Source organism: Balaenoptera acutorostrata, chromosome 13, assembly GCF_949987535.1.
Source record: "Balaenoptera acutorostrata chromosome 13, mBalAcu1.1, whole genome shotgun sequence".
Lineage (NCBI taxonomy): Eukaryota > Metazoa > Chordata > Mammalia > Artiodactyla > Balaenopteridae > Balaenoptera > Balaenoptera acutorostrata.
Genome location: NC_080076.1, coordinates 85,332,172 through 85,543,839, shown reverse-complemented (window position 1 = coordinate 85,543,839; position 211,668 = coordinate 85,332,172). Strand labels below are relative to the sequence as shown.

At 48.0% G+C, this 211,668-nt stretch overlaps 5 protein-coding genes and 1 pseudogene across 17 annotated transcripts; 4 read left to right on the top strand and 2 right to left on the bottom strand.

Moving 5' to 3' along the window:
* The first annotated feature begins 10,008 nt into the window (after window positions 1-10,008).
* MORN3 (MORN repeat containing 3) lies at window positions 10,009-24,763 on the top strand. Its single transcript, XM_007189549.2, has 7 exons — window positions 10,009-10,261; window positions 12,650-12,822; window positions 16,810-16,967; window positions 18,542-18,701; window positions 21,889-22,073; window positions 22,310-22,393; window positions 24,151-24,763. Exons 2-6 carry the CDS (start codon window positions 12,678-12,680, stop codon window positions 22,385-22,387), a joined length of 726 nt encoding a protein of 241 aa, XP_007189611.1. The 5' UTR covers window positions 10,009-10,261; window positions 12,650-12,677; the 3' UTR covers window positions 22,388-22,393; window positions 24,151-24,763.
* A 2,160-nt stretch (window positions 24,764-26,923) lies between these two features.
* Window positions 26,924-41,252, bottom strand: ORAI1 (ORAI calcium release-activated calcium modulator 1). The gene is made up of 2 exons (XM_057526192.1): window positions 40,653-41,252; window positions 26,924-27,935 (listed from the first exon to the last, which is right to left on the bottom strand). The coding sequence occupies exons 1-2, from the start codon at window positions 40,953-40,955 to the stop codon at window positions 27,327-27,329; spliced, it is 912 nt and encodes a 303-aa protein (XP_057382175.1). The 5' UTR covers window positions 40,956-41,252; the 3' UTR covers window positions 26,924-27,326.
* Window positions 41,253-53,680: 12,428 nt separating this feature from the next.
* LOC114238768 (U6 spliceosomal RNA) lies at window positions 53,681-53,776 on the top strand (annotated as a pseudogene).
* An 11,573-nt stretch (window positions 53,777-65,349) lies between these two features.
* On the top strand, window positions 65,350-189,541 carry KDM2B (lysine demethylase 2B). Of its 11 annotated transcripts, none has more exons than XM_057526179.1 (23): window positions 65,350-65,467; window positions 67,461-67,605; window positions 70,566-70,644; window positions 71,877-71,923; window positions 92,880-93,058; window positions 93,285-93,391; window positions 103,850-103,943; window positions 104,984-105,137; window positions 113,013-113,128; window positions 118,797-118,923; window positions 121,036-121,517; window positions 138,505-138,591; window positions 169,828-170,052; window positions 175,243-175,386; window positions 176,598-176,685; window positions 176,859-177,127; window positions 177,304-177,417; window positions 178,062-178,100; window positions 178,231-178,910; window positions 179,586-179,749; window positions 179,839-180,000; window positions 180,678-180,896; window positions 188,085-189,539. In XM_057526179.1, exons 1-23 carry the CDS (start codon window positions 65,414-65,416, stop codon window positions 188,264-188,266), a joined length of 3,957 nt encoding a protein of 1,318 aa, XP_057382162.1. In that variant the 5' UTR covers window positions 65,350-65,413; the 3' UTR covers window positions 188,267-189,539. The 11 variants fall into 11 exon arrangements, with proteins under 11 accessions (XP_057382162.1, XP_057382164.1, XP_057382163.1 ...); XM_057526181.1 differs by lacking the exon at window positions 65,350-65,467 and adding an exon at window positions 66,079-66,399 and having other exon boundaries at window positions 176,598-176,684; window positions 176,867-177,127; XM_057526180.1 differs by lacking the exon at window positions 65,350-65,467 and adding an exon at window positions 66,079-66,399.
* LOC103003920 (RNA guanine-N7 methyltransferase-activating subunit-like protein) lies at window positions 77,369-78,005 on the top strand. Its single transcript, XM_057526193.1, has one exon. The coding sequence runs from the start codon at window positions 77,471-77,473 to the stop codon at window positions 77,825-77,827; it is 357 nt and encodes a 118-aa protein (XP_057382176.1). The 5' UTR covers window positions 77,369-77,470; the 3' UTR covers window positions 77,828-78,005.
* A 2,866-nt stretch (window positions 189,542-192,407) lies between the features above and the next one.
* RNF34 (ring finger protein 34) lies at window positions 192,408-211,320 on the bottom strand. 3 transcript variants are annotated; one of them, XM_057526190.1, is made up of 7 exons: window positions 211,201-211,320; window positions 199,169-199,387; window positions 197,939-198,151; window positions 197,744-197,794; window positions 196,210-196,305; window positions 195,748-195,949; window positions 192,408-193,356 (listed from the first exon to the last, which is right to left on the bottom strand). In XM_057526190.1, the coding sequence occupies exons 1-7, from the start codon at window positions 211,204-211,206 to the stop codon at window positions 193,166-193,168; spliced, it is 978 nt and encodes a 325-aa protein (XP_057382173.1). In that variant the 5' UTR covers window positions 211,207-211,320; the 3' UTR covers window positions 192,408-193,165. The 3 variants fall into 3 exon arrangements, with proteins under 3 accessions (XP_057382173.1, XP_057382174.1, XP_057382172.1); XM_057526191.1 differs by having other exon boundaries at window positions 198,020-198,151; XM_057526189.1 differs by having other exon boundaries at window positions 197,744-198,151.
* Window positions 211,321-211,668: the final 348 nt, after the last annotated feature.

Genomic DNA, 211,668 nt, shown 5'->3' with positions numbered 1-211,668 from the left:
GCATGTGGGATCTAGGTCTCTGACCAGGGATCAAACCTAGGCCCCCTGCAATGGGAGCGCAGAGTCTTAAACCGCTGGACCACCAGGGGAAGTCCCACCAAGTTTGTTTTGTTTTGTTTTTTGTTTTTGTGTGAGCCATGCAGGATCTTAGTTCCCTGACCAGGGATTGAACCCAGGCCCTTGGCAGTGAAATCGTGGAGTCCTACCCACTGGACCACCAGGAAATTCCCTAGAAACCAAGTTCTGGGTACTAGATGTGTGTGTTCATCACTATGGGATGTCACTATTCTTTTCTCTCTGAGGACAGATCTAGGGACTGTATTTATATATTATGCATGTATATATGTACACATTTACACCTCTATTTATAACTCTATTTATAAATATTGAAAACCATGACTTCACACCAATATCCAATTTCAATCCACAGAGTTCATTCTAGTTTGTCCCTTTCCAGATTCACTATTCCCCTCTCCAGCAGTGGGAAACCTGGCTCCTGTCATCCTTAATATATTTACTTATCTGATCATTCCTCCTCATATGTAACCAATCTCCCATGGCCACCACCATCCTGTCCCCAGTCCTGAGGCCAACGTTGCCCCAAATAAATCTTTTATTTTTAAAATTATTTATTTATTTATTTGGCTGCACCGGGTCTTAGTTGCGGCATGCGGGATCTAGTTCCCTGACCAGGGATTGAACCCCGGCCCCCTGCACTGGGAGCGTGGCATCTTAACCACTAGACCACCAGGGAAGTCTCCCAAATAAGTGTATCTTAATGAGAAGGATGAGCACGTTGATCTCTTTCTTTGGCTTGGTGTCCAGATTAAAACGTCTTTTTTTCTTATGTGAAAACTTACCCAACCTCCAGTGGCTGTTATCAAAGAGATGTGAGTGGAAGGAAGTGCTTGATAAAGATTTAGAAACTGAACACTTCCTAATTCGTCTCAAAAGCCATCTAAGAAAATTAGAGGAATGTATTTATTATTAGACATCTTTGCTGTCCTCATTTGTTGCAGACACAAAAAGCCCTATATCCTGGGTCCCAGCCAGCCCTGTTATTTTGGAGGCCCTCTATCAAGCAACAGGGAGAAAACATCCAGTGTCTTCGATGCATTTGAAGAATTAGGTCTGACAGTTCCCTAATGAAGCCATATTTACCAGGTTCTTTTGTATAATGGTGGATATTGGAGGAAGATTGTAGGTAGTGGGAAATTCACCAAAATGTTTTCCAGTCACCAGGGGAAGTGTTGGCTGCTTTTTGGTTTTGGTTTGGTTTGCTTTTGAGCCTGAAAGACTAAATCTTATTTAATTGCGCCACCTGCTGGCAACTTCACAGAATTTCTTTTTCTTCCAACAAAAGGCAAAAATCAACAAAAGATTTATTCACAAATAGCCTTTTTTCTTTCACCTGAAAAACTACTACTCACAGAGCTGGGATGGTGGAAATATGTCAACATTCTTCATCTTTAGTAAAAAAAAAAATTTGCTTTCGACGTTTTCAACAATGAGACTATATTACCTTTTTATGGTGACATATAATGTATACAGAAACATGCATAAATTGTATATGTACAGTTTAAATAGTAATCATAAAGAGAATCTGTGTGACTAAGACCCAGGTCAAGAATAAGACATTGCCAACAACAACAACAAAAAGAAGACATTGCCATCACCTTATATAACCCCAAACCCCTCTTCCCTGATCCTAACCTTCTCCCTCCCTTCCCCTAAGGTAACCACTATCCTGATTTGGGGGATAATCATTTGAGCATGAATTACTTTTAAGCAGAAAACAACTAAAGTATTAAGTTTAAAAAATAATGTAGGGCCTTCCCTGGTGGTGAAGTGGTTAAGAATCCGCCTGCCAATGCAGGGGACACGGGTTCGAGCCCTGGGCCGGGAAGATCCCACATGCCGCGGAGCAACTAAGCCCGTGCGCCACAACTACTGAGCCTGCACTCTAGAGCCCGCAAGCCACAACTACTGAGCCCGCATGCCACAATTACTGAAGCCTGAGCGCCTAGAGCCCGTGCTCTGCAACAAGAAAGCCACCGCAGTGGGAAGCCCGTGCACCGCAACGAGGAGCAGCCCCCGCTCGCCACAACTAGAGAAAGCCCGCGCGCAAAAACGAAGATCCAATGCAGCCAAAAATAATAAATAAATAAATAAAATAAATAAAAATTATTAAGAATTTCAAAACAGTGACAGCAGAACATTAAGCCAAGCACAAGGCACTTCTGAGCAAGAGGCCCTGTGTGACTCCCCTGTGAGGAGGGTTGTACTAACTGGTGTATTTTGAGTCCATTTAAGGGTTTCCTTGTTTGCCATTTTCATTATTTTTCTGTTCTTTATGAGGTACCTATGAAACAGTTCATTCCTTTCACGGCAGGTCCATTCTTGGCTTGGGACCCTTCTAAGATGCTATGTCTCAAGGAGAAAACAGTTTAAAGAGAAGGTGTCTACCCAAAAGAGAAAAGCCCAGTAAGTGTCTGAGCAACTTCCTAAGGATACCCAAGAATCACCTTTCCTTTCCTTTTCATGGTTTGCATCCTTAATTAGAATTCATAACTTGGCAGTTTGGGAGGTTTTACTGCCTGCCAGGTTGAGACTTTGTTAGAGTTTTCCCAACTTCTCCCTGTTCAACCAATCACTGTGGTCAAAAAGTCACCTTCTGCCTCATTCCCTGCCAGCAGGGCAAGTTCAAGAAAACACAGTGGTTCCTGGCCACTGGATTTGGAGCCAACCTTCCTCAGCCTGGCACCTGGACCTCCTCACTCCCAGTCTACCCCACTCTGTTCATAGGGCGTTCAACACGATCTCCCATGTTGTGTGAGGCCATCCTTCCACTTTGGTCAACAGTGGCCGGAGTCACTACACTATCATGCTTACCTCCAGGACCTTGCCCAGGGTATTCGTATCCCTGAACCCTGCTGTCCTTCCTTTCTGAGTGTGAACTCGTCAAGGGCAGGGGCTGGATTATATTCATCTTTGAATCTCCAGTATCCAGCACAACGTACATATAAAAAAGATAACACGTTTTCCACAAGGAATCAAGTTTATGAACTGACACAGGGGACTTCCAAAACATTTCTAACTTTTGCGTCACAAAATCACACTTACCTCTATGCAGACTTGTTTCTTTTCTGGCTCTTATTCAACATCTCTTCCTAATGATTTCCTGACTGGGAATCCTGACTAGGACCTACTTTGATGTGGGCGAGGTGTGCTCTATTTTTTTTTTTTTTTAATAATACTTGTTTTCAACCTGGCACATAGACACCCAAATGTGTCCTTATTGAGTCCTGAAGTCTTTTAGAATATAAGAATTCATGGGGGGACTTCCCTGGAGGTCCAGTGGTTAGGAGTCTGCACTTCCACCGCAGGGGACCCAGGTTCCATCCCTAGTGGGGGAACTAAGATCCCACAAGCCCCGCGGTGCGGCGGAGAGAAAAAAAAAAGTCATGGGGAAAAAGAAAACAGGGAAAATTCTTTCTCCCTAAAACCTTTATTTAACACACATGTGAAAAAGAATAATCTTGTAAAACCTTTCTAAAATCGAAAATTAAGTTCCAGTGATCACATTCTGGCCTTACATTTCTAGGTTCCGTAATTCCGCAGCAGGGTATTTGGGCGGTCCCGATATTCAGCTTTCCATTCAGCCACACTTGCCGCGCTTTCTCCCTCCGCCCTTTCGGTTTTGGAACACGATTCCGCCCACTTCCGGCAGAGGCGTCCACAGCGCAGGCGCAACTCCTGGAGCCATTCACGGACCTCCTGGTCTAGTGCCGAAGTACGCGCATGTGCAAGAGGGGGCGGGGCTGGTTAATTGGGCGGGAGAAGGCAGGTCCACGGAACTCACGCGACTGTCTCCGCCCACCTAAATAGGCAGGAGGAGCCGAGCCGCCTCAGGGTTAAGGCAGCGCACGCGCACTGAGTGAGGAACTTGGCGAGGAACAAGGGCAAGCCTTTACGCACGCTCATTTAAATAAGGCAAGCAGCTTCTCGCGTCAGCTCTTTAACCCGCCTCCTTTCTCTCTGTTTTACTCGCCTCTGACTTTTAAAGGGCCAGAGACCTTTTTCACCGAATTGCTTTTTTAAAAAGAATTTTTTGAGAGCCTCTGTGTGCCGGGACCAGCTTACATTGTCTTCTGTGTGCATTTTCCAATTTTTTCCTTTGTAACAGTGTAATAATTACTTTAATATGTATATTTTTGCGTAAATTTATTTCCCCGCCCTAATTGTACCATTCCCTTAGAGGCAATTCTCTGAAATGGGAGGCAATGTGGTGTTCTGAGCAGGTCTTCCTAGGTCAAAAAGTCTAAGATTGAATCCTGGCTGAGCCACTTATTTTGCTCTTTTACTCTGGGTATCTTCCTTAACTTTTGTGAACCTAAGAGTTTGCAGATTTTTTAAATGAAGGTAAAGCTACCTACCTACCTCATAGAATTGTTGTGAAAACACGCATACATTTTTTTAAAAACTCTGTAAAGTACCAAGTACTGTGCCTCATACCAGCTATCTATTAAATATATAGTAGTCAGTAGTCGTTAAGTGGAATTAGTCAGAAAATAGCTTTATAGTTTCTGTAACATGGTTCCAGATGGTTCTTCAGGAGGATTTAACTAATTGCCAGGATGGCTAGTGGTAGGTAATGGTGCGTTTTTCCCCACAGTGTTGGCAATATCACAGTCCATCATTTTTACACATTTTTCTAGTCTAGACAGTATGTAATGCATGGCAGGGTTATTTTAACTTTCATTTCTTTAATTGCTGGTGAGGTTGTGCATATTTCCTTGGGATGATTTATTAGCTGTATTTCTTTGCCTAACAACTATTTCCAAACACCATAATTTCCACTGGCTTATCCCAGTAGACATTATGTTAGGTTCTGACAGAGCATTTCCTTGACCAACTTAAAAAAAAAAAGGATGGGGAGCTGTGGGCAGTGAAAGGAAGCCTTGCAAGGAAGGGATAAAACGAGATCAGAGCTCATCCCTGAAAGCAGCACTGTCCAATAGAACTTTCTATGGTAAAGGAAATGTTCTGTATCTGCGCTGTCCCCTAGGATAGCCAGTTGCCACAAGTGCCTACTGGATACTTGGAACGTGGCTAGTACAACTGAGGAATTGAATTTTTATTTTTAAAAAATTCTTTGATGGCATAACCCTAGAGATTAAGAAAGAAGGAGAGAAAGGAGAGGAAAAGAGCGGTCCCATAGAGTCACTCAGAAGTGACCTCATTCTGTTTGGGGAAGGAAAAGCACCTCTTACTGAGGAGGCTGTAAAACGTTTAGGATCTAGTCTCTTATGGTCTTACATCTTGACCTTAGGATTGATTTCTAGTACTACTGTGCTGCAGGTAAGTGGCTCAGTTGAGCACAGCTGTATTTGAACAACTTTTATCCCCTAGTGTGGTAAATGGACCCAGAGGTGACCATTTGTAAAACATTGGAAAAAATATTTTCATTGTTCCACTTTAAAAATATTGCTTTTGTTAAACCCAATGTTTAGTTTTTCTTGTAATACATTTTGTTAACCTGTGTAAAAGGATTAAATTTCATTATAGTTTTTAAAATGCTATTTTTATGTGAATTTAAGTGCAGCCACATATGTTTTTTAAAACCATATGGTTTACCACTAATATCCCAAAGTTGCAATAAACTCTCAAAAGAAAAAAAAAGTGGCCTCATATATACGACGGGACTCAAATTTAGACTTTTGGCATTGTTCCCAAGAGAGAGACAGTCCCAGAGAGTCAGTCGTGACAAGAATGGTGTGCTCAGTTTGCAAAAATCTATCAAGCTATACACTGAGGATATTTCCACTTTTCTGTATGTATTTTATACTTCAGTAAAAAGTTAAATAACATTTTCTGCACTTTGTGTTACCCTCTTTAGGCATTTCTCTGATTTTTAATTTAGCAGAAGTCTCAAAAAAAAAAAAAAAAGTGGCCTGTGACTCTCTCTGGATATCTGAGAGCCCCTAGAGGGCACTCGTTCTGCACCGGAGACTTTTTTTTTTTTTTTTTTTTTTTATTTATTTATTTTTGGCTGTGTTGGGTCTTCGTTTCTGTGCGCGGGCTTTCTCTAGTTGTGGCAAGCGGGGGCCACTCTTCATTGCGGTGCGCAGGCCTCTCACCGTCGCGGCCTCTCTTGTTGCGGAGCACAGGCTCCAGACGCGCAGGCTCAGCAATCGTGGCTCACGGGCCCAGTTGCTCCGCGGCATGTGGGATCTTCCCAGACCAGGGCTCGAACCCGTGTGCCCTGCATTGGCAGGCAGATTCTCAACCACTGCGCCACCAGGGAAGCCCCGGAGACTTTTTAAAACAGCTTTATTGAGAGAATTCACCATACAATTCACTGGTTTAAAATGTACAACTCGATGGTTCTTAGTATATTCACAGAGTTATGCATCCTTCATCACAGTCAGTTTTAGAATATCTTCATCACTGCAAAAAACAAACAAACAAACAAACCTGCCCTTTAACTATCACCTTCCCATCTCCCCACCTCCCCCTTCCCAAAGTAACCACTAATCTACTTTCTGTCTCTATAGATTTGCCTATCCTAGACATTTCATATGAATGGAAACAAACAATGTATGCCCTTTTGTGTCTGGTGTCTGGCTTCTCTCACTTAGCGTAATGTTTTCAAGGTTCATCCATGTTGTAGCCTGTGTCAGTATTTCATTCCTTTTTATGGCTGAATAATATTACACTGTATGGATAGATGACGTTTTTTATCCATTCCATTCTCTTTTCTTTTTTTGGCCATGCCATTCGGCTTGTGAGATCTTAGTTCCCTAACCAGGGATGGAACCCGGGCCCCCTGCAGTGGAAGCACCGAGTCCTAACCACTGGACTGCCAGGAGATTCCCCTATCCATTCATCTTTTGATGGACATTTGGGTGGTCTCCAGGTGGGTCCTTTCTGCCACTTCTGGGAAGGCTGAGACCCAGATAGCTCAGCTCCAGAAGGCCCCATTCTCGTTTTATTTAGACAGTGCTCTCAGGAACAGACTACAGTGTGAATGTCGGCCCCTGGAGTTGACAACGCAGTAAGCATTAGACAGAACCTTGGGATTTCTTGCCAGGGTGGAGCATCCAGGCTTCTAGCCAAAGCTCTGTGCCCAGGAAAGCATATGCCTCCCCAAGGGAATGTTTATCTGTGGGTGTGTGGAGGAGTCCCTCTCACCCAAGACTACACAGGAGAACTCCCTTCATCCCAAACTGTAAACAAGGTCCTTGAGAGGAGCCCAGCTAAATTCTAGCCATTCAAAACTGACTACCTTTTTTTCTGGTTTGTTTTTGGCCATGTCAAGCGCAGCATGCGGGATCTTAATTCCCCGACCAGGGATCAAACCCACGCCCCCTGCAGTGGAAACATGGAGTCTTAACAACTGGGCCACCAGGGAAGTCCCAATTCTAGCCATTCAAATCTGGCAAGTAATTATCAGAAGGGTGTATGGGACAGAGGACCTCAAGCTTGATGTTCCTGGCACTTCGGTATTAAGGAGTGGCCGGTCCATAGCACCTGCTCAGGAGTTTGTGAGTTATGCTACCAAATTCTGACTCCATAAGGAGAATAATCTCATAGATTTGTAACCTGCCCATCCAGATTGCCTGCCGAGGCAGATAAATGTTAACCTACCCCAGATTCTTCTCTAGGGGACAGTCCTTGCTTCCCCTGAGCCAGGGTTTGATTAGTGGTTGTAAAAGGGCTTCTTGGAGGGGTGGGACTGAGGCTTGAGGCTGTATCTTAGCCTGGCCTTGGGAGAGAGAAAACTAGACCATTGAGGTGCCACTCAGTGGGTGGCAGGGCAGCTCTGGACAAAGCCACAGCACAGGGATAGTTTGCACCAGGATAGAACCTGCTGGAACAGCTGGCCAGGTACCTGAGTAGGAGAGGAGAATGCCTTGAGGAGAACCACAGCATCTGCGCCATGACTGGCCCTGGGCAGACTCCAGACCCTAGGTGAGCCAGTCATGAATTTGGGATTGGAATTTGGAAAGAGCCAATTAATTTCTGTGAGTGTTTGGAACCGAACCGAGGTGGGACCATGAGCATGAGAAAGCTGATTGGCAGAATGAGAAAGATGAAGGAGACATGTAGAGAGAGAGAGAGAGAGAGAGAATGGCTTTGCTGTTGACAGCTTTCCAACACTCTTGTATCCTTAATAAATTTCCTTAATTAGATAGTGTGAGATGGTTCTCTACCTGAAACCAAAGGAACCTTGGATAAGGCATTAAGATACATTGTATAAGTTCTATGTCAAGTACCTGCTAATGAGACAGAGAGACACCCAACAAATTAACTACAAATGATGTGATATGTGTGGAAATTAGAGCAAAATTCCCATTCCAGTGGGAGTGAAGAGCAAAGCAGTGAAGGGGAGCCCACTGGTAATCAAAGACAAGCCATCAGAACAAGACTTTTTTCTATGAGATGGGTAAGAGCTTTAAAAATAATACTCAATGTGGGCAAAGGGTAAAGATCGGGGAAAAAACAGACACTCTTCTATTCTGTGTATGGAACTGATACAATCTTTCAGGAGGGCAATTTGGTGATATATATCAAGAGTTCAAAAATGCTCACACCCTTTGACCCACAATTCTGTCTCTAGGAATCTTTCCTTAGGAAATAAGCTGCAATGCATAACCACATTTAAACGGAAGGACATTCATCAGATCAACATTTATAATGGGGAACATTGGCAATAAATCTGATGCCCATCACCAGGAGACTGGTGAAGAAACTATTCAGGTGTTAAAATGATGTTCTTGAATGTATTTCATCATGGAAAAGCTGTACCATTCTCTGGGTCCGTTGTGTTTCTTCTGTAGTCACAAGCTGGCTCCAGTTTTGTAAAAAAGAAAAAATGTATATATAATATTTATATGATTTGTTAAGGAACTGCTTCCAGTAGAAACTGGCTAATACACGGGGGGAAAGTAAGTGAAGAAGCCAAGTGAGTACAGCCTGATCCTGTGGGGAACTCTAGAGCAAAAATTATATCTCAACAAATATTCTGGGAATTCCCTGGCTGTCCAGTGGGTAGGGCTCCACGCCTCCACTGCAGGGGGAACGGGTTCAATGATCCTTGGTTGGGTAAGATCCCTGCAAACGGCCTGGCACAGCCAAAAAAAAAATTTTTTTTTTTTGCCTTCAAAGAGACAGACAATAAATAAGGGGTGTGTGTGTGTGTGCATGCAGTGCTACAGAGAACATGAAACAGGAATGAGGTTGGGAAAGAGGAAAACATTTCAGAAAGTATATATGGAGATTCCAGTTTTAAATAGGGTGGTCCAGAAACTCCGTACTGAGGTGATTTGAATAAAGCCCTGGAGGGCAGGGCGTGATCCAGGCCGCTATTTGGAGGAAGAGACGGCCTGGCAGAAGCACAGAAGAGGTTAAGGCCCTGAGGCAGGAACACGCCTAGCATTTTCCAGGAACCGCAAGGAAGCAAGTGTGAGGCTAGAGCAGAGTGGGACTGGGCGCACAGAGTAGGGGACAAACTCAGAGAGGAAAGGGGAGGGAGGTGGGCAAATGACACAGGGCTCTGAAGACACTAGGCACTGTGGCTTTTACTCTGAGTGGTCAGGGGAACCACTGTAGGGAAGTGAGCTGAGGAATGACTTGGGCCGACTTGTGTCTATGTAAATCGGATGCATCTTCCGGGGTGGAGGGGCAATATAGCTTCCCTCAGATTCTCAGAGGAGTCTAATAAACAAAACAAAGAACAGGTGTAATGTTGGCTTTCCCTTTAATTTTGCCCCTTTGTCTTTGCAACAAGGCAGAAAAGCCTTTGACACTTTCCTACCAGCATCGGGCGTGGTATTTGCTCTGGGGAAACCGGGACGGGAGGGAAGCGGGGGTGGGGAGGGCAGTAACCTCCCGGGGCACACCGTGGCCCAAGCTCCGCGGATATTAGGTCTCCCGGGCTCGCCCACCAGCCTTTGGCCACCGGGCCGGTGCACCAGCCAGTACTCGACCTCCGCAGGCCCGAAGACGTCCTTCCTCGTCGCAGGAGGCTCTGCAGCCTTCCCCACACGCGGCCCCGAACTCACAGTCTCCGCAGGAAGGGGCGGGACCTGCCGGCTGGCTTTGCTGGGGCCCCGCGTTGCCATAGCGACCCCGGCCCGGCTTGGGACGCCGGAACGCGCGCTGCGGACGACGATTGAGGTTGGAGGCTGCGGGCGGCGACTCCACCGCTCTCGGCCTAGGACCCCAGATGCAGGATCCGCCCCGCAGGAGAGCGCAGGTGAGCCGGCGTAGGTGTGACGAGGCGCGGGCTAGCGACTGACCCCCAGCCGCCTGGGCCCTGCTCCTTCCACCTTCCATGGTGGTAATTATTGTTATTCAGTATGAAAACAACACGGGTAGAGTACGCGCACCGAGTGGCAAAGCTTTCTTTTCCTTTTTTTTTTTTTCGGGCCACGCAGCGTGGCTTGCGGCCACGAACTAACTCGCGCCGTGGCAGTGAAAACGCCTAGTCCTAACCACTGGACCGCCAGGGAATTCCCCAAAGCTTTCTTTTCCTATCAGGAGCTCTATGTATTAAGACCACAACCTCCTCTAGGGTAGAATCTACGTTCCTGAAAGTGTGGGACAGAGGATGAGTTACACTGATGAAGCATTAAGTATCACCCAGTGACATCGTAAGAAAGTTATTAGATTCTGAGTTCTCTTACAGTTCTGAGTAAGCCAAGGAGAAAGTGTCAGTTTGGGGCTAATATGGCATTAACAACACCTTTCTGAACATTTGCTAATCTCAACTGTAAGCCCCAGTGTCTAGCTAAGACCTAAGTAATGTTTGCAAAATCTTTCTTGGATAAATGTATTGATTTTTTAAGTGAATTAACTTCAATATAAAGATTAATCATAGTACACATGGTACATGCAAATGGGAGAAAAAAGAAAAACATTAAATTTAGGACATGAGACTGTTTCCCTCTGCCCAGTTTTCACCCTGGCTGTTTTCCTTGCCTGGAGTGACTTTCCCAATTCCTAGGCATGATTGTCAAAATATGTACTAGCCAGTACAGTTGGCCAGCTTAGTCAGAATCACTGAGGCCCCTGCTGTGGCCCTACAGGGAACTCCTTGGTAAGCAGGGCCCAGTGCAAAATGAAAATGTGAGGCAGTAGCTCATAAAGTATTAAGAATTTCAAAACAGCGACAGAGCCGAGACCAAGTACATGCCCCTCTAAGGACCAGGCCCTGTGCAACTGTTGAGGTTGCACACCTGTGACGCTGGTCCTGGGTGGGCGGATGCCTGGGACACCAAGATCTCCTGAAACCTGCTCAGCCCTGAGGTCATTCTCATTGGTCAGTACCTCTGCCTGGGAATTCCATGGCAGTCCAGTTGTTAGAACTTCGTGCTTCCACTGCAGGGGGCCTGGGTTCGATCCCTGGCGGGGGAACTAAGATTCCACTGGCCACGCAGTGCGGCAAACAAAAACAAAACCAAAAAAGACCTCTGCCTGCTGATGGTTAAATAGTTCACTCTAGTCCCCCACCACTATCCCCTCATTCCCCCATCCCTCCACTCCCCCACCCCCATCCTTGGCTGCTAGCACTGCTTGAGTGTGTGTGTGTATTTCCCATCTATGGAGCAGGATAGATGGTACCTGCTGAGGGGAAACAGGGATCCCCAGATTTGGAGACCATCTTTATCACCTTGCACAAGTCCCCTGGAGACAGACAAATAGACAAGAATGTCTGCACTGGAGATCCTGGGGACATGAAGAGCATAGATGGGGGGCTTCCAGTCTGGGGAGAGACCCAAAGTCTCTCTGCAACCCCACCAGGCAGGGTGGGGAGGAGAGAGCCCTGGTCTGATGAAAAAAACCTAACCAGGCAGACAGGAAGAGTACCTAGGCAGAAGGCAGAGGTCAGAGGTAGAGGGTGATCAACCATCCCGGTGTGCCTGGGACTGTCCCAGCTTTAGCACTGAAAGTCCAATGTCCTAGGAAACCCCTCAGTTCTAGGCAAACTGGTACAGGGGGTCTCCCAAGAGGCAGTCTCTTTAGTTGATGGGCTCTCCTGACAGCTCACAAACCCCTGCAAAGCCAGCCCCTAGGCTTTTCTACCATCCTGTCCACCAGGCATAGGGGGCAGGACCCCGGGGGCTAAAGTGTTGGGTGTTGAGCCAGTGGTGGTAGCGGGGGTGCCCCTGTGGGCTGTGCCATCACGGCTGTCTGCCAGCCCAGACAGAGTGGCCTGGCTAGGCCCCAACTCCCCAGAGTGGGTTGTAGTGCTCACGACTGAGGGCTCCAGGCCAGCATCCACTCTGGTTGGTCATACTGGTTATTAAATATGTGACTTTCACTCTCTCCCCCGGGGCAGCTTCTTCCTGATGTCATCACAAACCCCTCTGCTCTGTTGGTTTCCCTGGGTTCCCATCCCAAGCAATTGTGCCATCAGATCCCCCGCCCCAAGGGACCCCTGGAGAGGCAGGGGAAGAGAGAGCCTCCGAGCGTCAGTCCAGCACAAAAGGATACCCCCCAGGGGCTGCTCATCTGCCCTGGGGACTCGGAACACACATGACTCATCCCACTTGACCTCAGACAAGTGTCTCCCTGGGAAGCCCCAGGATCCTGGTATTACTTACGGCAAACTGAGCCCCCGATGTCCCTAACCCTTTGCCAGCACCCTCTGGCCCACAGAAGCAGCCAACATGCCTATCTCCAAGTGCCCGCCAAAGTCAGAGCCCCTGTGGAAGGCGTGGGACCAGAAGGCCCAGAAGAACGGACTGAGGCACCAGGTGTTCGCTGTCAATGGTGATCACTATGTGGGCAAGTGGAAGGACAACATGAAACACGGTAAGTGGGGGACCTTCGGGGGCTCAGGCGGTGAGTATGGGGTCTGGGCCATGGTGGGCAACCGGGGCCAAGGAAGCAGCTTGCATAGCTCACTGGGGATATAACATGTATCTCTGAGGAGTGAATGCCGACTTGGACCAACCAGGGGCCTCCTCCTGCTGGGGCTCTGGAACCCAACTCGGCCCTGGCTTCAACTGAGCAAAGGGACCAGTAGGGGACAAAGCAGTCTTTAGGCACCAGCCGCAGCCTCAGCTGGGACTCTCAGGACACCAGCTCATTCTCTACCTCTGACACCTGGGCTAAGCATGGGGCTGGCTAGCAGGAGGAAAAGGTGGCCCCCAGAAAGCAGCTTGCAACTGGGATTCTGGTCTTCAAACTCAGCCCTTCAAACCAGTAGGGGGCGAGGGAGGACACCCGCCATCCCCCACCCCCTATCCCCCCACCCCCTATACTTCCACCCCCCACCCCAAGTGGCTGGGGCTCTGACTTTAACTGGGCTGGGCTCAGTTTAACTAGCAGGGAGTACAGGGCTCTTTGTGATACAAACTAAGCCCTGAAGAAAAAAAATAGTTTTTATTCAAAAAAGGTGTTACAGCTTCTCAGTCCAGTCTTGCAATTTCAGATTCTCTGCTCTTAACCATTCTTCTCTCCTACCTTCCTGCGTTAAGTGCTTGAGTCCATAAAACTGGGTCAGAATCTCAGCTCCAGTAACTATGACCTTGAGAGATCTACTACACTACTCTGAGCCCCAGTCTCCCCATCTGTAAAATGGGAATAATACCTATCTGTTAAGAGATGACATCTATCAAGTATTTAGCCAAGGGTCTGTGCAGAAGGGAACTTCTGGAGTGTTCTCAGAGGGCTGACCATGGCAGGAATCACTACTCAGAGCTTCCTTGTCCAAGAAGGCCCCCAAAGTTGACCTCACCCAGTGTGTAACACAACACCCACCCTCAGCACTGACTTAAAGGCCAGGGTTTAAGCAGCTGCTTGGAGCTCTATGTGCGGTTAAAGATGTCTGCCTGCATGTTTCAATCCTTGTGGGCAGCCTGTGGTGTGGACAGAGCCCTGGACTAGGAGTCAGGACCCTGAAGTTCTGAGCCTGGCTCTATTACTGAGTAGCTGTGTGACTTTGGGTAAGTCATTTCCCATTCTCTGGACTTGGCTGCCCTACCTGTGATATGACCTTGTGGGCTGGTGTGGCCCTCTGAGCCCTCCTGTGTGAGTCCTGCCTCCCCTCAGACCCTGGAGGCATAGAGCTGATGGGGCTGGGGCTGCAGAAAGCAGATCTGTCAGAGAACCCAGGTCCAATGCCCCCTCTCTTGACTCACCTTTCGACCAAGCTGAAGTGGGTTGCTGTAGTATAAGCAGGCTGGAAGCAGTCCAGAGAGCCGTCATTCAGGGCAAGGATAGGGTGTCCCCAGTGGTTACCCAGACCACTCACTCCACTAATACTCATTGTGCTCCTAGTCTGTGCCAGGCTCTATCCTGGACATCTGGAATAATCCCAACACTCAGGGTCCTTCCAGTCTCACTGACAACCTGCACAGTAGGTAATGTCCCATTTTACAGATGAGGAAACTGGGGCTCAGAGAGAGGAAGTGACTTACTCAAGGCCACACAGCTAAAAGTGGTATCATCAGGATGTAAAGGGGACCAGAGAGAAGCCATGAAAGGAGCCATGAGAACATGTTTGAGCCGAGCCCAGAGGATGAAAATGATTAGCCAGGCAGGGGGAAGCATGTCTTCTAGATAGTGGAATCAGAGATGGGGGGATGTTTTTCACTATTACCTCTTGTTCAAGGAACAGACTGGAAGCCAGTGGGCTGGAACACAGAGAAGGAGGGGAGAAAGGGGCAGGTTAGGAGGGCGAATCATGTAGGGCCTCTTAGGCCTTGGTAAGTTCTGCCTTCATCTGGGAGACAAACAGTCTCATTGGACCAACTTGGTCACATGCCCTTCACTGAACCAGTCACAGAGGCCTGGGTGGATAGAATACACTGATTGTCTAGGCTTGCCAGGAGCAGAAGTCAGCCCCATGCAAACCTCAAGGACTGAGAGGGAGGGCTGCATCCCCAAAGGAAATAAACTAGAAGAAGGACAGATGTAAACAACCCTTCATCCCCTGCAATGTGACTGGACCTTACCTCAAGGGCAAAAATCATTGATATCATCTTTTCTATTTGCAGGCATTGTCCTAAGTGTTCTACATATATTAATGAATTTAGTGAACAGAACAACCCCATGAGATATTCTTATCCCCATTTTACACACGAGGAACCTGAGGCCCAGAGAGTTAAGTTACTTGCACTAGATCAAAAAGCTCACAGGGACAATGTTGGATTTGTTCCTGAGCTACCAAGGACCAAGACATGAGTTGGTGTGCATAGGTACTCCGCAAATATTGTATTCATCTCTTTGTTCAACAAATATTGGTCACCTACAACATACCAGACACTGTTCTTCCGTGCTGGATATAGAGCAGTGGACAGAACAGATCAGTCTGTGCTCTTGTGGAGTGTACATTCTCCTGGAAGAGACAGACAATAGACAATAAATGATAAATAAGTGAATTATCTATTATGTTAAGAGCTGACAAGTGATATGGAAAGAAACAGAACAGGGTAAGGGATTAAAAGAAGCTTATACGGAATAATTTTAAACGGGATGGTCAGGGTAGGCCTCATTGAGAAAATGAGATTTCAGCAAAGACTTGCAGGAGGTAGGGAGTGAGCAAATATAGAGGGAAGAAAAATATATATAGAGAGAGGGAAGAGTTTTCCAGGCTAAAGGAGAAGCAGGTACAAAAGCCCTGAGGCGAAAGCATAACAGGTGGGTTCCAAGAACAGCATGGAAACCACAGTGGTTGGAGAGCAGAATGGAAAACGGGCGTGGAGGACACAGAGGGGCTGGAGTAGGAGGAGATGGGTCTCCATGTGTGTTCAGGAGAACTGAAGAACTATGCAGAACATTTTCTAAAAATCCTGACCATCTGGTGTATCCATTCAGTATTATTAAAAGATGAAGCTTGGGACTTCCCTGGTGGCGCAATGGTTAAGAATCCACCTGCCAGGGGCTTCCCTGGTGGCGCAGTGGTTGAGAGTCTGCCTGCTAATGCAGGGGACACGGGTTCGAGCCCTGGCCTGGGAAGATCCCACATGCCGCGGAGCGGCTGGGCCCGTGAGCCACAACTGCTGAGCCTGCGCGTTTGGAGCCTGTGCTCCGCAACGAGAGAGGCCCGCGCATCGCGATGAAGAGTGGCCCCCGCTTGCCACAACTGGAGAAAGCCCTCGCACAGAAACGAAGACGCAACACAGCCAAAATCAATCAATCAATCAATCAATCAAACATACGCATCTGATTCAAGATCCTCATTAAAAATAAATAAATAAATAAATAAATAAATAAAAAAGAATCCACCTGCCAATGCAGGGGATACGGGTTCAAACCCTGGTCCGGGAAGATCCCACATGCCGTGGAGCAACTAAGCCCATGCGCCACAACTACTGAGCCTGCGCGCCACAACTACTGAGCCCATGTGCTACAAGTACTAAAGCCTAGAGCCCGTGCTCCGCAACAAGAGAAGCCACCGCAATGAGAAGCCCACGCACCGCAACGAAGAGTCGCCCCCGCTCACCACAACTAGAGAAAGCCCGCCTGCGTGCAGCAACGAAGACCCAATGCAACCATAAATAAATTAATTAAAATTTAAAAAAAGATGAAGCTGAAACACTGAAGGGGCAGATTTCTACTTGGGGTCTGCTATGTCAGTTTGGCTTCAGGGCAAAGGGCTGTAGAAATAGAACTTTTTTGGGGGTTTTCCTGGGTGCTGGGGGTCTAGAGACCGGGCACAGACCCTGACCTAGTTCTTGAGAATTGTCCAGTCTAGGGACCCCTGAGGCCCAGGCAGACACAGCACCTGCCTCCCGGCACCCCCAGCCCCATAAAGGCCGTGTCTACCATGTTGGCGCATCTTTGTGTCCCTAGGGAAAGGAACACAGGTCTGGAGGAAGAGCGGAGCCACCTATGAGGGGGACTGGAAATTTGGGAAGAGAGATGGCTATGGTACCCTCAGCCTTTCTGACCAAGAGACCGGAAAGTACAGGAGAGTCTACTCAGGCTGGTGGAAGGGCGATAAGAAATGTGTGAGTGGTTCCCATCATGCCCTGGGGTGCGGGCCAGGCTGAAAGCAGGCTGTGCGTGTGTGTGTGTGTGTGTGTGTGTGTGTGTGTGAGGGCGGGGGGCGGGGGTGTGTGTGGGAGCAGTCAGAGAGGCCTGGGAGAAAAGGGTGGGGGGATCTAGGGGAGGAGAACAGGGTTGCTGTGTGGGTGGGAGAAGGAAGGGGTGGGGGAACATCAAGGCTTCTCAGAACAAAACCCAGGAAACAGGAAGCAAGAGGAGAGGGCCCAGGGAGGAGCCCATGAAACCCTGTGGCTACAAGAAGCCAGCCAGGCTGTGAGGGGCCAAAGTCTCCTCCCAACCTCCCCACTCATTTCCTGGCTTTCTTTTCCCCTGGCAACCCTTTCTGAGAACCCCCCTTCTGTTGGGACTGGATAAGAGGTGGCAGCGGGGGTTTGGAAGAGTGGGAGCAAGAAAGAAAGCAGGGGCCACACCCTTGGCCAAGAGAGGAAGGTCCTGAGGGATAGAAACCAGCCAGAGGCATGCCCCCAACCCGTAAACACCTGAATCCTCACCATAGGTCATGGAGACAGATAATAATACAGTATTGCCATCGAACAGCAGCTACTGTAACCCTGGAACATGATATATTGTAAACTCTCACATCAACAACAACATCATCATCATCGTCATTATTATTATTCCCGTTTTACTGATGAGGAAACAAGCTCAGAAAGGCGAAGAAGGTGAAGTGCCTTGCTTGGGGTCACACCACTGGCAAGTTGTAGAGCCCAGCATTTCATGATCTCTACTCTCAAAATGTTTATTGGCCAGTGGGGATAAAGCTCCCAAAATAAATATTTTACATATAATATGGTGCTAGGATAGAGGTTTTTACAGAAAGTCCAGAGGCAGTTCATTGAGAATTCAGGGCAGGCTTCCTGTAGAAGGTGACACCATAAGATGCAAGGAGTTAGGGAGTAAAAAAGAAGAGGAACTAGCAAAAGGAAGGATATAATAAACAGCAAGGTGTGTCTGCCCACAGGGGTGGGAGTGAGGCCTTGAAGGTTATGTAGGGGATCAGGATTTTGAAGAGTAGACTTGCGCTGCATAACCCAACCTCTTTAGGTGTGATCTGCGGGGAGTTTGTGGTGATTCTCTGCGGCTGCATGATAAGTGCTTATGTCCATTTTTCTGGGGAGAAAGTCCGTAGCTTTGATCTGATTGTCAGGCATCTGCGACTTTTAATAGGGTCAAATCAGAGTTGGGGAGACACGGCAAATGTGATCGGAGAGACGACGTAAAGATCCTCCTAGGAGATGTATGGCAGATGCATGGGGTCAGGGGAGAACGGGAGAGTGGAGGAGGAAGACCAGTGAGAAGGGGTGAAATGATGGTGGGCTGCAGGAAGGTGGTAGCACAAAGACAGAGGAGAATGGACGGCCTGGGAGATTCTTCGATACACGACCGTCAGCTTGGATGTAGGGCTGGGGGAGGAAGCAGGGGAGAAGCCCAGGTGTGTGGCTTGGGTGCCAGGGAGGATGGTGGGAGTTCCTAGTGGTGTGGGACATCGTGAACAAGGACACCTTCGTGCTTTCAGGGCTATGGGATCCAGTTTTTCGGACCCAAGGAGTATTACGAGGGTGACTGGTGTGGCAACCAGCGCAGCGGATGGGGCCGCATGTACTACAGCAACGGAGACATCTACGAGGGCCAGTGGTGCAACGACAAGCCAGAAGGGGAGGGCATGTTACGCCTGAGTGAGTGCTTAGCCCCGCCCCCAATGGCCTGTTGATCACGCCCACCCGACCACACCCTCAAGTCACACTCCTCTGGGCCCTGCATGGCCACGCCCCATCAGGCCAAGCCCCCCCCCAAGCCGCATAGCCCTGTCCCGGCTGGGTTAAGGTGAATGACAGGACCCGGTCCTTGCCCTCAGGAAGTTTATACTCTAAAAGGGGAGCCTAACAATAAATATAAACAATTGAGACATTGTCTTATGGTCGTAATAATCATAGCCTACACTAATACAGCCCTGAGCTCATTTAATCCACAATGCAATCCTATAAGATAGGTGCTCTCATCATCCGCACTTTACAAATGAACAAAGGCACAGAGAGGTTAAGTCATTTGCTCAAGGTTACGCAGTCTGTTCTGAGGTCAGAAGTGCTAAGGACTTCCCCTTGAAAACAGGAAGACGTGTTGGAGAATGACAAAGGAGTTGGGGTCAGGGCTGTTTAGATTGGCTTAGGGTCAGAGAACGCCTCCCTGAAGAGGTGTTGTTTGAATGGAGAATGGAAGGAGGAGAGGAAGCGGGATATGTATTGCGCTGGGGAAGGACGTTCCCAGGCAGAGGAAAGAGTTCTGAGAAGCTCGCATTTGTATCAGGACTTAATCCATTCTCTACAAAGCAACCAGACCGAGCTTTTCATAAATTGGACCTTGTCACTGCCTTGCTTTCAACCTTTCCATAGCTCCCTATTGCCCTCAGACTGAGTTCAGAGGCCTGACTGTGGTCTGTGGGGCCCAGCATGATCTGGCCCTGCTCACCACTCCAGTTTCACCTCCCCTCTTCCCCTGGACTCCCTTCTTTTTGACCATACTAACTTTCTTTCAATTCCTCCCACTTTCTGCCTCAGGGCCCTTGCACTGCTGTTCCCTCTTCCTGGAATAGAAAGACGATTCCCCCAGGGACTTCCCTGGTGGTCCAGTAGCTAAGACTCCAGGCTCCCAATGCAGGGGGCCTGGGTTTGATCCCTGGTCAGGGAACTAGATCCCACATGCTGCAACTAAAAGATCCTGCATGCCTCAAGGAAGATCCCACGTGCCGCAACTAAGACCTGGTGCAGCCAAATAAATAAATATTAAAAAAAAAAAAGGAGATTCCCCCAGATCTTTGCATTTGTACATTCCACCTAAAGCACATTATTCTCATTATTCTCAGCACTTGCTTCCTTTGCTTCTTAGAACTAGGTGTATAATCTTGGGCGAACTACTTTGCATCTCTGTGCCTCAGTTTCCTCTCCTGTAAAATGGGAATAATGGCAGTACCCACTTCATAGGGCTATGGGGAGGATTAGATGAGGGAGTCTGTGTAAAGTGCTTAGAACAGGGCCTGGCATGTAGTAGGCTGTCGATAAAGCTAGTATCATTGTCCCTCTAGACTGTGAGCCTGCAGAAGGACTGGGAATGTGTCTGTTTTGTTCCCCACTGTTTCCCCAGGGTCTGCCAGGTAGTAAGTAGATACTCTTGGTGAGGACACAAACCAGAGCCCAGTCTCCTGAAAACTCAAGATTCCAACTTCCAAAGAGATTTTTTTTTTTTTTTTTTGGCTGCGTTGGGTTTTCGTTGCTGTGAGCCGGCTTTCTCTGGTTGCGGTGAGCAGGGGCTACTCTTTGTTGCTGTGCATGGGCCTCTCATTGCAGTGGCCTCTCTTGTTGCGGAGCACGGGCTCTAAGCACGCAGGCTTCAGTAGTTGTGGCACACGGGCTTAGTTGCTCCGTGGCATGTGGGATCTTTCCAGACCAGGGCTCGAACCCGTGTCCCCTGCACTGGCAGGCGGATTCTTAACCACTGTGCCACCAGGGAAGTCCCTCCAAAGAGACTTGATTAAACCAAGGCACTGGGCAGCTGGGGAGGGTTAAGGGCAGCCACTCTGTCATTCTCAATTCCCCGTGCATCCGCCTCCGTGCCTGATTTCAGTGTGCATCTCCTAGTAGTAATAGCCTGCTTTCATTGAGCACCTTCTGTGGCCTGCACAGTGAAGGAGCTCTAAGTGCACTGTTTCTAAGGCTTGGACTCTGGAGCCGGCCAGCCTGGGTTCAAATTCTAGCTCAAGCTCTTACTAGTTGTGGGACCTTGGGCAATTAATTTCCTTACACTCTCTATGCTTCAGTTTTCTCAACTGTAAAGTAAGGAAAAAATAAAGCTTAACTAGAGTTATTGTGAAGCTTAAATGAGGTTTATATTTGTAAAATGCTTAGCATGACACGGAATAGTAAGTGCTCAGTATCAGTACATCCTTGTATGGGCTCAGCAAACTATTGGCCAAATCCAGCCCAACACGTGTTTTGTAAATAAAGTTTTATTGGCACACAGACGTGCTCGTTCAGTTATGTATTGTCCATGGGCTGCTTTTGTGCTGCAATGGCAGAATTGACCATGCGCAGCAGAGACCCTATGGCCCGCGATGCTGAAAACACTATCTGCCCCTTTGCAGAAAAAGTTTGCTGACCTCTGACCTAGAGTTTATCCAATACTCTTCTAGGTCCTGTCTGTGTATGGCCTCATGTAATCTTCAGAATAATTTTATGAGTGAGGAGCTACTCTTGTCCCCGTTTTACAAATGAGGAAATGAGACAAAATGGTTCAGTGACTTGCTCAAGGTCACACGGCTGGTAAGTGTCTGAGCTGAGACATGTTGGCTTTATTATTATTTTTACACCACCACCACCGCGATCCAATGGGAAGTGGAATTGATTCCCGATTAAGAGCCGGGGTTCCTGATGTGAACAGGATTTGGTTTGAAACCCTGCCTCTGCCACTTCCTAGTTCTGTGACCTTGTGCAAATCAGTCAAATTCCTGGAGCTTTTCAAGTTCCATGTATAAAATGGAATCCTTCATCCTTCACAGAACTGTTTTTGTGAGAAGTGAGGTCAGAAACAGCATGGAATCAGGCACAGAGTAAGTGCTGAAAAAACATTGCCTGTCAGTATTATTAGCTATATTTTTTACAGCTAGGAAACTATGGTGCTCATCTATGTTCGGGGAGGTAGTGGAGGTGAGATGTGAACCAGGTCTGAAACCGGAAGTCGCTCACACCCCAGGGCTCTATGGCTTTCTGGTGGGCATGTCTAGCCTGGCAGTGGCAAGGGTCCAGCCTGGGTATATGTAGCCTGGCCTGGTTTTGTGGGCCAAGACCCCCGACTCCCTGTTCTTTCCCCCAGAGAACGGGAACCGCTACGAAGGCAACTGGCAGAGAGGCATGAAGAATGGGTCGGGGCGCTTCTTCCACCTGGACCATGGTCAGCTGTTTGAAGGCCTCTGGGTTGACAACATAGCCAAGTGTGGCACAATGATTGACTCTGGCCGTGATGAGGCCCCCAAGCCCACCCGGTTCCCCATTCCTGAGGTGGGAAGCTCTCCCGGATCCTGGGGCCACACGCAGCCCAGGGAGAGACAAAACAGCACCCACAGCCACACCCAGCCTGGCCGAGCCCAGCCTGGCCAGGAAACAGACAAGGTTTTGTTTTCGGTCAGGGCGACCCCAGGGAGGCTGGCAGTACCCCACAAAGCAGGCAGTGCCCCGAAGGCTGGCAGTCTGGGCCTTCCATGCTCCTCAAACCAACCCCTGCTGCTTCCCTCCAGGTCAAAATTCTAGATCCTGACGGCGTGTTGGCGGAAGCTTTGGCCACGTTCAAGAAGACAGAGGAAGAAGGAGATTGATGCCAGGTGAGAGGTGGGCACACCTGCCACCCTGTGATGTGGTCCAGGCAGCTCCTGGGGTCTCCTCTGGCCTAGGGGCTCAGGGGCTTGACCAGAGAGGGTGAGTTTCTTGCCTCCTGCAGTCCTGCTGGTCGTTGCTTCTTCCCCTTCAAAACTCTTTTCCCTGCAGAAGTCCTGCCAAATCCTCCCATTTGCACCCTGGGCTTAATCGGATTGGAGTCAGGTGGTCTGCTCGCCCTGGAGGGCCCCGGGCCTCCACTTGCCTATCTGTCTTGTGGGGCCTTGTTCAGTGCTACCCCTCCTGGTGTTGGTATAAGTGGGGTCAAGGAGAGAGCACTGATACAGCATCTTGGAGATGCCAGCCCCGCCCCCCCCCGCCCCCCCCCCCCCCCCCCGCCCTTGCCCCTGCAGAAAGAACACCAGCGCTTCAGGAGGAATTCAAACCGGAGTCACCCAACTGCTCGGACCGGTGCGGCTCCCACTGGTGGAGCAAGGGGGGACTTGGGCACACCCTCGGCACCCTCAGAAGGCACCTTACTCCTCCCAGCACTGGATCATTCCTTACCAGTAGGAGGCCAGTGCTTCTCTCCCCTGCTGGCCTTGGGGACGCCTTTATTCTTGGACCCCATCCCTGAGCAACCCAGAATAAAGGAGAGCCTGGCAGCGTGAGCCCGGAGCCTGTGGTGGGTGGCCGGGGTGCGAGGGAGCCTCAGGAGGGATTTCAGGTAGAGAAGAGAGGTCCCCATGGGTTGCATGAATTTACCTTGGGGCAGAAAGGGGCGGTGCCTCCAGGTCTCTGATCTCTGAGTTATTCCGAGAAGATAGAGCCTGCATCTGGTTACATTGGTCACTAAGATTTGGCATTAAAATGTGACGTGGCTTCTCAGCCTAACACAGGGGCTCCCAACCTTGGAATCCTGTGGGAGATTTAAAAGCTAGGAATGTCCGGATCCCATGCCCAGAGATTCTCATCTGTCTGGGGTGAGGCCTGGGCCTTCAAAAAGCTCCCCAGCTGACTCTAATGTGCAGCTGGGGCAGAGAACCTCTGACTTACTGGCTTTGTGATCCTAAGTAAGTGACCTCAGTTGCCCCATCTGTAAAATGGGACTTCAGAGATCTCACAGAGGTGTTTTGAGGATTTGCTAGCAGATGTAAAAATAACAAATAACACGTATTAAGGTTAGTTGTAAAGCAGATTTCTGGGAAGGGCTTTGCATAATTCTAGACAAAATTCCTGCAAGATAAGAGGAACTCTTACATAATGGGTAGGAACAGGAGTTCTGCAGTGACTCCTTGAGTGTGAATCCCAGCACTGACTTATTAGCTGTGTGTTCTTGTGTACGTCACCCAACCTCTCTGTTCTTCAAGTTTCCTCTCCTCTCATATGGGACAATAACAGTACTTACCGCCAGGGGTTACTGTGGTTACTGGAAGAATGAAATAAGGTGTGGTTCTAACCTGAGGGAGGGTGGTTTTGTCCCCTTTCCTTCCCCGGGAACATCTGGCAAAGTCTGGAGACATTTTTGGTTGTCACAACTGGCAGGGAAGAATTCTACTGGCACCCAGTGGGTAGAGGTTGTGATCCTGCTAAACATGTTATGATGTAAACACTCTACAGAAGAATTATTCAACCCAACTTCAATGGTTTAATACCATGAAATAACCCTGAAATACCACGATGTTCATAAAGCCCTCAGCAAGTATCCGGCATGTAGTAAAGCGTTCACTGATGCTGAAGTTCTCTCTGCCATCTAAACCCCAAGCAGGTGGCCCGACCCACGGCATGGTTCTCAGTCGGTACCTCTGAAGCCGGGAAGCTGAGCCTGGCTGCCTCTGGACACGTAACTAACCAGACACAGAGCCACTCAGTGCTAGGCCCAGCGCTGAGAGCTTTACACGGGTGCTCTCCCATGACCCCTCAACAACCTATGAGGTGTCCTGCTATTATTCATGTCATTTTAGAGGAGGAAACTGAGGTTCAGGGAGACTCGCAAGTCACCAAACTAGAAAGTGACTGTGCTTAAACTTAGGCCTGTCTGCTCTTAAGGTGAGAACGGTGGCAGTGCGTATAGAAAACTACCATTTTTTCAGAAAAGGTAGGATGTGTACTTGTTTATGTATAAAATCTCTAGATGGGAACAAAATAAACTGGCAACAATGGTTGTCTCTGGGAAGAACTGGGAACCTGGGAACAGGGGAGGGACAGCAATTTTTCACTGCTGTGTTTGGAACCTATGAATGTATTATCTATTCAAAACATAAAATTGAAATTAAAGACTGTGTTCTTAACTGCCCGTGTTTCCCTAAGTTGCCTGAGTCTGAGTACCTGAAGTGCTTATGAAAAAAGAGATTCCAAAGACACCCAGACCAACTTGAACTGGAATCTGCAGAAGAGCTTGGAAATCCACTTTTTACAAGCCAATCTGATGATTCTTGAGTTCAGGCAAGTTTAGCCCAGAAATTATTCCAGCAGGATCCCAGATCTCTGCAGAAGCAGGGAGGTGGGTATCTTAGGGGAAGGATGGAAGATGCCCAGGTTTTCTCTGGGGAGCAGTGGAGCGTTTCACACAGGGGCACCTGCCCCACCCTACTCGGTCCCAGTCAGAGGGCCTTCTGGGGACAGGGGAGGGTGGGTCCTGGTGTATGTGATGCAGGATGGAGGCAAGAAGCTGCAATAGGATAAAGGAGGGCCCCCTCCCCCACTCAGCCCACCAAGCTGCTGTGGCCATGTCCAAGTCTGCACAGAAGGACAAAAGCTTAAGGCCACACTTTCCCACAACCAACTTTCACTTCAGCCAGAGCACTTTGTTTTTATAAAACCACTTTCTATATCAGGTTTATGGGACAGAATGAGCTGTCAAACACAAAGGCCCTCTGGGGCCAGGTAAGTAACATATGAAGCTGGGCTGGTATCAGACAATAGGGAGTGGTGGGGACTGTGGCAAATACATCTCCTGGGTAAGAGGTAGCTGCAACTCAGCTCCTGTTCATTGTTGCTCTGCAAGAAGGCGGGCCCAGTAATGCCGCTGCTGGATCTTCCGATTTCTTAAGCAAAGCCAGAATCAGTCTACGTAAGATTTTTTGAGTGTCTAGGCTCTGAGCCAGATTTCCAGGCTCGAAAACTTATCCTCTTTGGACATCAATTTTTGTCATCTGCAAAATGGAGAAAAAATTCCTCCCAAAATGCACAACCTGATCATAAAGATGAGGAAGTATCAGAGAAACAAGACAGAGGCAGCATTCTACAAAACCACTGGCTCAGACTCTTCAAAAATGTTGATATTACAAAGGACAAAGAAAGGCTGTCCCAAATAAAAGGTGACTAAACAGACATGACAACTCAATGCAATGCATGATCCTGGATGGAAAAATCACTTCAAGAAAGGACATGATTGGGACAACAGGGAAACTGAAAACGAATGTTGTATTAGATAATAGTATCACATCAATGTCAAATTTCCTGAATTTGATCATTGAATTGTGGTTATGTAGAGGAATGTCCTTGGTTTAAGGAAGAAATCTGTAACTAATGCATATGCCTCAGGGGGAAAGCATACTGTCATTCTCATTATTCACGGTTTCAGTATTTGTGAATTTGCCTACTTGCTGAGGTCAAACAGGGTGACCCTCTGCCTTCTTTCAGCTCCTGCTGTAAACAAGTATCCTTTTCACAGTCTATTTAGTGCTACATTTTTCACATTTTGGTGCTTTTTGTCGGTGATTTCACTATTTAAAATGGTCCCCAAGGGTAACAATGACGTGCTGTCTAGTGTTCAGAGCACAGGAAGGCTGTGATGTGCCTTACGGAGAAAATACGTGTTATGTAAGTTTCAGTCACAAATGAGTGATAGTGCTGTTGTGATAGCGACAGCATATAAGTTCAATGTTATATATAACATATATTAAGGCGTCTTTAAAAAGAAACACACAGGGGCTTCCCTGGTGGCGCAGTGGTTAGGAATCCGCCTGCCAATGCAGGGGACACGGGTTCGTGCCCCGGTCCGGGAAGATCCCACATGCCGCGCAGCAACTGGGCCCGTGAGCCACAACTACTGAGCCTGTGCGTCTGGAGCCTGTGCCTCGCAACGGGAGAGGCCATGACAGTGAGAGGCCCGCGCACCGCGATGAAGAGTGGCCCCTGCTTGCCACAACTAGAGAAAGCCCTCGCACAGAAACGAAGACCCAACACAGCCAAATAAATAAATAAATAAATAAATTTAAAAAGAAACACACAAAAAACAAGGCTGTGTTTTGATTGGTTGACAAAAATGTTGTGACCAGAGGCTCGCAGGAATATAACCCCGTATGTCTCTTAGGAGAAATACTAATTCAGTGTTCTGTGACTATAGAACAGAACCACTGCGAATAAGAATTGACTGTATATATATTTCAGTTACTCTTCATGGAACTTTTGGGGGTAGGTTTGAAATTTCCCAAAATGTTGAAAAAATTTTTTTTTGTTTAGAGGCTCACCTATTGGGGCACCAGGAGAAATACCAGGCAGTCCAGACGCAACAAATACAGACACAAGAGGAGGTGTCCCTTATGAGTATATTTCTGTGTTCGCACACGCACACACACGCACACAATCGACACTGAACGGGGAGGGGGGTCAAGACGGAAAGGACAGGAGGCATCCAGGTGGCACTGGCACAGGGGAGGAGGAGGGACAAAGGGAGCGTTTGTCCCCTCTCTGGCTCCCACCGGTGGCTTCCGAACAGGAGGTGAACCTGGAGCTGGAAGAACAGGAAGTGCTTATTCTCTTAGAGGAAAGTTTCAAAGTGCAGTAATTTCTCTTTAAAAAAGGCCTCTTCCCTCCACTCTCTGCCCCCTGACAAAAGCCCAGCCCCCTACACAGGCTGTCCTTGAGGCTGGGCCAGGACAAGGTCGTGGGGAAGGGCGTAAGGCCAAAGCTCCAAAGTGCCCAGCCCAGGAGGGCTTAGGCATAGTGGCTGCCGGGGGTCAGGGGGTGGTCCCCTCTGTGGTCCAGCTGGTCCTGCAGGCGGGCAAACTCGGCCAGCTCATTGAGCTCCTGGAACTGTCGGTCCGTCTTATGGCTGACCAGTGAGCGGTAGAAGTGGACAGCAAAGACGATGAAGATGAGGCCGAAGGGAACCATGATGGTGGTGGAGGCGATGGCGGCGGCCTGGCCTGGGGTGATGCCGCCGGTGCTGCCGCTGACGTTGGCGGCCGCGCCGCTAGCCGGGGGCTTGCTGGTGGGCCGCGCCTGACCCGGCTGTTTCTTGAGAGGCAAGAACTTGACCCAGCAGAGCAGCACGACCTCAGCCAGGAACAGCAGCGTGCCGATGACAGTGGAGAAGGCCCAGGCCAGCTCGATGTGACGGTGCATGCGCTCGTGGGGAGACTCTTTGACAGAGTTGAGGTTGTGCACGTTGCTCACCGCCTCGATATTGGGCAGGATGCAGGTGCTGATCATGAGCGCAAACAGGTGCACGGCCACCAGCACCGTGGTGCAGGCGCTGAAGGCGATAAGCAGCCCCGGCGGGTAGTCGTGGTCAGCGTCCAGCTGCACCTCCACCATCGCCACCTGGGGTTGGGGGGGGGAGGAAGAGGTGGGCTAAGTGACAGGATAGTCATGGCTCAGAAGCTCTCCTCCCATCAAGCTCTGGGACCCTGGGTAAGTCACTTGGCCTCTCTGAGCCTCAGTGTCCGTATCTGTATAATGGGGATTATAAGACCCACCCACTTAGGGTTGAGAAGTGGCAGAAAGTACTGGTAGAGAGCGCAGGCTTGGAGCCCGGGCTGCCTGGATTTGAATCCCAGTTCTGCCACTCACGAGCTATGTGTCCTTGGGAAAGTCACTGAACCTCTCTGTGCCTCAACTCTCCTATTTGTAAAGTAGGGATATCGTATCAGTTCATAGGATTATTTTAACAATTAAACGAGAGCTCCTGGTAGATGGCAAACACCTCCCAAATAGTAATCATCACAAATGGTTAAAATGGTAAGTTTTATGTAAATTTCACTATGACAAAAAAAGTTTACATGAATGAAAAAAGGCTCCCTCCCTGTTGGCACCACACTCCCAATTCCCAAGCAGAGGTTTCTTTTTGAAAATTATTCTATTTTTAAAAATAAATTTATTTTATTTATTCTTGGCTGTGTTGGGTCTTCGTTGCTGCACACAGGCTTTCTCTAGTTGCAGCGAGCAGGGGCTACTCTTCATTGTGGTGCATGGGCTTCTCATTGCGGTGGCTTCTCTTGTTGCCGAGCACGGGCTCTAGGCACGTGGGCTTCAGTAGTTGCAGCACGCAGGCTCAGTAGCTGTGGTGCATGGGCTTAGTTGCTCCACAGCATGTGGGATCTTCCTGGACCAGGGCTCGAACCCGTGTCCCCTGCATTGGCAGGCGGATTCTTAACCACTGCGCCACCACGGAAGTCCCAAGCAGAGGTTTCCTTACGCCCTGCTCTGGGGACAAGGAGAGGGGTGGGGTGAAGGGATGAAGGCCCTCCCAGGTTATGCCCAGGCCCTTTCTGAGAACACAGTGCACCAACCAAGAAGGAATTAAGAGAGGCTTCCCAGAAGAGATGGGCTCTGGCTGGGTGCTGCGGTGCAGTCGGCAAGCCCCAGGGCTGATGCACTAGCTGCTCCCCAGTTCCTGGAGACCTGTGGATCCGGGGTCACCAGGGGCATGCTCCAGGCCGGCCACCCACCTCCTCTCACCTGGGCCTTGCAAATCACCCCCATGTGAAGAAGCCAGCTCATCAGATATGGGCCGGGAGAAGCGGGCAGTGGGCACACTGCCAGGGTCTGCCTGCCGAGGCTGGAGGGAGTGGGGAAGCAAGTGCCAATGGCAACAGCATTAAGGAGAATGACCCTTCATAAAGGGTTCGCTGTGTGTGCCAGGCTCAGAAGGGGGAGGCCTGATGCTGAAATGTACCCACGAGCCCCACACCTGCCCCGACCCCTCCTTACTCCTGGGGAGCGGGTGGGCTCCTTCCTTCCCAGCTTTCTTGTTTGTAATGCCTGGCCCTGTTTGCCTTCATTTCTTGTACCTCCACAGCCTTCCTAGGCCTGGAAAGGCAGTGTAGGGCAGTGGTTAGGAGCACGGGCTCTGGAGCCAGGCTGACTGCTTTGAGCCCTGACTGCTCTGCCCTTTATTAGTCTGTGAGGCTCTGGCAAGTTCCTTCAAATTTCTGGGCCTAAGTTTCCTTATCTGTAAAAAACAGAATATTGCGGGACTTCCCTGGGGGTCCAGTGGGTAAGACTCCGCACTCCCAATGCAGGGGGCCCAGGTTTGATCCCTGGTCAGGGAACTAGATCCCGCATGCCGCAACTAAGACCCAGAGCAGCCAAAATTAATCAATTAATTAATTAATAATTAAAAAAATAGAAAATTGGGGGAATTCCCTGGCAGTCCAGTGGTTAGGACAAGGTGCTTTCACTGCCGGGGCCCAGGTTCAATCCCTAGTCGGGGAACTAAGATCCCACAAGTTGCGCGGTGTGGCCAAAAAAAAAAAAAAAGACTGGTACATAACTCAGAGAGTTGTGAGGACTGAGTTAATCCCACATCAAATACTTAGTGCCTAGCACAGAGTAAACCCTCAAAAAAAGAGGCTTTACTATTATTATTGTTATTCAGTTTGAAAACCTCACCCTCAATCCCAGTGTCTTGATATGAAACCCTCTGGGTTTCTATCCTCCTGTCCGGCCTGAGAACACCAAAGCCAAATTGGCAGCCCTGGGTTTTGGCTCCAGAAACACCCCTGCTTCCCTGGGTGACCTTGGTCAAGACCTTCCCTGTTGTCTCTGAAAAAGGAGGGTATGTGGCAAAATTAAGGTCACCGTCTAGAGCTGATTTGGGGTTGGACACTTTGAGAATTTGGTGAAAATACTGGATACTCCTTAAGACAGCCAGGTATATACAGTCATATGACTTTGCAGACAATTTCAACAGGAGTCACAGACTTTTGTCTTAGAATTCCCACAACTGATGATTGTATAAACTTTTCATCCCAGGAGTTTGTAAAATGTTTCAAGCCCATATAAATCTGGGGCAGTGCCATGAGGATTCTGACCATTTTTAGGATCACTCACTGGTGGCCTAAGGCCAATGCTGAGATTGCTTAGCACATGCGGGTGAGGGACGCAGGGCAGCAGGGCAGGCCACCAGGGCACGGCAGGTTAAGGGCTGCACCCCGGGCTCCCTGGTCTCTGTCCTCAGGCCTGACCACACTGGAGAAGGGGGGCACCTCCGGCAGGGCGTACCTCCTGCCACATCCCCACCCCCGGCACTTCCTCTTCCTGTTTTGGCCTGCTGCCCCGGAACCTGAAACCGGAGAAGGGACCAGCAGGAGAGTCTGTTGCTTGGCTGCCTCAGGTCCACTGGCTACTGATTCACTCACCTGAAATGTCCGGACCCATTAGGCGCATCAGGCCCTGAGCTGGGTGCTGGGGGTCTATACGGCGGCAGGGGGAACGACACACACATATACAGGTAACCAATCTGTTCCCTTAAGCCTGGTATCTCTACCTCTACAGAGCCATTAAGAGTGAACTGGCTCCTCCACTTACAAAGCTGGTGACCTCTCTATGCCACAGGTTCTACATCTATAAAATAGGGGCTGTTATGAGGATTCAACAGATTAATGAATACAAAGCCCTTAGCACAAGACCCGGCATATATATATATATATATATATATATATATATATATATATATATGCTTAATAAAGTGTCAATGATTACTAGCAACACTATTATTACTTTTTTACAAATGAGGAAACTGAGGCTCTGTGCAAAGGGGTAATAGCATTTTCCTCACACCTGCTACTACAGACTGAATGTCTGTAAACCCTCTAAATTCATATTTTAAATCCTAACCCCCAAGGTGATGGTGTGAGGAGGTAGGGCCTTTGGGGGTGACTGTGTCATGGGGGTGGTGCCCTAGTGCCCTTATAGGAGAGTCACCCCCAGCAGAGACCCCCTCACCACTCCTGCCAGGTGAGGACAGTAGTCAGTGTCTATGAATCAGGAAGCCAGCCCCTCACCAGACACTGAATCTGCTGGCACCTTGACCTTGGACTTCTAGTCTCCAGAACTGTGAGAAATAAACATCTGTTGTTTATAAGCCACCCAGTCTGTGGTATTCTGTTACAGCAGCCCAGACAGACTAAGACAATCACTGAGGGGATTAAATGAGGTCTTGACATGGGTTTTAACAAAGGGCCAGCCCCCAGAAGGTACTCAATAAATCTTAGTTAAAAAGAAAAACTCGGGGCTTAAAGTGGAAGACAAACAGCCCCTGCACGCCCTCAGCTGAGGCTGGTGAGAGCTGACCCCGTGTGCCCGTGTTCTGCTCCCTGGGGAGGGTGAGGGGCTCAGACCCCCACTCTGCGCCTGGCCTGCTCCAGCTCCAAACCCTGGGTACAAGGAGAATGTGTGCCCCACGGCACAGCTGGTGAGATGGCCACCTTGGCAGGACAGAGACCACCTTGCCGGACCCCCAGGCTCCAGAGCCGTACACACAGCTGTTGGGACACACCTGGCCTGGGGACACCAGAATTTCCCCCGAGGTCTTGGGCTGGTGGGGAGCCTGGGCAGCTCAGCCTGTGACGCTGGGCCTTCTGAGGAGAAGGAAGGGGCCTTGCCGTGCTCCGGAAGAAACCCCATCATCCTCGCCGGACCCTACCGTTCCTGGAACTTGGAGCACGCTGGCGGGCTGTGTGTGCCGTTCCCACATTGGGGACCAAGCTCAGTGTCCTGGGGCTGCGCAAACGAATGGCTGGCACAAATCACGGCTCCTCATGAAAACTGTTCACAGGAATAAAAACTACTGCTTTTTTCAGAATGTGTCCCACTTAGGAAACCTCCCCAAGGGCAGGGAGGGTAAAGCCAGGGGGGGCCCTCTCGGAATCTGGCAGGCGACTCCCAGGGCCCCAGCTGAGTCCCAGAGAGATCAGATCAGATTGCAAGCAGCTTCGCAAGGTAAATATAGCCAGAGTGCTGGGCCGTTAACCTAAAATAAACAGCTCCCAGCCAGCCACGGGCCTGCTTAAACCTGGCCATATGGGTCCTAAAGGGTGAGGAAGGGCGAGGGATGGACAGCCCCACCTCACTCTGGTCCGCGGACCTCTGACACCACCACCCCACCACGGGGACACCAAACCTCAAGCACGAGGCAAGAAGAGGCTCCTGAGAAGGGTAGGGCCTCGCTGGCCTTGCTGGGTGTCTGCCCACCACGCCCGGATGCCAACCACTCTTCTCACTCCTGTCGGGCTCCATGGAGACCCCTGCCACCTGGCGCCGAGGCCAGGCCCTTCCAAGGCAGCCTTCCCATGCCTGGCCTGACCCGGGCGCCCAACAGCTGGAAGACACAACTCTCCTTTCCCAAGCCTGGGCTTCTCCTGTTCACTGGCGCCGCCAAGCCACAGTCACCCTGGGTCACCCAGCGCTGCCTGAGCCTGCTGGCCCCCCCTCCAATGCAAACTATCTATTAAGAGAGGATTGAGGGCTCATCCAGTAATTTGCAAACTCTTTTGACCACCACAGACCAGTATTCCAAAGGTTTCCATAAATAGACACATACCCATTTATAACAGAAACAAGTTTCCTCAAACAATAATTATCCTTAAAGCATGCTAATCCAGGCTCCTCTCACAACACGTGATGCATGCTGCTGCTTTCTATTTCATTCCACTCTTATTTCAAAAAAAAAAACAAAACAAAAAAACAAACAAAAAAACACACACACACACACACACACACACACGAAAAACCTGCTGGTTGCGACTCACTCAATGTCACAAGCCACTAACAGGTTGAACCTGCAGGTTGCGGGGAGGGCGTAGAGAACAGGCCTAGCCTTTCTCTTCATCTGGCTAATTTTGACGTCCTCAGGTTTTTACCTTCCAAGTCACCCCTGTTCCATGGCCTCCCAGGTGAGGACGGGGCCATTCATTCGTTCATGGACATTTTTTTTTTTGGCTGCGCTGCGTGGCTTAAGGGATCTTAGTTCCTCAACCAGGGATTGAACCTGTGCCCTCAGGAGTGAAAGTGCGGAGTCCTAACCACTGGACCGCCAGAGAATTCCCCTCACGGACAACTTTCATTGAGAACTTACTATGTGCCTTAAGGATCTTGTGGCTCCGCTGGAGAGAAAGCAGGAAGACAGCAGAATCCCTGCCCCAGCGAGGATGACAGGTACTAAACGTTTAGGCAAGTATTTTCAGACAGTGATAAGTGTCCCTCCACCAACGCTCCTCCACCACTGCACTTGCCAAATGACACGTCTGGTTTCCTCCACTCTACTTCCCTGTTTCTCCAGCTTCCAGCACTGGGCCTTGTCCCCCTAGGGGCCTCAGTAAACGAATATTAAAGGCAAGACTTGACCTTTGGGTATTTCAGCCCAGGGTTTCTAAAGTGTCCAAAGACAATCCTATGTAATCCATTGGAAACCCTAACAACTCTCATGACATTCCTTTTTCAGCTCATCCTTTCAACTTTTCAATGTTGTATTTTTATGTACTTTTTTTTTGTTTGTTTTGATTTGTCTTTATGTACTTTTTTTTTTTTCTTTCTGGCCGCACAGCTTGTGGGATCTTAGTTCCCCAACCAAGGATTGAACCCGTGCCCCTGCAGTGGAAGTGTGGAGTCTTAACCACTGGACCGCTAGGGAAGTCCCCTATGTACCTTTTAATACTCATGTTTTATTAGCACACATATCATTCATTACCATACATATATGTATACATATACACATAGTGTGCATACCTATGTATACATATACACATAGTGTGCATACATACGTATACAAATACTGAGCCTAGTGTTGACAATATTTTGAGCGGGGGGTGCACTCAAAAAGTTTGGAGACCACTTAAATCAGGGGTCGCCAAACTGGCCTTCAGTGTACTTCTTTGCAAATAAAGTTTTACTGGCACACAGCCATGCCTACTCATTTATCTAAGGTCTGTGGCTGCTTTCGAGCTAAAATAGCAGAATTGAGTACAGGTTTCCCCCTATAATGCACCTCTGAAACCTTTTGTAAGGGGAAATGGACTAAAGGGATGGAGCAATTACCTTAGGAGACATCTTGCTAACAGACGCACAAATAAACCAAGATTAAAGCACAGATGCTCACAGACACAGCTCAAAGCTCTGGCGGCTTGATGCAGAGATGCTGAGTGCGGTTCCCGGGAAAGGAGTTTGGTGGTGCCAGTCTCACCCCTCGGGGTGCCTGCTGCCTCTGTAACGGCTCGCTGCAAACCAAATGCTGCATGCTATTTTCACTTTTTACCTTTTATTGGTAAAAGTAAAAATTCTCTTTGGGTTTCTTCAGGTTAGTGAAAACAGGTACTAACGTAGGTCTTTCGTAAAAGCGAGGTGGCGTAAAGCGAACTTTCGAAAAGTAGGGGACACCTGTAGTTACCACTGAGACTGTGTGGCCCGCAAAGCTGAAAATATTTACTTTATAGAAAAAGTTGGTCCGTTTCTGGGTTAGACCAATGCTCCCAAAGAGGGCTGTCAAACCGCAGTCCCAGAAGATTCTCCTCTGAAGAGTTTGCGGTTCCATCCGTTTTCTTTTTGGTTTTTTTTTGGCCACACCGCACAGCTTTCGGGATCTCAGTTCCCCGACCAGGGACTGAACCCACGCCGTTGGCAGTGAAAGCATGGAGTCCTAACCACTGGACTGCCAGGGAATTCCCGTGGTTCTATCAGCTTAAGGCATCCCTTCTGGGGAGCATATTAAAAGCCTCCCAGAAGAAGTTCCACCAGGGAGAAACTTGCTCTTGTTTAAAATTTCTCAGTTTCATTTCTCCAGGGAATCGCCTTCCCAACATTAATTACCACAGTGCCACCTTGGGAAGCCCTAGAGCTCTCCTTCATCAGCCCTGGACCCAGCAGAAATCAGCAGAGCTCAACACAGACCCTGGCTGAAAATTCCAGACACGTGCCACAGGCACTCGTGAAGTTTTCCAAAAGGCTTCTCAGCTAGGCAGGGAGTGCCTTCCCCTTGGAGCATTCAGCAAAATTCCATTTGTACACGGCCCAGAGTGCAGAACTGCACATCTGGAAGACTTCAAAGGCCCAGTTTTCAACTAACAACAAGGGAAACGGTGAGAGGGTGGTTGAGTAGAAAAGACTCCAAGTCAGACGGACCGGGGCTTGAAATCTACTAGCTGGGTGATCAGAACCTCTGTAAGCCTCTGCAGAGGCGACAGTACATATGTTTAAGAGCTGTTCTGAGGCTTAAGTAAGAATGAAAGAAAAGGGTCCAGGCTCTTGCCTGGTGTTCAGTAAATAGTAACATCTTCAACTTTATTCAAGAATGCATCATGGAACTCCTCTGCTCCAAAACCTTCCATGGCTCCCCATTGCCGATACCAGAGTTCAAACGTCTCAAACAGCAAGTCAAGGCCCTGCACCATCTAGTCTGGCTAGATTCATCTTCCTCTACTATCCCCAACACACCCTCAACTCCAGCCACACCACACTTTCTGCCTTTTCCTGGAGACCCTATAATTCCTCGCCTTAGTAACTTTGCTCCTAATACTTCCTCTGATAGAGGGTTCTTCCCCAAGTCCTAACTCTACCACCCTTAAGGCTTAGCTGGAATCACATTCTTCTAAATCAGTTAACCCTTATAAAAGAAGCCCTGGGAATTCCCTGGCGGTCCAGTGGTTAAGGTTCAGTGCTTTCACTGTCGTGGGCCCGGATTCAATTCCTGGTGGGGGAACTAGGATCCCACATGCCGCAGCATGGCCAAAAAAAAAAAAAAAAAAAAAAAAAAAAGCATTCCCAACATCATGGGAAAAAGGGTGAGAGAGTTTCCATCATACCTGGACCAGGTACATTCTAAGTGCTTTGCAAATACAAATGAATCCTCACACCAAGCCTATGAGGTTGGTATTACTATTACCCCCACTTTACAGAAGAGGAAGCTGAGGCCCAGAGACATTAAGCAACTTCCCCAGGATCTCACAGTTATAAGTGGTAGAGCCGGGATTTGAACCCAAGTTGTGTGGCTCTAGAGTCCCTGTTCTTACTCTGCTCTACAATACGCGAGCCTCCCAGCTCTGTCCTCCCACCACTCTCTCTGGTGCTTCCTCTCCCGTAGCAGTGGGGCCACACCATGGTCACAGGGCCCCGCAGCTTACCAGCCAGGTAACCTCAGACAAGTCATTCACTGGGGAACCACACCTACCCTCACTCCCCAGGCTGTGAAGATCACAAGAGATAGTACAAGGAGCATACTTAGTACAACGTCTAGCCTATTCCAAGAGCCCAATCAACAATGGCAATGATTACCATGAGTAACGAGCACCGGGACTTCCCTGGTGGGGCAGTGGTTAAGAATCTGCCTGCCAATGCAGGGGACAGGGGTTCGAGCCCTGGTCCGGGAAGATTCCACATGCCGCAAAACAACTAAGCCCGTGCGCCACAACTACTGAGCCTGCACTCTAGAGCCCAAGAGCCACAACTACTGAGCTAGCCCACAAGCGGCAACTACTGAAGCCTGCGTGCCTAGAGCCCGTGCTCCTCAACAACAGAAGCCACCGCAATGAGAAGCCCGCGCACCACAATGAAGAGTAGCCCCCGCTTGCTGCAACTAGAGAAAAGCCCGCGCGCAGCAACGAAGACCCAATGCAACCAAAAATAAAAAAATAAAATAAAATAAAGAATCTGCCTTCCAAAGCAGGGGACGCAGGTTCGATCCCTGGTTGGGGAACTAAGATCCCACATGCCGTGGGGCAACTAAGCCCGCACACCGAAACTACTGAGCACGCGGGCCACAACTAGAGAGAAGCCCACGTGCCGCAGTGGAGGATCCCACAAACCACAACTAAGACCCGATGCAGCAAAAATAAAATAAATAAATAAATAAATATTAAAAAAAAAAAAAAAAGTAATGAGCACCATAGGAGTAATTTGTTGCTCATCTCCATGCCCCCTGAACTCGGAACATGTCACAGAGGCTCAATAATGTCTTATGATTTGAGCCCTTCCTTCCAACTCATTTTCAGAGAAATTCCAAGCAGCTTCTGAACCCACTCTGGAACCTGGGAACAAAAGGGTGCTGGCAGGTAGAGAACTTGAGGAGGCAGATAATCCAAAAATAATTGATCCCAGGTCACAGAAAGCATTTTGTTTACCCTTCCCAATTATCTACTGCTTAGGCTAACGTTACAGGCTGCCCGCCCCAGCACACCACGATGGCTGCGTGTGCTCACCACGGCCCCAAGGGGACAGGGTCAGGCCGAGGCTGGCTGCCTCTTGCTGAGAGGTAAACTGAGGCACAGATGGCCCGAGTCATGGCACCCTCGGCTCAAGGAGCACTTGCAGGCTGCTTATCATGTGCTACATCCAGGGCCCCTGGTTAAGAGTCTGGATGCTGAGCCCAGACAAGGCCTGCTGTTTCTGGAAATGCCATCAGGAATAGGAATCTTGTCTGCAGACTAGAGAGGGTCCAGCTAAGGTGTACGTCATCAGATCCTGATAATTCCTCAATCCTTCATGGGCCCAGTGGGACCTTGTAATGGCTCCGCATGCAAGTCCATGGGAGAGCAGGATATGTGCCTCCTTTGCACACATGAGAAAACTGGCCCCAAAGAGTAAAGCCGCTGTCTGAGGTCCCATGGCCTATCTCCCCAGCGCATCAGGGCACCTGGCCAGGCCCTTCCACCCATGAAAGGGGAGTCTCTCCATCCCCTCCAGGCTCTTGGGAGACCCTCCCTCAATCTCACCTTGTGCGCAGGTGAGTCTGGCATCCTCACCAACTCTCCCACCCTTGGAAATCAAAGGTCACGTCATGTCACTTCTTCTGGTTTTCCAGGTCTCTAGGAATGAAGCCCTCTGGGGGCAGGAAGTTGGTTGTGCTGACTCACAGGCCACGGGAAAGTAGTCCAGGAAACCTGCTCACTCTAGCTTCCGTGGCGCTTGGCTGCGTGGCACCCCTTCCTCTCCAAGTATCCTTCACGAGGCTGGGTGTCTTTGGTGGGAGCGGGGTGCGGGCAGACCCGCCCTGCTGGGCACCCGCTCTCCACCCCAACGCCATCTCTCCCGTTCCTTTCCAGATTCATGGCCAAGGCAGTCACTCGCCTGTAACTGCTTCCGCAGAACGGAGGCTGTCATGGGGTTTAGCTTTCCCTGCTGGCAGAATTTTGGGGATTTCATCAGTGGCGCCAGGAAGCCTTCTCCACCCCGACTGGGTAAAATAAAGGTCCCCAAGAAACAGCCTGGGTTGAGTCAAGGCCCACCAAGTGCCGCTGGCCGCCCCTGCTGCCTGACTTCCCCACACTGTTTTTAGCAAGAGGAAGAGGGAGGTGACATCTGATTAGAAGGCCCGGCTTCTAAGAGACGATTCAAGAAGGCAGGAAAGCTTCACCCATCAGCTCCTTACTTCTCCTGGAGTGGGAAGGGGCCTGGGCAGCTGTGAATTTATGACCCCAAGAAAAAGAGGAATAGGCATCTCACCATCCGAAACCCAGAGAGCTGCTGTGAAGAGCCGACACCCCCTGGTGTCACTCCCTTCCCCCTAACTGTAACATTTTATTTTGCTTAAGAGAAGTTTTTCTGCTCTATTTCTCGTTCCCTACAAGGCCTGCTCCTAACAGGTCCCTGGCAGGACATGGCTCAAAGCTCCATACACCACAAATGGCACAAGTGTCCAAGAGAGTTCTGGACGTCAGCCGTCCTGGGTTCAAATCCCGCTCCAGCAGGTGAGCTGTGTGGCCTCGGGAAAGTCCCATGACAAAACTACCTCAAAGGGTGGTCGAGGACTTAGTGCATAAGTTAGGGAACCTACACAGTGCCAAGCACCAGTGGGTGCTTGGTAAGTGTCAGCTATTCCTAGGATTTGGGGCTGATAGAACAGCATCCCTTCATATAGATCTAAATTAAAAGCTAGAGTGACACTTCTTACAAACACATACATTCTCTCCTCCCCTCTCAAAGGCTTCCTCGATTAAATTCTTAGCTGATAGAACAGCTCCCTTCATATAGATCTAAATTAAAAGCTAGAGTGACACTTCTTACAAACGCACATTCTCTCCTCCCCTCTCAAAGTCTTCCTCGATTAAATTCTTAAAGTCAGAGAAACTTGAGTAGCAGCCTTCATTCACCAATTCAGAAACAGGCCCACATAGGGATTATTAGTCTGAGGCCGCACAGGCAGCAAGTGGCAGAGCCGGGAGAGCTCTTCCCCAACCTCAATCACCTGGCCTTTCCACCGTGGCCCCAGGGTGCTCTGGGACTGCTAAGGGCTTCTAAAAAGCTCTTGCTCCCGTGTATCGCCCACTAGTTTGCAGAGCACAGGGAGAGTGCCAGACACGCTCCTTTCCCAAGAAAACACGAAGGGTGCAGCCACTCCCTCCCTCAAGGCCAGGAGCGTACCTCACTCACTGGTGAGGCAAGAGTGCTCTGGGCTAAAAACCTTGGGGGAGGGGGAGCAGACCCCATTCATGCAGGCTGAGGTCACTGAAAGGTGATAATCAGGACTCGTTCTGTATCTCCCTGCCCCGGGGAGACGCCAAGATCCCCAGCATGAAGGCATCCTCGGGGCCACTTCTCAGCCCAACTTGCAGCCTCACCTACCCCACTCCCCAGAGGCTGGTTCTCACTCCGACCCAGCCCGAATGGGGAGCAGAAACTAAGCCCACCGGCTACATCAAGAAAGAGCCCATTCAACGGGAACATGTCCCACGCTCCTCCCCCACACCCAGTGACTCAGTGGCAAGTTTCTGGAGAAGAAACTGAGGTGGGGAGCGGTTGTCAAACCCCCAGGCTGAGGCCTCGGAAAATGCCATAGGAGACAGGGTGTCGGGAAATCCCCTCTACTAGGTAATAAAAGAACCTGGCCCCAAGTGTGGGGGAAGTAGGGAGACGGCTCAGGGGTCCTTGACCTCCCAACCTCCTGATACCTGCTTCCAAAGAGATCAGACCACGTTGTCTTTCCTTTCCCCCTGAACATATGTGGGAATGTCTTCTTACAGATCTACGTCGAGGATCCTGCTGTTTCTCCCTCCTTGCTGCATCAAGCTGGCCCATCTGAAGGTATCTGAGCTCCCCAACCCTGGACATGTGTATGATACACAGTCTCCCACATCGGGTGTCACTTGTCGCCCACCTCTCATGTCCAGCACCTCTGGACCCCTCCAGCGTCCACGACAGCTTTCTCCCAGCTCTTCCCTTCACCCCCAGCCCGCCTGGCCCGCCCAGCCAGCTCCCCTGTGGGCCCCGTCAGGGCTGCGGGCGACAGTGGCCAGACCTGAAAGGGGGCAGGGCAGGGTGGCCCGAGCTCACCATGGCGAAGCCGGAGAGCAGAGCCGAGGTCCGGCTGGAGGCTTTGAGCTTGGCGCGGCTCAAGTAGAGTTTGCGCCAGGACAGCGCCTGCATCGAGTGCTCGTTTAGGCTCATCACCTCCGAGTAACTCTGGCCGATCCAGTCCGGGTAGGTCACGGCGGGCGGCGGGGGCGACGGCGACCCCGGGGGCTCCCCGTCCCCGCTGCGGCGGCGGCTCCGGCGGCTGCCGCTGGTGGTGTTGCCGCAGCTGAGGGGAAGCTCGGGGCTGTTGCTGCTCGGGGGCGGGGCGGGCTCCGGATGCATGGAGCACGCTGAAAAGGCGCGGGCCGGCCCAGGCGCCTGCGAAGGCAGCGGCCCCCACCTCCCCGCACCTACGCCTCCGCCTCCGCCTGAGGCAGCCTCCGCCTGAGGCAGCCGCCGCCTGGCCCCCTGCGCGGGTCCGGCCTGACCCGGCCGGCCGCCGAGGACGAGGAGGTCGAGGAAGCTACTACAGCACAAGCTCACAGGCCCGCCACGCCGCTTGCAAAAGCCCGGGACTGCAGAGACGACCGCCTGCGTGCGAGCCAGCGTCCCGGATCCCCGGGCCCTGGACCCCCGGCGCGCGCCACGATTGGCCGCCGCCGCGGGCTGATTTGCATGCGCCCCGCCCACGAGGAGGTGGGCGTGGCCTGCGCGAGTCAGGTGACTTGTCCCATCGGACGGTACCGCCCACCGTCCCTGGCCCCGGGCTGTCAGCGCCCGCGCCTCTTCCTGGAAGTGCCCCAGCACCCGGGCCTCACCGCTCTCCTGCTGCCGGCGCCTCCCATCTCCGCAGCTGCCCCAATGGCCCTTCTCCCAGAGCTCGAACTCCTGGGTGGCGCCTCCTGAAGCCCGTTTCCCCCTTGGAACAAGGTGACTCAAGGTCTGCAGAAAAAAAGAGCAGACTGTGATCTGGAGTTCATTCATTCTCTATTTATTGAGCACCTGCTGGGTGCCAACACTGTTCTGGGCACTGAGGGTAGGCTGGTGAACAAAATGGACAAAATCCCCTGCCTTCGTGGAGCTTACATTCTAGTGGCGGAGACACGCAAACACCGAGGAGTAAACTATAATAGTTTAGAAGGTGATACATGTATAGAAAAAAATAAAGCAGGGAAAGGGGGCACTGGTAGTGCGGGGGCTGCAATTTTAATTGAAAATGCTCTGGACAAGGCGTTTTGTTGTTGTTGTTGTTGTTTTAGGGCAGGGGTTTTTTTGGTCTGTTTTCTCCAACTCGTTCACTTACAGTTCACTATCTTCTGAAACAAGCCGGGGTGCAGGATCATAAACCCATTCAGTAAGTTTGCTGCGCACCTATCAAACGCTAGGCTGAGGGATTCCAAGAAACTGGTAACTTTCATGGAATCTTATATTTTAGTGAAGAGAACAGGCAAACAACAAAATAAGTTCACATCTTTCTGACTTGGTCACTTTTGAGCTGAGACCCGAACCAGCAATGCAAAGAAGCAGGGACCTGCTTTCCAGGGGCGGAAGGGAACAGCAGACGCAAAGACGCTGAAGCAACAATATCTGCCCGTTGGATCATTAGGAGGCCAGCTAAGCTGCAGAATAGTGGAGGGCAGAGGGGAAGTGGGGATAGAGTAGTGAGCTAAGAAATGTTCCCTAGGCTATCGACTCCAGGAGGGCAGGGACCTTCACTGTCGGTTTAACAGCTCTACCCCCAGCATCTAGAGTATTGCTTGGCACACTGCTCAGTAAATATCTGTTGAATGAATAAGTGTGGGAGAGAAAGGAATGAGTGAAACTCATAATTAGCCCAGAGTCAAGTCACAAGCATGAGGCATTCCAGGTCAGCTATGTGAAATTTAACTCTTGTCGCCACTAGAGGGCGCCCCTCCACTCACCCACATTATGGGATAAAACTGAAGGCCCCCTCCTCCCAAAAGTCTCTGGGATTCTCCCAGAGACCTTTCTGTTTTTATGAGACCGGGAAACTTGGAATTTTAAATCTCACCCCATTGGGCTTGTTTCTTTGGTGGCCTTTGTACTTGTTACCTCTTTCACTTACCATCTGTGTCTCAGCTCAAATATCACCTCCAAAGAGAGACCTTCCTTCTCTGTTTAAAGTTGCCCCCATTTCATGTTCTGTCACCTCGCCCTGTTTTATTTCCCTTATAGTTCGATTACTACAGTATCTGAAATCACTTAATTTATGTACTGACCTGTTTGTCTGTACTCCCCTCGCCCCGCCCCCGCCCCGGCTCCCCCAGGAGATGAGTGTCTGAGAGCAAAGTTCCCCTCTGTTTAAATTACTTCCTTATCACCCAGGGCCTCTCACAGGATACGGCACACCGGAGATTCCCAATAGGAACAGGTTCAGTGAAAAAGATAATGAAATGTCCTTGGTTCTAAGAGCCCCCCAGCTCAGAAATGGGTACACACAACGTTTTGAGGGCCCATGGGGCCTGAGGGAGGCTAGTAGGTCTGGAAGAGAAGAGCCTGGAAGCTGGGAGGAAAGATTTGCTGATTAAGGAGGAACAAAAGAGGTGGGAGTGGCAGTTCAGCAGGGGGCTTTGGGGTGGGGATGGGGCCAGGTTTCCTTTCTCCAGATCCTACATCATGCCCCTCCCACTCTCCTAATTCTGTGCGGTTTGAGTCCTACCACGTGCACAGAGCAAAAGAAAAGAAAAACAAAAATACTATCAAGACTTGGGTTGGTGGCTTGGGAGAGGGGTGAGCATCTGAGTAATTCCTGTTTCCTGCTCTAGGGTCCTAGAGCCCTGAAGGGCCAGTGGTTAATAACTTTTCCCCACTATTGTTAGAGCTAGTTGGGGCCATGAGATACACCCACCCCATTCCAAGCCTCTACTTAACAGAAACTGAGGCCCCAGAGAGAAAGCACCTTCCCAAAGAACACCAAACAAGCCAGTGGAGAATGAGCCTGGGAACCCCAGAGGCCCACCCCGGCAGTGCCTCCAAGCACCATGTATGGCTCCCCCTAGTGGCTAGAGGGTGTGTGCTCTCAGCCTTTTGGGGTTTGTATTTGAAAAAGCCAAATAGAATTTTTCAATCAACTCTGTGTATGAGGGTATAGAGATCCAGCTGAAGGGACTGCTGCAAACTGCTTCACCACTGTAGCCAGTGGGCACAGCCTGGGGCTGACCAAAGACGGCAGGAGCTGCCTTGGGTGGTAGCAAGCTCCCCATCACATGGGGTAAAAAAAATACTTAGCACTTAAATAGTACTTACGAGTGACAGGCACTATTCCAAGTTCTTTATTAGTAAATAATTTATATACTTATTATAAAGAAATATATAATATAAAATATATTAATAAAATAGAATAATTGATACATTTATTAAATACATTGTTATGTTAATATATCTATATTATCTTGTATTAAGTATGTTAAATTATTTTGTTGTTTATTATTATTTTATTGTATTGAATATATTATATTGAACTCGAGAATTCCTTACAACAACCTGTCGTATTAATATCACCATTTTAAAAAAATTGAAGTGTAGTCGATTTACAATATCGTGTTAGCTTCAGGTGTATATCACCATTTTGCAGATGAGAAAAATGCACAGAGAGCCAGTAAGTAGTAGTACAGGACATTAAACCCAGTTGGTGGGTCTCCAGAGTCTGGGGCTTAACTACCACCAAAGTCACCCCTACCCCTGCATCAGAATCTCCAGAGCTATTTTTTTAAATGCAAGTTACTAAAACCCACCCAAACAGTTTAGTTTTAGCAAGTTTTTTGGGTAAAGTTTGAGAACCACCAAACTAGATGAGCTTTAGTTTTTAAGTACTTTTAGTCTTCTGCAGTGGTTAAGGTTGGCTGTTCCCTTGGCCACTCAGTTGCAGTGTGACCTTGGGCAAACTACTTAACCTCTCTGAGCAACCAATACCCTTAGCAAAAATAAAGATATTACAAATACCTATTCATGGACCCTGAGTCTGGACACCCAGTCACCTTCCCAAGGCAGATTTTTAGGAGGGGTAAATCTGATGCCCAGCTAAAGAGGAAATACCTTGCCCGTTCCTGCCCAAAATGGCCTCAAAGAGTTCCCCACTTTCAGTTTGAAAAGAGAGCATTCTGTCAGAGCCCATCATGGTTGCTTGCCTCTATTTCCTTCCCCCATCTCTGCCTTACCCTCTGATTGCTCTAGGTTTGAAACCCCTAAATTAATAATAATAAAAGAGCCATCGTCTCTTATTTTTTTTAATTTTTATTTATTTATTTATTTATTTATTTATTTATTTATATTTTTGGCTGTGTTGGGTCTTCGTTTCTGTGCGAGGGCTTTCTCCAGTTGCGGCAAGCGGGGGCCACTCCTCATCGCGGTGCGCGGGCCTCTCACTATCGTGGCCTCTCTTGTTGCGGAGCACAGGCTCCAGACGCGCAGGCTCAGTAGTTGTGGCTCACGGGCCCAGTTGCTCCGCGGCATGTGGGATCTTCCCAGACCAGGGCTCGAACCCGTGTCCCCTGCATTGGCAGGCAGATTCTCAATCACTGCGCCACCAGGGAAGCCCCATCGTCTCTTATTTATGTATATTTATTTATTATTTTTGGCTGTGTTGGGTCTTCGTTGCTGTGCGCGGGCTTTCTCTAGTTGCGGCGAGCGGGGGCTACTCTTCACTGCGGTGCGCGGGCTTCTCACTGTGGTGGCTTCTCTTGTTGTGGAGCACGGGGGCTTCAGTAGATGGGGCGTGTGGGCTCAGGAGTTGTGGCTCGCGGGCTCTAGAGCGCAGGCTCAGTAGTTGTGGGACACGGGCTTAGTTGCTCTGCGGCATGTGGGATCTTCCTGGACCAGGGCTCGAACCCCTGTCCCCTGCATTGGCAGGCGGATTCTTAACCACTGCGCCACCAGGAAGTCCAGAGGCATCATTTCTTAAGCGCGTGCCTTTATAGACCAGTGCTTGTATGCCTCTGGTGATGGGAAGTGCCCTCCTTCTGTACCAGTTATTTCTAACAGTTCAAAAGTTCTCCTTCTGTGGAGCTGGTATAGGCCTCCCTGTGACTCCTTCTATGTGTCACACAGAATGTGTGAAATCCCTCTGCTGCCCAGCCCTGGTGCCACCTCCACAGGACATCTGGAAGGCAGCATTAGTGAGTGATCCAAGGGCTTTCAGAGTCAAAGAATTGGGTGATGGAAGCAGGGGACTGGTTACAAGATTCAGAATTAGGGTTTGTGTTGATTTCAAAATGATTCTCTGTGTCTGAAGCTCAGAGACCATTCCAGGGGAACCCCTGCCCTGCCTCCCTGCTCCCCAGGCCCTGGGTTTTTAGGGCTCACTCTTCTCCCTGGTCAGAAGCCATTGCTCGGACTGTGTGTCTGTGCTCATGCCTTTTATGGTTAGTGCTTTTTCTGTCCTGGCTAAGAAATCTTTGCCAACCCCAAGGTCAGGGAGATATTCACCTATGTTTTAAAATTTTAAAACGTAGATTTTTAAAAAGCTTTAGAAGGACCTCCCTGGTGGTCCAGCAGTTCAGACTCTGCGCTCCCAATGCAGGGGACCCGGGATCAATGCCTAGTCAGGGAACTAGATCCCGCATGCCCTAGATCCCACATGCATGCATGCCGCAACTAAGACCCTGCACAGCCAAATAAATAAATAAATAATTTAAAAAAAAGTTTTAAAAAGTAAAAAGCTTTAGAGTTTTCACTTGTATGTTTATGTCTACGATCCATCTCAAACTGATTTTTGAGTGGAGTAAAGTTTCCCCATTGAAATGCATGGATCATTCTGTCAAAAATCAAGTGACAATACTTGAGGGTCTGTTTCTGGATTCTCTATTCTATTCCATTGCTCTATTTGCTAATATGCCAATATATACTTTCTTGATTACTCTAGCTTTAAAATGTGTTGAAGTCAAGTAGGTTAAGTCTTTCAACTTTGTCCTCCTTTTCCAAATTGGTTTGGCTATACTAGGTACTTTACATCTCTCTCTATATTTTGGGGTAAAATGTTGGGATAAATTTTGGAATACATACATGACTTGGGAATCACTGCATCTCTTAAAGGGGTGGGGTCTTCCTGGAAATCTAGCATCCTCCATTACAAAAACAGGTCCGGGAATTCCCTGGCAGTCCAGTGGTTAGGACTCGGTGCTTTCACTGCGATGGGCCTGGGTTCAATCCCTGGTCAGGGAACTAAGATCCCCCAAGCTGCGCAGAGCCACCAAGAAAAAAAAAAGAAAAATAGGACCAACTAGGTCACACTGTAGAGACTGAGCACCTGGGTCAAGAAGGACTGTTATGAGTTAAATTGTGTCCCCCCCAGTACCTCGGAGCGTGATCTTATTTGGAAACAGGGTCTTTAGAGAGGTAACCAAGTTAAAATTAGGTCATTACAGTGAACCCAAATCCAATATGACTAGTGTGCTTATAAAAAGGGGAGATTTGGACACACAGGCAGGCCCAGAGAGAAGACGATATGAAGAGACACAGGGAGAATATGGCCATCCACAAGCCAAGGAGTGCCTGAGGCTTCCAGAAGCTGGGAGAGAGGCCTGGGTCAGATCTTTCCATGGAGACTTCAGAGGGACCATGGCCCTGCTGATACCTTGATTTCAGACTTCTGGCCTCCCAAAGCGTGAGACAATAAATTACTGGTGTTCTTGGCCAGCCAGTTTGTGGTACTTTGTTACAGCAGCCCTAGGAAGCTCATATACATACCCTAGAGTAAGTTGAGGTGGAATCTTCAGTCAGCCAAGGGACTTGAGTTCTAATAGGTTTATCAGGGAGCTGCAAGTATGTTCAAGATGTCAGCAGAGATTAGAAAAAGACAAGCAGATTTTGGAGCTAGGAGCTCCTCGATGAGAATCCCAGCTTTGTCAGTTTATAACTGTACCACTTTGGGCAAGCAACCCAACCTCTGTGAGCCCCACCTGTCAAATGGGAATAGTAATTAATGGGGTTTGGCAGAAAGGGCTGCTATGACTGTTCCACAAAAGAACATTTGTCTGGCAATGAGCACAATGCTCGGTAAACGGTGGTTACTCTTTTCCCTTTTGTGGGATGTGCTGTGCTCAAGGAGAGGGAATTGTTTCATTCCGAACCTGATGAATTGGCTAATCTGTGAGTATTCACGAAAGGCAGAAAATCAGTGAGAATCCAACCAGGAAAAACAGATACTAGAATAGGGGAATTTATGCAAAGAATTGCTTCCTAGGTAATGGAAGAACCATGGAAGCAGGCAAACAGGGGAGGGAGGGTAAAGAACCTACAGATTAGCAACAGCAGGAAGGCCAGTACCACCCCTGGGATTGGAGGGACCAAGGGAGGAGGTGGTGTTTCTGGTAACCAGGAAGGATTGAGGTCACCAGACAGAAGGTGGACCCACAGTGGGCCTGTCTGGTGGGAGGTGGAGACATAGGAACTGTAGCTGCTACTGGAAATATTACCTGAGGCAGAGAGAGGGAGAAATACCCAGGCTTCTCCCTTCCTCCCGCCCACCAGGCTCCTATCACTGACTCCCATTGGTCAATCTATACAGGAAGTCAGTTGATTTGGCAGCCTGCAGAGGTTGGCCTCCCTGTGATACAGAGCTAAACAGAGGAAGGGCAAGGAATGGATTTGAGGGCAAACAAGACCAGGTCCGACACTGCGGAGCTGGAGTTATATTTAATCTCTCTAAGCCTCAGATCCCCCATCTAGAAAATGGGGATAATGATATCTATGAGTATCTACTCACAGAATAGCTGACTGCATAAAACAAGATAACACGGAGAAACAGTTGAACCTGGTGCCTGGCATATAGTAGGGAGTACCCTGTAAATGTGAATGAATCATCTAGTTAGCTGTTTTCTGCTCAGAGGATGAAAGGAAAGAAGAGGACAGAGGCCTGGGAATAAACTCAAGGTGCTGGAGCAGTGCTGGTGCTAGTGATATTTTTATCTTGCAGACGTGCCCATCTGTCCTCTTTCTGTTCTAAGCTGGTGACTGTCATTCTCCTTTTAGAAACCCTGAGTCAGGGCTCACCACACCAAGTTCAGGGTAGTCTCCACACTCCTTCAAAAGGACTTCAGTCCGCTAGATTTTAAGTTGGTGTCTCTGCATCCAACTGCTGCCAAATTTTTTTTACCTCCCCCGGCCTGGGGCTGAGCTGTTTCCAGGATCTCTCTTTGTATAATTAAAAAGAAAAATAGAACAGCAGATGTTGCCAAACACGTATTTAAAGTGACACCCTGGGTTCAGGGAGTGAAAAATAAAAACGTTTAAGGTTTAGATTAAAAGTCTCCATGCCCAGCTGTCTCCTGACCTTGGAATTTCTCCTCAGCCTGGCCGCCTTTAATCCCCTGCCCTGGCTTGTAAAAGCCTTTTAGACTGAGGGCATTTATTTCCCAAAGAACTATTCCAGCCTAATCACATAAAAATGCCCAGCATCCCAGGAACGGCTTGTCAAGTGCAATGTGGTTCTGCGGTTCTCTCCAGAGGCCCTGGAGAAGGTGAGGAAATTGGGGCTCTGATCACCCTAGGAGTCACCCCTGAGTCTTTGCTTCCCATTCACTGTGCCCTTTCTCCACCACATCTAATCCATCAGAAAACCCGGTCGACTGCAGCCCGTCACATTTTCTTACAATCTGAGCTCTTCTTATCAGCATCACCTCTTCCATCTTATCCAGGCCACCATCATCGCTCGCCGAGAGGTCTGCAGTAACCTGCTCCCTGATAGCTCTGCTTCTAAAGCCATTCTGTAACAGCAACCCAAAAAAAAATCTTTCTAAAACAAATCTGACCCTGTCCCTGCTCTGGTTGTATTATTTTCCCACTGCTGCTGTAACAAACTACACAAATTTGGTGACTTAAAAACAGTACAAATGTATTCTCCTACACTTCTGGAGGTCAGAAGTCCAAAATGAATCATAAGGAGCTAAGATTAAGGTGATGACAGGGCTGGTTCCTTCTGGAAGCTCTGAGGAGAAGTCCATTTCCTTGCCTTTTTCAGCTTCTGTACTCCTTGCCTTGTGACCCCTTCCTCCTTCTTCAAAGCGTATTAGTCCAATCTCTGCTTTTGTTGTCATATCTCCTCTCTTGAGCCCTCCTGTCTACTTCTTATAAGGACCCTCATGTTTACATTAGGCTCATTAGGATAATTCAGGATAATCTCTCCATCTCAAGCTCCCCCCTTCTTGCTACACGGCATGCGGGATCTTAGCTGCCCAACGAGGGACTGAACCTGTGCCCTCTGCAGTGGAAGCGTGGATTCTTTTTTTTTTTATAATTTTTATTTATTTATTTATTTATTTATTTATTCATTCATTTATTTATGGCTGTGTTGGGTCTTCGTTTCTGTGCGAGGGCTTTCTCTAGTTGTGGCGAGCGGGGGCCACTCTTCATCACGGCGCGTGGGCCTACTCACTGTCGCGGCCTCTCTTGTTGCGGAGCACAGGCTCCAGACGCGCAGGCTCAGTAGCTGTGGCTCACGGGCCTAGTTGCTCCGCGGCATGTGGGATCTTCCCAGGCCAGGGCTCGAACCCGTGTTCCCTGCATTGGCAGGCGGACTCTCAACCACTGCGCCACCAGGGAAGCCCGGAAGCGTGGATTCTTAACCACCGTACCACCAGGGGAAGTCCCTCAAGATTCTTGACTTGATCACATCTGCAAAGCCCCTTCTGCCGTACGCGGTAACGTATGCCCAGGTTCCAGGGATTAGGACGTGGATGTCTTCGTGGGTCATTATTCAGCCTACCACACCTGCTTAAAGCCCGCCAATGGCTTTGCATCTGAGTTAGAATAAAACCCAAGCTCCTTACCCTTGAGAAGAGGTATGAAAAAGCTTCATCTGATCTAGTGCCTTCCTACTGCTCCAACACCATGCTCTGCCCCACCCCACCCCTTTTAGCTTACTTGCTTCTCACAGTTCTTCCCACAGCCAAGTCTACTCTTGTCTCGAGGTCTCTGCACATGCTGTTCCCTCTGCCTGATTGCTTTCCCCCCAGATCTTCACAAGGCTGGCCACTTCTTCCCTTTTAGACTTTAGCGCAAGTCTAAAGAGACTTCTCAGAGAGGTCTTTCCCTGATTTCACCCACCGCTCCCTGCTGTCTCTCATATCACCTAGGTATACTTAATGTCAATATAAGCACTTAATGTTACTGTTTTGTTGTTGTTTTTAATTTGTTTACTTATTTATTGCCTTTTCCATTAGAATGTGAGCAAATGAGAGAGAAAAACCCTTTCTTGCCTTGGTCACTGCTGTATCCCCAGTGACTGGTACACAGTATCCTTGATAAATGTTTTTTGAATGGATGGATGGATGGATGGATGAATGGATGATGATGATGGTCTGGACGTCCAATTTGGTCTCAGGGCTTCAGTGTCCAGGATTCAGGCTCAGGATGGAGGTAGGTGAGAAAGGCAAGAGGGTACTTCCTGTGTGCCAGGCCCTGTGCTAGTCTTTCCTTTATGCAATTCAACATTTATTGAACACCTACTGTGTGCCAGGGCTGGTGCAAGTTACTTATTCATGCATTATTTATTCAATTCTAGGAGCATTTGAGTGCCGACTGAATGCTAGGCAATGTACATTTAATAAGCCTCTACTGTATACCACCTGCCCCAAATTAGTGCCTGGGTACACAGTAGTTAAATAAATGTCTGAATCAATGAATACCCTCAAGGAGTCCCCAGTCTTCCTGCTAAAATGGCCTGTAAATAAATAACTCTAACACACAAAGATAAGCCTATAACATGGGTGTGTTCAGAGTGCAGAGGGGCCCCTTATCACCTTGTACTGGCAGGTACCTTTCCCAGTCTTATCTTCTCACCTGGGAACTAGCTTTTTGAAGGTCAGGTAGACTCACCTTTCATTCACCTGCCTCTCCATCCCCTGGGCACCCAGGAAGGATCTTGCCTGTAGCACGTGCTCAGGCAATGCCTGTTGTCTGATTACTGCTGATCCCCTACTGGCAGTTGTTCCTTCATTCATACCCCGGGCAAGAGGGCAGCAGCTCAGTCCTAACCCTGGTGCTGCTGGCAGTGAGCTGGGAGCCTCTGACAGGCTACCCACCCTCCCATTTGGCCTGACTTTTCCAGCCATCAGTGAAGGATTTGGTCTCCTTCCTTGGTGTAACACCTTGCCTGGACTTCTATATAATCTATTCTTATAAAAATTCAGGCAATGCATAGAAATTGTTAAAGATTCAAATACTCACCATAAGGGATTTCCCTGGTGACCTAGTAGTTAGGATTCCAGGCTTTCACTGCGGTGGCCTGGGTTCAATCCCCGGTCGGGGAAGATCCCACAAGCCATGCAGTGCGGCCAAAAACCAGAACAAAACAAATCCTCACCATAGTCACAAGACTTTGCCTGATCTGACACTTTCCTTCCCTCCTTCCGTTCTTCTTTTTTTAAAAAATAGTGGTAAAATATACATAACGTAAAATTTACCATTTTAACCATTTTAAAGTGTACAGTTCTGTGTCATAAAGTACATTCCCACTGCTATGTCACCATCACCAGCATCCTTCCCTTCTTTTTTAATAATAATTTAAAAATTCACTACTTGCTCATTGTCTTTTATTGGGGTCTTACAGTTAATGATCAGTTCGTTTGAATATTTACAAAGATAATTTTAATAATGTACCAATTGTTTTGATAAGAAATGGCTAATATGGAGTTTGTCATAGTAAAATGAAGTCGTGAAATTACTTTTTGGAGTTACTGCCATGGAAAGTAATAAAGATTGTGCCACTGTGAGCAAGTAAAAAAATAAAGAAGAATACTATGCAGTTCTAAGCTTAAAAAAAATAGGAAATAAACATATATATGGTTTAAAATAATAATATATTATTGTTATCAATTTAAGAAACAAAACTTTACCACTTTCACAGCAGCATTATTCACAATAGCCAAAAGGTAGAAACAATCCAAATGTCCATCAGTGGATGAATGGAAAAACAATGTGCTATATACATACCATGGAATATTATTCAGTCTTAAAAAAGAAGGAAATTCTGACACATGCTACAATATGGATGAATCTTGAAGACATTGTGCTCAGTGAAATAAGCCAGTCACAAAAGGACAAATATGGTGTGATTCCACTTATGTGAGGTACCCAGAGTAGTCAAGTTCATAGAAATGGAAAACAGAATGGTAGCTTCCAGAAGCTGGGTGGACGGGGATTTGGGGAGAGTTATTTACTCATTAGGTGTAGAGTTTCTGTTTGGGATTGTTTGGGCTGAATGTCTATTTCCTCCCGAAACTCTTTTTTTAAAAATAAATTTATTTATTTATAGCTGCGTTGGGTCTTCGTTGCTGCACAAGGGCTTTCTCTAGTTGCGGCGAGCGGGGGCTACCCCTCATTGCAGTGCGCGGGCTTCTCATTGTGGTGGCCTCTCCTGTTGTGGAGCACAGGCTCTAGGCACGCGGGCTTCAGTAGTTGTAGCTTGTGGGCTCTAGAGCGCAGGCTCAGTACTTGTGGCGCACGGGCTTAGTTGCTTCATGTCATGTGGGATCCTCCTGGAGCAGGGCTCGAACCTGTGTCCCCTGCACTGGCAGGCAGATTCCTAACCACTGCGCCACCAGGGAAGCCCCTCCCGAAACTCTTATGTTGAAGCCCTAACCCCCAGTGTGATAGAATGTTTGGAAGGTGATTAGGTTTAGATTAGGTCACGGGAGCAGGATCCTTATGATGGGATTACTGCCCCTATAAGAGGAGGAGAGAGAGAAAGGTCCCTTTCCACACACATACCGAGGAAAGGCTCCATGAGCACACAGGGAGAAGGCAGCTGCCTACTAACCTAGAAGTGAGTCCTCACCGGGAAATGAATCTGCTGGCACCTTGACCTTGGACGTCCCAGCCTCCAGAACTGTGAGAAATAAATGTCTGTTGTTTACGCCACTCAGTCTATGGAATTTTGTTATACTGGCCCAAGTTAACTAAGACAAGGATAATGAAAAAGTTCTAGAGTTGGATGGTGGTGACAGTTGCACAACAATGTGAATGTACTTAATGGTACTGAACTGTACACTTAAAAATGGTTAAATGATAAATCCTATGTTATACGTATTTTGCCACAATTAAAAAAAAAGTGCTCACCTCAGTCTACTAAAATTGGAACAATACAAAGGTTGGCATGGCCACTACACAAGGATGACATGCATATTTGTGAAGTGTTCCACTAAAAAAAAAAAAAAGAAAGAAAAAGAAAAAAGAACAATAGTAACAAGAAAAACCCTAACATTACCAGCATTTCTCATTGAAATTCTCCATCGCCCCATCCCAATCTCCTCCTCTTCACTCCCCAGAAGTAACTACTATCCTCGGTTTTGGATTTATCCTTTACTGTAACATTGCTTTTCTATATACACTGTTTACTTTGGCCTGTTTTTGAACTTTATATAAACTTTACGGTGTGCCTACTTCTGCAACTTGCCTTCCAGTTCAACAATTTTTGGTCAGAGTCATCTTGTAGACCCAGGGAGCTCTAGGTCATTCTTTTTCACTGCTGTGCAGTATTCCATCTTACAAGGTACCTGTCACAGGCTTCTTCAGAGCCTCTCCGCCTCCCCTCTCAGGTGATTTCCTTTGGCCACTTGTTTCATCCTAACCATTAATTACTATGTTGACTGATTCTGCGTGGGCTCTGACCAAATGGCCTCCATCTGGGCTTCCCTGTGTGACACTGAGTGACTGCCTAGGTGCTCACATGTGGGTAATGCTGAAGAAGAAGGAAGTTTACACCCCATGGGGCAAACCTTTGATCAGGAGCCAGTAGATAATTCTTCTCCCTTCTTCCTCTCCCCAGGACTGTCCTAAGTTGCCATAGTAAGTATGGCCTCTTCTCCGTACTCTCATTGAATCACCCGCTTTCCCTGCCTCACTCCCCCTTTTCTGCACTCTTGTTTCCTTGGACTGCACTTCCCAATAAAGTATAATGCAAACTTTTGATTCAGACTCTGCTTTCTGGGGAACCCAAGAAAGACATATCTGTAATGTGTCCACTACCCTGCCGATGAACATTTGAGTTGTTCCAAGTTTTCTGAGATTGCATACAATGCAGCTGGGGATACCATTATTGTTCATGCTTCCTGGTGCACTTGTGTCTGTTTCTCTAGAAGGTTCCTAGCACAGAACTGCAGGATCATAGGCTGCATGTTCCTTCAGCTTTATCAGATACTGCCCAATTAGTTCTTAAAGTTCCTACTTTTTTTTCCAGTTTATTTCGTCCCTAACCCCCACCAGCAGCTCACTACATTTGGGTCATATGGGCCTTTTTTCAGTTCCTTTACTGTATGTGCTCCCCCATCATGAGGCCTTTGCATCTGATGTTTTTTCTGCTGAGAACACTTCCCCCACACTCAGCTTAACTCCTCAGAGCTCAGCTCTGTGCCTCACTTCCTTGGAACAGCTCCTTGACTTCCTCCTCAATCCCAGCCTGGGTCAACCCCCTCCTCGCCCTGCCCATATTATATATCTCGTAGCCTCATATACTTCTCTGCTGTGATTCACTGATCTGTTGCAGTGTTCTATCTGTGCAACTGTTGGTACAAAGTCTCCCCTCTGCTAAGTTTCACTAGCCTGAAAGTCATGACCACCATGTTTGTTTCAGCTCGTTGCCATATCTCTAGCACCCAACACCATGCCTGGCACATAGTAGGCAATTGATATTATTATTCTAATAGCTATTCTATGTTCTCACTCATCGAGCTCAGTGTGTAATTTTTCCAACATGTTTTAACATTAATTAGCATCTACTGGGGGCCAAGATCATGACAATGTAAACAAAATCCCATTCCTTGAGGAACTCACGGATAAAGTTTAACAGACATTAATTGAGCTTGCTGGACCCTTACCTATTTTAAGTGCTTAGAGCTAAGCACTTAAAACTGTTTAATTGGCTCAGAAGTTACCCCTAGTCTGAGTGTTACTATAATGAGTAATGATGACCATTGTTTATTGAGCACTTATTATGTGCCAGGCACTCTACTAAGTGCTTTGCATTTACCATCTCATTCTATCCTCACATCCTACCAGGGAGGTAGTATTATTACCTCCATTTTACAGACGAGGAAACTGAGCCTTAGGAAGGTGAAGTTACTTGTTCCAGATCACACAGCTAGTAAATGGTGTAGACAGGATTTCTCAGCCAGAGTGCCTAACTTCCTATCACAATGTTATACTTCCCCTGTCCTAATTACGCTGCTTTCAATTAGATCCCAGAGACTGAGTTCTTAATCAGAATGGTAAACTACGATAGCTACCATTATGGGGCACTTATTGAGTACTAATCACTTTATATCCATCCATTCATTTATTCAACAAATATTTACTGAAAACTTACAACATGCCAAGCTCTGTTTGAGAGGCTGGGGGTACAGAGGCAAACAAAACAGAATAAAATCCCTGCCTTGCAGAGTTGACATCCTAGTGGGAGGAGAAAAAAAAAAACTAAACAAAATAAGTAAAATATATGATAGATGGTGATCAGTGCTACAGAGCAAATGGAAGCAGAAAAAGGAAATATGGAGTGTTATGGCTGGTGTTTCCATGATCTCATTTCATCCCCCCAACAATCTATTATTTTTCCCATCATAGAAATGAGATTCAGAGAGGTGAAGTCACTTCCCCCAAAGGCACACAGCTCACAGGCTAAGTCTGGAAAAACACAGGAACCCATCATGCACTTTTTGCTGTGCACCTACTGAGTGCCTTGCGTTGGAAACAAAAGGAGCATCAAACTTTGTTCCAGTTCCAAGAGTTGAAGATCTGGAAGGCTGGTAAGTTAACCCAGGTGAGTGGAGGGCTCACAAAGCTGTATTCAGTTGTCTATGCTTTGCCGGGGGCAGACATTAAGCGCAAGATCGCTTGTGGGAGATGCCGACGTTGATACTGGAGTCGAAGCTCAGGCTGACAAATCGATTTTAGAGATTAGGAGCAGAAGATGAAGGCCGCCTAGTTCGTTTTGGGGCTGTTAGTGACCCAGAGGCCCACCAGTCCTTGCCCTGCCCCCAGAGCTGGCTCTGCGCCCCACCCCCTTCTGCCCTAGGTCTCCAGCCTCCAGGCCATCAAGCTGGGAGATCTAGAAAGTGGCTATGACAGAGTGCTACCGACCCCACCGAAAGCCACACTCACATGCAAATAGGGCCTCCCCCACCCCATCCAGCATTAACAGCTTGAGGGGCCTCCTAGACTCCGAGGGTCCGGGGTCTGGGGTGGGATGCGTGTTTGCAGGCCTCAGCTGCCAGCGTTGACAGCTGGTCCCCTGCCCCCTGGTGGCCCAGCGGCTCGGCTTCTGCCCAGCAGATCTCATGAACCCTGAACCCGGGAGGCAGTCTGGAATAGAGTGAAGGAAGCCTGGGCTTTGGAGCTAGAAAAGCGTAGAGCACTGCCTCCCCCAGGCCACCACCTTGTCTGTTGCACTTCAAGAGGGCCTCTTAGAACCCTTGCCTCTTCTTCAAAGAGGTACACTTTAAGGTTTAGTTGATCAAGCTGAAAACAGACATATTTTGGAGTTTGTAGGACTCATTCATTCAACAGATGTTTGTTGAGTATATTTTATGAGCCCGTCCCTAGGGGTTGAGGATAAGCAGTGAGCAAGACCACGTCTCAGAGACTTCTCCTTTCAGTGGGACAGACAGACAGTAGACTATTAATACATGAGCATTTTATTATAATTGTGAGAAGTGCTCTGGATGAGAAAGGGTTTTGTGCTAAGGTAAACTGGGCAAACTTACTTGCTCTCAATTTGCAATGGGCAAGATTTCTCTCTTCAGGCTGGGGATAAGAGCCAACGGTCCATCTCATTTCAGAACATCCTATTCTCACTGGGATAAAAGGGCTGCTCTCGGCCATAGATAGGTGTTGCGGGGTGAAGAAGAGGGTTTCCTATACTGACTCCATCTGCAAAGGGTATTATACAATGGATCGCTAGGAAAAGAGAAAATCTTAGCACTTTTATTGCTAGTTTTCTGAAGGGGAGGAATTTGGGGACTAGGGTAGGAAAGTTAGGGGTGCTGGACTTCCATTAGACACTTTTAGAGTAGGTGCTGGCACTGTGCTACCTTGAAGATACATCAATGAATGAGAGACAGGGTCCTTGCCCTCCCAGGGCTCACTGTCTGGTGAGAGCGTAAGCAACAATAAAATAATGTGATAAGCATTATGAGGGGCCAGCAAAGAGAAGCCATCTCGGATGATGCCAGGAGGATAAATAAGAGCTATTATATTATTCTATTATAAATAAGAGGAGGAGGGCTGGCAGGAGAGAGTGCTCTGAGTGGAGAGAGCATAGGCAAAGGTCTGGAGGAGAGAAAGCAGGTTTATTCAAAGGACTCAAAATAGTTCGGCGTGTTCAGACTTTGAAGGAGACCTGTTGGGGAGAGAAAGAATGTTGGAGAGAAAAGCAGGGCTGTTGCACTCATCTCAGGCAGCCTTCCTCTTGGGGGAAAACTAAATTTCTTCTTTTTCTTTTTTGGCCTTGCCACGCCGCTTGTGGGATCTTAGTTCCCGGGACCAGGGATCAAACCTGTGACCCCTGCAGTGGAAGGGCAGAGTCCTAACCACTGGAACGTCAGGGAATTCCTGAAAACTAAATTTCTTTCTTCCTTTTATTTTAATAATTTATTTATTTATTTATTTATTTTTGGCTGTGTTGGGTCTCTGTTGCTGCGTGTGGGCTTTCTCTATTTGCGGTGAGCGGGGGTTACTCTTCCTTGCAGTGCGCATGCAGGCTTCTCATTGCGGTGGCTTCTCTTGTTGCAGAGCCCGGGCTCTAGGCGTGCGGGCTTCAGTAGTTGTGGCTCGCGGGCTCAGTAGTTGTGGCTCGCGGGCTCTAGAGCACAGGCTCAGTAGTTGTGGCACACGGGCTTAGTTGCTCCACAGCATGTGGGATCTTCCTGGACCAGGGCTTGAACCCGTGTCCCCTGCATTGGCAGGTGGATTCTTAACCATTGTGCCAACAGGGAAGCCCACTCTTTCTTTTTTAAAAAGTATTTATTATATATTTATTTATTTGGCTGCGCCAGGTCTTAGTTGTGGCATGTGGGATCTTAGTTCCCTGACCTGGGATTGAACCCGCGCCCCCTGCAAAGGCAGTGCGGAGTCTTAACTATTGGACCACCAGGGACGTCCCGAAAACCAGATTTCTTGATTCCCCAACTAGTTAGGGTTATGAAGTCCAGGTGGTCGCCTTCATTTTACTGAAGACACACCATTTACTGACCACCCTGTTGCAGAACTTTGACTCATTCAATTGTCATATTAAGTCTTATACATTTGATATCACGACCCCCATTTTACAGGTGGGATAACTGAGGCTTACTTTGGGCCCTTGGTCCAAGGTCATGTAGCTCATTATATCTGGGAATTTATTTATTTTATTTATTTATTTATTTGGCTGCGCCGGGTCTTGGTTGCGGCACGCGGGATCTTTGTTGCTGCACGCGGGATCTTTGTTGCTGCGTGGGGGGATCTTAGTTGCGACATGCAAACTCTTAGTTGCAGCATGCGGGATCTAGTTCCCTGACCAGCGACTGAACCCAGGCCCCCTGCCCTGGGAGCGTGGAGTCTTGGCCACTGGACCACCGGGGAAGTCCCACATTTGGGAATTTAGAATGTTCCTTTATGTAAATACTTCTGTTCTAGCAGTTTTTTTACATGAGGTAACGCATGTAAAAGCTTTTTTGTAATAGAACCATGTAAACATGAAGCATTATTATTAGTTTTGCTGGATTTCTGGCTCCATCCAGTTCAGCCTGCAACATTCAGGGAGCCCAGGAAGGGGCAATAATGAAAACCAAAAGCCCCAATGGCCTCTCTTAATATTCCCCCACGTCTATTCTGGTTCCCTCTCTGGGGCACCTCCAGATGTTACCTTCTGCCAAATAGAGTTTGTTTTTCAGAAGTTACAAGACGTGGGAGGTTAAAAACAAAAAAACCCAAAAAAACAAAAAACAAAACCAGCAGCATCAACAACTTTAAAAACCCTTGCAGCAGCCTGAACACAAAGAGTTTGAATTTTGAACAAAGGGCAGGGTGAGACGGAAAGTCAATGCTGACACATCCTCTCTCCAGCTGTGAACTGGGGGGTCTGAGGGCTGCTGCAAAGGTCATCTGTCTCTACATCTTTGGGCAGGAAATGCAATTCAATCCTCTCAATGACTGATCGCTCTGTAAGATTAATGGAATCATCTCCAACATTGGTCTCTATTCTGACAGCACAAAAAGTGAATCAAGCGTCTCTCTCCTCCCCTCTCCTCTTACTAAGCAAGGTCAGCTGATTCTGCATTTTAAAAGTTCAAAACTTTTCTCCAGGAAATTTGTCCCCGGGTGTTTCTTTGCAGGGCGAAACTCTTTCTTCTGGGGTGAGAACCAAAGGTGGCACTGGAAGGTTTGGGGACTTTTCTAGGCTTTTCATCTGTCCCTGCTTCATCTTTCCAAATGAAGTGAATGCAAAGGGCATGATCGTCCCTGAAAGGGTTAACTGCCAGCCCGGCTGTCCAGCCCTCTAGGATTGCCAACCAATGATAACTTAGCATGATGAAGTAATGCTTGCATTTTGAGTTCCATTGGTTAACACACTTGTCCATCAATCCAAAGATGCAAGTTTTGAAAGTATCTTTGAACTTTTATGACTCTCTTCCTGGCGTTAACCCCTTGATTAACTCACCTGTTATTTCCAAGATTCCTTCCAATTCTCACGCAGGAAGAGAGATATTAGAATATGCAAAACTCTAGACATAAACCTGTCTTCCCCAAATGACCAAAGCCCGACACTAAGGCCATGTGTAATTCTGCTCTTTCTTACTCAGATACTTCAATCCACAAGGACTGAGGAGCAAAACAAAAACCAAAACAAACAAAAGTCTCTGGGAACTACACCCACTTTAACTGTAATAGTGTGTGGTCTGTTGTCCCAGAGTACTTACTGAATTGCAAAAATAACACAAAATATGGCAAAACTCTAAAGTTTGGAAAAAGTAGGTGCTGGATACACAAATCCTTGCTATATATATATTTATTTTCTATGCGTTTCTTTATGTTTGAAATATTTGATAAATTTAAAAGGGCATACTGGTTGTTAAAAATGCAAGTAATATATAAGTATAGACTATATAACCCCCTCAAAATTTTCTCCTCTCCTCAGAAGTGATCAAACAATGGTTTGTTATTCTATTCAAGCCTTTCTTTCTCTTTCTCTCTTCCTTTCTTTCTTTTTCTCTTTTGCATATCTATACGTTACCTATATATAGTTTGTTTTAATATAAATGGGATCATTACATACATGTTATTCTGTGACTTATTTTGTTTCTTAACCAATCTTGAATTTTTCTGTATCACAACATTCAGATTTACCTCATCCTTAAATATTTTAGAATGAGGCAGTTCTACAGATCACATTAAGTGAAAAAGGAAGGGGAAGGACAGTGTGTATATTTGTGTGACACAATAATGAAAGAAGATACATGTAGATGTTCGTAAGAGCATAAACCATTTCTAGGAGGATACCCAAGAGACTTGCTAAGTTTTCTGGGGATGGGAGTGTGGAGAGGAGAAACTGGGGGTGGGAAAGAAAGAAAGCAATTTTAAAACAATTTTTAAATAGTAGAACATTTCATAAATACAATCGAATTTATAAAATATTTATGTACTCTTAAAGAATTACACTCAGCTGTCCACCATCTAGATTAAGAAACAGAAAATCACCAGTACCTTTCACTGTTTATATTCCCTGCCCCAGAGTTGAGTTTTTTCCTGCATTTTGTGTTAATCACTCCTTTGTTTTTATTTATGCTTTACCACTTATGTATTTATAACTAAATAATATTTATTTGGTTTAGACTGGCCTGATTTTGAAACTCATAGGCTCAAAAAGCACAAATAAAATGAAATTCAATTTTGAGTAGGCAATACATCTACATAGTATAAAATTTTAAAAAGCACATATAAAATGAAATTAAATCTATAAGGTTCAAAATCAGGCAACACTAATGCATATACATGGTAAAAATTTCACACTGTTCCAAAGAAAAAGTTTTCTTCTCTTTTCCCAGTTCTTTTCCCCATTCAAAAATTGTATTTCTTTCCAAAGAAAATTTTCTGTGCATATTAAAAAAATATGTAGATATAGATATATCCCCTTTGGTTTACATAAGTGGTCATCACAATTTAGTATTATTCTGCACCTTGTTTTAATTTAAGGATATCATGAAATCATTTTACATCAGTATATATAGAGCTACCTTATTCTTTTTAATGATTTGATAGCATTTCATTGGGCAGATAAATGGTCCAAGAATTATTTAATCAGTTCCCCAACTTTTAGATCGTTTTCAATCTTTTCCTATTGGAAACAGGGCTACAATGAATTGCATCTTTGGGTTTGAGTCTGACAATAGGATATATATCAGGAAGTAGTTATCCATTTCTAAGGCTTCCTGCCCCATCACCAATTATCTGTCCTTGAGAAGTTTATTTGTCAGATCTGGGTAGGTGGGACAATTTTATATCTGACTGGCATCCCCAGGTGCCTACAGTGCCATGCTCTTGGCAGGCACTCAGAATGGGTGGTTTAAGGGCTAACACTCCAAACATTCACATTGTACCAGATGGCTCCTTCTAGAAAACCTTTGCAGATATCCCTGGCCTCCTTCCCCCGAGATAAACTCTGGAAAACACTCTAAGATTGCACTGTACAGTAAGATAGATACTAGCTACATATATTTAAATTTAATTAAAATTAAATAAAATTCAACATTCAGTTCCTTAATCCCACTACCCACATTTCAAGTGCTCAACAGTCACATGTGTCTAGAAGCTCCTATATTAGACAGCACAGAAATAGAATATTTCCATCTTTATGTTCTATGGGACAGCCCTGCAGGGAGTTATAGTGAGAAGCCTGTGGGCTCTGGATTCCTACAAGCCCTGGGTTCAAATCCTATCTTTGCCATTTCACAGCCCTAAAATGTGGGCAAGTTACTTGACCTCTCTGTGAGCCTCAGCTGTAAAAGTGGGCAATTACAGACCCTCCCTCATAGAACTTTGATGAGTATTCAGAGATAGCAAATGTGAGAGGCTTTGCTCAAAGACATAGTAAGCTCTCAAAAATCAGCAGCTATTATAATTATACATGAATATGACAGCTTCAGTTTCTCACAGTGTGAAAATGCTGGATTCTGAGAGTTCCATAGAGTATCAGCCCTTCCTAACTTGCTTGGGAAGCTGGCGGCCCACCCCTTGCCCAGCCTGGAGTTAGCCTACAGTCGGAGCTGGTTTTTCTATCTTCTGTCTTTAGAGCACAGAGCTGCTCAATCAACCTTTGATGAATGAAGAAATGAATGAAGGGGGCCAATACAGCCAGGATCTGACTGGGCCTTTTGTTAAGAAAGAGCAAGAGGCTCCAGGAAGTCATTATTATTATGTTTCAAATACAACTGGCCTGGTCTTTTTTTTCCTGCAAGACAAAACAAACAAACAAACAAACAAACAAACAACCCTCTCCTGGGGAATCACCTTAAGCTTCCCTCCGCTCTCTCACCTACAGTCCACTCCTGGGGACAATTAGCCAAGGAGCTCAAGGGTCTTGGCCCTTCCCCCTTCGGCCCAACATAACCTCCTCCCCCCACTTTGAGCAAATGCCTGGAATTCTTTCAACAGGAGGACAAAGCCTTTCATCTGCCAATTACTGATAAAGAGAAAATGCAAATATTGCTGGGAAGGTGATCCATCAAGGGCCCAACATTTATTGAGTGACCACTTAGTAGCGGGCGGCAGGGTAGGCATTCTGGGGGCGTCAAAGGGGAACAAACCCCCGGCTGGCCCATTCTTCTCTCTGGTCTGTGGTTTCCTGGCGGTTTGTAGAGGGAGGGGATTAAATTAGGTGACTACTCAACCCCTTCCCACTCTGACAGGCCAGGAACTCCCCATCGGGGTGATATATGGACTTAACTGTTTTTACACTAAGGTGTCTGCCATTGGGTCTTTTCCTGATACCAGCTTTTGGGGACACCATGAGACCACATGGGGAGGCAGTAGGGTCTTTGGGAGGAAAGGAGCATTAAGACCAAGTGTTTTATTTCACAGTTTAGCTTTACTGCACTTAACTCATGACCTTCCAGCCCACTGCACCCTCCTTTGAACACGTTTATCTCATTATGTGGGAGCAGTGAAGATGGTCAATATCCAAAAAAAGATGTGATGCCACAGCCAGGCTCCAGTCTGAGCCCCAGCAACCCCATTTATATAAGCTGTGTGATCTTGGGTGTTTGGCTTTCCCTTTCTGAGTTACAGTTTCCTTACCTGCAAAATGAGGAATAACAAAACTGTTTCCCTTAAAAGGTTCTTGCGAGAAAGAGAGAAGCAAATAAAACGGTCCCTGGTTCTTGACAGAGGCTGAAGGCAAAACCCTTCTCACGCCCATTAAGCCAAGGTGGGCGATTTCAGTTTGGAAAAAATGTCGATGTTCGCCAGCTAGTGGACTTGGATTAAAACAGACTTCAAGGGGGCTTCCCTGGTGGCGCAGTGGTTGAGAATCTGCCTGCCAATGCAGGGGACACGGGTTCGAGCCGTGGTCTGGGAAGATCCCACATGCCACGGAGCGACTGGGCCCGTGAGCCACAACTGCTGAGCCTGCGCGTCTGGAGCCTGTGCTCCGCAACAAGAGAGGCCGCGACAGTGAGAGGCCCGCGCACCGCGATGAAGAGTGGTCCCCACTTGCCGCAACTAGAGAAAGCCCTCACACAGAAACGAAGACCCAACACAGCCATAAATAAATAAACAAATAAATAAAAGAACGTGAATTTCTTTAAAAAAAAAAAAAAAACTTAAAAAAAAAAAAAAAAACAGACTTCAAAGAGTCGTCTTTGGAGGGTAGGTGGAAAAAAATACAGAAAGATAGGACAGGAAACTTCAAGGTGAGTGAGGGGGAAGCTGTCTCTTACGGTGACCAATACTGAGCTGACGGCTCACATCTGATCTCTGATGGGGAAGCCACTTCCTCTCCACTTATCTGTCTGATCACTGTGTTGACACGGGGAGGATAGGAGGGTAGAGCAATCATCCAGATTCAAAACTTCTCTGAGCCTCAGTTTCCCATCTGCAAAATGATTTGCTCCAACTATCCCACAGGGTTCATGAGAGAAGCAAAATTAAAAGTATGGCAAGTTTGTTTGCAAAGCCTGCTATGAGCAGGTCTAAGACTCCTTCACTGTAGCCCTGGTGCCATGTCATCTCATCGTGATCTTCACCTCCAAGATCAGGCCTAGTTGGGCTGGAAGAATGTTTAGGGCCAGCTTTCCTCACAACTAAAGTCGACCTGACTGTTGTTCATGATGGACTTAACAGGATAACACGTTTAGGATTCCAGTTTTGGGGGTGGTCACAGTGAACTAGGTATGTGGACAGCATACCGAGATCTAATGATACTCCATATTTGTACAGAGGGCGCCCATACCTCCGCCAAGAAGCGCTGTAGGCTTAATCAAGGGGTGCCCAAAGTTCCCCGCGCCCCATCCCAGCGCCTTGCACCTTTCCACCGACATTTCTCCTGTAAACCGCCAATAAGGGCTTACCCTTCGCATGTTTGCCAGCTGCGTTAGGAGGCGCCAGATCCGATTCTCTCGGTAGTTCACTCCTGAGCATCTATTTCCTCCGCTTGGCGAGCGCAGGGACCTTTAAAAAATGTCCAACTTCTCTTCCAGGGCTTGTCGCCTAGTAAAGGACTCCACAGACGCGGGCAGAGTGAATGAATGAAAGGCAACGTCTTCCGGTCAGCTCGGGTCTGAAAAGGCTTTGGTCTGGCTGTATTTCCTGTACCTGTGTGTATGTGGATCCTTATCTTTGAGTCCAGGAGTTTAAAAGCTATGCAGTCCGTACAGGTATGGAGCTGCGCTAATTTCTTCCTGAGCCCCCAAATGCCTCCTCCGTATGGCAGGTCCGCTTGTGGGGATCTAGAGAGGACCCCCCCAAAAAAGACGTAGTAGAAAATAAAAAAAAATTATATATACACAAAATGTTTTGAATTTGGGTCGGCCACGTAGGTAACGAGGTGGGGTGAGTGAAGGAAGAGGAAGAGGGGTAGCCCGTGGGGGCCGTGGGCAATGGGGGCAGGGATTGAGGTGGGAGGTCGTTTTTGGGGGGTGCCAGGCCCCGGGGGCTTTCACTCCAGCATGCTCGGCTTGCATTTCCGCGCCTCCCGCTGAGGCCAGCCGTGCAAATCTGCACCTCCCTCCCCACCCCCTCCCTCCTTCCCTTCCTCCCTGCCCCGCCATCTCCGGGATGCGCCCGCCGCCTGCAACTCAGCCCTTCCAAAAGTCAGCTCTGCACACAACTCCCGGGCGGCGGCGGCGCCTGCGTGCAGAGGCGCACTCGTGACCCAACAACAAAACAGCGATGCCAGGGCGCTAACGGCGCCCGGTGCCTCCCGGGCGCCCTCCCCGCCCCACACCTCCTCAGGCCACCGCCCCCGCCCACCCCCATCCCGGGCCGAGTGCCCCCCCCAAGCCGGGCCGCGGGCTCGGAGCGCGATCGGCAACAATGTTTACGTTCCGGGGATTATGACGTCGACGCCTCCCCCCACAACTGCTGAAAATGGTTTCCTAGGACTTTGCAAACGGATCTGCTTAAGTGTTGGTGCAAAACTTTGTAGATCTCGGCTCTGGCTAGCTTTATTTATTTATTTTTTGGTTTGTTTTCTTTGGTCTTCCCTCCTTCCCCCCTCCGCCAAAATGCAGGGGGCAGGAGTGTTGACAATTAATTGGTGAACTCTCCTAAAAAAATGGAGGCAGAGAAAGACTCTGGAAGAAGATTGGTGTGTAGCTTTTTTTTTTTTTTTCCAAATCTGTATCTGGTATATGATAGATCTATTTTTTTTGTTGTTGTTTCTTGCTGCCTTTTCTTTCCTTTTCTGTATTTTGCAAGAGGACCGGAAAAAAAAAATAATAAATTGCATGCAAAAGGAAGCAAGCAGCTTACTCCTCCAGTCCCTTGTGAGGCTCAGAGTCTCAGACACTTAAGTGGGGAGGTGGTAGCGGGGAAAGGCGTGGACGGGGGGGCTCAGCGGGCTCGGGGTTCGCCCGGAATCTGGGGGGCTGCGGGGCTGGGCGCTCGGCGGTGGAGGGAGGAGGCAGGGGATGCGGGGAGTGGCGGGGGATTCTCCTTAGGAAGTGAGTGTGCGCGCGCGCTTGTGGGGAGATGAGACAGCTGCTGGTGCGTTTTGGGGTCTCCGATGCGAGCTTTGTGGCGGGCCGTCTGCCTCTCCCCCTCCCAAGCCCCGAACCCCCCCTCCCATCTCTTCTTGCACTGGCGGTCGGTCGGCGGGGGCGGCTGGGGTCTCAGCCCTTCCATTTCAGCTTTCCAGCTTCCCCCGTAGCTCGGGGGCGGCTCCAGTCTTAGAAATGCCGCCGGCCCCCGGTTCCGGCTTCCCGGCTCTGCCGCTGTGGCCGCCAGGGCTGCTGTTAGCGCCGAGCCGGGCGCTGCGGCGGCTCCTCCCGGGGCCTACAAATGCCCCGCCAGCCCGTGCGCCGAGCCCCCCTCGCGGGTTACATAACCAGGCTCCCGGCCGAGTGGGCAAAACCTAACACCTCTCGGGAGTGGGGGGCAAGGGAGACTCCCCCAGATATCCCTCCCATGGCCTCCAAAGATGCAGGAGGGGAGTGCCCTGTTTAGGGCGCAGCTTGACCCTGGGGGCGCGGGCCCCTCTCATTATCCCCATTTTCAGCATCTTTGGCTTTTGCGCAAAGTTGCTCCGGTCGCAGTGGTGGGGTGCAGGGGGCGCGCGGCTCCTGCACCTGTTCGAGCTGCGCCCAGGGTGAGAGGCGACCCCCACTTCCCCCAGTAATGTCCCGGGCTCTCTGGTTTGGGTCCCTGCAGCGCCCGATTGACCGCCAGAGATACGACGAGAACGAGGACTTGTCGGACGTGGAGGAGATCGTCAGCGTCCGCGGCTTCAGCCTGGAGGAGAAGCTGCGCAGCCAGCTGTACCAGGGGGACTTCGTGCACGCCATGGAGGGCAAAGGTGAGGCGCCCCCTCCTCGGGCAGTTCTCCGCGGCGCGGCCCGAGCGCACGTGGGGAGGGAGCTGCCGGTGGCTGGGTTCGTATTTCGCGCCCGCGTCCCCCATTCCAGGGGATCCGGTGACGAAACGAGGCCGAGCACTGGGGGGGTGGGGTGGGCTGGGTGGCGAGGGAGGAGGGCAGGCGGGAACCGGGGCCGGGCGTGGGCCTAGGCCCGGCCCGCGCCCACCACTAGCCCCAGGGTGGGTAGAGCCAGGGGGCCGGCGGACTGAGGGACCTGGGGACCGACGGGCGGACAGATGGAGGGCGGGTGCGCCGCGTTCTACCCCTCCCGGAGCCGGGCCAGCTCCTTGCGCTGCACGAGGTGCAGCCGATGGGCTGGAGCGGGGCTGGGGCACCCCAGCGGCATTGGGGTGGGGGACCCCCAGGCCTGTGGCCTCCCAAACCCCATGCCATTTCAGGCCCTGCCAGTTAGGACCTGGCGCTGGGGACGCCCCCGGTCACTTAGTGACACCTCCTCAGGCCTGGGGTCTGCTGAGCTCCATCACCTCGTGAGCCCTGCTAGATTGGAGCAGGGTGGGTGAGCCGGAGTTGTTGGCTGGCCCCCGCTTAAGCCTGAGGTCTCTAGCCCTGCAGCCCTGATGCTTCAAGTGGGGACTGTGGGTAAGGGGGTTATCCCTCCATCAGGCTTCAGGCTGCCCCGTGGCAGTTTGAGGTGAAGACTTGGGGCACCCCCCCTGGGAAGCAGGGTCTCTTCCCAGGGCTGAGGCCTTGCGAACTCTGTCCCTCTTGTGGGCCCTGCCAGTTTAGAGCAGAAGTTGGAGAAGCCTCTGGGGTTTGGGAATGTCACCCTAGCCTGAGACCTTCAGGGCCTACCTCCCTGACCCTGGTACTAGCAAAGTGTCTGGGAGTGTCTTCCAGACTTTGAGGTGATGCTCTGGCTTGGGTCTAAGGCCTGCAAGGCCCCTGGTTTGACCTGTGGGATTGGGGTTTTGGATTTGCCCTGCCTACTTAGGCATCTCCCTATGCCCTTCTGGGGTTTATAAGTTCATTTTTGCCCCTCAGACATTTGGGTTTCCTTTATATTACTCTGTTTCCATTTTGTTTATCCCCTTCCCCCTTGGAAAACCCTCCCATCCCTCAGGAGCTGATCACTGGGCAGCGCCTCCCGCCTCCAGCCTCCAGGTTCCGGTTGAGTGGCTAGGGCTACGGGGTTAGCCCCTAGGAGAGACCGCCTAGCTTTGCATTTTTGAAGTTTCTCTTTTGTGCCCATTGCTTCCTGGAGTGCTGGGCTTCGGTGGTAGGGGGTAGTTGTGAGGGGAGGGAAGAAGAAATTTCTTCCAGCCTGCCAGGTCTTAAGAGCATTGCACCCAGAGGCCAGACAGTTCAGGGGTCTAGTCTCAACTACATTTAAATTTCCTTAGCACAAATGGGATTTTAATTCCTCTCCTTCCCCATTTTTCTTGAGTCGTTTGGCGGATCGTAGGAGAAAACAGTATGCAACTCTTCCTGGTCATTGGTGAGGAATTCTCTGCCCAGGATCTCAGTGTTTTCTCAGGCTCATTTGAGGAAGTTGAAGCTGACCCTGGGGGTGGACTCTGGGTGTGTGTGTATGGGGTGGGCTGGGGGTGGGTTTCCAGCGAGGGAGAGCCCTTAAATCTGCTGTCCAGGCTCCTTTCAAAGGAGAGAGCTCTAGGGTTTTTGGTTGTTAATTCAGATCTTGCCCCAAAACTCGAGGGAGGAGCTGAGAAACAGAAGGAGTCCTTAGCCTGGATTCAAAATAGAAGCTTCTTAAACTTCTCTGCCTTTAAATCCTTAGGAATCCCCATTCACTGGGAGCTCCTGGGGATCTGAGCTGCTAAGGTCAGGACTTTCCCCAGCTCTGGTTTTGTTCTCTCTCCTCTGAGCAGAGTTGCCTTGGCCTCTCACTACCCCCACTCCCCCAAGCTGCCCTAGTGAACTGTTCCCTGGGGCAGGGGCTTCAGTGGCCTGGGATCTCCTCTATCTCCCTTCTGACTGGCCAGGGAGGGCTTGTGCCTTTGTGAATTGCTTCAGTTACCTGAGGATTTGGAGATGTGAGGATTTATCTCCACCTCCCTCACCTCCATATTTAGGGATATGGTTGGGTCAGATCCCCTACTTTTGGAACTCAGGAAGATAGAAGCTAAGGCTTCCTTCGTGCTCTAGGGCTTTCGATAAGGATATTGGGGGTCTACACTAGACAAGCGTCAGTCAGACAGAGAAACTACGCGGTGTATTTTCTTCAGGCCTCACTATGTCCCCTTCACACAGCCTCCACCTGGGGAGAATCCCTCTTGGTTATCCAGCTGAAGCTAGTGTTCTGATGGCTGCAGCAGAATTTCACTATTAAGACAGCAAAGCTGTGCCCAGTTCCCTAGTTATTTTGGCACCAGATACACAGTTTCCAGGGAAACCGGCTTTTCCCCCCTCCCCTTCACCATGCAGGATATTACAATAAGATCTTCCCTGATGCTCAGCTACAATGAGAACCCTCCTCCCAGCCTCCTCTCTGGGGCTTCAGATCCTCCCAGGTGGCATTCTTCAATTTTGCAGTTCCTTTACTTTCTGAGCTCAGCTTGGGATGTGTTTCTCCATCCGTCCCTCTCTTGCCATGATAACTGAGCTGTGTGGGGCTCTTTCATGAGGCTCCCTCCCCAGTCCTCTCCGGCCTTGGGCTGTTCATTGACAAGTTCTGACCCTTGGGGCATGCAGGCAATGACTGAGTAGGCAGAGGAGCTGACAGTTGGCATGGCTTCTCTTGGGCTTTGCCTAATCCATTTCCTTGTCATTTTCTAGGGAGCTCTTGCCCTTTGAGCTGGTGCCTGCATCTAGTATAACCCCTGCCCCTTCCTCCATCATTTTTCTTCCCCTAACCAATGGATCATCGTTCATTTGCTCCTTCATGACTTAACCAACCTGTTTTAATTCCAATCTCCAAACAGATTTCAACTATGAGTACGTGCAGAGAGAAGCTCTCAGAGTTCCCCTGATATTTCGAGAAAAGGATGGCCTGGGAATTAAGTAAGTTGCTGAAACCAATTGCTTCTTCCCCTGTCTCCTTCCCTAACACAGTTTGTAGCTTGGGATGGATTTCTTCCACCCTTTTCCTTACCTCTCATCACTGAGAAGGATTTTTCTTCATTATTTGGGGATTGTATCTCCTTATTCAAGGCCTGACAGAGGGGAAAAACTCTTTAAAGATGAGTCTGGATTTTCAGAGAATTTGGATGGAGAGGTCACAGGGTACTTAAACAGCGTGGACTTTTTCCCCTGACCCACCCCAGTTACACGCAGTGACTTCCTGAAGAGAATTGTGTCCTCCCCCTGAATCAGGAAACTGAGGCAGGGCCTGAGCTGCAAAGGGATTGGCCAGCTTCTGGGCCCAGAGGCAGGACGCCTACATGCATATTTTCTACTCAGACTCACACTATGTGGGAAACTGGCCCTTTTCTGTGGAGGGTGTGTTTCCTAGGATGCTAGGCCCTCGTCTCCCCTTTCGGCTTGGGCCCCAGCACCTGCCTCCCATGGTGTCTTGTCTGGTTTACATTCTCTTCGAGATCTGTCAGAGCTTCCGCTGGGGGAGAGAGCCATCCGGAGGCTGGATGGAAGAACAGGTTTCTGTCCCTTGGGCAGGGGTGGCGGGGGGAAGCTGAGGGTTTCATCACAGACTCCCTCCCTCCGCAGCGTCTACTGCCAGTCATTCCTACCAACAGAAATTAAACCTTTGGCATCACTATTAATTAATAGTGAACCTCATTACAGTCGTCATAGCCAGTGTCACCAAATCTCTGGAATTGATGCGATATGTTATTTTTTTCCTCTAAACTTAAAAGGGGTCCCTCCCACCCTCCATACAACTCCTTATGGAGAGTATTTTCTAGAAGAGGAGCCACAGAGAGGGCTACCCACCCTAAAAGAAAGCAAGTGTTTGAATGCCCAACTCTGGCGCTTACCTTGACAGTACGCTTCAGTCTTCCCCGGATAAGCGGCAGGGGGACAGTGGATGTCCATCCTCTTCTCTGTAGCTATGCTGAGTTCAGGTGTCAGGGAGAGTGAGGGCTTTGGTTTGCCGTTAAGATGAGGAAGCTGCTGACCGGTTTGGGGGGGTGACCCTCCCGCTGAGTTATCCCATTTTGGATTCCCAGCATGAGAACCAGGCAACTCTCTTGGAAAAATGGCCTCCCTCTGCCCCCATTGTTGGGTCTAACCCTGTTATTTCTTCTCATCAAATGTATGTGTTCCTCTTTTTCGAGGATGCCTGACCCTGATTTCACAGTCCGAGATGTCAAACTCCTAGTGGGTAAGTTGCTGTGTGTGTGCGTGGCCCAGAGATGCTGAATTGGGGGGGGCGTGGTGGTGGCGGGGGACGAGGCCTGTACCACCTGCCTGTTTGGATATTTAACTGCCTCTGAAAAGAAAGTCCCCATGCGAGGAGGCAGGAGCAGGTGTGAGCTGCAACCGTCTCGTTCTGGAGAACAGGTCAGATTGCAAAGCCGTAAGAAGCTGTATTAGAGGGTGTTTGCCAGTGCAGTTTTATGAGGCTGATTTGGACCCTAGCCTCCAGCCTGGGTGTCATCAAGGCAATCTTAGATCTCTCCTTTGCATTTGTTTGTGGGTTGCTGGGTAAACACTGGGTGCTGTGTGACCCCTGAAAGACTTTCAGAACTTTCAAGGGGAGGGATCATTCTTCCTGCTTCCTCAGGGTTCCAGACAGGTCTAGGGCAGAGCTTGGCGCTGAGCACCTACAGAGCTCGGCTGGACTCACTGAGTGCCCCGGACTCCTGACCAGGTAGCGGGCTGCCTTTCAGATTTTACAGGAAGTTGTTCAATACATCCATTCTTTCCAAAAGTGTTTCTTAAGTAGCTCCTACGTGGTAGGCTAATTCAGAGCTGTGAGCAGGACAGGCAAGACCCCTGCCCTCTTGGTTGGAGTGACAGGCAACAAAGAAATAAATAGTTTTAAAAAATTTACATCTTTTCAGAGGGTGATAAGGGATATGAAGAAGTAAAGCAGGGTCATGGGATGGAGCTTGCTGGAGCTGTGTTTTGTTTTAGATGGGGGGTGGTCAGGGAGGGCCTCTGGGTGGAGGTGATGAGGACGTTTGGACAGAGACCTGACTGATGAGAAGCCAGCTGTGGGAAAGGACATTCCAGACGGAGGAATGAACAAGGGCAAAGGGTGGGGAAGGAATGGAAGGAGTGAGAGGGGAAGTAGTAGGAGAGGTGGGAGAAGTTGCAGGGCCAGGCCCACGTAGGACCTTCTAGGCCCTGGTGGGGAATTTGGGTTTAACTGCTGGGGCAATGGGAGGCCACTGGGAAGTTTTAAAGTGTGGTGAGGCGGTAGCTTTGTGACCTGATTATTTTCTTGGGGGGGGGGAATTAAAAATATTTTTTAAATTGAGATAGAATTCATATACCATAAAATTCACCATCTAACCATTTTAAAGTGTGCAATTCAGTGATTCTTTTTTTCTTTTTGGTCACGTTGCATGGCTTGCAGGATCTTAGTTCCCTGACCAGGGATTGAACCTGGGCCACAGCAGTGAAAGTGCCGAGTCCTAACCACTGGACTGCCAGGGAATTCCCCAGTGGTTCTTAATATATTCACAATGTTGTGCAACCATTACCACTCACTAATTCCAGAACATTTTCATCACCCCCAAAGTAAGCCCTGTACCTCCCAATTCCCCTCTCCCTCCATCCCCTGACAGCCAATCTGCTTTTTGCCTCTGTGGGTTTGTCTCTTCTGGATATTCCATATAAGTGGAATCATAATATGTGGTCCTTTGTGCGTGGCTTCTTTCACTTGGCCTCATGTTTTCGAGGTTCATCTGTGTTGTAACATGTCTCAGTACTTTATTACTTTTTATGGCTGAACAGTACCCCATTATATGGATAGACCACGTTTTGTTTACCCATTGTCTGTTGATGAACATTTTAGTTGTTTCTACTTCTTGGGTATTATGAATAATGCTGCTATGACTATTCGTGTACAAGTTTTAGTGTGAACATACATATTCACTTTTTTGGGGTATATACGTAAGAAGGGAATTGTTGGGTCATAGGGTAACTACATTTAATCTCCTCAGGAACTGCCAGACTGTTTTCCAAAGTAGCTACGCCATTTTAAATTCCCATTAGCAATATACGAGGGTTCTAATTTCTCTACATCTTTACCCACACTTGTCATTGTCTGTCTTGTGTGTGTGTGTGTTTGTCTGTCTTTTTTTTTTTTTTTTAATTAATTAATTTATTTATGGCTGTGTTGGGTCTTCGTTTCTGTGCGAGGGCTTTCTCTAGTTGCGGCGAGCGGGGGCCACTCCTCATCGCGGTGCGCGGGCCTCTCACTATCACGGCCTCTCTTGTTGAGGAGCACAGGCTCCAGATGCACAGGCTCAGCAATTGTGGCTCACGGGCCTAGTTGCTCCGCGGCATGTGGGATCTTCCCAGACCAGGGCTCGAACCCGTGTCCCCTGCATTGGCAGGCAGATTCTCAACCACTGCGCCACCAGGTAAGCCCTGTCTGTCTTTTTGATGGTAGCCATCCTGGTGGGTGTGAAGTAATGTGATCTGATTTAAGTTCTATAGAAGCTGACTCTTGTTGTATGGAGAATGAAGGCAGCTGACCAGTGGGTGTGCAGAGATCCAGCCTGAATTATTATTATTATTTTTAAAATTAATTAATTAATTAATTAAATTTTGGCTGTGTTGGGTCTTTGTTGCTGCCCGCGGCTTTCTCTTGTTGCCACGAGTGGGGGCTACTCTTCATTGCGGTGCGCGGGCTTCTCACTGCGGTGGCTTCTCTTGTTGCGGAGCACGTGCTCTAGGCATGCGGGCTTCAGTAGTTGTGGCACACGGGCTCACGGGCTCTAGCACGCAGGCTCAGTAGTTGTGGTGCATGGGCTCAGTTGCTCCGCGGCATGTGGGATCTTCCTGGACCAGGGCTCGAACCTGTGTCCCCTGCATTGGCAGGTGAATTCTTACCCACTGCACCACCAGGGAAGTTCCCAGCCTGAATTATTGACCCAGAGATGTGTTAACTCAGAAGGGAGAACCAGGGACTTCCTTGGCGGTCCAGTGGTTAAGACTCAGCACTTCCACTGCAGCGGGCGCGGGTTCCATCCCTGGTTTGGGGAACTAAGATCCCACATGACATGTGGCGGAAAAAAAAGAAAAAGAAGAAGGGAGGACCAGTTGGCTCTAAGGAGGTGCTGCTGTTGACAGAAGGATCTCAGTTAACTGGTGAGGGCTTGCTCAGGAGATAGATTTTTTTTTTTTAAAGCTGGATTCTATAAATGCTGAAGGAAGTGGATGTCAGAGCCGAAAGAGGCAGCCTTCCAGCAGTGAGCAGAAGATGGGGCGATGGACCCTGTAGATCAAATCTTGGCACAGGTGACTCTCTCTGGTGCCTCAACCCACCCCCAGCCTTTGTTGTTGGGACTCAGCTCTGCTGCTTGGCTGAGTGATTTGGGGCAAGCTACTCCTCAGCTGTAAAATGGAGCTAAGAGCAGAACCTGCCTCAAAGATGGGTCCTGTAAGAGAATGAATGAATGCTTAGCATTATGGCGGATGACGAAATGGTCCCCATTCTTCTTCTTCTTTTTTTTTTTTTTTAAATTTATTTTTGGCTGCTTTTTTTTTTTTTTTTAAACATTTATTTATTTATTTATTTATTTATGGCTGTGTTGGGTCTTTGTTTCTGTGCGAGGGCTTTCTCTAGTTGTGGCAAGTGGGGGGCCACTCTTCATCGCGGTGCGCGGGCCTCTCACTGTCGCAGCCTCTCTTGTTGCGGAGCACAGGCTCCAGCCGCACAGGCTCAGTAATTGTGGCTCATGGGCCTAGTTGCTCCGCGGCATGTGGGATCTTCCCAGGCCAGGGCTCGAACCCGTGTCCCCTGCATTGGCAGGCAGATTCTCAACCACTGCGCCACCAGGGACGCCCCTTGGCTGCTTTTTGATTCTTCCTTACTGCGCGCGGGCTTTCTCTAGTTGAGGCGAGCGGGGGCTACTCTTCGTTGCGGTGCGTGGGCTTCTCATTGCAGTGGCTTCTCTTGTTGTGGAGCACGGACTCTAGGCGCGCGGGCTTCAGTAGTTGCAGCACGTGGGCTCAGTAGTTGTGGCTCGCGGGCTCTAGAGTGCAGGCTCAGCCGTTGTGGCGCTCGGGCTGAGTTGCTCCGCGGCATGTGGGATCTTCCTGGACCAGGGCTTGAACCCGTGTCCCCTGCATTGGCAGGCGGATTCTTAACCACTGCGCCACCAGGGAAGCCCCCCATTATTATTCTAATGGCAGGATGTGGATCCGATGAGGTTCTCTTTACGGACAAGGATTAAAGCCAGATTCTCAAATCTGGGGATCAGGGAACATCACAGTCTCAGTAATGTTGCCCTCGGTGCTTTTGAAGAATTTTCAAGCCCTTTGTAGTTTTGTTATTCTCTGGTTGTATCCAGGCTGCCTCTTCTTTCCTTGAGCCTCATTCTTCTCATTGTGAGAGCAAGAGGATTCAATTAGATGGTCCTGACGTCCTTGCCGGCTCTCAGAAAAGTCTAGGATGGCAAAGAAAGTGGGAATAGTGAGACTTCCCTGGCGGTCCAGTGGTTAAGACCCCTTGCTCGCAGTGCAGGGGGCACGGGTTCAATCCCTGGTTGGGGAACTAAGATCCCGCATGTCGCACAATGCGGCCAAAAAATCCCCCCAAAAAGTGGGAATAGTAATACCTGCAGCCTACGTCTCTTGGCATTTCTGTAATGATCGAACGGATTGGTGAATATGAAAGTGCTTTGTAAAGGTATAGCCCCGTGAAGGATGCCTGTAATGGCAGTTAGCAGCGGGTAGGATTATTCCCACTGAGAGTGCACACAGGCCTCTGGAGAGTGGCGAAGGGGAAGATTTGTCATAGTGACATAAGTGACAAATGTAACTCAATCTGCCCTAAGCAAAGCAGAATTCAGCGGTTTACGTAATAAGTTTAGGATGTGACCTTAGGCATTTCTAGATCTAGGTGCTCCAAGAAGATCTCAAGATCTTGGCTCTTACTTTTCATTTTTGCTTCCCTTTTTTTTGCTTCCTCTTTCTGCTTCATTCTCCAGCAAGTTTCTCCCCACATGGCAGCGAAAATGGGGAGCAAAACCCCACACCCAGCCCAGCTGAACCATGTGGACTGAGAGTGGGGAAGGAGTGACTCCCCAGGGTTGCTGGGTGACGTAACCATGTCCCTAACACAAATGGGAGTTCTTCTTTTTTTTTTTGGCCATGTCACATGTCTTGCGGAATCTTAGTTCCCCGACCAGGGATTGAACCCATGCCCTCGGCAGTGACAGCGTGGAGTCCTAACCACTAGACCACCAGGGAATTCCCACAAATGAGAGTTCTGCTTTGGATGGCAGAGTATGGGGGAGGCTGGACCATCCCTCGAAGTTAGTGGGGGATCTCAGCCTGTCTTCCAGCCTCTTGTCCCCTCCCCAGGCCCTGTATCTTGGGAGGCGACTGTCTGAGAAGCGGGTTGGTGCACAGCCAGCTATTAGGCCACAACCTGGGGCTACAGACTCTTCTCTAATCTCCTAAAATTGGGCTTTTTTCTCTCAGCCCTGTTTATCTGCCCACTGGAAGACAGGCACCTAGCCTCTGTTTTTAGCTCCTCACCTCTGAAGAACCAGAACAAAAAGTGGCACTTTCCATTTCTTTGGCACTGTACGCTTAAAATGAAAGCTTTTTATTAAAGTCTAATATACAGCTGTTACCTTGGAGAGCTGAAGGGGTCCGGAGGTCCTGTGACGGTGTTCTGGGCCGGAGATCTAAACAATCTAAACATTAAACAGTACAGCTGCCTCAAATCCCTGGGAATTTCAGAATGACTGACACTTCTGAAGCTGTTCCAAATTTTGAAGAGATGTTTGCCAGTAGATTCACAGAAGATGACAAAGAGCACCAGGAATACCTGAAACGCCCTCCTGAGTCCTCTCCAATTGTTGAGGAATGGAATAGCAGAGCTGGTGGGAACCAAAGAAATAGAGGCAGTCGGTTGCAAGATAACAGACAGTTTAGGGGTAGGGATAGCAGACGGGGGTGGCCAAGTGACAATCGATCCAATCAGTGGCATGGACGATCCTGGGGTAACAATTACCCGCAGCACAGACAAGAATCTTACTACCCCCATCAATATGGACACTATGGTTACAACCAACGGCCTCCCTATGGCTACTACTGATAGAAATGTCAGCAGCTTTTAGTAAAACCATTTACTCTGTTAACATGACAAAAGTTTATGTTGTATTTTCTGTTGGTCATAGTTTTACATCTGATTGTAGAGAGTGGATTGATTTTTTGGAACTTGAGACATTTTTTAAATTAGATCTTACTGGAGAGATATGATGGCTGCTGGAAATATCAATTAATACTCCCCTAAAAAGGTTGTGGCTTATAAAAAAAAAAAAGTCTAATATACATATAGAAAAGTGCACATATAGTAATCCTGTAGTTAAAATTTGTATAATTTTAACAAATTGAACACACCAGGGTAATTGGAAGCCCAGGATCAAACCCACCTTGAATTCCCATCCAGTCACTCCCTCCACTGTTCTCCTGACTTCTTCTAATAGCGTGGATGAATTTTGCCTGTTTTCATACTTTGTGTTAGTGGAATCATACAGGGTATCTGTCCTCTTTTGGTTTTGGCGTTTTATCACTCAACCTTGTGTTTACGAGATTCATCCATATTGTTGTGTGCAGTTGTAGATGATTTATTTTCATTGCTATATAGTTTTCCATTATGTGATTATTTCACAATTGATTTATTCATTCTATTAGTGGGCACTTGGGTAACTGCCAGTTTAAGGCTGTATGCATAGTGCTGCTATGAACATTCTAGGCATGATTGGTGAACAAATGGATGCATTTCTGTTGGGCATATACTTAAGAGCAGAATTGCTTGGGTCAGAGAATTTACATATATGTTCAGTTTTAGTAGATCCTGTCAAGTAATTGTCCAGCGGATTGTTCTGGTTCTGATTGCCCCATATCCTTACCCAGAGTTGGTGTGTTCATCATGTTCATTGTAGTCATGTCTCCACGCTGATGGGAGTATAGTTCTATTTCACTGTGTTTCACTTGGCATTTTTCTAATGATTGATGAAATTGAGCTCCATTTCATATGTTTATTTGCTATTTGGATATCTTCTTTTATGAAATGTTTGATCAAGTCTTTTCTTCATTATTTTAAAGATTGTTTCTTATTTAAAAAAATTTTTTTTATTGAAGTATAGTTGATCTACATTGTGTTAGTTTCATGTGTACAGCAAAGTGATTCAGTTATACCTATATATATGTGTGTGTGTGTGTGTGTGTGTGTGTGTGTGTGTATATATATATCAGATTCTTACCCATTATAGGCTATTGCAAGGTATTGAGTATAGTTCCCTGTGCTATACGGTAGGTTCTTGTTGTTTATTTTATGTATAGTACTGTGTACCTATTAATCCCAAATTCCTAATTTATCCCTTCCCCCACATTACCCTTTGATAAGCATAAGATTGTTTTCTATGTCTGTGAGTCTGTTTCTGTTTTGTAAATAAGTTCATTTGTATCATTTTTTTAAGATTCCATGTATAATTGATATAATATAATATTTGTCTTTGACTTACTTCACTTACTATGATAATTTCTAGGTCCATCCATGTTGCTGCAAATGGCATTATTTCATTCTTTTTAATGGCTGAATAATATTCCATTGTAATACAATTAATATGTTCCAATATAATACATATATATATATACACACACACACACACCACATTTTTATCCATTCATTAGTTGATGGACCCTGAGGTTGTTTCCATGTCTTGGGTATTGTAAATAGTGCTCCTGTGAACATTGGGGTGCATGTATCTTTTCTAAATAGAGCTTTCTGTCTTTTCTGGATATATGCCCAGGAGTGGGATTGCTGGATCATATGGTAACTCTATTTTTAGTGTTTTTTTTTTTTTAATTAATTTATTTTTTGGCTGTGTTAGGTCTTCATCGCTGCACACAGGCTTTCTCTAGTTGCGGCAAGCGGGGGCTACTCTTCGTTGCAGTGCACGGGCTTCTCATTGCAGTGACTTCTCTTGGTGCGGAGCACGGGCTCTAGAGCACGTGGGCTTCAGTAGTTGCGGCACATGGACTCAGTAGTTGTGGCTCGTGGGCTCTAGAGCGCAGGCTCAGTAGTTGTGGCGCACAGGCTTAGTTGCTCTACGGCATGTGGGATCTTCCTGGACCAGGGCTTGAACCCGTGTCCCCCACATTGGCAGGTGGATTCTTAACCACTGCGCCACCAGATAAGTCCTTATTTTTAGTTTTTTAAGGAGCCTCCATATTGTTCTCTATAGTGACTACACCAATTTACATTCCTACCAATGGTGTAGGAGGGTTCCCTTTTCTCCACACCCTCTCCAGCATTTATTATTTGTAGACTTTTCGATGCTGGCCATTCTGACTGGTGTAAGGTGATACCTCAGTGTAGTTTGGATTTGCATTTCTCTAATCATTAGTGATATTGAGCATCTTTTCATGTGCCATCTGTATGTCTTCTTTGGGGAAAGGTCTATTTAGGTCTTCTGCCCATTTTTTTATTGGTTTGATTGTTTTTTTGATATTGAGTTGTATGAATTGTTTGCATATTTTGGAAATTAAGCCCTTGCTGGTCTCATCGTTTGTAAATATTTTCTCCCAGTCTGCAGGTTGTCTTTTTGTTTTGTTTATGGTAAAGATTGTCTCTTATTGATTGTAAGGTGTATCAGTTTGCTAGGGCCAAACATAACAAAGTACCACAGAATGGATGACTTAAACAACAGAAAATTTTTTTCTCATAATTCTGGAACTGGAAGTCCAAGATCAAGGTGTCAGCAGGGTTAAGTTTCTTTGAAGGTCTCTCTCCTTGGCTTATAGATGGATGTCTTCTCCCTGTGTCTTCCCATGGTGTTCCCTCTGTTTGTATCTGTGTCTAATCTCCTCTTATGAGAACACCAGTCTTACTGGATTAGGGGCCACCCTAAAGACCTCATTTTAATTACCTCTTTAAAGACTTTATCTCCAAATATGGTTACGTACTGAGTTACTGGGGGTTAGAACTTCAACATATAAATTTTTGGGGACACAGTTCAGCCCATAACTTAAAGGTTCTTTCTGTTATGGATGTTAGTACATATTCCAAAATCATCTCCTACTTTTCACACTCTTAAAGATGTCTTTGAACTAACAGACAGTCTTAATTTTAACATAGACCATTTAGCTCTTCCTGGTCCATTAGTTTGTTTTGTGTCTCATCAAATTAAGAAAATTTTGCATACTCTGAGGTCACAAAGATATTCATATGTTTTTCTTGAAAAGCTTTAGTGTTTGAACTCTCACATGTACATATGTAGTTCATCTGGAATTGATTTTTGTGTTTGGTGTGAGATAGGGGTCAAGATCCTTTTTTTCCTGTATGGATATCTGGTTGATTAGTACCATTATTGAAAAAACACCCTCTCCCCATGGCACTGAATCAGGTGACTGTTGTGAATCAGGTGACTGCATTTGTGTGGGTCTGTTTGATGCTGTAATCTGTGCCCCTCACCCCCAGGATCGCTATTCTGGAGAGTTCATGCAAAAAGACTGGGATATTTTCACATCTATGGGTTGGGAGTTGGGGGGATAGGGAGATTGGGGAAGAGATAATTCTTGTTGTCTCTGAAGATGCTTTAAACCCTCTGAGAAAACGTATCCATAAAGTACAGTGTCCCCACTCATTGTCTGTACTTATGTCACTGAGGGTTGGGAGGGCCCATGGCTATGGGGAGACTTGCATATTGTCTCTTTATTGTATTTCTGTCTAATGAGGGTACCCAAGCCAACTGATGCTTTCTTTGGCCCCTTTTCTTAAAAAATCTTCATGACAAATCACCTCATTCAGTATTCATTTATTCATCCCATTAGAATAATAATCACCTATCTTTTACTGTATGTTTACCATATGACCTCATTTTGTCCTCACCAATAATCACAAAGTAAGTGTTATGTTCTGTTTTCCAGATGGGGGATCTGAAGCTCAGAGGGAGCTGCTCACACAGCTAGTGGGCGGTGGAGACAGGATCCAAACCCAGCCCCGGGTGCTTCCAAAGCTCATGCTTTTGCTTTATGACTTCCTACTCTAATCCTAACCCTCCTCCATTCTCTTTTTTTATAAATTATTTATTTATTTTTGGCATTGGGTCTTCGTTGCTGTGTGCGGGCTTTCTCTAGTTGTGGCAAGCGGGGGCTACTCTTCGTTGCGGTGCACGGGCTTCTCATTGCGGTGGCTTCTCTTGTTGTGGAGCACGGGCTCTAGGCGTGCGGGCTTCAGTAGTTGTGACGCACGGGCTTAGTTGCTCCATGGCATGTGGGATCTTCCCGGATCAGGGCTTGAACCCGTGTTCCCTGCATTGGCAGGCAGATTCTTAACCACTGCGCCACCAGGGAAGCCCCCTCCATTCATTCTTCACTCACAAATTTACCAGGTGTCTGTGTTGTGTCTGGCCCTGCGGGAAGTGCTGAGACTTGTCAGACATGGGCTCTGCCCTTGACTGGCTGTGTTTAGGGAGAAGACTAAATTCTCACACCTTGTTTTTTATTTTTATTGGAGTATAGTTGATTTACAAGGTTGTGTTAATTTCAGGTGTACAGCAAAGTGAATCAGTTATATGTATACATATACATATATCCACTCTGTTTTAGATTCTTTTTCTCATATGGGCCATTACAGAGTATTGAGTAGAGTTTCCCTGTGCTATACAGTAGGTCCTTACTAGTTATCTATTTTATATAGAGTAGTGTGTATATGCCAATCCCAGTCTCCCAATTTATCCTTGGCCCCCCAGACCTTATTTTTATTTTTTATTTTTACTAATATTTATTTTTAATATTTATTTATTTAGGTTGCTCTGGGTCTTAGTTGCGGCAGGCGGGCTCGTTAGTTGTGGCATTCAAACGCTTAGTTGTGGCATGCATGTGGGATCTAGTTCCCTGACCAGGGATCAAACCAGGGCCCCCTGCATTGGGAGCTCGGAGTCTTAACCACTGCGCCACCAGGGAAGTTTCTAATCTTTTTTTAAAAATTGAAGTATAGTTGACTTAACAATATTGTATTAGTTTCATGTATATAGAAAAGTGATTCATATATATATATACATATATATATGTATACATATATATATATATATTTTCACATTATTTTCCATTATAGGTTATTACAAGATATTGGATATATACACTACCAACTGTAAAATGGATGGCTAGCGGGAAGCTGCTGCATAGCAGAGGGAGATCAGCTTGATGCTTTGTGACGACCTAGAGGGGTGGGATAGGGAGGGTGTGAGTGAGGCTCGAGAAGGAGGGGATATGGGGATATATGTATACTTATAGCAGATTCACTTTGTTGTACAGCAGAAACTAATACAACATTGTAAAGCAATTACACTCCAATAAGATTAAAAAAATAATAATAATAAAATAAAAAAACAAAAAAAGCAAGATATTGGATATAGTTCCCTTTGTTATACAGTAAATCCTTTTTGCTTACTATTTTATGTATAGTAGTTTATATCTGTTAATCCCATACTCCTAATTTATCCCTCCCTCCTTCCTAGACCTTTTAAAGTTGGTTTAAAATCATAGACTTCAAAAATTTTAGGGAATTACCTGGAGGTCCAGTGGTTAGGACTCTGCGCTTTCACCGGCGAGGGTGCAGGTTCGATCCCTGGTTGGGGAACTAAGACCCCGCAAGCTGTGTGGTGCTGCCAAAAAAAAAAATAAATAAATAATAAAAAAAATAAAAAATTTTAAACTCTGGAAGAGTTTTTAGAACTCTCCTAGTCTTGCTTTCCCATTTCACAGGTGAGAAAAACTGAGACCTGGAGAGAAGTTACTTGTAAGTTGCCCAGACAGTAGATGGCACATCAGATTCAAACGTAGGTTTGAATGTCAGCAGTTGGGAAATGATGCTTGTAACAGAACCCAAGAGGAAAAGTAGACTTGGGTGGGGTTATAGATGAGTCCAGTTCTAGCCACTTTGAATTTGAGCTCAGGAGTGATGTTAAGGTTGGACAGATATGTGGAGGAGGCATCCACCTGATAGGACAGATAGAAATGCTAGGAGGGGAAGGTACATGAGGTCAGGAGAGCTGAGAATCCCAAGGGAGGAGGGTTTCAGAGGGGTTCAGTTATGTTCTCAGGTATGTATTCTCTCTAAGAGAAACACCCGCCTCACTGATTTGTTCTGTTTCCCTTTTCCTAGAAATCTAGTGCTCTATAATCAAAATCTTGATTTTGATTGTGCTAGGGGCCTAGGGAAACTGTATTTGCTTCTGCCCATTATTTGCCTAATAGGAATCACTCCCCTGTGGGGTAGCTCCTTAGAGTATAAATAATAGTATTAACTACTGTTTACTAAGATCTTGTTATAAGCTGAGGATCTTTCCTATATTTTTTTGTCCGATCCCATAAAACCCTATTTATCACTAGCCCCATTTTAAAAAAAGAATAAATTTATTTATTTATTTGCTTTTGGCCACATTGGGTCTTCGTTGCTGCTCACGGGCTTTTCTCTAGTTGCGGCGAGCAGGGGCTGTTCTTCGTTATGGTGTGAGGGCTTCTCATTGCGGTGGCTTCTCTTGCTGCGGAGTGCGGGCTCTAGGCGCGCGGGCTTCAGTAGTTGTGGCGCATGGGCTTAGTTGCTCCGCAGCTTGTGGGATCTTCCCGGACCAGGGATCAAACCCGTGCCCCCTGCATTAAGCAGGCGGATTCTTAACCGCTGTGCCACCAGGGAAATCCCTGTCTTGGGGATAATTTTAAAAGGTGCAAAGGTGAGGGAGTCAGAAGATATTAGTGCTTAGGGAAAACCTGCGGACCTTTGCAAGCATCCTCTTATTTCACAAAGAGGAAACTGAGGCCTAGATCTGGGAAACGATTTGTCCCAAGTTGTGCAGTGACTCAGCCCTGTGTCCTCTCTTTCCTGTACCCTTGCACCTTCAATTTGGGACAGCGTTTTCAGTAGGATCCCCACTTTTAAGTTTACAAAGTGCTTCCAATAATTGTGTGAAGCCACTAGGGCGGGTCCTATTATCTCCACTTTGCAGGTGAGGAAACTGAGACCCAGAGAGGTTCAGGGATATACCTAAGGTCTCACTGCTGGGAAGTAGTGGAGCAGTATTTGAACCGTGGCCGGTGCTCTTGATAATAAACTCTGGCTCTATGAGGTGGATGAGGAGATATTCCCAAGGAGCAGAAAAAAAACCAGTCCAGAAACTTGAGGATGGTAGAGAAGGTTCCAGAACTATGATGTGGGACACTTGTGTGCAGTCTCTGAAGAGCGGGCTCAGTGGGGGTTTGGGGTCGGTGCCCGTGCATGCTTTATGTTAGCCTTCAAGGTGACTTTCCACAGCCTCCTTCCGGCTCTGAGCCCGTGGCTCTTGGAGCTGACTGATGGAGCCTTCAAAGCAAGGGCCATGGGGCCATGGATTAATTTCTGCAGCTGGAATTTGTTGGATGTGTGTGTAGCCTGTGAGCTCAGAGAACCAATGAGGAGGGGAGGGGCTGCCGCTGAGCAGGTGGCCTACTTAGGAACTCCAGGCACCGCTCTGACGTGGAAGATTTCTCCTGTAACCCCTTGACTTCAGGAGCCTGAGTTTCAGCGCTGTGGATCCCTTGCAGGCTCCAAAAGGCACCTTGACCTTGTTACCTGCCCCAGGGGTGGCTGCTCCCCAGAGCTTGGAGTACCACATTCCATTCTTAGCACCCATCTGTCCCTTCTGTCCTTTTGGGCCACTTGCCTCCTGCCTGGGGCTGAGCTTCCTGCTCGGAGACCCAGCACTTAGGCCCAGCTCCCCTTTGCCACCAGTGGCAGACCGGGCTGGAACCTGAGAAGATGGAGGCTTGGTGCTTAATCTCCCAGCTCAGACTGGAAGGGACTGGCAGGCCTCAGGTGTCCCCAGTGACCCCTTGGGCAAGCGTCTCCATCTCTTCCCTCTTCTTTCCTTCTACTCTGCCGAGTTCATATTTAAGGGATATGATCTGAGTATTTAAGAACTAGGCGACACAACATTGTAAAGCAACTATACTCCAATAAAAAGTAACTAGAAAAAAAAAACTAGGCTAAAAATCAGTGTGTTGGCCCTGGAAGAGGACCTAAAAATGACCTAACCCAGTGGTTTTCAAAGGGAAGTCCCAGGAATCCAGCTCTGAATTCTGAATGCCTACCCCCTTCCCGCTTCAGCCTGAGCTGCTTGTTTTTATTTATGTATTTGGCTCTCATCAAAGCTTCTGTTTGAAGGAAGAGATCTGCGGCAACGAAAAAAAAAAATTATAAAGGCCAACTTCTTCCTGCCTTTACATGTGAGGCAGCTGAGGCCTGGAGCAGGGACAGTCAGGGTCGCTGGGCCTATAGGGCTCAGTCCAGCGCTCTTGGCACTGTCCCAGGGGCCCTTGAGGCTCCCACTGCACGTTCTGGGGTCTCCTGTGCGCCATCACTGATGGAGAAGCAAGTCAGGCACCTATGCCTCCAGCCTGGCTCTTCAAGTGACATAAAGAGCCTGCGTGGGGCTGTGGCTTCCGCGCTAAAACTGGTCTCTGGGAAGTCCACGTATGGGGGAGAAAGAGCTCCCTTTCGCTTTCTGTCTGATTCACTTTGTATTCAGAGCCACATGGATCTTTCCAGACCTGCTTATTAGCAGCTGGTGGGTAAATGTGTTGCAGACCCTATTGTGTGCCAGACATGGTGTTAGGCTCTCTAACATTGAAGGGCCCGTTTTACAAATAAAGACCGTCCAAGTCTAGAAAGGGTAAGCGAGTCCCTGAAGCCATAGAGCTGGTAACCGCTGGAATTTATAAAAATACTTCTGATTGGAGAGAATTTTGAAAAGTAACCAGAGTAGACAGACGGGGTGGGGGGGTGGTGGTGGGATGAACTGGGAGATTGGGATTGACATGTATACACTCATATGTATAAAGGAGATAACTAAGAAACAAAATTCTATTAGATCACAAAATCTAAAAAAAAAAAAGAATAGACAAAGTATAATGAACTCCGGTGTACCCATCATTCAGCCCCAATACCCATTAATCTGTGGTCTTGCCCCTTCCATACCCCCATCCACTTCCTCTTTTTGTGCAATATTTGAAGCATATTGAGACATCATGCCATTTCATCCCAGAAGTTTTCAGTATATAGTTCTAAATGTATATAGTATAGTTGACTTACAAGAGCAGGGGTTTTTAAAAACGTAATCACAATAGCATTATCACACCTAGCCTTTTTTTTTTTCCTCCAAAAGCTTAATCGTTCCCATTTAGTGCAAGGCTTGGGAGAGGGCTCCAAGGTGGTTAAAAAGCTGGCTAGTGGCTGCATTGAGAGGCTTCAGGCAGAAGCCCTGATACCAGAGGTGCTCTTCAAAGGCTGCTGGGCTCCAGAGCCTCCTAGTCCTGCTTGAGGGTGAGCGTTTCAAAGAGATCCTGGCCCAGCCCAGCCTGGGGACCAGCCAGCCTGCAGAGGTTAGTCAGGTGGTCACCCATCTTCTTGATGAGTTTCACCTCATTTAGGGAGTGGCTTCAGGGAGCCACAGAGGTGGGGGTCTGCATGGGCAGAACCCAGGGCATACAAATCCAAAAGGGCCTTGTTCAGGTTCTTCTCCATGAGAATGGTGGCTTCCGTAGCATCCTGGGTTTTACCCCACTCATCTTGGGATGGCTTCTGCACGCTGGTTTTGCATTTTCAAGAGATGCTTGGTGCCCTCGTGCTTTTCCTCTGCCAATTCGTGGAAAAAGTGGCCCACGCCCTCCAGAGCCACCCCCGGCACGTCGTCACCGTTGAAATAGAAGCCCAGAGAGAGGTAGGTGTAGGAGGCCCGCAGATGCATGTTTACCAGGCGGTTGATGGCGGCCTCCACTGCGGTGGAATATTTCTGACACATCTGGGAGCTCACGGTTGATAGGTAATAAGGAGCTAAGCGCAAAAAATGGTGTTGGCTGGTCCTGGAGGCCCAGGATGCCTGAGTGGCTCGTTCTGAAAGTTACCACTGGAAAAATGGTTGGAGGGTGGTTGGAGGCTGGGGGAAGGGGTGTCCCTGGGTCTGTTCCTTCCAAACATCGTTGAAGCAAGAGACAGATCCTCAGGACCATGGAGTGCACTCTCACACCTAGTCTTTTAAAAACTAGGAACCTTAAAAACTAAGGAATTAAAAAAATTCCTTAAAATGCGTAAATATCCATAGCCATTGTTCAAATTTCCAGTTGTTTCATATATAGCATAAATGTTTCTTTTTAAAAAATATTTATTTATTTATTTAGGCTGCACCAGGTTTTAGTTGTGTCATGTGGACTTCTTAGTTGCATGCGTGTGGTCTAGTTCCCCGACCAGGGATCCAGCCTGGGCCCCTTGCATTGGGAGTGCGGCGTCTTACCCACTGGATCACCAGGGAAGTCCCTACTTTTCTTTTAAAGAGGTCTTTTTTTATTTATGGCTGCATTGGGTCTTTGTTGCTGCGCGCAGGCTTTCTCTAGTTGCGGCGAGCGGGGGCTACTCTTGGTTGCGGTGCGCCGGCTTCTCATTGCGGTGGCTTCTCTTGTTGCGGAGCACGGGCTCTAGGCACGCCAGCTTCAGTAGTTGTGGCTCGCGGGCTCTAGAGCGCAGGCTCAGTAGTTGTGGTGCACGGGCTTAGTTGCTCCGCGGCATGTGGGATCTTCCTGGACCAGGGATCAAACCCATGTCCCCTGCATTGGCAGGCGGATTCTTAACCACTCTGCCTCCAGGGATGTCCCCCTACTTTTTAATTTTTTTTTAACAGTTGTATGAGTCAGAATGTTAATAAGGGTCTTGCATTGTGATTGGTTGAGGTGCCTTTTCAGTCTCTTATAATCTCTGGGCTCTCCCTCCATCTCCCTTTGGATTGTTTGACCTGTAGAATTTTTCATTGCCTGGATTTTGCCTTGGAGTAGCTTAACATGCTCTTCCATTCTCTGTCGTTTCTGTAGATTGGTAGTTGGATATAGATGCTTGATCAGATTCAGAGTCTGTCTCTCTCACTCATTCATTAATTAGTCCATTCATTTTATTCTGACTGCCTCATAGATCCATCAGGAGGCACATGTTAGGTTCTTTCTCTCTCTCCCTCTCTCTCTCTGTTGTTAGCAGTCATTGATGTCTATCTCCATTATTTTATCAGGGGCTGCAGAGTGGTGATGGTCTGATTAATTCTGTCATTCCTCCCCCACTGCCCCGTTTTTTTTTTTTGGGCCGTGCCACACTGTATGCAGGAATCTTAGTTCCCCAATCAGGGATCTGATCGAACTTGTGCTTCCTGCAGTGGAAGCACAGAGTATTTTTTTTAAAAAAATATTTATTTATTTATTTATTTGGCTACTCCGGGTCTTTTTTTTTTTTTTTTTTTTTTGCAGTAACTCACATGCACTTCACAATAACTCTATGAGGTGCATACAATGACTCCTCCCATTTTTTATTTATTTATATTTTAATTAATTAATTAATTAATTTTTAGCTGTGTTGGGTCTTCGTTTCTGTGCAAGGGCTTTCTCTAGTTGTGGCAAGTGGGGCCCGCTCTTCATCGCGGTGCGCGGGCCTCTCACTGTCGCGGTCTCTCTTGTTGCGGAGCACAGGCTCCAGACGCGCAGGCTCAGTAATTGTGGCTCACGGGCCCAGTCGCTCCGCGGCATGTGGGATCTTCCCAGACCAGGGCTCGAACCCGTGTTCCCTGCATTGGCAGGCAGACTCTCAACCACTGCGCCACCAGGGAAGCCCTACTCCGGGTCTTAATTGCGGCACGCGGGATATTTAGTTGCGGCATGCAGGCTCTTAGTTGCCACATGCAGGCTCTTAGTTGATGCATGCAGGATCTAGTTCCCTGACCAGGGATTGAACCTGGGGCCCTTGTATTGGGAACATGGAGTCTTAACCACTGGACCGCCAGGGAAGTCCCTCCTTTGCCATTTATTGGCTGGAATATATTTATGGAGAGAAACTTTTCCTCAACTGCTGTTTGCTTCAGAGCTGGCCTTTATCTCAGATTCCTCAGACTCCTAAGCCGGTCACTTCAATTCGTATTGTTCTGCTTCCCTAGGAAGTGTGCTAATGTTCCTGCATTTCTCATCCTCACCTGCGGGCTGGAACCCAGCGGGGTTGAATCTGGTTACTGGTGCACTTGTGTTTCCCTGGAGGTTTATGGGGCCCAGGCACCCAGAAGAACCGACTTTCCTTCCTCCTCCCTCTATTCCCACTCCAACTCCTCCCACCAGCTGAGGCTTCCAGGACACCTGGGGAGCCGGATGGAGCTCCCTGCACACTGAGGAAGCTATTCTTAGAAGCGCTCCAGATACAGTCCCTCGGCCTCTCCCACCCCCGGGCCTCTTCCCTCCTGCCCGGCTCAGCCCCAGCTGCTCCTCACAGCTCTAACCACTCCAAGCCCTGACTTCCCTTTTTGGCTGAGGGTGGGGCAGGCCGAGGTGGGTCAACTGGGGACCTGCACCTGGCTAGGAGCAGAGTGGGGCGAGGGTGCACAGGGAGCCCTGGGGATTGTGTTGGGGAGAGGGGGTCTGGAAGCCTTGTTAGTGCTCAAAAAAGTAAAAAACAGGCCTTTTCTACCCACATCCTTCTTCTGTTCAGGAGAAGAACTGCTTTAAAAAAAAAAATTATTGAGGTGAAATTTACATAACATAAAATTAATCATTTTCCCGTTTTCTTTTTTTTTTTTAATCTTTATTTATTTTGGCTGCTCCAGGTCTTAGTTGCAGCACGTGGGATCTTTGTTGTGGCATGCGGGATCTTTAGATGTGGGCATGTGGGATCTTTTAGTTGAGGCATGCGGACTCTTGGTTGCAGCACGTGGGATCTTTTAGTTGCAGCATGCAGACTCTTAGTTGCGGCATGCAGGATCTAGTTCCCTGATCAAACCCGGGCCCCCCTGCACTGGGAACACAGAGTCTTACCCACTGGACCACCAAGGAAGTCCCGAAATTAATCATTTTAAAATGTACAATTCAGTGGCATTTAGTACATTCACAGTGTTATGCAACCATACCGTCTGCTGGTTCTAAAACATTTTCAACACCCCGAAAGGAGATTCATACCCCTTAGCAGTCACTCCCATTCCCTCACTCCCAGCCCCTGGCAACCACTCACTTACTTTCCGTCTCTGTGGATTTGCCTATTCTGGACATTTCATATGAATGACATCATGCAACATGTGACCATTTGTGTCTGGCTTCTTTCCCTTAGCATCATGTTTTTGAGGTTTATCCATGTGGTAGCACGTATCGCTACGACAGATCTTCCTCGACTTATGATGGGATTACATCCCAATAAACCCATTGTAAATTGTAAGTTGAAAATGCACGTAATACACCTAAGCTATCAAACTTCATAGCCTCACCTTGCCTACCCTAAATGTGTTCAGAGCACTTACATTAGCCTACAGCTGGACAAAATGATCTAACACAAAGCCTATTTTATAATAAAGTGTTGAAAAGCTCATGTAATGTATTGAATACTGTACTGAAAGTGAAAAAACAAAATGGTTGTAAGTGTTTCGGTTGTTTGTGATTGTGGTTGACTGGGAGCTGCGGCTCCTTAATGCTTCCCAGCATCACAAGAGAGGATCATATCACTAGCCCGGGAAAAGATCGAAATTCAGTATTCGAAGTACAGTTCTATTGCATGTGTATCGTTTTTGCACCATCTTAAAGTCAGAAAACCTAGGTTGAGCCATGGTAAGTCGGGGACCATCTGTACTGTCCTTTTTATGGCTGAATAATTTATATTTTTTATTAGGTATGTTTTAAGTGGATAGGAGACTTTTGAAAGAAAAAAATATTTTTTAGAAAAACCAACTTTGTTGGTCATTTAGTGCCTAGTGTTTTTGTTTAATAACAGCTTTACTGAGTTATAATCCACATACCATACAATTCACCCATTTAAAGTGTACAATTCAATGGTTTTTCATTTGTTCACAGAGTTTGTGCCGTCATTGCCACAGTCAATTTTAGAACATTTTCATCACCCCTCATAAGCCCCCCATCCCCCCCCATTAGCCATCCTGATTATGTTTTAGGATGGTAAGTGGTCAGTCCTTTTGGACTGGCTGGCAGAGATTTAACTGGCTCTGATTTCCCACCACGTCACTTTCTCCACCTGTAATTATAAAAGAAATTGACCAGTTAGGTAACACTTCCTACTTGCAGGCACTTCTCAGGAATGTTTCATGTACATTATCTCATTTAAGTCACAGGACAACCCCATAGGTTGGCTGCCATTTTTGTCCCATGTTACAGATGGCGAAACTGAGAGACGCTAAGAGGTCCGAGGTCCAGCTGGGGTTCAAACCCACAAAGTCTTAGCTTAACCACTGTATTGTACTGATGGGGTAGCTGAGCTCCAGGCCTTTAATGCTGACTTGCACCAGCCTCTAGGGCTGTGATTCCCATCACCTACCTGCCCAGCAAATCCCCTTCCTCAGGGGGCTTTGCAGATGGGACCCTGAGCAAGGTGAGGGAGGAGAGGCAGAAGGAGGAGAGGCAGGGGAGGTGGAAGGCTGGAGGCCAGCCAGAAAGTGGAGAGAGCTTGGGGGCCTGTTCTCTTCCCCTCCCCCACTCTAACATAGCAGGTTCTCTGACAGGTGGGCTTTCCAGAACAGCTGAGCAGAGCCCACCCGTTCCAGGAGCCCTGGTAAGGAAGGAGCCAGCACTGCCCAGAGCATGGCCAGAATTTCCAGCAAAGTTCAGGGATGCCCCCTGGTGGATTTGCACTCCTGACTCAAAAACAAAGCGGTTCTCCAAGGCTTCCCTGGATCTGTGGGGCGAGGAGCCAGCCATTGAAGGCGGGGATCATTTTTCAACCTTAGCATGTGATCAAGATTCAGTATTGCATAGGGCAGAGGTGGGGGTCGGGGGTTAAGAATTAAGAACCTGGGTTCCAGCATAAGATGGAATTGGCTTCAAATCCCAGCTCTGCAGCTCAATAACTGAGCATTTCGGGGCAAGTTAGTTGTGGTGGAGGGAAGCAGATGGACTGGGGAGGGATTCGTTTTAAGGTTGGAGAGTGACTTGGTGAGGAAAACTGATAGGACCAGGTAATTGAGCAGGCAGGGCGTAGGGCGAGGCATATGGGGGACGCTAGGGCAGGGGCAGGTTTTGTTTTACGGGGCCTCCCGAGTAGGATCTGCACCCCCAGCTGGCTGGAGCCACCAGCCTGTGGATTCTGCCCCCAGGTAGCCGGCGGCTGGTGGACGTGATGGACGTGAACACGCAGAAGGGCGCGGAGATGAGCATGTCCCAGTTTGTGCGGTACTACGAGACGCCCGAGGCCCAGCGGGACAAGCTGTACAACGTCATCAGCCTTGAGTTCAGCCACACCAAGCTGGAGCACTTGGTCAAGCGTCCCACCGTGGTAGGCAGCCCCCCCGCCTCTCTCCCCGGCCGCGGTCCCCTCCCCGGCTGCGGTCCCCTCCCCGGCCACCTTCCGCCTGCTCGTCTTGCTCGAGGCCAGCCTGCGCTGGCCCAGGGGGAGGGCGGGAGGCGTTTGGGCGCAGGAGGAGGGGTGGAGGTGGTGATGGGGCCCAGCTTCAGGGCACTGGGAGCCAGGAGGCGCTGACGGCGGCCTGGCTGGATTGCAGGTAGACCTGGTGGACTGGGTTGATAACATGTGGCCCCAGCACTTGAAGGAGAAGCAGACGGAAGCCACGAATGCCATCGCGGAGATGAAGTACCCGAAAGTGAAGAAGTAAGGCTGCCCGGCTGGCGGCGGGGCCCGGGAGGGGGTGGCTTTCAGCCCTGTGGGGGGCGGGGGCTGGAAGTGAGCCTGGGCTGAGGCCACGGCCCTGCGGGCTCGCCACTAGGACGTGAGGGCTGGGGGTCCTTGGTGTGGGCAGGTTGGCGTCTTGCTTCCCTGGAATGCAGGGGCTCTGCATTCTGCTCCGGGTCTGGATTCTCCATCCAGATCGTTCTTTGGCCTCCCTGCCAGCTCTCCCTGGGGGGATGTGATCTGAAGAGGAGGAAGAGTAATGGGAACCATCTCTGTGTGCATCTGTGTGTGCGTGTGTGTGTGTGCATGCGCGTGTGTGTATGTGTACTTGTCAAACATTCGTCTTCTCCCTGCAAGTGACAGCATGTCCTGGGAGTGGATTTTTAGGGGTCCGCCACGGACACTTTACCTTTGCCAAGGGCTGGGTAGGGGTCTGGTGTTTTTTGCTTCCTGCTGTTGAGACCTGGGACCTCTGATTGAGAAGAACCTTTCCTGAAAAAAGCCAGGGGCCACTTCCTCACCAGACATTCCTTAGAGAGACGGTGCCCTCTAAGCGGGAGGTTGGTGGTGGGCTGGGAATGTGGCCACATCTAATTGCAGGGACATCACTACATGTGGTGTGACCAGCAAGTCCTGAGACTGATTATTTAACATGGGCAGAGGTAGCTACGAGCACCTTCCATGTTCTAGGACTTGAGTGGCGGACCCTTGGGATGAGGAAGTCACCTTGGGGCCCCTACCATCTCAGGCCCTCTGTGTTTCCATCTTCAAAATGAGAAGGAGATGCTGGTGGCCCAGGCAGAACTATTGCTTTGGGCTTCCTAGAAGAGTTGGCTCTGGTGACTCCAAATCCATTAGCATCTGTCTGCTCAGCCCCACTGCCAGGAGTGACCCTAGGAGCTTAAAGGCTGTGAACTTTTCATTCACTCAGCCCTTCATTCAGTGCATACTGAATGCAAACTCTGTGCCAGGCTTTGTAAGGGAGGCCAACACGCTGGCCCTGGGCTTCTCAAGGTTTTGCTTTCAGGCTCTCTCTCTTTAATTACCTCTCAGACATTTTTTTCTCCCCTCAAAGCTGAAGCTCCTTACACCCCTTGGATCTGGGCTGCCTCAAAGGGAAAGATTGGGCTCAAGGAGGGGTTGGTAGGAGGGTTTTCAATTCTGTTTTTTTCCGATCCGATCACATCAAAATTTATGGAGCCCTTGAACAGGGAAGTAAAAGATGAACAGGACTAAAAGCCCCTACCTTCTGGAGAATGTGCCGTTAACATGAGGGTAACGTGCAGCTCTCATCCTAGGCAGAGGGAAACGGGTTCCCAGAAGGCAAATGCGGAGAGAAGGAATCCTTTTGGGTTGCTGGCATCAGGAAATCATCTTGGAGGGGATATTGACCTGGACTTTAAAGGACAGAGGAGATGGGACGGAAGTGGGGGAGGGATGGCAGTAGGCAAGTGCCAAGGTCCTTGATGGAATCACAGAGGCAGAGCTTGAGGAAAGAGTGTGAGACTCAGATTAGTGAGAGGCAGATCCTGACCCTTGTTGATTGAGTGATTGATTGATTCAGCCTATAAACTGAACATCTGATTGGTGTTGGGTACCGGGAATACAGCAGGGAGAAAACCAGATGAGCTCCCTGCCCTCATGGAGGTTACAGTCTATTCAGGAGACAGATGTTAATCCAACAGTCAGAGAAACAAATGGAAATTTGCAGCTGTGATGAGGCCACAAGGCAGAGACCCACGGTGCTATGGGAGCATGTACCGGGGGATTCACCAGGTTAGGGAGGGCAGGGCAGGCCACCCTGAGCTGCAGTCTAAAGGGGAGAGGGGTTACTTAAGTGAAGAGGCCTGGGAAGAGCTTTTCTGGCTGTGTGCAGAGAGCCTGGGATGGTGGGGACGGCTGGGGACAGGGCGGGGCTGAAGGACTTGCCAAAGAAAGGCCAGTGGGGCTGGAGCAGATCAAGGGAAGGTCAATGGTGCAGGATGCGGGGTGGGTCAGGCTGACAGGGCCTGACAGTGTCATAGTGAGGGGTCTGTATTTCTCCCAAGAGCAGTCGGAAACCTCTGAGATTTTAAGCAGAGAGGTGTGTGTTCAGATTTGTATTCTGCAAATTCTGCAGCTGCCGCGTGGATTGAAGGAGGTGGGGGCAGACTGGTAAGAGGAGCCACTGTATCATCTAGATGAGGGTTAGAGGAGAGCAGAGGACAAACAGGACTTGTATTTAGGAAGGTAAAATAGACAGCCTTGGGTGACAGATTTCAATTAATATCTACTTTGCCTCTCTGAGATGTTCAGTATGTTCTACACTTTATTGAAAGATTCCTTTAAATAGTAAGCTCTGTTAATACATTGAGAATTCTATCTAATTACCAGAAAAAGGCTCACACACAATTTTCTAGAACCGCGTGTCTTGGACATATTGGTTGGACTATGTGGCAAATAGATTTACAAACCCTGTCAGTGGCCGTGGGAGCTTGTTATAGGATTTGAACCTTGTTAGGAAGGAAATTGTCACCTTGGAAGTAGTCCACTTGTTCGGCTGAAAAGAATGCTGATTTCAGTTAATAAGCAAGGTAAAAATCCCATGATGATGAAGTCCTCTGGGATCGTAGAATGGTTCTTTGGAATTTAATTAAAACGACACTTTCTAGAAATCACAGAGCCTCCATGCTGGAGGTGCCTGGAGAGTAGAGACAGCTGAAGGGCCACCTGAACCGAGGGTTTGCAGGGGGGACGAGAGGAGGGTTACAAACCCATGACTGACTTCTCCCTGGTTCCAGGATTTATGTCGTTTGATCATGGTGAGGGGGTTAGGAATTTTAATGGGTTTTGGTTCAGGTGTTTAAGACAAGGGGTGGAGACAGTTGTCGAAGGGGTAGTTGCAACTTTGTGGGAGACAAAGATTTCTGAAGAGTATACTGGTGTGGGAATTCCTGGGCGGTCCAGTGGTTAGGGCTTGGTGCTTTCACTGCTGTGGCCCAGGTTCGATCCCTGGTTGGGGAACTGAGATCCCACAAGCCTCATGGCGTGGCCAAAAAAAAAAAAAAAAGAAAAAGAAAAAGAGTATACTAGTGTATTAGTTATACCTCTTGCTGCATTTACTTTGTATTTTGTGCAAGACACTCTTCTAAGTAGTTGGTAGAATACAGTGAATAAACAAAGTCCCTCTTCTCATGGAGCTTGTATTCTGGCTGGGAGAAGAGACAGGCCAGCAAACAAGTGAATAATATAACTTAGGAGGTGATAAGTGTCATGAAGAAGCAGGATAAAGGGAAAAGATGATGGCAGGGTAGGCTGCATATCAGCTGCGCCATGCATTTCTGCCACGGCCTACCCCCCGCCCCTAATTGCTGCCCCACAGAAATGTTTTGGCTGTACAGAATTATTTGTCTTGGAAAATTCCATAATCGTACAAACAGTGACAATGATTTGGAAGTACCCCTGTATTGGTTGTTTACTGCTGCATAGCAGATTACCCTAAAACCTCACAACTTAAAAAACTTTATGTCTTAGCAGCATCAGCTCACAGCTTCTGTAGGGCAGGAATCTGGGTGTGGCTTAGCTGGGTGATTCTGGCTCAGAGTCTTGCATAAGCTTGTGTCAAAACTTAGACCTGGGGAATTCCCTGGCTGTCCAGTGGTTAAGACTGTGCTTTCACTGCCGAGGGCCCAGGTTCAATCCCCAGTCGGGAAACTAAGATCTCACAAGCTGCCCGGCATGACAAAACAAAACAAAACCCAAAACTTAGGGCTGGGCCTCAGTTCTTCACTATGTAGGCCTCTCCATAGGGCTGCTTGAGTGTCCTCATGACATGGCAGCTTCCTGCCCTCCGCCAGAAATGGTTTGAGAGAGAGCAAGGAGGAAGCCACAGTGCCTTTTAAAACCTAATTTTGGAAGTCACATACTGTTTACTTCTGCCATATTATAGTAGTTAAAAGCAAGTCACGAAGTCTAGCCCACACTCAAGGGAGGGGAATTTGGCTCTGCCTCTGGAAGGGGTGGGGAGCTCTCAAAGACTTTGTGGACAGGTTTTAAAACCTCTACAATCTCCTGGGTCTATGACATGGGCACACCTTTTTCACTTAGGACCGTTGGGTATTTTAACACATTCCAGAAAGAAATTAGTGAGTCTTTTCTGTTCTCATCTGCTCCTGTAGCCCACTGGGCTTGCAGAAATGAGGTTTGCTGGTGTATTAGAGATATACAGTGGACTGAAAGAGCTCAGAAGCCCAGCCAAAAGGGGATCCCGTGTAAAGCCTACATTTGGCCCCCTAAAATTGAAAATTGACTGCATTTTCTTCCCACGTACTTTCTGGGGGTACGCAGCTGAAACAGGATGGAGGCAGGCACTGGGATGACCAAGTTTCGGGGCTGCCTCTGTCTCTCCCTGAGCTACGGCAAATCTTTTATCTCCTCTTAGAGACTCAGTTTTCCCTCTACAAAGTGGTGATCCTGTCATCCCTGCCCTGCCTCCCTCCCATGATGTGGGGAAGATGGAGCCTGCAGTGGATGTGAAATGTGGTTGGGAGAAGATGTTTGTCTACGTGGCCTCCTGTAGACACACAGGGGCTGCAGCTGCCATTGGAATCCTGGCATCCTCTGCTTTTTAATCTACCCTCCCTCACATTTGCATAGGGCATCTCTACAGCCGATATTTACCTTCTCACTCTCATCAACCGTGTTTGCTGGCATCATAAATGATCGTCCCTGTGTAATATATCACATAGAGAAACTGACCGAGAGAGGCTGCTGATGTCACATGTGGGCCACGCCCCGGACCCAGGTCTCTGGATTCCTGGCTTTTCCCTTCTACCTCGAAAAGAAGAACGAAGAGAGCCAGCCTTTCCTGTGGTGCCATGTATGGCCCCAGGTGCTGTGTTACACACTTAGCACACAGATCTCAATGATACTGGAAGCAGGTTACTATCCCCATTTAACAGACAAGGAAGCTGGAAATCTTAGTGGTTCAATGCAGTAATGGATGTAGCAGCTGAGTGTAAGACAGTAGGGGCTGGTGTGGCTTCTGGATAACTGGAGAGGCAGCCTTTAAAAAAAATTTTTTTTTTTAAAAGAGTACTGGCCAAACCAAGCATATCTAGGGCCTGGTTTGATCTGTAAGGGCCACCAGTTAGAGGGCCCTGACTAGTTTTAACAAATGGGATGCAGAGATCCAGAAGGGGGAAAGATTTGGTCCAGTGTCACATAGCTGATTAGAATAATTATAGGGCTGTTGCTGGGTGCTGCACTTACACAGATGAATCTGGTGTGGTCCCTACTCACAAGGATCTGGGCATTTGTGACTTAAAAAGTAATATGGGGTGAGTTCCCTGGTGATCTAGTGGTTAGGATTCGGTGCTTTCACTGTGGAGGCCCGGGGAACAAATCCCTGGTCGGGGAACCATCCTGCATGCTGGGTGGTGCAGCCAAAATACAAAATAAAAAAAAAGAAAAAAGTAATATGTCTCCCATGTGGACAGCCTGATCCTGTTGTCAGGGCCTTCTCCTCTCTGAGTTCATTTAATTCAATGACTGGTGCTCAAATCCAAGGTCGGGGATAGTCTTTGTCATTACTATCTTTTCTTTTAAATAGGCAAAGCATACATAAGGTAAAAAATTCAACCAGTTCCAGGGAGTTTACAGTTTAACCTCACAGCAGGCCATCAGGGAGGTACTAATGGGTGAGCCATCCAGTAAATGACACAAGGAAGCAACACCCTGGGCCAGGACGTTGACCACCTTTAAATGGCTTAATGTTCAGTTCCCTAAAATGGGGATTATTAGGTTGTTTTAAGGGTAAAATGATATCATGCATGTAAGCAGCTATTATTATGAGCACTTGATAATTGGAACCTATTAATTAATAATTCTGGGTAGCCCAGGGAATGGGATTTGGCTAAAGAATCGAGAAGTTTGATTTCTGCCCCTGCAGACACCATACCACCATCTCCTGGCCCCCCTTGTGGTTTATGGGGGAAGGGTGGGATGGGAAGAGGGCTGTGGTCCTGATGAGCGTGCCCTGGAGGGGTGACTTCTGATTTGAGCTGGACTGACTTCTTCAGTTAGTGGTTGAGGTTTGGCTGTAGCCTGCAGACTCTGCTTCTTGAGATCTTGGGATTTACCAGGGAGACCTGGGGAGAAGGGCTGAGAAACTCTGAGACAGGCTGCTTGGGTAAGCACCCCACTACGAGGGTAGTGATCATGGTGAGTCACCACCTCTGAGCCTGTCTTGCTTTCTCATCTGTAAAATGGGTACAGTCCTGCAAATGACCTTACAGGGCTGTTGTGAAGATTGGATTAAGTAATCAAAGTGTTTATCTCAATGAATTCCCACAATAGTTCTATGATGTGGGGTTACACAGCTACTAAGGGGGCAGGTAGGGGCAGGCGCAGCAAAAGAGCATCTTAGATTGCAGATGAACGTCAGGTCACCTCCCTGCCCCCAGGGCAAGGAAACTGCTGAGAGAGGGGAAGTGGTTGTCCAAGGTCACAGCTAGTCTGTTTTAGGGCCAGAGCCGCATCCCTGATCTCTGGGCTGCCATACCCGGAATCAGACAAGCCCTCCAACCCCTGGCACTGGTCCTTTCTATAGCTTTGCCCCGAGGGGTGCGTTTCAGGAAGGTGGTTTTGCTGGGTCGTCGCCTTCAGCAGCAGGACGGCGTCCACACTCCCTGAAAACGGGCGTGCGGGAGTCCCCGAGCGCCTGCCAGTAGAACGGAGGTGGGGAGAGCTACCCTCGTGCCCCCACCCAGCCCGGGCGAGGGGGCGGCCGTGGGCGGCGGCGGCGTCCCCTGGCGCTGGTCGGGCGCGCTTCCCTGTCGCCGCCGCGGCCTCCCTCCGCCTCCCTGGCAGCCGCCGTGCCTCGCGGGTGTTCAGTTTCTGCGCGGGGATGAGCGCAGGCTGCGCCCGGCTCCCCGAGAAAGGAACGAAGCGAGCGAGGGCTCCGCGGTCCTCGACCGGGGCCTGGCATCACCGTGGAGGGGGCTCGGCTCTGGTCGCCGGGGCTGGACGAGCGTCGAGCCTCCGCCGCCAAAGGGGACGCCCGGGAGCCGCGCCACAGTCGAGGGTAACCGCGGGCGGGGCCGGGCGGGCGTTTCTGCGCTGCGCCCCGCGGGCCCGGGGCTGCCCTGGAGCCCCCCACTCCTTCGGGGCGCGCCGGGGCGGGGTGTGGGTCGCCTCCCTCCCGCGGGCTGCACGGCCGGCGTCATGGAGCCGCTCTTTGTGTCTCCCGGGGCTGCGTGTAAGTGTGTAGCGTGTGTGCACGCGCGCTCGGCGCCTCCAGCCCCGTCACCCGGTGCCAGCTTTCCAGGTCCCCCCGCCAGACCTTTGCCCGAGGGGACACCGCCTGGGCTGCCGGGGGAGTTTCGCTAAGTTGGAGGGAAAAGGGCGGGTTGGGGCTGCCCCGCCTCCCCAGACCCGAGGCAGCGCCCCAAAGTTGGTGCTGCAGGTGCAGCGCCCCCTCCTACCACGCTCCTCCCCAGCCAGCCCCGGCCTTGGGAGGCGGGAACCCCCCAAAGGCTTATCTCGGGGGCGCGGGATTTTCAGCCGCCAACTTGGAGGGTGTCCTACACAGAAGCCGCCCGCGCCGTGAGTGGGGGTGTCGAGGGGCGCGGCTTTCCGGGCAGGGGGCGGCCGAGGCGGAAACCAGGCCGGCTGGCCGGCAGCGGCGAGAGCTTAGCGGCCGTGGCACCGAGCCGGGGTGCCCATGTGACTGCGGTGTGCTTTGGAAGAGGAAGCTGTTAGAGGTCAGTGCAAAGGCGTCACGCCAGAGCGAGCGAGAAGCAGGAGTGAGGGGGGAAACGCGGAATGAGTGCGGGGCAGGCGAGGAGGCAGGCGGGGTGACGGCTGCAGGACCCCGGGACAAAAGCCGCCCCGTCCCAGCTACCCTGGCCACCCTAAAGCGTGCACTTGCCTTGCAGGAGGGGCGGCCCAGGCCTGGCAGCCAGGAAATGAGGGACATGGGAGGAGGGGCCTTTCATGGAGAGGCGGGGCTGGAAGTGGCGCCCCCAAGCTCCGAGGGGCCTCGGAGGGTGCTGAAGGGTGACTGGGAGGGCAGAGCAGACACAGGCTCAACTTGGAGAACTTTCCCTCGTACGCAGCAGCCGCAGCTCGCAGGGATTCCGTTTCCGCGTGTGCTGGGCAGGCTGGGGTTGCGGCAGGAGATTGGCAGGTTGGAGGTGGACGACCTGTTTGGCCAGGGCGACTTGGGTCCTGGAGCCCAAGAGCCAAGCTCCTCTCCTTTCTGCTTTGGGCCCCTGGGTGGGTATCCAGCTGCAGACCGAAGGAAGCACCTCACCTTTCTCTACCCCACAAACACTTAAATTGTTTTCCCCAGACTATTCTGCTCAGGCCTGGAGGAGGTGGAAACCAAGGTTAGATTAAAGAAAGAGAAGAAAACCGAGGAGAAGAGGTGGTTTTAGGAAAATGAGGACTAATATTTTGAAGTGGTGCTTGGAGAGAAGAGGCCGGTGTGGTCCATGGGGGTGGGGTGGACTGGGGCTTTAGCAGGCCCCCTACCCCTCCAGTTCCTTGGAGAGAAGGGAATCACCCAGGCCTTCCGAGTGGGGACCTGGCTTGGGTGGGCTGGGAGGAGGCAACAGGGTGTGCAGCCGGAGCCGGAGCCGGAGCCGGAGCCGGAGCCGGGACTTTAACAACCCCAGCGCCAGCACCACAGCCCGCGCCTGTCTTCGTGACAGGGCTGCGTCCTGTGCTGTCAACTACACCCCTCCGATGGGGTTGCTAGGCAGCGGGGCTCTGATGTGCAGGAAGGCCTTCTGATTTGTCAGCCTCCTGCAGACACATGGTTAAGGCTCCTTCCAGCCTATCCGGAGGAGGGACGCGGGGCACGCCGCCTGCATACTGCCGAGCCCCGGGTCCACCTGAATGTGAGGTGCAAAAGGCAACCAGAGGGAGGGGGCGCCTGGAACCCTCCAGCCTCCTAACCAGCTCAGCCCACGTCCCCCCTGGCCCCCACCGTTATCTCCTCTCAGGCTGCTGGCTCCTCCCTGCCCGTCCCCGCCCCATTCCTCTCCTCTTCCCAAACCATGGAAAAGCAAAGTGCAGCGGGGAAAAGAGGTCAGTGGGGTAAGCATGTGTATGCGGGCCTCCGGAGGTGCCAAGGTGTGGGAGCATGAGCTGTGGGGGACTGCCCCAGCCCTGCTCTTGTGGCTCTTGGGGGAAGAGGTGGGTGAGAGGGAGGGGGCCCTGGCACTGCCGTCTGCCAGGCCCGGACCTGGAAGCCTGTCTGTCCCCCCTCCTCCTAAGCTCTGCCCACCCCTAGGAGGGCAGCAAGTGGAGGGGGGAGGGAGGGGACGGGTGAGTTCCTGTAAGGAAGGGTGGGTTGTCTGGCAGTTGCTAGAGCTTAGAAGGGGGGCTGCTGGCAGGTTTCTTCTCCCGAATGCCCTCCCTCTGTCCAAGCCGCTCAGGGCCAGGCTCTCCCTCTCAGTCTCCTTCCCTCCCTCTCTGCCACTCCACCACCCCACCCCCAGGGTCTTTATCACTTTACTTTTTTTTTAGCAGCTTTATTGAGGGACAGTTCACATACCATTCATCCACTTAAAGTGTACAATTCAATGTTTTTAGTACGTTTACAGAGCTGTGCAACCACCATCAATTTTGGAACATTTTTGTCATCCCACAACGAAGCCCTGTACCCATTAGCAGTCACTCCCCATTTCCTCCCAACACCCCCAGCCTCTGGCCACCACTAACCTGCTCTCTGTCTCTGTAGATCTGCCTACTCTGGACATTTCATACGTGGAATTATACACTTTCAGCTGCATTGCTTACTTTGCAATCATTTGCAGTTCGTCTTGCCATTTAACTTTCCCAGGGTAGTGCTCCCTTAAGAGTGTTTCATCCTTAATGGCAGGGGTCTTATGCGTTTCTCTAAGTGCCATGCCTAGCTCTGGGCTGGACCACTGGTTGGCTCTGAGTACATGACTGTTGAATGAATGAGGAGATGAATGGGGACTAGTAATTGGCAAGCTATACAGGTGGTTTACAGCTGAATTCCAGAGGGCCCAGCTGATGCAAAGGGGCCTGGCAGCTTGGGAGAACTGCAGGTATAGGAGCTGAACGGAGCAGAAATGAAGCCTCTTGCTTGGGTAGGAGGCAGGGGTGGGGCAAGAGTAAAAACCGTCTGCGAGGAAGGAACCAAGTGGCCTGTGGGTTGCCAGCTCTCTCTTGGGAACCTGAAAACAAAAATGCCTCTCCCAGCCTTGGGGGCAGGTAGCCAATGCTTGAGATTCGCCACCTGATCACAGGGGCTTCCCCCATGGGGAACTCCGATTAGATTTGGGTCTTAAAAAAAAAAAAGAAAATTCCCCAGTGTCAGCATTTATAAAAGGGCAGCAGGTCAAGCATCTCTGAAGCTGTTTGCTCACCTCCTGTGATTCAGGCATTGAATTGTTTTTCTGCTTCCCCACTTCTGTGCTGCAGGTACTGTCTGATGAGCGTGAAAGGTTGTTTCACTGACTTCCACATCGACTTTGGAGGCACTTCCGTTTGGTACCATGTTTTCCGGGGTGGGAAGGTGAGTTGAGTCTCTTCAGATCTCTGTGCATGCCTGGCTGTTTGTGCATGGAGGGGCTCACTCACCTTTCTGCTTCTGCCCCCGCCTCCAGCCAGACCCCGCCCTGTGAGGACTTTCTCACCCTCTGTCTTCTTCTGGAGGGAAAGATCAAGGTCAACTCCTCACCCTCTGTCTTCTTCTGGAGGGAAAGGTCAAGGTCAACTCTTTTGTATCACATCTGGTCAGCCTTTCACACCTGCTTACCCAGTCCAGTGTCCTACGCATCTTAGGCCAGATTAGAACTCCAGATTTGGCTCCCAAGAACCTCCAGCATTCATTTCCCCCAGCTATAATTTCAGCTCCAGCACTGGGACCTTTTAACTTAAAAGTCTAGTTGCCTGCAAGAACAGTTTACATTAGGGACAGACATCACCCAGAGGAAGGACGTGAGGCATGTGTTCAGGGTGCTCCTGCTGTGTCTGCTCCTGTGTGCATGTCCACGTGGGGGCGTAGGGGTCCCTGCACGGATGTGGGTGCTCCTTGAGAATACGTGTGTGCTGCCCTGCTCCTCTGGGTCTGCGTGTGCATTTGTCTTAACCGAATGTGTTGGAAGAAATTCCGGGTAGGAAGTCATCCCTCTTGGTTCCAGATGTTTTTCCTCCTTCTCCAGAGCCAGCACAAGCTGGTTTTATTTATTGGGCCATTTTATCCTACAACTTAGGAAATTCCCCTTCTTCTCCTTCCCCCACCTCCCTGACAAGCCCACGGCTCAGTAGAAAGAATGTTCCACTCAGTCCAGGAAGTCTTCCCACCCTGGTGTTTCAGCTGGAACGGAGGTTCTCTAAAGGCGGGCAAGGGGTGTCCCAGAAGGGCGGCACAGCCTTCCCTGCCACCCCAGAGACCCTTTGGGCCTGATCCTGGAAGGGTCCCCGGGGATGGGTCCTCCCCCATCCTCCCTGCTCCCAGGCAGGTGGGGCTGTCTTCTGGGTTGTGGCAGAACCTGGAAGAAATGAGAGACTTTGGCCTGGATCTTTAACTGATTGCTTCCTTTTCCTCCTAAGATCTTTTGGCTGATTCCTCCAACCTTGCACAATTTGGCACTGTACGAGGAGTGGGTGCTGTCAGGCAAACAGAGCGACATCTTCCTGGGAGACCGTGTGGAGCGATGCCAAAGAATTGAGCTGAAACAGGGCTACACGTTTTTCATCCCTTCCGGTAGGTTCCCGCGAGGCTGGCTCTGGGCTCTTGCTCGGCCACTGACTCTTAGCAGCCTCCTGTTGGCCCGGTGGCCTCAGCCCGGTGTTTAGGCCAAGTGATGGGGTTTCTCTGGGCCTCCTTGCCCTTGGCAGTCCCTGAGAGAAGGAGAGAAGCAGGCCTCAGGCTGCAGGGAAAAGTAGCCTCTCACATCTTACCTGTTTTTTCCTGCCTGTGGGCTAGAATTCTCTCTTGGGGAGAAAGCCTCCTGAGGGCCCTCCCTCAGGGGAAGTTTGAATGCCTTCTTCCAAGATGTCCTGCTGAGATTTCTGAGGGTGGTCCCGTGGGGAGGGGAGGGGCAACTTTATCCTGACGGCTGGGGAGGGGAGAAGGGAGCGTTGGCCCAGGGGAAGAGGGTAGAGGGGAATGCGCCCAGAGTGGCAGCTTCCTTCCTGCAGAACAAGATGAAATGTAATTGGGATCAAGGTCAATTTCTGTACTTGGACTCTCCCCTTTCAAAAAAAAAAAAAAATTAACTACAACTATAGAAGAGGGCAATAATTAAGAGCATGGGCCCTGGGGCCAGAAAACCCCGCCCTAATTCAAATTCCTGCTCTGCAGCTTATAAGCGTGACTTCCTGGAAATGACTTAATCTCAGTGCCTCAATGTTCTCATCTGTAAAATGGAAGACTTCCCAGGGTGGTAGTGAGGACTGAGTGAACCGAGACCTATTTGCCTACAGCTCCTGGGAGATGGGCTGAGGGCTTTTGGCCAGTTACAGGCTGAGTCACTAGTGGATGTGGCAGATGACCTGGGAATCTTAGGCTACATTTTAGTGGAAGTGTTTTACCCAGCATGAGGGAGGTGACAGTCCCACTGTATAGAGTGAGAGGGTCGGGCCACATGTAGGAGATTGTGTTCCTCGTGGGTTGTAATTACTTACCCTCGTGGGTAAGTCAACCTCGAGAGAGAGAAGAGTCTGGATACCACATCAGGTGAGATGAATTTGAAGGAGGAATTGGGTTGTTTTACCCAGGAAGTGAAGGTGTATGGTAATGGCCATCAGCCAGTTGAAGGATCATATCTTGGAAGACGAGGTATAGCCAAGTGGTATTGGAATGAGTTGCTCTGCTAGGCACTGAGCTCCCCGTCACTGGAGGTACACAAGTAGAGGCCATATGCCAAGGAGCCTGCAGGGAAATTGCCACTGAGAGGAAGCTTGGATCTTAGGGTCCAAGGCCTCCTTTGAGGCCACTAAGATCCATTGGATGGAGAAGCTGGTCACACTTAAGTTTGTGAGAGTTGGACTGGAGTTGGCCTTGGGTCTGGACATCAAGTCAGTGTCAACTGAAGGGGGAGCGGTTGTGGTGGCAGTTCCCACCATGGGGATGGGACCTGCACACGCGGGCTCTTCTAGAAAGTTGGGCAGAGATTTCACTATTAGGGAAGTTTGGGATTTGGAGGTGGCAGGGTTTAGTGGGGGTGACTTTATTTTCAGGGCCTCAGGTCCATCCTTGGAGCTGCTTGACTCCGGGAGGGGAGGGACTGCTGCTTGGGACAGGAGGGAATTGCAGTTGGTGGGCAGCATTTATGGAGCACACCCTGGAAGGAGGTGGTATCCTGCAGCGTGTTCAAGGCCACTCTGTAGGTGTTGGAAGATTGGCCCTGGTAGATTCAAAGGGAGGCTGGCGTGCTCTTGGCCTTGCTGCTGTCTTTGTGACTTTGGGCTGATCTCTTCCCCATTCTGTGCCTCAACTGTCCCATCTCTACAGTGGGGGCAGGGTGAGGCTGAACTCTGGGACCCTCAAGATCCCTCCCAACTCTGTCCCCTGAGTGCAGGCCTCCTTAGCCTCCCTGGGAGGACAGGCGTTTTTCTCTCGCAGGGCCTTTTTCAGAACTGGGAGGTGGCCCATTGCTTTCCCCCGATCTGGGATGGGAAGGGTGTTAATTTTGGTGCCTTAAGCAAGTTGGCAAAGGTCTCAAGAAGCAGCATCTAAGCCCCAGCAGGGGTGTGACTGTGTGTTGAAGGTAGGAAGAGGGGACGTGATTTGAACTGCCACTGGTAGGAGTCTATTTAGAACTCAGCAAAGACTTTTGACCCTAACAGTCTTGAGTGAGACACTAGGAATTTTTTCCTGGGTTTTGGGAAGCAAAAACGGGACAGTTGGAATTTGTCACCTTCTCAAGGGCAGGGTGTACATGTGATTCCCAGACATTGATTTCATGAAGTTAAAAAAAAAAAGTTGGGAACTGATATCAACGTTATTATCTTGTAGTTTTGCTAAATATGGGCATTAATTTAAAAAAACAACCTGTCAGCTACTTTTGCTGATGTTTCATGAAAGGGGGACTATTCTGACATTAAAAAAGGTGGGAGTACATAATTCCAAAATAAAGGACAGTTACTACTTGAAATTTGATGGGTTTGAGTTTATGAGAATCTATACCATCTTCATTTTTCTTATTTTGTTGTCAACCAGTGAAAACTAAAGGACCAGAGTTTTGGAGTCACTGAACTAGCTGAGCATCTTGGGTCCTCACACCCTCTGAACCAGACGCACATGTGAGATTTTGGTAGCTGGGATGTGGCTTTGGGGAGAGCCTTGGGGAATCCCGCCACTGCACGTGAGCTTTTGGGTGTGGAAAGTGGAGAATCTAATTCTGGCATTTCCCACCTCTGACCTGGGTTTTCACCTCCACAGTGTGACCTTAGGTGTGCCCTACCTCACGCTGGCCTCAAGCCTCACCATCAGCTCTGTGAAAGCTCATGGATGCCATTGGGTTAGGAAGATTTTAAATGTCACAGTATCTTTGTGAGACTTGGTTTATCTTTTTCTTCTTTTGTCTGAGGGTGAAGGGGTTGGGTTGCTAGCTATGCTTCAGAGGTGGTGGTTCTTCAGGCCTCATTCCTGGTTAGTCCAGGAAAGCTGCCTGGAAGAGGAAGACTGTTGAAGGTGACTGAGGAGTAAGATGACCTGGAGAAAGGGGCTTGGATTTGTCCCGTTGAGCTGGCCAGCTCTCGAAGGTGGAGGAGGTGGGAATACAGTAGCCTCGCCAGGGCACACAGAGGCAGAGTCAGAGTTGGGAGTGGCCCGGGAGTCACCAAGATTCAGCCTGATCATTAGGAGTAAGGAAAGCTGGAGTTGGAACTCAGCAGTGGAACTGGTGACATCTTTTTCCTTCCCTTGACCTGACCTATGGCCAGTTCCCCCTCTGGCTTCACCTGCCCAGGTGAACTGTAGTTAATAGTAATAACTTGCATTACTGAGCAACAATCATTTTATGTACATCACTTCTCCGTAAGAATGTAAGGAAACATCCCCCTACCCCCACTCCCACCCCCTTTTTAAAAGTGAAGTTTCCTGAGGCCCAGAGAGGTGAACAAACTTGTCCAAGGTCACACAGTTAATAAGTGACAGGGCAGGATGAGAACCCAGGTGTGTCTAGTTTCAGAACCCACCTGGTTTCCTGTCAGCCTGGGAATCAGCAGGCTTGGGATCTGGTCCCCCTTCTCGGCTGTGTGACTTTGGGAGAATTATGTGCTCATTTAATAAACCTTCTTAAGGGTCCACTTGGCAGTGCAGAACGTGCTGGGGAGGACGTGAGATGTACACTCCATTGTGAGTGTATGTCCAGCCAGGTAGCAGCAGGTGGAGCCCAGTACCGGGGCTTGGGAAGGACCCTGGGGTCCGTGGCTTGGGCTGGCCTGAAAGTATTTCCCATCCTTGCCTTGTAGTAAAATTCACAGTAGCCCCAGGTATTTCTTAGACTTGGGCAAGTCTGAGAAACAGTAACTCCTAGCTATTTAATGGTATAACATGGCTTGGACCTGAGATGATCTGTAAAATGGGTACAGAGCAGAGAAAGGCTGGCAGTGAAGCAGGCTGGGGTGGAGGGGCTCTGGGAAACTGGGGAATTGCTGCTCAGCTCCAGCCTGGTGGGCCCATCTTCTCATTTTTCTGGAGAGGAAAGGAGTTCAGATAGCCTTGTGAAATTTCCCCATTGTTTTTTTTTTAGTTAATTTAATTTTTTGTTTTTGTTTTTGGCCGCATTGGGTCTTTGTTGCTGTGTGCAGGCTTTCTCTAGTTGCAGCGAGCGGGGGCTACTCTTAGTTGCAGTGGGCGGGCTTCTCACTGCTGTGGCTTCTCTTGTTGCGGAGCACGGGCTATAGGTGCGCAGGCTCAGTAGTTGTGGCGCATGGGCTTAGCTGCTCCGCGGCATGTGGGATCTTCCCGGACCAAGGCTCGAACCCGTGTCCCCTGCATTGGCAGGCGGATTCTTAACCACTGCGCCACCAGGGAAGCCTGAAATTTCCCCATTTTGATAACACAGGTGGGTCAAACTATACACGCCCCTGGGTCTGATGCAGCCCGTGGCCTGGCAGTTTGGGCCCCTGGTACCAGCTATGAGGTCCCAGAGAGGAGAGGCCCTCCTGGCTTCGTCCTGGCAGCCACGGTGCCCAGCCCCCAGTGGCCAGCACAGGGAGTTCGTGGGTGCTCCTGAAGGAAGCAGGCCGTGGGCCTCTGTGAGGCACCCCTGAGTTCTGGGACCTTTGGGTTTATCCCTGCAGCAGTCACACAAATGTGGGTCAGGGGCCTTTTCATTCCGAACCCTGAGCGTTTGGGCTGTGGGTCAGACACCATGTGCCCCCGCGGCCTTCTCGGCCCTTCACGTCCCAGAGAATACCTGTCAGTTGGTTTTGTGGGTTGCCTGCTTTCCTTCCATGACTGGATCTGTCCCTTGTCGCTTGGCCTGATAGCCTCTGTTAATCGCCTTCATGTTGTTGGGGACTCTGGCCTGGAAGCAGGAGGCAGATGCCAGCCTCCCCGGTGCAGTCACCAGTCTGGGCACAATTGCTCTCTCGTGCTTCCTGGGATGCAATGAACGAGTATTGGGAGGGTGGGTTCAGATGGGGCTTCTGAACGCTATTATTTCCACTCCCTGGTTCTTCTGGAGGCAAATGTTTATTTTAAAAAAATTTGTTTTTAATCTTTTTTTTTTTTTTAATTTTAAAAATTTTTTGGCCGTGCTGCACGGCATGTGGGATCTTAGTTCCCCGACCAGGAAAGGAACCAGTACCACCTGCGGTGGAAGCGCCGGGTCTTAACCACTGCACCACTAGGGAAGTCCTAGAAGCAAGCGTTTAAGTAATGGAGCAGATGTGAGGAGGGCTGGGGGCAGGGGCTGGGCAGCTACTCTAATCCAGGCCAGGCTGCCTGACCTACCTGCGAGGCACCGGCCTGGGGAGGAGAGGAGAGTGGAGAGAAGCTTCTAGAACCCCTGGAATGTCAGTACAGATTCCCTGCCCCTCTCCTCGCAACAGCACCTCTCACATCAGGGGAATAGGTGTAAGTCAAGTGAGTTTGCGTTTCCAGAAGGGAGAGTCCGGGGCTGATGAATACAGATTCACGAGGGTGCCGTTCTTTCCAAAGCCCTCGTGATGGACGGGGCTACCACGAATATCAGCGGCAGTTGCTTACACGGTTTGAGTTCTTACAAGGGAAGCAGTGGTCTTCTTCATTTCACACGGGCACGTGGAGGCCGGGAGAGGGGACAGTCAGGTGCCCCGGGCCACATGGTGAGTCAGCACTGGGGACAGTCTCCAACCCGGGCCCCTGGACGTGGGCTTTCATAGGCATTAGGTGGGCATGCGAGGAGCATAGGAAAGGGACCCAGGAATCCTTGTCCCATTCAGGCTTCACCCCACCACGAGCATGTGCTTGAACCCGGCCGTCCTAGGTCCCAGTCTTAGGAAATGTTGCTTAAATAATGCTGGTGGTGGTAACAACAATAGGAATAGACAGTGTGCCTCCACTTGGTAGAAACAAAAAAAAAATGTACAGTTGAGGATATCAGCTGGTACACAGCTGAGGCGGAGAGGCTGAAGCAGATGTGGAAACCGGGACTTGCTTTTTTTGGTTTTTTTTGGCCCCGCCGCGGGGCCTGCAGGATCTTGGTTCCCGGACCAGGGATAGAACTTGTGCCGCCTGCAGTGGAGGCGCAGAGTCTTAACCACCGGATCACCAGGGAAGTCCCGGAAACCGGGAAACCGGGACTTCAGAGACACAGCCGCACTGCTGCGCGGGGCGGGGCGGGGGGCAGGGAGGTGGTGGGGAAGGATCCCAGGTAGCTCCGCAAGGGCACACCTGGCAGGCAAGGGCACACCTGGCGGGCAGAGCGGCGGGCAGAGCTGTGGGCGGGTAACTGCAGAAGCGGGTTACATAAAGCCTTTGCTCCTGTGCTCCTGGCTGGCGGGTTTCCCCTGCCCTCCCCTGAGCACCACCAGCTCTGTCCCACCTATGGTCCCCAGCAGGGGAGGGCCCGCCGCCCAGAGTGTTGACACAGATGCCAGCAGTGGCCTCGCAGCCTCCGAGCTCTATTCCCAGGTGGCAGCCCGGCTCCCGGCAGCCGTGGCCACCCGTGGCTGCCCGTGACTCAGGGCTGGCGTGTTCGGCTCACCGAGGAAAGAGGCTGGAACTGCTCCCGCTCGGCGTGGGCGGGGAGGCCTCTATACTTTGCTTCCGAGCGAATGAATTAGGCTCAGGGTTGTGGAGAAGGCTTGGGATCTCAGGTTGCCCCTGTCTGTCCCCTTTCCCCTCTGCTGACCCTCTGTCTTTCACCGTGAGTCCCTTGGCCTCTGTCTGTCCTTGTCTTCACCTCTGTCTTTCTTGGTTCCCTTTTTGCCTCCCCTCCGTGTTTGCAGGCCTGTCTCCCGGGACTCCCAGGCCTGTGCTAATAAGCCTCTGATGCAGCGGCAGTGCAGCATGGCGGTTAAAAATGGAGCCGCTGTCACTCACCTGCTGTGACGTCATTCAGCAAGTGACTTCCTTCTCGGAGCCTCGGTTTCAGCATCTGTAAATGGGAGTGGGTTATAATGCCACCCCTCCCCTCGCTCTGCACTGTCCAGTATGGTAGCCAGGAGCCGCATGGAGGACTGTTGAGCACTGGACACACGTTCAGTCCATCATTGAAGGAATTAGGCGGCTTGCTTTGTCTCTAGCCTTCATGGACCAAGCGGAGGCCAACTCCCTGGGATCCAATCCTTATAAGTGACTTCACTTTTCTGTGCCTCAGTCTTCTCGTCCGTAATTTGGGGGTGAATATCGCATGTACCTTGTAGGGGTCTTGTGAGGATTAAATGAGAGGAGCCCTGTAAAGCCCTCAGGCCAGTGCCTGGCACAAAGGTAGTCCTCAATTATCCTTCTCATGATTGCAGTGCCAGCCTTTGGGCCAGGAGCTCAGGGAGATGAAAAAGCCGTGCCCCAAGGTGTTAATAAGCTGCAGTCGGTAGGAGAGAGACTTGTCAGCAGTTATAGGGCAGAGCAGAAGCAGAACTGATATGGGGATGCAGGTGTCGTGTGGCTGAGGAGACCACCTGGAAATGGGCCGTGGAGGATTTTGATGGCGGGGGTGGCTTCGGGCAGAGGAGGCATCTAGGTTCTGGCGGGATGTCACGACCCTTAGTTGTGGCCCCGAGCAATCCTTGACACCTCCTGATGAGGAAGAGGCTTAAGGACATATGAGTAGCCTGAGTGAGGGGTTTTCAGCTCCCTGGGCTGCAGGGGAGAGGGACACGGCCTGCCTCTCTGTTGGCTGCTGCAGCCAGGTCCATTGTAACACTTCATCACCAAGGTCTTCAGGACAAGGGGCTTGGTCTGCAGCTGCCCAGGACCGACTTGAGCTAGCCAGGGGTCACTGCCAGCAGCAGTCGGTGGGGCTGCGGGTCTGGGTCCTCTAGGCCCTCCAGGAGCTCAGCCCTCGGCATCAGGCGGCCCAAGCATCCTCCCTCTGGCCCTGGGTGCTCACCTGGGCCTCCTGCGCCCTCCTGCATGTGGGCGTAGTGAGGGGCCCCGAAGGGCCAGTGGCTGACCCTCTCTGTGCCCTCCCCACCCCAGGCTGGATCCATGCAGTCTACACCCCCGTAGACTCTCTGGTGTTCGGCGGAAACATTCTGCACAGCTTCAACGTGCCCATGCAGCTGCGGATCTACGAGATCGAGGACAGAACGCGGGTGAGGCGGCTTCCTTTTCTTCTCGTGGCCACACCGGCCCCCGAGCTCTGCCTGGTGCTTGGGGCGCACGGGACGGTCATTCCGAAATCCTTCCTGGTCCCTTGTCCCTCCTGCTCCCTGCCTCAAGCCGGGTCTTGGTCCTGGTTCTGCAGGGCAGGGGGTGCCCACGAGAGCCCCACCCAGAGCCCCGGGAGTTTCTGTTCACCTCCAGGCCGGTGACAGCCGAAACCCCCTGTTGAAGAGGAAGTATCTCTTGAGAAAGCACCGTGAGATGTCAGGAACCGTGCCTCTTCCTTCTTCCCACGTGTATAAAGGGATGTGAGGGAGTGGGGGGATTTCATGGTTGTTGTGGTGGTGGTTTGGAGCGGGGGAGGCTGGACCTTGGAAGGTAGGTCAGGTCTTGACCATGTGGGGACCCCAGATGTGATGTAGGACCCCGAGGAAGCCAGTGTCTGTGAGTCCCCTAGGGACTGTCTGAGTTTTGCCTCAGTGTCTGCTTGTGGCTGGGGGAGGGTCCCCTTTTCTCCTTGATGGTTTCTCAGACACTGCATCCCACCCCCAGCCCCATGCCCTAGGAGCAGGGGCCAAGGCTCAGACACCTGACATGGGCCCTCTGCTGTGCTCTGTTCCATTCCATGAGGTTCCTCTGAAAAGCACTGGCTCTTCCTTGCTGGAACTTGACCCAGCGTCCCCAGGCATTTGAGACAGGTCTGAGAGTGGGAAACTGGGGCAAAAAGGGCCTACATCTTCTTTTCTCTTACAGTTCTTCAAATATTTCTTCTCTCTCTTTTTTTTAAACTGAGATATAATCCACAGACACAAAGTGCACAATTCAGTGGCATTGAGCACATTCACAATGTTGTGCAGCCATCACTTCTAATTCTAAGACATTCTCATCACCCCAAAAAGAAACCCCATACTCAGTAGCAGTCACTTCCCATTCCCCCCTCCCCAGCCTCTGGCAGTCACTGGTCTGCTTTCTATCTCTATGGATTTGCCTGTTCTGGATATTTTATGTAAATGGAATCATATAAAATGTCCTTTTGGTCTGGCTTCTTTCACTTAACATCGTGTCTTCAAAGTTCATCTGCGTTGTGGTATTTGTCAGTGCTTTGTTCCTTTTTATGGCTTAATCATATTCCGTTGTATGGATAGACCACACCTGGTCTTCTTGGGCTTTGCCTTAGAGTTGACTTTTTTCCCAGAGAGGGTTGTCATGCCTGGACCCTAAAGAAACATCTCATAGAAGCAGATGCTCTGTGCCCAAGGTTCGTGCCTTTCTTGGTCTTGTTTCCAGGCCTTGGTCTGCAAGGAATCACATACATGAGTCAAAGTCTTAGCCACTGTGTATGCATCTGACCTTTTTAATAGCCCCAGTGTTGAGGGACCTCGTCCAAGGGTTTCCTGGGGACCACTTTGAACCATATTCAGTGGGCAGGTAGGTGTGTTAACAAGGTCAAATGTACATTCTTCAGATAGGCCAGTTTGCTGCTGGGATGCCCAGATCTGCAGAGACTGGGTCTTGCTTTGTGGATTTTTGTGCCTCTCTTTTCTGTTGCCTGCCTACCATCCCTTTCCGGGTCTGGCGGGGAGGCCAGTCCCAGCCCTGGTCTGGGGGATGCTGCCCTGTGGCGTTCTAGAGAAAGGCACCATTTGGGTGTGAGTGGTCATCCTATCATCTGGGTCAAGTGTTGTCTGGGACTCTGGCCAACTGTTCTTTGGCCAGCCCTGAAGAATGGGCCAGTTTGTTTGTGAGCAGACAAGTAGGTGTGGGATAGAAAAGGAGAAAAAAGTCAAGCCCACAACTTTCCAGGCAATTCCTGAAAGCCAGAGTCGGGCTGGGATTTCTAAAGGCTTCAGGAACTCACTTGGCAGCCGTCCCCCTCCCCCAGGGAATCTGGATCATACATCTCAGTGGATTTGGGCCCCATCATTCCGTTAGGAGCCCAGATCCCCCTCCCCCGTCTGCGGGAGGTGGGAGGGAGGGTAATGGAGTAGAACCCCGAGCACCATGCTGAGCTGCCGTGGAATATCGATCGCACCCACGTGGACACGAGTATGGCAGCGCCCCCTCCCCCAAGGCCCACTGTCGCTGTTGTCTCAGTGGGCACCCCATCTGGTTTCCTGAAGCAGGTGGATGGGGGGGGGTGCAGGCGGGCAGGCTGAGCGGGAACCAGCGGCAGGCTGTTTAATCTGCTTTGATTTCTGGTCTTTGGAGAGGGCTTGGCTACAAGGCCCAATTGTTTATGTCTTAGGAGCCAAGGCAGACAAAAGATGCTGGGGAGAGAGAGCACTGGAAGCCAGATAAAATGCCAGGGCTCCTTGTCAGCTCGCTACAACTTAATTCTTTATATCCCTGCGAGCTTTCTTAAGAAGGTTATGGCCATTTAAAAATAGTTTTTCAAGAGTCCTAAAACATGGCTTTGCTTGGAAACCAAATGCTGAGGGTGGGACAGAGGAAACTGTCAGTCTCTAAGCCCCATGGTGTGGGTTTGTTTTAGAGAGATGAATTTGCTTTTGTGGCCCAAGGTGGGGGACCACCCCATAGAGACCAGGGGAACCCCAATGTTCTCCTGTGTGTAGGAAGCATGTCTTGCTCTCATGATTTGAATTTTTCTGGGCTGCATGATAGGTGATTTTACCCTGCTGTCCATAAGGCAAGCACGCACAGGTGCAGGCATTCTGGGACTGGGGGGTTTTTCATTTCCCGGCCCCCTTTTGTAGATTAAATCTTTCCCCTCTCATTCTAAAGGTAAGCAGAGGGGTGAAGAGATAACACCAAAGAATGGTTGTGTTGCATGTTTATTATTTGAAGATAACATCTCGACAACTCTCACTACATATATTTAACTCCAGTTAGCTTGATAAGGGATAGGAATGGTCCAATTGATCATTAAACTGCCATCTCTCTTATATTTATCTTTTTTTTTTTTTCCCTAATGGCTCTAGTGAAAGCAGCCTTCTCAGGAAAGGTAATGCCAACATGCCCTATTCCCTCTCAGCCAGTGAATCTATTTGGAAATTGCAAATAATTTACCCTTCCTCTCACCTTTCCCCTACCATTGGATTTTTTTTTTCTTCCATTGACTTTTTTTTTTTTTTTCCAGGAGAAAAACAAATTTTAAGACACTTCCCACCCACCCTATTTTAGTTTTTCAAGTCCTTGAGACCTGGGAGCTGTAGATGCACCAAAACATCTCTGGTTCTGATCTCCTGAGGTCACTCAGCTCCAAGAGGAAGGGCTTAGGCCAGGTGCCACTCAAATGGACCTTGGGGAACTCAAACTGACCCCTTGAGATCCGCTGATAGATTGATTACCCACCCCCAGGCTGGGAGCATGGCCTGCTTTCTGACTGCCTTGCCTTTCGGTGAACAACTCAATTTGATGAGGCGCCGAAGCTGTCAACAAATAATGTTGAGCAATCGTGTGTTTAATGTTCCCAGGCATGTGGCTGAAACCTTTTGAAGGAGAAGGGTGGAAGGCGACAACCCGTTTGTAAGTCAATTCTTTGCAAGTTTTGTTCCCTGTGGTGCTCTCTTGGAAAAAAAAAAAAAAAACAAAAAAAAAACGAAAAAGAATTTGAATTCCTTCATCAGCATTTGTTTTCACCCAGCTGGTTTCCCTTGGGTTCAGCAACAGTGAGGGGAGACTTATCTTCCTCTCCTGAACTACAGACAAAAAAAAAAAAAAAAATTTTTTTTTTCCTAACCTAGAAAGATTCTCAGGCGCCATGGTGCCCATCAGGGCAGAGTGGCTCAGACGGTTTCCCAAATTGGAAAAGTCAAAAGCAACTTGAGTGTTTTACCAATCGAGTCAGGAGATGTGAGTGAGGGTCTGAGAAGAGGCAGGCCTACCTGTCCTCAGCCTGCTCTGTAGGTTTTGATGATTTGTTTCAAAATTGCTTGGCCCTTGTTCTGGAGTGGGGGTGGGGCTGAGAACTGCCCCCTCCCCAAACTCTCTTCACAGGAGGACAGGGTCTGCCTCAGGCCAAAGAGCCTTTTTCTCCTTTTCAGACTCTGGAGGACACTGATCCAATGACTGAAAAAAGATTAATACTCTCCCAGCGATAAAACTGGGGTTCTCGGGAAAGTAGCTGGAGCCAAGGAAACCGCTAGATGATGTTCCCAACTCCATGCATCCCCCTGAAGAGCTCAAAAGCATGTGGCGGCCAGGATCTCATTCCAAAGCACACCATCCACCAGAGGCAGGGAGGTCAAATGGACCCAGGACGCAGATGGGAGAAGCGAGGCTCCCTCAGTGTGGGAAAAAGGCCTCGCAGCTGGAAACTGAGTCAGTGGGGCCTGGGGTGGATGGGGAACTGGAGCTGAGACTCTCAGAGGGCAGGGTGGGGGCCTTTTCCAGGTGGGCACTGAGAGATGCAGGAAAATAGTATTTTAGGGCAGATGGAGCACCTAGGTCAGCTTGTATTCAATTCGCCTTCCTCCCAAATGTAGAATGTCGCCTGTTGGTTGTGAGCAAAGCAAGGTGGGAGAGTGTGCTTCCTTGACATCCAACTCCCTGAGTTCCTGGAGGACAGGAGAGGTGAGGAGGGGTCTCTGGCTCCTGCACAGGTTCCTCAAGGCAGACCCACCCTTGGTGAGAGGGTCCAGGAGTGAGTGTGGACATGTGGGATCCACGTGTAGCCTCGCAGAAGAGGGCCCAGACATGGGAGACAGGGACCACCTCCCACCACCCTTGCCTGCTCGGGATGTAGTTTCTGGAAGGCTCTTCTGTGCCAGGGCCATCAGTGGTATTTCTTCCTCCCCATCTCTTGCTGCCATCTCATCGGTGTAGACCCCATGCTGCCACCCATCAGAATCCCCCTGGGGCTGGGCCTTTCACAGCTCTGATGCACAAAGCTCTCTGCACCTAAACTTCCTCCCCTGTAAGAAACAGCCAAAAGGGAATCTCCAGCTGGACTGCTGCTCCAGACTCGGGGTTGTGTCCCCCAGTGTTAGGATGGTCCAGGGTCACACCAGGAACTTGTGTCAGAGGGAGTCATCTGTGGAGATACAGGCTGGAAGTGCCAGGTGTTGTAAGGGAGGAGCAGGAGGTGGACCCCTCTGAGGCCCCGCCCCTGTGATAGGAGAGGCCACGCCCCCTCCATCCTCATTGGTCCGCCTCCTGCGGCCTCCCTCTTTGGGTACTGGATATGCTTGACTGCCTGTCTCTGCAAATGGTTAAGGTTTGGGGTTTGATTTCTGTTTTTCAAGGGGGGAGGGAAGGGTAGTAGAATTTTGGAGAACCAGCAAGGAGCCTGTGCCTGTTGTAGCTAGAATCAGGCAGGGGCTCGCATCCGCAGGTACCCGCACCCTCCGTTAGCAGGTCAGGAGACAACTCTGTTTCTCTACATCTCACAGAAGCACAAAGTGGACCCCGTACAGCTTTCCCTGTGCAAAGCTCAGGGACCTTTGAAATGATGCTCTTACGTAGGCCTCTTCACCCGCTCTTCCTCCTCATTTGTGCATGCTGGTATCTTGCCCCTTCCAGCACTTCCCTCCAGCCCACCCCCATTTTTCCTTCCCATCATTTGTGCTCTTGCTAAGATGATGAAAATAACTCCCACCCCCAGGAATTTTCCCCTCCCCCGACCCCAGTGCCGTTCTCTCCCTCCTTTCCCCTCTGCCGTCCAGAAACTGACCTCTGCACCTGGATCTTTGCTTTCAGGTGCAGCCCAAATTCCGTTACCCCTTCTACTATGAGATGTGCTGGTATGTCTTGGAGAGATACGTGTACTGTGTGACCCAGCGGTCCTACCTCACTCAGGAATACCAGAGAGAATCAATGCTTATTGGTGAGTGAGCCTTGCAGTCTGGCCGCCTCGACGGCTCAGCTGGGGCAGGAATAATTTTTTTCAGTGGGGCTTTGGGAGTCCTGGGTTCTGGGAATTTTTGAGCCTGAGTGTCAGCAGATTCCTAGAGACCCTTGAGGAGGGGAGGGGAAGCCATCCTTGTCAGTTTCCCACTTGGAATACAGAGTCCAAGGGAAGGAAATTGTGACCCCAACAGAGTCATCTTGGTGGCCCCCAGGTCTTGCTGGTTGACTATGCAGATGTGGGGTGGGGCCAGTCCCCGGCATGGTTGCTGAGACAGGCTCCCTACAGAGCAAAGGATCCTGGTTCTTTTTTTTAACCCCTCCCTGGCCACCAGCTGATTCTTTTTTCTCCCTGTGTTGGGGGTTAGGTTTTTGTCTATATAGAAGGAGGCCTAAGAGATGCAGCCAGTCCCTCAAAACCCAGGCCAGCTAAAAGCTAGAGGGAGGGGTGACCAGGGCTGGGGATGCAAGCTTGGCAGAGCAGTGGGTGGTTTTGACAGAGGCAGGGAGAGAGCTTTTATAAGCCACAGCTGCAACGCCCTGCCCTGCTGCCATTACTTAAAGGGACATCATCCCCCCAAAATGGCTCAGTCCTTGAATCTTGACTCACAGGCACCCGCCCTAAAGTTGCATCTAGCTGTGACAGCCCCGAAGAGCGATCTGTAGGAAGAACGTGCTTCTTCCCCTCTGCCTCTGCGCTGTTACTGCTGAAGGGTTTTTCCTGGATGCTAGAGTCACTGTGCCTCATTCACTGCATCTTTCTCATCATGGGATAGAAAAATGTGACTGGTCTGTCTCCGTTAGGGTCTGCACGATTTCTCCTGCAATCTCCAAGAGTTTTAGATTCTTTTTTTTTTTCACACTGTAAGCCTCTTCCTTCCTTCCCTTGACTCCCCTCCTGACTTTAGGGGTTTCAGGGCAGACATGTGATGGGGAAATGTTTCTCCCGGGGTCTTTACTGGGGAGTGCCTCCTGGAAATTCAGTTCTGTCGGCTGGGGTGGGGTGGGGTGGGGGTGGTTCTCTTGTGAGTTTCATTCCTGTTAGATGATTCAGGCATTGAAAAATACCAAAATCCTACAGCCTGCTCTTCTGAAGTTTCCAGCCGGTAGGAGATGGGAAATGACTGTGAAGTAGTGTGATAACCTCTGTTGTTGCAGTAGCTACACGTTCCCGTGGGGACCAGAGGCTTGATTTTGTGGCATTCCCCAGGACCAGGCAACTGAGGGTCACTTCTCTCATTTGGAAATTTAGGGCCATAGAAGAAAGTTCCCGATTTCATTCCAGGCTTGAGAGGAAATGTTGAGGCAATGTTTGGGTCATTGGTGCCCATTTTTTTCTTAAATTTTCTTGCCACTGTTTCCCCCTGCCTCTCCAGTCCATCTGCCAAAGAGAAGGGGGGATGTTCGGGAGACACCTCACTTTTTTGAGTGCTAGTTGTGTGCCAAGAACTGTGCTCTGTGATGCCTTATTTAATCCTCACTACAAGCCTTCAGGGGAAGTATTCTTTGCCTATATTTTGAAACAGCATTCTTGGGATATAGTTTATATATCATACAATTCACCCATTTAATGTGTACCATTCAGTGGTTTTTAGTCTATTCCCAGGGTTGTGCAAACATCAGAACAGTCAATTTTTAGAACATTTTCATCATCCCAGAAGGAACTCTGTACCCTTGAGCTACCACCTCCTCCTCTCACCCCATGCCCATGCCCTCAGCCCTAAGCAACCACTCATCTACTTTCATTCTCTATAGATTTCCTCCTGTTCTGGACATTTCATATGAATGGAATCATATAATATGTACTCTTTTTGCCTTATTTTTACACACTGAAAGGTACAATGCCAGGTGTGTTCAGAGAGGTGAGGCAACCTGTCAGGGTACACACGGCTGGGGAAAAGCAGAGCTCTGACTGACCCCAGCCTTTCTAGAGCCTGAGGGAGGCAGAGGCCATTAGAATTGTCAAAAGAACTCGATTTGCAGGGTAAAGGGGAGGGGTAGTGCGTGGGGGTCCCGGTTACTTCCAACAGGGAGTTTGGGATGTTCATCTCAGTCTTTCTTGTGACATTCTCCCTCGCTCCCCACCCCGTAGATGCCCCAAGAAAGCCCAGCATAGACGGCTTCTCATCTGATTCCTGGCTGGAGATGGAGGAGGAGTCCTGTGAGCAGCAGCCCCAGGAGGAGGAGAAGGAGGAGGAGGGGGAGGAAGAGGAGGAGGGTGCAGATAAGACGCCCAAAGCTCCCACCGATGGCCCTGCCTCGCCCACCAGCACCCCCTCCGAGGACCAGGAGGCCCCCGGGAAGAAGCCCAAAGCCCCTGCCATGCGGTTCCTCAAAAGGACTTTGTCGAATGAGTCAGAAGACAGCGTGAAGTCTGCCACAGTGCCCATAGACTACCCCAAGACGCCCACCGGCTCTCCCGCCACCGAGGTCTCTGCCAAATGGACCCACCTCACCGAGTTTGAACTGAAGGGCCTGAAAGCTCTGGTGGAGAAACTTGAATCCCTCCCGGAGAACAAGAAGTGTGTTCCTGAGGGCATCGAGGACCCCCAGGCACTCCTGGAGGGTGTGAAGGTGGGCAGGGGGTCACCCCGGGCTGGGCAGCTGAGGAGGGTCAGGCAGGTTCTGTTTAACAAGCAGGTTCCTGAAGGCAGCTCAGCTCCGGGGGGCTTGGTGCAGACTGTCCTGGGGGTACGTCCATGTGCGGAGAGGGTCCTTTGGTCTAAGCAAGCCCATCTAGGGTGTCCCAGCGGAGGCCACTGTTGAGACTTGCAGGGGTATCTCCTGGTGGAAGCTGGCTCTGCAGTTGACAATGAACTCTCTCAATGAACTCTCTCAGGACTTGTTGAAAATTGGAGGCTTCATGGGAAGTAGGCGTTACTGCCTACAGTGCACCGGTGATGCTGTTGTTGGGCCTGGGGACAGACTCCTCCATCCTGGTCAGGAGGACTTGCTGCTCTGGGCTGGCTTCCCCCGGAGCATGCTTCTGTTTCATGTGAGCAGGTTGTACATCCTGATTGTCTTCTAGGTGGCCAGTTAAGGGCCACCTGGCCACCCAGGATTCAGAGGTCTCCAAGTAGAGCCTAATTATTGAGCAAACTCATTGAGCACCAGCTGTGTTGGCCATGGGGGAATGGGAAGCAGGCAGATAAAGAAATCAGGAGGGAATTCCCTGGTGATCCAGTGGTTAGGAATCGGTGCTTTCACTGCTGTGGCCTGGGTTCAATTCCTGGTTGAGAACTAAGATCCCGCAAGCCGTGCAGTGCGGCCAAAAACAAACAAACAAAAAAGAAATTAGGAGACAGGGAATTGAGTGCCACAGTGTGTACCCAGGGCATGGGAGTGGTGTGAGGGGACACTTATTGGCCACACCAGGGGCCAGGGCTCTGGGACAGTTATGCAGTGGGAATTTGAGTTGGGCCTTAGAGACTGTGTAGGAGTCCTCCAGATGGGGAAGGCTGTTCTAGGCAGAGTGCAAACGTGCAATGTATTTAAGAAACAGGAAATACACTGGGAGGCCTTGTCTTGTGGTAATCATAACATTTGTTGAAAGCTTACCACCTGCCGGGTACCAGTGCTAGGGAAGTGGTAGGTACCCGTATTATCTGCACTTAACCGATGATGAAGTAGACTCAGGGAGGTTAAGGGACATGCCTGAGGTGACAGAGCAGGTAGATAGCAGGGCTGGGATGAAGCCTCCAGAGTGCCTGTGTGGATATCACTACTTGGAACTGCCTCCTGTCTCAGCGTTGGTAGGGCTTTTTGATGTGAGGCCTCAGAGACATTTGGGCTTCCTTCTCCAATGTCTGATTCTCAAGTGAATCCAGCTGCCCGCTGTGGTTGGAAACTGAATTTGTCTCTTCTTTGATGGCTGCAGACTCAACCGAGGACTTGTTAATTAGTTCATTTGTATATTTGTTTGTTTAGAAAACATTGCATCAGGCCCTGGAATCTAGAAATATTAAGACTGTTCTGCTGCCCTTGAGGTGCTCAGTGATGAGGCGCTGAACTCTTGGGGTCTAGTGGAGGGGAGACCTGGGGCCCAATCAGGTAGCTTAACAGGTACCACCAGCAGAGGGAACTGGTGTACAGGATCTTTAATCCAGGTTATGTCTTACTTTATATAGCAGGTGTACCCCCTACAGGTGCCACAAAATTAAAATCTTATAACTCTGGGAAATTGCCAGGTAAAAGAACTCTGTGGTGAATGTCCCGACAAAACAAATCTTTACTTTCAAATAGGTCTTTTTCATTGACTGTTTTGGAGGTTGCTGACCTCTCTTGAGAGTTTTGTGAAAATACGCTTATACACACAAAATTTTGTGTGCAGTATCAGGGGGTCTTGGACTCCTGAGCCTATTCCTGGACCTCAGAATAAGAACCTCTAATCTTGTGGAATGGAGTTTTTGGGTTTCCTAAAGGAAATATTGGGTTTCCTAAAGGAAACCTTAGACTTCTGTCATGTGGCTACTTTTTTCTTCTAAGATCCTATAAAGTGAAAGCAAGCTATTTTCATCAATAATAAAATCACTAATAGCATTAAGGTTCCAAAATGTTGTAAATGAGTTAAAAAAAACCCCACATTCATCTGAAGAGGAAATGTTGTTCTGTGCTTGTGAAGAGCCTTTTTTACTTTGTTATGTTTATGTGCAGTGTTCCTGGTTGGTCAGATTTCTTTCTAGGGGTAGGACTCAGACCCTTGTATCCCTCACCTGTACCCACCTGATCGACCTCTGAGACTGGATTCAGCCTAGGCCCCGTGATGGTGTGAAGGAGGCCTGGGGTAGGGGCTTAGACAAATTTCAAGGATCCCAGTTTCCATCCTCCCCAACCGCCACCATGGGATTCAGTGGCAGCTCATGATAATATGTGGTAATGAATCTCAATTACTGTCTGTTGTTGTAGATCTTTTTCATATATAAACTCATTTAAACCTCCTAGCAATCCTCTGTGGTACTTTTGTTACCCCCATTTTACAGATGAGAAAATTGAGGTACAGATAGGTTAAGTAACTTGCCCAAGGCCACACATACTGCTCGATGGGGGAGTCCATGCGCTCACACACTAGACTATGCTTTTTTGGCCGCTATAGAGAAAGTGATTTTCTCTCTTCTCAGAGGCGACTCTGAATTTAGGGGGAAGGTAATAAGGTGACTGTTTGGACTTCCTTTACAGAACAAGCAACAGATTTGTTTGGTCCTGGGACAAAAGTTGTAAATTGGCAGTCCCAGGGCCAAATCCAGCCTCTAGGCATTGCATTTGGCCTGTATAGTGTTGAACATATTTTTGTAATTACTTGCTAACATTAAAAAATCAGGAGAATAAATTAAAGTCAAGAAAGTTATATAAAATATCCTGGCTATCCTGGCTCATGTTCCTGACTGGCTACAAGCAGCAGGAAGTGAGTAGCAGGTGATCTCATACACCCCAGTCCCCACCACTCCCTACTGTCTCCCTAATGTCTACTTACCATTTGGCTCACACATCTCTTTTTAGTATAATCTAACCATTTAGCTTACTTATTGAACTTACCTGTCTCCAGAGATAGTTATGGTCTTGAGCCTTGTCTTAGGAGGGCCTTTTTCAGGCTAAAGAGCTTATAAGCTGGGTGGACAGGTCTCCTTAGAGCCCCAGGAAAATTGGAGCCTCTGCTAGCATCTCTGAATGCTGTGTGGCCTGTATGGGGGAAGTGGACCACTCCTCTTTTCCAGAGTAGGTAGATAGAGCTACTTCCTTGCTCTCTGGCCAGGCCATTAGCCCCAGTCCCTCCCAGTCCCTGGAGACCCAGAGGAGATTTTGAACCCAAGACTGGCCTCTAGAGTGAGTGTTGTCACAGAAAGCGAGCAGCTTCTTCTTGGCTGCACGCTTAGGTCCCTTTGTTCACTCTTCTCAGATGTTGGGGTTTCTTTTACACTGGCTGAGAACTAAAAGTCAGCTCAGGAATGTGGGTCCAAGACAGAATTCTTAGCCGATGCCCACTGCCTCCACTACCATTGAGTGATTTGTGTTTCTCACCAGTGGTGGTTCACCCTTGACGGTTGATCAGTTATGGTCTTTGGCTTGTGTTGCAAAAAGATGATGTCTTCTTTACTTCTCTCTCTTTCTCTGGGACCTCAGAGACTGCTGCTAATGGTGGCTCATGGTAACCAGAGCCCCTGGGATTAGAGACAGTCCCCAAAATAAGTCAGTCTCCAGATGGCTAGGTTTTAGCTTTTATCAAAAACCCATTTTTTCCTTTCATTTTTAATGTATGGTGGTTTGTTTTTTTTTTTAATTTTATTTATTTATTTATTTTTGGTTGCATTGTGTCTTCATTGCTGCGTGGGCTGTCTCTAGTTGTGGCGAGCGGAGGCTACTCTTCATTGTGGTGCACAGGCGTCTCGTTGTGGAGGCTTCTCTTTGTTGCAGAGCACGGGCTCTAGAACGCAGGCTCAGTAGTCGTGGCGCATGGGCTTAGTTGCTCCGCGGCATGTGGGATCTTCCCGGACCAGGGCTCGAACCTGTGTCCCCTGCATTGTCAGGCAGATTCTTAACCACTGTACCACCAGGGAAGTCCCTATGTTTTTTTTTTTTTTTTTTTTAATTTATTTATTTTTATTTATTTATGGCTGTGTTGGGTCTTCGTTTCTGTGCGAGGGCTTTCTCTAGTTGTGGCAAGCGGGGGCCACTCTTCATCGCGGTGCGCGGGCCTCTCACCATCGCGGCCTCTCTTGTTGCGGAGCACAGGCTCCAGACGCGCAGGCTCAGTAATCGTGGCTCACGGGCCCAGTTGCTCCGCGGCATGTGGGATCTTCCCAGACCAGGGCCCGAACCCGTGTCCCCTGCATTAGCAGGCAGACTCTCAACCACTGCGCCACCAGGGAAGCCCCCCTATGTTTTTTAATTGTGGTAAATTATATACAACATTTATCATATTCATTAGTTAATTAATTATAATTACCAGATCACCAGTTTAGAATCTTGAAGGAAGAAACATATACCATTTTAACCATTTTAAAGTGTACAGTTTAGTGGTATTAAGTACATTTACAATACTGTGCAACCACTACCCCTATCTAGTTCAGAACTTTTTCATCACCTGAGGCAGAACCTTGTACCCATCAGCAGTCTCCATTTCCCCCTCCCCCACAGTCTGCTTTCTGTTTTTATGGATTTACTGATTCTGGATATTTCATCTATTTAAGAGTCTTAAGTGTAGGGAGTTACCTGGTGGTCCAGTGGTTAGGATTCAGGGCTTTCACTGCTGTGGCCTGCGTTCAGTCCCTGTTGGGGAACTGAGATCCTGCAAGCTGCGTGACGTGGCCAAAAGAAAAAAAAAGAGTTTTAAGTGTAATGTTGTTAAATGATAAGTGTAAAAAAAAAAAAAATTAAACATTATAGGCTAGAGGATAGAAAACGTCCCCTTCCTCAATTCTCACATCCTGGAAAATAACCTTTGTTAATCACCAACTGAATGTACTTCTGGAGCTTCCCCCTCACTCCTATGTATACAAACATATATAAATTTGTTTTTAATTAGTTCATACTTGCTTTTGTCCCTTAAAGCTTGCTTTTTTGTGTCTGTTTCTATAGTTCTAGTTTACTCCTTTTTGTGGGCAGGACTTTTGAAAGTTGAGTTTTTCCTTGCAGCCATGCTAATGAGAGTACCTCAGTGACCCTGTGGTTTAAGCAAGACCAAGTGAGCTCAATCGGACCTTGAAAACTTGACTGGGGGTGGGGGTGGGGTCTTGATTTAGATTCAAGTCAAAATGACCATCTACTTTTTTGCTTTTTGACAGGAAAGGAGATGCCAGCATCCTGTAAGAATCTAAGAAAGCCATTTCCTTCCCCATTTTTGTGAAACTCTTTGGGATTTGGCATTAAGGTGCCTTAAGTGACTCCCTTCTTTTAAGACAATTATTCTGCGGAGGGTGCAGGATACTGGCTTGTGCGTAATGGGAAAAACAAGAAATCAGGACACGAGAGATGCTTGAATTCAATTTCAGTTTCTGTTCTTAGCTATTTGCTGTGTGGCCTTGGGCAAGTCACACCACCTTTCTGTTTACATGTATGTAAATCTAAGATATTAGACTAAATGTGCTTTGTCCTTTCAGGGATCAGATTCTGTTGGTTCCTTGGCCATTCTTAAGTACATAACTGATTGAAATCTGAGTATTCTCACTGTAAAATGGGGATAATAACAGGGACCTAGGTCACTGATTTATTTTGTGGAACAATGAGGTAATGAACACTTAGCTCTCCTAGTAAGTCCTTGGAAAAAAATTAGGTGTGCTTAGGTAACAGGCAAAGGAGAGTCAGACTGGCTTTGACCAGCTCCCCACCCTTCCCATGCTCTTTCACCACCTTTCAGCTTCCCCCATCCCTGTTTTAGGTTAACGATTACCGTCTGTATTAGTTTCCTAAAGCTGCTGTAACAAAGTACCACAAACTGGCTTAAAACAACAGAAGTTTATTGTCTCACAGTTCTGGAAGCCAGAAGTCTGAAATCAAGGCCATGCTCACTCTGAAGGCTCTGGGGGAGGATCTTTCCTTGTCTCTTCCAGTTTTTCTTGGTTGCTGGCAATCCTTGGAGCTCCTTGGCTTGTAGCTACATCCCTCCAGTCTTTGCCACAGTCTTTACATTGGCAGTCTGTGTTCTCTGTGTGTTTCTGTGTGTCTTCTCTTCTCATAAGGACGATGTCTGTGGATTAGGGCCCATCTAACCCAGTATGACCCATTTCCCAATAAGGTCACATTATGAGGTTTTAGATGAACTTGAATTTTGAGGGGCTCACTATTCAATTCATTGCATTGTTTTTTTCCCCTTTTATCTCTTGGATTGGCAATCATTAATCGGTGGACATAGTAATTCCTAGTGAGATGGGAGTTGCCCTGCATGCTGTCCCTCCTAGAGGAGTCTATACTTTCAGCTAGAACTCCAGAGAGCTGAGGCTCCTGATGGGAGGGAAGGAGGGCATGAGGCCATTCGTCTAATCATTTGTAAATGACTTGAAAATAACCAGATGCATTACAAGGTTGTGAAGGCTTGGGCCTAAGTGCGCAGTGACCACCAAGATAGGAAGTGGGAGGGTCTTTGTCAGATATGCTTTTGCAAGGTGATTCTGCAGCTGTCCTTGTCAATTAAGATAATGCCAGGCTCTCTTTCCTATCATTCCATGCTCTTCTGGCTGCCAGAGTGTCAGCTAGGGGTGGAAATGTCAGCTCACTATAGACAGCCACCTTTCTTATTGCATGGAATTATGGGGCCTCACAGAATTATGGGACTGATGGAATTGTGAGGCCACATGGAATTGTGGGTCTGCATGGAATTATGGGGCTGCATGGAATTATGGGACTGCATAGAATTATGGGGCCGCATAGGATTGTGGGTCTACATGGAATTATGGGGCTGCATGGAATTATGGGACTGCATAGAATTATGAGCCACATAGAATTGTGGGGCAGAATGGAATTAAGGGGCTGGAAGAGACAGTGAGGGGCCACTGCTTTCAGCTGTTACTTAAAAAAAAAAACCCACTAAAAAAGAGATCAATTGTTCTTTCATCAAAACCCAAATAGGAAAGAAAATAATGCTAAATTAAGAGTACATCAGCAAAAAAAAAAAAAAAAAAGAGTACATTGCCCCAAACAGGTGTATCTTTTAAGATCAAAGGTTGTGGAGCCAGGCTGACTCCCTGTACCATCCATTAACCAGCTGACTGCTCTGGGGGAATGCAGTCAAATGGGGATAGTAAGAATCATGCCTCATCGAATTAGTGAGGTGACATGGGTAAAGAAAGCCTTAGCACAGGGCCTTTAAGTGCTCAGTGAGCTAGAGCTGATATTATTATTTCAGACACCGTGGAGTAAGAACAGGCCCATTTAGGGTCAAGTGTGAGAGTCTGTGAAACCCATGACTGTGAAAGGAAGGTGTGTACAACTTTTCTCCCTTGGGGTCATCAGGTCTGGACCCCAGAACACACCTGCTTATCTAAGTTGCCCTTTCTGGGTCTTGCTCTTTTGCAAAACAGTGAGGCGTAGAGCCCAGACCTCCAGCACTGTCAGCTTTTTAAAAATCTTCACACCCCTCCTGCTTCAGAGGAGCCAAAAGGCAGGAAGCCAGTGGGAGGGCTGCAGCCTGGCTTTCTCACACCCTGAAGATGACCCAGAGCACAGAAAACAGGGAACAACCAGATGCAGCCTGGCCAGGGGGTCAGGCCTCCAGAAGTCACCAAGGCTCTTCTACTGGGGGCTGCATGTAATATTGAGCCCTGTGTTTGGTATTTTTGCTGGGCTGTGAGTGGATAGAGGGTTGATACAGGGATGAATCCTGTCACCTAAGGAGCCAAACAAGCTACGTGTTTTTCTGAGTCTGCTGCTGGTACCACCTCAGGAGAACGAAGGAGAGCAGTGAGGGGCCAGAGATCTTGAGTTCCAGACACCTGTGCAAACCCTAGACTTGAAAAATGGGTGGGTTGATCCATGCCACTTGGGGTTCCTTTTAGCCTAAAACTGACTTCTGGGTCCCTGAATCACATTTTTTTTTTTTTTTTAAAGGGTTTTGTTTTTTTTTTAATTAATTAATTATTTTTTTAATTTTTGGCTGTGTTGGGTCTTCGTTTCTGTGCGAGGGCTTTCTCTAGTTACGGCAAGCGGGGGCCACTCCTCATCGCGGTGTGCGGGCCTCTCACTATCGCGGCCTCTCTTGCGGAGCACAGGCTCCAGACGCGCAGGCTCAGTAGTTGTGGCTCATGGGCCCAGTTGCTCCGCGGCATGTGGGATCCTCCCAGACCAGGGCTCGAACCCATGTCCCCTGCATTGGCAGGCAGATTCTCAACCACTGCGCCACCAGGGAAGCCCCCTGAATCACATTTTTATCCCCACTAGTTATGCAGCTAAATCAGCTTTTAAACTGCCCTTCAAAACTAAATAAACTTAAAATTTTTTCCCTATGCTTAGAACTTGTTAAATGGATGAATTCTGCAAACAGAGGATGGGGACTGTGTATCCCAACAGGAAATACGGCGTAAACCAAAAGGGATTGGCTAACATTTGTTGAGCATTTTCCACATGCCAAATACCTTGCATGTATTATGATGCTGGCAAGGTGGGGACTGTTATTATTCCATTTCTTAGACGGGAAACTGAGACTCAGAGAGATGTGGTGATTCGCCCAAATCATGTAGCTAATAAGCTTTTTTTTTAAAAAAAAAATTTATTTATTTTATTATTTCTTTTGGCTGCACGGGGTCTTAGTTGCGGCATGTGGGATATTTAGTTGCAGCATGCATGCGAGATCTAGTTCCCTGACCAGGGATCGAACCCAGGCCCCCTGTATTGGGAGTGCGTAGTCTTACCCACTGGCCCACCAGGGAAATCCCGCTAATAAGCTTTTAATCATGATGCACTATGGCAAGTGTGGTCTGTTAGTTTCCTGTGACTGCCATAACAAATGACCACAAACTTGGTGGATTGAAACAACAGAAATTTATTCTCTAACAGTTCCAGAGGCCAGAAGTCAGAAGTCAAGGTGTTGGCAGGGCTGTCCTCCCTTGGAAGGTTCTGGGGAGGATCCTTCCTTGCTCTTCCAGCTGCTGGTGGTTCCTGGTGTTCCTTAGCTTGTGGCTGTGTCACTCCAATCTCTGCCTCTGTCTTCCCATGGCCTTCTTCCTTATGTCTGTTTGAATCTCCCTCTCCGTTCTCTTATAAAGACACCAGTCGTTGGATTTAGGGTCCACCCTAAATCCAGGATTATTTCATCTCCAGATTCTTAACTAATTATATCTGCAAAGCCTTTTTTCCCTGAGTAAGGTCACATTCACAGGTACCAGGGATTAGGACTTGAACATAGCTTTTTTTTTTTTTTTTTAATCTTTTTTTTTTTCTTGGCCGCACCGTGAGGCTTGTGGGTTCTTAGTTCCCCGACCAGGGATTGACCCCGCAATGAAAGCACGGAGTCCTAACCACTGGACCGCCAGGGAATTCCCTGAACATAGCTTTTTTGTGAGACACAGTTCAACCCAGTACAGATGGGTTTTTACAGGCAGGCACAAGATGGTTGGGCTGGAGTAGAGGCAGGGATCTTGGGAGACCTAAGGTGCATTGATGCCTGGTTGCAGGGGTCCTTACCTATGGCCAGGAGGGACCCCTGAGACTGCTGGGTTCCCTACAACAGCAGCCCGAGCTGCTCCATGCCATGTTACTCTCCCTCTACTGGCCTGTGGTTGGTGATTTTTTCCTGATGCCTGCTTCTGCTTTATTGTCACAGTGTTGGTATTTTTAGTCACAGTTATAGATGGAGTTTCTAATTATTAATGCCCCATTCTGGGGAGCAGTGGGGCCTGAATCCAGTGTTAACTAATAAAGCTCTTTGAGAGAAGTTGGCATAAGGAGGAGCAGAGGCCCAGCCCGTCCATTGTCTGTGGTTATCTTGTTAAGTCAAAAGCAGGGCAGTTTGCATCAGAAAGGGCCTGGTGGCCCCAGTCTTTCTCTTCTAGAAAGCCTGCCCTATTCTTTCCTACTCAGAAGGGTTGTATGGTATAACCCAATGAGTGCTGGCTGTTGCAGGCACCAAGGCTTCCTAGTCTCTGCTTCCAAGAGCCCCAGGGAGTGTGTGTAAATGCTAGCAGAGCCCAGGGAAGTCAGTGACAAGATTCCCTCCCTTCAGCACAATTTATTTCTCAGAGAGAAAATCTCCAATTAGAATAATCTCCTCTTCCTGCAGCCTGTCACATACAGACGAAAAATACTTCCCTGTGGGACAGAGGCCAGAGTGCCCCCTGGTGGCCACTGACAGCCACACATGGAGAGGAACTCTGCTTCCTCCAGGAAGTGTGTGTATGAGCTCCGAGACTCAAGGATACTTGGCGAGGTCTCTTTATTAATTTGAATTATTATTTATCATTATGTATTAATTATTAATAATACTTATGCCTTCAGTAATAGCTTTTTTAACTAGCCAATCCTCTAAAGAGGCCTTACTTCAGTGCTTGTGAGTTACTGACACCAGCTCTGATACTGAAATGACAGGAAATCTTGAGACAATTCAGAAGGAAACTCAAAGCAAACCAAGGCAAGTGGGCATTATTTTCAGTCACATGCAGAGCAGTGTTTGTAAACTGGTCACCCATGGCCCAGGCCAGCCCACAGATATATTTGGCTCACAGTGTGTTTTTGAAATTTTCAGTCAGTTGCCAACATTTGAAATTGGAGAGATTTTGTTATATTTTATTTTTAAGATTTTTTTTTTTGATGTGGACCGTTTTTAAAGTCTTTATTGAATTTGTTACAATATTGCTTCTGTTTTTTTTTTATGTTTTGGTGTTTTGGCTGCGTGGCATGTGGGATCTTAGCTCCCCGACCAGGGATTGAACTCGCACCCCCTGCATTGGAAGGTGAAGTCTTAACCACTGGACCACCAGGGAAGTCCTGAAATTGGAGAGGTTTTAAATAAAACTCTGGATCTTTGATTTCTTCTGAAAAACCAGAGATCTGGTAGGGTTCATTTCCACAGGAGGTTAATAAGTTGAAATTGAGAAACATTTGCCATCTTTAAACTGGGCATGTGGTCTCTAGTTTGCCATATGCTGCACTACTCTCTATCGCTCTAAGAGTCCATTTATATTTTTAACTTTCCCTGCTTGGTTTCTGGAGGCATTTGAGTTTGTCACCCCCCAGCATAGAGTTTGAGATTGGGATAAGGGGGCAGAAAATCCTGTGGAAGTCCTCTGCCCCCCCAACTGTAGGGTAAGATATATGTATATAGCTTTGGCTAAACATGGTGCATCTTCCTGAAAAGCTTTTTTCTTAATGGTTGGTGCGGGGGGGGGGCAGGAAACATTATTTTTAGAAGAAGACAAACCCTGATGTATTGTGGAGGAGGGTGTGAAATTCATATGGGTTATTAAGAACCATGAAATGTCAACAAAATTTCATTCCTGTGCAGGCCCACTTTGGTCACACGAGCCTCTTCTGTGATGGGAGGGAATGTTTCAGAAAGGCTTTATAAAGGTGTTAGTGGCTGAATGGTGTTAGTTAGTCCCTCTCTCTGTTTTGCAAGGAATAGGTGGGAATAATTCACTTCTGTATTTGTGAGTCGAATGGTAAATATGAGCCCAGATTGTCTCTTGGGTGTCTTTTTTTTTTTTTTAATTAATTAATTAATTATTTATTATTTTTGGCTGCATCGGGTCTTAGTTTCGGCACGTGGGCTCTTTGTTGTGGTGCAGGCTCTTCTCTCTTGTTGTGGCGCGTGGGTTCCAGAGCACGTGGGCTCTGTAGTTGGGCACGCAGCCTCTCTAGTTGAGGCGCGCGGGCTTAGTCACCCCGCGGCATGTGGGATCTTAGTTCCCTGACCAGGGATTGAACCTGCGCCCCCTGCACTGGAAGGCGGATTTTTTTTTTTTTTTTTAATAAATTTATTTTATTTATTTATTTTTGGTTGTGTTGGGTCTTCGCTGGGCGTGGGGGCTTCCTCTAGTTGCGGCGAGCGGGGGCTATTCTTTGTTGCGGTGCGCGGGCTTCTCATTGTGGTGGCTTCTCTTGTTGCAGAGCACGGGTTCTAGGCACTTGGGCTTCAGTAGTTGTGGCACGCGGGCTCAGTAGTTGTGGCTCGTGGGCTTAGCTGCTCCGCGGCATGTGGGATCTTCCTGGACCAGGGCTCGGACCGTGTCCCCTGCACTGGCAGACGGATTCTTAACCACTGCGCCACCAGGGAAGCCCAAGGAAGGTGGATTCTTTACCACTGGACCACCTGGGAAGTCTCTTAGGTGTCTTTTTAATAATGGGGTAGGGATCAGTTCGAGACGTTGCTAGCATGGTTTCCTGAGGCTTTATCACTCAGTGTTACTCGTTAGGTTTGTTGTCAGATGGACCAGGTCAGTGCCAGTTTTCACCCACCTCTCAGCTGTGTGACCTTGAACTGTATCACTGAACCTCTCTGAATTTTAGTTTCTGCTTTTGTGAAATGGGGAGAATCAGCCCTACCCCACAGATAGGATTATTTTAATGTCTAGAGCAAGCACTCAACAAATGTTCCTAAGAATGGTAGTAAAATCACATCCAGCTTCATAGCCTACAATCAAGGTGTAGACGTCACTGTTCTACTCCGAGGACACACAATAGGAAGCTGTGGCTTACCCGAGGTGACACAGGTTGTAAGTTGTAGAACCTGAACCCAGATCTTCTGAGTCTAGAACTAGTGTTGTCCCAGGCATAACAGCAGAAGTTTAACTAGTGAGATAGTATGTCCCCAATCTGTACTTTCTGGAACCTCTGAATCCATTCCTTGGGGAGGGACTGCCTTGCCCCACTCCTTTCTCCCCTTTTTAAAAATTGTGGTAAGATATACATAACATAAAATGTATCATTTTAACCACTTTTAAGTGTTCAGTTCAGTGGCATTAAGTACATTTACACTGTTGTGCAACCATCACCGTCCATCTCCAGAACTTTTCCATCTTCCCAAACTAAAACTCTGTATCCAGAAAAAAATAAAATAAAACAAACAAACAAACAAGAAAACCCCCTCTATATCCATTAAATAATAACTCCCCATTTCTCCCCTCCTCCAGCCCAGCAACCACGCTTCTACTTTCCGCTTGTATGAATTTACTGCTTTAGGGACCTCATATAAGTGGAATCATATGGTACTTGTCCTTTTGTGTCAGGCTTATTCCACTGAGCATAATGTCCTCCAGGTTTATCCATGTTATAGCATGTGACAGAATTTCCTTCCTTTTTCAGGCTAAATAATATTCTATGGTATGTATATTATACATATTATTTATCCATTCATCCATCGGTGGACACTTGAGTTGTTTCTACCGTTTGGCTGGTTTTTGTTTTTCTTTTAATTTTTTTTGATGGGGACCATTTTTAACGTCTTTACTGAATTTGTTACAATATTGCTTCTGTTTTATGTTTTGGTCTTTTGGCCATGAGGCATGTGGGATCTTAGCTCCTTGACCAGGGATTGAACCCACACCCCCTACACTGGAAGGTAGACCGCCAGGGAAGTGCCCTGTTTTGCTGCTGTGAACAGTGTTGATATGAACACGACTCCCTTCCCTTTTTTAGAGATGGGCCGAATGATGCAGTCATTAAAGAGCGCAGGTCGTGGAGTGGAGGAGTCTCCACCCCTTACTGGCTGAGTGGTCTTGGACAATTCCCTTCATCCCCTAAGCCCTGCTTTTCTCATCTGCACTGTGGAAATGATGATAGTTTATCCCACAGGGTGGTCAGGAGGATTGGGTGAGAGCGTAGATATGAAATATTTAGTATGGTACCGACCACAAAGCAAGCACTCAGTACTTCTTACTCTCATACATTCATTCAGCAGAACATGTGGTGCCTGCTCTCCTCCTGACGTTGACAGTTACCCCTCCCCTGGCTAGTCTCACCTACCCCGAGTGGTGACCAGGTGGGTAGAGGGCCGTGGGAATGACCCACTCAAGTGCAAGTTGTGAGAGGTACAATGTCCGCAGTGCATGTAAAAACAATAATGAAAGAACAAAGCTGATAAAAAGTTGGTTTGCTTTTTGTCATCATCAGGAACTGGCAATTCTAAACAATGTCAGTGATGAAATACTCCTCCCTCCAGGCACGATCCAGGGAGTGATCGTTGCCACTGCTGCCAGCCTTTGGTTGCCTCATACACTCCATGTGAATTCCACGCCTGAGTTGCATCGTGTCTGTATACTTGTTTCCTTTCTGTTGTATTTCTTTTAAAATATGCTGCATAGGTGTTAGAAAAATTGGCAGCCTAAGAATCCTGTTTTCCTTTACTGTAGCTGTTTCTACTGTCTGATTGGCATTTTAAAACTTATTTTTTATTAATAGCCTTTATGTTTTGAAACAGTTTTATATTTTCAGAAAAATTCTGCAGATAGTACAGAGTTTCCACATAACCCCCACACTGTTTCCCCTGTTATTAACATCCTACGTTAATAGAGTACATTTATTACCTTTTTTATATATATATAAATTTATTTATTTATTTTTCGCTGCGTTGGGTCTTCGTTGCTCTGCACGGGCTTTATCTAGTTGTGGTGAGCGAGGGCTACTCTTCGTTGTGGTGCGTGGGCTTCTCATTGAGGTGGCTTCTCTTACTGCGGAGCATGGGCTCTAGAGCGCAAGCTTCAGTAGTTGTGGCACTTGGGCTCAGTAGTTGTGGCTTGTGGGCTCTAGAGCACAGGCTCAGTAGTTGTGGCACACGGGCTTAGTTGCTCTGTGGCATGTGGGACCTTCCCAGACCAGGGCTCGAACCCGTGTCCCCTGCATTGGCAGGCGGATTCATAACCACTGCACCATCAGGGAAGGCCCTGCATTTTTTACTTCTAATGAACCAATACTGGTACATTATTGTTAACTAAAGGCTATCATTTATTCACATTTCCTCAATTTTTACCTAATGTTCTTTCTCCCTCCTTTTGTCTGTGATAGTTTCTCAGAGTTTGCTTGTTTTTGTCTCCCTTGACAGATTTAAGGTGTACGGGTTAGGCATTTTGTAGATAGTCCCTCTTTGGGGATTTGTGGCTTTATTTATTTATTTATTTAAGTCATTTACTGGAGACTTACTGTAGGTTAGTCATTGTGCGAGGCTGGGGATATAGCAGTGAACCAAGACATTTTATAGATAGCATTTATAAATCATTGACATTGACTCTGGGACTTGGAGAAGGTTGTACGTGCTGAGAATTGAACCCAGGCACCCCCAGAGGCCAAACCCTTGACCACGGTGCTGTTGGCCCCCTTCTGTGGGGAGAGGAACAAGTTGTTCAGGTGGGTTTGAGGTAATAGGCACATTTAAAGAATTTTTATTTATTTATTTAAAAAAATTATTTATTTTACTTTTTTTTTTTACTTATTTATTTATTTTTTGCCGCCACACAGCTTGTGAGATCTTAGTTCCCTGACCAGGGATCGAGCCCGTGCCACCTGCAGTGGAAGTGTGGAGTCTTAACCACTGGACCGCCAGGGAAGTCCCAACATTTTGAAAAATCGGGCAACCAAATGATGATCATAAAAGTAGGAAATAAGTAGATAAGTTAGAAGTGAGTTAGATTCTTTCTGGTGAAGATTCGGGAAAGTGAGTTAAAATCATCTTCACCTACATTTATCTTCTCAGCTCTTCTGCTCTTCCTGTTAAGTGCTACTGTGCAACTTACTCTGTTCTTAAATGTCTCTGCAGGAATGTTTTGTACAATCCAAAAATTAATGGTCGAGGTAGGCCAGTAATGAATAGGCCAGTAACACATCTGTGTCCATCCCTAAACACTTTTTTTTTTTTTTTAAAGCATGAATTGTTAGTTTTATTTTATTTTTTTTAAACTTATTTATTTATTTATTTTTGGCTGTGTTGGGTCTTCGTTTCTGCGCGAGGGCTTTCTCTAGTTGCGGCAAGCGGGGGCCACTCTTCATCGCGGTGCGCGGGCCTGTCACTATCGCGGCCTCTCTTGTTGCGGAGCACAGGCTCCAGACGCGCAGGCTCAGTAATTGTGGCTCACGGGCCTAGTTGCTCCGCGGCATGTGGGATCTTCCCAGACCAGGGCGCGAACCCGTATCCCCTGCATTAGCAGGCAGATTCTCAACCACTGCGCCACCAGGGAAGCCCCTTAAACACTTTTTTATGGCATGCTGCAGATGCAGCCAAAACACCCATGTGTGACATGGTCATGGGGCAGGTAGTCTGGTGCCAGAGAGCAGGGTCCAGGGCTCTGTCCTCCTGGTCTGGGGTGGCATCCAAGTGCTTTGAGCATTTCTGAACCTTGGTTGCCTCACCAATAAGTTAGGGATGATTCAGTGGAGTGACATCTTAACACCTTGATGAGATTCTAAAGTTAGCAGCACACAAGGCCAAAATCTGGTAGAGTCAGGATTATCCTGAAAAACCTTGAAACCACCCACAAAGGAGTGAACACAAAGTGCCTGTGTGGGGGACCCTCACACAGTCTGGCAGTATGTCCATCACGGCCCATTTTTCTGCCAGCACATGGCTAGCAGACTCCAAGCTTGGTCAGACCAGATTGAGTATCTACTTGTGTTTAGGGCCCTTGATGCAAAAAACAATGCCATGTCTTTACACACCAGGATGAGAATACGTAGGGCTTGCCGACTGATGGAGAACCAGAGGCAGGGCTCATGGGTGAGACCTCGTGGTTGCTTTTGTTTCTCTGAGTACGTAGCTGAATTGTGTACATTAGAGGATCAGTTGGGTCACTGCCCAGCCCCCTCCCAGAGGACTTGGTAAGGATTAAATCAGGTTGGGTCCATGAGAGTCCCTGGAGCTCTGGACAAATGTTTGGTGTCAAAAGTATGATCAGTGAGTGATACATTCATGCAAGTCGTAGGGAGGTGTGTGATTTGCTTTTAAAAATTTTTTTGGAGAAGGGGATGTTCTGTGTTTTGTGGATCCTGGGGAAGCCCGGCTGCTTGGTTTCTATTGAGTGTGTGGGTATTGATGGAGTTGGGGGGACAGGCAGTGACTCTGCAGAGACTTCCGCTGGGTAGGGTGCAGCCTCCAGCCCCCTTCAGAGACATCCCCTCTACCCTGGGCTAATATGGCTCCTTTGTTTCACCACAGAATGTCCTGAAGGAGCACGCAGATGACGACCCCAATCTGGCCATCACTGGGGTCCCGGTAGTCGCTTGGCCAAAGAAGACTCCAAAGGTAAGACACAGATCACCCACAGCTGGGAGACCATAAATCCACTGCTTTTTCACATCTCTTGTAAGATGAATGTTGGCAGCCTTTCAGGGGGAATTCCTGGGAGAGGGCACCCCAGTTAAGATGAATGGTGTTGGTGAGTTGTTCATTGTAACTTTTTTATTTTAAAAGGGATCATTTTCCCTAGCTGTGGAAACTGCAGGCACTTCCCCCTGGTGGTCACTCAGAAAACTGGGGGAGTGATGCCTCACCTTTCTTCCTTTCCTCCCCTCTCTCCTTTCTTCTATATTTACTTCCTTCCCTTGACCTCTAGCTGCATTGTGGGCTGTTTTCTCCTCTTTTGAAAGTACTTTTTTTCTCTTTCTAAATGGGTTGATGCTGGGGAATTCCCTGGCGGTCCGGTGGTTAGGACTCTGCGCTTCCAATGCAGGGGGCACGGGTTCGATCCCTGGTAGGGGAACTAAGATCCCACATGCCTTGCAGTGTGGCCAAAAAAAAAAAAAAAAAAAGGGTTGGTGCTCACCATGAAAAATTTGATCAAACAGGAAAGGACAAAGATGCTGGGAAGAATAGTAGTGACGTCACTGAGAACTTACCGGGGGCAGGTTGCCTTGCCTAGTCCTGTGCATCCCCTGTCTTATTTAGACTCCAGCAATCCTGTGGGATAGACACTTGTGATTTGTTTTACAGATAAGGAAACTGAGGCTTAAAAAGACGAAGTTACTTGTTAGGTTACTTGGCAGAGCCGAGGATGCAAAGATCAGTCTGACAGCAGAGACCAAACTTTCAACCAGTGCCCTACCTCAGCTGCACCACTTTCTTGAGCAAGTTATATAAGCTCCCAGAACCTTACTTGCCTCATTTGTAAAAAGGGGTTATACCAGTACCTACTTCAAATGGTCATTGTGAGGACTAAACAAGATAATGCATGCAGAGTCTGTAGGACAAGGGCTGATTCATGGTAAGTGCTCTAAATGTCAGTTGTAACCTAAGCAGCCTTCCTGTTGATGGGTATTTTGCTAATTTCTGATTTTTTTTACTGTTATAAAGAACACTGAGAGGAACTTTCTAGATCTTTACTGTCCAAAAGGGTAGCCACTAGTCATATGTGGCTATTGAGCACTTGAAATAAGGCAAGCCCAAATTGACAGGTGCTGTCAGTATAATATACACAATAGATTTCAAAGACTTAGTACAAAAAAGAACAGTGCACAATACCAATTTAATTTATTTTTTATATTGATTGCCTGTTGAAATTAAGGTTGCCAGATTTTGAAAAGGAAGCCCATTTAAATTTGAATTTCAGGGCTTCCCTGGTGGCGCAGTGGTTAAGAATCCACCTGCCAATGCAGGGGACACAGGTTTGAGCCCTGGTCCGGGAAGATCCCACATGCTGTGGAGCAACTAAGCCCGTGCACCACAACTACTGAGCCTGCGCTCTAGAGCCCGCGAGCCACGACTACTGAACCCGCGTGCCACAACTACTGAAGCCCGTTTGCGTAGAGCCCATGCTCCACAACAAGAGAAGCCACGACAGTGAGAAGTCCGCGCACTGCAACGAAGAGTAGCCCCCACTCGCTGCAACTAGAGAAAGCCCCCGTGCAGCAACAAAGACCCAACACACGCATAAAATAAATAAATAATAAATAAATAAATTAATTAATTTGAATTTCAGATAAACAGCAGATACATTTTTTTACTATAAGTATATCCCATATAGTGCATGAGATATACTTATGCTAAAAAGAGTTTTTGTTCTTTATCTGAAATGTAATGGGGCATACTGTATTTTTATTTACTAAATCTGGCAACCCTAGTTGAAATGATAAAATTTTGGATATATTAAACAAAATGGATTATTAATATTCACTTCACCTGTTTCTTTTTACCTTGTAAAATGTGGCTTCAAAAAAATTTTAAAGTACATATGTGGCTCACATTATATTTCTATTAGACAGTGCTGTTCTGGGTAATTCATTTCACTTTTGTTTGATTATCTTCTTAGGGTATATTCTTTCTTTTCTTTTTCTTGGCCACGCTGTGCGGCTTGTGGGATCTTAGTTCTCTGACAAGGGATTGAACCCGGGGCCACGGCAGTGACAGTACCGAGTCCTAATCACTGGACCACCAGGGAACTCCCATTAGGGTATATTCCTAAATGTGGGATTGTTAATAGGGAAAGTACTTGTGGGTATTGAATTCTAATTCTCTTTGAAGCTTAGTGGGAACTGAGGTGGCCATAGGAATGAAAAGGAGTTGCCTGCACATCTGCCTTTAGCTCCCCAATCTGTGGATGTGAGTGGGGTTTTAGAGTTGACTTTCCCCTACATGGGCCATAAATATAAATGTCATTTATCAGACCACAAACCGTGCTTGCAGACATAGCAACTTGAAATAGCCCAGCCAGGTCCCACGGCTGCTTTGAACCTGCAGAGGAAACCGTGGCTTTGCCTTGCTGCCGCCTGCTTCCCTCCTAGCTGAGGAATTGCTCCACAGGACGGATTAGGGTTTGTAGAGGGCATGGGCTTGGCTTTTTTTTTTTTTAATTTTTTAATTTTATTTATTTTTTTATACAGCAGGTTCTTCTTAGTTATCCATTTTATACATATTAGTGTATACATGTCAATCCCAGTGTCCCAGTTCATCCCCCCACCCTTCCCCCCCGCCACTTTCCCCCCTTGGTGTCCATACGTTTGTTCTCTACATCTGAGAGCATGGGCTTTTAAAGAAACACACTTGCCACTACTCACTGTAATCGCAGAATTAATGGAGGGGTCCAAACCAGCCTCTGGGGGAAATCACTTAAGGACCACAAATGTGCCCTGTCTGGAGACCCTTAGCCCACTCCTCAGGGGCTTCTAGGCATTTTCTTTTTTAAAAAGAAAGCTCCGTCCCTTCTCCTCCCAAGGCCTGGAAACAGGAAGCTGGCTTCTGGCGGGAGTAGCCCTTATTTAAGATTCCCTTGGAGGACTGGTTTATAATCACTGGTCTGTACGTAAGTTGGGCGTGGCTGGTATCAACACTGGTGGGAGGAATTGGAGCCATTAGGCTGGTTGGGAAGGAGTGGGTGGGAGGGAGAAGAAGTAAGAGCCTTTGACGTTTAACAGTGCTTGTGGAGCGCCAGGCTTTTTTTTAAACACCTTATAATGAAACAAATAGAACTCACATACCTTACAGTTCTCCCACTTAAAGTGTACAATGAAATGTTTTTAGTACGTTGAAAATATTCAGAGTTGTGCAACCAACACCACAATCTAATTCTGGAACATTTTCATACCCCCTTAAAAGAAGCCCCATCAGCGGTCAGTTCCCACTCCCCCAAGCTGCCCCTCCCCCAGCTGCTGGAAACTTTGTCTCCATGGATTTGCCTATTCTGGACATTTCATATAAATAGAACTGTACAGTATGTGGCCTTTTGTGACTGACTTCTTTCACTTAGAAGAACGTTTTCAAGGTTCATCCAAGTTATATATCTGTCAGTATTTCATGCCTTTATAGGGTTGAATAATATTCCACTCTATGGATGGACCACAGTCTGTTTAATCTTTCATCTGTCGATGGGCATTTGGGCTGTTTCTACCTTTTGGCTATTGTGATTGATGACGCTATGTCATGTACAGGTTTTTATGTAAACATATGTTTCCATTTCTCTTGGGTAGAAACCTAGGCATAGAATTGACTAGTCAGATGGTAACTCTACGTTGAGGTTTTTGAGGAGCTGCCTGTTTCTCAAAGTGGCTGCAGCATTTTCTATTCCTCCCAGCAATTATAAGAGTTCCAGATTTCTCCACATCTTTGCCAACACCTATTATCTGTCTTTTTGATTAGAGCCATGCAAGCACAATCGTTTTCTTTTTAATTTAGTTAGTTTTCTATAAATTATTTGAAGTTTATTGTATGAGTCTGCAAGGGCCGCTGTGACAAAGTACCTCAGACTGAGTGGCTTAAATGACAGAAAATTAATTTTCTCACCGGTCTGGAGGCCAGAAATCTGAGATCACGGTGTTAGTTGGCAGGATGTATTTCTTTCTTTCTTTCTTTCTTTTTTTTTTTAAATAGAGCTGAAGAGTCTTTTTTTAAAAAAATAAATTTATTTATTTATTTATGGCTGTGTTGGGTCTTCGTTGCTGTGCGCGGGCTTTCTCTAGTTGTGGCGAGCGGGGGCTACTCTTCGTTGCGGTGTGCAGGCTTCTCATTGTGGTGGCTTCTCTTGTTGTGGAGCACGGGCTCTAGGCACACGGGCTTCAGTAGTTGTGGCACGTGGGCTCAGTAGTTGTGGCTTGCGGGCTCTAGAGCTCAGGCTCCGTAGTTGTGGCGCACGGGCTTAGTTGCTCGGCGGCATGTGGGATCTTCCCGGACCAGAGCTCGAGCCTGTGTCCCCTAAATTGGCAGGCAGATTCTTAACCACTGCGCCACCAGGGAAGCCCAGCAGGATGTATTTCTTCTGAGGACTCTCTCCTTGGCTTGTAGATGGCTGTTGTCTCTGTGTCTTCACACGGTCTTCCTTTTGTGTGTGTCCTAATCTCCTCTTCTTATAAGGACACCAGTCATACTGAATTTGGGCTCACCCTAATGACCCCATTTTAACTTAGTTACCTCATTAAAGACCAATCTCCAAATACAGTCACATTCTGCAGTGCTGGGGGTTCAGACTTCAACATATGGATTTTGGAGGACACAATTTAAGCCCATAACATGTATTATAAATTATACAAAAAGGAATAAATAACATAATAATGAATACCATGACTCCCCCCTGCCCCGACTCAGCTCTAGAAATAAATTATTGCCAGTATAACCAAAACCCCTCTGGGTATTCCCTCTAAATGTATGCAACAGTTTTTAGATTTTATTTAATTCTTACATCGAGGCTGGGAGGGGGTTAGGATTGTCTTCATGATGCAGCTGAAACTGGGGACTCAGAGAGGTAGGCTGGTAAGCCTGGGGCCACACAGCTTGTGAATCTAAGGTGTTCGTCCCCAGATTTGTCCCTGCGCCTGAGGAACTCAATGAAACGTGGTGGAGGGCAGGAGGAGGGGAGGCTGGCTGCTGTATTTATGCATTTCCTGGCTGGTGGGGTTAAAAAGTTAACAGGAAGGGAAGAAGTAAGTAAACGACTGACTGCCTGGGCCGCCCGGGGTCTCTTGATTCCCAGGTTTGCAGTCGGCTTCCTCCCAATTTGATGCAGGTTGGGTTGAAAGATCAAGGGTGCTCATTGAGGCTGTCAGGATGCAAAGTCGGGATCGGTACTGGGTCTGGCTCAGGTTACTTAAGTAATTAATGCTAAATGATGATTAGCAAGAAATGCTTTGATCTCCCACCTTGCCTCCCGGAGAAGAAAGTCCCTTTCTGGAACTGATTAGGTGCCGTGAGGTCATTTCTGATGTGGTGTCTTTCAAATCAAAGATGCTACTGAATCACCCTCTGTCACAGTTGCCCTGATTGGCTGTTTTCCCCAGTGGTGATGGATTTGTTTTGATCCGTCTGTACTCTGGCCCCTTCCTTTTATGACCAAGTGGTAGGAGTTGGGGGCCTGTCTGTGACCTTAGAACCAAGCTGAGGGAACTGAACTTCTTTGAGGCCCGACTTCTGACCTCAGCCTTATTAGCAAGTTGACCTTCTGCCACCAGCCAGACGCTTGTACTCAGCCAGCTTGTGGGTTGGTTCCCAGAGAAGGAAACCGAGGAAGGAGGTGAGATGAAGCTTTCCTGGAAAGCGAGCATGTTGTTGCATTTGCTTCTTAATCTCTAGTGGCCAAACCAGGCTGCTTCTTGAATTTCAATTACTGGCAAGTTTTCCTGCGTGGAGGAGCAGAGAGGCTGGAGAGTATACCAGTGAGAACCCTGCCGGGGATGTGGGGACAGCCCTCTTCAGCAGTTAGTGGATCACCTCCCTCACGGGGACGTCACAGGAACTGCGGGAGGAAGTCTCACACACACACACCTGATGTCTGTGTCACCCTCAGTTCCGCTTTGTTTCTCTTCCCCTTCCTCCACACTTGGTCATTCAGATCTGGGAGACCTGAGAAGTCTGGGGTCCCCCGGGAGTGACACGCAGCCTTTCCCTGAAGGACAGGCACATAAGTCTGTGAAAGAGGCCCCCATGTACTTCCTGTTCCCACTCTGCCCTGCTCCCAACTCCTGTCTCCCCCGAGTAATTAAGCTGGTGATGTACAGTGGAGGAGGAGGAGGGGGAGGATGACTGCCATTTATTGTTGCCTACTCAGGGCCAGATAATTTTCTAGAAAGGCAGTGTGGCCTAATGAGGACCAGTCCTCAAGCTGGTGGCATCTGCTTTACCTGGGGAACGTTTCTGTTGTGTTTTTTTTTTTCAATACAGTTTCCTGGGCCCCACTGAGACACTCTGATTCAGTAGGGGTGGGTGGGACCTGGGAATCTGCACTTTCTAAATGCTTCACAGGTAATTCTCATGCACAACTACGGTGAACTCTGGGGTCAGATGCACCTGGAGATTGACTCCTGGCTCGGCCACTTACTAGTTGTGTGGTCGTGGGCAAGTCTGAGGCTTAGTTTATTCATCTGTAAAAAGGGCCGATAGTGCCTTTCTTACAAGTTCGCTGTGAGAGGCTGTCTGTAAAATACCTCTATAGTAGCCTATCAGTCAGTGATAGCAATTATACTTTTTCATAATTATGGTTTATAAGTAAACACGAATTCTGAATCTGCTCACCCAGAAGGCAGAAATAGAAGACACTGAAGGAGGAGATGGATCAGAAGGGGGTGATTGGTTTAGAGACATTTCCCATCCCTAAATTATTACTGGCTGGGACAAACACTGAATCTCAAGTAAGGGCCTGAATGGCTTAATTTCGTGGAAGTAGTCACAGCTGGCGTTTCCTGCGATGGGGCTGGTTTAAGAAAGTGCTTCTCCTTTAGGTCCTCCGCACTCCACCCGAGGGAGAAGTCCTAGGCCTGTGAGCGGTAGGGTAACTATTGTCTTAGAATGTGCTGAAAGAGGCCTCGTGAGAGCCTGGTGGGAGAACGGGAACAGGAGATGCTCAGCAGGTGTGGGGAGGCCGACAGCAGGGACCACAGGGCCAGGATAGCAGAGAGTGGACGGCGGGGAGGGTGTAGTGAGGGGGGCCAAGTGGACAACAGTCTGGGACCCTAGTCTGGAATCCCCAGGGCTTCCTGAAGTGACAGCTAAGTCATTTGTGGAGTTTGGAAGCCGGCAGGTTCCCAGGAGTGCAGGCAGCAGAAACCCCTGATCAAAGAATACCCACAAGGGCTTCCCTGGTGGCGCAGTGGTTGAGAGTCCGCCTGCCAATGCAGGGGACACGGGTTCGAGCCCTGGTCTGGGAAGATCCCACATGCCGCGGAGCAAGTGGGCCCGTGAGCCACAACTGCTGAGCCTGCGCGTCTGGAGCCTGTGCTCCGCAACAAGAGAGGCCGTGATAGTGAGAGGCCTGCGCACCACGATGAAGAGTGGCCCCCGCTCGCCGCAACTGGAGAAAGCCCTCGCACAGAAACGAAGACCCAACACAGCCAAAAATAAATAAATAATAATTAAAAAAAAAAAAAAAAAAGAATACCCACGAAAGATGGTCTGCTCATTCTGGGTAATGTTCTCGCCAACATCAGCAACAGAAAAATCCCATTGAAAGAAGATGGTTGGCGGTCAAGGGATGCCACGGTTTCTTACAAGCTGAGACCCAGGTCTGACCAGTTATTTGAGCTCGGATTCCAAAATCGTTAGTGTCTGAACCATATGACAAGAATCCCATGAGGGCCCCCCTTTTTTTAGTGGTGTGAACTGAAGCCAGAAAGTGGAAGTTTGTAGAGTCACCACACATGAGATCCAGGCAGGAGAGAACAGTAACCTTCCCTGATGGCTTTTTTTTTTTTTTTTTTAATAAATTTATTTATTTATTTTTGGCTGCATTGGGTCTTTGTTGCTGTGCGCAGGATTTCTCTAGTTGTGGCGAGCTGGGGCTACTCTTCGTTGTGGTGCGAGGGCTTCTCACTGCAGTGGCTTCTCTTGTTGCAGAGCATGGACTCTAGGTGCATGGGCTTCAGTAGTTGTGGCACATGGGCTCAGTAGTTGCGGCGCATGGGCTTAGTTGCTCCGTGGCATGTGGGATCTTCCCGGACCAGGGCTCGAACCCGTGTCCCCTGTGTTGGCAGGCAGATTCTTAACCACTGCACCACCAGGGAAGTCCCCTGATGGCTTTTTGTAGATAGAGTCTTAACCGTCTTCTCCCTGTGTCTTTGCATTGTCTTCCTTCTGTATGTGCCTGTGTCCAAATTTCCTTTTTATAAGGACACCAGTCATATTGGATTAGGGCCCTAATCACCTCATTTTAACTTCATCATCTCTGTAAAGACCCTGTGTGTAGGGGCTTCCCTGGTGGTGCAGTGGTTAGAAATCCGCCTGCCAATGCAGGAGACACGGGTTCGAGCCCTGGTCCAGGAAGATCCCACATGCTGTGGAGCAGCTAAGCCCGTGCACCACAACTACTGAGCCTGCGCTCTAGAGCCCACAAGCCACAACTACTGAGCCTGTGCGCCACAACTACTGAAGCCCGGGTGCCTGGAGCCCATGCTCCGCAACCAGAGAAGCCACTGCAATGAGAAGCCCACGCACCGCAACGAAGAGTAGCTCCCGCTCGCCGCAACTAGAGAAAGCCTGCGCGCAGCAACGAAGACCCAATGCAACCAAAAAAAAAAAAAAAAGACCCTGTGTCTAAATATGGTCACGTTCCAAGGTGTTGGGGGGGTAGGGCTTCACCATGTGTATTTTGGGGTGGACACAATTGAGCCTGTAAACTTGTCACACCTTCAGTGACTCTCCATCTTCTTTCTTTTTAAAAAAAATTATTTATTTTTATTTTTGGCTGAGTTGGGTCTTCATTGCTGTGCACGGGCTTTCTCTAGTTGCAGCGAGCGGGGCTACTCTTCGTTGTGGTGCGTGGGCATCTCATTGCGGTGGCTTCTCTTGTTGCGGAGCATGGGCTCTAGATGCGCGGGCTTAGTTGCTCTGCGGCATGTGGGATCTTCCTGGACCAGGGCTCGCCTGCATTGTCAGGCGGATTCTTAACCACTGCGCCACCAGGGAAGTCCCTCCATCTTCTTTAAAGTCATCTCCCAAATACTTACCCTGGCCTTGAGGTCCCATGACCCCAGATGTCGCTCTGCCTTAGAATCTCGTGCTGGCCTCTCTACATTGCAGGGGAACTGAATTACTCCATATTTTCCATCTTCTTGACAGTCTTGGCCTTAGCTCATACTGTTCTCCTTCTGGGAATGCCCATCTTATTTTCCCACATACGAGTTCTCTCTGTCTCGAGGCCCAACCTAATTCCTTCTTTGCCAGGAAGCCTCCTGAGCTGGATGTCTTCTAGCTGTGCCTCCAGATCCTCTCCAGCCTCCTCAAGCCTGCTGTGTGGGCTGCATCAAAGAGGTTCCTTGCATCTCTGGCTTCTGGTCGGGCTCAGCCTAGGGAGGGAGGTACCGGCAGGAGATGGGAAGACAGGAGGAGCGAGAGGCTGGGGTATTTATTCCCCCAGCTTTCTCCCTATGGGATCATTGCAGGTTGGCTGTCTCCTTCCACTGGGGACCACGGCTCCTATTTCTTGGCCTTCTCCAGCTTTTCTCTCTGAATTTCTGGTAACAAAGGGAGGTAATGGCTCATCACTGTCCTTAGGCTTGGGATGTATCACCATGCCTTGCTGGCTTCCGTTAACCCCACTTGTACTCTGCAAATTGAGCCTCTGTTAAACTCCCCTCCATGACCTGGTGTGAGGGTGCCAGGATGCCATCCATTTCCTGCCAAGATCCTGACTGATAGATAGACTTCCCCCATTTCTCCCTCTGCTGGACATCCACATTCTACTCTGCATTTTGTTGCGTATCTGTCTTAAGCTTCCGTTATCTTCTTGAGACTGGAGCTCGTCTTATTACTTTTTTCTTTATCCATTTTTGTATCCTGTCATGCAAGATTGCTCCCAGAAAATGTTTATTGAATGAATGAACTTGATAGCAAAGTTTCCCCAGAGCTTCTAAAAGATGAAGTTGTATTCAATCAGTTCATTCTGTTTGCCCTCTTTCACCTGCTCTGCAAATGCCTCTGAGTCATCTCGTTGGTGAGAATAAGTTTCTCTCCTTACTTCAATTTGTGTGTCCCAGTCCCAGCCAACTGTTAAAAGAATGGTAAATAGAAGAGAACTAAGAAGGGCTCTTGGTATTCCCTGGACCCTTTTGTCCCTCACATTTAGGCATCTCCCTTTATCCTCCTGGACTTAAAAAGATCTTATCTCTCACCTGGAATTTTTCAGCCATCATCTGTATCATTTTAGAACCACTTTATTGGAACTTTAAGACAGCGTTCAGCTGAAATAACTTGTAATTAAAGTCTGCAGCCCAGGATTTCTTTCTTAGTCTGATAACCTGCTCGGCTGTCTGTGTTAATAATGCCAAAGACAAATTTTTGGAAAGCAATTGAGATATTGAGGGCTCCTGCCTTTGGTGCAGTAATTAGAAAGCCAAGCAGGCACTGTAAGTGATTGCTTGCCATTATCATGGTTATATTTCTGGAACACTGGTCTATCCTTCAAATTTTTCTTTTTGTCAAATGCCATTGTATATTTCCTATTTTAAAGGAGAATACTTGATCACTGACATTGGGAATAAGTTGTCATGTTCTCCCCGCCACACTCACTAACCCGCCTCTCTAATTTGGCTTTGTTAGGACAGTGGATATGTGTGCAACCAAATGATGTTGTGAGATAATCTGCTCCCCAGATTTGGGTGATCTAGAGAAAAAAGGGGCACAATTATGTGAACACAGGTGAAACATTTGCATTATTTAAGTTTGATTCTTGTTACAAAGGTGGGAAGGGGAAGTATATTTATTGGGACAAGGGGAACTTTATACGAAAAGAGAGTAGGTGGGAAGTGAACGCTATAGTAAAACCTGCTCTAAACCACTGAACTTCTCCACCAATGAATGTAAAGGACTAAACAGCAAAGCACTTTGCAGGAGTGAAGAGATAATCTCACTTATAAGATTGATTTTGTTGTTGTTGTTGTTGTTATTTAGATTCATTTCTCTCTTAGTTAATGTTTATGGTACAAGATGGCAGGAGGGGCTGGGTTGGGGACTGCCCTGAGGAAGCTTGTTGATTTGAATGTTCCCAATTGATTGATTCTTCTGCGGGAGGGTGTTGTTTCTTTGATTTCTTTTCATTTATTTATTTATTATTTGTTATTTATTTATTTATTTATTTAAATGGAAGTATAGTTGATTTACAGTGTTGTGTTAGTTTCTGTTGTACAGCAAAGGGATTCAGTTTAATATATATAAATATTATATAATTTTCAGATTCTTTCCCATTATAGATTATTATAGGTTATTATAAGATATTGAATATAGTTCTCTGTGCTATACAGTAGGACCTTGTTTTTTATTTATATATAGTAGTTTGTATCTGCTTATCCCAAACTCCTAATTTATCTCTCCCCCCTCTTTTCCCCTTTGGTAACCATAAGTTTGTTTTCTATGTCTGTGAGTCTGTTTCTGTTTTGTAAATAAGTTCATTTGTATCATTTTTTAGATTCCACATATAAGTGATATCATATGATATTTGTCTTTCTCTTTGACTTACTTCATTTAGTATGGTAATCTTTAGGTTCATCTTTTAATTTTATCTTTTATCACATCTTTTTAAATTGTGGGAAAAGATACATAACATAAAATTGACTATTTTAACCATTCAGTGGCATTGAGTACATTCACATTGTTGTACAACCATCACCACCATCAGTCTCCAGAACTTTTTCATCATCTGAAATGGGAACTCTTAATCCCTTAAACACTAACTCCCCATTCCCCCTTTTTCCAGCCCCTGGTAACTTCTATTCTACTTTTTGTCTCTGTGAATTTGACTCTTCTAGGTACCTCATATAAGTGGGATCATACAGTATTTGTCTTTTTGTGACTGGCTCATTTCACTTAATATAATGTCCTCAAGGTTCATCCATATTGTAGCTTGCACCAGAATCTCCTTCCTTTTTAAAGCTGAATGGAATACCATTGTATGTATACACCACATTTTATTTAACCATTCATCTGTCAGTGGACACTTGGGTTGCTTCCACCTTTGGCTATTATAAATAATGCTGCTGTGAACATGGGTGTATAAAAATCTTTTCAAGTCCTCATTTTCAATTCTTTTGGGTACATACCCAGAAATGAAATTGCTGGAATCATAGAATAATTATATGTTTAATTATTTGAGGAAATGCCATACTGTTTTCCACAGCGGCTGTTTCAATTTATATTCCCATCAACAATACACAAGGGTTCCAATTTCTCCACATCCTTGCTATTGTTATTTTCTGTTTTTTTTTGTTTGTTTGTTTTATGATAATAGCCATCCTAATGGGTATATTATTTCTTTTTAACTAACTTAATTTTTTATGCTGAAGTATTCTTTAGAGAATTACAGACATCATGACAATTCCACCCCTAAATACTTAGGTTTGCATCTCTGAAAAAGAAGAATATTTTTCTCCATACCTGAAATAACATTATTACACCTAGCAAAACTGACAATTCCTCCTAATGCTGGGTCATATAAATTATCTTTTACAGCTACTTTGTCCCAACCAGGATCCAATCCAGGTTCTTAATTCTCTCTTTTAATCTTGACCTTTCTCAGGATATTGATTGGTATTGAAGATGGAACCATGTCCTGAAGAATATCTCACTTTATGCATTTGTCTGATTGCTTTCTTGTGGTGTCATTTAGCTTTTTCGCTGTCTCTTGTAATTTCTGTAAATTGGAAACTAGGTCTAAAGGCTTGGTTAGATTGAAGTTAAATATCATGGATTAAGGTGATGGTGGTCTGATTATTCCCCCATTATTCAGTTATGTTCATCCCTCTTTTCCTCCAGAGCATAATCTGGAAGGGAATATGTGGGGCCCGTGCTTCCCTCTACCATTCACTGATAGTTTCAATACCAGTTATCATTCTTTCCTGTATCAATAATTTTATCAGGAGATGAAATTGAAGCTTTGGGACTTCCCTGGCGGTCCATTGGTTAAGACTCCCCACTTCCATTGCAGGGTGCGCGGGTTCGATCCCTGGTGGGGGAACTAAGATCCCACAGGCAAAAAAAAAAAAAAAAGAAGAAAATGAAGCTTTGAAGTTTTTTCTGTAGAGCTTTCCCTCATCAATTGGAGCTACCCTTAAATACAGTTCCTCCTGATAAGGCAGTACACAGGCTTAATTCTTTCCCTTTAAATACCAATTTTCAAACTAAGGAGTTGGTATAATGGCTGCTTAAAATGGTGACAGATGAGTTTTGTCAGACTTTTTCTATTTTGAGTGTCATGGTAAACTCGTGAATTTTCATAGATCCAGGGGGCTTTTAGAGGCAAATTGGCCTGCTGGAGATGAGCCATTTTTAAAGGAAAGCAAGAATGTAAATGAAGAGAGTCCCTTGGGAGCAGCCAAAGTGTGTATCAGTGTGTGTGTGTCTGTTCCCCCCCATCCCTACTCCTGACCATACCAACCTGTGTGTATTTGCATTTGTCAGGGGTCCCTAAGTGAAGGGCTTTCAAGTGCAGTCAGAGCCCATCAGATCCCCACAGTGACTGTTAGCAGCTCATTGAAGAGGTGATTCAGCTGTCACTTTGATTTGGTTAATTTCAACCTGCTCCAGGACTTAGGGGCTACATTTCTTAACCAGGTTACCTTTTAGGAATAGGAACTAAGATCACTCTTAAATGATGACTGATGAAAAGAAAAAAAAAAATGTATATATACACACACACATACACACTTTTTAAAAATTGAAGTAAAATTCACCTAGCATAAAACTAACCATTTTAAAGTACGAATTCAGTAATATTTAGCATATTCAGAATGTTGTGCAAGCATCACCTCTTTCTAAATTCCAAGATATTTTTATCACTCCCAAAAAAAACCCCATTCCCATTAGGGGTCACTCCCCATTCCCCCGCCCCCCACCCAGCCCCTGGCAACCACTAATCAGCTTTCTGTCCCTATGGATTTGTCTATTCTGGATATTTTATATAAAGGTAATTATACAGTCTATGGCCTTTTGTGTCTGGCTTGTTCCACTTAGCATCATGTTTTCAAGATTCATCACATTGTAGCTTGTGTCAGTGCTTCATTCCTTTTTATGGCTGAATAATATTCCATTGTATGGATAGAGACCACATTTTGTTTACCTATTCATCAATGCACAGAATTTGATTTGTTTCCACCATTTGATCATTGTGAACAGAGCTGCTAACTTTAATCCTCTTTCGCCTCTTTACTGTATGCTTTATCATCCCATTTTGAGTAAGCTTTGGATTTGGTCTTTTGGGTGCTCTGGTAAGGAAGGAAACCAAGGGGGAGATTTGGTCCTGTTAAGAGAAATATTTTTAAATTACAAAAGTCCCGGTTGTAGGCCCGAATTATACTGGCATTTTATGTATTTTTAGCCCCTATTTTCTGGGGGTTGGGGGTGGGATTGTAAAGTGCATCCATTAATCTTGTCTGAATTATCCGAGGGCTCAGCCTTAGCCTGGATTTTTGTAGGGAAATGAATGGAGAAGGGAAGTAAGTTTCTAGGGTCAGTGATTGAGTTGGAAATGGGGTGGATGGCGGGAAGCATTTCTCAGATCAATGCCAGTCACCTGTTAAATTAGCTAATTAAAAAAAATCCTGTGCACAGTCACAAATCTTCCAGGGAACGTAAATATTTATTGGTTGATCTTGGTAATTTAAGGAGACAGTATTAGGAGAGGAACCCTATTTAACGGAAAGCTTGGTCTCTTTAAAGGACCCATATGACAGATATATGTGGGTTTTAAATGCTTGTGGAATGATTCTTCAGGGGGAAAATAAAAAGCAATTAAATAACACTAGTAATTTCCTTAAGAGAAATCACTGTAGCCCTTGGTCTGTCATACGGTCACTCTTTGAACCATAGTTTTATCCAGGCAACCCTGGAATTAGTTCTAAATTGCTGTGTGACACGATGCAAAAATTTCTCTTATTTATGTTTTATTAGAAGAATAACTCTGCAAAAGACCTTGTCCTTGTGCTGTTAATGGGGAAAAACCTATTGAAGAACAGAGACAAATGGCAAAATAATAGTAAAATAGCTGAAGCATGCATTCTCTATTGCCTGTTAAACATACATTATTACGTGTATTAGGAAGCAACCCTTTGTATCATTTCTGTTCCTTCCTTAGGGACACGCTTACAAATGGTGTCCCTTGGTTCAGGAGCGTGCCAGCCAGTCACTTGTCTGGACACAGAGAATTAATTCTCTTTCCCTGACCCGATCCTTTGGAAAATAATGTTCCCAAGCTTTAGCCATGCCCTTTGTGACATGGGCACAAGGAAAAGGGCCACATGCCAGGGAAACCCTCCCCTATGGATCCCAGATTCCAGGGGGCACTTATCTAGTCTGTCCCTTTTCCTACCTATTCCTGGATGTGGGGATGGAGCAGACTGGAGGGGATGGCTGCCCTCTTCCTTTTACCTTAGGTCACTGCCTGTCCCTGCCCTGGGACAGCCTGCAGTGCCCTTTGGTGGCTAAGTCTGGGCAAAATCTCTGGGCAGACTGGGATCACTCCCGGCGTCATGATCTGCTAGGCCGACCAGAACATTAAATGATACTCAGAGAGAAAGCAGGGAAGTGGGTGACGGCTGTGACTGAGGCTGACTTGGCTTCCATCTGTTTTTGTTTTATTTCCTCGCCACTTGGTGAGAGTTCTGGATCCTCCTGGTTCAGGACAAGCATCAATGCCCTGGTGGCATCAGCTTTGGGGAACTCTTTCTAAGAATGTAAGCCTTGGCTAAGTGGAGCTGGGAGACCATTCAGTTCTTAGGGTCACTTGAAAAGGAGGTCAAAAGGGAGAAAGGACGAGCCTAAGGCACAATATAAATGCTAAATTTTTTTTTTTATAATAATTTTTTTTGTTAATTTATTTTTACTTATTTATGGCTGTGTTGGGTCTTCGTTTCTGTGCGAGGGCTTTCTCTAGTTGGGGCAAGCGGGGGCCACTCTTCATCGCGGTGCGCGGGCCTCTCACTATCGCGGCCTCTCTTGTTGCGGAGCACAGGCTCCAGACGCGCAGGCTCAGTAACTGCGGCTCACGGTCCCAGTTGCTCCGCGGCATGTGGGATCTTCCCAGACCAGGGCACGAACCCGTGTCCCCTGCATTGGCAGGCAGATTCTCAACCACTGCGCCACCAGGGAAGCCCCTATACATGCTAAATTTTAAGGTGGCAGTTCTACTGGGCAAATGCTGGCATAATGTATTTTATATACAGTCCAGCACACTATTAATACAAAACAAACGTTGGATAGTTGTGTGTACCAGTTAGCTAAAGGAAGCTTGATCGAGGAAGTAGAGATGTTAAGAGGCCCTTTGCAAGTGTCAGAAGAGGAATTTTTAAATGATGTTAGGGTGGTGACTGCTGGCAGGAGCCTTGTTAGAGTTTGGAGAGGACCCACCTCCTTCCACATCAGCCCCCACAGATCCATCAGACAGCAGACTGGTTACCAAAACCATACCTATCCGTCCTGAAATATCTGAACTAAGAACACAGAATTTGCAAAATTTAGTAAGGGACAGTTAATTTTCTGCATAAGTCTGAGTATTTCACTTGGATAATCACACTGGTTTCACTTGGCATCCTCCTCTCGTCTCTGACACGAGGCATTGGTGCGATGTGATTAACAGCCCAGGCTGCAGGCTCCAGCTGCTTATGGGTTCAGATCCAGGTCCTTTCACTTCCTAGCAGCGATGTGCCTCAGTTTCCTCATATGTAAAATGGGTGAACAATGGAACACTCCTCACGGGGCTGTGTAAAAGAATAAATGAGATATATCTACATCACACTTAGCATGGGGTCTAGCCCTTCAATCATGCTTAGTAAACATTAGCTGCTGTTATTGTCCGGACCCCTGGAGGGGGTCTCTGGATGGTGTTATGTAAGGAACCCTGGGCTTCAGAGCTACCCCCTAATTTTCTTTGAGCCTCAGTTTCCTTACCTGTAAAGTGAGAGGGTCTGGTGAGGCCCCTTCTAGCTCAGAAATGATGTGACGGAAGGAAGTTTTGTGTTAGCTGCAGCTTCTGTGTATCAACACTTTCCCTTTCTCTTCTTTGAGCTATGATAAATGAGAACTTTTTACTTCCTTAAATACAGAAGTGAGCCTTTGAGAATTCTCAGAAGAAATCAGCCCAAAGACAAGTCTAAATATTCTTGCACTCCTGATTCGGAATGAGAAAGACCTTTGAGAAAAAGTCCTGTTTCCATACCTCTCTTGAGGTATTATGATATTTGTGTATCTCTGTACCTTTGCAGTTTTGACCAATTATAGTGAAGCGAAAGCATGATTAGCATTTTTTTCAGCCTCTCTTTCTTTAAGGGACTTCCTTCTGGGTGGAGTGGCCCCCAAGAGGTCATGGGATACACCAGATACAGACTTCAGTCCAGACAAGGTAGTTTGATAAAGGCTGAGACTTTGGGGGGTGGACTGAGATGGAGGGGGGAGTATTCTTTTCAAAACCACAAGTTTTTGTTAACCTTGAGTGAATTGTGAAAAATGTAAGAAGGGAGAAAGGAAACTCAGAACAGGTAAAGAGCAGGTCTGCTGGGAGTTTTTCCCCATAGTGTCAGTGGGTGTATAAATTTCAGAGGGACTTCAAATCCACTCAGTAAAACTGACATCCCTGTTTATTCACTCCTGCAGACTCCCTGCTAGAAGCCTTCTGAGTTTTACATCCACTACACATTCTGCCTTCCTTGAAAGCCCAGGCCATGACCTGCCTGTGGGTCCCTTCTGTTCTCAGAGTGGATTTCATGGCCAGTGGCCTGGGCATGACTAACAGTTGGACGACACTGCACAATTGGTCACCAGATTTCACAGCTAATGAACTTTTTCTTGGGAAAGCCTCTGATCCTTTGGTTGCGCAAACCTTCCCATTTTACAGATGAAGAAACTGGTGCATGTATGCATGTTTAGTGTCACCTTGGACATTCCTAGTTAGATGATGAGTATGCCAGCTACCTAGCTAAGTCACTCTGCTCCTTAGCTTGAGTTTATCTGTGGTTTTGATGCTTATAACAGCATTGATCACTCTAGCTAATGGTCACTGAGCTCCTCCTTCAGAGTAAGGGCTGCTGGCATAAGTGCCCCCTAGACTTTTTTTTTCCAGTTAAGAGTTTTCTGCAAGGGTGGGCTGCTTTAGGAGTAAGCATTAGGAATGTTTCCAGTTTAAGAATTTAGAAACCCACACCTTCTGGGCCAGCTTCAGGCACTTGCCAGTCTTTTAGGAGACTGGGTTCTGGCCTGCCCTCACCCCTTCCGAGATCGACCCCTGGGCACCTCAGGAAGCGGGGGTTCCTGTCCAAGAGAGTGGGGCGCCCACCTCAGGGCAGAGTGCATTCATGGTGTTCTGTCTGGCAGCCTCCAAGGCAGGCAGCTCGATTGGAACTCCCGTCTGTACCACCCCACGTTTTACGCTGATTCCCTCGCGACCTGGAAAGGCAAACCTGAGGGTAGAAGAGGGCAACGTTAGGGGACCAGCCCAGCACAACTGCCGGCGTCCTGGGGAACTGGCTCCCCAGACTGTACCCGGGCCAGCGGGCCTGCAGTGGGTACGGGACTCCCGGGTTCGCAGGCATACCAGGTCCTGGTCCCAGAGCTTGTACAAACCCGAGAGCCCGTGTGCCCGCTACTGGGGGCACAGGGACCCGAGCCTGGTGTCTCGTGCAGGGCCGCTCCCTGTGACCGTGCACCCCGGGGCTCCTGCGAGACGCCCCGCAGGACCACACAAAAGACCCCACCCCAGGTCGGGCGTGCATTTCCTGTTAGAGCAGCGGCGGCGTGCAGCCACCCATGTGCAACCCGCGGCGCGCGGGCCGGGCGGGGCGCGGGGCACGCCCCCACGCAGCCCCAGTCCCGGAGCTCCGGTCGCGAGGGGCCGCCCTCGGCGGGCCCGCCCCCGTGTCACCGCAGGCCGGGCTCCCTTTGTGTGCGGCCCGAGCGCCGCGGCCGCGCCATTGGCCCGCCGGTCCGGGGGGCCAGCCCCTTCCTGGATCGCCTCATGCATATGCATGAGCGCCCCGGCCCTCCCCGCGCCGGCCCCTGTCCACCCCCTCCCGCGCGGGCGTGTGAGGCGCGCGGCGCGGCTCCCTCCTCGCGGCAGCGGGAGCCCGAGCCCGAGCCCGAGCCCGAGCCCGAGCCCGAGCCAGGGCGAGCCGAGCCTGCTCCGGGCGGGCGGCGGCGGCGGCGCCGCTCCAGCCATGTCAGCGCGCGCGAGCCTGGGCCCACCATGAGCCATGGCCATGTCCGTAAGCGCCGAGGACGACGACTATGAATCGGAGCCGGACCAGGTCGGTGGCTCGGGGTGGGGCTGAGGGAGGGACCCGCCGCCCTCCCGCCAGACCTCCCCACCGACCTACTGACGCGCCCCGGGCGGCCGCGACGCCGCCGCCGCCACGATGAGGAGAAAGTTTTGCAGCCGCCGCCGGCGGGGCTGCCAGGGCCGGGCCCGAGCGGGGCGTGGAGGAGCGCGGCAGGCCGGCGGTCGCCCGAGCGCCACGGGCCCCGCAGCCGGCTGGGGCAGGGGGCGTGTGCGAGCGTCTGTGCGCGAGGGTGGCCGGAGGGTGGCCGGCCGTGCCGCGGGGACAATGTGGGCCTCGCCGTCGGGCGGGCCCTGCGGGGCGCGGGCCACGGCCCGCGGGCAAGTTGCGGGCGCCGGCGCGGGCGGCCGGGCGCGCCTCGCCCTCCCCTCGCGCCCTCGCCTGCGGCCCACGCGCGTGCCGGCCGCCTTGGGCGCACCCGGACCTGCGGGCGCCGGCGCCTCCTTCCTTTCTGTTTCCAAAGTTGCACCGGGACCCTCGGCCTCTGGGCTGGAGGACGCCCGCGGCCCGGAGGGTGGGCGGCCCGGGGCCGGTGGGCCCGACGGCCCGAGCTTTTGTCTGGGCGCCGCGCGCCCGCCGCCCACCGTGGGCAGACGGAGACAGGAAGGGGTGCGAGGCTCGGGCCGGCGCGGGGAATCCGGAACCCAGCGAGTCCGCTCCACGGCGGCAGCGGCGAGAGGAAGCCGTGACCCCAGATGGCAGTATTTGGCCTCCGTTGGATCTAGAAGGGAAAGCAACCTCTCTTGGGACCAGGGGGGAGAAATCTGTATAAAACAAAGCCCTGGGTGTGTTTACAGCGTGAATTTACTCCGGGAAGATTCGTGTTTAGGAAGCAGGGGAAGAAAGTTGAGGATTTACGAAGTAGAATCTGCACGATATTTGAAACAGGGTACGGGCTAGGTAGACTTGTCTGAGGAATAAAGCATTAGACGGGTTGAGTTATCGTGTGGGCATGACTAGGTGAATAAGATGCTTACATATAAGCCCGGGTGCATTTCCTCAGTGGAATGAAGATGTTTTGGAATGTTGAGGCCGAGATGTAGAACGTTTTTTCCTTCCATCAGGCGTCGTTGAGGAAGTACTATATATGCTGCATTTAAATCGTAATACACATATTATTAAGTGGTTTTATATGACAGAGACAAAGTTAAAGTGTATTTTCTCAGTTTTGTTGGACGTTTTTCAGGCTTATGTATCTTATGAGGTGTTCCTGAATCTCACTTGTCTTATGGATCAGGGGAACCCAGAGACAGCCCAAGCGGTTTTGGCTTGGAACTTTCATCAAGTCAGTAGGACAGCATGTGAACGGTTCTCAGTTCTTGCTGCTTAGTTCGTACCTCAACTCTTGGTCTGAAAATTTTCAGTTCAGTTTGGATCTGCCTAATCCCTGCCAACAGTGTACGCTTTCTGCATCTGGTCATTCGTAAGACCCTTGTATTCAGTGTTGACTGCGCTTTGGTGTTTCATGGGTGAGGTTCCTGTTACCTGTTTTGTTTTGGTTTTTTAATTCGACCACACCCTATGGCCTATGATAGATATCATTTTTGACACTACATCAGATAGGACTCCTTATGTCTCCTTTTCACTTACTGCCACTCCTGAGAGAGACTTCCATCACGTGAGGACCCATACGTCCTGTAGCTGGATTTGTTCCCTCCTCCTCGCATTAGTCAGCCCAATCGCGGCACTTCTGGAGTTGTTGGCAACTTAAGTTCTCCTGGTTGCCTTGTTCACTTTATTTATTTATTTATTTATTTATTTGTATTTTTGGCTGCGTTGGGTCTTCATTGCTGCGCACTGGCTTTCTCTAGTTGCGGTGAGCGGGGCCTCCTCTTCGTTGAGGTGTGTGGGCTTCTCATTGTGGTGGCGTCTCTTGTTGCAGAGCACAGGCTCTAGGCGCACGGGCTTCAGTAGTTGTGGCTCAAGGGCTCTAGAGTGCAGGCTCAGTAGTTGTGGCTCACGGGCTTAGTTGCTCCGCGGCATGTGGGATCTTCTCGGACCAGGGATCGAACTCGTGTCCCCTGCATTGGCAGGCGGATTCTTAACCACTGCGCCACCAGGGAAGCCCGCCTTGTTCACTTTAAGATGTTGCTACCGGGCTTCCCTGGTGGCGCAGTGGTTGAGAATCTGCCTGCCAATGCAGGGGCCGCGGGTTCGAGCCCTGGTCTGGGAAGATCCCACATGCCGCGGAGCAACTCGGCCCGTGAGCCACATTTACTGAGCCTGCGCGTCTGGAGCCTGTGCTCGGCAACGAGAGGCCGCGATAGTGAGAGGCCCGCGCGCCGCGATGAAGAGTGGCCCCTGCACCGCGATGAAGAGTGGCCCCCGCTTGCCACAACTAGAGAAAGCCCTCGCACAGAAACGAAGACCCAACACAGCCATACATACATACATACATACATACATAAAAAGAATGTAAGCAGACAAGAATAGCATTAAAAAAATTTAAAAAAAAATTAAAAAAAAAAAAAAAGATGTTGCTACCACTCAGGTACATTGAGGGAGACGACCTCTGAGCCAGGCCACTGGGCAGCAGGTTTTCCCCATAGTCCCAATAGAGAAGTTGGCTGTCAGTCATGGACCCTGCATTTGCCGACCCTCCAGGCGGTGGCTCACTGCTGCTTGTCTCCTCTAACCTTTCCTCAACTTTTATCAGCCCCACAATTTCTTGGGCCTGAGAAGAGTGGCTTCCTCTAAGGACCTCTAAGGCATCTGTGTCTTTCAAATTGGAGCCAGAGTCTCTGGAGTCTGTAGCTCGCAGGCTATAGACCCCACTCTTCTCTAAAGAAGTCTCCTTCGGGCTTCCCTGGTGGCGCAGTAGTTAGGAATCCACCTGCCAATGCAGGGGACACGGGTTCAAGCCCTGGTCCGGGAAGATTCCACATGCTGCAGAGCAACTAAGCCCCTGCACCATAACTACTGAGCCTGCGTTCTAGAGCCCACGAGCCACAACTACTGAGTCCACGTGCCACAACTACTGAGCCCGCGTGCCTAGAGCCCATGCTCCGCAACAAGAGAAGCCACCACAATGAGAAACCCGCGCACTGCAATGAAGAGTAGCCCCCGCTCGGTGCAACTAGAGGAAGCTCGCACACAACAACGAAGACCTAACGCAGCCAAAAATAAATATAAATAAATAAATAAATAAATAAAAATTAAAAATAAAAGAAGTCTCCTTCAAGGAGGGGTGGAAGTCTTGGAGTGTAGGCATGCAGGTATGCTCGGCCACCTATTGCGTGAAAGGTCCCAGCGGAGACCCTGTTGGGACATTTCTATTGCCCAGTCTGTCCCTGCAGCTGAGCCTAGCCCCTCACCCTTCATCAGAATTTTGCCTGCTCTGTCTTAAAAGTCTGTGTCCTTCCCTCATCCCCACTCGAGGCTGGTGTTCAGTCCTGGGCGGTATCAGGCTCCCTTATGCCTGTCCTGCTGGGCTGGCCTGTCTGCCCAATGCCTTCCCACAGCAGCTTGGGTTTCCACTGCTCCCGATGCTGGGCCTGGGGCGGGAGAGACCCTTGGCTGGGCCTTCTCCCATGGACTTCCTTTGCTTCTGCAGTGCAGAACGTGCTGGAAAATTCTTCAGCTCTGCTTTTTAGTTTGAGGAGATGACGCTCAAAGAAGGGCTCTTAGTAAGGAGAATTCCATCTTGTGTTTTTTTAACCCCTGAAATGAAAATAGCATTATTCCTTTTTTTTTTTTTTTTTTTTTTTTTACTAAAAATGATTACTGCCTGTTTGTTAAAAATAATAATTAGAGGGAATTCCCTGGCAGTCCAGTGGTTATGACTCCGTGCTTCCACTGCAGGGGACATGGGTTCTATCCCTGATCAGGGAACTAAGATCCTGCATGCCGTGTGGTGTGGCCAAAAAAAAAAAGAAAATTAGGAAATTATGCTGAAGAAGATCTCAGAAATTTATATGGCTATAACCACTGTGTTACCCATTATAATTGCTTAAAGAGTGAAATTTTCATATGGGTCCCTGAACCTTCCCAAAATTACATACAAAACTTTTGTGACTTTGTGCGTAGGGGCATTTTTCTAGGGGAAAGGTCCTTAGCTTTCCTCGGATTCTCCAGAGGTCTGCCCATCCGCTGGGTTTCTTGTAGCTCCTGTGTTTTTATTCTCTTGCTCCTTACTCTCAGTGTGTAAACAAACCGAAGCCCTCCCTGGAGCCTGCAGGTGTGTGTTAAGGGCCCTGCAGCGCAGCTAAAATCCAGCTTTTCCTGGGATATCCATTATACTTGAAGATTTGGGAACAGACATGATGTTGAAACAAATTTGTTATACAGTTGAAGGCAACGTTAGCATGACAAGGAATTCCACGCTGTTTGGGGGCTCTGGCTATCCTTCGTGGGGCTACGCGTCAGTGTGCTCCTGTTAGCAGCAGTTTGGTGAGGAACAAAGAACTGTCTGAATTGTAAAAACAGACAGCCACGTTTACTGTTCTTCTCACTGACTCCTCTTGACAGTTGAAACTCTAGTCCACTGCCTTCTTGAAACTCTTCCCTGTCTCCAGTGATGCCACAGGCTCCTGCTGCTTTTCCTGCCTTTCTGGCCATTCCTTAGCAGGTTGCTGTTTTTCACCCGGCCCTTGGATGTTTTCAGTCTTGAAGGTACTGCCCAGGACCCTCTTTTCACTCTGCCCATTCTCCCTGAACAACCTCGTGGACTTAAGTAGTGTTCAGCACTACGTGATGCTGATTCCCAGCTGTGTATCTCAGCGCCAGTCCCTCCTGGCTGCTGCTGGCCACCTTCCTTGGACGTCCCGTGGGTCCCTCAGATTCCAAGTGTGCATGGTGGTTTCGTGTTGTCTCTCCTGAGCCCCTTGTTCTTCTGTTGCTCAAGCCCGAAACCTCAGAGTCTTCCAGGACTCTTCCTGCTTGCATGCTCCCTATGCAGTCAGCCTCCTGGGCCTTCTAAACCGGCTCTGCTTCTAAAACATCCATGAATCATCCCCTCCTCATCGTTCCTTCTATGGCTTCTCCTCAAGCCTTCGTAACCTTCATCCTGGACTACTGTAGCATCGTCAGCTCATCTCCCTGGCTTTCATCTTGCCCACCACCAAAAAAATTCTCTCCCCACAGTGTTGCCAAAATACGATCATGTTGCTCCTGCATGTAAAGCCCTTTAACTGCTCTTACAGGGGCCACTATTTCTGTAGTGTGGTGTACGGGGCCTGCAGGTTTAGGCTCCTGCCACTTCAGGGCAGTTTTCCAGCAGCCATATCAAGCTATTCCTTGCATGTGTTATCTAGTTTCACATCTCTATCTTACTCTTCCTTCTGCCTAGAATATTCACTCTCTAACCCCACCCCTACTCCTGGCCTGCAGTGTCCTATCCTCCATCTAAGACTCGTTTTAGTTACCACCCCCTGTGTCTGACACTTTTCCCAGCCTCCCTTTCCAGTGAGATGAGGCATTCCTTCTGGGTCAGCATGCCAGAGCCCAGGCTTTAGAGCCATCGCCTGGGTATCTCGGCTTCTCATTTATTGGCAGTATGACACTGAGGAGACTACTTAAATGCACCGTGCCTCAGTTTCCTTATTTCTAAATGGAGATGATAATAATTCCTACCTCATAGGTTATCGATACAAGTATTGAAAAGAGTGTTGCTTCAGCACATGTTAGCTTTTGATATTATCATCACTGTGTTGCAGTGTGTTTATGTGGTAACATGTCTTTCTTCCCCCAGACTGTAGTGCCTTTGAGAGTATGGAACAAACACATCTTACTCATCTTTGTAGTCCCAGCACCTAGCATTGAGTCTGTACATAATTCACAGCCAGAAAACAGTTGGGTGGGTAGGTGGGTGAAAGTGTGAGTGAGGGGGTGAATGAATGAGTCTGTAGCACAGATCACATGCTCTATTGGCTAGTGATGTAGAACATTTTTTCATGTGCTTATTGCCCATTTGTATATCTTTTTTTTTGGGGGGGGGAGAGAATTATCTGCTTAAATCCTTTGCTCATTTTATTTTATTTTATTTATTTATTTTTGGCTGCATTGGGTCTTTCTTGCTGCGCACAGGGTTTCTCTAGTTGCAGCGAGTGAGGGCTACTCTTTGTTGTGGTGTGCGGGCTTCTCATTGTGGTGGCTTCTCTTGCTGCAGAGCACGGGATCTAGGCACAGGGGCTTCAGTAGTTGTAGCACGTGGGCTCAGTAGTTATGGCTCGTGGGCTCTAGAGCGCAGGCTCAGTAGTTATGGTGCAGGGGCTTAGTTGCTCTGCAGCATGTGGGATCTTCCCGAACCAGGGCTCGAGCTCATGTCCCTGCATTGGCAAGTGGATTCTTAACCACTGCACCACCAAGGAAGTCCTCCTTTGCTCATCTTAAAATTGGGATATTTGTCTTTCTATTGTTGAGTTGTTTTATACCTTAAGGATACAACCCTTACCAGGTGTATAATTTGCAAATAATTTCTCCCATTCTTCTTCTTACTTGATAGTGCTCTTTTAAGCACAGAAGTTTTAAATTTTGAAGTTCAGTTTATCTTCTTTTGTCACCTGTGCTTTTGGTGTCATATCCAAAAAATCATTGCCTCATCCAAGGTCATGAAGAGTTACCCTTATGCTTTCTTAGAGTTTTATGGTTTTAGCCCTTACATTTAGGTCTTCTATCCATTTTGGGGTTAATTTTTGTGTATTGTGTGATGTAAGGGTCCAACTTCATCCTTTTGTATGTGGATATCCATTTATCCCCACACCATTTGTTGAAAAGTCTGTTCTTCCCCCCACTGAATTGTCTTGACACCCCTGTTGAAAATCAGTTGGTCATAAATATTGTGAGGCTTTATTTCTGCAGTCTCAATTCTAGTTCATTGATCTGTATATCCATCCTTATGCCAGTACCACACTGTTTTGTTTACTGTAGTTTCATAGTAAGTTTTGAAATCAGGAAGTGTAAGTCCTCCAACTTTGTTCTTCATTTGCAAGATTGTTTTGGCTATTTCAGGTCCCTTGCATTTCCACATGATTTTTATCTTAATTTTTAAATTTTATTTTATTTTTGGCCATGCCACACGGCTTGCGGGATCTTAGTTCCCTGACCAGGGATTGAACCCAGGCCCCCTGCAATAGAAGTGTGGAGTCCTAATCACTGGACCACTAGGGAATTCCCTCCACATGAATTTTAGGATCAGCCTTTCAATTTCTGCAGATGAGCCAGCTGTGATTTTCGTCGGGGTTGCATTGAATTTGTGGACCACTTTGTTTCCACTTTAGTTGGAAACTTCCTTTTGTTTCCTTTAACAATATTATCTTTCAGTCCATGAACATGGGATATCTTTTCACGTGAATTAGTTAATCCAAGTAATGTTAATTCCAGTATTTTAGAAATGAGAGATTGAAGGTTCTGCCCATGAATATTCTGGAGAATAGGATCTGATAGGAGGCACTTAGTTAATATTTGTGGAATGAAATGATCTATCTCAATAGTATTCCTTTTTTTTTTTTTATTTTTATTTTTGGCTGCGTGGGTCTTCGTTTCCGCACACGGGCTTTTCTCTATCTCTAGTTGCAGCGAGCAGGGGCTACTCTTCGTTGCGGTGCACGGGCTTCTCATTGGGTGGCTTCTCTTGTTGTGGAGCATGGGCTCTAGGCGCACGGGCTTCAGTAGTTGTGGCACTCAGGCTCAGTAGTTGTGGCTCGCAGGCTCTAGAGCTCAGGCTCAGTAGTAGGTGGCGCACGGGCTTAGTTGCTCCGCGGCATGTGGGATCTTCCCGGATCAGGGCTCGAACCTGTGTCCCCTGCATTGGCAGGCGGATTCTTAACTACTGTGCCACCAGGGAAGCCCAATAGTATTCCTTTTTAAATTTTATTTAAAAAATAGTACTCCTTTTAAGGACGATACTTGTGAGATGTTGATGGAGAAAAAGTGTTGGAATACTAAGATTTGTGTGTATGGGCGTGTGGACTCAATTTTCCTAACCAGATGGAGCTGAGGATATGAGTTCTGGGCTGATAAAATCAACAAACGGCTTTGGGGTTTGGGAGGCTGGTTTGTATGTGGAAGTCAGTGGATGCCATCATTCCCTTTCACTGAGAAGAACATTTCAGGCTGAAATTAACAAAGGGGCATTCTGGGTTACTTGAATGAATAGAGGCACAGGTAGGATAGAGCGGAATTGAGTATTGGTTTGTGAACCTTTAGATGTCACCGAAAAGAGGTTAGGACAGAAGCCAAAACGAGGCTTGTTCACCTTCCCTAATAGAGACCCTCCGATGTCTTTCTTACCTGTTGATTTTCTCAGTGGTCTTTAGGAGGATCCTGCATTACAAGTGTTGCTCAGTTGACTCCTGACCAGCAAGCTGGCCCGCGAAGCTGCAGGCAGCAGCAGCTTTTCTAGCTTGTTTGGCAGCCTGGCAGAGAGGGCCTGAAACAAGGTCTTTGGAAACAGCCACCCTTATATCTCTTCCTTCGAGGCGTTGTCTGTCTGTCTGTCGTTGGCTCTGTCATTTTCCAGGATGTCTCAGCTGCCATCGAGATCCGGGCGGATTTGGTTTTTTCCATCGTTTGGAAAAGTGCCTGTTCAGATGAGAATGAACTTTGGAAAGCACAGGAAGGTGGGCTTGTTTCACAGTCAAGTACGAGCTTTGTGACTGTGACCAGATCGACCCAACTCTCTTACTTTTGAGTGGCCAGAGAGGCCAGAGGTGCTCAGCTGCTATGTATACCTGACGCTCCTGAGTGGGAGGCAAGAGCCATGTTTGGACTCCTGAAATTTTTTCTTTTTTTTTTCAGTCCTTCACCAAAGAAACTAGTCCTTAGACTCTCCTGCTCCAGGGTCAGAGTGTGAGCCCTTCACCTCTGGTTTTGTCCTTGGAGGCTGAACCACGGGCTGCCTTCTCTGTACCTGACTCGAGGCTTTGAATCGCCCACCCCTTGGCCCATGTTTCAGGGATTTGAGGAGTGGGTTGCTAACAGGACGTGTGCTCTTTACCAGAGAGTCTTCCAGGCTGTGAAGAGAGGGAGAAACCTTCCTGGTCTCCATTTCTCTGGAAATTGATGTGCTTCTCTGCACCTCCTGTTGGCACCTGTCCTACTAAGGGCATCAAGGCACTAGCTGTGGGCCCCTTCCAGGGCGTGTGGTCAGTTCCCGTGGACTCTGGGGTCTCTTGTCCTACTTGGCCTGTGCGTCGCTGTGGTTTATAGTGTTTAGATGTGGTTTTAGTGTTTAGACGCACATCCTCCGCTGGCTCCGTGACCTTGAGCCGGTCACTTAACCTCTAGCTCCAGTTTCCTCATCTGAAATATGGCATCTCTCATAGGGTTATTATTGGGAAATTAGGTAATATCATACGTAAAATGAAGAGCAAGATGACAGGCACTTGGCAAGTACCCACCTGCACTGCTGTCACTGTCCCTGTCATCGCTGCTTCCACTCAGCACTCCTTGCTGCTTAGTTTTCAGGTCCACAGTTCCTTACGTGCTGTTCTCAAATCTAAAGTCTCTGAAAACTGATTTTTTTTCCTTTTTTTTTTTTTTTTTTCCCACTACTCATCTGGCAGCAAGACCTGACCTGAATTGACAGGCAGTGCCACGGCTGCGGAACTGCCCATGTCCATGACTGGGGGCCCCAGACCTCCCTGGGCTGTGGTGCATGGGGAGGCCCTCCACTGCTTGCAGGAGGAGTAACTTGCATTGGGGCAGCCCCTTACCCCACCGGGTGGTGTGGCTTGTGGGAGCGGCAGGGTTAGGGCACAGGGAGGTGAGGACATGTGGGCCAGTAGAGCCGGGTCTCCTTTCCTCTTTGGAGTTAAGAGCAAGTTGAGAGGGATAAAGATCCAGAGCCGCAGCGCTTCCTGACGTGGGTGCCTCACCACCAGAGGCTTCGCAGTTTCCTTGAATGCTGCAGGCTTTTGGGAAAATAAATCGAGGGAAGGGATCCACTTAGGTGTCAATACCAAAAGGTGTGTGGGGGACCTTCGGGTATGCACAGGGACCACGGCTCTGCAGGATAAAATGGTGGGGGTCAAGGCTTGATTCTCGGAGAACCATGGACTGTTTTCCTTGCTGATGTGGTTATAAGTTTCTAAGCAGCCCCAGTAGTTTGGGGGTGGGGAGCTGTGTGCATTGTGGGAGAAGGGGTCCCTGGAAGGAAGATCCTCTGCACTGTGGTACATTGTAACCACACTTCTGGGCCCAGGAGCTAGTGAGCGATGGGATTTTGTTTAGGGATCCAAGCATGACAAGCAATTAAAATGAAAAGCCTGAGGTGGACTGAAGCTTGTTTAATTGGCTGAGAAGGGCTTTAAGCATTCGATGCCAATTAGATCAGATAGTTTTGGGGTGAGAGTGTGTCTCTCTGACAGAGGGATGAACCATTTTTCAGCAAACTCAGAAAGGTGCTTCAGATGAGACACTCTCCCTACCATCCTGGTCCTTCCTACTTCTCATCCTGGGTGGACAGTGTCCCAACGGCTGGTCTCTGATCCTGGTTTGCAAGAGGCTCTGGGGCTGGTGGCCAGGTTGTAAGGACCTCAGAGCAGGACATGTGGCTGGCTTGTGCCCTGTTCAGCATTTAGTACCACTTTCTGTTCATCTGCCTGTCTCTGTTTCCCTGAGTCACAGGGAGAAGGTCTCAGAAATCAGTTCCTTAGGGTTACTGTCTCATTCTCTTGGGGTCTGGTTTATTGAGCACATGCTAGGTGCCAGCCATCTTGTCGAGGGACAGTGGTGACAAGACACCCTCCATAACTGCCTCTCTGAGCTCCCTGTCTCAAAGGGAAGACCCATGAGAGAACAGACAGTTATGCTGTGTCAGGGGCCCAGTGCAGGGCGGTCAGGAAGGGCTGCCAGGAGAAGGCAGTGTTTCAACTGGGTCCTGCAGCCTGAGCACGCATTAGTCGAGTGGGGTGGGGAGGGGTGGGTGTCCCTGGCAGAGGGAACAGAGGCGGATTGTGTGGCCTCCCTGCGGAAGCACAGGTAGCCCGAGGAGCCTGGCCTGACGTGGGGGGGCTGCAGAAGGCTCTTGAGCCAGGCGCGCTGCCCTCCAAAGCAGGGTGTCCCTGTCAGCTTCCCGGGGCTGCCATAGTGGAGCACCACAAACGGGGTGGCTTAACGTACGGATGCCGAGGGAGGAAGAGGTGCTGGTGGGATGACTTGGGAGATTGGGATTGACATATATACACTATTGATGCTATGTATAAAATAGGTAATCAATGAGAACCTACCATATAGCACAGGGAACTCTACTCAGGGTGACCTAAATGGGAAGGAAATCTAAAAAATAGGGGATATATTTGTACATAAAGCTGATTTACTTTGCTGTACAGCAGAAACTAACACAACATTGTAAGGCAACTATACTCCAATAAAAATTAAAAAAAACAAAACCAAAAAAACTGGGTGGCTTAAAACAACGTATTCTCTCACAGTTCTGGAGCCTAGAAGTCAGAAGTCAAGGTGTTGCAGGGCGGTGCTTTCCATGACGGCTCTAGGCAAGGACCCTTCCTTGCGTCTTCCAGCTTCTGGCATTTGCTGGCTTCCTTGACGTTTCTTGGCTTCTAGATGGCGGCATCCCTCCAGGCACATGGCCGTCTTCTCTCTGTGTCTTCACATAAGACTTCTCTGTGCTTGTGTCCAAATTTACCCCTTTCACAAGGACACCAGTCCTATTGGATTAGGGCCACCCTAGTGACCATATTTTAAAAGTTTCGTCTGTAAAGACCCAATTTCCAAGTAAGGTCACGTTCTGAGGTTCTGGGGTTAGGACTTCAACATACCTTTTGGGTGAACACACTTCAACCCATAACCCCCCAGACTCGGGGCCTGGCCGGCCCTGCGGGCCCCCATCTCACCAGTCCTGTGTGTGCTCCCACAGAACCGGGCCGTAGGTCGGCCCAAGGGGAAGCTGGGCCCCGCCTCCGCGGTGAAGTTGGCCGCCAACCGGACCACGGCGGGAGCTCGCCGGCGCCGGACGCGATGCCGCAAGTGCGAGGCCTGCCTGCGGACGGAGTGCGGAGAGTGCCACTTCTGCAAGGACATGAAGAAGTTCGGGGGCCCCGGGCGGATGAAGCAGAGCTGCATCATGCGGCAGTGCATCGCGGTGAGTGCCCCCAGGGGCGCCCCTCCCAGTGGCTGCGGTGCTTCTCCCCCGGGGAGTGGAGGTGGCAGCCCTTCCTTGCTCCAGGACGCGGGGGCTCCTGAATGCAGGCCCCACCTGTGCCTCAGGCCGGCCTGTTCCTCTGCTCGTGGGTCTGCCCAGTCCCTCCACTTGAAGAGAACGCGGCCACAGCAGAAACCCCGGAGGGGTGCGCTCTCCTGGGAAGAAAGGGGAGACTAATGCTGTTTTCAGATTCCACGCTGCAGGACTCTGGGGTCCTGCCATGTGCTCAGGCTCCCTTTCCTTCGTAGTCTGCTGGTCTTACAACTCCTTCCTTCCCTAGATGAGCGAGTACTTTGAAGTCTCTGCCATTAAAGATGTCAGGGCAGCCTGTCCTGTCTGTGACCCTGTTGCCAACATTTATGGTCCAGTTCATGACGGTTCTGGGCCCTCCCTTCCTTCCTGTCCTGCCTTCAAAGTCAGAGGTCTGGGTGGAAGGTCAGTGCCCCTCCTGAGGGGGCTGTCCCAGAGAAGGAGGACTGATTTACGGTGTCCAGGAGGAGCTGGGCCGCTGGAAAGCCTGGCCAGCCCCTCCAGGCCATCTCACCTGGCCTCCGGCCTTGCCCCAGGACAGGGCAGTGGGCTCAGGCTCTGGCAACTCAGCAGGGTCCTGGCTGTGCCCGTGTATCCCCCCTGCACACACTCAGGCATTCTGCCTTCCTTAGGGTACTGCTCCGGGCCCCAGGGTCCTTCCTGAGGGAGCGGTGATCTCCGTGCTCCCACAGGAAAGCAGGCTCAGCAGGAGGGACAGGATCCTTGGCCCTGGGTAAGACCCTCACAGGCCCAGCCTGGCATCAGGCGAGGCTTCCTCCCTGGCTGCTGATGCCCCTCCAAGCCTGGGGCACCTTCCCCTTCCCCCTCCAACACATACTGCTTGTGTTTTTGTGTTTTCCTTATGTCTGTCTCTCTTTTTAAAATTGTGGTCCAAAACTTACACAATTTACCGTCTTGACCATTTTAAAGTGTACAGTTCAGTGATATTACCTATATGCTCGTTGTTGTGCAAACTGATCTCTAGAACTTTTTCATCTTGCCAAATGGAAACTCTATATCCATTGAACAGCAGCTCCTCATCCCCCCTCCCCCAGCCCCTGGCAACCACCTTTCTACTTTCTGTTTCTAATTGTGACTACTTTGGACACCTCATGTAAGTGGATTCAGGCAGGATGTCTCCCTCTGTGAGCTTATTTCACTCAGCTTTAATGTTCTCCGGGTTCATCCACATTGTAGCATGTGTCAGGATTCCCTTCTTTTTAAAGGCTGAATGATATTCTGTTGTATGGATGTGCTGCATTTTCTTTATCTGTTTATCTGCTCATGGACATTTAAGTTGCTGCCGCCTCTTGGCTATTGTGAATAACGCTGCACCGAACATGGATGTGCCAGTATCTCTGAGATCCTGCTTTGGATTCTTGCGGATATATTGCTATATCTAAACCTCTCTCCAGAAGTAGGATTGTTGGATCGTATGGTCATTTCGTTTTTAATTGAGGAATCTCCAGACTGTTTCCCACAGTGGTTGCTCTATTTCACATTCCCATCAGTAGTGCACAAGGGTTTCAGTTTTTCCACATCCTTGCCAGCACTTGTTGTTTTTTTCTTTTTTGACAGTGGCCATCCTAATGGGTGTGAGGTGATACCTCACTGTGGTTTTGATTTACATTTCTCTGATGATTAGTGATGTTGAGCATCTTTTCATGTGATTGTTGGTCATTTGTAGACCTTCTTTGTACAAATGTGTTGAAGTCCTTTGCCTATTTTAAAATTGGATTGTTTGTATTTTGTTGTTGAGTTATAGGAGTTCTTCGTATATTCCGGATATTAACCCCTTATCAGATAACATGGTTTGTAAATATTTTCTCTCATTATGTACATTGCCTTTTCACTCTGTTGATTGTTTCCTTTGCTGTGTAGAGGTTTCGAAGTTTCGTTGCTCGTGTTTTTGTCACCTGTACCAGGTCATTTGAATGGATTTCAGGGAGTTTGAGCACCCCCTTGAAATTAAATACGGATTTTTATATGTGTGCCTGTGTGTATGTGCACTTTTCTGGAGTGAGGGTCCATAACTTATTGCATTCTGTCATGGTTTAAGAGAAGTTGTCCATAGGGACTCTGGGTTTTGAGAACAGTGTCACCTAAAACTTGGCATGTTAGCAGTGCCCCAGGACCGTCTCTTCCTCTTAATTTTTTTTTTAAATTAATTTATTTTTTTTGGCTGTGTTGGGTCTTCGTTGCTACATGTGGGCTTTCTCTAGTTGCGGTGAGCGGGGGCTACTCTGTTGCGGTGGGTGGGCTTCTCATTGCGGTGGCTTCTCTTGTTGCGGAGCACGGGCTCTAGAGCACAGGCTCAGTAATTGTGGCGCCCGGGCTTAGTTGCTCCACCGCATGTGGGATCTTCCTGGACCAGGGCTCGAACCCATGTCCCCTGCATTAGCAGGCGGATTCTTAACCACTGCGCCACCAGGGAAGCCCCCATCTCTTCCTCTTTAGCCATACTTTCTCTTTCACCCTCACCTTCCCTCCAGTGACCCAGGTCCAGTTATAGGAAGCTGTCTCTGCCGTCACCTGTTCTTTGCAGCCCTGGTGTCTGGCCCAGTGCCTGGCACAGGGATTGTCGGTTGAAGGAAACCTCACTTTTGTGTGTGTCTTCCTCTCCAACCTGGGACTGATGGCAAATGCAACCTTAGCCCGACCCTCACTCGAGGTCCTTGCTCTTCTTCCAGGCTTCACACTCTGTTGGGGCACTTCCTGCCACGTTTTACCCACCTCTGACCCAGGCAGACCCACCTCTACTCCTCTTCCAGGCCCTTTTCCCTGATGAGTGAGTCTCTCTCTTCCCATGGGGGAGGCTTCCTCCACAGACTTTATCCCTTCCCACTGCCCAGCACCCTCTCCCTGTAGCCCTGGCCGGGGTTTCCCCTCCTGCAGTAACTTTGCAGAGACTGGTTCTGTCTCTCCTCGCCTACTTCAGAGTCTGAACGAATGATGACTCTTTTGCTTTCAGTGTTCTATCCATTTTCCAGACTTTTCCAGTTATTGGTGGAGTGTATATCTCAGCTTATTTGAAGCTATTCTAACTCAGTTTAGTAAGAATTGGTTGTGTGTTTCCTCTGGATCCCAAGTACTGGGAGGTGGACGTGTATAAATAAGGAGGAGAGACTGAGAGCCTGTCCACAGGGGTTTATAGTCTGGTACATCAGCTCTCAAACTTTGTGGTCTTGGGACCCCTTTGCTCTCTTAAAAATTATGAAAACCCCAAAGAGCTTTCGTTTATGTGGGTTATTTATTTATTAATATTACTGTAATAAAAAATTTTAAATATTTTGAATTCATTTACAAATTACAAGAAACCCACTACATATTAACATAAATAACATTTTTAGGAGAAATAACATCTTCTGAAACAAAAACGATTAGGAAAAATAGCATTGTTATATGTTTTTGTAAATCTTTTTTATGCCTGGTTCAGTAGAAAAGACCTAGATTTTCATATATGCCTCTATATTCATTCTGTGATGTTGTTTTGGAGGCACTATATGAGGAAAACCTGGCCTCATAAATATGTGGTTGAAAAAGAGAGGAGTCTTTTTTGGTGGGTGGGTCTGCGCAGCTCAGCTTGTGACTGTGAAAGCGTGGAGTCCAAACCGCTGGACTGCCAGGGAATTCCTGGGAGGAGTCTTTTAATAGCCTTTTCAGATAATCGTGGATATACTTCTCATCCACCACCAGAGCTCAACAGGTGGCAAGTGCTTAAAGGTTAGTTGTAATGTGGAATCTGAAACTGTATCAGTGAACTTTTCCTACTGTTACATTAAAATTCATTAGTCGTTCTTGCCCCTCATTTGCTCATGCCTAATGTTATAACATCAGATATTGGTCATTTGGAAAACACTGGCTCACTGAGTTTTACAGATTTTCCAAATAGGGGTACATAGTGTTATACAGTGTTTAAAAAAAAAAAAACACATTTGTTAACACCAGCACCAATGTCCTCAGAAAAGTCTTTAAGTATCGAGAAGCTGTCTAGTTCACGGTGGCTGATGTAAGTTTTCCAAAATTCTAATTTTTGTTTGAAAATTCAAATTTCATCATCTGCAACAAATATTTTAAGTTATTTTTCTGAAAGTGACAGGCTTACTTATTTCATCTTTGAGAAGACGTGCCAATACCCTTTTTTTTTTTTTTTTTTTAAATAATCAGTCATTCTTTCAAGTAAAATGGTGTTCTATGGAGAAAGTGACCAGTTCAGTTCACGGCTTGGTCACAAGAGCTTTTCCTTTAGATAACCATCAACCTTTGGTTTTCAGCTGAAGTAGTTGATGCATACTTCCTATTTTGTCATGCAGAATATTAAAAGAATTTGTACTCGGAGGTCAGAGTTTTAATAAAATTAATAATTCTTACTGCTTTATTAAAGATATCCTTAAATGAAACTGGTGATCTTTTTAAGAAGCATGTGGCCAGGAATGGCCCAGTGACTGCCTGGGCACATTGGAGCCTCTGCCCTGACAGGTGCCAGCAGTTTCACCCACCAGTGCAAGTGTCAACACAGTGAAAAAGGCAGATGATGTCTTAGTGGTATTCTGAAGATAGTTTGACCTCCCTGTAAAGTCTTGAGGACCCGGAGTCCTTAGACTGTGCTTTGATAGCCGCTGGAGAGATGCGGCCTCAGCCCCTACAGATCTGGGCTCAGTTCATGCCCCACCTCCTCCTGCAGGTCTTTTCTCATATGTGAGGCTGTCCCTGACCCCTGCGTTTCAGATTAGCCCTCCTTTCCTCCACCTCACTGCTGGCCTGGCCCTCCTTGCTTTATTTTTCTCCATTTCCCTTGTCACCATCTAACAGACTCTTCTTCATTTTGCTCGCCTCCCTCCACTAAAATGTAAGCTCAGGATGGCAGAGACTTTTATCTCTCTGGTTCAGTGCTATAGCCAGCACTTGGAGTGGTACCTGGCACGTGGAGGTAGTAGCCAGATAAGTATTTGAATGAATGAATGCATGAACGATGCGCAGTGCCTGGGCTGGTTCTCCCGCAGCTCCTGGAAGGCCCCAGGGCAGCACCTCATTGCCTTTGATGTGTTTCCCATGGGGTCCCGGCCGTGCTGACTCCTGTGTGTTCTCCCCGCTCTTCAGCCAGTGCTGCCCCACACCGCCGTGTGTCTAGTGTGTGGCGAGGCAGGAAAAGAGGACACAGTGGAAGAGGAAGAAGGCAAGTTTAACCTCATGCTCATGGAGTGCTCCATCTGCAACGAAATCATCCACCCTGGATGCCTTAAGGTGAGCAGCCTCGGGGACATCTGGCTGTGCCGCTTGGCGCCTCACCCTGGGCCTCTGGTGGTGCCGATGCTCCGGGGGTTTGGGGGGTGGAGGGGAGTGAGACTAGGTTCCCTCCCTGGAGGACTCTGAGTCTGGGGGATTCTCTGTGTCCGATGATGAGCTGAGGGCGAGAAGGTTCTGGAGTAGCTCAGACCTTGCACCCATGTCTTTGCGGGAGTGAACACACACACAGACACACACATTCCACCTCCCAGGACCTCAGAACCACAGAGAGTTCCCAGAGTCTTGCACCTGGGCCAGAGGGAGAGAGTGGGTAGTTGGGCTGCTCTCAGGGCTTCTGGGAAAAAAGGCCTGGGCCAGGGGAGGGCGGGTCCTGTGACAACAGGTGGTTGCATTCCTGTCCCATGTGCCAGGAACCTGTTCCCTTGGTGTGCCCAGGGCAGGACTGCCTCCTGGGGACCGTCGTGCTGTGCCTGCCTGTCTTAGGCAGCAGGTTCCACCTTTGAAAGGAAGAGACTGCTCTGGGCTGGCACATAGCTCATACCTTCTGCCTCAAGAGAATGTCAGCCTACTTGGCACCTCCCATCAGCCCAGCTGTACCTGTGTTTAGAGAGATGAGAGTGGGCCTGCCCCAAAGGGTGCTTCAACTCTGAGGTGTCAGTCCCCTTTCCCTCGGTGCTGGTAGTGGGGTTTGTCGTGACTGTCCCCTCTCCCCAGCACACACACCTCCCCCTCTGAAAAGGGGTGCTATGCTTTTCCCCTGGCCCCTGGTCACTTCTCTCTCTCCTGGATCAGAAGCTCCAGGGAAAGCACATCTGACTTGCTGACACCACGCACCCAGTTTGGTGCTGTTAAATGACTGAATGGTGTGTGGGTCCTTGCTGGGTGCCAGGCCCTGAGCTAATTGCTTTCACCAGGTTACCTCATTGAATTCTCACATAACTCCAGTGAGACAGGCACACTCCATTTTATGGCTGAGGGCACTGGCCCACAGAGGTGGAGTGATTTGCCCAGGGTCAGGGAGCTAGGAAGAGGCACTATCAGGATTTGAATGCTGACCTGAATCCAGAGCCACCCGTCTTAACCACTCTTGTTCTCTCTTGGCCAAAGGTGGTATGGAAATGGCTTTTGGGAGGGGGTGTTGATGCCCTTGGTGGAGCTGGCCTTGTCCACCCCCTCCCTGCTTGCTGACTGCTGTGTGTCCCTCCCAGATTAAGGAGTCAGAGGGCGTGGTCAACGATGAGCTTCCAAACTGCTGGGAGTGTCCAAAGTGTAACCACGCCGGCAAGACCGGGAAAGTGAGTGCTGGGCTCCAAGTCCCAGGGGTCAGCCCGGGAGGGGGTAGACCTTGGCCTTGCCAGACCCAGCCTGTCTCCCCGCCCACGGCGATGGGGGCTTGAGGGGTACCGCGGACTCGGGGGCAAGGGCATGTCCAAAGATATACAGTTTGTGTGTTCCTTCTCTGTTTTTGGCCTACAAGCAAAAGCGTGGCCCTGGCTTTAAGTACGCCTCAAACCTGCCCGGCTCCCTGCTCAAGGAGCAGAAGATGAACCGCGACAACAAGGAGGGCCAGGAGCCTGCCAGGCGGAGGAGTGAGTGTGAGGAGGCGCCCCGGCGCAGGTCGGACGAGCACCCCAAGAAGCTGCCCCCTGACGGCATCCTGCGCCGAAAGTCAGACGATGTGCACCTGAGGAGGAAGCGGAAATACGAGAAGCCCCAGGAGCTGAGTGGACGCAAGCGAGTACGACTGGGAGGGGCGGGCAGCGAGGGGTGGCCTGGCTGGTCCCGGGTGCAGGGGCGCGCGGGCGGGGGCGGGGATGGGCGGCGGGGAGAGCTGAAGTCACGGAAGTCCTGAGAGCCCGGCCCGAGAGAAAGGAGGGGAAAACCAGCGAGTCACTCCTCTTCCCACCCCTTTAGGCCTCGACGCTTCAAACGTCCCCCGGTTCCTCCTCTCACCTCTCGCCGAGGCCCCCTCTAGGCAGCAGCCTCAGCCCCTGGTGGAGATCCAGTCTCACTTACTTCCAGCAGCAGGTGCTCCCACGTCGCCCCGCCCTCCCCAGGCCCCGGGGACTCACGAGTCCCGGGCCGCCCCCGCCCCGCCCCGCCCCGCCCCACTGGTCCTCGAACCCATTGCCGCAGACGCTCCGAGGCACCTGTTCACCGTAGCTTCCCAGGCCTCAGCCCCGAGGCTCTGGCTCGTGGTTCCGGCGTGGGGCCTGGGAAGCTGAAGCTGCCGCGGGGAAGCCCTGTGGATCTGGGGAACCTCGGAGGATCCTGGCGGCCCCTCTTCGCCCACCGGCCCTTCCAGCATCAGCCACGAGGTGGCGCCTGGTTGTCTTCTCGCTCTAGCCATTAAGGCTCGGCTGGGAATCCTGCAGACCCTGCCTCTGGGACAGGCTCCCCGAGCCAAGTCCGACCTGAATGGGCGACTGCATATCTCTGGGTCTGTCCAGGGGGTGGGAGGTCAGTTGGGTGGGGACAGCTCGATCACCCTCCGCCAGTTCCAGCTTCTTCCTTAAAACCAGCAGGCAGGGCCCACCCATCTGTCAGAGCAGAGAAGATGGGATTTGTTGGGAAGGTGACCCTCCAGCCTCTGTTGGTGGGGCTGGGTGTAGAGGGGACCAAATCCCACGAACCCTGGGAGCAAGCTCTGCATCCTTTCTTTCCTGTGACAGCTAAAACCCGGCAAAGAAGATAAGCTTTTCAGGAAAAAGGTACCATCTTCCGCCCTCGCCCCAGGCCCGCTCCTGGGGCAATGGGTCCTGGGGTGGAGGGTGGGAGGCCTGGGTAGGCGCAGCTCCGGGTCTAGGGGCTCACCCCCCCACGCTCCCCCTCCTCCCTCAGCGGCGGTCCTGGAAGAACGCTGAGGACCGAATGGCTCTGGCCAACAAGCCTCTCAGGCGCTTCAAGCAGGAGCCGGAGGACGACCTGCCCGAGGCGCCCCCCAAGACGAGGGAGAGCGACCACTCCCGCTCCAGCTCCCCGACCGCCGGCCCCAGCACGGAGGGGGCGGAGGGCCCCGAGGAGAAGAGGAAGGTGAAGATGCGCCGGAAGCGGCGACTCCCCAACAAGGAGCTGAGCAAGGAGCTGAGCAAGGAGCTCAACCAGGAGATCCAGAAGACGGAGAGCAGCCTGGCCCACGAGAACCACCAGCCCATCAAGTCGGAGCCTGAGAGCGAGAACGAGGAGCCCAAGCGGCCCCTGGGCCTCTGTGAGCGCCCTCACCGCTTCAGCAAGGGGCCCAACGGCACCCCCCGGGAGCTGCGGCACCAGCTGGGGCCCGGCCTGCGCAGCCCGCCCCGAGTCATCTCCCGGCCCCCTCCCTCCGTGTCCCCGCCCAAGTGCATCCAGATGGAGCGACATGTGATCCGGCCGCCCCCCATCAGCCCCCCGCCCGACTCGCTGCCCCTGGATGATGGGGCGGCCCACGTTATGCACAGGGAGGTGTGGATGGCCGTCTTCAGCTACCTCAGCCACCAAGACCTGTGTGTCTGCATGCGGGTCTGCAGGACCTGGAACCGCTGGTGAGGGGCGCCGGCTGAGTTCGGATGGGGGCACCAGGGGGTCAGGCGAAGGCTTGGGCTAGACCAGGGATGGCACATGCGTCCCCACTGGAGTCGCTCGTGATGCTCTTTCTAAGCCCCGTCCAGCTTAAGTGTCCTCCTCAAAGAGGTCTAGCAGCTACAGTCAGTGTGGTCTTGTCAAAACAGGGGAACCCTATTTGCTTTCCTGATTTAGCTTCTTGGAAGATGAACTGAGGACCAGGGGGAGTCCTTGTCCTTAAAGAGCTAGCCCAGGTTACGAGTGCTGTGCCAGTTCCTGACCTTAATCCCTGCTTTGATAGTTCCCAGCTGGAACGGTCTCTGACCTTGGCCAAGTTACTTACCTTCATCTGTGAACAGGCATGATGCAGGGTTGTTCTGAGATATGGCCTGTGGAGGGTGTAATTAAGCCCCCAATAAATACTTTACAGCTTCTGGTAGTTTCCATGGGGGTGGGGGGGGAGAAGGGCTGTGACAATCAGAGCAGAGGCTCTCAGGTGCCAGCGAGACGGAAACTAAACAGAAGGGTCCAGGGGACGAAGTTAAGGAGCCTCCCCCAGGCTTGGTAGATGGGGGACTGACCACAGCCATGCAGGGGGGCTCCCCAGGAGAGCTCCCAGCTCTGACGTTGCCCCCTCTGCTGGGCCTGGCCCGCAGGTGCTGTGATAAGCGGTTATGGACCCGCATCGACCTGAACCACTGCAAGTCCATCACACCCCTGATGCTGAGCGGCATCATCCGGCGACAGCCTGTCTCCCTGGACCTCAGCTGGACCAATATCTCCAAGAAACAGCTGAGCTGGCTCATCAACCGCTTGCCTGGTGAGCACTGGGCCAGGGACCCTCAGTGTGCAGTAGCAGGGGCTGGGGTGTATCACCTGACCTGCCACCCCCTCTCTGTCCCCCGCCAGGGCTCCGAGACTTGGTGCTGTCCGGCTGCTCATGGATCGCAGTCTCAGCCCTCTGTAGCTCCAGTTGTCCGCTGCTCCGGACCCTGGATGTCCAGTGGGTAGAAGGACTAAAGGACGCCCAGATGCGGGATCTCCTGTCCCCGCCTACAGATAACAGGCCAGGTGAGTGTCCAGGACAGGGGTGTACCCAAGGCAGGGGGTCACAAGGTGGTATGACCAAGCTGTGCCACTGGATCTGGTCTGACTACCAGACCCCATCTGGTAGTCATGTCTTCAAGCCTTCTCTGGCTTCAGCAGAGCTGAAGTCCCAGCTGAGTCCCAGCTGCTGTTCTCAGTTAGCTTTGGGTACAAGAGGGGACCCGTGAGAGAGCAGAGGCTCCCAGGATGCCACTTTGGGAACTCAGTGTGCATCTCACTGCTTCTATGTTAATTTGTCCTTCGTTGGCTTTAAGCCTCAAGCATCGGGGTCAGTGTGGCCGGACAGGGCCTCACGGGATGAAGCCCTCCTAGGTCGGGTTGCAGGGCTCACTGCTCCCCACCAGTACCTTAAATGAGGAATCTGTGGTGACCCAGAGATGCTGTGCTGTCTGTACTCCCAACTGGCTGAGCACTGCTGGGTGGAATGCAGGCTCTGTGCTTCTAGGTGTTCTGACTTTTAAAGAATCTACAAGTGTAAAACTTGATGTGGAATATTCCGACTTTTAAGTGTTGGAACCAGTTTTGATCTTTTGGGGGAGACACTCAACGGCTAAATGAAACCCAGGTGTTCCACCTGGCTGGTGGGCCTTGTAAAGTGTCATGTCAGGGTGACATGTTGCCTCTCTGTCCTGCTCCCTCAGGTCAGATGGACAATCGGAGTAAGCTCCGGAACATTGTGGAGCTGCGTCTGGCCGGCCTGGACATCACAGACGCCTCCCTGCGGCTTATCATTCGCCACATGCCCCTGCTCTCCAAGCTCCACCTTAGTTACTGTAACCACGTCACTGACCAGTCCATCAACCTGCTCACTGCTGTGGGCACCACCACCCGAGACTCCTTAACCGAAATCAACCTGTCAGGTCAGTCAGGGGCACCCATCGGGGTCTGCCCAGGACCCCGGGGGACAGGCTGGGCATTCTGCATTCGAAAGGAAATACTTGTGTGCCTGCTGCTATAGGGTCACAGTGTTAGACGCTACGACACACCAGTGAACAAGACAGACCCATGGCCTAGTCTAGAGGGGAAACACACATTAAACAAATAAGCATTATTAGATTTTAAATAATTGCTACCAAAAAATAGTGCTAGTAGCAGTGAGAGCACATGAGCACATAGCAGTGGATCTTGACCCAAAATATGGGCTAGAAAAGCTTCCCTTGGGTGCTGTGGACAACCTGGCGCCTGGCAGCAGGGGGTGTGGGAGAGTAGCCGGCAGTGAGGCCAGGCCGGGCCAATGGAGTAAGCAGCTTGATTTCTGCCATGGTTGTCGTCGCTTACGTGTCCCCCTCCTGACCCTGCTATCAAGGGGCCTGTTGTTGACAAGAAGGAAACCCCACAGTGGAATCCTCACTCCCCCCACTTACTGATGGGGCTGGAGTTGGTTCCTAAGGACTTGGGGCACAACCAACAGGGAGGTGGACAGAGGCAACGCTGCCCGTTCTCAGCCCAGCTAACCCAGTTCTCGTCTGATCGCTCAGGATGGTCAGATTGGGCGTGTAAGATTTGGACGAGACCAAAAAAAAAAGGAGGAGAAAAGAAACTTTTTTCCTCCAGAAATTACCAAGTAATAAATGATACCCTCACCTCATTTAAATTACATTTTGACACAATCCAATCTGATGTCTGGCTTGGTCAGGATTCACATACTGTTTAGCTGTTTCCCTCTCTCCATCCCACGTTCATGCCTGAGAAACGCCTTCCTGTTACCAGTGCCACATCCGAGTGGGAGCTGATGCTGTACCTCAGTGCCTAGGGAGCCCACCCTCCTCCTTGGGGAGTATTGGTGGCGAGGTGGGGGGCAGGGGGGGTGTTGCATTCCATGGAGGCAGAGAACAGAGAGCCACACTGAGGTGAGCTTTCACCAAGACCCCAGCTCCAGGCTCAGCTCGTGGTCTTGAATTGATGCTGGGGCCGCCCCGTGGAGGAGGGCCTGGGGAGCATCTTGTTCTAAAGTGTCTGGTAGTAATGAACTCTTCACTTATTCTCATTTGGTTACCGTGCATGTGTAGCAGAGATGCCAGTATAAATCCCCCTCCCCTGCAGCACAGTCCATGATGTGTGTTTGTATAAATCATCTTTTTGCATTTTGTTTTCCACCACAATCCTTTCAGGTCATCTTTTTGTCTCAGGACCTACGTACAGATCTCTGCGTTTGCGTTAAGAGCTGTGATGTATATGAAGGCCCATCTCTCTCATACCCGGTCTCTTCTAGATTCAGTTCTTTTTAAAATGTTTTCCCCTCCTGTCAGTATAACTAGTTAATGATAAAATAAGTCTCTGCCACAAAATGGATGGCACTTGACATATTTCCAGATCCTTCAGTGTGGTTGGAGGATCAGGTCTAGTGGCAGAGTGAAGCCGTGGTTGTCTAGTTTTTGATATTCAGGCTGCATTTCGTGTAGAAGTGCTAATTGGGTGCTCGAGGTGGCCCTTTGGCTTCCCCTTCCCTGCCCCTGATTCTCACCTTGAGGCAACCACCTTCAACTCTTGAGCTCTTTGTTTCTGTTTACCTCCATTTTTTCCAAACAGCAAGCCTACATTGCTGTTTCTTGTTGTTTTTTGTTTGTTTTTCCTATTCAGATGCTCTGTGTTTGTTAACTTGCTATGCAGAGAACAAGGATTACCATTCTTACATTCTCTTACCCTGCTCCCTTTTCTCTCTTCATCTTCCCAATTTGTGGTTAAGTCACTATTATTTACCTTACTATGGCCATGTAAGTATTGTCCACTGTTAAGCCAAAGTGTGTATTATGGGTATGTTTCCTTTCTTGCACATTTTTTTGGTTTGTTTTCCCTAGAGTTAATAATTGCCTCATTTTTGTTTGGTTAGTTTCTAAACAGACTCTGTAACAGACTTGAGTACTATTCTTTCCCCACGTGAACTCATCAGGCCCTCAACCAGTCTGTGTAGGAAACCACCCTCCTGGACTTCTTTTCCTCCTGCCCCCACTTGAACTTGGCTGTCTCTGCCTGCTGCACAGCTCCCGTCCTGGGACTTCCTTGGTTTCTGTCTTGTGCAGGGACCCTTCTTTCCTTGGTCCCGTATCTTCTTTCTTGGTTTATCTACTCATTTGGTAGAGGACATCTTCCAGACCTTATATGTCTGAAAATGGCTGTATTATACCTTCATGTTTAATTGATAGCTTAGCTGGTTATATAGTCCTAGTTTGGGAACCATACTGTTTCACAAAGTGGGAGGCACTGCTCCTTTGGCTTCTGCCTTCCAGAGTTGATATCCAAAACGATTTGATTCTCCATCCTTCAGTGAATATCTTCTCTCATTGGAAGTCTGTAGAACACGATCTTTTTATTTATTTAATTTTTTAAAAAATTTATTTTTAAAATTTAATTAATTAATTTGGCTGCGCCGGGTCTTAGTTGCGGGATGCAGGATCTTCGTTGCAGCGTGCAGAATCTTTAGTTGCGGCATGTGGTCTAGTCCCCTGACAAGGGATCGAACCTGGGCCCCTTGCATTGGGAGCGTGGAGTCTTAGCCACTGGACCACCAGGGAAGTCCCGTGTAGGACATGATCTTTATCTCAAAGTTTTTTGCAGTTTTTGATGATGAGCCTTGGTTTGAGTCCATTTTCAGGGATTATACTGAGCATTCATGAGCGCTTTCAATCTCTCAATTTGGTTCTGGAAAATTGCCTTGAATTATTTCCTTCCCTTCTGTTTTCTTTCTTTAGTAGTCCTTTGATACCTTTAATTTTGTTTCCTTTTTCCCACCTCTGTATCTGGTTTTCCTCCACTTATCACAGAATTCATATACAGCTGACCCTTGAACTAGTTAGGGGCTAGGGGTGCAGCCCTCCTTGCAGTAGAAAATCCAAATATAACTTAACAGTTGGCCCTTGGTATCCGCACTTCCTCCACAAACTCAGATTCAACCACTAATTTGTAGCCTGTAATATTTACTATTGAAAAAAATCAGCATATGAGTGGACCCGCACAGTTCAAACCCGTGTTGTTCAAGGGTCAACTGTAGTGAGTTTTTCATTTCTGCTTTTTTTTAGGTTCAAACATATGAAGCTGCTTTTTATGTAGGTCAGAAAACAGTCAAATATTGGCAGTTTTCATATGGTTTAGCCTGTGTTTTTAATTTTACAGCTATAGTTTGTTCTCTGAACTTTTGGAAAGTGGCATGTTCTTGTTTCTTGGATCCAGATATTGTCCATCCTGAGGATATTGATGGTTTTATTTTCTTCTCCACATAGACCATACATTCCTTCAGATGCAGTCAGTGGGCCTGCCTAAGGGGCCCTTCTCAGATTTAGTGTCAACATGAGGTTGTCGGCTCAGGTGATCGGAGGCTCTGGGGACACGGTGGGAGCTGGTCTGCTGTGGGTATCATTGGGCGGTCAGCATGGGTTGTTTTCTTTGGGGAAACCCAGACATGACATCTGTCAGTCTTTCCTCTTAAGCTGGTCAAGGTTGCCAAAGGACACTTTTTCCTTGACCTCCCAACCGAAGGGCTCAGGCCGGGCTGCCAGGGTTCTAGGGCTTGGCAGGGAAGGAGTCTGGAGGTCTCGACAGTCAGCAGGTAAATTTCCCTATAACCCCCATTTTTCATGGGGTGCCCCTACCTTCCACGGTGCCTGGTGGTGCCTGGTCTAGAGACTTTCTCTTGCCCATCAGAGACAAACTCCCCTCTTTTGCTGGGGAAAGGAGTTTCAGCCTCTTACTGCTCCTTAAATAGATTTTCAACCAGTCCTTCTGTCTCTAACCCCATCTTTAGCCCCACTTTCATTGTACTTGTTGCTTCCAGTACCTGTACCTTTGAGGTCTTCTGTAGAAGAAATCTGCTTCTCTGCTTTTCCTTCAGCCAGTTTGGGGTTAAGCTTTCTCAAGTCTAGTGAATTGTTACCTTTTCTCCAGCTTTCTAAATTAAAAAAAAATTTTTTATTGTGGTAAGATACACATAACATAAAATTTACCATTTTAACAATTCTTAAGTGTCCAGTTCACTAGCATTAAGTATGGACATGTAGTTGTGCAGCCGCCACCATCCGTCTTCAGAACCTCTTCTTCACCCTGTCAGAAACTCTGTACCCACTAAATACTAACTCCTCACTCCCTTTCCTCTCCTGCCCCCGGCAACCACCATTCTACTGTCTGTCCCTGAATTTGACTCTTCTAGGTACCCCACATAAGTGGAACCATACAGTAGTTTTTCTTTTGGGACTGGCTTATTATATATATACCACATTTTATTTATCCATTCATCTGCTAATGGACACTTGGGTTGCTTCTGTCTTTTGGCTATTGTCAGTAATGCTGCTGTGAACATGGGTGTATAAATTCATTGTTCTTTGGGTATATAACCAGAAATGGACTGGCTGAATCACATGGTAATTCTGTGTTTACTTTTTTTTGAGAAACTACCATATTGTTTTGCAGAGCAGCTGCACTGTTTTACATTCCTACTAACAGTGCAAAGGGTTCCAACTTCTCCACATCCTTACTAACATTTTCTGGGGTTTGGGGGTTTTTGTTTGTTTGTTTAAGTGAAAACCATGCTAATGCGTATGAAGATCTCAATGTGGTCTTGACTTGCATTTCCTTAATGATTCGTGATACTGAGCATCTTTTCGTTTGCTTATTTACCATTTGTGTATCTTCTTTGAACAAATGTCTATTCATGTCTTTTGCCCATTTTTTAATCAGGTTGTTTGTGTTGTTGTTGAATTGTACGATTTCTTTATATATTCTGGATATTAATTCCTTAACAGATACATGACTTGCAAATATTTTCTCCCATTCTCTGTGTTGTTTTTTCACTCTTGATAGTGTCCTTTGTACAAAAGTTTTTAATTTTGATGAAGTTCGGTCTTTTCCCTTTTGTGGCCTGTGCTTTTGGTGTCGTGTTTAAGAAACCGTTGACAAATCCAAGGTCATGAAGATCTCCCATGTTTTCTTCTAAGAGTTTCATAGTTTTAGCTCTTATGTTAAGTCTTTGAATAATCTTAATTTTTGTATATGGTGTGATGGGGGGGGGGTGGTCTAGCTTCATCCTGTTGCATGTGGATACCCAGTTTTCCCAGCACCATTTGTTGAAAAGTCTTTCCCCCCACTGAATTATTTTGGCATCTCATCAAAAATCATTTGACCATTTGAGGGTTTATTTTTGGGGCTCTCAATTCTATTCCATTGGTGTATATGTTTGTCCTTATGCCAGTAACACATGCTGTGGCTTTGTAGTATTGAAATCAGGAAGTGTGAGTCCTCTGACTTTATTTTTCTTTTTCAAGGTTGCTTTGGCAATTCAGGGTCCCTTAAGTTTCTACATGATTCTTAAGATGCATTTTTCTTTTTCTGCAAAAAAAACCGCTTTTGGTATTTTATAGCAATTTCATTGAGTCTGTAGACTGCTTTGGGTAATATTGGCATTTTAATATTAAGTTTTCTAATCCGTGAACATTGGCTGTCTTTCCATTTATATCTTTTAATTTCTTTCAGCGTTGTTTTTTAGTTTTCAGTGTACAAGTCTTTCACTTTCTTCGTTAAATTTATTACTAAATGTTTTCTTTTTGATGCTATTGTAAATGAAATTTTTGTAATTTTCTTTCAGATTGTTCATTGCTAGTGTTTAGAAATGCTACTAATATTTGTGTTGATTTTATATCCTGCAACTTTGCTGAATTAGTTGTGTGTGTGTGTAATCCTTAGAGTTATTGCGTTAAGATCATGTTGTCTGCAAGCAGAGATATTTTTACTTCTTTTCCATAAGTATCATTTTAAAAAATTTAATGCTTTGATCTGTCTAGAATTTATTTTGTTGTGAGGTATAGGCCACATGGTTTGAGGTTTGTAGTTTTTTTTTTTAAGAGGGAAGGATTTTTATTTATTTATTTATTTATTTATTTTTGGCTGTGTTGGGTCTTCGTTTTGTGCGAGGGCTTTCTCTAGTTGTGGCAAGCGGCGGCCACTCTTCATCGCGGTGCACGGGCCTTTCACTGTCGCGGCGTCACTTGTTGCAGGGCACAGGCTCCAGATGCGCAAGCTCAGTAATTGTGGCTCACGGGCCTAGTTGCTCCGCGGCATGTGGGATCTTCCCAGACCAGGGCTCGAACCCGTGTCCCCTGCATTGGCAGGCAGATTATCAACCACTGCGCCACCAGGGAAGCCCTGAGGTTTGTAATTCTTAACCCAGATTGTCCTTTCATTGGACATCTATTTTTCACTCTTAAACAGACTTTTGTTTAACCCATCATGGGCCTATCCATAATATTCCCCACACAACCAATTTTAGTGATGATGAGGAAAGGTCTCCAGCTTAATATACCACTGAGATGAAGGAATCATTGGGCTCAGGGTGGGGACTCAGCCTCAGTTGGATGCGAGCTGGCGTTGCAGCCCGTTGACTGAGGATTCAGTTCTAAAAGAAAACAGTGCTACAGAAGCAAAGTCCAAATTGATAGAAATACTCGGTTGAAGAGCATATCTACCGGTGAGGGCATGGTGGAGGGTTCTGAATTCTGGTTTTGCTCCCTGTGGACAGAATCTCTCCGGCCCCTTCTAGCACATTGGTCTCCTGCATAGGTTTGAGGTAAACGTCCCACAGAGGGCGGGCAAGCACACGGGGCCTCCGTCTAAAGGGCTGGTGCCCAGGGGAGTGGGAGGATCCCAGGATGACCTTACAGGTGTCCTCACTCCCCCAGCACTTCTCCCCTGTGAATAAGCAGACAGCGCACAAGAACCTGCAGAGAGAGGTGTTCTCAGCAGTAGAGTAGACATGAGAAGCAAGCTATTTTCATATATTGTGTGATCCTATCTTTATAAAACAACATAGACAGGACCTACTGATGTGAGAATATATACATATAAGAGGCGGCCATGGGGTAAGAGTCTAAGCAATTTCACTTGGAATGTGTGGATGCTTTTCAAGCATATATGAAACTTCTGTAAGTGGTAGATGAAACCATTCTGCATTTGAAGAGAGCTTTCCAGCAAGGACAGTTGCTGCTCTGTTGCTGAGTGCCTGGGGCTTGGGGAGGGCCCTCGGCTCCACGCTTCCTCCACCTCACCTTGTGTCCTCTTCCCTGCAGACTGCAATAAGGTCACTGACCAGTGCCTGTCCTTCTTCAAACGGTGTGGGAATATCTGTCATATTGACCTGAGGTACTGCAAGCAAGTTACCAAGGAAGGCTGTGAGCAGTTCATAGCTGAAATGTCTGTTAGTGTCCAGTTCGGGCAAGTGGAAGAAAAACTCCTGCAAAAACTGAGTTAGTCCAAGGACAAGTATGTAAATATGGGGTGGGTGAGGGGAGGGGACGCGGCAGGGGAGGGTAAAAGACTTTACAAAAACTAGGGCTTTTATTTTCAATTTGGAACTTGGAACAACAGACCACAGAACGATTCCATTTTGCAAGTCTCGCTGAGGGAGAAGCCAGTCCGCCACCGTTTTGGGGATGAGTGAGTCAGGCGCTTTCCTTTGGTCTTTCTGAAACAAAACTGCACTGCTTTCTGGACCATTTCTAAGGCAGCCTTTACCAAGAAGACATTCCTGTCGGAGAGGAGGATGGACTTGGGAGAAATTCTCTTACTGGAAGCATGAGCTTAGGAATTTTTTTTTTGGTGGTGGTGTTTTTTGTTTTGGACACCTTATTCCTGGCAACTTTGGGGGTTTTGGTGTCAACATAAAATGGACCACACACCACAGCTGCCGTCTTGACATGTTTGTTTGTTTGGTTTTGTTACATCTTACATTATGCAGAACTATTTTTGTACAAATTGTTTAAAAGTTATTTATGCAAGGTTTGAATGCATACCAGTGTTTTTATTGTTTTGAGATTGCCAACTTTCCTGGTTTCCTTAAGGTAGGAGAGAACTTAACCTGTACTTCATATGAATCAATTTACACACGTGCCCAGATCTGGCAAAACAGGCTAAGACCTTCCAGTTAAAAGCATGTCTAACTGGAAGTTGAGAGCCTGCTTTGTATGTCAAGAAGTTACATAAGCATGTTGTGGATATGTGTAAATTTTAGTTAAAGTGAGACACTTTGCTAAATTTCCTCTGTATAGAATTCACCTTTCTCTCAAAATTTTAAAATTCAGACTTCAGCCTTTGCACTCAGGAGGGTTTTGCTCCCGCATATGAGCTCTTGTACTCTACACAGATCTAATTTATACAGTGAGTCAAGAAGTTGAATAAATGATCCAACATAGCCTTTCTTTTCCTTTTTTCTCTCTGAAGTGTGAGTTGAGTTCTCGTTAAGGTTTATAACATGGCTTTTTCCTAGTTGTAAAGTTATGCATTCATAAGTGCCATTGTTGTAAGGTGGTGTTTTCCTAGACCTTCCCTGACGCGGTTTTACCTTTGTTGAATTTGTATAAACAATTGTACAAAAAAAAACCACTCTTGGACTTGGAGGGTTTCTGTTCTAGGGGTGCACTAGAAATTTGACTAGGAAGTCCAGAGGCAGTAGTCTCGATGCCAGTGTATACTGTTTTGAAGGCAAACAAGGTATAATTTCTTATTCATCTGAGAAATGCGGCAGCCCCTTGGTATGTGTTTTTTCCATTTTCAGAAAGAGATCTTGCTGTTTGTAGCTAATAAAGATAACAGGAAAGAACTATGCTACACCAATGTCCATGTGTAAGAATTAGGTACGAACTGCCTTAAGGGGCAGGGTGGCTTACCTGTTTGGGTGCTGCTGACCACACCCGTATAAAATAACTTCCACAGCCACTTGGCATTTCCACTGCCAAAGGGGGACAGGGGTTCATCTCCTCAGCCGCCACTGGACGCAACTCAAGGAGGCCACATCCTGCACTGCTAACCTGGGGCTGGGGTGCTGGAGGCACCTGGTTAGGTGGTAACTTCCCCAGGTGGCAGACATAGAAACCAGTGAGAAGTAGACTTCAGATCACAGGATTTTTATACTGGAACAACTGCTCTAGTCATCTGAAAATGAAGGTAACCCAGCTTCCTTCCTCAGTCATCAACAGCAACATCAGACTTGGGACGCATGGGACTAGCCTTTCCTGCTATGGTAGTTTCATACTGCCCCTGCCCCCCATCCTTTTTTTTTTCTTTTTTTGCCACGGTGAAATGGTTTTACATCCCATCTAGTTTGTGCCGCCGCCTATTAACTTAAATCCAGAGATACTTTCTGACTCAAATTGGAGACATAAGCTGTTGCACCCCAGAATTTAACTCAGGAGATGCATTTAAAAGAGGTTAAGATTAGTTTAACACCCTGTGGTTTATTTACAAAAATGTGGCTTACCTTTGCAAGCCTGATCGTTCATCGTGGAGCGCCCACACAAGAGGTCAAGTTGCAGTTTTCCTGGCAGCCTGAGTGCTGTGAGCCTCCGAGTTAAGAGCTACCCTGATGTCCAATAAAGGCATCTTCTCCCTTGGGAACCGTTGAAGGAGGACAGTGGTTTTCAAGTGGAATCTCAGCATTAGAGGGCCCTCTTTCCCCCGTAATGTTTCCAGGAGCACACAGGTCGGCCAAGAGAGGAGGTGAAGGAAGGGCTGCCAGGGCTGAGCAGCCGGAGTTACCGTAAGGACACACCATGGTGTGTCGAACAGACTTATTCCTTCAAAAATGAGCTTTAGATGAGGCCAGGGCAAGCTAGATGCCTGCAAACAGCTGCTCTGAGCCCATACACTGTATCTGATGAAGTAATGGAAGGACCATAAACCAGAAGGACCACTTCCTGTGTGAGATCACAACTTCTTAACCCAGGAAAGAGGGGAGGCCGTAACCCTCCTTCCTCTAGGCATCCTGGCCTTTACAAAGGCAGGCACCACGGCCCATCCAAAACATGGAATGAAATTCTTCCATCCTGTGAGGACAAGGACAAAGAGACGTCATTGCATTCCACTGTGAACTTCCAGAATTTTATCCATATGATAGATGACCTAGTCAGAAAATTAAAAGAGGCATGGCATGCAGCTAGAAAATGCAGATTCCAGGGAGGAATGTTTGCCCTCTGCCAGATAAGTTAGTCCCTTGCAATTCAGTTATTCTAAGTGTTGAGCCTATTAGCCTAAAAATTTGTTGGCTTCTCACTGAGCCAAGGTTATTTCAAAATGCTACCTAAGAAGATACACCATTAAGAGTTTTTGTTCATTGCTGAAACAAGCACCTGAAACTATAGATAAGTCCTAAAAGAAACAGTAAACAAGCTGTTCTAAGCTGAGACTATGAGCAAATAAATCTCAATTTTCTAATTTAAGATACACCAACACCTGCTGCTCAGCTTCTATTTCGGTGTGTTTACCATCACCCACTGGCCTGGATTTGAAGACTTCTCTCCACCAATTTAGGGATTTGTGGGGAACGTTGAACTTCTGGAGTTCACTGTCTCAGGAGAAGTACAGACTAAGTGCTCCTAAAGCTTCAGCAGGGGCTGAGCTTTTACTGTCCATGTGAACTGTAGCCAGTACCCACCCTGGGCTCTTCAGGCAAGCAGAGGAGAAGGGTATTTGAGAATATCCACAAGGCTTTGATTTACATGCTCTGACACTCAAAACCAGAAAACGTAGAAAGGCAACTTTTTTTTCACAGCTAGCCAAACTTTCTGCCTTAAGCACAGCGGGGCAAGACTGTTTACCTCCTTTGCTGTAATTTTCAGGTCTTGTTGATTGACTTCTGGACCCTGAGCACCTGAAGGCATGTGTTATCCACTGCAGAGTCAAAAGATAAAAAACCTACAGGACTCAGCCAAGAAGTTACGTAGTTTCCTAAAAACATACCTGCCCACAAGGCGTGGGAATGAATCCACAGTTGGTCTCAACTAAACCAAAAAACCACCCTGGTTAGAGCTGGACCTAAAAGAAAAGAGATTTCAGATCATTAATGTCCCAAGAACCTTTTAGCATAAGCTAATGTCTCAGGTTTCTCAGTTGTGGTATTAGAAGAGTTAAGAAAAAAACACTGTCATCAGAGCTAGGTTCAAATTCTGATGTGGTGACTTTTTTTTTTTTTTGGCTGCACCACACAGCTTATGGGATCTTAGTTCCCTGACCAGGGATTGAACCAGTGCCCTCAGCAGTGAGAGCGTAGAGTCCTAACCACTGGACCGCCAGGGAATTCCCTATGGTGACTTTTTAACTGTGAGATTTTCGACAAGTTCTTTAACTTCTCAGATATCGAGTTCCCCATCTGTGACGTGAGGCAATATCTATTTCAGAATGCTGGAGGTAACCATAAAGCATCTGGCACAATACCTGGTCACAGTATGTGGCAAACATGTAGTTAAATTTACTGGTAAATTAGCAGCCAAGGTAGACAGGTACAACATCTTTGAAGGTGCTCCTTTCTCTCATGAAGAATGCGCTAGACCAGGCCTGGACACCCATTCATGCTGTACCGAAGTAAATTAGGAACTGACCAGGACAAATGTAAACAAAAGCATTTTTTAAAACCTAATTTTATTCCTAAAGTTCAAACTAGCTAGTGGGTAGCACTGAAAAATACACTTTCACTATATAAAACAGTGTAAACTGATTACACGTTAATAAAGAATTTAACACACACACTTCTCTAATGAAGGAAGCTAGATGCAGCCCTTGCTATAAAAAGCTGTACCTGAACAAAAATGGACATGTTTAGTCTCAGGCCCTGGCAGTTGACTATAGAATGTCAGTTGTTCCCAATTACGTTTAAAGGCAGAAATAGCAACAATGTGGAAAATTACATTCATCAAATAGTAGCATTTAAAATATACATGACTAATAAAATGAACATTCAGAGGTGCCCCTGTTCGGCGTGTACCATGTCAGCCATTTGCAGACAGTGACCTCATCCAAAGAGAGCAGAAGTTTCAAACATCTGAGTAGTTAAAGTTAAAAATAGGATGAAGGAGAAATAAGAGAACAGGATAAATGTCCTCCAAAGAGAACAGTAGCTGATGCCATAAGCAGTCTGACTTCAGCGATTAGTAATCAGAGATGTGTGAAGAAGCCCAGCAGAAACTGGGAAACTGAGCCAGTCCTCCAGCTGACAGGCATACGGCATGGACCAGTGTTGCTGCAACTTAGGATGAATCTTTCCCGTCCCCAGTTAGTTGTGAAAATAATTTTTAAAAATAGCTTCAAATTTTGAACAGGAAGTTTCCAGTCCCTTCTGTGCACTGAAACGTCTGGGATCGAGCTTGGGGGGTCCTCGGCTTCAGGACTTGAACACGTGCACAGCGCGCACCACGTACTGCCGGCAGATGGGACACTCGCTCATGCGCTTGCCGCACTTGGTGCAGGTGACCATGTGCCCGCACTCAAGCAGGACGCAGTCGATGATGGCGTCCATGCAGATCCGGCACAGGCTGTCGTCCTCCTCGTCCTGCAGCTGCAGCCGCTCGCCATCTGAAAGGGAAAGAGAGCTGGGGCTGCGGGCACAGCCTCTAAGTGACCCAGAGTGACCCCACTGTAAGAGAAATAGTCCCCGCTTCTCAGCACATCGATTCCTTCCACTAGAAATGGCAATAATTACACCTCGTAGGGTTTTGTGAAGAATAAATGAGAAATACTTATCTTAGGACCAGGGATGAAGTGCCTAACACATGTTAGCTATTTAATTCTTTTTTTTCCCGCCCCCGCCCCTATTTAATTCTATTTTACATCTGTATATAATACAAGGTTTTTGTGATAGCTTGCTTCTATAAATAAAAATGAAGAAGCCCTAGGCTGTCCTACACATGGGCCTCAGAGTTAGAACACGATTCGAATTTCCATCCCAACTGTGTGGCCTTGGGAAAGTCACAGGCTCCAGAGCCTCATCTTAGTAGGAGGAGGAGCTTTATTTCTACACCGACGGGAAAGTTACAGAGTCATACGTCAAGTAGCCTGTAGTTGAGGGACGGCACCCCCTGAGCCTTGGAATCATCTCAAAATTCATCTGTGTTTCTGGCTACGATGGTACTGTTGGGAGTTTGTCTAACTCAAAAGGCATGGGACGTTCTGGTTCTGAATAAGAAAGGTTCAGAATGAGTTTAAAAAGTTCATTGCAGCCTGAGATTTGGCCATAGAGCTATGGACAGTGAGGCTTCCCTTTCTACAGGTCACAGAAGGGATTAATGGGAATCATGAAGAAGGTTAGAAAGAACCAAACAGGGGCTTCCCTGGTGGCGCAGTGGTTGAGAATCTGCCTGCTAATGCAGGGGACATGGGTTCGAGCCCTGGTCTGGGAAGATCCCACATGCCGCGGAGCAGCTGGGCCCGTGAGCCACAATTACTGAGCCTGCGTGTCTGGAGCCTGTGCTCCGCAACAAGAGAGGCTGCGATAGTGAGAGGCCCGCGCACAGCGATGAAGAGTGGCCCCCACTTGCCACAACTAGAGAAAGCCCTCGCACAGAAACGAAGACCCAACACAGCCATAAATTAAAAATAAATAAATAAATAAATAAATAAAAATTAAAAAAAAAAAAGGAAAGCATTAAAAAAAAAAAAAAGAACCTAGGAGCCATTTCAAAAAAAAAAAAAGAACCAAACAGGAATTCAAGCTTGAAAAGCCAATAGTCCCTGGATTTAAGGAAATAAACACTGTCGTCATCTGGGGTCCTAGTTCATGGCCCATACCATTACTGGAAAGTGGGGAGAAAGGATCCATGAGTAAGATAACAGATGAGCCTCTGTAGGCTCCAATGATTAAGATGCCTGTATCTGCTACTGTTGCATCATCGTTGAAGTAGGTGTGGGACTTCCTTGGTGGCACAGTGGTTAAGAATCCGCCTGCCAATGCAGGGGACACGGGTTTGAGCCCTGGTCCAGGAGGATCCTACATGCCTCGGAGCAACTAAGCCCGTGTGCCACAACTACTGAGCCTGTGCTCTAGAGCCCGCGAGCCACAACTACTGAAGCCCACGTACCTAGAGCCCGTGCTCCGCAACAAGAGAAGCCACCACAGTGAGAAGCCCGCGCACCGCAACGAAGAGTAGCCCCCGCTCTCCACAACTAGTGAAAGCCCGTGCACAGCAACAAAGACCCAACGTAGCCAAAAATAAATATATTTTTTAAAAAAAGAAAGAAAAGAAATAGGTGTGCCAAAATACTATCTGCATATTCTGGGCATAAACCTGTTTATCAACAAATGCTGTATTATAACCAGGTTTTAAAGAAAAAAACTCAAGATGATACACGTTAATGATGGGAGGACTGTTTTCTAGATAAGAACATAATATTTGTCAGTCTGAACACCACTGAATTCTTTTTTCTTGCCTATAAATGCTCTGTGGCTTGGCCCTGTTACCAGCTGAGGATTTCTGCTCCATGCTCCATCAATAAATAGTTCAGAAGTTCTTAACCTTAGCTTTTCGTGACTTAACAAAGAAACCTACTGATACTTGATGTTAAGAACTACTTAACATCTTGGCTCTAGGGAATTTTTTCCCCCCACTGTTTGATTATCTCAATGGTAGCTTTTAAATCCTAAGTACTGGCCTGCCAGACAGGTTAGTGAGAAAACAAGCCTTTTTTAGATACAAGGAGTTTCATTAGAGTTCTAACAAATTATGACCAGAAAAACCAGACTGAACAAAAGATTATCTAACTCATTGGCAATGGTGATCTCAAAGCCAACATCACATAATGAACTTACTGCTTAAGAGATCTATAAGCAGGTTTATATAACTAATTCACACTCAATAAAAGGATACATAGGTTTCTCAAAAATAAAGTGGACTTAACTGACAGAAACAGGCCAGTTTTTAAAGGCCTAAAGAAAGCTACTACAGGGAAACAAAGGAAAAATAAACCTACATGACTTTTGATTTTCTTCATTCTCTTTGTATAACCGGTTTACTTTCTCTACTAGCTCCCATTTTTCACAACAGCCAGAATAGTTGACAAAATTCCGAGCCAGGATTTCCTTGAGCTGGCGCACACTCATCCCTTCCACGTCTTCAAGGCTTGACAGGTCAGACAGAGAAGCTCTCACTCTCTTCTTAGCGAGGCCAGATGTCTGAAATCACAGAGTGTGTCCATTACCTCTGTTCCTGCAAATCCAGCAAGGAAAATAGCATGCTGCCTTCAACCTACAGTCATCACTGGCCCTGGATATTCTCCCCAGACTTCCCACCGGTTCTTGAAGTGTTTTATATATTGTGCTGCATTCAAACCAGAAGAAACATCCTGTGCTAATCTAGCGACAGTCCACATGGGCATTTTCCCTGCCTACCAAGGTGACGTGTCAGGGAAACCGAGTTTTATAGGCAGTCTCACCCGCTCCTCCAAGTTTTCTTCATCCTCGTCATCGTCGTCGTCGTCATCGTCATCTTCATCATCTTCTGTGTTTGCTGAAGCTATTTCGCTTCGCACCTGCACACATGATGCGTATTAGGTCAGGAATCATTTTCCTAATGGCACCAACCCATATTTATCACTGGAGAAAACCCTTCCAATAGATCCTCCCCAAGAATGACCCTAATGCCTGGCATACTCCACACCTTCCTAGGATCCTGAGTGCTGCTGCCCCTCCCAAGGAGTTGGGCACCAATGAGTCCATAAACAATTTACCTTCCATAGTTATCTCAAAAGTCAAATTCCTATGTGTGTGTGAATTTGTAAAATCTAACCATAGTATTAACTCCCCAGAAGTTAAGAAGGTCCCATCACAGAATGTCAAAGCCAAAAGTGTATGGAATTGCACTGTGTCCTTAGCAAAGGACCTGTAGCTGGCTGGTTTAACTGGAGCCTCTAAGATGCAGGTAGAAACTAAAGCTCTAAGATCAGCCCTAGTGTCAAGGGTATTCGATTTCAAAGATCTCAATCCTACTACCTCATGCTTAGACATTCTAATTCCAAACGATGCTTTCTAGACTAATTCACTGATGGTTGATGCTATTTCTAGTTTTCAGAAATTCCTCAACCATCAGATACTCTTTTCTTTAAGGAGAACAGAAAGCCTAGGACAATGCCCAATTTCAAGTATTCTACCCCACTAGTTCACAAACACCATATTGTATCATCCAAAGACCCACATCTCCCAAGTGGTGTCATATACCCAAAAGTGACACAAAAGTCAGATGTGTCTTATCTTTGCATCATAATTATGCCAGCTGCCATTTGGGAAAATAATAAAACTCCTAGCTTGGGCTTATCTAATTGATGACTATTTAGAAAGCAACTAGACCACATTTCCCTCTGCTTCTAACCTCTTTCCTCAGAGGAGAAAATTAAATGTGGAAATAAATGTTCAAAACAATTCTTTCAGCATTTTAGAATCATTCATATATACAAATTGAGTATTAATTACAAGACTTGGCATGTTATTCAATTAGTATGCCCAAGGACCTCACTGGGACAACATTCTGCACTGGCGTTTCTTTGCAATGAGTAAATAACCATATCCTGTCACTAATTCAGATGGCTGTTTCCCAATATCTAAATTAGAACAATTTTACAGTAGCAAGGCAACTGGGCATTAGGTTAACTTATAGTTTCCATGGTCACTGACACACAAATAGTCCTGCAAACGTTTATATGCTACATTTGACAGTCATTATTTCGACAGCTAGTATTTAACTATATAAGATAGGGAAACTGAGGTAACTAAGGTCAAGAGACTGATGAGCTCTTTTTGGGCCCTTCAGGCAGCATCTGAGCTTGGAGCCTCACATCAGGAGAGCCTGCAAGTGCAGAGTTCAGCAGCACGTGGAACCCCGGCTCAGCAAGGAGTCTTCAGCCCTAAAGCCCCCTCCATATTGGCTGAAAGCAGACAACATGCCAGGCCCTCAGGGTAATTACACCCTCGTACCTGTGCCAGTACTCCAGATCCTAAGGTCCGGTCTCCACCCATAAGCTCTCCCTGAAAGGAAGACACGGTAGCAGATGGGGCTGTATAGTTTGAAAAAAATGAATGTGTAAAAAAGCTAGAAGTCTGGGACCTTGAGGAATTCAGACTGCTCGTGTCCAGGTTGTCCTCAGAGCCCAGCCCATGGTGACACAGTACCAGATCTACCAAGTCTTCTTTCTCTCGACAGGTATCGATCGGTATGTTTCTAAGAATGAGATACTGCCGTAGATCCTTCACCTTCAGTCGCATTAACTGAGGGCGCTGAAAGGCTGTCTCTTGTAATAAGTGACAAGTGGAACATCTACGGAGATTTTCTTGTAAGATCGAACAAACGGAGCAAAAATCTTTCTTGCAGTCACAACATACATGCTGAAGAAACAGATAGGAAAGAAGCATTTAATGACAGCCAGATATAAGCCATTGTGAAAGCACTAGTTTTCCTTTTGCCTTCTATTAAAATTAAATTTTAGTTCTTATGAAGTCCCCCATGGCACCAGACCCATGGGCATTTTCGTGTTCTAAAAGCGGTGAAAATCAAAACAGTCACTGCTGAGGCAGTTCGGATTCACAGAAGTTCAAATACAGACCTTTAAGAAAAACATACTCTTGTGTTAATGAATTAAAACCTTTCCACCCCTTTGGGCAAACGTAATTAGCAAAACAGAGCTGACTTGAACCACACAGAGCAGAAAGCACAACCACAAACTCTCTTCCTGCCCTTTGCCTATGTGAAAATTACTCCATTTAAAGAGAAGGGGGACTGCGGGCTTCCCTGGTGGCGCAGTGGTTAAGAATCCGCCTGCCAGTGCAGGGGACACGGGCGTTGTTCCCACAAGCTAACACCTTGTTTGTTAAGTATTTCAAAGGACTGAATTGACAAGCCTGGGAGATGGCCCAGCAATATGATGGTTCTCAGAAAGAAAACTTTCTGTCCTAAAGAAAATAACGGTTTTAGCCGTTATTTTGCATGTTGAATCTTTAAACAGTAGCTAATGTTAATATACTCATTTCTTCACTTGAGTTAATGTGGGTGGGGATACATTTTTTGAAACTTGAGATCAAAGTTATAGTAAATCTTCTCTTAACAAAATTGCAGACTAATTAAATCTCTTGCTTCAGAACATAAGAATCAAAGTGTATGAACAGGTCAGAGTCCAGGAGAAAGGATGGCTGAGCAACATGAGAAGTGACAATGTCTAGTCAGAAAACCTGAGCAGTGATACAGTCTCTGCAACTCAGTACTTTTCTAAATGGGAAATGGTTATTAGGACTAACTTTCTGGTATTTGTATAAGAAGAAATGAATATTCATTAGTACTCAAAATAACACACAATCAAGAATTCTGATACATGTGTTTTTTTGTATGTAACATTTCATCCAACTCACCTTCTTTCTAAAGACTGAAAATGAAAGTCCACAGGCTTTGCAAACTATATTAGGCCCTTCTGTAGGTGCTGGTGGGTAAGTGGAAAAATCAGAGTTTGGTGTAAATCTGAATGGACCAGTGCCTCCTGCAAATCCTGACTGCTGGCCCCTGACAGCTCCAGTCCCCATGACTTCATTCAGCAGCCCACAGCACGAAGCCCACATAGACGTGGCACCCGCCTGAAAAGGAACAAAAATAGGCACCAGTTTAAAGCTGATTGGAACCTGGGCTCTCTGGGATTCTCGGGGAATGCCATTCTGGAGAGGCACGTTTGCCCTAAATAATTTCGAGATTATTCTTTTAAGCATCAAAATTTTAAGCTATTTGGAAGTGGATAATTTTCTGGTATTTACAAAGAATATTTGGCTTTGGTGATACTCATGATATATTGTTAACAAAAGGAGAAGATACAACATGAACCCAATTTCGTAGAAAAACAACAAAAAACACACATACACTTAGATACACGTGCATGCACACAGAAGAAAAATGACTAGATAGAAGTAAGTGCTGTGCAATATTTGGGATATGCTTACACCAAAAAAAGCTGTTCATTGTTTATCTGAAATTCAAATTTAACTGAGTGTCTTGTATTCTATCTGGCAACCTTAGACTGGTGACTACAGCACCGTTCTATAGGCTGAGTCAGATTTTCCCAGCTATCATTTAGCAGAAAGAATATAAATTCAAATTACTTAATTTCATTAAACTTCTGTCCTCTTATTTATATCTGGGCATAATAAACTATGGCATGTGAAAACTTTTTTGATTTTTTAAAAATGACTGGGAAAACATCAAAATGCCAACTGAAGTGCTCTCTAGGTTTTCATGTATATCTCGTATAATTTGTTTTCTGGAGTTTTCCCCTGCTTTCCAAATCTTTATAAGGAATATATTAATTTAACATTAAGGAAAATATTTTTAAAAAGCAAACTGAGAATACTGAACACAATTTTTGATGACTTGATAATCATAATGCGTTTTGAGGTGTAAGGGCTATTTGCCACTCCACTAAGTGGCTTGAAACTAATATGCTGCCTTTTATGTTTTTTTCTCTCATCTCTTCCCTTTCTGTGAATCACCACTGCTATCACTATATCTACCTCTAGCAACCTGTCTCTCCTTTTTTACTGCATTCAGAAACCTGATAACCAAGCTTGTTAGAAGCGTATATAAAAATACATTTTCAGTGAGGGCTCAAGGCATTTTCCCATGCTTAAAATATAAAGCTACACTGTTTGGAACCAATGAGCTTTTGCCCCTTGTCCTAATTCTTAAGCATATTCTAGACTCTAGATAATGTGATAAGTAATGGAAGTCCAGGTAGGTGAGGTCCTATTAGTTAAAAGGGCATAACAAAGGCACTGTTCCATTTATTTTATTATCTAATTCTGTCGAATATTTACTGCTTGTCCAATGAGCTCTTAAAAAAATTTTTTTTTTAAACAACCTTAAAAGGCTATTTGGAGGGAGTTCCCTGGCGGTCCAGTGGTTGAGACTTCGCCTTCCAGTGCGGGGGGGTGCGGGTTCGATTCCTGGCTGGGGAGCTGGGATCCCACATGCCTTTTGGCCAAGGGACCAAGGCATGAAGCAGGAGCAATGTTGTAGCAAATTCAGTAAAGACTTTGGAGATGGTCCACATCAAAAAATAATAATAATGGAACTTCCCTGGTGGCGCAGTGGCTAAGAATCCTCCTGCCAATGCAGGGGACACGGGTTCGAGCCGTGGTTCAGTAAGATCCCACATTGCGCGGAGCAACTAAGCCCGTGTGCCACAACTACTGAGACTGCGCTCTAGGGCCCGCAAGCCACAGCTACTGAGCCTGCGAGCCACAACTACTGAAGGCTGCGTGCCTAGAGCCCGTGCTCCACAGCAAGAGAAGCCACCGCAATGAGAAGCCTGCGCCCCACCACGAAGAGTAGCCCCCGCTCACCACAACTAGTGAAAGCCCGCGCGCAGCAACGAAGACCCAACGCAGCCAAAAATAAATTAATTTATTTTTTAAAAAAAATACATAAAGCTCAAGTTCTTTAAAAAAGAAAAAAAAGGCTATTTGGAGGGACTTCCCTGGCAGTCCAACGGTTAAAACTCCATGCTTCCACTGCAGGGGGTGCAGGTTTGATCCCCGGTCGGGGAACTAAGATCCCACAGGCCGCGTGGCGCGGCCAAAAAAAAAAAAGTCTATTTGGAATGGTATAGAAGGATCAGGCCATTCTTGCTACCACCCAGAAGTAATATGCTATATTAAATATAGGGAAAGGAGAAGGTAAAGTAATATGAAACCACAATATAGGTTCAAACAGTCTTAAGCATCAGAGTCACTGACTTAAGTATTACATGGCTTCAAACCCTGTAATTCTCAAGAAATAGTGATGTCTTTAAAAGTCAGGTTAAGTTATTATTAATAGTTTATACCTTTAAATAAATATATACCTCAGGGTCTAAGCCATGGTTTGTTTAAACATAAAGGCATAAAAATCCAGATTTAGGGGCTTCCCTGGTGGCGCAGTGGTTAAGAATCCGCCTGCCAATGCAGGGGACACAAATTCAAGCCCTGGTCCGGGAAAGTCCCACATGCTATGGAGCAACTAAGCCCGTGCGCCACAACTATTGAGCCTGTGCTCTGGAGCCCGCGAGCCACAACTACTGAAGCCCGGGTGCCTAGAGTCCGGCTCCGCAACAAGAGAAGCCACCGCAATGAGAAGCCCGCGCACCACAACAAAGAGTAGCCCCCGCTCACCGCAACTAGAGAAAGCCCGCGCGCAGCAACGAAGACCCAACGCAGCCAAAAACAAAATAAATAAAATAAATTTATTTTTTAAAATCCAGATTTACTAACAGTTCATTTAAAGTGAGTGTTCTCTTAGCAAAGGATTCATCCGCAGTGCCATTTTTTAAAAAAATTAATCATCCGCAGTGCTTTAAACAGTGAGTTCTTAAAACAACTGAGAATGTTTTTAAAAATTCAATTTGAGCATAATACTTTTTTGGGAATACCTCAACTACAGAAAGTACCACCAGGAGAAACTTTTTTCATTCCAGGAGTTTAAAGAAGTATAGTTTTTGAGAAGCTTCAGCTTCCTGCTGACCTAGCTACTAAACAACTAAATTGCTTTTAGCTTTTATCCCCCTTTTGATGCCTGGGTGATGTTGTCTCCTCAACTTCAGTGAAAGTTCCTTGTGGACAGAACTTCTTTCCTCCACAGCATCTAGTTCCATAATTATGACTAATAAGTAAAATAACTGTGTAAAAGGTTTATGTTACCTCTTTAAAGGCACCATAATTAAATTTTTTGTTCGTTTTTGAACATAAATTTTAAGTTCAAGTTGTGTCTTGTAGATAAAGAGTAATAAAGGTAAAAAATATTCTAACCTAGCAGGCCAAAAATCTCAAATGATACTCCCTTTCAAAAGCAGCACTGTTACACATTTTGTTCTTTCTCTCAGAAATCAATTTTACAATGAGAGTTAAGGAAGGATACAAATTTTCAAACCATGTTAACGAGTATGATCATTAAAATTCTAGACTGAAAATATACACAGCTCTGGTGAAAGGAATAGAAGGATTTGTTTTGGGAAAACAAGTGTATCTCTTTGTAGACATCAATATTGGAGGGTAACTATTTCATCCAATTCCTCATGTTTCTATAAAGGGGAGGGAATTTCCTCTTCATTCCCCAGAAGGGAAAATAATGAAAAGAATGCTTCCATCTTCTTTCAGCCATTTCATTATAAAATAAAAATTAAAAAACAAAGCCCAAGTCAACTCCCAAAGTGTTGTCCCAGGCAAAAACATGTTGTATAACCTAATATTTGGTACAAATCAGCCAGAGACCATAACAGAGGGAAAAAAGAAACACTGAAAAATCTGTTTCAGCCTCATTAGTCCTGTAAATTTAATTTTGGACAAAATCTCCCAATAAGAGAATAATCTCCCAATAAGAGAATATTCCTAGCATCATACTGAAGGGTAAATCCACCTGTGTATACTGTTACCCTCTGACAGTAGCATTTGCAACACTCCAGCCTTTCTTGAAAGAGTTCAGAAATTTCAAAGTGGAAGCCCCAGTCACCAGTTTTATTCGATGTACCTTTCTTTCCCATCCAGCATATTTTAAAAACTTAATTTCCATTCCCCTATTAAGACTGTGTTTTCTGGCACCCCAGTGCTGAAATGAAGGTGATCTCTTTAGTGATTCGACCTCCCCAACTTCGGAGCATGTATTTTTAGTCCTGCACCACAGCGGCTGCTGTCACTGCCTCTTGCTAAGGAGCTGCCTAGGCCTGTGAAACTGCCCTTAAGACAGTGGTTGGACTTCCCTGGTGGCGCAATGGTTAAGAATCCGCCTGCCAATGCAGGGGACACAGGTTCAAGCTCTGGTCCAGGAAGATCCCACATGCCACGGAGCAACTAAGCCTGTGCGCCACAACTACTGAGCCTGCGCTCTAGAGCCCGTGCGCCACAACTACCGAAGCCCGTGCACCTAGAGCCCATGCTCCGCAACAAGAGAAGCCACGGCAATGAGAAGCCCACGCACCGCAACAGAGTAGCCCCCGCTCGCCACAACTAGAGAAAGCCCGCGCACAGCAACGAAGACCCAACGCAGCCAAAAATAAATAAATATATAAAATAAAAAGAAAAAAAGAATCTGTCTGCCAATGCAAGGGACATGGGTTCGAGCCCTGGTCCGGGAAGATCTCACATGCCGCGGAGCAACTAAGCCTGTGCGCCACAACTACTGAGCCTGCGCTCTAGAGCCCACGAGCCACAACTACTGAAGCCCGTGCACCTAGAGCCCATGCTCTGCAACAAGAGAAGCCACCACAGTGAGAAGCCTGCACACCTCAACGAAGAGTAGTCCCTGCTCGCCACAACCAGAGAAAGCCCACGCGCAGCAACGGAGATCCAACACAGCCGGAAAAAAAAAAAAAAAAAAGAAAGACAGTGGTTGGACTCACCAGGAGAGCCTTAAAAAATACTGGTGCCTGAGTCCCAGCCCCAAGATTCTGATTTAACAGGTCTGGGGTACAACCTGGGCGTCAGAATTTTTTTTAATTCCCCATGTGATGTGAATGTACAGTCAAGGTTAAAAGGTTAACACCTGCTCGGTCTAGGGGATTTCTCCTTTCTGCCTACATCATTTCAGCTGGAGAATCACTCAGATTCTCTAATGGAAGGGGCTGTGGTTACTTCTGAAGCCTGTGCCTCTAGAGTTCTAGGACCAACATCTCCGCCACGTGCTCCTCACTACCTGTGTACATACCGCCCCTTCACACCCCCATCCCTAAGTAGTGGGATTTGCCTCTAGTGTTTCCTTTCCCACTCTGGTTTCCCCTAATCCTTTCAGAAAGGATTAGCTCAGAAAAGCCTCAGCTGAGTTTTTAACAATTTAATCTGATTCTTAAATCAGTTCCTTTCCTTTTTTTTAAAGAACTTTTTTTTTTCTTTTTTTTTTTAATGTTTTTGGCCGCACCACACGCACATGTTTTAGTTCCCCGACCAGGGATCGAACCTTTCTGCAGTGGAAGCTCGGAGTCTTAACCACTAGACCGCCAGGGAAGTCCCCAATCAGTTCCTTTCCTTTACCACATATTAGCCTGCAAGTTAAGCTGAAATTTGGTGCCCTCCTTCATTTTATTTGCTCTTTGCTTTTTGGCCCAGATTTCTTACTTCCTAACTTATTCCTCTACATATTTGCTTGGGTGAACTCTCCAATACTGGGAGAAAGACAGTGATTTCTGGGTCTGTCAAAAAGCCATTTGGCAAACTATTTTTGTCCTTCTTCACCTCCAAGTTGAAGAATCCACCCAGAAGATGAATCTTCCAAACTTAGGGTCCATCTCCCTGCCTCCCGTTAGTATGTTTCATCTTCTTGCACTTTCCCTTAAAGTCCCAATTGCCTGAATTTCTTCTGTGTGTCCCCTCAGGGCACAGGGGATCCCTATCTAAGGACTATTACCTTGCCCTTCACCTAATAATGCTTGAAGTGTCCTATACTGACCTTTCTCCTCTCAAATCTATCCAAATTTCTGTTAATACTTGATACAACAGTCCCATTTTTCAAGTGACAGAATCTACAAAAGCAATTAGGGAACAATTTAAGAGAGCATTTTCCCAAGTTTATTGAATGTGTGCTCTTGGGAAAGGGGCGGGGAGGTGAACATGAATTTATTCTGAGCTCTTGACTCTCTGTCTTTGTTATATTTCCTTAGAGCCCAGTTACCGTACCTGGTAGGGTCATAACCAAAAAGCTTCCCCTTTTTGCACCCTCCCCTTAAAAGCTTTAGAGACCCAAGTTCATGTTCTCTCTACTTCCGTCATCCCTATCCTCTAAGATCTTCCGCCAGTTTAATCAGCCTGCATTCCGTTATTTTTCTTTTATTCACACTCTGCTCACCTTTTGATAGTAGATTGAAGCATATTTTCCAAACTACTCCATTTCCTCCTAAATTTTCTGGGTGAATCCAATTCCTAGGCAGACAGTACACAAACCACAGCCCTTTGGTTTTTGGATTTGCAGTAAATTCACTGAGTTGTTGCTATGCCTCACTTCGAAAGAGGTGTATTACTTATATAAAGGTCGCCATCCATCTTTCAGTTGCTTGCTTTGTAAAAAAAAAAAAAAAAAAAAAAATCTACTACCCTTCCACGAATAAAGCCAAAGTCTGGATCTCTGCTATGACCTGGGCTTATGTGACTAACAATTCTAAACCCTACTTGGGACCATGGTTGACAGCAGGACTCTACAGACTAAACCACATGAATCTAAGAGGTGAGAAGGATGTAAAGATGGCTACATTTCCTCTCTTGACCATGAATATAGTTCAAAAACAACATAGAGAATAACCAAATAAAGCAACCATCTACTTACGTCTGATACAAAACTCCTAGTTCAGAGAATTTAGCTGTGTTTGTAGTTGACTTTCTAGCCATCAATGACTACTGAAGATAAATGACTTTTTCTTGATAAACCTAATCCCTTTCCTACACACCCTCTCAGACTAAAATTGCTCCTGAGTAGATTAGCCATGGGACCATGGCCTGCCTGGCATCAATTAAGAACCAGATCTCATATTAAAAACTTACATGGCCCACAGTAAGAAATTAAATTCTAAAGCCTCCTGTTTGGACTGCCCCAGACACCTAGATCTCTTCATGTTATTCCGGTATCCAATGCCAGTTCTCATGTTTTTTTCAAAGACAGTGCACCAAGATTTTAGGGAGCCAATAACACTACCTTTTTTTCTCACTCCCATTTTAAAACTGAGTAAAGAAATAAGACAAACAGAAATCTAAATATTTGCTTTTTTACTGGTAACATCAATTGGAGAACATGCCTTTAGCTCTGCAGCCAACTGGTCTTGATAACATGCCACCCAGCCACCAGCACTGCTGACCAACAGCAGCTTACCATCTAGTTGACCAGAGTCCCTTCCCTACCCACAGGAAGATAGATCTGAGAAGGTCCCAGGAAAGTACTGAGGCAAGCATGTCCAGCTCCTTTGCTAAAATCACCAACATAAAAGTTCCTCTTCATTCTCTAGTAGCAGAAAGGCTGAACGTGTTCCTTCTGTATTGTTCCTTCCTAAAGAATGAATTAGAAATTCCCTCCCCTCTGTAGGAGTATAGAGGAGGGGAGGGGGCTGTGACCCACAAATGTAAACACTTTGCAGGAGAGTGGGACTGACAGTTTCCAGTGCTGTGACACTTATTTCCACAATAGCAGACCACCAATTTTTTAAGCACTCTCTTGGGTTCCTCGGTCAGATTCACACAATAGAGGCCCATTCTGAATCATCATTTCAGTCAACAAAAGCAAGAGGGAATGCGTTCTTTCTTTTTTTTTTTTTTTTTTTTAATGAGGATCTTGAATCAGATGCGTATGTTTGATTGATTGATTGATTGATTGATTTTGGCTGTGTTGGGTCTTCGTTTCTGTGCGAGGGCTTTCTCCAGTTGTGGCAAGCGGGGGCCACTCCTCATCGCGATGCGCGGGCCTCTCTCGTTGCGGAGCACAGGCTCCAGACGCGCAGGCTCAGCAGCCGTGGCTCACGGGCCCAGCCACTCTGCGGCATGTGGGATCCTCCCAGGCCAGGGCTCGAACCCGTGTCCCCTGCACCAGCAGGCAGACTCTCAACCACTGCGCCACCAGGGAAGCCCAGTGCGTTCTTTCTTTGCAAGAGCAGTAGCCCAGCCTTCTTTTTGGCAGAGTGCCAGTTTTCAAATGGCTCAAGGTTCAGCTGTCTTTGATTGTGCGTGTGTGTGTCTGTGTGAGATCTAATGTGCTTTTTAGAATATCTAGGGGTTGGGGCGGGGAGACTTCCAAAATGCTCAACTTACAGAATTAACAAAAAGTTTACTACAAACTTTGAATCCTATTCTAAACTACATCAGGATGTGATCCCTTTTAATGATTCCACCAAATGTAATAGTAGCCAGGCAAACTAGAATGAAGACTAAGAAAAGCTATAGTGATTTCCATGAAGATTAAATGACAGCCAGAGAGAAAGAGAGAGAGAGAGAGAGAGAGAAGGGGGAGTAGGGAAGTTGATGGGTTTGAAAACAGCAAAAAACTAAATGATCATAGTCTAAATCATTTGCTTTTGATTAAACTAGGTAAACAGCAGTAATCATAATGCCAGCTCCTAAGAGTTGCTTGCCTCAACTCTAAATTAAATACGGTAGTATTTTACACAGTTATTTTAAGGATAAACCTAGAAGTTTCAATTTCAAGAACATTAATTTTCTTGGATGCTGTAAGAAGCTACAAGGACCAGGCAGGGATTCAGTTCTTCCACCAGTGGAAGCTTCTTCAGAGAGCTCAATCACCACAAGCTTTGTCTTTAAACTCTGAACAACCTTCAGTTTGCTAAAACTCAATGTCCTTGTGTTAAACAATATGAAAAGATGTTTCAAATCTCAGTACCAGTGATATAAGAGAGTAAGTTTTACAGTTTAAATTTCAATTAGGTTAAACTTCCCTACAGAAATTAAAGCAAACCAGAAGAAACGATTAAGATAATAAGCAAAAATCTTTACCCTATTTAGAGCCTCTGGAGCAACAGTTCCTTAAAAAGGGAAAGGATTTCTTACTGAAACTGCTGCTTCAACTGAAATATAATACACCAGGAACTCTGCGATCTTAATGACTAAATATCAGGCTATATACCACAAAGGAGGAAATTTTACATCCTAAGTTCTTTCTCTCATACCATTTGGACATTAAGCAGGATGCAAAAACAAATGCTAATCTTAAAAATGTAATATTTTTAGGTAAGACATTTGGCCAAATTGATTGATTTTTACAAATAACGTGTTCTGTTCTGGAGATCATAAATGTTATCTTCTTCATGTTTGGGTTTTGTTTTCTTTTCTTAAAACAGTGTACTAAAAAAAACAAAAAAAAACAGTGTACTTGGGGCTTCCCTGGCAGCGCAGTGGTTAAGAATCCGCCTGCCAATGCAAGGGACACGGTTCGATCCATGGTCTGGGAAGATCCCACATGCCGCGGAGCAACTAAGCCCGTGCACCACAACTACTGAGCCCATGTACCACAACTACTGAAGCCCGCGCGCCGCAACAAAGAAGAGCCCCTGCTCGCCGCAACTAGAGAAAGCCTGCGCACAGCAACAAAGACCCAATGCAGCCAAAAATAAATAAATAAAATTAAAAAACAAAACAGTATACTTGACCCTTAGCATCACTCCCCCACCTTTCAGAGAAAAGAGAAAAAAAAAAAAAAGGAAAAGCAAATTACGTTAAACAGATTACTTTCTTCTTGATGTCTCGTTTTGAGCTTGGAAGAATGAACATGATTAGTACAATTAAGGGTGAGATCAATATAAATATGGGAAAACAGGAAGAAGATTAAATCAAATTAACATAAGACACTAATTTGGATTTTTTTTAAAATCCGTTATAGGAAGTTAATTAGATGCTACTCTAAGGTAAAACGGTTACTTGACTCTTTGAGACAAACCTATTTCAAAACAAGTTTCTAAACAATAACAAAAAAAGACAAAAAAAATTAAAGGAAGAAAGTAAAGAAAATACCCATTCTACACATATACTAAAATCAGCTCCTGCTCCTGGGTTTGTGTGAAGATGTACTTATCTGATTGCTTGGCTTTTAAATTAATTTTAATTCCACTGAAATTTTAATTTAATTTTAATACTTGCTTAGATGAACATTCACATGTTAGAATTCCATGACATCAGGAATCAATGCCCCTGCCCAGAAATATAGATACTGCAAAATTAGACAATTTCAATATGAAACAAAGTTAATAAATAGCCCCAATCCTAAATTTTGTGAATCCAGTTTTCACAAAAACTGAAATGAAAAGCAGTATCTTCATAATTGTCATCTTGTTCAGACTGATGTCTATTTAGGTCTGCATTTTGTTTCATAAAATATACCTTTTTATATTTTCAAATCCCATCCAACTTTGTTTCTAAAATTTCAACTCAGAAAGCAGTATCCTCCACCTAAATTCAAAAACACTTCTGAAAAAATTTCAACACTGTACTTGCCCCTAATTCTCTCTCTCCTTCTACACCATGTTTCTTGACGGGTCATAAATTTAATATTTACCACTAAAGGTACTGACATTCTTTGAGGCATTATGTATAAAGATCCCTTATTTGTTTTTGGATCTTAACACAGAGCGGGATGATGGTTTTCAGGAAAGAAAGCTAGTTTTAGATATTTTAAGAGGTATTCTAAGTTGAAATATTTTATAGCTGAACTGGGAAGTTAAAAAATAAGCTCTTTGAATATCCCCATACTTTAAACCCAGTTCAGAAGTTACCTATTCCAAAAATCTTCCTTGCTTCCTACAGCCAGAAAAAATCCTTTCTTGCTCCTGAGGGTTTTGTATTTTTTTGATACCTTACATCAAATTCTGCCTCATCATGTGGTTTCTTGAGAATGTCTCTTCTCTTTTGGTTGGCAAACTCCTAAACGGTGGGATTGTATTTTGAATTACTTCTACGCATGATATATCCCTCTTAGCTAACACATAGGAAATGCTCAACAAAATATCTTCTTGGGGCTTTGTGAAGGTAGAGTTTTAAGCTAGCAGTTCACTCTGTTATTTTTCTTACCCACGCCAATCACACCTCTTCACTGAGATTAATGAAATCATCTATGTCTGAAAGAGTATCACCTTATGACTCATCCCACTTGGTTTGAATCAATACGTGAATTGATTGTTGTACCCAGAGCTCTTTAGAACTCTCAGCGATCAAGTTGAGAGAATCAGCTCCCAAAAGTAGGCCAGAACCTCCCCCCTCCCCCCTCTTCCTTAAACTTCTCACTCAGTGATGCTCCCACGCTCTCACACCCACCTTGAAGACTCAAGCTGTCAAATTACTTGCTGCGTACCTAGCGGTGATGGAGACACAACGGGTTTGCTAAGAGCTCTAGGTCACGGCCCCAGTGTTAAGCCTGCAAACAGATCCTTCAGGGTGGGATCCCCGCCCCGAGACATTTCTAACCAGTTAGCCGGGCCCCAGCCTCACGACTCCCCGCACAACTCCTTTTCCCTTCGTCCTGCAGTTTCCGTCCTGCGACAGTCCCGTGGTACTCCCGACATTTGGGTCAGTTCAAGGACTCGGGGCGGGAGAGGGCACGCTGTGGGCAAAGGCACGGAGGGTGAGGCGAGCACCAGGGGGTCTGCCTCCGCCCCCCGAGGACGCGGACAGGGCCCAGCGCGGAGAGGGGCCCACCAGGCGTGAGTGCGGGCGGGCCCGGCCTCTCCCCCGGCCTCGGGCTCGCTGACGGAGGCGCTGTGGGAGTTGGAAACGTCCGGGAGCCCACGACATCCGCCCTGCGGGTCAGGGCCCCAGAAGCCGGCGGGGGACCCCCCCTCCGCGGAGCTCTCCGAGGTGCCGGCAGGGTAACCGCTGAGGCGAAAGGAAGGCACTTCGGGCGCACTGGCCGGATAGAAGAGGAGGGGAGGGACTGCCCGGCCCCACCGGCCCCTCACCTTCATGGCCGCGACCGCCGCGTCTGGGTCGGCTCTGCAGGAGAATTCAGCACCATAGCAGCTCCTAGCACAACCGCCCTCCTTCCTTCTGGGCGGCGATACTGAGCCTCCCGAGGCGACCCAGCGTCCAGACGTAAGGGGCGTGGTCACGCCCGCCGCGCGCCCCCGGGAAGAGCGCCGAGCGGCGGCCGAGTCGGCCAATCCAGAGCCGACACTCGGGGGGCCGGTCACCAAAGCCAATGAAGTGGCGGGAATGGGGCGGGGCCTCCGTCGCAGCCTGGAAGGCCGAGAAAGAATCCGTTCCGCCCCAAGCAGAGATGGGCGGGCCTGGGCGTGGCGGGAGTCTCCGGGCTGTTTTCTCCGCTGGATCGCTGAGCTCGGAGTCAGCGTCCCCTTAGGAACCTGCAGCAGAAATTTGGGTTTAGGGCTGGGTGGTCAAGTTACCCTGGAGATGAAGGCGGGAAAGGG

Coding starts and splice junctions, on each gene's coding strand:
- MORN3 (XM_007189549.2), top strand. CDS start 12,678: ATGCCTATCTCCAAGTGCCCGCCAAAGTCAGAGCCCCTGTGGAAGGCG. Junction 18,702..21,888: donor GGAGGGCATGTTACGCCTGA/GTGAGTGCTTAG, acceptor TCTTTCCCCCAG/AGAACGGGAACCGCTACGAA. Junction 22,074..22,309: donor CCCGGTTCCCCATTCCTGAG/GTGGGAAGCTCT, acceptor GCTTCCCTCCAG/GTCAAAATTCTAGATCCTGA.
- ORAI1 (XM_057526192.1), bottom strand. CDS start 40,955: ATGCATCCGGAGCCCGCCCCGCCCCCGAGCAGCAACAGCCCCGAGCTT. Junction 27,936..40,652: donor TGCTCTCCGGCTTCGCCATG/GTGAGCTCGGGC, acceptor CCCCAACCCCAG/GTGGCGATGGTGGAGGTGCA.
- KDM2B (XM_057526177.1), top strand. CDS start 66,146: ATGACGTCGACGCCTCCCCCCACAACTGCTGAAAATGGTTTCCTAGGA. Junction 66,218..67,460: donor GCAAACGGATCTGCTTAAGT/GTTGGTGCAAAA, acceptor GGGTCCCTGCAG/CGCCCGATTGACCGCCAGAG. Junction 179,750..179,838: donor GCTCATCAACCGCTTGCCTG/GTGAGCACTGGG, acceptor GTCCCCCGCCAG/GGCTCCGAGACTTGGTGCTG.
- LOC103003920 (XM_057526193.1), top strand. CDS start 77,471: ATGACTGACACTTCTGAAGCTGTTCCAAATTTTGAAGAGATGTTTGCC.
- RNF34 (XM_057526189.1), bottom strand. Junction 198,152..199,168: donor TTTCAGTCTTTAGAAAGAAG/GTGAGTTGGATG, acceptor CTGTTTCTTCAG/CATGTATGTTGTGACTGCAA. Junction 193,357..195,747: donor TGAAGAAAATCAAAAGTCAT/GTAGGTTTATTT, acceptor TTTCCCTTTCAG/ATGGCGAGCGGCTGCAGCTG.